The sequence below is a fragment of the Ictalurus punctatus genome, chromosome 8 (assembly GCF_001660625.3).
Source record: "Ictalurus punctatus breed USDA103 chromosome 8, Coco_2.0, whole genome shotgun sequence".
NCBI classification, from domain to species: Eukaryota; Metazoa; Chordata; class Actinopteri; order Siluriformes; family Ictaluridae; genus Ictalurus; species Ictalurus punctatus.
In genome coordinates, this window is record NC_030423.2 from 17,667,871 (window position 1) to 17,956,228 (window position 288,358).

Sequence of the window (288,358 nt, forward strand, 5' to 3'; positions counted from 1 at the left end):
GCCCAGGTTGGAGTGGAAGAACTCGAGTGACCTGCACAGAGCCCTGACCTCAACCCCACTGAACACCTTTGGGATGATTTGGAACACTGACTGCACACCAGACCTCCTCACCCAACATCAGTGCCTCACTAATGTTCTTGTAGCTGAATGGGCACCAATCCCCAAGCAAAGTGGGACTCAATCTGGAAGAAGATGTTCAAAAAGCACATATGGTGTAATGGTCAGGTGTCTGCAAACCTCTAGAAATATATAGTGATTTTACCAGAATAAGGGCAAAAGAATGTGTCTTTCACAACCAATACAGCAATACTATTAAATTTATATTGGCTCTAATTAAGGTCTATATTCACTGTAATAACCCGACAGTGTCTTATCAGACTCCAAGACTCTATCTTTGTAAATAAGATATCCTGAACCTATAATAATCTGCCCATTTCTCTTTGACTACAGGAAGCAATCCCAAAATGCTTTAAGTGTTAATTGGGCACAGTATCTTTGTGACAACTCATTACATCCTGATTTTCTCAGTTTAACTTGGGTTTGGGCTGCTATTATGTTCACCAACAGTTTGTCTCAAACTAATTAAGCCACTTGACCTTAACATGGGCATCTACTTTGCCATAAATAATAGAGTGGAATTTTTGCTGGAGTTTATATTTTTTTTTAAATCAAGAGACCAAGCCAGCAGAGTGATGCATGACTTGCTTTCTAATGTGCTGGTGTTTTTAAGGAAAATCTGTAGATAATCAATTTAATTATAATTTATTGTGATTATACAGGAGTTGTCAGGCATGTTAACAACAAATGCAAGTATTTCTATTTTGAAAGTTTATAGTTTCCAGTGGTTCACCCTGGGATCTGTTTGATTTGTGTAGTATTTTGTGTGTTCGCCTCACACCTCCATGGTTGGGGGTTCGATTCCTGCCGCTGCCTGTGTGTGTGAAGTTTGCATGTTTTTCCGATGCTACGGGGGTTTCGTCCGGGTACTCTGGTTTCCTCCCCTAGTCCAAAGACATGCATGTCTAAAGTGTCCGTAGTGTGTGAATGGGTGTGTGAATGTGTTCGTGATTGTGCCCTGCGATGGATTGGCACCTCATTCAGTGTGGAATAGGCTCCAGGTTCCCCAATGGATGGATGGATGGAATATCCCTTATTAGTATGTGTAGCTATTATTGTGGCGTTTAAGCTTTAACCTAGTCTGTTATTCAAATATGATGCAGTTTTCCTCTACAATTATCACACTACATCAGCTGCTTTAATCCACTGAAAAGATTAGTGAGGTTATTTTGTGTCAGTATGTGAATACTGTATGTATGTCTGACTTAATGTTCCATATGTAAATTTGTCAAATTGATGGTAGGAGTGTTTACCAAGAATGGCTTTATGAAAGACGCGCTTAGTTTAATAGAACAACATCTGGTGCACTTAGTGCTCTGTTAAAGAGGATTAATCATTTTTTGTAGATAAATTAAACTGAAGCCATTATCTATAGAAATGCCACAAAATTTACCCTGTCCCAACAAAATAATGTAATATAGTGTCACTAGGGGGCACAGTGGCTTAGTGGTTAGCACCTCCAAAGTTGGGGATTTGAATCCTGCCTCCGCCCTGTGTGTGAAGAGTGTGCATGTTCTCCAGGTTTCCCCTGGATACTCTGGTTTCCTCCCCCAGTCCAAAGACATGCATTGTAGGCTGATTTGAATTTCCAAATTGTCTGTAGTGTGTGAATGTGTGTGCGATTGTGCCCAATGATGGGTTGGCACCTCATCCCGGGTGTCACCTGCCTTGTGTCCCAAGTTCCCTGGGATAGGTTCCAGCCTATCCAGCGCAACCCTGTGTAGGATAAGTAGTATGGGAAATGGATGGATAGATGGATGGTGTCACTACAAATAATTGAGTGTGCTACTAGTAAATGACAGCCCTCAAGCCATGAGAACTCAAAATTATTAGAAGATTTGCTTGGTATTCTTACTCTGGCTGATATTTAATAATTAAAGATTAGCAATAAGTTCTGCATTGTAATAGTTTAGTTAGAATTTAACATCATAATATAATTTAATTTTATCATAACATAACAAAATTTAATTTAATTTTTATGATTTACTGACTCAAAATGCATGCCTATACAGATGATTAAGAGCAGTGTGCAGTACCAAGTGCTTCTACTGGATACTACTGCAATGGTATAGCATTTGTGTTTCATAAATTAAGCTTTTTCTGTGCAGGTATGTGGGGTTATTTATTTATTTATTTTTATTCTCACATCCACTCTTCACCTGACTGTGTTTATCTACATATCTGTCTCCGTGGTTATACTGGTAATCCACTTATGTTTGTTCATGTGTTTTATGCATTTTTGTCTTTACTAATAATGTGAATATGAGTATTTGCGCATGCATTTAATTCAATTTGACACCACATGCTTTTAACAGGGTGCAAAACACATACACATGGGCGTCACTGTGGCTTGACATCACTCGTTGTCACCATGGTGAGCAGCTATGGGAGGGTGATCTCTGAATCTGAGAAGTCACTTGTCCTTGTTCTTCCTTTCGGAAGAGGTGCTAGGGGAGTACAAGTGTGAGAATAAATGGAGAGGAAAAAGGTTAGGGGACAGATGGTGTAAAACTTTTAGTAAAATTCAGCACTGTTTAGGGTCAGTTCCCTATTGTAGATCTCTTCATCTATCATTTACAGAAAATGTATCTCATTCCAGATTTTTTTGTTTGTTTTTTTTGTTATTTGTTCCAACATTGGAGGGGGATTGAGTACAGAACAGTTTTGTCGCTTATACATGAGCTCATAGCTCTGAAGGTGTAGGTGAGCAAAGCCTTTAGCCCTGTAGCTCACAGAGCCAGGATCAGAGTCATCAGATGAGCTGCAGCCACACTGCTGCTGAGCAGATCGGCAGCACTATTTATAGTTAATCCTGTTTAAGCGAGGTCATGCTCTCTACCATCCCCAAGACAGAGCAGTGGAGTTAAGCATGTTGCGTGCCAGTGTGTGACAGAGGACAGCACGGAGCACCACATCAGCTTCACCTTCCACTCCTGACCATAAGCTCATGCACACATATAAAGTGTGTCAAAGACACTCTACTGTGGCTCTTATGAGCACATAATACACAAACAAAAAAAAGTAAATACTTGTTTACATTGTGCATTATAAATAATAATAAAAAACATATAAATATGAAAATGCCAGCTTTTATATATATATATATATATATATATATATATATATATATATATATATATATATATATATATATATATATATAAGGAAGATTTGTTAAGAAATGCCTTTGCATATTTCAAACTTAGGGTTAGGTCTAGTCATATGGGTTACTATTAGAAAATAATAGAGATTCACATATATTTAAAATAAATACATAAGAAAACCACACAATTAGCTCCTGGTCTGGATGCATGGAAAACCCTACAGGCTCAATTGTATTGTATGATGTGCACATAAGAAGATTTTGGGATTACCCTGCTATGTTAAACCAGAAATGAACTTTGATATCAGCAGTCCTAAACAAACAGTCCTGTGATTATGATTCACCACATTTCCTTTTATAGACCACAAGCTCAAAATTGAAAGGGATTTGTAATGGTGCATGCCATCCCTCGGTTTCCTCTGTGCAGTTCAGTATAATAAGCAATGTCTTCCAAGAATGACATGAGAATGATAGTGAGATTAATACTAATTTGTGGTAGGTTAATATTGTGGCTTCTGGTGGTGGATCAGACATGGGCAAAAATCTTTTGTTTTCTTATTTTATAGTTAATATCATTACCATCCTTCTCAGTTGGTAGTTAACATAGGCTACATTGACAGTTGTTAGAGTCAAATTTATCTATTTGTTGTTGTTTAGCTACAAAAATCATCATATGAACAGTCATTTGCTCTGTTCAATTTCTCTAATCAGCACACATTTCCATCCATCTTCTATACCGCTTAAGGGAAACCTGGAGCCTATCCCAAGGAGCATCGGGCACAAGGCGGGGTACACCCTGGACAGGGTGCCATTCCATCGCAGGGCACACTATCACATACACATTCACACACCCATTCATACACTACGGACACTTTGTACATGCCAATCAGCCTACCATGCATGACTTTGGTCCGGGGGAGGAAACCAGAGTACCCGGAGGAAAAACCTACAGCATGGGGAGAACATGCAAACTCCTCAGCACACATTTTTAGAAGGATAATCAAATTACAAATATTTTAATTCAGTCATTTTATGGTGAGTTATTATTATTATTATTATTATTATTATTATTATTATTATTATTATTATTATTATTATTATTTAATTTGTTTTTTTTTGCAAATCTAGAACTTAAAAAAAACGGTCATGTTAGTGGATTTCACATGCCCTGCATCTCTTATTTATGCTCCCACTGCACACGCACGCACTTGCCATCGTTAATGATCAGGAGGATCCCTAAGCAAGGAAAAAGCATGGGCTTTTGGTGTTAGAATTCCACAATTAGCCTATTGTTTTTTGTATTTTAAAAAGAATGATCATTATTATAAATGTTAAAGTTTATATGTCAATGAGACAGCGCAGTTTTAGTTAATTAGCCTGCAATTTTTTATATATATATTTTTTAATTTAATTATTATTATTATTATTATTTTTACAAATTAACTGTGGTATCTATCATGCATCGTGTTCTCGTTTGATGCAATTAGCTGTAGCTGTGGGAGACACCTGTACCTGGAACGAGCATGTCAGCCAACCAGAATCCAGGTACAATTCCTAATGACGTAAGCACTGGCGGAGCAGAGAGCGGTGGGCGGGGCTTTTCCAGATAGAGTTGTAGAACCCCTAGGTCGGCAAATGTTGAGGTCTGGCAGACCGCGTTCACTGCTAAAAGTAAGTACAAATGTCGTTGTTTGGGGATTAGTTGTTTTTTTTTTCGTTTTTTTCGTTTTTTAAATAGACATGCATTGTTTCGTCCTTTTTGTGTACCACATAAAGGCAGTAGTACTGTTTGTCATGACTGTGCGATTGTAAAAACGTTGTGCGCATCCTGCTTGTCCTTTGCATATAAGAGATAATTATATCTGTCTTATAAATGCAACTTGATTTGCACAATTAAATAATTTTTGGATCGTGTAGTTTAGCCTACCACTTTAAGTTCAGGGCTTTGTTAGATACGGGGGGGAAGAAGAAAACGTCCCTTGTGTGCAGTGAGGTGCTGGATGCAGCTGTTGTTAACATGTCAGAGAGGCGATTTACAGCAGCTTTAAGCAGGTATCCTGATTTGATGGCGCACCTGTTCTCAGCTTAAAAGTAGCTAGTCTATATTCAGGCAGATATTTATATCATTATCATCGTCATTATTTCGTGAAGTTTAGGAATTATTTAACAGGCTGCACATTATAAACTGGAGTCCAAAACACAAGGATATTTCTTGTCGTACGGAGTACAGTTTTTTTTGGCATTACCACATAAAAGCTGTAGATGGAAACACCTTATTGTCTACGTAATGTTTCTTTCATTTATCTTTCAACAAAATCAGAATCAAAAAGAGATCTACTTAGTCTGAATTTTCCCATAACGCACGTATACAGACAAAGTGTTTTTGTGTCTTTTTTTTCCCTCTTTTTTTTTTTTAAAACAAACACAATCAGTCTTTGCCAGTTGATTACTGATATTGTTACCAGTATTTATATTTGTATTGGAACATTGATTTGTGCAAACAAGGCTCTGCATACTTAATAAAACAACAACCAAAAAAACCCTGGTCTTTATTTATATTTTAATTTATTTATTTCACTGTGAAGATGAAATCTCAAGAGATTTTTTACTTTTCAAAGTTTGTTGCAAAATAAATTCTTTTGTTTCTAAGTTCTTTAAGAAAATTTCATGCACTGTTCAAAAATATTTTAGATCATAAACCCCAAAATAATCACCATTTCTCTGCAGTAGCCGTCTAATTAGGATGAACATATTAAAATGTCACCCATTTTTTTCTGCCGTGTACCATTATTTGTATTACTATATTGAAAGAAAAGGTATGTTATAGATGCGATTTATTTGAAAAACAATTCCGTTTATGTCTGTAACACCATTTTGTTAATCTGATATTCATGTTTCATAAAAATTCACTTAGTGATTTCAGTATGCCAAATGAATTCATTTTTACATTAAATTAAAGGAAATGATTTAATGTAGTTCTATAGTATATACACTATGGCCAAAAGTTTGTGGACACCTGAGCATCACACCCATATGTGCTTGCTGAACATCCCGTTCCCGATTTAGTCCCCCTTTGCTGTTATAATAACCTCCACTCTTCTGGGAAGGCTATAGGATTCTGGAGTGTGGCTGTGGGTATTTGCTCATTCAGTCACGAGCGTTACTGAGGTTGGGCAATGATGTCCGGCAAGGAGTCTTGGTGTGCAGTCGGTGTTCCAGTTCATCTCAAAGGTATTGGGGTTTAGGTCAGGGCTCTGTGCAGGCCATTCAAGTTCTTCCACTCCAGCCTTAGCAAACTGTCTCCATCTAGCTTGTTTTGTGCACAGGGGCACTGTCATGCTGGAACAGGTTTGGGTCTCTAGGTTCCAGTAAAAGGAAATTGTAAAGCTACAGCATACAAAGACATTCTGTGCTTCCAACTCTGTGGCAGCAGTTTGGGGAAGAACCAAATATGGGTGTGATGGTCAGGTGTCTACAAATATTTTGGCATATGAAATGCTATGTGCAACACCACAGGTATACTATTTGATTTACTTGACTCTAATTGTGGTGAAGAGGTATACATCAGCAAAAATACCAGTGCTTAATTAATAGACACTGTCTGGACTCATGAGCACTGTAAGAGTTGATTTCACACTGGGGATTTTACTGTGTAAATGTTATGTCTGTTCAAATCTGGTCCAATTACACTGTCCTTGCAAGTGTGTTGTACATTGTCAACACAAGTGGGTCATTTTAAACAAGTGTGTAGCTGATACCAAGTATCACTTGTGTGTTGGGAGGTGGCATCTCTTGCTTTGATATAGTAACTGCTGAACCACAACTACAGCACAAAGTTTAAGAGTTTGTCTTATTTGGAAATAATTCAGCAAACATATATAAACTTACTTGGCTCAGTGTGACCAAAAATACCCTGCTCATTTTGTGATTACATCATATCTTTTTCATCTACCTGTAGTTTGACAATATCACACAAGTGTCTTTTGTGTGGATGTCTTGATTTTTTTTTTTTTTAATGCAAAATTGGCATCAGTGTTGATTATTTGAACATAAGCTACTTCTTTCAGATGACTGAGCTACCGGTTATGTTTGTATATGAGAAATACAAAGTGAGATGCATCTTGACCTTCTAAGCTTCAGATGTATTGTTATTTTTATCTTCAGACAGCATGGCTCCATGAATGCCCTTTCCGGTTTGCTCTGTCTTGTTTTCTGAGTCAGCCAAGAGAAACGGTATTCCATATGGGTCATGTGATTTGTATTTGTATCACTTGGATTCTTTGTGCCTGTTCATTAAAATGGTTTCAGTCCACATTGTGAAACATTTCTCAGAGTCTGATTGCAACAGCTACATTAGAGGTCAGAGCTTACTCCCTAAGCATTTTGTATGTTGAGTAAGTCATGATTTTACTAACTACCATCACTGATCTTGGCATTAGATCAGACTTGTGCCCTCTTGCCCTTGAACTGCCCTCAAATTCATTTTGTCCATTCTGCCCCAAGAGACGCTCTCATGTTGATATTCCACTGTTGTGACACATAGGAGACTTGTTAACCCATAGCTGTCACTTTGTTGCAAATTTTTGCCACTTCTGACATTTGATTATTTGCTCAGAGCAAGTGAACATTTAGTGTTCACAGAAATGACATCATGACATCTATCATATGGCTGTTATTTAAGAAAAAAAAGCTTGAACCTATTAAAAATCTATAAACCTTTATACATTGAAGTAAATATTGATTTTTATTCGCATGAAGAAATGTTTCTGGCTTTTAAAAATGATTATAATGTCTCATCTTTATCTATTTATATGTATATAATTATCTTTATTTATATAGATTTTATATATATAATGTATGTATGTGTATATATAAATCTCACATACAATTTTTTAAAAAAATTTTTATAATTCCCTCTTAATTTAATTAATTAAGGCATGGCCTTTGTTCCATTTTGTTTGATATTTCTCTCAATTACATTTTCTCTGTAATCAGTAATTCCTAAAATATTACAAAATGTCTGTTCACACTTCTCAGTAATGGAGTATGGAGTGGAAACTCGTCCTTTAAGCAGTTGCCTGGCTACTCCAGTGAAACTCATCCATGAGCAATTGAACACTGACTATGACCAAGTGTCTGCATGCTTGAATAAGAGTATAAATGAATATATTCCATGTTATACTCTGCAACTCACCTGCTGTGTTGACTGTAGTTCTGCAACTCACCTGCTGTGTTGACTGTAGTTCTGCAACTCACTACAGCCACAGATTGCCTAATTAGATTAACCAAGAGGCTTTCCTGTGGTAATCATTTAGCGAGCCTCTTCCTTTGATGAACACTGTGCTGCCCAAGACGGCATGCTGAAGGTCAAATGATTTTCATTAAAGGAATGGAATATTTCTTGGATGTATGTATGGTGTTTTACTGTTCTCATGTGAGGTGCTAATCAGTCAGCTTTTAGAAACAAAGGCTTGTCTTCGGAGGTGTTGGGAGCTGCTCACAGCTTAGCTGTAATCTTTTCTCATCGTTGCTTCAGGAATGGATTTGAAACTACTATGTGAGTACAGTGTGGACAGTATACCGTTTGTCTTTTAAGAGGCACAATCATGTTTGATTGACTAATACATGTCCAAATTTGTAGGTTAATTTGGTAGGTGAGTGTGTATTATGTAGTTTTTTATTATGTTAAGAATCAACTATGTGAATTCTGTGATGAAATATAGGTGAATATATTCTGCAGCAGTATTGCCATTCTTAACCCCAGCACTAAACTAAAAACTAAACTAGGTGTGTATCATAATCTTCTCACCAGATTATATTTGTTCACTTATTACTTCACTGCATCAAATCGATGCCCGTGATTTTTAAGTTGACTTTAGATATATTTTTTTTGTGTATTAGGTCTTTCACATTTTTTTTCTTGTACTTACTTTAAAGTAGAACTTTGCCTGTGAATCTGTTTTGCATGAGTCCTGTTTTATGTTACAGAACTAAATTTATCCCTTCAATCTTAAACGGTCTCGGCAGATCTTGCCTCTGAAGCACTGCCGGAAAAGCCGACTGTCACTTCACACATTTGTTCATGTCTCCCATAAAGATGGGTGACATAATGTTGGTATGATTCTCTCACTGATTAACTGTAGAGTCATCTGCTTTGGCATTTATGACAGAAGAACTGTGACCTGTCACTGGGTCTGAACGGTGCTCAAGGAAGTTTACCAGCTGTCAGATTTCATTATTTGAGTTTTAGTGGCAGTGTTGTAGAATATAAAATGAATCTGAGTTAAGAACTTGCAAATCTTGTTTAGACCTTGGCCAGATCTATGAAATAGTCCTGGTTTTCTCATGCACCAATAATGATTATAATTCTTTTCCTCTCTTTCAGATGTAGCGCAGAGTGGATCTAAACAACCTGTATCTTCAATGGTCCTTATTAATCCAATATGAAAAAGCATACACAGTTGCAACAAATGGACACTGCTATTTACATGCTTCCAGTTTTGGGAACTTGTTTTCAGCTCCCCTGAGTCATTAGTGGTTTATGGGTAATTCTGGGTTTTACCTCTGAATACATTGCTTGGTGTGCATCAGAGGAGACATGGCCCGAAATTCTCGCCGTGGTTCCAAGTACAAGGCAGACGCCAACCACGATGCTGATTTTGGCTGCACACTTCAAGAGCTTCGGTTGCTCATGGAACTCCGAGGTACTGAGGGAGTACAAAGAATCCAGGAGTGTTATGGAGATATCCAAGGACTCTGCTCCAGGTTAAAATCATCACCCATAGATGGTAACTATGAACTATTTTTTGTATTCAGCTATTCAGGTATGTTGAAGCATTGGTTTGTGGTGTTGTCACCGCTTTTCAATGCATCAGAAAGAAAAAAATTTCTTCATTATTGTCATTGCAGTAGGAGGTTTAGGTCACATGTACCATGCTGATCTCTGGTGGATCTGATACTTAAGCAGTTGATGGAGACCCTCTGTTGCTCTGCACTATTTCTATAAGGACTGTTTCTGGATGGTGCAGAAGAACTTTGCAGCGGCCTTACCACCTTTTAATAGAGATATTATGGAGAACTCGCTTGTGGTTTTCTGCATATCACTGATTAAATTAGGAAGCAGTTAAATGCAATAACTGTTTTCTAACTCAATAATGGTCACTGAGTTATTTTAAATTACTATATGTACTTGCTTTCACATACTTTGTGGAATTTGATTTAACTGCTGCCTATAATGTAGCAGCTTGTAGCAACTCCTAAAATACTCCCTAAGATCTACTGATCTCTTCCGTGTACTATCCAAGGCTGTTATTTCAGGCCCAATTAAGTCACCAGTTTTTATCCTTGCTTAGTGATGTGTGGTGGTTAGCAATCACTGTCATACATGTTCAGGCGAATGGAAGAACTGCTTGAATCGAAAAATGTAACTTGTGTATTGGTGGCATTGCTGCATGAAAAAAATACTTATAAATAAAATATAATAGTCTTGGTGGCTTGTAGAAATGATGAGCAAGACAAATGCAGAATATTCAGTTGTGTACTCTCGCCTTTAAAAAAAAAAAAAAAAAAAAAAAAAAAAGAGTACTATAGTACTTTGTTAATTCAGCTCCATGCTACACTCTCATGTTGATATTGTTGCTGCTGTTACATGTGACGTTTTAACCCAGATCTGTCACTATGTTGGAAATGTTGCTGCTGACATTTTGATGATTTGCTCAGGACCAGTGAACATTTAGAGAAATGTACACACAAAGGACACCATGGATGACGCAGTCTTTCTTTAAACCCTGTACTTTAAAGCTTAAATTGGTCAGTCACATTATCACCCTTTCATTTTGCATATATCAAATTTATGGGCCGAGTTTCTGAATGTTTAGATAGGGATCTAACCAAATATAACTCCAAACCTTTCCATTTATTAAAATGAAGGAATTATAAGTATGCCACTTTGATATCAGCATTATTTTCAGATTTGTGGAAATTTAAATTGAGTCCATGTTTCATATTATTCTTATTTTGCACATGATGATTGCCCTTTATTCTGGGCGAGCATTGTGACAGCAGACCTGCCTGACATTGGTGTTTGTCCTGTGAGCCATCACATTGTCCTGCTTTGTGTCGTAGCATGCTAGTGACAGGTGGGAGCAGATCGATTTTCTGCATGTAATCCCAGTCAGTGTAAACCACATGGAAAAATCCTCAGTGCTCCGTTTCTAACTAATCTCCCAAACCACTACACACTTCTCCTGTTTTGCTTTTTCCCTAGTCTGAACATTATTTGAAAGTACAGGGGTGTTGAAATTGTAAATTAGTTAAACAATGTGAGAGGACTTGGAGGAAAAAATAGCAATGCACATGGTGTTCTGGCTTTTTATGGGTGGCTGTAGTTGTCCTATTAAAGTTTAAAAATATTTTAAAGTTTAATCTGCTGCTCATTTTAAATGTCTGTTAAAATGAATGCTATATATTATGGCATGGCATAATATATATCTCATATATATTATAACCCATCAGCTTTCTGTTTTAAAATGATTAAGTTTGGCTCTGGCTCTGTAACAAACTTACTTATTTTTTTCAGAGCTTGCTTTGCCCATCTTAATCATGGTAGGAAATAATCTGTACTTAATGAAATAGTGAATATATTAATATATTAAGATTAATATAGAGAGCAGTTGGGCCTATTTTTGGTTATACATCACTCATATTATCAATTTGGAACCTGACCTGATATTACTTTAGCAAGTATAGTGCTGTGAAAAGTATTTGCTGATTTCTTATGTTTTTGTGTATATCTCGTCCTTAAAAGTGTAAGATCTTCGAATGAAATGCAACATAAAGGCAACCGGAGTTAACACAGTATACAGTTTGTTTTATTGAAGCAAAAAAATTATCCAACACCCATCACTTGTGGAAAAACTAATTGCCCCTTTAAACTTAAAATCTGATTGTGCCTCCTTTAGCAGCAATAACTAATCAAATGCTTCCGATAACTGGAGATCGGTCTTTTAATTACTTCTAGGACTAGTACTTACTGGTAAGCTTTGGATCATTGTCTTGCTGCATAATAGAGTTGTGCTTGAGTTTCAATTTACGAACTGAAGACCGGACATTCTCCTTTAGGATTTTCTGTTGGAGAGCAGAATTCATGTTTCCCTCAATTATTGCAAGTTGCCCAGGCCCTGAAGCAGCAAAGCATCCCCACACCATCACACTTCCACCACCATGCTTGACCTTAAGTATGATGTCCTTCTTGTGGAATTCTGTGTTTGGTTTATGCCAGATGTAACAGGACCCCTGTCTTCCAAACAGTTCCACAGAACATTCGCCCAAAAGGTTTGAGGATCATCAAGGTGTGTAGGCAGAAATCGGATGAGCCTTAATGTTCTTCTGGGTTAGCAGTGGTTTTCAACTCGCCACTCTTCCATGGATGCCATTTCTGCCCAGTGTCTTTCTGATAGTGGATTCATAAACAGTGACCTGTATTGATGTAGGTTCTTTGATGTTGTCTTTGGTTCTTTTGTGACTTGCTGGATGAGTAGTTGCTGTGCTCTTGGAGGAATTTTGGAAGGTCGGCCACTTCTGGGAAGATTCATTACTGTGCTGAGTTTTTCCATTTGGAGATGATGGCTCGTACTGTGGTGCTTTTGGAGTGCTAGAGCCTTTGAAATAGTTTTGTAACCCTTCCTAGACTGATGTATTTCAATCACCTTCTTCATAATTTCTGGAATTTCTTTCCACTTTGGCATAGTGTGTTACTGGGTAAGACCTTTTAACCAACTTCATGCTGTTTGAAAAAATTCTATTTAAGTGTTGATTGAAAAGTGTTTGCAGTAATCAGGCCTGGTTGCATCTAGTGCAGCTGAAGCCCATTATGAATTCAGTTTCATAGATTTGGGAATTAGTAACTACAGGACAATTTGGCCCAGTTGATATTGGATAACTTTTTTTTGCTTCAATAAATAACATTATTTAAAAACTGTATTTTGTGTTTACTGAAATTGTCTTGTTTTTTCTTGGGTTTTGTTTTAATTTGTGAAACAATTTAGTATGAGATGTACACAAAAACAGAAGAAGTCAGGATGGGCCAAATACTTTTTCACAGCACTGTAGATATCGACATAGCTTCATCAAGTATTTGTTTAAAAAGAGAAAGCACTTCTTAGGAAAAAAAGAAAAGAAATGATGATCTTGATCTTGCATACTTGCACATAATCTGATTGATTTCCGCACCTTGTATGCTTTGCTGTTCAGCCAAAATCTTTTTGGGCTGGACCTGTATTTAAGCTAATTCCTTTACCAGGTATGCATGTGATGATCACTCATATTGGTGCAGTCAATCGATAACATTCAGTGCCTGCTCTTTTCTGTGAACTCTCTGTTTACCTTAGGTCTGCACTACTGATCACTACTGCACTACTGATCAACTTGTAGTTTTTGCAGTGTATTAAACTAAAGTGTTTCTTGTTGTATTATATTAAATTCTATTAAAAAATAAATTATTATGGTTGATTTAAATGACATTTCTTTCTGCACATTTTAGGGCTGAGCATAAATGCTGATGACCTTGCAAGAAGAAAAGAACTATTTGGAAAAAATTTCATACCTCCAAAAAAGCCAAAAACATTCCTTCAGTTAGTGTGGGAAGCACTGCAGGATGTGACACTAATTATTTTGGAAGTTGCAGCCGTGATCTCCTTAGGCCTTTCTTTCTATAGACCTCCAGATGCTGAAAGAGAAAGTGAGTGCATTAGACATTTTAAGCACATCAGAACTATTCTATTACCAGCACATAATAGAAAAACACAAGTTTGTAAAGGTTTGACATTTAAAGGTTTCACATTAGCTTTTGGCATGGCAGTGTTATTCTCTTATGCTGCTGTAAAGATATTACCTCACATTATTGTGCTAGTCTGGTCTTTCAGCCAACACAGTTTTACAAATACATTTTCTTAAGAGTATAATGATGTTTTAAAACAGTCCATATCTGAATCAATTTTATTGTTTGTTATAGCCTAATCTATTTACATTTTAGACACACTCATGAAAACCTCCTGAATTTTTCTGTGCTGTGGCATAGAAATGCATTTCTGCGGCTTTGCCTGGACTGACTGTGTTTTCTATTGTAGACTGTGGAAGAGCTGCAGGAGGAGTGGAGGATGACAGTGAAGCAGATACAGGATGGATAGAGGGTGCTGCCATCCTTTTGTCCGTCATATGCGTGGTGCTCGTCACTGCCTTTAATGACTGGAGCAAAGAAAAGCAGTTTCGTGGCTTGCAGAACCGCATTGAACAGGAGCAAAAGTTCACAGTTGTACGAGGAGGCCAAGTCATTCAGGTTCCTGTGTTCGAGATTGTTGTTGGAGACATCACTCAAGTAAAATATGGTACCGTGCCTCTCCTGTATCTCCAGAATTGCACCTCAGTGACTTTTTTTATTATTTAATGAAGTGGCTCTGAAAGCAAGTGAAAAAACATTTTTCACTATTTCTTCATCAAAGCAAGGGTAGTTTGTCTTGCCTCTCTTGCCCCTCCTGTTTTGGCTGATTGAGAGCTTTTATTTTGGTTTGTTAAATAAAGCTTCTGTATGTTTTGTCTGAGGTCTGACCATCTGGCTTTTGCTGTGTGCCTTCAGGTGACCTCCTTCCTGCTGACGGCGTACTAATCCAAGGAAATGATCTAAAAATTGACGAGAGCTCCCTCACAGGAGAGTCTGACCATGTCAGAAAGACACTGGACAAAGATCCCATGCTACTCTCAGGTTTTGAATCCTTATAATTTACTATTTTCTTCAGACAGATAAATGTTTTAGTACTGTGCAAGAGTTCAGTTAACTGAATGTGTTTCATTGATGAGAAACATCAGTTACAAAATTTTGTGAGAAGAAAGAAGGGCATTGCATAAAACCCTGTAGTTTGTTAATATTACATGCATGTATAAATGACTAACTCACATCAGATATAGATGAATATCAGAATATATGTAGATGCCATATGGGTCATTATCGGATAACTTGGGAGAAAATGTTCCAAACCATTAAAGAAAGATAGCGTGTATTTAATGTTTTGTAATTGCTGTCTTATTGCTTCAGGCACTCATGTTATGGAGGGGTCAGGAAAGATGTTGGTCACTGCAGTGGGCTTGAATTCTCAGACTGGTATCATCTTCAGCCTCCTCGGTGCAGGAGAGGATGAAGGAGAGGATGAAAAAGAAGAAAAGGAGCGGAAGAAAAAGAAGAAGGAGGAAAAGAAGAAAGAAAAAGAAAGGCAAAAGATGGAGAGAAAAGACAAGAAGGACAAAAGAAGTAGGACAAAATCTTGCACCTTCACATTCTTCAGTACATTCATTAAGTAGGCTGCTAAGATATTGGACTTGAAAAATTCCAAGCATGCTCATCTACTTATCAAGTCTCTGAAAGTGTGCAAATAAGTAAAATTACTTACTTTGTATTTACTGCATGGTCTAGTGTGAATAGGCATTGTTCTGTGTACTCGGTTAAACAGTTCCATTTAGTTCATCTACTGTGTTTACCCTGCGTGTGACTCCATTTACTTGCATGTACACTTCCAGAGGACAGTTTGCCTCTGGTGTGTTAAAACATGGAACGGTAACTAATACATAACCATCGATAAATACACTATATGGCCAAAAGTTTGTGGACACCTGACCATCACACCCATATGTACTTGCTGAACATCCCATTCCAGTTTTAGTCGCCCTTTGCTGTTTTAATAACCTCCACTCTTCTTGGAATGGCTTTCCACTAGAGTTTGGAGTGTGGCTGTGGGGATTGGTGCCCATTCAGCCACAACAGCATTAGTGAGGTTAGGCACTGATGTTGGCGCAATGTCAGCATTCCAATTCATCTCAAAGGTGTTCAGTGGGGTTGAGGTCAGGGTTCTGTGCCTGCCACTCAAGTTCTTCCACTTCAACTTTGGCAAACCATGCCTTCATGGACCTTGTTTTTAGTTCCAGTGAAGGGAAATTGTAATGCTACAGCATACAAAGATCCAGCCATCCATTTTCTGTACCGCTTATACTTTGCAGAGTTGCAGAGACCCTGAAGCCTATCCCAGGGGACTTGGGGCATAAGGCAAATGTTACCCCACAGCTTCTGTCCACTTGCTGTCATTGAGTGTTTCTGGGGTTCTATGGAATAAGGGTTTAGATGTGTGGCCTAATTTCAACAGCAATAATGTATGACTATGATGCCACACAATGCAGAAAACCAATACAAATTATTTAACAAGATCTTGTCTTGCATTTAATGTCTCATATGAATGTGCCTTTTTTCCAGCAGACAGACAGCAAGATGTATCGGACAAATACAATGGTAAGTTCATTTACATCTTTACATCTTGCATGCACACATGTGCACACACACACACACAGTATATTACAAAATATGTATTGATCCTGTTTTCATTTTGTATTGTAATTGATTGTATGCAGTGATTTTATTTTTTTATATATATATATATATATATATATATATATATATATATATATATATATACACACACACACACACACACACACACACACACACACACACACACACGCGCGCGCACAGTATCTCACAAAAGTGAGTACACCCCTCACATTTTTGTAAATATTTGATTATATCTTTTCATGTGACAACACTGAAGAAATGACACTTTGCTACAATGTAAATTAGTGAGTGTACAGCTTGTGTAACAGTGTAAATTTTCTGTCCCCTCAAAATAACTCAACACACAGCCATTAATATCTAAACCGCTGGCAACAAAAGTGAGTACACCCCTAAGTGAAAATGTCCAAGTTGGGCCCAATTAGCCATTTTCCCTCCCTGGTGACATGTGACTTGTTAGTGTTACAAGGTCTCAGGTGTGAATGAGGAGCAGGTGTGTTAAATTTGGTGTCATCGCTCTCACACTCCCTCATACTGGTCACTGGAAGTTCAACATGGCACCTCATGGCAAAGAACTCTCTGAGGACCAAGACCCTGACACTGAGCTGCAGCACGGTGGCCAGCAGTTTAACAGGACAGGTTTCACTCAGAACAGGCCTCACCATGGTTGACCAAAGAAGTTGAGTGCACATGCTCAGCGTCATATCCAGAGGTTCTCTTTGGGAAATAGACATATGAGTGCTGCCAGCATTGCTGCAGAGGTTGAAGGGGTGGGAGGTCAGCCTGTCAGTGCTCAGACCATACGGCGCACACTGCATCAAATTGGTCTGCATGGCTGTCGTCCCAGAAGGAAGCCTCTTCTAAAGATGATGGACAAGAAAGCCCGCAAACAGTTTGCTGAAGACAAGCAGACTAAGGACATGGATTACTGGAACCATGTCCTGTGGTCTGATGAGACCACGATAAAATTATTTGGTTCAGATGGTGTGAAGAGTGTGTGGTGGCAACCAGATGAGGAGTACAAAGACAAGTGTGTATTGCCTACAGTCAAGCATGGTGGTGGGAGTGTCATGGTCTGGGGCTGCATGAGTGCTGCTGGCACTGTGGAGCTACAGTTCATTGAGGGAACCATGAATGCCAACATGTACTGTAACGACCCCAAACACACCTCCAAGACGACCACTGCCTTGCTAAAGGAGCTGATGGTGAAGGTGATTGACTGGCCAAGCATGTCTCCAGATCTAAACCCCATTGAGCACCTATGGGGCATTTTCAAACGGAAGGTGGAGGAGCACAAGGTCTCTAACATCCACCAGCTCCGTGATGTCGTCATGGAGGAGTGGAAGAGGACTCCAGTGGCAACCTGTGAAGCTCTGGTGAACTCCATGCCCAAGAGGGTTAAGGCAGTGCTGGAAAATAATGGGGCCACACAAAATATTGACACTTTGGGCCCAATTTGGACATTTTCACTTAGGGGTGTACTCACTTTTGTTGCCAGCAGTTTAGACATTGATGGCTGTGTGTTGAGTTATTTTGAGGGGACAGCAAATTTACACTGTTATACAAGCTGTACACTCACTACTTTACATTGTAGCAAAGTGTCATTTCTTCAGTGTTGTCACATGAAAAGATATAATCAAATATTTACAAAAATGTGAGGGGTGTACTCACTTTTGTGCGATACTGTGTGTGTGTGTGTGTGTGTGTGTGTGTGTGTGTGTGTGTGTGTGTGTGTGTGTGTGTGTGCGCATATATGTATATGAGCTTGATTAAGAAATAAACCTGTTGAAGGTTAAATAAATTACATGTGAATTGACTTCAGATATATGCAGTATGTAGCACTAGGTGGGATCAAGGAAAAGATGGCATCCCCTCAGGCAACTTTAACTGCCATAAATAATATAGTTTTTGTGAAGTACATGTACTATTCTCATACTGCTGCTGCTATTGGCTGTGCAGATAAAGATGGAGTAGGTGCTGAAGGCCAGATTCTCAGCAGTGAGGATGGGACAGTGGTTGAGGACAAAAAGAAATCCAGTCTGCCAAAGAAAGAAAAATCTGTACTTCAAGGGAAGCTCACCAAATTAGCTGTGCAAATTGGAAAAGCAGGTTAGAAATGATAAGTGGTGTGTTAATATTTGGATGATACTTTTTACTTCAATGTATCTGCTTATGTTGTAAGATCATTGTATTTTATATGAAGTATTATTTTGTTCACATTTAGCTTTTGAATAGTTGCATGTAAATACTATAACTCTGAAAACTTACACTTGTGTTTTACTCACCAGGCCTTTTCATGTCAGCCATCACAGTCATTATCTTGGTGGTGCTCTTTTTGGTGGACACTTTCTATATCCAAGGACTTCCATGGATTAAAGACTGCACCCCTATCTATATCCAGTTCTTTGTCAAGTTCTTCATTATTGGAGTCACTGTGTTGGTCGTTGCTGTGCCTGAGGGACTTCCTCTTGCTGTCACCATCTCATTAGCGTACTCTGTCAAAGTACGAGTTCAAGAGCATGAGCTTAAACCTTGTCCATACAATGTATAGAGCACATACACTCTAGATATTGCCAAAGGTTTGTGGACACCTGACCATAACACTCATATGTACTTTTTGAACATCTCATTCCAGATGTCCAGATTCCCTTTGCTGTTATAATAACCTCTACTCCAATGGGAAGGTTTTCCACTAGAATTTGGAGCATGGATGAGGTCAGGCACTGATGTCAGGCAAGAAGGCCTGGGGCATAGTTGGCATTCCAGTTCACCCCAAAGGTGTTCAGTGAGGTTGAGGGAAGGGAAATTGTAATGCTATATACATAGACCTTCTGTACAATTGTGTGATTCTAACTTTGTGGTAACACTTTGGGGAAGGCCTACATGTAGGTGTGATGGTGAGGTGTCCACAAACCTTTCGCCATATAGTGTAGTTCTATAAATGGCATTATTCATTTACTTGTAAAAGACCACAAATGAATTATTTTTTAATGCTAACTTGAAATGATTATACAGCTAAGAATGATTTAATGTGGTTGTCTCTTCATTTGGTTATGGTGCTCTGCAACTGTTCTCTTGATTTGGTCTCAGAAAATGATGAATGATAACAACTTGGTCAGACACTTGGACGCATGTGAGACGATGGGAAATGCCACTGCCATCTGCTCAGATAAGACGGGCACGTTAACCATGAACAGAATGACTGTGGTGCAGGTGTATGTGGGAGACAGACACTACAGGAGGGTACCTGAACCTGACCTCGTTCACAGCAAGATCTTGGATCTACTGATCATTGGCATTAGTGTTAACTGTGCATATACTTCTAAGATCATGGTGAGAAATCGAGGCTAGTACAGTATGCAGTTTGTGATTTATTTTCCAGCTTATTTGTTATCTTTAAAAGTTAATGTTGAACCTAAAAAGTTGATCAATGTGATGATTGTTGTTTTGTTTCATTTCCATTGTACTAAATACTATTGAATGAAATCTACTCTCAATACTATAGATTTTAACTACAGTGTTTGCTGGCTTACTGTATAAATTTTTGCTTCTGTTTGTGTGTACATTTGTAGCCACCTGAGAAGGAAGGTGGACTACCTCGTCAGGTGGGGAACAAAACGGAATGTGCCTTGCTGGGGTTTACGCTTGACTTGGGCCGAGACTACCAAATCATCCGCAAAGAATATCCAGAAGAGAAGCTTTTCAAAGTATACACCTTCAACTCTGCGAGAAAATCCATGAGCACAGTGCTGAAAAATTATGATGGAAGTTACCGGATGTTCAGCAAAGGAGCCTCTGAAATTCTCCTGAAGAAGTAGGTTTGCAATTGAGATATTTTGGACTCAAAACAAGAAATGTGGTTCCAGCACTGTGGGTGAATTTGAGTGAAGATTGAAACATTTGGTTTTGCAGCCTATACAACTTCTTGGCGTGATAACATCTGCAGTAGTCTAGGCCTTCTAGCTTATTACTCTCTTTTCTTACAATGACTGTATATACTGTAAAAACAAAAACCTACACTGTTTTGACCTGGTATATGGTACAAAAACCAATATATGAGCACCTCAATTAGCATTTGCTGTGTTTGCAGGTGCTGTAAAATCTTAACAGCTAGCGGTGATTCCATGGTCTTCAAGCCTAGAGATCGAGACGACGTGCTGAATAACGTGATCGAGCCCATGGCTTTAGACGGTTTGAGGACAATCTGCCTGGCCTACAGGGATTTTCCTGCCTCAGAGGGGGAACCAGACTGGGACAATGAGGCCGACATCCTCACAGGCCTCACTTGCATCTGTGTCGTGGGCATTGAAGATCCTGTACGGCCAGAGGTGAGCGCTCATATTACAGGTTTTGTGGCTAACTTCCACAGTTACATATTCCAACAATTTTAAATGGATCTGATTGATTGAAAATGATCTTATTTCAGACACTGAAAATAACCAGCCAACTTACCCACAGGAGTCCTCATTACTATTTATAAGTATGTATAAGTTTTTAGTTTCTAACTTGTGGGTGCTTTTACTGATTTAGGTCCCTGATGCCATTAAAAAATGCCAGCGGGCAGGAATCACAGTACGTATGGTCACCGGCGACAACATTAACACTGCCCGCACTATTGCCAGTAAGTGTGGCATCCTCAGTCCTGGAGATGATTTCCTTTGCCTTGAGGGCAAAGAATTCAACAGGCGAATACGCAATGAACTAGGAGAGGCAAGTTACCAACACTGTACATACATCTATTTAAAAAAAAGTCCTTCAAAACATCTTTATTAAAGTACACCTCATTCTATTATATTTTATGAATTTTACAATTTGTATAAAAGAACAAATCTAGGGTTAGTTTAATTAACTTAATTTGGATATTTATCCCATAAACTCTGATAAATGTTAAACAAGCAGTGTAGGTGAAAAAATACCATATCTACAAAATAAATAAATAAATAAAAGTATGGCTTTCATGGTGTTTTGTGTCAAACTGCTGTGGTGATATAATAATACATGTCCTCCTTTCAGATTAAACAAGAGCGTATTGACAAGATTTGGCCTAAACTGCGTGTGTTGGCAAGATCCTCTCCCACAGATAAGCATACATTAGTAAAAGGTAAGATTTTGGAACTAGCAAGGTTTGATACTGCAAGTTGTATCCCATTTATAGATGTAAATACTCAATCTAGCAATGTAACACGTGTAATTTACCATCTCAGGTATAATCGATAGCACAGCTTTAGAGCAAAGGCAAGTAGTAGCTGTAACAGGAGATGGAACAAATGATGGCCCTGCCTTGAAGAAAGCTGATGTTGGCTTTGCCATGGTATGTGTTTCAAAATGCTAAACAGGATTAGAAAAATAAAGAAGGGAAAAAATAAAAAATATATATAATCTAATACATTGAATAGAAATAAATTTAAAAAAAACATCTATCCAATCTGTGATGGATGTTGAGACACCATCTGAACACTCTGTTATTTGTCATGTTTCTTTAGGGCATTGCTGGAACAGATGTAGCCAAAGAGGCCTCCGACATTATCTTGACAGATGACAACTTCACCAGCATAGTGAAAGCTGTGATGTGGGGACGAAATGTCTATGACAGCATCTCAAAGTTCCTGCAATTTCAACTGACAGTCAATGTAGTGGCTGTAGTCGTGGCATTCACTGGCGCCTGTATCCTACAGGTCAGTGTTTTTCTCAAAATATTCTTCCTATCCTGGAGGTATTTTTGTGTAGATGGCAGAGTTTACAGCGTTTCCTCCCTATCACAGGACTCTCCACTAAAAGCAGTCCAGATGTTGTGGGTAAACCTGATCATGGACACATTTGCATCACTGGCTCTGGCCACCGAGCCACCCACTGAGGCTTTACTGCTGAGGAAACCCTACGGTCGCAACAAGCCCCTAATCTCCAGAACCATGATGAAGAACATTTTGGGTCATGCTGTATACCAACTCACTATCATCTTTACTCTGTTGTTTGCTGGTGAGAAGTGCATTTTGGGTTAGTTTGTTAGTAGCCATTTTACCGGTGTGAAAAGTGTATATTAGTAAACAAGAGTGTACTAAAACTCCCTGTGCAAAAACTGCAACATGAAGTAAAATGGAGGGCAAAAAACAACTGGAATCTTTATCCCCTAACAGGTGAGAAGATCTTTGATATTGACAACGGCAGGAATGCTCCTTTACATGCCCCTCCTTCAGAACACTACACAATCGTCTTCAATACCTTTGTCATGATGCAACTCTTCAATGAGTTCAACGCTCGCAAGATCCATGGCGAGAGGAATGTGTTTGATGGCATCTTCAACAACCTGATCTTCTGCTCCATTGTTTTTGGCACATTTGTTATCCAGGTAAAGTAAGATAGAAGTATTGGAGTATTATAATTTAGTTAGACTGGCCACAGCTAGGATATGGAATAGGGTTGCTTTTCCTTCTAATTTCTTTCTAAATAAATTGGATTAGAACCATAAGTCATTCTGTCATTAATAACAAGTGCTCTCTTTTGCAGATTGTGATTGTGCAATTTGGTGGAAAGCCCTTCAGTTGTGTAGGACTTAGTATTGAACAGTGGCTTTGGTGTGTCTTTCTTGGCTTTGGGTGCCTCATCTGGGGTCAGGTGAGCCTAGAGACACCTTGTCTTTGTCTCTTTGCTTCTTTTGGGGGTTTTATGGTCCTTATTCTTTGCAATATCAATCCACAGTTGATAACCACGATTCCCACAAGTCGGTTGAAGTTCCTGAAGACTGCTGGCCATGGTACCCAGAAGGAGGAGATCCCAGAAGAGGAACTGGAGGAGATGGAGGCACTGGATGAGATCGACCATGCTGAGATGGAATTGAGAAGAGGACAGGTCCTCTGGTGCAGGGGCCTCAACAGAATCCAGACACAAGTAAGTGAAAGCTGAACCACTATAAAAGATAATGGAGAGACATAGTTTTTCATTCCCAATCTAGATGAAATATTTCAGTTTTAGGTGGTCCATAGATAATTCACATTTTTGCATTATTTTATACTTGTATTGTGTTTTTGTGTTAGTTTTTTTCTTTCTTTTTTCTTTTAAGATTCGTGTGGTAAATGCCTTCCGGGAAGCCTTGTCCCCTTATGAAGGCTTGGAAACTCCAGAATCTAGAAGCTCCATCCACAACTTCATGACCCACCCAGAGTTCCGCATTGAAGACTCTGATCTGGCCATTCCCCTAATTGATGAAACAGAGTCTGAGGAAGATGGACCAAGAAAATGCAGTTTTGTACCATCAGCCATTCCTTCTCGCATATCTTCACCTAACCAGAACAATAATTCTGCCAACAGCAGAACATTTCATCACTACAAGGACTTAAAGACCATTCCTCAAACCCCTGGTAGTCCCATGCACAGTCTGGAGACATCACTGTGATTTTACTCATGCTAAAAACCCTGCTAAGATCACATCTATACCAACCATGCTATGACCATGTCAACAAAGAGCACAACCAGGAGGTCTGGTGAATTTGATTTCTTCAAGTACGACATTCCTGGATCAAAATCCCTTTGTTGTTACTAAAAAATTATTTATCTAATCACTGCCTAATGTAATAAGGGTGTGCCTTTTACTCCTCACTTGAGCATTTGTCCCAAATATATTGCAACTCTGCATTTCAGTTCTTAACAGTTTACATGAATCCGTAATGAAGCCTGACGCTGCACCACTTTTATCATATTTTGGTAGATATGTAGTCTTCTACACTAAGTACTGGAGAACTTAGCTGAACTAACCTTAACAAACTACTGAATGCTTATTCAGGTTTCAGCGAATATTGTCAGGTTTTTTTTTGTTTGTTTTTAAACAAATAAACAATATTGATTTACATTTATTCAGTGTAGCGCTAGACAGTAACTTTCTTCTGGAAACCGACAAAAATGTGTCTGGATGGCATTTTCAAGAGGAAAAAAGAATCAGAGGGTGGGTGTGAGTTTAATGTGATTGAGTAAAATAAATTTTCTAAAAACAACAAGGTGATGTTGGTTAACAACACATTTGAAGAAATCATGTTCACAGAGGAGGCAACTGGGTGTTCTTGTAGTGAAATGGGGATTTTCTGTCTGTGGATATATTTGGTCTGAAAATGTAGTTAATCTTTTGATTCGTTTGTAAATATTGTCATCCCAGGGGATCTATAAACAATAAAAGATTCCTGGTTAATGCATTTTCCTCCAGACAATTTTTTAGTGATTGACATTGGATTCAGAGTTCGACCCAAATTGCTTATTCCCCCATGCTTTTTTTTTAATTAAACACTTTGACATATTATGAATTTGTTGTTTATATTATAGTTGAAATGGTCTGTTTACATGCTTTTGGAGAATCTTACCTTGCATGAACTCGGGATACATATGAGGTTTAAACATGGTTGCTGCTGTATCTGTATGTGAGCTTTTTAAGGAGTATACCAATTGATAGAACTATGTTAAGCCTTCAGACTTTTGTTCAAGTTTAGTTGAGTCTGGAATAAATTGGAGGAAAGAGTTGTCACTCAATATGCAATTTAAGCACAAAAACTTTAAAATTAATAAAAACTTTGTACACTATAGACTAATACTTAACTGTTCTGTTCAAGTGATTGAAAGTGTTTGTACATTGAACACTACCACCTGCCTTTTTGATCATTGCATTGATCTTTGTCTCAGGCTTAAGTTCAGCAGTCCCTGGTTATTTTATCGTAAACAATAAACATATTCGGCACAATGATGCCAAATCAGAGTAGCTGCACTACATAAGAACTTGAAATATATTAAGTGTTTTAAATTTAGATACTTTAAGCTAAATTTGATGTAGTTTTGTAATTTCTTTCCATTGATACTCTCAGATAGTGCCCTGCGATGGGTTAGCACCCTGTCCAGGGTGTCCCATGGGTTGTGCCCTGAGTTCCCTGGGATAGGCTCCAGGCTCTCCTGTGACCTTGTGTAGGATAAGCACTATGGAAAATGGATGGATACTCACAGATATTGTTTACTTCTAAAAGATGAGCACACTGTTTTTTTTTGTTTGTTTATTTTTTTTTAAAACCAAATTATCCCACAGACCCTTTGGCAATATAACAAATTGACAATCGGTATATTTCTTTAGCAAAAGTACAGAAGTTTTTCACGTCATGACTTGAAAATGTTGGCTTCTGCTGAGAATTTTAAAAGGCAATAGGCTATGTTCTGTTGTGTTGCACATAATGTTAGAAAAGGCTCTTTGATTCTGTTTGTTTCACTGTAGTTTCATTCCTATTTTGGGAATTAATGTTGATCTGTCTGTTTATGGATTTTTTTTTCTATCGTAATATGTCAATTACTTACGGTCTTATCGTGATCAGTGTAAACTGTGATTGTGGTTCAATTTACATTTTGTAAGTGTGAGTAATGTGTGTGTTTGGCAATAAAATGTGTATTTAGTTAAAAAAAATTCACACAATATTGCAACACCAATGTTAGTTAAATGTTTGGCATTGTTGATTGTTTATTAGCAATAGTAGTTCAAGCATTAGCTACAAGGAGTGTCAGTCTCGTTTTCAGGAAGACAATTTGATACACACCTTGATATAAGTATGATGTTTTAAAATATATATTTAGTGCAGTAAACTATTTAATTCATACTTTAGAGCTGTTTTTATACAATGTGGTGTAATTTAATATTATGTAGTTTATATTTAATTGAAAATGGGTAAGCTTTAAGGGGTGACCAGGCCTTATTAAGTGTGATTGACATTTCAGAGGAGCATGGAAGGGGACAGAGAGACAGAAACGACCCTAGGCACTCATTCGTTAACCTCTATGTTTCCAACCATAGTCCTGAAGTACACCTGTTTAGTGGGTTTTTTTTTCATGCTCATATTTCACCTGATTGGCTAATTATCAGGCCTCTGAGTTGATCAGAGCAGGGAAACCGTTCAAATGTATAGGACAGGGGGTATTCTAGGATCAGGGATATGAGCCTGTGTGCTAATTTGCAGCAGTAATTTAAAAACATCATCATCATAATGTTGTTGGACATGAATTAAACATCTAGGTGGCGCTGTTGTGGAGATGAACTGGATTCTGTAGCAGCAGGTGATGCCAATATTCAATGAAAGGCTACATATTTTACTAACTTTCGCATACCAGGACTAATAAGTAGAGTAATTAAAGCTAATTACTTTATACGTGCAAATAGTAAGAGTGGCAAACTGTAAAACAGATTTTTTATAATTTGTATGGTTTTTCTTACTGAAAATTTTACTGTCGGAAGAGTTTGGATTGAGACTGTCCTTTTAGATACTCGCGATAGTATGTTAGGGTTTTGGGTTTTTTTTTTTTTCTTGGGGGGAGACATAAGTTTCCTTTGATGCATTCTGGTGGTAAATGCTGCAAGTCCAGAATAAATGAAATGAAGGTAGGTAGTGCTGTATATGGTCAAGTAAGTCTCTATAAAGTGATGTTTGAAAATGGCGGATGAGTGATGCATGTGTAAAGACGAATTTATTTTCCTTTTAAGTAAATTTGGGGCCGAGGAGACCGTTGTTCTTGTTTTAGAAAAGTGGAGAGAATTTTATTGCTAAAAATGTTCACCCTTTGTACCACCAGCAAACATGAAGATTTTCTTGGTAATTACAATAAGTATTTTTGGTGAACTTTGCATTCAGTACGTGTTTGGTAATTCTGACCTCTTGCTCTGTGATTAGATTACATTTATTAATATTACTGCCCACAATTTAGATTCTTTTCGCCAAGAAGTCCTCGTGAAAAAGTTGTACACAGTTATAGGTAATATGCTTGTAGCCTTTTTTCCCCCCTGATTTATTTTCTCCTGCAATACTACATTTGGCCACTGAGAGGCAATGCTACATAAGTCAGGTCAACTTTAACATCTTTTTAAATTCCACACGTTTGGTTTGTCTTGTGTTGGTCGTTACAATGGAAGGATATTTATCCAGTTTAAATGTTTGTTTTTAAAAACTACTTTCTAAACCAGTGTGAGTTTGTAGTGCGGAAGATTTTGTTTTCTCGTCTCTGATTGGGCAGTTTTTTGCATTCATTATCTTTTCCCTTTTTGTTTTGGTGTTAACTGTCACTTAAATCGCCTTGTTGTTCGCTAATATTAGAGTAAACCATATATTTGTCACGTTTTATACTGGTTTATTATACAATATTAAGAGTAATCAGCTTTTGCCGCCCTCGGGTTTACCGTCCTGTAGAATGACCCCGTTTGTTGTGTGCTGTAGTCGGTATCGCTTCTCGGCCTTTTGGCTAAGATCAAGTGTAGTATCTGTTCTTATCAGTTTAATATCTGATACGTCCCCTACCCGGGGACCATATATTAAATTGATTTTTGGAATAGGGAGATGGAATAGGGGCTTGCTCCGTCCACTCCACGCATCGACCCGGTATTGCAGTACTTCCGGGAACGGTGCACCCCCTCTATACTGTCAAAGAAGATAATGTTTGTCTGTCTGTCTGTCTGTGGTGTTAGTTCATTACATGGAAGTGGGCGCTATACTTGTGCTTAATTTGTTTGTGGCGTTTCCTGTATTTAAGCTGTTTATGATCTGACTGAATTCACAGTTTACGCTGAATTCATAGTTCACTAACGAAAAGGATTGTTAATTGTTCATACAGGACCAGTGTGGAGTTCGTACAAGTCTGTACTTTTATATACATCTTCATTTCTCTGCCATGAAAACCAAACTCGATACTCCAACGTTTGTCTGCAGTTTTAAGCCTAACTGTACATGACTACCGCACAGTAAAATCATTTATTTAAAAATCCTAGGAAAACAGCTGTCTTTATTGGAAGCCTGACTTTTATAGCGTGTCCAAATCATGTTTAAAGGTTAAATTATTGTATTTTTAAGTGAGTTAAAACACGCATTGTAGTTCTACAACGAAAAGATCAATTTCTTGCGCTTCATGTGGCTTAATTTAACTTATCCAACGGCTCAAATTCGTCGTAATATTAATATAAACTACTAACTTATCAATTTTTTATTCATAATCTATTACCCACCCCAATCATAATTTGTGGCAGACGGAACTATCAATCCGGAACTATATATCCGGACTCCCATAGCCGGTCGGACAGAAACTTCTACCTTCATGCGAGTTTTGTTCAGCTCTTTGTTCATAGACTGTGGTTATATAGTCACTTGAATAAAGCTGATTTTCTACCTCAGTTCCTTATTTATTTGGTAATTAAGTGAATGGAAGTGAGATTTCTTGTAGAGACGTCATTTTATTTTGGCTGTAAATCGCTGGCTGACCTGCACACCGAGGGGGCGGGGCTAACTGTAGCGAGGCTTTCAAACAACCTTAATAAAATTGTTGATTTTTTTTTTTTACTGACTCTCATGACTTACCGTGTAGCAATACGCTGCTTCTCCTGGACTGACTGTTGTGATTTTAGTGTACATGCTACAATTACAAAAGCCGTTTCTTGAACATAGCGGATCTTATTTACATATTCAGAAGCAGTGCATCATGGGAAGTATTATATCGTTTTGTTGCTAAGAAAATAGACGACCACACGACGTTAGGTGTAATATAAACATGGTGTGTGTTTCAGTACTTTTAGACTGTCGTGTTTTACACTTGGATGTTTGTGTATAATGCTTAGCGCTACATTCTTCACCATGATGGTGAACCGTGTGTGTTGTGGTGCAGTCGGTAGCCGCTGGAGCTGTAATTCATACTTACCTGGCAGGGGAGATACCATGATCATGAAGGTGGTTCACCCAGGGCGAGGCTCAGCCATTGCACTCCGGTTGTGCTGACCCCTGCGAATTCCCCAAATGTGGGAATCTCGACTGCATAATTTGTGGTAGTGGGGGACTGCGTTCGCGCTCTCCCCTGATCTTTACTGTACTAAAGTCAGAACTTTTATTCGTATTTTATTCATTAACGTGGGAGTTTTTTTAATACGCTGTTTCTGGGTATCTTGTCACAAACATATTGGGCGCAGTAATTCCAGATCACAGTAGCTGCACTACATAAGAACCTGGATTATATTAAGAGTAGTACTGTCAATCAATTCAACATTTCAATCGAGTTAATCACAGTCATGGGCTGTAATTAATCGCAAATTTAAAATACTAGGATTTACTTGTAAACGTGCAGTGTTGAAATTAATGAATGCACGAGAAACTGTTTTAAGGAAACAGATTCTTCAGTTGTATTATCGCAGCCATTAACATGTTTAATAAGTGTTCAATAACAATCTTAAATTGTTGAGGCACCCATTTGAACTTCAGACATATTTAGCAGAAACCAACAACTGTTGCAAAGTAATGTCTGCTCCAAAGTCACAAATCGCTTATCTGTAAGTTTTTTGGCATAGTAACATCAACTCAAATCAATTCAACAATAAGCAGGCCTATTTTAGAAATGGAATGCCATAATGTCTGTGAAGAGACAGTGTGAACAATCTCTACATTCTTGGTTAAAGATAATTACTTCAGTCAGTGTGCATCTGTACAACATGCCTCCTGTCAACCAATCATAGTCTACACTCTTCTTTCAACCAGTTGCTCATGCAACTTCAGGAATATTTTGAATAATTTGAATATTTGCTCATGCAGACTAGCTTGTTCACATTTTCAGATGATGGAGCTGACCTCTTCTTCTGCTGAATGTGGCCTGCCAAAGAGAACAGTCTCTCACATGGCAATGTTGAGGCAGGTGTAGCCAAGTAACTTTTTGCAATATGGGCCAGCTTACCTTATGTACCTGCTTGTGATAACCACCACTGTAGTGGACATATTTCTCTGCTGACACAGGGCTCTGCCTTGTACCTCTCTAGAGATTTATCTGTAGACAGTACCTCTTCATCAGACTCTGAATCTGATCCCATGAGTAGGAGGGCCATCTTCAGAGATTTATCTGTAGACAGTACCTCTTCATCAGACTCTGAATCTGATCCCATGAGTAGGAGGGCCATCTTCTTCTTTGGTGGCTCTGACTCCACTTTTTTTTCCAGAGGTCTGTGGTGCAGGTTCTCTATCCTTCAGCATCTCACTCAGCTTTTGCCATACCTCTCCCATCTCTGCCCTGGGCAAGCACCTAAGGTTTTTGAACTTAGGATCTAGAGCGGTTGCCACCTTTAACCACCATAGGTTTGAGTTCTCCTTTTGCCTGTTTAGGTCCTTTGTGAATGCAGCTTTGAAGCACGCTATGTTGGCAGGGTCAACATCAGAGACCTCCATTGTACGCAGGAGATGACATAGTGCTGCAGCACCACGGAGCAGGATACATACTTTTCACCACCTAGGAGCTCAGTAATGTACCTACAGTGCAAACAGAGCACCACACAATTGACTTATTGACTACAGGTTTCATTCAGATGGCATCTATTTAGGGTATAGGCCTTAAAACTATGTCTAGATGACTTATTTTTATCAGTAAAATTGGAGAAGACTAAGAAATTCCATTACCTGCAGTCAAGGGCGTAGATTTGCATATGGACGGTAGGAACATCTCCCTACCAATATTTTGGGAGGGCAGAATTGTGATCATGATCATTATTTGCGTGAACCCGTTCGCATTATCTTTGGAGTGAAGTCAGGTAAATTCCATAGCATACTCTCCCAGAAGCTCCAGGATTTAGGCATGCTAGCATTTGATTGGCTGAAAGGGAGGGGCTATCTGAAGGCTCACCTTACGTGCAAATATCGAGCTGCCAGTGTAGACTACAGACACGGAGGCAAGGGCTGATCGGCTGACAATGATGAGTAAGTTATCAAGGCTGTCAGTCCATACCTCAAGCATGGGCCAAAAATGTAGTCTTTCAGATGACTTTACTCCCTTTCCTCTATTGCCTGCACAGCACAGCATACATAAAGTACTTTTCCCATGCCAACACGTTTTGTACTTTACAGATATCATGCCACCAAAAAAACGACGTCAGGAGCTTTTTCCCCACCCAAAGCGTAAGTAATAAGTAGTAAACTAACTGTCCAGTAGCCACATTGATTTAAAATGAAAACCTGTTAGCGACCAAATTTCACCAGCCTTGCACTGCGGAAAGTAATGTCAACTGATGTTAGTTAACGTGTTAGCTAGCATTAACTAGCAAGCTAACCCTGGCTTCTGTCATCTGCAGGCTAGCAGTCAGGTTGCTAGCTGGAACATAAAATAGGTGCATATATGAAATTATGTTCAGTTGAATTTTAGTCTAGAAATCCCATGAAATTGTCATCATTTAATGAATTAGTTTGTATGCAGGAAATGCAGCAACAGGCTGAAGTAGAGCAGGATGAAACAGCTATGTCTTCAGGGTTTCAGGTGAGGTCCTAATTATGAATTATATTTTGGAATTGTAGGGAGGCATCAGCATTAAAGTCAGTCTTTAGGATGTTCAACAAATATACAGTATAACCTTTTTGAAAGTCAACATATTGGTCATGAGTTTGTTTTGAAAAAAATCTTGCATCAAAACAACCTATGATCGTATTCACTCAATATTAACATTTCCCTCAAAAATAAATGGGATGCAAAGTTTAACTATGTTTATGTATCTTCATCAATGCATAATTTTATTACACATAGGAAACTCAAAAATCAAGTAGGCCTAAAGATGCCATAGGGCAGGTTGAGGGAGAATCAGCTGGACCTTCAGGGCTTCAGGTGAGGTCTTAAAATGATACTCCGATTAAACATAGGCCTATATGAAGAGTTCATTTGCAAAGACCAATATCTCCATTCTTATGAATATTTAAAAATCATGTATTTTTATTGTGCATTCCAGGTAATGTCAATCAAACTGCAGTTGGGTTGTTTTAATTAAGTGAAATTAAATGTAATCAAAACAACCCAGTTGAAGCTTGATTTTGTATTACCTGGTATGCACAATTTAAAAAAATGATTTATGAAAATGAATTAAAATGGTGGATATCTGTTTTTGCAAATGAACTCTTCATATGCTATTCTGGATTAATTGTAAATGACCAATTTACATGTATTGTAAGTACCATAGTCTGCCTATTTTAATGTTAACTTAGTTGCAAGTTATTATAACACAGGATGCAAAAGAATAATTTGCAAATGTTGATGCAGACCAGGTTAAGTTTAGTTTTCTCTTTAGGAGACAGTCAGTGTGAGTGAGGATGATCCTGAAGCAAGTCAGTGTAGCAGTGTCATGGACATGGGGAGTAAGCCATTCCAGCCTGATCCAAAATTCATCGAAGTACAGCAACTTCCAGACAAGATTTTGCGGTTTCAGGTGAATGGAACAGTCAGTATTCATGGCTTCGCTTCAGTCCAACACTGAAAAAGGTTCTTTGTTTTGAGTGTGTCAAAGCATACACCATAAAAAAGACCACTTTGGAGAAAAGAATGACCCTGCCTTCTGCACAAAGGGTTTCAATAATTGGAAGAATGAAATGATGACCCTGTTCTTTCCTCATGGCTCACCTGTTGCCATGATTATGTCAGTCCACAGTGCCAAAATGAATACTTAACCTTGCTTGGTAACACCAATTGTCAGAGGCATTTCAGGAACAATCAGGTCCTTATCAGTGGTTCAGTTTTTCGTTATAATGGATGGCACTCAGGATATACTGGGAAAAGAGCAAATTTCCATGTGTTTTAGATATGTGGACCAAGACCTGGTGCCACAGGAAGTCTTTGTGGGATTGTATGAGGTGCCAAGGAGAACTGGTGAGCAGATAGCCAAACTAGCCATTGATGTGCTCCTGAGTTTGAATATTCCATTTTCAGGTTTATGAGGTCAGACATATGATGTCTGCTCGGGGGCACAGGCAGTGTTCAAAAGGGAACAGATAAAAGGGAATATCAGAGGGGCATACCAAAACCGTGAAACCTCTGTATCTGACTGGGTGGACAGTGCGTGGACAAGCTGTTGATACAGTTCTTAGTCAGTATGAGGCTGTGTTGTCCAGTTTGGAGGAAATGGCCTCAGTTGGTTCCGACTCTGGCACAAGGGCCAGTGGTCTCCTAGATCACTTCCAGAAGGCAAGACTGTTCTTGGACTTGGAGGTGTTGGGAGAGTTTGAGTGCCTAAACAAGTCATTGCAAAAGCAGTCCCAAACAATTGAGGGCATGCAGGCTGCTGTTGAGTATGTTAGCTCAACTCTTCAAAAAAAAAAAAAAAAGAGGAATGAGTAAAAGTTTGAAGTCGTCTTTCAGAAGGCAGTGTCCATGACATACTCCCTGGGTAGTGAGCCAGTTCAAATATCTCACCAAAGAAATCCCCCCCAAAAGATTCACTGGTAGGGCTAGTCAGCATAAGCAAACAACACCAGAGGAATACTATGAGAGAATTTTTCAAGGTGCTGGACAGTTTGGATGTTCAATTCAAAGAACGGTTTAACCAACCAGACTTGCAGATCTTGAAAAAAGTTTGAGAATGTTCTCCTTACTGGGCAAATTGATGATGTCATTGGACAGTATCCAGAGATGAACAGAGATCGTTTGAAGGTTCAGCTGCCAATGTTTCTCTCAAAGAATACCTACATGTCAAGTAGCGAAGCTGCAGATACCATAAGAGGAATGCCAAGAGAGGTAAGAGGCTTATTCGATAAGGTTGAGAAACTTGTTAGGTGGTTGTTAGTCGTCCCTGTGACCTCAGCTGAAGCAGAACGAAGCTTTAGTGCAGTCAAAAGACTGAAAACTTGGTTAAGATCTACCATGTCTCAGCAGTACCTTAATTATATAGCTGTATGTCATGTACATCAAGAGGCCTTTGACCAAGTAGATCTTAAAGATATTTGCCAACAGTTTATATCCGTCAATGACCAACGTCGGCATCTGTTTGGATTGTTTAAATAGACACCAAGGACCATCATGAAGAATGTTGATGTTGGATGCAAAACATTTTTTTCTCTCTTTTCTGTTAACAAGTAATTCCATAGTTACTTTCTTTTAGTCTTTGATCTGTTGCTTTGTATAATTTGTATTTAAATGTAAATACAGATCTTAATATAAATATAGATGTTATATTTTAATAAACCAGTTGGTTGTCAACATTAAACAGTCCCCCCCCCCCCCCCCCCGGGGTGGGTGTCCCTTCCAATATTGAAACCAAACCTACTCCCATGCCTGCAGGGCTCCAGCACCGTTTCCAACTTTGCCAGCTTGTCATATTCAGCTGAGGTTAACATATTGAAGTTGCGCTTCTGCTGTGCCAGCGTTACTCTCAGTGGATCTTTGTTGTGTTGAATCCACCTTATCATTTCAAGAGTTGAATTCCAGCGCGTTGATGCATCCTGGACGAGGGACTCCTCTATTAGTCCATGAGAGGCTTGCTGAGCTTTCAGCTCTACGGTGTTTGCGGGACGGTGTCTGAAGTGTCCTACTATTTTACGGCACTTGGCTTAAACGCTGTCAAATCCGCTGTCCCGTAAAGCCATGGTGATCACCCTTTGTATCATATGCGCTATACGGCACATGGTCGAATGGTAGACTCCTTGCAGCGGCAATCATATTGCGAGCGCTGTCTGTTCCTATAGTTGTGACCTTGCCCATTATCTCCCACTCATTTGCAACTTTGAGAAACTGGCTAGTGCATGCTTCTGCAAAATGCCTTTCTTCTGTATTTAACATGCCTAAAGTGAATGAGTGCAGCTGCCAGTTGTCATCGATTATGTGTGCTGTTACACTGAGGTAGTTATGGTTACTTACTGATGTCCAGTGGTCTCCAGTAAGTGCAATAAAAGTACCTTCTGCCAACTGCCTCACTTTTGTAACTTTTTTTCAGTGTGGTACAGTTCATGTATTCTTGTAACAATAGATCCATTTAGCGATTGCACTAGTTAGCTTTGCTGTTGTCGTTTTGTTGACAAACTTGCCCCGGCTGCACTTCACCAGAGTCGTTTGATGAGCACGGCTTGTTGACCCTGTCTCAGCACTAGCATCTTTGCTAACATCAGCAAAAATGTGTTTCACCCGAAGATGGTACTTCAAGCTTGTCGTGCTTTGGTGGAAGGACAGTTCGTCACTGCAATAAGTGCACACAACTTTGGTTTTATCAAAACTTTTATCTGGACGATTTTTATAACGAAACTTGCTGTTCAGGAGAGTGGACATCGTCTCCTCTGTCATCGTATTACTCACATTTTCAGTGCCCTAATCACACAAAGCCAGGCAACTATCCGTGCTGCAATAACGGGAAGAAGTTGGGGTCAAACTTGATTGTCAAATGATTAATTTGTGTTTTAAAAAAAAAAAAAGCGTTAATTTTTTGATTAATCGCATGCGTTAACGTTGACAGCCCTAATTAAGAGTTTTAAATTTAGATACTTCAAGCTAAATATGATGTAGTTTTGTAATTTCTTTCCATTGATACTCTCAGATAGTGCCCTACGATGGGTTAGCACCCAGTCGAGGGTGTCCCCTGGGTTGTGCCCTGAGTTCCCTGGGATAGGCTCCAGGCTCTCCTGTGACCTTGTGTAGGATAAGCACTATGGAAAATGGATGGATACTCACAGATATTGTTTACGTCTAAACGATGAGCACACTTTTTTTTTTTTTTTTTTTCTTCTTTAAACCAAATTATCCCACAGACCCTTTGGCAAATAACAAATTGACAATCGGTGTATTTCTTTAGCAAAAGTACAGAAGTTTTTCACGTCATGACTTGAAAATGTTGGCTTCTGTTGAGAATTTTAAAAGGCAATAGGCTATGTTCTGTTGTGTTGCACATAATGTTAGAAAAGGCTCTCTGATTCTGTTTGTTTCACTTTCGTTTCATTCCTATTTTGATCTGTCTGTTTATGGATATTTTTTTTGTCTATTGTAATATTTGTCAATTACTTACGGTCTTATCGTGATCAGTTTAAACTGTGATTGTGTTTCAATTGACATTTTGTGTGTGTGTGTGTGTGTGTGTGTGTGTAAATAAAATAAATAATAAAATAAATAAACAAAATGTGTATTTAGCTAAAAATTCAACAATTCACACAGTATTGCAACACCAATGTTAGTTAAATGTTTGGCATTGTTGATTGTTTATTAGTAATAGTAGCTCAAGCATTAGTAGCTACAAGGAGTGTCAGTCTCGTTTTCAGGAAGACAATTTGATACACACCTTGATATAAGTATGGTGTCTTAAAATATATATTTAGTGCAGTAAACTATTAAATTCATTATTTATAGCTGTTTTTATATAACGTGGTGTAATTTAATATTATGTAGTTTGGATTTAATTGAAAAAGGGGTGACCAGGCCTTATTAAGTGTGATTGACATTTCAGAGGAGCATGGAAGGGGACAGAGAGACAGAAACGACCCTAGGCACTCATTCGTTAACCTCTATGTTTCCAACCATAGTCCTGAAGTACACCTGTTTAGTGGGTTTTTTTTTCATGCTCATATTTCACCTGATTGGCTAATTATCAGGCCTCTGAGTTGATCAGAGCAGGGAAACCGTTCAAATGTATAGGACAGGGGGTATTCTAGGATCAGGGATATGAGCCTGTGTGCTAATTTGCAGCAGTAATTTAAAAACATCATCATCATAATGTTGTTGGACATGAATTAAACATCTAGGTGGCGCTGTTGTGGAGATGAACTGGATTCTGTAGCAGCAGGTGATGCCAATATTCAATGAAAGGCTACATATTTTACTAACTTTCGCATACCAGGACTAATAAGTAGAGTAATTAAAGCTAATTACTTTATACGTGCAAATAGTAAGAGTGGCAAACTGTAAAACAGATTTTTTATAATTTGTATGGTTTTTCTTACTGAAAATTTTACTGTCGGAAGAGTTTGGATTGAGACTGTCCTTTTAGATACTCGCGATAGTATGTTAGGGTTTTGGGTTTTTTTTTTTTTTCTTGGGGGGAGACATAAGTTTCCTTTGATGCATTCTGGTGGTAAATGCTGCAAGTCCAGAATAAATGAAATGAAGGTAGGTAGTGCTGTATATGGTCAAGTAAGTCTCTATAAAGTGATGTTTGAAAATGGCGGATGAGTGATGCATGTGTAAAGACGAATTTATTTTCCTTTTAAGTAAATTTGGGGCCGAGGAGACCGTTGTTCTTGTTTTAGAAAAGTGGAGAGAATTTTATTGCTAAAAATGTTCACCCTTTGTACCACCAGCAAACATGAAGATTTTCTTGGTAATTACAATAAGTATTTTTGGTGAACTTTGCATTCAGTACGTGTTTGGTAATTCTGACCTCTTGCTCTGTGATTAGATTACATTTATTAATATTACTGCCCACAATTTAGATTCTTTTCGCCAAGAAGTCCTCGTGAAAAAGTTGTACACAGTTATAGGTAATATGCTTGTAGCCTTTTTTCCCCCCTGATTTATTTTCTCCTGCAATACTACATTTGGCCACTGAGAGGCAATGCTACATAAGTCAGGTCAACTTTAACATCTTTTTAAATTCCACACGTTTGGTTTGTCTTGTGTTGGTCGTTACAATGGAAGGATATTTATCCAGTTTAAATGTTTGTTTTTAAAAACTACTTTCTAAACCAGTGTGAGTTTGTAGTGCGGAAGATTTTGTTTTCTCGTCTCTGATTGGGCAGTTTTTTGCATTCATTATCTTTTCCCTTTTTGTTTTGGTGTTAACTGTCACTTAAATCGCCTTGTTGTTCGCTAATATTAGAGTAAACCATATATTTGTCACGTTTTATACTGGTTTATTATACAATATTAAGAGTAATCAGCTTTTGCCGCCCTCGGGTTTACCGTCCTGTAGAATGACCCCGTTTGTTGTGTGCTGTAGTCGGTATCGCTTCTCGGCCTTTTGGCTAAGATCAAGTGTAGTATCTGTTCTTATCAGTTTAATATCTGATACGTCCCCTACCCGGGGACCATATATTAAATTGATTTTTGGAATAGGGAGATGGAATAGGGGCTTGCTCCGTCCACTCCACGCATCGACCCGGTATTGCAGTACTTCCGGGAACGGTGCACCCCCTCTATACTGTCAAAGAAGATAATGTTTGTCTGTCTGTCTGTCTGTGGTGTTAGTTCATTACATGGAAGTGGGCGCTATACTTGTGCTTAATTTGTTTGTGGCGTTTCCTGTATTTAAGCTGTTTATGATCTGACTGAATTCACAGTTTACGCTGAATTCATAGTTCACTAACGAAAAGGATTGTTAATTGTTCATACAGGACCAGTGTGGAGTTCGTACAAGTCTGTACTTTTATATACATCTTCATTTCTCTGCCATGAAAACCAAACTCGATACTCCAACGTTTGTCTGCAGTTTTAAGCCTAACTGTACATGACTACCGCACAGTAAAATCATTTATTTAAAAATCCTAGGAAAACAGCTGTCTTTATTGGAAGCCTGACTTTTATAGCGTGTCCAAATCATGTTTAAAGGTTAAATTATTGTATTTTTAAGTGAGTTAAAACACGCATTGTAGTTCTACAACGAAAAGATCAATTTCTTGCGCTTCATGTGGCTTAATTTAACTTATCCAACGGCTCAAATTCGTCGTAATATTAATATAAACTACTAACTTATCAATTTTTTATTCATAATCTATTACCCACCCCAATCATAATTTGTGGCAGACGGAACTATCAATCCGGAACTATATATCCGGACTCCCATAGCCGGTCGGACAGAAACTTCTACCTTCATGCGAGTTTTGTTCAGCTCTTTGTTCATAGACTGTGGTTATATAGTCACTTGAATAAAGCTGATTTTCTACCTCAGTTCCTTATTTATTTGGTAATTAAGTGAATGGAAGTGAGATTTCTTGTAGAGACGTCATTTTATTTTGGCTGTAAATCGCTGGCTGACCTGCACACCGAGGGGGCGGGGCTAACTGTAGCGAGGCTTTCAAACAACCTTAATAAAATTGTTGATTTTTTTTTTTTACTGACTCTCATGACTTACCGTGTAGCAATACGCTGCTTCTCCTGGACTGACTGTTGTGATTTTAGTGTACATGCTACAATTACAAAAGCCGTTTCTTGAACATAGCGGATCTTATTTACATATTCAGAAGCAGTGCATCATGGGAAGTATTATATCGTTTTGTTGCTAAGAAAATAGACGACCACACGACGTTAGGTGTAATATAAACATGGTGTGTGTTTCAGTACTTTTAGACTGTCGTGTTTTACACTTGGATGTTTGTGTATAATGCTTAGCGCTACATTCTTCACCATGATGGTGAACCGTGTGTGTTGTGGTGCAGTCGGTAGCCGCTGGAGCTGTAATTCATACTTACCTGGCAGGGGAGATACCATGATCATGAAGGTGGTTCACCCAGGGCGAGGCTCAGCCATTGCACTCCGGTTGTGCTGACCCCTGCGAATTCCCCAAATGTGGGAATCTCGACTGCATAATTTGTGGTAGTGGGGGACTGCGTTCGCGCTCTCCCCTGATCTTTACTGTACTAAAGTCAGAACTTTTATTGATATTAGTGTAAATATGTTAATTAAGATACATAGGGTAGGATCACTCTATGAAAACTGCAGTTATTAAAATGTATACAAATCATTAGTAATAAAATGTAACATTGCAGTGAGTATGCTCAAATATCATGATTATTCTAAGTTATTACACCTGGAGATATACATAAGATCATTTGTGTCCTCCTGTTCCTAATTATTGTAACAATGTCTTTCTAAATTCTCCCAAAGTAATTAGCGTCAGAAACTGTGACATTCCTTACCTAATAAAATCACTTTTTTTTTTTTTTTTCATTGCTACCGTTTACTGCAGTAAAAGTCTTCCTGTTTTATTACAGAAGCTACTTAATAGTTACCTGTGGGAATGGTTGTTCAGGGTCACAGCCCGTTTTGGGTGCAAGGTCTTTTTAAAAAGTCATTTCCCAATGTTGTGTGCATGGGTTACCTTCAAACTGGTTTAATAAAAACACAGTTCCCATTAGTAACAACAATATTTCTTTGTCAGTCAGTCAAGCACAATTAATTTATGGTATTAAAAAAACAACAGGAAAATGATTTAGAATTTAAGATTAAGATAAAAATCAACATTTTAAGTTTGCCGTGTCCTGTTTTGGGTATGTTTCGCTTGAAACAGCTGCAGCCTTATTCCCAAGCTTCGAATTTCCCATCAGACCTGACATTCAGGTATGATGCGCATCAGAGTACTTGTGGATCTATTATGATAATCGTTCTACATGGTGGTGCGCAAGCATTTTGACAACTTCACACACATGGACTCTTGCACTTTTATACTGAGTACATTTTAATGCATTTTATTTGAACTAATTTATTTTATTTGTAAATTTTGTGTTATTGTGCAAACAATGTACTAAAAATATTACGAGTCTTAAAGACAAAGGAGGTGTGGATGTAAAAAAAAAAAAAAAAAAAAAAAATTAATAATAATAATAATGCCGCATTGACGATCTGTTATCAGTTTAACTGATAACTTCACCTGTATCAAGGCTTTCAAAGAATCTTCATAAAATTGTTAAATATTTTTATTGATTTCTGGATTGACTATTGTGCTTTTAGAGTACATGCTAGGATTAAAAATGTAGTTCTGCTGAACATTATGGATCTCATTACATATCAGGAACAAGTGTCCATAAACAGTCAAAATTATAGTGCACTTAATTTGGCAGCGTTTACTGAAATAGTCAGACAAACACCAGAACAAAGTACTGTCAAATCATATTCTTATCTAGAGGTATTTTGGTGTGGTCTTTAGAACATTTAAAGACCAGGAACCAAAGTCTGAAAATAATTAAACCAAAAGCCTCCTGTGACTACCTGATGCATAAAACTTTTTGTCAAATATTAGTAAGGTGTTTTTATTTTTTTTATTATTTTTTTTTATAAACATATCTATTATTAAAATAATGGGTACTTAAGGTGGTCTAGGGGCTGGAAAACAACCACTTATACAGCCATATTACCTTGTGTTGATTAAACTGATCAAATTATTCATCCTGCTTAATACTACTTTTGTTTTCTTCCCTCACCGACAGATCTGGGCTTACAGACAAATCTGCACCTGCAGGCATGATTGTAGTAAGTGATTATTGTGATTACATACAGTCAGATACAGAATTTTTTATAAATAAAGTGGTTTAAAATGTGCTACAAAATTAAATGCCGTAATCTACTTTCTGGATATGGATGTTAAATGTTTCATTAGATTTACCATACTCTTTTCAAGGACATGGGCCCAACTGATCCCCATGTTGAGACTGCTGAGGATGCACCCACTTCAAAGAAAAAGACCACCTTGGGGAGCTTCAAGACCACTGAGGGAACCACACTAAGACCCCCACCACAAAAAAAGCTATATCCTGAGTTACAGTCTTATCTACAATTGGACAACATTGACAGTGAAGAGGACCCGCTGGACTGGTGGAGGGAACACCAGAGACTCTATCCACGACTCTCAAAACTAGCAAAAAAGTACTTGTGCATTCCAGCCACAAGCACTGGGGGAAATGTAGTGACCTACCCTTGCTCGTCTCTCAAGCCAGAAAATGTGGACAGGCTCCATTCTTGCCAAAAACCTGTAAACACCACGTTATGGGGCAGTGGTGGCTCGATGGTTAAGGCTCTGGGTTACTGAACAGAAGGTCAGGGGTCCAAGCCCCAGCACTGCCAAGCTGCCACTGTTGGGGGCCCTTGAGCAAGGCCCTTAACCCTCTCTGCTCCAGGGGTGCAGTATCATGGCTGACACTGCACTCTGACCCTAACATTGTTTGAATTTCACTGTGCTGTAATTTATGTGACTAATAAAGACTAAAGATATTTCTTTTTCTGCATACACCTGAATTTTCATTTGGTTGCATATTGTTATAATTGATGCATATTTTTCATTTGGTTGATGGCATTTTTATTTTTACTTATCCTATATTTTGCTTCTACGAGATGATGCACTTTAAGGATCGGTCTAATTTCATGCAAAGATTTGTAAATTAGCAGGAATGTAGCACAACATGGAGCTGAAAGCAGCGGTCTGTTTATTTAAATGTGAAAGTGCAATTAAAATGTTGTCCCTAATATAATCGAGAACTCAATATTGATCAAAATAATCGGGATTACCATTTTAGCCATAATCGTGCAGCCCTAGTGTGAAACAAAGAAAACACGGGAGTATTCGACTCCACCGGCAAATAACTCGTAAGCGCTAACAGGTCGATTTCCCCGCTTCTACACACACGCACAAACACGAAGGAAAACCTGTTTCGTCGCCTTCTATAACAGACTCGTTAAAGACAAACGGATTTTTAGAAACAACGTAATGCGGCTCTGGACTAAGTCACCGGTCTAAACTTAACTTTTTTACCGTTGTAAAATACACGAAGTTAACTCTTCAGCTCAACTCTCGCCCCTGCTCCAATTCTCTCTCTCTCTCACCATGCCACTCCTCGCACAAAATGGCGGCACTCACGTCAACGCAATATCAAAATAAAAGTCTTTACTGAATAGACTTTGTAGGCTCCCCTACACATGCATTTCCAAGTTGGTTTGGCTTGAGTTGTGATCGGCACAGAGAATGTATTGGGCATTTTCACAAATGTTAAATATAAAGATAACTTTACCGCACTGTGACATAAAGGGTGGACTAAGACATTTGTCTCGTTTTTATTTTCCCAACATTTCTTCAGAAAATGAAAATGCTTTAGACTGTTACGTAACGAGACTCTAAACGGAAGCAATTGCAGATGAAAGTATTTACACACCAGAACTCAATAATCAGGAAGCGCGGTCTAAACTATAAGAGATATACTCGAGGTCTAAAACATGGAACAAACGCATGACACGACCGCTTAGCATCCAGGTGGCTAACACATACAAAACGGAATTAGCTCGCCGAACCTTGATAATACTACGCGAAATGCGCAGCTCTAAATAGCTCACGTAATCAAACTTGAACTCAAGAAGCTGGAAACAATCGAGACGCAACCTCGAATATCTACCAATAACTAAACAGGGAGGAGACAGAAGAGAACCCAACACAAACACACGTGTCCAGTGTAAACAAAGTCATCATAGTTATACGCAATGCCAGAGCGTGTGCTCGCTCTGGTTCGTGCACGCGCGTGCCCTCCGGCTCTCCGTGCACGTCGCCGCCGCAGTGCCATCTGCAGGCGAGATCGTGACATAGACGGAACGTACACAGACCATGTAACAGCACAGCAAATGTTCAGTTTAGATAGTGAGTTGTTACACATAGTAAAGTATTTGTATTTATTGAAGGAATGTATGTAGCCGGTAGATAGTGACCCGTGCTCATGTTTATTTATAACTTGTACATAATTTGTCATTTAAAAAGCTTTAATCTATAGACAATGTTACACAGGACCCTAATTATTTAGTCAACACTCAGCACTGTGTTTGGAATCTTAAAGTCTCACAAAAGGCTGCCATTTTATTTTGAAATTAGAATTTAGAATTGGAGTTGGAATTTAGCATTGGAATTGTAATCGTGTGTATATCATCGAGACACGAGGACAACTACTCCAGATTTAAAACACGTTAAAGAAGACGTTAAGCTCCAACGTGCAGATATGCAGTCTATAATGAAACTGTGTTGTGCAAAAGATGTGGTTCACGAGAACACATTAACAAAGGAAAAGACTTCTAGCTTGAAGACAGCGATGGTAAAGTTTTACATTTTGACTTTTACATACAACAGTGTTGAGCAAATGTTTCCAAACCTGACATAAGGTTGCCACGCCTGTTGTGCTGTATTGAAAAATATAATGCTGCAATTTGTCCCATATTTTTGTACACAGGTACAGGTCTTAATGTGAGATGGGTTACCTGTACCTAACAATGAATACAACTGATAGGAAAAAAATAGCCATAAAATAATCATGCTTTAGGCTAGTGGTCACGAACACTGTTCCTGGAGATCTACCTTCCTGAAGACTTTAGCTCCAAACATAACCCTGCCTACCTGACCATTTAAGGCATCATAACTGGTCACTTTACTGAAATAGTCAGACAAACACCACAAAACAAAGTACTGTCAAGAAATCATATTCTTATCCAGAGGTATTTTGGTGTGGTCTTTAGAAAATTTAAAGACTAGAAACCTACGTTTGAAAATAATTAAAGCAAAAACCTCCTGTGACTGCCTGGTACATAAAACATTTTACCAAATATTAGTAAAGTTTTTTACATATCTATTTTTAAAATAATGGGTACTCAAGGTGGTCCAGGGGCTGGAAAACAACCACTTATACAGCCACATTACCTTGTGTTGATTAAACTGATCAAATTATTCATCCTGCTTAATACTTTTTTTGTTTTCTTCCCTCACAGACAGATCAGGGCTCACAGACATATCAGGGCTTACAGACAGATCTGGACGTACAGACAGATCAGGGCTCAGAGATATATCAGGGCTTACAGACAGATCTGGACATACAGACAGATCAGGGCTTACAGACAGATCTGGACGTACAGACAGATCAGGGCTCACAGACATATCAGGGCTTACAGACAGATCCGGACGTACAGACAGATCCGGGCTTACAGACAGATCCGGGCTTACAGACAGATTTCGGCTTACAGACAGATCCGGGCTTACAGACAGATCCGGTCTTACAGACAGATCCGGGCTTACAGACAGATTTCGGCTTACAGACAGATCCGGGCTTACAGACAGATCCGGGCTTACAGACAGATCGGGGCTTACAGACAGATTTCGGTTTACAGACAGATCCGGGATTACAGACAGATTTCGGCTTACAGACAGATCCGGTCTTACAGACAGATTTCGGCTTACAGACAGATCTGGGCTTACAGACAGATTTCGGCGTACAGACAGATTTCAGCTTACAGAAAGATCTGGGCTTACAGACAGATCTGGGCTTACAGACAGATCTGGATTTACAGACAGATCGGGGCTTACAGACAGATCTGGGTTTACAGACAGATCTGGGCTTACAGACATATCTGGGCTTACAGACAGATCAGTGCTTACAGACAGATCAGTGCTTACAGACAGATCAGTGCTTACAGACAGATCAGTACTTACCAGAACCTTGGGTGAAAGCTACACGCCACCGCAAGCGCCGTCCAAAGGCATCCACTCTTCGGGGTGCTCCTCCTACAGCTTCCACAAAAGCTCCACCTGGTGTGTAAATACAAATTTTAACAGAAAAGCTGGTATTTAACACTATCAAAACTGTTACTCTGACCTGTCAATTAAAAACATTTTAACAGAAATTCCATCAGGCACCTATTAGATAAAGTCACAGGACATGTTAGACTCATTAGAACGGTTGATGAATTAATCTAATTTTGATATGAAAACAATGCAGATGATAAACACGAGTCACTTTAAGAGAGATGTTAGGTTGTTGTGAATAATAATGAATGATACAGACATCTGGTATAATTCTCTGATACTGCAATAAGGAATTTTACTGATCCTTTATTAGTGTGCTGATTAATTGGGAAGACGTTACCAGTCTTGGCTGTGTTTAGACTGTTTAAATAGTCTTAAAGTCTTAAATATATTTGAACAAAATCAAAATAAATTCTATTGTTTGCTTATTTTGCCATTCAGGGCACGTTTATCAAAGTTTATCATGCTGAACTAATGTTCAGGGCTAAACAACACAATGTGTGCAATTCCCTTCATAAAATCTCTAAGTAAAGAGAAATGGAATAGCAGTTGGAAGGGATATAAAAAATCTTGCCTGATGTGTATTTTTCTGTGGTTTTACAGAAAAAACAGAGGAGCTCCTAGAGCAGCCTGAAGTACAGAAGGATAACACTTCTGGAAATGCTCAGGTGGAGCACCTCCCCGAGCTCCAGGCTCCTGCTCCACCCACTGTCCCCAGAAGAGGTACCTCTCACACCACTGCTCATTTTAAACAGTTTATCATCCACTAAACATACTGAAACAAGTAGAATTAATATTAATGAAGAGTATGGTGTAGGCTACACCTGCTCAATAAAAAATGCTCTGGGATAATGAATGATACCAGATGATTCAGCTGTACATTAGTGAAACTGACTTGACTTGATCAGAAAGCGTTGTAAAAAGGGGAGATTTGTAGTGAGAAATATGACAATTTGTAAAAAATAAATAAATAAATATAAAATATATTTTTTGTAAAGATTCAGAAGCAGATTCAGAAGTAGAGCCAGGACCCAGTTGTATGCCTATGCAGGAGATTGATGCTCTCACTGTGGAAGACACAGGTAAGTTGTTGTACCACAGTGTGTGAATAAGCAAACATGATCACATTAGTTGAAATAGGCCTATAACAACTTTCTATGCCCATGTGTTAGTGACCCATTATGTTTGTTTTTTTTTTTTTATCAAAAGATAGTAGCCTAAATATACAAAGCCCATTATTGAAAGGGAATAGGATAAAAGTCATATGAAGTAAGCCTGCAATTTCGCCATTTGGATATTTTAGTAGTTTAAATTAAAACGTGCTCTCAAGGACATTGTGATGTTTTAAAGAATACTGTTGGAGATTTACCCTTTAACTAATGTTCTCATATTTGTGTTTAAGTTGGAAAGTATCCGTTTCCTTAACTTATGCAAAGGAAAAAGAGATGATGGTGTCATTAGAAAGTGCAATACATTTTATTTTATTTGATATTTTTTCATTTCAAGGTTTAGATATTTATTAACACAATTATTTATTTATTTATTTATTTATTTATTTATTTATTTTACAGAAAATAGATTCTGATACTGTTAAACGTTACATTGTGTTGTTGTTGTAAAGAATACTGTTGTTAAATAAATCTTCACTGTGAAGCAACACTTAGGCTACTGTATATGCACTGAATTGGAAATGATAATATTTTTGAAAAATACAATGAATTACAAGGCTGTAGAGAACAGTGCACTAGTGCAGACTCATATACTGAGGTTTTAATTACATTATTTTAATATAGTCAGTCGTGAACTAAAGTGGGCCGGTCTAAGGCATGAAACTCCAGGGCTGAAAATGAGTCCCACTCCGGCCCTGATTCACCCCCTTTTTCATGTTTTATAGTTGAATATTATGGAATATGTTTCATGTTCATTACATATAATCCCAATTCCCACTTGGTCCATTTTCATTCTAGGTTGTAACACTATAAAATGTGGAAACTTTCAAATGGGCCAAATACTTATGCAAGACACTGCCAGCTGGCAAGATATTAAATGTGTATGGCACTACAAGTGCTTAAACTTTGTTCTATTGGACAGTCTAATCACATTTGTTGTGTTTCTAATACACACTATGTGTTGATTTGGTTGTTTTCTTGAAGAACAAATGTTGCTGCCAGCCCCGGAGGAGAGTCTAGAGAGTATAACGGCTCATCAGCCCGACATCAACATACCATGGTAACTATTTAAAAAAAACACTAACTGAGTCATCTTTAAGTTGTCATTATTAATTTATCTGTAGTGAACCTTGGGTTATTGTTTGTGTACCTTATGCCCAGATGAACCTGATTTCTCTAACTCTTACTCTTTCTCTCATTGCTATAGCGGGTCTCGGCGGGTGACTAGGTCTGCGAAGAGATTTGGTTCGCCACAAGTTGTCCACTTACCTCCGGTGAAAACTGCACGCCGTTTGGCCTCGACCTTTGGGAGCATACCTAACCCTCATTTTAGAGACAATCATCGACGCTCTGAATACGAGGACAGCTACGGTCCTAAGGTAGTATAAAACTCTGTACTAATTATGAAAGGGCAGTTACTCCAGCCGTTGTGTTTAGTGCTGACTCTCTCTGTTCTTATCATAACTATCCTACCATTATTATTTTTCTTGCCAATGAAACTGTGCAGGATATTGGGTCCCATGAAGAGGGCCAAATGGATTAATTACCTTCTCTGTTATCTGAAATTGTAATATAAATACTTTTAGTCATTCTTTCATCACTCTGTACCTTAACTCTCTTTTCAATAGAGACGCACCAGAAATTTCAGCCTTGCTCTGTACCGACAGCAAAAGGGAACACTTTAAAAAGGTACTTAATCAGAACACATAACAGTAGTATAACAGCACATTACTATAGGTGCTAACTTCATTGAGGGTTTTCATAACAGTTTACAAATTCATGACATCATAACCTTTATAACATCGTATCCAACTCCAATTATAAACATAACATTGCTAGAAGCTTACACTTTAACACAACTTGCTGTGTTTTTTCTCGTAGCATTTGTCTATTGCTCTATCAGTACACAAATTACAAAGCACAGCACAAACAGTTAGCAACTCACCATATTTACACTTGAATTATTTTTTATACCTTATCCACAGATGTAGGATGTAAAATATTTATACATAGCACATCATAGAGAAACATCAGCTTGATTGCGTGAACTTCTGCTTGATTATTCTGTTCCCTCTCCACAGCAGGTCTCCGGGCGGCAAATGTAAAAAAAAAAAAAAAAAAAGAGTAATTAATGACGCTTGTTCAGGACCACAACGTCAGTATTCACCTTTTTACTTTTGCCGCCCAATTCTCCATGGATGTGTGAGTATGAGAATAACTGCACATTCTTTGGCCTCATCACATCAGGATAGCCAATCTATTTTCAGAGAAGTACACACATAAAACACCAGCACTTCTAATGGCTGACAAAATTGCATAAAGGAAAATTCCCGGATTACTTATAATACCCACAGACTTTCACGGGAAGATTTAAGAAATGGCAGAGGACGGTCTTCTTACCGATAGATGGCATCTTTGAGCTAACAAAGCCCGCCTTCAAGTTATTATTCTTTCTGAAATCCACTTTTTACGTCTCCTCAGGAAAAAGAAATTTTGCCAAACCCAGAACTAGCCAGACGAGGTAGATTTTATGGCAGTACCCCAGGAGCCAGCTTGAGGACACTGGCAGGAAACTCCTCGACAAAAACCCCCAGCAAAATAGTTCTTTAAAAAAAAATGAACAAATAAAATAAATGTGACAGTAGTGTTTTTATTCTCTTTTTTATTTTTAAATATAAGAAATATATTTATTAAGTATAATAAATGAGACTAATAGTAAGTAAACATTACAAGCAGTTGTTTTTGTTCTCTTTATCAACTAATACAATAAACATGACAAATGAACAGTGAGAAAATGAACTTTACTGTTTTATGATATAATAACAATAATGTCCGCGACACAGTGGTCTCTGACGCATTATCGGTGTCTGAATTCATTCTCCTCCTGAACTCATTTTCCTTCACTTCTGCCCGATATAGTGGACTCAAATGTTATTCAATATATAGGGGATAGTGAACGAGTGAGCGGTTCCAGACACAGCATTGGTTTTTATGTAACTTCAGTGGCTCTGGGCATGTGAATAAAAGTGGAGCGTCAAAACAAACAAAAAAACAAAAACCCTAACCCTTAGATGTTAAAAAAAAATTACGCCACCCTGTGAGTGAGTGATCACTCCCATTGACAGCCAGTGATTTAGACATAGGGTGTTGAAAAAACATCCTGGGTATATAGCTCTCTATTCAATATTACGATCACTGAAAAGCAAATGCAGCATGCTTTTCAGTAAGTCATCCTAGCTAGCATTAGCTCACTACCGTAACATTAGTAGCCTATAGTGTGCTGTAATGACATAACATTAGCTATCTGTTAACGATCCTAGTAACGTTAAGCTTTGAAAAAATACATTTCTCCGGTTATGACAACTTGTAAAACTTGTACAAAATAAAACTAGGATTGTGCTACACAGTTAAAAAAGTGCAGTTTATATATAATTGTTACCTTTGAACACGCAAATTTACAGACTTTCAGCTGTTTGCAATTAACAAATCAAACTAAAGCAATTGAAATACTTCTACACAACGAATGCTTCAAGTGGTTTCCCAAAATTCAACTGAAAATGCAACTGATAATGAATTCTCCAGTCTTAAAATTATTCAACCCCCTGAATAGAATCCCTTACAACAGCACAAATATGCAAAACAGGTGTCTCAAGCACACCTGATGCAGCTAATCAAGGGCTTCATTGGAAGCCTGGAACACATGAAATACCTAAACTGGCTAGGGGTTGAAAATGTATGAAATACCTGGATGGGGCAGAATAAGGAAGCTATCAACTGCTTCAACCATATTTGTGAGAAGGCAGGTTGTGAAAAACCCTCAAGTGACTGCAGAAGACCTACAGCAAGACTTGGTGGCAACAGGCACTGATGTTTCAGTGAGCACAGTAAGGCGCGTATTAAACACAGAAAGTTTCCATGCCAGAACTCCAAGACGTACACCACTACTGACCCAAAAGCACAAGAAAAGTCGGCTCTAAATCATATAAATAAGCCACAGACATTTTGGGATTCTGTTCTGTGGAGCGATGAAACAAAACTGGAACTTTTCAGTACGATGGATCAGCGGTATGTCTGGAGGAAGAAGAATGACGAAAGAACACTCTGTACACAGTCAAGCATCGTGGTGGCTCAGTGATGCTCTGGGGCTGCTTTGCCCCTGACTTGAACCCCATAGAAAATCTCTGGTGGGATTTGAAGAAGGCGGTTGCAGCACGCAAACCCAAGAATATTACTGAAATGGAGGCCATTGCTCATGAGGAATGGGCTAAGAGTCCTCAGGAACGCTGCCAGAAGCTATGCAGAAGCTACGCATGGTTTGTTTGTTGGACAAAATGGTGGATGGCAACGGGGCCCATAATCTCGCCGTTATGATTGGTCAGATCGCCTGTCAATCAAACTGCCGGCAAAGGGTGAATTAAGTTTGCACTAAATTTAAATTTATTGACACTTGCTTCTGAATATGTAATGATATCCACAACATTTGGCAGAACTGCTTTTTTAATCATCACATGTACTCTAAAATCAAAATAGTCCAATACCGTTTTTAATGAAGTTTCTGTCTAACTTGTCAAAAAACCACCGTAAACATTCAAATACATATTGCGCGAACGCAGAGAGGGAGAGCCCAAATGCAGTCCCCCACTACCACAAATTATGCAGTCGAGATTCCCACATTTAGGGATTTCGCAGAGAAAGCCTTTGTATAGACATGGTGATGAAGTTTCTTGGAAGGTACATACAGACAAGAGATGCAAATTTCTAAATTAGATACTAAATTTCTCAGCTGATACCGATAACCAATTATTCAGAGTGAGATTGGCCGATACCGATAGTTCTGCCTTTTATGCCTTCTTTTAAATTAATTATAATTAATTCCACAATTCTAAAAGAAATGCAAATAAAAACTTTATTCTCTCCATTTCAACAAGTTGTTTCACAGTGACTGGTCTCATAAACAGAAAACACATTACTCAAATTAACATTAACATTAACTAAATTCTGAAGATTAAAGTAAGATTTCTTACCTTATTAATTTCTTATTATTTCTTGTTATTAATTCATATTAACAGGATTAATTGACCAAATTCTAAAAAAACCTCCTGTTAGGCTTCACATTCACTCTCCACAAACAAAATCATTTCTACTTCATCACTGAATATCAAACTGATAATATACTATATAAGCTTATTTATATATTAACATTAACTGGATATGAAATATACTATTCTACAAATATATTTTTCTGTGCAATATATTCTTTTTTGTCAACTCATCTTCATTAAAATCTTTCAATGGTGTACTGGTACTTTAATTCAGCACGAGCAGCGCAGCAAAAAAAATGCCGAAACTCCCGCTTCACTGCTGCTCACTTCCGGTGTAAGATTTTAGCAGTGTAGAGTTTACAGAGATTACAAACTGCAGTTCTGTTGTCATTCCACACAAGAGACATCTTCTTTACACACAGCACGAAATTTATGTGTTTTCCCGACCTCTTTTGATTGACAGGATATAATCGGCCCTGATTATTGGATGTTTTTAAACTATTGGCCAATAGCGTGAAAAATTGCCTTTATCAGCCGATCACTGGCCGATTCATTGGTGCATCTCTAATACTTACCCTTTAAAAATAGTATTAATCTTCAATCGACACATATCAGGAACATTGTGTTCATATGTGTCATTCACGGCTTTAGTTAAAAAGGCTACAATGGGCAAATAACTGTACTGACCAATTAATATAAACATCCATCACCACCAATACAGAAATGTCAATGTCTTGGTTTAGCCTACAGATGGCACTGTGATTTTACTTTAACACTCATTTCTGTCTGTACAGGATGCTCTTGTCAGTTGGAAGAGAAGACACAGCTGTGATGTATTGGGAAGTAATGATAAAGCTCTGCCCTCCACCCTAAAAAAATTAAGGAGGTCCCTGTTTTTAGGGGTCAAATAGCCATTCAGAATCACTTTGTCACTTTTTGAAGGCACATGTTTGTTAATACTAATGGATAGTTTAGGTCTGGTTCTGTATAGTAGGCTTATTTATAAGGGGAAAAAGGTGTTGGGATAAAATGTCACATTTTTATTACATGCATGTTTATGCATATTAAACTGCATAAGTAAGGAATAAAGCAATTGGGGATGTGCTGTTACAGGAAAGTAATCAGTGGCTATATGGGGAATGGGCGTTATGAGGTCTGAAGTGAAGCAGGGTTATTGCTACCACCCCAAAGTATTTTCCTATAACAGCACATACATAGGTGTTTTATTCATTTTATACTACAGCAACTTGCAGACAGTAATTACTTTGTCATTGAATGACGTTGCGATTTTTATCCATTTTTAATTACATTCAGTGTCGTTGAATGTCTGCGAGATTTACATTATAGTAGAATTATAGCAACATTTTATAATATGCACTACCTGACATGTACGGGTAAACAGCCATCTGTCTCTTTTTTTGTTGAAAGTTTTAGTTTTCCAAATGGTTATGTATGACAGTTGGGGATTTTAAACTTTTGCAGCCTTATATGTGGTTAAAAGTAAGATCTAAAGTGCAAGTAAATAAAATAAAATTACAATATCGTTTGAATATTCTTGAGTCAATCAGTTTTAATGGAAAATACTGTTCTTTAAAAAAAAAGATTTTTTAGATGAAATAAGAAATTCCTTCACCTGTTTACATGAAACATTTTAATCACTGTTCATAGTACTCATATGAAAATGCAAAGACGGCCTGCAGTTCCTTCAATAGTGAACTTTAGGTAGTCCATTTGAAGTGTGTTTTATTACTACACTTTGGAACGAAAAGTCTCCAGCACACAGATGTTTATAAAAAATACTTCTGCCTCGTGTTAGGGTTCGACGAAAGGTCTGCTCTTTTATAATCATTGATCAATTGTACAGTTTTAATGTCGTTTTTCAACTTTGCACACAGATTCCCTGATAATAAGCTGCACTCTGACCTGCGTTCGTTTAATGCCTAGTACTAATAATTATATAATCATTATAATCTTTTTTCATGTATAAAAACTGATGCTAAATCATTTTTTCATCACAACACAGACATCACTGAATCAAACTAAAACAAGACTTTCATCACAAAAACACAACTTTCATCATGCCGCTTATGAGATACCAATAAAGCACTATATATAAATGCTCACAATAAATGATCCACAACATCCCATTTTCTCCAAAGCCCTGATGGAGGCACACAGGCACGCACACACACACACACACACACACACACACACACACACACACACACACACACACACACACACACGTTTCCTTGTGAGAACCTTCCGCTGATATTATTATTAATGCTATGCTGCACCCAAATCTAAACCCTAGACTTAACCTCTAACTAAATGAAAATATTTTTGGTCTGCAGTTTTTGTAAAGAAAAACCATTTTCCTCATGGGAACCAGCAAAAAAAAAAAGGTGATACATGGTAAAAACGGTCACATATTTTTATCCTTGTCATCACATTTGGTCCCCACCAAGATGTAAGAACATGCCCACACACACACACACACCCCATAGTGATTTGCTGAACTTGCTTATTATGCTTACAAATATCCAGGTGTATCTCCTGTGTTATTAAGGGCTTGAGGCAATCACTGTACAAAAGGTGGGTAGTAAAAGCAAACAAGCAACTTTTCTACACACAGCTTATCAAGTGAAAGCTCATGACTGCCTCCGTCTGCCCCAGGAGTTTGAGCGCTGAAATTGGGTTTTAATTGGTTCTTCCCGCAATACCGCTCACTTTCAGCACAGGCTGGATGGAGCTCGGTGCTAAGGACAAACAGGTTGAGTGTGTTTAACGTGCTACATGACCAAAGACAAACTATAATCATTCAGCAGCCACCTGCCTAGACAGAGACACTCTGACACACTCTGAAATAGATCATTAAATTTGCATTTGATACCTCTAACATGACATTATGACTTATTTACTACAGTTCTGCCTACCAAAGCTATACATATCACAGTTTCAGGGTTTCTGGGTTGACCCTGAGCTTGTTTTTAGTCTGTATGGAGCTCCGCATGCTCTCCCTGCGTCTGTGTAGGGTTCCTCCCACCTCCCAAAAACATACCAGTAGCTGCACTGGCTACTCTAAATTGCCCCTAGGTGTAATGTGTGTGTGTTGTGATGGACTGGTGTCACCCATCTGTCCACAACTCTCGACACCCAGAGTTTCTTGGATAGGCTCTGGATTATGCAGTTACTGTAGATGAAGGAATGAAAGTGAATGAATGAATAAAAGCATTAATGAGCATTAATTAGGTTTCTGATACTGTGTGCTTGTGCCAAGGTAATGACATTAACGCAGATAAAAAAGAAGGAAATTAGGCTTAATGAAGTTTATGTAAATTTTACTCATTTGTTTTTTGGGCTAATCAATGCTAATGAATTTTTAGGTCAAATCATTTAGGTGTAAACAACAGCAATTTTGTTCCCCTCCCTTATTCTCAAGTTTGATGCCACAGCACAGATAGCACACAGTATTATTCAGTTGCTTACTATAGTTAGTCAAGTTTTAATGGCTAACAACAAGAAGTTTATGTTTATGTATGTCGATTAATCACATGATAAGTTATATGAAGGGACGTGAATGGAAGAGTGTGATTTAATAATTAATCAACAAGAAGGATGCTCTTTCACAATGCAGACCAGTTTGACTTACACATTATGATAATGATAATGAGTCTTTATTGGTCACATATACATTACAGCACGGTGAAATTCTTTTCTTCGCATGTTAGGAGGTTGGGGTTAGAGTGCAGGGTCAGCCATGATACAGTGCCCCTGGAGCAGAGAGGGTTAAGGGCCTTGCTCAAGGGCCCAACAGTGGCAGCTTGACAGTGCCAGGGCTTGAACCCCTGACCTTCTGATCAGTAACCCAGAGCCTGGTAGTGCTGGGGCTTGAACCTCTGACCTATACTCAAGGATGAGTCAGTGAGTTAGTCAGTGAATTGTTTTTTTTTATTCTAGAGAACTCTGTTTAGTTTATTCTTTGTCACACTTTTGCTCAGCTCTTTGTTTGCTGTTGCTGTTGCTGTTACAGTCTAATGACTGAAATACATGAAAAATATTCCGAGGAGAAGGAACAATAGAAATCAAGAGACAGGCTTCTCGTCGAATGTGCATCTGCCTGCTTGGTCTTGTTGAAATACTGTATGACCATCTTAATCATCCTGAAATCACCTTGGTTCAGACATGCTGTACCTCATATCTGAGCTGCTGAAGGTCTGTTCCTGTGGACAAACAGCTCCATGAGAGAGACACAGACACACACCCACATGCATGCACCTCTACCACTGGCTTTTAGGTCAATTCAATTTGGGATTCAATTTCTCCTGCACTGGAGGTAATGTGCTTGTCATGTTCAATAAGAGATTGTTTCCCCTGTGAAGAGCTGCTTCGGTATACTAATAAGCTGCTTTAATAGGGTCGTCCTCTGCGTAGAAGAAAAAAAAATCATGCTTTGTTATCACAAACAAGAACACACTGGGGGGGAAAAGCCTCAGCGTCTATCTTCATATGAAACAAATGATGGGGTTCATATCCTACAGGAATATAAGATCTTGGTTTTTTTGTTTTGTTCTCACATCAGTAGCAATTTATGTTTGCCATTCACTGAACTAATCACAGGCCAGCGTGCAGATCTGTATTGACCTGCGGCCAGTCACATTAAAACCTACTGAGTTTAGAGCTGCGGTGATTGAGTTCCTTAAAGAGCCACGCTTTAGTGCACGCTAAATTCACTGCTGTGCCTTTTAAGGATGGGTCTGTCATAGGCAGCACACGATCAATAGTGAAACTGACCGCTGCCTCTGTCATGCGTCTAAAGCTTTTATGCATATGACAACCTTTTTCCCCAAATACACACTGGCTTAAAAGTCATGAGGTACTCGAGCTCAGACTTTATGATTAATGTGGATTCGTCGATAAACAGACACTAGTAAATATCAAATGCTGTTTTTATTTTGAGAATAAGTCTTGACATTCACTTCAACTGACAAAAAAAATAGTACTCTTAGTGCCTGACCTAGTGAACCAGTATGAGGATGTATTTATTGATAGAGGCTTCAAAGCACTTCTATAAGTTGCTCTGGATGAGGGCGCCTGCCAAATGCCGTAAATGTAAATATAGAAAGCATAGATTCAGATCTCCTCCAGGAGCAGCTGAGCTCCGAATGTGTGTTTCCTAATTGATAAATTAGCTTGTCAATCACATGATTGAACCAGTCACTGACCAGTGATGCAAAAAAAAGAAATAAATCAAACAAAATAAGCCGGTTTAAAAGTGATCAGTCATCAGGAAAAATGACTGCATCTGTTAAATTTATTTGTTAAGAAAGACTTGGCTTAAAGGGTCATAAAATCCTGCTTTACACATCAATTCAAAGGCCTATGTTTTCCCACTCATCCCACATCTTAAAGAAACACACACCGTGCACACATCTGCAACTCAAACATTTTCAACCATCACAATCAGACAATGTGTCCTGCATATAAAAGTCAGTGTTATTGTGTAACTGGCCAAAAGGTCATTTGTTGTTGTTGTCATCGTTGCTATCGTCTTCTGTTGATCCTCCCCAGTTGAGCAGAGGTCTGCGGTCAGGCGGAACACACGGTCTGATCCTCTGCCAGCGGTTTGGAGGCCATATGATGTGAGATGCTCTGCCGTGGAGGAGTCCGAGTGAAACCTGCAGAAAGAGAATCCTGTTTACTGACCTTATAAAAAAAAAATTCACACGTCAATAAAAAAGAGCTAGAGTACTGAACAGTCTGTAAGAATAATTATGAGAGACAGATGATAAAGGCATGACCCCTCTTTTTTTATATCATTGTCCAAGTCTGTCTTTATTATATGATATTTACCAATCCCAGTGTGAAAGAGGGACTGTGAGAGTGCTGTCACAACATCACATCAGTTATCAGATTCAGTGAGCTTTCTTTATGAAACATTTTTACCAGGGATGCAGTAAAACCAATATTTTTTGACCAGGTATCAGTGTGTACAATGTTTTTTGATACTTGTTGATACCAATTCCAATAGTGATACTGAAATCAGTAACCTACTTTAGTTTTAAGCAATCAGGGGCATCATGGGAACATTTTATTTAGCTCTGTTTGTGTCGGTTCCTGCAGTATTTTGTAAAAATTTAATCCTCATGTGGAGTTTTACGTTTAATTTGTAAAGGTGTTTAAACAGCTTCTTTAATCTTTCATAGTGTGCAAGGGAGGCTGACCTGAGCGTTCACAGCAATATCAGTCATTAAAAATGAGCGCAAGGTACTGTGAAATCTGTGCACCTTGAGTCATAAGCAATGTGTAATCGTTAGTGAAAGGAAGCGTGTATGTCTCAGTGCTCGCAGAACTTAAATGCTCTCTCTCATGTGTGACAGTTTTTCTGCATTGTCATGTCGCTGCTCCACTGCATGTCTTCAAACTAACACTTAATAATGATAGGTCACTAATATTTGGGCCTGTCAGAATGATCTCCCAGGACAATTAATTGTTGTATTCAAAATTCTCTCAGATGATTCCCTATACCTATCTGTCTAGAAACAGGATATTCATTCTGAGTTTGTTGATTAATATATTTCTATAATTAGTCTTTAATCTATAAACTACATATTTAATAATTCCCTTTTTTAAATCCGTAAGTTAGCCAAAATTTGGCCACTCTCACTACAATGCCATGTAAATAACAAGATTTAGTACATTAGTATAGAATAGTGCATTATTTATTTCTATTTCTTTGGTTTTGCATTTTTTGGACAAAAAGCCAAACACAATTTTTATTTACTATAATGCACTCTGTGTGCATTATAACACTATGGCTATGCTTCTATTCTTGAAGAGGCATAAGATCAACAGAAAAATAAATTAAACTTTCATTATCATGACACGTCTACAACATGCTCTTATTTTTGCTGCCTAACCTATACTGGTACTGTTATCAGTTCTTTTATAAAGTTGCCAGATCTTTAAATTATGTCTAGCAAATCCAAGTGATTATTGTTTATTTATTGGCAAATGTCCATCTATTTTCTTTACCATTTATCCTGCACAGGGTCCCAGGGAGCCTGAAGCCTATCCCAGGGAAATCAGCATACAGGACGGGGGACACCCTGGACGGGGTGCCAACCCATCACAGGGCACAATTGTACATACACTCTACAATTCACACACTACGACAAATCAGTACAGATGCCTACTTTGGACGAGAGGAGGAAACTAGAGTGCCCAGAGGAAACCCCCGAAGCACAGGAAGAAAATGCAAGCTCTGGAGGAGGCGAGATTCAAACCCTCAACCCTGGAGGAGCGAGGCAAATGTTCTAACCAGTAAACCACCATTCCACCCCTACTGACAAATGTATAGTAATAATATTGGCCTTCAGGTCTCTGTATAAGGTTCTGTTAAGACACATGAGGTAGATGAAGCTGTGAGAGCAGCACAGCATTCAAACACTCCACATTTTGGAAGATTTATAAGTTTTCTGCTTATAAGGGAGGTGATATGAGCAGTTTAGCAAAACACATGATGACAAATGTTTTATTGCCAGCGTCCTCAACTAAATTCCAGCTCCACTTGCAATCTCGTTGTTCTGTTGCCATTCATTGTGTGCAAGCAAGAGAGAGTGAAAGAGATGTGACATTAGCTTGTGTAGCCTATCCATAAATCCTCAAGCATCAACAGTAGAGGAATTCATATCTGACCTTGATTTTACTCATTTAAAACAGGTTTCCGCTCAGATCTGGGTTCTTCAGAGCATCCTTATCACTCAGACAATGTCACCCGGGTCAGCTGTGCCTGGAGGAGAGAGAGCTATCTGCCTTAATTTAAACACAGCTAGCAGACGCTTGTGATTGGCTAAGCTCTTTCACCCAGACAGACAATTATACTTTCATGAACTCCAGCCAGAGATTCAAAAACAACTCCAACTCTAAAGTTTAATTAAAAAGTAATAATAAAAAAATAATAATAAAAAATGATTTATACTTATAGAACAATTAGGGAGAAATTAGGGACAACAGTTATAATGGTTACATAATGGTTAAAAATTATAAATCACAATTATTTTGCTTGTTAATAAAATAATAATTATTTGCTACAATTATTTATTGTATAATTTAGGCCAATTTGTGCCTATTTAGGTATAAAAAATTGCACTCTATTTTTTATTTTTATTTTAACTCAAAGAGAAAACAGGCTCTCACTACAGACATCTGCACCACCCGGGAGCCCAAGTTCTATATCTTATAAAGTGAAAGCACATGCTCTTTACCATTCTTTGGCTTTAAGGATCAACCAGAGCCAATTCAATATGAAGTAATCAATCTGTCCTCAGAAGGGGAGTGAGAGCCCAGTGTTCTGAGAAAGCCAGACAAAGCTTCAAGTGCTTACTGCTCTCAGAATAGTTCAGTTTGGAGGATTTTTTTGCAAATACCTGGAAGGCCTGGAAAGGATTAGCTGAACAGGGGGTTAAGGGACGCCAAGGTCTCTGGGTTAAACATTCTTTAGTGCCATGGTACGGTATCACAGCTAAATCCAAAGCATATACCTCCTGAACACTATGTGATGAAACACATTAAACCATTATTGAGCTTCTGAAAAAGTTAATAAGTGAGATGTCATTATCAGTGGCTTAGTGAGATTTCATTTAAACAGTGCAACTGCAAAACCAAAACCTGTAGCAACACAGAAGACATGCCATTAGTGTTTCAGTATCCACACATGTCGTCCAACTCGGCTCAGGAGATTTGTGCTTTCCCTCTTCTAACACAATTAATTCACTCCATTTAGGCCATGATATTAAGCTGATGAGTCAGATATGTAAGGAATAAAAGACTCCAGGAAGTGCTGTTATAGGAAAATAAACAACAACTGGTTGGTGTGATGCATCTAGATGTGAAATGGAGTTACTTTGACCACTCTAAAATTGCATTCTTTTCCTATAACAAACACATCCTGAAGTTTTTATTCCTCAAATACCTCAGCAATTTGACAACAATTACAATTTTTAATCTATTAAAAAGTCACATCCTCCTTTTTATCTGTTTATCATTACACTTAATCTAGTGCAATGTCTGCAAAGCAAGTAAGCGATCACTTATGTCTCTCCTTTGTCTTTCTCTTGAAGTTAAACTAAAGAAACCACAAAAACTTTCTCACGTCAGAAAACTTAAAACGATAGTTCACCCAAAAATGTTAATTCTAAATGAAATATCAAATACTCACCCTCATTTTGTTCAAAACCCTTAAGACTTTTGTTCATCTTCAGAACATAAATGAAGATATTTTGAATGAAACTTGGGAAATTTCTGTCCTTCCATTTACAGTCCAGTAACCAAAACTTTCAAGCTCCAAAAAGTTCATAAAGGCATGGTGAAAGTAAACCATGTGACTACAGTGGTTTAATCCCAATTTTATGAAGCGACACGAATGCTTTATGTGCTCATAAAAACCTAAAATTAAGTCTTTATTCACAAAATATCTTCACATAGATCTCTGACGCACACTCACAAGAAAACCGTAATGCATGTGTGTTGTGTTGCCGTGAGAGAAAATGGGACCCGGAAGCACTTCATTGTTTACAGCAGAGGAAGAGGGACGCTGTACACAAACTGACTCACATAGAACAATCTCTGTAATAAAGATGTCTGCAGATTTTGGAATAGAGCAGGGCATGCATTTTTTGTCGTCAACACAACACGCATACATCGTGGTTCTCTTGCAGGGATATAAACTTGATACCTTTTGGTGAAATTCGCCGTTTTGGATCCAAAATAGGTCATTATTATGATTCAACTAGACCTGATGAGTTTTTGAAAATGGGGAGAATGGGGGGGGGGGGGGGGGGGGGGTGTTGTCTGCGAGGACAGTCTTTGGACAGGGTCACGGTGAATCACATCCTGAGAATCACGCCTTCTGAGTTCCTGGGAAGAGCGAACATGACTGAAGAGAGCCATCGCTGGAGGTCTGCCCACATGCCTTAATGTAAGAATCTCTTAATGTAGCATTATGATATCCTTAATTGGCATAAGTAACGATATGTCAAACTTGGGACTGTTAATTAGACTTACATGGCTGACTTGTTTTGATTTGACTAACGTTGTTAGTGTTATTTCCACCAAATCGAACGTTAGCTAACATACTTTTTATTCCAAATAAAACTTGTATAACACTACTAATGCCACGATTCCAAGGTGGAGATGGATGTAAGTGCAGAATTTCTTTCATTTTCAGCACAACCAAACACAAAAGAAGAACTGTGAATCAGCAGCAAAACACTAAGGCTAAGAATAAACATAAACCAAAGATCAAAACACAGCAACGGGGACAATGGCAAAGAAAGACAAACGTAAGACAAAGAATGCAGTGCAAACTGTGGCTATATATACAAGTGCTTGTTAACAGGAACATGATTGAGGTGCAGGTGGTCATGTGACTGTGATGCAGTGGCTGCTGGGAACTGTAGTTCAGAGTTCCTTCTCTGATTACATGACAACTAACATTACCATTTTGCCAACGAATACAACTTTAGTTGAGCTCTTCTATACTATACTATACTATACTGTACTCTACTATACTATACTGTCAAAACCACAATGTAAGTTTGCTTTTATATACACAAGATGTTCTGTGAAATTTCCTAATGACACGGTTGAAACTAACACCCACCAAATGTGGGTAAAAATCAACTGCAGCGGGTAATGATGTCAAATCACTAGCCAATATGGTGGATTATGTTTCACAAATTATGTTCACTCAATTGCTGGTGAAGTTTATGTAATCTGCGCAGATTTCACGCACATACTCAATTCATGAATCGATATGAATATGAATACTGCTGAATGGCGCGGCACTCGCACAGTTCTGGCTTACTTCAACACAAGGGTCTCTAAGCAACAAATAAAGGCGTGCTGGTTTGTTTGCTTTGAATGGACTAGTGCAGACCCAAGAAACTTAATAATGTTGGGTAACTAACCCCAGTGTAAAAAGGAAAGAACCACTTAGCAACGAAGAAGCACATCCGCCCATTTTATCAGACCCTGGCCTATCCTGTCTATTTGTACTTTTTATGAGACCACAGGTTTGTTTTGTTCGAGGTGGTGTTTGTCTCGCATCTTTGTCACCTTTTTCACCCCTGATGAGTTTGTATTTGAATAAAGATTTAATTTGGGTTTTTTTTTGCACACACAAAGCATTCCTATCACTTTATAAAATTGGGATTACACCACTGGAGTCACATGGATTACTTGTGCGATGCCTTTATGAACTTATGCCTTTATTTTGGAGCTTGAAAGTTTTGGTTACTTGGACTGTAAACGGAGGGACAGGAATCTCCCAGGTTTCATTAAAAATGTCTTCATTTGTGTTCTGAAGCTGAACGAAAGTCTTATGGGTCTGGAACGACATGAGGGTGAGTAATTGATGACAGAATTTTCATTTTTGGTTGAACAATTGCTTTAAAGGAACAACCTTTCCTCTGACTGTTACAGTGAATCTTAAATCTGACTGTAAGTAGAAACTCCCCCCAAAACTCCCAAAGAAACATCATGTTTTTAAAGTATGTGTACAACATACAAATGAATGTGTAATGCACTTTTTTTTCTAAATTTGTGACGCAACTTGCAGAGCTTTTTAATGCTACTGCTTAACTGATGAAATTACAATTGCACAAAATTGCTTTGCACAGTCTTTCACAGTGATGTTTGTTGGTAAATGAGATCTTTTAACTGTACTCATGTTCAACACACATGAATCGAAAAGGGCTTTGGCTGAATACATGTTGTGATGAAGTCACATGACAAGTCTTGGCCCAAATCTGTGGACAATCTGTGGTAGATTTGAACACTTGCAAGCTCCTCCGAATATTGTGACGTTTGCTTGAGATTGTGTTAATGTCTGCAACTGCAAAATCATGAAATCCTGGAGGGACTGTATAGAATGATAACATATTAGAATGAGTGCATCAAAATAAACCCATAATTCACATTTTCAACACAACTGTCAAAGCTGCTGTTGCAGAAAATTAATCAACACCTTCTGACCAATCAAAATGGAGAATTCAGCATATAGCTGTGCTATAAAATGTGTTAAATAAGACAAAATCTATACAGTACTGTGACCTTTAAGAACCAGAGGAACTCTCGTGTCCTGTACTCCTTAATTACACACTTTTTACAAAAAGTAAAAAACACAAGGAAGTGCTTAAAAGCCGAGATTTAAATCCTTTATTGAAAGGTTAAAAATGAAGCCCCACATCCCAGAACCGCAGACCCCACCCCCAACCCCAAACCCCGTCTCACCCTGTAATGCATCAAGTCAAGGTGAAACTGCAGTCCACAGTAAAACAGCAAAAACAAACTGCTTGAAACATTCAGCAGGTATATTTCTCCAGTGATATACGACCTGACAGGATTTTGGCAAATATGTCTAACATACCACTGTACATTGTGGTCTGTGTGCAGGAGAGCAAGCGCAGCAAGCATTCTGAGGACTGGACGTGCACCGGTAATAAAAGAGACACCATGAGAAGTGCATTCATTTACTTTCAGACAAGAACCATCATTTAAAAATGAGCCAGAGGACAAAAATACAGTGACATCACTAAGAGCTTCAGGCTACAGAAAAGGACATTTGGAATTCAGACACAAACTCTTGTCTCTGTAAAAACAGCCTCTGACCAGAAACACTTTCCTTAACACAAGCAGCACAACATCTAAAATCTTTCTGGGAAAATAAATCTTTCAGCTGATATAGTAACTGTTTGAGCAGGGAGGAAAAAAGGAGAGGGCAAAGTGACAGAAAAACACTGTTCTATTCAATAATACATTTAAAGGCCGTGAGTATGTGTGTGAGTGTCAGTATAGCGCACAGCGTGGGCGAGGTGGCAGAGCAGTGCACGGCTGTAAACAATGTCCTCAGGAAGCAGCTCTCTGTGTTCTCTACGTTTTTCATACTCTTCTTTTGGAGCCATCTATAAAGGTGGGATAAGTCAATGAAGTGTTTGTGTTTGACCAATTCAGAGGTGCCAACATTGCTAATAAGAAATTCTTGCAGGCAGAGAGATAGGCTACACAGGCTAATGTCACATCTCTTTCTCGCTCTTGCTTGCACACAATGAATGAGTTTTACAAAAAAAAAAAGCCCTTGTGTATGTCGAGACAGATAAAAAAATTTCCAGATGTGCACCAAGCAACAGTAAGAAAACAGCAAGACAAAAGTTCTGTGTGACCGTTACAGAATAATAAGCAGTTCCTCCATTTCTTAATCTGCCAAAGTCTTGCGCAGTCCCATCCACTTCTTTTCAACTGGTTCACAAACAGGGTTGCCAAGTTAGATCTTTGTCACGAGATCTGGTGACTTTTTAGACATATTTTAAAGACTTTATTTCACAAATATACTGCCTTTATAAACAGATGTTAGTAACTGTCCTACACTCAATATGGCTCCCAGCTCACATGACAGCTGCTGGGCATTGATCACCATTGTTCCCAACATTAAACCACTGATCACCATTGTTCCCAACATCCAATCATTGATCACCATTGTTCCCAACATCCAATCACTGATCACCATTGTTCCCAACATCCAATTACTGATCACCATTGTTCACAATATTAAACCACTGATCACCATTGTTCCCAACATTAAACCACTGATTACCATTGTTCCCAACATCCAATCACTGATCACCATTGTTCCCAACATCCAATCACTGATCACCATTGTTCCCAACATTAAACCACTGATTACCATTGTTCCCAACATCCAATCACTTATCACCATTGTTCCTAACATCCAATCACTGATCAGCATTGTTCCCAACAACCATTCACTGATCACCATTGTTCCCAACACCCTATCACTGATCACCATTGTTCCCAACATTAAACCACTGATCACCATTGTTCCCAACAACTGATCACCATTGTTCCCAACATTAAACCACTGATCACCATTGTTCCCAACATCCAATCACTGATCACCATTGTTCCCAACAACCAATCACTGATCACCATTGTTCCCAACATTAAACCACTGATCACCATTGTTCCCAACATTAAACCACTGATCACCATTGTTCCCAACAACCAATCACTGATCACCATTGTTCACAACATTAAACCACTGATCACCATTGTTCCCAACATTAAACCACTGATCACCATTGTTCCCAACAACCAATCACTGATCAACATTGTTCTCATCGTGCAATCGCTGATCACCATTGTTCCCAAAGTCCCATCACTGACCACCATTGTTCCCAAAGTCCCATCACTGATCACCATTGTTCCCAAAGTCCCATAACTGATCACCATTGTTCCCAAAGTCCCATCACTGATCACCATTGTTCCCAAAGTCCCATAACTGATCACCATTGTTCCCAAAGTCCCCTCACTGATCACCACTGTGCTCTCCATTAAACCACTGATCATCATTGTTCCCAACATCCAATCACTGATCACCATTGTTCCCAACATCCAACCTCTGATCACCATTGTTCCAAAAGTCCCATCACTGTCCACTATTGTTCTCATCGAGCAATTAGTAATCTCCATTGTTCCCAAAATCCAATCACTGATCACCATTCTTCTCACTGAGTAATCACTGATCACCATTGTTCCCAACCATTGTTTTCCCACCCACAAAGCCCACCCTTTGTCATGTAACATGTTTTGGTATGCAAATGATCATAACAATGAACTGAACACGCAAATTAGTTTATGACATAATGTGAAGACTTCTAGCAACGTATTGACCATATATTAGATACTTTTACCTAAAAAGAGTTGGCAAAACTGAAACTGAAAGTAAGCACTACCAGAAGCAAATGCACGTGTTTGCCCTTCAGCGAAGAGGCTTTATAGCTGGGCAAATTTTATTTGTGTTTGGTGTGTTTACCATACTATCCCATACATGCTGGCACCTCTGTCAATTCTAACAATTTTATGTAGAATAATTCCTCACTATCACTAACAAGTAAAAAGCTACACCACATCACCAGATTATGAATAAATCAATTATTTCTTTGATCAATATACTATATTATGTGAGAAATTTATGATAGATTCACCGGTCCAAAGGTGTTGCTGTCAAAGCTGTGGCCATGATGGTCGCCCTCGATCCACAGGTGTCCGTCTGGAACTCTCACGTAACGGTTTTTATAGCCCATAGTCCTGCAAACAGTAAAACAACCTGGAGTTAAATGACCCTGTAGCATTTAAGCAGTAACATACTCACCTAATCTTTAGAAACACAGCTCAGTGAAAACAAAATATGCCTATGTGATATCTAATCCTTGTTACAGGACTGATGTATGGTACAATATGAAATGCAATATACCATTTGCCATCAACTTTAATTTTGGATCAATAATCAACAGCAATAAACCAAGAACAATCTTTGTTTTTCTGGATGAATCTGAGATGTGCCGCGGTCTCATATCTGTAGTGGTGATTTGGGAGGACACTGGTCTAATTGGACAGGGGCCATGTGGCTGTCGATATAAGCAGGAGGAAGAGGAGGTTAGACTTTCAGCTTGGGCAACAGGAAATACACCATCTACAATTATAGCTGAATTGAATGCTACTCACTTACTGTGCTCATATTAGTGTTGTGCTGCAAAAATATTATATCTCATTACTTGCAGACATCATTTCAGAGCCTAATGTCTGCAACAAATGGTTCTAAGCAGAAAAGAAGGGAAAATGTAAACAATTGTTGCATACTGTAACTACATTATAACTAATCGAGGGGTGTCAAAGTGCGCAGGCCAAATCAGTATTTTGTGTCATAAACTAAGGCTATTCATTTTTAAAATATTTTATTATCTATTCTATTCATTAACTCCAATAACTCCAATCTCTAGATATAGATTAGGAGAATTCTATGAAAAAGAAGGGCTAACAGAAACTATTCAATTGTATGCTTAACTAGCTGAATCACTTTGATATGACTTTGCATGAAATAGACTACATTAATCAGGTTTTAGCTACAGAATAGATGACTAGTATTGAAAATCATGCAGATACAGGTCAAGCGATTCAGTTAATGGGGAAAATGTGATCTCAGTGACTCTGACTGTGGCATAGTTGTTGGTGCCTGATGGGCTAGTTTGAGTATTTCAGAAACTGCTGATCTCCTGGGATTTTCTCACATGATAATCTCTAGAGTTCACACAAAATTGTACCAAAAAACCCCATGATGTGAGAGGCGGTTCTGTGGGCAGAAATGCCTTGTTGATGAGAGGGGTCAGAGGACAATACCCTGACTGGTTCAAGCTACAGTAGGCTGACAATATGTCCTCTTTTTCCCGGACATGTCCTCTTTTTCAGACCTTAAAAAAGCTTCCGTCCGGCTTTAGTTTAATTATGATGTGCTTAATACCGCATCATGTGTGTGCATATTTGCATTGCTTTAAGCCCTCTCTGTAATTCCCGCCTGCTTGCACACCAATTGGTCGATTATAAAAGGCTTGCAGCAACTATTGTCCAAATTCCTGCCTCTCAACCCACCTCTCACCGAACGCATGAAGGTGAAGCGCTGTTGTGTACGGCGTCAAAGAGTTACTTAAGAATAGCAGCAAATGACAACTCTCCTGAGTCGAAACAATGTCCATAGCCATAAGGTATGAATTTAGTTTCATGTTATCACATTGCTTCATATTACATGCTCATTCAAATGTGTAAATGATGGCAGAAGGTACACTCGTGGCATCTGATATTTTATTTTACTCCATGGACATACAAAAGAATGTAGGAATAAGTTTAAATATTGGGCAGAGTGAAACCAATTTTATTTATACATATTTATGTGATGCTAATAGTGCAGCTTTTTCAGTGTATTAAAGTCTGCATTTATAGTAACACCGTTTCACTGAAACTGGGCAGATGAAGATTGGAAACAGACTATACAATATATCAAGGCTTAGAAAGACATTTAAGAAGACCTTACAGTGCATTATCTCTGCAAAGAACATTTGTCTTTAGTCTCCTTCTCTTTTTTCGCAAGTTCATGTGGGCTGAATGAAATTAGGCAGAGAACTATATTTTGCCTGTAGGCCTTGAGATTGACACCTGTGGCCTAATCATTTTGTTGTGAACTACAAAAACAACTGATATAAAGAGAGAACATTTTCTTGCTGTGTGTTTAAATACAGCCAGAAGGATTTTGCCTACTAGTCAATACTCTAAGAAGGCAAGAGTAGGTAATTAGAGCGCAACATCTCAAATTCAGGTTGTGTAGAAATCCTGGAATATAGTGTTATTGGTGTCTGACTGTTTATAACACAAAGTTATACATTCCAAGATGCTTCGTACATCAAGCTTTATATTAGAGGGAAAACTAAATCAGAGCTGGTTAATGCCAGCAGATGAAATGTAGTATTTAGTAAAAAAACAAAACAAAAAAAAACACACACACTCAAAGTGCTCTTATACATAGTACATGTATCAGAGAAGTAAAACATTTCAATTTAGCCTAAGGGTCTCAAAAAAACAAGTCATTTTTGTCAGCCCCTTATAAAATATATTGAGGGCTTGAGGGTTTTTTTTTTCTTTACTGTATAATACATTTTGGACATCCTAAACGATTCTTCTGGATTTTGAAGTTGGACTGATAGCTTTTGTACCTCAAAATACCCTGAAAGAGTGAGGACAAAAACACAAGAACATCAAATAAAATAAAATCACCGATCCAATAGGATTGTTGGCGTAAATATGAATGGAAAAGCATAGCATTATGGCAGATGGAGAGATGCCTGTAAGAGCCTGAATCAAGGTCTTTTCAAAAAGTAATGAAGAGCATTCAGATTTGTGTCTAACATTCAAATGCAACCGGAGAGCAGACTTTAAAAGAATGTTTTAAAAAAAAGAGGTTTTCTGTTTTGTGGCTGGCTGACTGCATGTGGGACTATACTGCATTAGCACTCATTGTGCATAGCTTAAATGATTTCTCACAGACTGCACAATAAGCTTTCTGGGCATTTTTATCAACCACATCTGAAAATCTTCCAACTATTTATGTGAAAACTTTGCATTCCCCCCTATCTTGTAGAAACCCATACTCTCCTAGGTGCAGTATTACTTTGAGCTAAAGCTTGTAATTTAGCCATCTTACAGCTGTACATTTGCTTTCAGCTAACTTTCATCTCACTTGGAACTCCAACGAGCGCAAGAAGCCCAAAGAAACATTATACAACGGTTCTGATCCAGTGATTTGATTGGAGGCGAGGCAGTGATATCATGCATATAAGAGCACTGAAAGATTGTTCTGTATATTAGAGTGCTTTCAGGTGTGCTGATACGATCACTGATTACACAACATTTCACAAATATGGATGTGGTTATGAAAATTAGCATTAGATTGAAATTATGAATAGCGGTCAGATAAGAACGAGGGAGAGAGAAGAAAGGGGACCGACTTCATCTGTGTAAATCACGAATACTGATATAAGCAAGTCTGCAGCTGGGAAACAGTTGATGTGTTGCTTGGCAACACTTTTGTTAACTAATGGAATCATAACCGACCTATTTGTGTTGGTAGAGCTGAAAGGTAATCACAGCCAGGTGGATATCTAGAATCACGCCACTTCTGTCATGTTGCTCGTGGATATTTATAAGGCTCCACAAAACAATGCCATTACACAGACAGGCTGTGTCCAAATTTAAACAAATACTTTGGTTAGATCTAGTCAAATTAAAATGACTTTTTACTGCTAAAGTCTCAATTCTGGTTGGTTAGAAGGTGTTGATTAATTTGCTATAAAAGCAGATCTGACAGTAGTGCCGGCTGCAAGACAATCTCAAGTTTATATTAAGGCACTCATTATTGTTCCTATAGTAACAACTTACATAGGAGAATGCTCCATGTAAATGTATGAAAAGTATGTGTAATTGTTGACTTTTTTTTGCATATATTTTATTTTTTTACATTAATTATGTCTAAATTTTGCAATTTTTTTTCTTTAATGCAAACAACACATGCTTAGTCTATTATCTAAGCTTGTGGGTTATGTTCATACATAGTGAATTAAAAGGTGAAATTAATCGATCTTGGGTATCATTGAACTGATTCTCATTGAACTCATTCTCACAGATATTTTTTATTTATACCAATATACTCTATGCAATAAATTCATGCTGTATTCAACTCGAAATTCCTACTCAGAAAGTCAGGAAGGTCTCCTCAACATGTCAGCAGCATCAACAGTAAATAAAATAAAACTTTACTATTTTAAACAGGTTTATATTTAATATTTAATTTAGATCAACCAACATACACAAATCTATAACAATGACCATAGAGTTCCCTGTTTTGCAAAAGTTAATATATCATAAACTCATGATCGCTAATGTTAGTCAGCTAGGTTGTTGCTAACAAAACACCCTTTCGTAGATGCGTCTATATCTATGGAAGTATTTCGCGGACAATTTTCAAAAGCAACTGAAAGCTGTATTTGCAATTGTGTTTCCTAATTGTGGATGCATAAATTGAGACATTCAAATGAACATGCAAATCGTGTATTACTGTTCATTTACGCGAACGTACAGTATCTGCCAAATTTCAAATGGAAACGCAAAGTCCATTTGCAATTGCATTTCCCATGTCTTAAGAGTTGATCCTGTCGTATCAAAATAGCAATAGCAATTACCCCGTTTGCTATTTCACTTCTTCAGGGTCGCGTATGGAGCCTGACAAAATTCAAATGGAATGTCAAATCCCTTTGCATTTGCATTTCTGATGCCTTCCACAGAAACCTGCCAATCAGTGTTGGGGGTGGGAGTATACTATGGGGCGTGTTTGGATTTGGAAGTGATGTCACTCACAATCGACCGCATGTTAGAGCGCCTTGAGGTCATACATGGCCATAGATAAAGCATCGACGATTTAAAGTTTTTTTGTTGGGATGTAATGTGTTTTTTTGTTGGGATGTTAACTGTAACAAAAAGACTTCCATACATGTTTTTTTCCCCACTTTGCAGCTCCAAAGTGCCAAGCGTGGAAATTATGGAATTAGAAGGTCAGACTTCATGTTTCTGAGTCAAACGCAGCACAAAACAATTTAAGAAACTTGCTATAACAAGCTATATAAGTATAATAAGTATAACGTATTGTTTTAATATGGCTCCATTAAAATGTAGCCTGTTGTATGCTATTATAATGTAATAATAATTATAATCATGTACTTTAAGCACAGGGTTTGGAAGGGTTAAATTAAGTTTTGGAATTACACTAGTTTTATTGGCCACTGGGCTGATTTTGTCAGGCAGATCTGGCAACTCTATAACTAAAGAACAAAATCTGCTTGACCAGTTAAACAATTAATGGGGGGTTGTTTGAATGAAAAACTGCACCATTTAAGAGAAATATACAGAGTCAACATTGTATGCAACATTAGTGCTAAGAGCTAGGGGTGCAAAGCCTCTAAAAGCTAAAACACAAACAGTTAATCCATACAATTGTTATAAATACAGAATGTTGCCTAACACTGATTTTGATTTTGATTTGGATGACAATTTGGATTGATGCTTTGAAAAAATGACTGAAATGAATTGAGGCAGCAATCAAAAAGCGATGATCAAATACTGTTAATTATAACTAGATCAATTATTATTGATATCAGCATACAAAGAACCTGAGGTTTACAACCCTACAGCTTAATGCTACTAATACATTTGTATTGTGATAAGGTTTCAATAACTAGCATCCTCTGAATATGTTACTGGCGCTTTTTTTCACTTAGATTCAAATTCAGCCCTTAAAGCACGAGTGGTTTTTGTACGGATATTATACTTTATAGCTGTTGCAATGAATACTAGTACCTAAAGATATCAGATTTTTACAGAATACTCCACAAAATTATTAAGTCATGTGTACCTTCACTGTTAGCTTGCATTGCAGACACCATGACCCCTGGCTCCTATCACAAACATTCTAAATAATAATAATAATAATAATAACAATAATAATAAAATCAATTTTCAAACTTCTCTAAAATGAACTCTTTAAAACACCCTCATAACGCGGTTTACTTCTCAACAAGGAAATTATACAGAAATGTTTAAGGAATATCAGTGAAACCGCGTTCACCAGGGCACTACACCACGCTCAGCTCACTCTTATTGACTTTTCAGAGCTCTGTGTGTAATTGCAAGCACCTAAAATAAAGTGTTATGCAACCTTCTGTGGACATCATAGTGGAAAAGGCGCACAGATGGAACCTTTAGTAAATGGCACTGCTGTCAATTGCAGGGGTCTGAGGAGTCATTAAATCGCTCCTCTCAGCCATTTCAGGGAGGAAAAAAAATAGCATCCATTTCTCCCCCACGTATCTCTGAACCATCAGAAAGGTAATCAGTTTCACAGACCCATCAGCGCTGCCTTTTCAGCTGCCGATTCAAAGATCACCTTGGGATGTGACACTGACGAGCCTGGGCGATTTAATGAGCGCTGCGAGCTTCGGTGTGCATTCACAGCCTGAGCAATTCAGACCAGGTTATTATGTGTGATTATAGATTTTATGTGTTGTTTTTTCTTCCCTAAGTGGCTACAAAGACATAATGCAGTGGCTTTAATAGTCATTCATCAATCCATGGTGAGGCTTTAACTGAATAAATTACATTAGATTACTATACAGCCGACTGTACAGACGTCCCTAACAGTCTTGATGTAAGGACATTACATTTCTGAATAACAATGATATCGCAAAAATAAAGAGTAAACTGACTTGATGAAGTCTCCTTCGAGAGCAATGACTCGCTTGATGATCTTCTGTTTTGGGTTCTTGGGAGACCTGGAATAAAAAAGAGAAATAACACTTGCTTAAATGTACGTTTTAAACTATGCTAAATTATAAATAGGAAATCAAATGAAGGGTGGTAAAAATCTGAAGTCGGAGAAAATGCATTTGGGGCCATTTGAGGAAAATGTTTGGGATCACCGGGTTTATACAGTGATTTTCAAGGTCACTTTACAATAAAGAGACTAGGAGAAAGACCTGCCCCCACTAAAGTCAATCAAAGTCTAAAAACAAGTATAGATACTTATAGATTTCAGAGACCATTCAATTCAGTGAACGTTCATAAAGTTAGCTGAAGCTATCTGTTTTGAAGCACAAACTACAAATGCCACAAGCTGAAACCACTAGAAAGATAAAAAGCTTGAATGCTAGTGTAAGAGGCGGATTTTGTGATTTGCCAGGCAAGCACCTATGCCTCTTTGACCTGATTGGTTGACTGTTGGTGGTCCACGTCATTTGTTTTTTCATCTTTTTACAGAGTTCGAGACTCCACATGGACCAGAGTTTCTCCTTTGAGCACATTTTAATGGCGTGTTCTGATTGAAAAAATTAATAAATCCCTAATGATATCTTTAAATCTCAACTTTTATGATCTTCCATTCTTAAAAAGCAAGCTGGAAAAGACTTCCTTGGGATGCACACATCCCTGATTCTGCTGGGTTGAAACCGTTCTCCATTTCTCGATTACAGATTCTCTTTTGACTTCTTCTCTGTTACAATGATCTTCTGGCACCATGTCAGAATCTATACAGGACTCAGAATCAAAGCAAGCTCCAGCACGCGCCTCTCCATCACCTCCTGTGTCTCCTCCTCCTTCTCCTTGGTGGAAAGGGTGATTTGTGCTCTTCATTAGTTTTAAAGGTCTCGATGTTGGAAGTGCTTATCGCAATCGTTACAAATGGTGAACGCTGGGATTTATCCAGCAGAATTCTTGCTTGGAAGATTGAATCGAAAAATACCACTACTCATCCTTTTACACTTCTTTTCCATCTTTTTTTGTTTATACTCAGCTGCATGGAGTACAGCATGTAGCTTACAAAGAATAGTTTGCAATGGTTTCTTCCATCCAATACTAACCCACTGTCCTGTGTATTTATTGTCCTGTGTTTTTAGCACTCATCTCTCACTGTTTTGTGTTTGCACTTTATGTAGTCCTATGTCCCGTGCGATACTACTGTGTTACACTATGCTCCTGAAGAAACGACATTTTGTTTCAATGTGTACAAGTTATACAGAGGAATGAGAATAAAAATGACAGCAAAGACGACCCAGAAACAGAGTCATAAATAAAGTCAGGACAGAGAAAAAGCCACTAGTCAGCATTCAGTCCAGGAGCTGCCTCAGGCAATATGGCATCTTAGACACACACACACACACACACACACACACACACACACACACACACACACACACACACACACATTCCATAGTTAACTGGGTCACTAGCTCATTGCATTTTCAGCAAGCAAGTGAGGAAAACAAGGAAGACAGGGATAGCAGAAATAACAAAAATAGGAAGCTCAAAAGAGAGTGTGTGTGTATGTGTGTGAGAGAGAGAAAGAGAGAGAAAGGGTGACGAGACACTCTGCGTGCTTTCTTCGTCTGTGCGAGCTCTGCTGTGATTGACAGCCCTGTTCATCCAACCAGCTCGTAGCCACTGCTTGAATGATGGGTGGTGATTTGTCTGTCCTTGGGGAGGCTGGGTTGTGCATGCGTGTATCAGGAGCACAGCACAGGCAGTGGTGTTTGAGGAGCGAATACACACTCTGTGTGCTCCCAGTGTGAGAGAGAAAGAGAGAGAGAGAGAGAGAGAGAGAGAGAGAATCAGCTCACTCGTATCTCCCTCCCTCAACCAGACCTCTACCTTTATTCTTCTCGCTGTTGATCACACGCCGAGTTTCCTTCCTGACTGGAATAATACCTTACTCAGACCAGGAGGATCTTCTTCCCATACGGTAAGCTCTTCTCTTCTCTTTTCTCCTCTCTTCTCCTTTCCTCTCTTCTCATCAGATGACTCACTGCTTCATGTCATCAGCGTGTTAGAGCAGCATGTCAATGCAGAGGCGCCTCGCTAATGGTTCTGACGGCATCATTTTCTGGATTCAAATGAACACCCTCTTTTCTGTTTTTTTTTTTTTTGGTTGTTGTTGTTGCTGTTAGTCTCGGTGGCGAGCTTGTTCTCTCGACCTGCGTAGGTGCTTTTAGAGGTTTATACAGTGACTAGCACACACACACACACACACACACACACACACACACACACACACACACACACACACACACTAAAATGCTCACACTCCACAGGTATCAAGCAGAAACACGAATGTGTGAACAATGCAATGCTTATCTGAGGAAGGAGATTTCATCTTCAGGTCTTCAAATCAGTAAGAATGGTATCGCAAGTTTGCCTACATCAAATGAAGTTTGGATTTAGATTTTATAGATTTAGATCAAAAAAGGCCAATAGATGTGAAGTTAATATACATGAAATCAAATGAAAGGAAATTATTTTACATATAATATGTAAAATCCATGAATACAGCAAATAATTTTAAGCTATTATTCTTACACAATCTTACTTAAAGTATTATTCAAGTGAGGGATTGTTTTTTGTCTATCATCACATCTGTAATGTATAATAATTTCCTCAACATCTTTTCCTGTTCTGATAAAAGATCAGAAAGTTGTTGGGGGTAGTTATGGACTTCTCCAAACGCTTGCCTTTAGACCTCCATTATACGTGAGTGCCATGTAAACAGGGTTATGGGTCATTTCTCAGTACAAGGAAACGTGTAAAATGACTTGTTGCTATGTTACAGATGTGATTAGGTTTAAAAACAGACGGAATATTCCTTTAAGGTAGCTTTAAGAAAATTTGTATCTTGGTCATTAATGGTATACACGTTATATAAACTATATAGCATAATATTTATGTATATGTAGAGGCTAGCATAATGAGATCTGGTCTTTATGGTTCTTTGAGCTTAACTATTAAATGTTTTGCTGCACTTGGAGTAAATCTTCCTTGGGCGCGCACACACACACACACACACACACACACACACACACACACACACACACACACGGGCGCGCGCGTTAGCAGCACAGTCTGTTCTCTGCGCACACTCTCATGCTGCCTATGGCAACCATGCTCGGTATGCACCACTCTGACAAATCCCAACACCTCACACTTCCTAACCATCCTGATCCCATCTCCCATCCTTTGCTTGGATGGCGGAACCAATTGGACACATTTGCATAAACCCAAACCTCTGATATGTTTAGCTGTATTCTGGGTTTTGATCACATATCTATTAAAATCTATTTTAAAGGTGCATCACGTAGCATTTGAGCCCTTCATTAACAACCTTCAGTAAAAGATTCCATTAAAGCTGCATTTGTATATTATGGAATTATATTCCAAAGACATGCCACGCTAATGAGAACATAAGAAATGCTTGGATTGTGTAATCAATCCTAGAAACAATAACAACAAAATTCTAAATCACGTGTTTATTCATTCATATAGTATAGTATAGTATAGTACAATATAGGAAAATACTCACCATATGGTGGTGTGATGATTATTTTCCAATAACAACACATCTTGCAGTCTGTTATTTCCTTTGTAACACAACAATTTGCTAAAATTAAATGTATGTATTTATTTATTTATTTATTAAAGAACAGCACATCATACTTTTTATCCATTTATAGTTACATTTAATGTTGTGAAATGTCTGTGAAACAAGTTAGTTCTTGTATCACTTACATTATAACAGTTTTAAAAAGCCGCTTCCTCGTCAGTCTCTCTCTCTCCCCCCTCTATTTGACAAAGCAAATACACAGTTTTCATGCTACTAAGAAACAATAACCATATGTAAAAACATTACAAGTCTGTCATGATGACTTTCCCACGGTGAAAATAGTTTAATTTAAAGCACTGACACTGGAGACTCTTTCTAAAACGGCCAAATAAATGTCTAATTGGCCAAAAACCACCCAAAACATCACCATATTTAAAAACAATTACACATTTTTGTGGAGCATCTGGCATACAATTACCTGTGTATGTTGTTACTATAGAAATGATAATGTATTAGAACATGCACATTAATATAAACCTGCAGATTTGTTTTGTAGCCGGAACTACTGACAGAACTGCACCTTCTGACCAATCAGAATCGAGAATTCAACATCGCTGTCGAATAAGTGATATTGTTTAACACAATTAACATTCTCCTGGACATTTCAAAAAACCATGTTGTCGATTTGTATTTCTATGACTGGAGATAAAGTATACCACATGGAAGCCTCATCTCTTTTAAGGTTCCCTATTGCCAGAAGTGTCCTTATCAGAGTAGCCAAGCCAATAGTTATATAACATATTAAGAAACGTGGCAGGAACAATTGTACAGTTACAATATGCAGTGTTTTTTTTTTTAAATAATAAGATATTGCTATAATATCATAAACCATGATAAAAGTGACAGCTGATGAAATGTAATATCCGCACATTTCCATCGCCGAGTGTGTACTACTTTCTCCCCATAGAACATGCTTTTCATATTCACATACGAAGAATAGGTTTAGCACCGGGTGATAAAAGGAGCAGAGAAAGACAGAAACACAATAGAAAGAACTGCAGACTTAAACAGAGGTGAATAATTGCTGGCTGAAATAGTTGAAACATCCATGGGGATTCTGTCAGCGGTGTGAAGTGTAATTAATTGCATCTGTGCCGAATATTTGCTAGCTGAGCCGAGCAGGTGAGAGCGGAGGGACTTTATATTTATACCTGCCTTTTATACCTGCCTTCCTGTTCTCTCTATCAGCACTGGGTTCCTGCTACTTCTAGGTTACTGCTAAATCTAAGTTGTATACATGCAAACTCATCACATAACTCCATAAATGGTGCTCTTCGTATATAATAATGAAATAAGATGAGAATACAGAATGATACAGGCGAAGGGGAAATTGTGCTTTGTCTGTGAGACTGTAATAAACACTACAAGAATATACGACACAGTTATCATGACTATTTCACTCCATAATAAAATCAGGATTATTTATCTCAATTATGCAGGCAGTGTAGGAGTAAAATAGTTTTATTTATTTATTTATATATCATATTAACTGTATCAAATATACCCCATTGATTCACATTATAATTGAAAAAGGTACACTAAATAAACAATGTAAACAATTAGATCCATTAGCTGCCTTGGTCGATTATAGTTCGTTAACTGAAAAAAGCAATGAATTGCGCAGCCCTATACTGCAGATATTTAATTACTGTAACATTACTGAAATGTAAGAAAGGCTAATAGCAAAGGTTACTCATGCTAGAAAAGTAAATTACTGGTGAAAAATAGTCTTCATTTATGGTCAACTAAAATCTTACACATGCTACACTGGTAGTTCCTCCTAAATTAGATTATTACCAAGAAATTAAATAAATCAACTTTGCAAGCAGGAGAGATATAAAGAAGTGTACGGTGAATGTAGTTGAGTTTATGTCCATATCCACCATGATTACCAAAGACTGATTTTACTCAAACTGCATTTTGCAAGTTTGTTTGTCTTTCCACATAGAAACCTCTGAAATGTTCATTTAAAAGGCAAAATGAGTTTGCCAATCATTTCCTTCACCAATGAAACTTGTATTTCTGTGCATTCACCACCGTTATCCATCATTAGAAGTTACAGCGCCCTCCACTAATATTGGCACCCTTGGTAAATATGAGCAAAGGACGTTGTGAAAAATTCTTTATCGTTTAACCTTTTAATCTTTTGTTCAAAAAAATTCACAAAAATAGTCTGCTTGCATGGATATCAAACAACTGCAAACACAACACAGGATTATAAAAAATATCTTTATTAAATATAGGTGTGCAACAATGATTTGCACCCCTATGAATTCATATGAAAAAACGTATTTGAAGTATATTCCCACTGATATGTATAAAAAAAAAAAAAATTTGTACACCTTGGTGACTAGGACCAGGAAATTGTTCAACCATGACTTCCTGTTTCACAGGGGTATAAATATGAGTTCACACATAGGCCAAATTCCCTTAGTCATTCATAACAATAGGTAAGACCAAGGAATATAGCTGTGATGTGTGGCAAAAGGTTGTTAAGCCTCATAAAATGGGAAGTAGCTAAAAGAAAATAGCACAAGCATTGAAAATGCCCATTTCCAGCATCAGGGCAACAATTAAGTAGTTCCAGTCAACCGGAAATGTTATGAATCAACCTGGAATTGGATGTGTGTCTATATTGTCTCAACACACTGTGTAGAGGATGGTTCAAGTGGCCAAGAAATCTCCAAGGATCACAGCTGGAGGGCAGAAAGTCTCAAAAACTACAATCTGAAATCACCTATATCACCACAAGTTGTTTGAAAGGGTTTCAAGAAAAAAGCCTCTACTCTCATCCAAAAACAAATTCAAGTGTCTTCAGTTTGCCAGACACTACTGAAACTTCAAATGGGATCGGGTTCTATGGTCAGATGAAACCAAAACAGAGCTTTTTGGCAATAAACACCAGAGGTGGTTTTGGTGCACACAGAGAGGTAGCCATATGGAAAAGTCCCTCATGCCCACGGTTAAATATGGTGGTGGCTCTTTAATGTTTTGGGGCTGTTTTTCTGCCAGACGAACTGGACATTTTGTTAGGATACATGGCATCATGGACTCTATCAAATATCAACAGACATTAAATGAAAACCTGACTGCATCTGCCAGAAAGCTTAAAATGGGCCGTGGTCGGATCTTCCAGCAGGACAATGATTCAACACATACAGATACACATACACACAATGATCCAACCTCATCAGGCATTATAGTAGAAGACTCAGAGCTGTTATCTTAGCAAAGGGAGCTAGCACAAAGTACTGACTAAAAGGCTTCCAATAATTGTTGCACACCTATATTTAAAAAAGGATATTGTTTCTTGATAAACCCGTGTTTTGTTTGCAGTTGTTTAATATCCATAAGAGCAGAATATTTTTGTGAATTTTCTAAACAAATGATTGAAAAGCTCAACAATAAAGACAATTTTTGTCATGTTTGTACTTCTTTGCTCATATTTACCAAGGGTGCCAATATTACTGGAGGGGAATGAACTCATTTAAACCTCCATAATTTACTCATGTCAATAAAAACAGAAAGGAGCAATAATGTGAGTTGTAATATGAACAAAAGTTATCTCCAACTACAAAGTTTCACACTCCTCCCACATGGCAAGGAATCTGATGGGGAAATTGTAGCCAGAGTGGGCCACTTGCTTTCTCTGGAATTAGCATGTGGTATTTCAGAAGAATGATAAACTGCTTTATACCACATAGTGGTATAATCTGGTAAATCTGAGTGGTCAGAAGTGGTTGATTCATTTTCTATAACAACAGCACCATCAATAGTGTTGGCTGTAATTCAAATCGCAGGTTATATTAATGCGTTTGTTACAATATGTTAGCGTTTCCATGGAAACAATTCATTCACAGAGATCTGAGTTTAATAATAGAAACATTTATTTAACATTGGAGTCTCCAGTGTCAGTGTTTTATAACTTTTAATAAGTTTTTCAGCACATGATGGAGTATATCTTGTGCTTTGTGGTTTCAGTTTTTTGATTTATCAACCTCAAGAGGGACAAAAAGAGGCTGCTAATAAGTGATTACAGGAACGAACTTGTCTCATAGATGCTCCAAGACATTAAACGTATAAACGGATAAAAAGCACAGCATTTATAACCAAACGAATTGGAATCGCTGTCAAATTGCTATAGTATAAGAAGAATAAAACACTTTGTGTGTTGTGTTTTATCCCCTACATTATGGATAATAAGTAAGAGACACACTAGCTCCTATGCAAGAAAAAGTGATCATTATGCTACATGTAAAAATGACTTGACTACAGCAAAAACACTGATAAAATAGCTCTGCATGAGACTGTCACAAATTAGCACTTGAATTCCTGGGGTATACATAATACTGTATACATTTATATAGCGCTTTGTAGACAGTCAAAGTGCTTTACATATTATGTGGGGGGGAAGGGGGGGGGGGTCTCCTCAACCACCACTAGTGTGTAGCGCCTGGATGAGGTGGAGCTATTAGTGGAGAGGAGAGAGTGATGTAGCCAATTCAGGCATGGGGATTATTAGGGGGCCATGATAGAGAAGGGCTAATGGGGGAATTTCATCAGGACATTTCTCTTAAAAGAGTAGGGGTATAACCCCAGTGTCCTGGGATTTTTAATGGCCACAGAGAGTCAGGACCTTGGTTTAACGTCTAATCCGGAAGACAGTGCTGTTTTTAGAGTATAATGTCCCTGTCACTACACTGGGCATTATGCCCCACACAGACCACAGGGTGAGCACCCCCTACTGGCCTCACTAATACCCCTTCCAGCAGCTTCCTTAGTTTTACCCAGGTCTCCTATCCAGATAATGGCCAGACTCAACCCTGCTTAGCTTCAGTGAGAAACCAGACAAGAACTGCAGGGAGATATGGCTCTGAGTAATTGAGTTATAAATCATAAGTGCAACATATTTATGATTTTATTCTTCTTAGTAAACAGAAATCATGGCACCTTGATAATAATGCAGCCAAAATTGAGGAAAAAAAAAAAAAACCCCAAAATGAAAAAAGCACATCTCTGAATTTTATCCAGACACTAGTCTTAATAACAAAATGCAAAGCAATAACTCAAAAACTTCAATATAACGCATTTACCACCATTTTAGAGAAAAATTCCCCCCACTCAGATCTCCATCTCAGCTAATGTGCAACAATGCACAGCAGTTAGGGAAAGCTCTTAGAAGTGAACATTCACCGGCAGAAAACAAAGAGGAACTAATTTAATTAGTGTGTGTGAGTGGAGCAAAGGCTTAACAGCAGAGAAGGGTGGAAAAAAAATGCACTCACGCTGTGTGACTGTGCATATCTCAATGCTTTGTTCACTTTAAAGCGCAGTAATCCGTACGTCTGCCTTCACAACAAAGAGATCAGACTCACAATGAGACTTTCTATTGCATAGGGTATATGTGACTTTATAGAAAGACACCAAAACATTGCAAATGCAATGATGTGTGAGAAGCAGTCAGTTTTGTCTGATCATACAGTAGATGTGGCCATGAGCTCTATTGACTGGGGGTTAATTGAGTAGATCTTACTGAAAATGTACAGTGTATTGGGGAAAGAAATGCTAAATGGTTTGCAGCAGCCTTTGACATTCAAAGAAATTCAATTAAGCACATAATTAGCTGTTAAAAGCGCCTTTTACATGTTTAGCTGTTAAAAGAGCCTTTCACATTTTTCCGTGAGGAAAGACAAAAACTGCCTATGCACATAGAGCAAGTCTTTGATGATCATGGATGTGGTCATAAGCTCAGGTATAGTCATCTATAATCATGATGTTTGGTGTTGTCTGAAAAGGTGTTTATGTACAATTTAAAAGCTTTCATTTCTTGGTAATAATTTTGCCTACGTACTATTTGACTATTTGACTGTAGACATGCCTTAGAGCTGGGCAATATCATGATATAATAACGATATTAGGAAAAACTGTGTCACAATACAATTTCCTGAGATATCGCAGGTAACATTATAACTTTTTCTAACACATATTAAAAATGAAAATCATTACAAACTGATATTGGATGTTTTTTTCTTCCTCTCATTTTTCATTTGTCTCATTATCAATTTTTGTAGCCGTTAAAAAAAGATCATCAAACTCAGTTTTTTATTTTTGCTCGCAGTCCTATATATTGTGATATGCATAGTATGTTGTGGTAATGTCTTCGTATATATTTTATTCAGTTATATGATATCTTTTGAATACCACAGCACTTCTTAATGATTGATTCTGATTGGTAAGAAGGTATTGATTCATCTTCTATAGCCTCCTGATGGCTGTGAAGGTAGTTCCAGTTGCTAGGTTTATATTAAAGTGTTTGTTACAACATATCACCATTTCTATAGTAACAACTTCCTTGTTACTGGAAGATATGGTGGATATGCCACACAACTTTTGATATGGTGGAGGCTTCTGCAAGGGGACATACATTTTTTTCTGGAAGGAGTCTCCAGTGTCACTGCTTCGTAACACTTGGAAGTAAAGCTGTACAACGTTTTCCGACATGGGGGAATCTTCAGGACAGAGAACTTTGTAGTTTCTTGGTAACATGGCAATCTGCATTTTTTTTTCTTATTAACTTTAAGAGAGGAAAATTAAGGTAGGCCGGTGAGGGGAAACATGAGAACAGGAATTAACTTCCATAGACTGAACACAACCACAACATTTAACTGAACTATTAAACGAATAGAAAGTATGGTGTGCTGTTCTTTATTTAATAAACGCAATAGTGAATTGCTGTGGTATAAAAGGAATAAACCACTTTGGGACATGATGATATATGAAAATAACTTTGAGGTGGTTGTTGATTATTTTCCTATAACAACACATCCAGTCATGTTTTATTCCTTACATATTGCCCACAACCTATTCAACACTGACACTACGGAACTGCATCACTAATGAATTTTTCTAGCATAGGTAACCATTTCATATTAGATTATACATCATTTCTTAAATTTCAGTAATATAGAGTATGGAATATTACATAAATCACTACCATTCAGTTATTTGACTAATTGTACCTTTGATTACATAATCACAACTTAAAAGGCAAGGATGAGGAACATAAGCTGTTCAGTACTGAGAGTTTGAGAAGCAAACCAGGTCTCTGCTTTAAACAGATGGCTTCAGCGGGGAAAAAAAGGAACGAATGCTTGTTCCCACCTGCCCATGTTGACTCGTTGCCATAGACAGACTAAGGCATGCATACTGTCATACAGGGAGGGGGGTCCTTGGCAAAGCTGCTTCTGTAGCGATACTGACAGCTTCATCTAACATTGCCCTGGAGTACCATGGCTTCTGCTCTCAAGGTTACAAATTAATCAAAACATCAATACATGGCATCAACACAGGTTAAGCCAGAGTGTACTCTCAACTGGAGCAACTATCAATCGGCTCCTTATACATAATGCAACTGAAGCAAGCACCAGGGACCTCCTTAATAAATAGCTTTTGCTGTGAAACAACCTATGGGCCTTCTTTTGGAGATGTACACACAGCATGTTTGTACTTCTAGAAAGCATTGCACAATGATTTGATACTATAGATATGTACTCAAACAAGACAACATAATAATGGCAGTTGTCACAGAGTACACACGATGGTTATTACTGAGACCAGCGATGTGAAATAATTGCTTGGCTCATTCGCTTGCCTTTGATGACTATATGTAGGCGATATAAGCAATTCTGCCACTCACTGGTCCATAACTGCTTACAATTATTAAATGAACTATGATGCTGTTTGACTCATTAGACATATAGGGCAATATACTCATGACACAAGCATTTAACGCTCAGGCAGAGTAAAAGATACAAGTCTGGATACAAGTTATCCAATACGGCATCTGTTAAGAAGTACCTCAGTGTCTGCAATAGTACGGTACTGATTGGAAAGCTGTGAGTTTGAATCCCTTGAGCCTTGGTCATAAACTTTATTTGCTCAGTTACAGTGTATTGTAAGCCTCTTTGGAGAAAATTATCTGCCAAATTAATAAATATAAATTGTAAAATACACTGGGCATGATGGGCGTGTTTATTTCTACACACATACCTTCATGTGTTGGGCTTCAAAGAGATAATCCTAATATATAACCCAACAATCCAGTTTATTTTAATATACAGCCAAAAAAGGTCTGTGTTCATGTTCGGTGTGAAATGATATATGAGAGCACTAAGCAAAGCAGTCATAATTCACTTTTTTTTCCCAGTACAACTGAAAAAAAAAACAATAAAAATCTCCTGCTTAACGTCAATATTTTTCAATATTCTTAAATGCCAATACCACTCTGTCTCAGCTATAATGTGACATTGTATTCATTATATTTCTCCCATCTCCTGTTTTCTGCAGATGGAAATTGATGTGTGTGACTGATTGAGGATAATAATGAAGGCAGAGTGATACATCTCCTACAGCAACCTGAGCTCCCGATTTTCTCCATTTTCACTCCTCGAAGGATACAGTGACCTTCACATATGCTGCCAGCTTGACAAGCTTGCACCAGGTAAACTGAAAGGTTGTTCCTCATTGCCAAGGAAAACACAAAGAAACTGGTGCATCGGAGAGACTTGGCGTCAGCAGAAAAACAGCCAGTTGTTGTGGGAACAAATGACAGTGTACTTGTGAAGTTAACAGCACTAACCCTACAATCAATACGGACTAATTTGCTGAGGGGAAAGGGGCCAGGATGAAAGAACTGCTCTTTGTAGTTTGTCTCTTAGCGGGACTTGCGTTGACTGGCTCTGTTCATGTGTCTGAGTGGACCGGGGCATGTCACAATCTGTGCAGATGTGGAATCCGACCCTGGTTTTCACCTTTGTCCCTTTATATGGAGGTTTTAACTGTGGACTGTGATGATCTGGGAATTGTATCTCTTCCAGAAAAACTTCCCTCAGATACACAAGTGCTATTGGCACAGAGCAACAACATTGTCAATATTGAGAAACCTTTGAATTATATAGTTAACTTAACGGAAGTGAATCTATCCCAGAACAATATAACTTCTCTTACTGACATCTATCTAGGTGACCTTCTTCAGCTTTTGTCCTTGCACTTGGAAGAGAACCGAATAACCAGCCTTTACGACAACTGCCTTGCGCACCTACCGAACCTTCAGGAGCTTTATATCAACCACAACCTACTCTCTGTAATCAGTCCTGAGGCTTTTCAAGGACTCAACAAACTTTTGCGTCTCCATCTCAACTCAAACCGACTGAGGGTGATCAGATCAGAGTGGTTTCATGCACTCAACCAACTGGAGATATTGATGCTAGGAGAAAATCCCATTTCCCAAATACAAGATATGAATTTCCAGCCCCTGAGTAATCTCTGCAGTCTTGTACTGGCAAGGATGAACCTCACTGATCTACCTGATAATGCTCTGGTTGGTCTCCATAAATTGGAGAGTATCTCGTTCTATGAAAATAAGTTTGCAAAGGTTCCCCAGGTTGCACTCCGAAAAGTCCAAAGTCTCAAGTTTCTGGATCTCAATAAGAATCCTATTGAGAGAATTAATCGAGGAGACTTTGTGGATATGATCCATATGAAAGAACTGGGTATCAACAGCATGCCAGATCTGGTTTCAATTGACAGCTTTGCTGTTTCCAACTTGCCTGAGCTTACAAAGATTGAGGCCACCAACAACCCCAGACTGTCCTATATCCATCCCAATGCATTTTATAACCTGCCCAGGCTTGAGACACTGATGCTAAATGATAATGCCCTCAGTGCACTTCACCGTGTTACAGTAGAGTCCTTGCCCAACCTGCAGGAAGTAAGCTTGCACTCCAATCCGATTTACTGTGACTGCGTTGTCCGCTGGATCAATATGAACAAGACTAAGATTCGCTTCATGGAGGCTGACGCTCTCTTGTGCACGGGACCTCCAGAATTCGAAGGCCGTCATGTCCGACACGTACACTTCCGTGAAATGATGGACACATGCCTCCCAGTTATCTCTCCGGAAAGCCTTCCAGAACGTATCATTGTGGATGCTGGTCGCTCTGCCTCATTCCACTGTAGGTCATTTGCAGAACCGAATCCGGAGATCTACTGGGTCACCCCTTCAGGAGAAAAGATCCTACCTAGAATGGCTTCAAACAAGTATTTGGTGCATCCTGAGGGAACACTGGACATATTTAACATTTCTGAGAGTGAGGCAGGCCAATACACCTGTGTAGCCCACAATCTCATAGGGGCAGATATGAAGTCTGTTGTAATGGTAGTGAATGGGTACTATCCAGAACAAGTAAATGGATATTTGCATGTACAAATCGATGTGATACAGCCACATTTTGTAAAAATTTCATGGGTACCACCTAAGAGCAGCTTTGTGTCAAATATCAAATGGTCCACCACGTCTTTGCGCTTCACAGCTCATGTACCATCTGATGTAAAAATGTTCAATCTAACGCACTTGCAGCCACTGACGCAGTATGAGATATGTGTAGAAATTACAGACCTGCAAAAGGGGCATTTAAGAAATTGTATTAATGTCAGTACACCTGAGCAAGCTGCTCCAGTGAGCAAATCTGACAAGAGCAAAGTGGTGATGATCAATGCCATTGGCCTGCTTTTAATAGCATCTGCTGTGATATGTTCACTCATTTACAAGTCTCTGAAAAGTGATCATCTTTACAGACGGTTAAGTAATCAACAAACAGGGACACCACTGGGTCCTAGTCCCTGCACCTCTTCTAACTTCACACTGCACGTGAGGTCTGAAGTGGATGCCAATGTTCTGGACTTAAACAACACCATTTAAGAAACTCTTTTAGAAAAAAAAAAAAAACAAACAAGGTGGGATACAATGGACACAAGGCTGTGTGACTCACAATCCCACTTTCTGAGTTTCTGCTGGAACACTGCGGGAGGAAATCAGAGGCAGATCAGGAGTCATCGTCCCTCCCAGAGCGTTTTGTGACATTGTTTCAACTCAACACCTCCTTTAGTGTAAATGTCACATGTGGGAATCAATATCCTCCAGATTGAGCTGCCTGGACAGCACTGTTTCTTCAGGCAGGATCAAGGCACAGAACATGAAAGGTTGTGTCCAGATGCCTGACTGTTCATGTATAATGCAACTCCACAGTGGCTTTTGTTTCTATTGTGGGCTTGTAGCAATACTCTTTGCTCTGTCTCAGTGGGAAAGTAAACAAAGTAAACTTTACGATCCACTATGTTCATAGAGTAGATCACAACACGATGTACAACACTTTGTGGGAAAAAAAAAAATACATTTATACAAAATTAACTGTGAACTAGACTTTTTTTTTCTATTTTTTGAACAAGACACATTTAACCATTTAACCAGTTAAAAACACATAATCAGCCCCCCCCCTTTTTAAACAATATTCTCTGTGAGTTGATGCCAGTTTTGCTGCCTTTTTAAACATATAGTGCAAATTAGATGCTTGCTTAAAAACTCAGTATATGGAGTATGTGATCTTAACATCACACAGCACAAACACACATCAAATGTCTTTGAAGAAATTGGCTTTAGCTCCCATCATTGTGTTTGTGGGGTTACTGATGGCTTCACGTGCATGGATGACGACTGGAGATGTATGAGAGTGGAGGAGGTAGAAAGGAAATAGGGGCTATCACAAAACTTATTGACGTCAAATTGCATTATATTCTTTTTCATTAAAAATCCAATATGAATTCCCAATCGCCAAACACCCACAGGTGATGAATCACCGTCACAATGCGAATGATGTGGGGGATTTATCAGGCAGGCATGGCTATATATCACCGGAGGGGTTTCAGCACCACGGACAGGGCTTTTAGAGCTCGGCTATTTGTCACAGACGCAAAAGCTAAAGCATAAATCATCAGAGCGGGAAGTAGAGGATAGGTCAGCAGGAACACGATGCAGCTGGACTCAACTTCCTACTGTGATCCTGCTGAGGCTGACCACCCTTATGGACATAGCTCAGCAAGTAGGACGCTCATTTGTCAGGACTCACACTGAGCATGAGCAGGACAAGTAACGCGGCAAAATAGCTGTGCGGCACAAAAAAATTCACACTTCAGGTTCTTCTCTGGGTGAGTGTTGTTAGTTTATGTTGCCTCCCATCTGTAAATACAGTAGCCAATACCAGTAATTTAAAAAGTCTTTGACTAGATGACTAGTAGTCTTAATTAAACTCATAGGTAAAGCAAAAACTATTTCAGGCCATTACTATTTTAGATTATTAATTGTATTTGTGCAGCAAAGGTCACATCAAACCACACTTTAATTAACAGACATACACAGGCTTCAAATAAAAATTCCAGCTTCAATGCTTTTTTAGGCTACAAAAGTAAATAAATCAAATAAATGAATAAATGTGCATATGAATAAATCTGTTTATCATACTATGACCTGCCAGCTCAGTTGAAATTGTTGTTTCTGAAACTCAGAGTGCACAACATGGGAGCTCCTTACAGTTTAAAGATGGATGGAGGATGTGATGTCTACAGCTGCGTCTGCAAGGATTTCTGCCATGTTCAACTCTGGCCTCTGTAGTGTCTGAAAACGAATCTGGGTCTGCCTCCTTGAGTTGGCATGCACTTCTGATGGACTATAAACTGGCTGACTGGGATTGGATAGTAATGTGCAACCCGTGGCTCTGAAAGTACGCTTTCACGCAGCATTGGTGACGATAGGATTCACCTTGGTCCAGTGTAATTTTATTTAGCTTTAACGGACAACAAAAATAACTGCAGTAGGAATTCCTTTGGGATCAGGCAGGAGCGGGATTAAAAAAATAGTCTGGAGCACACTTCTCCACTTCATGCAAAGTGATATCGAAGTGTTAACATGGCAGTACAGCAAAAGGGAAAAAAACAGACTTTTAGTTGATGGTAGACTTGGCTTCATCTAGCCTGAAATATTTCTAGACTAACAAAGTACATTTAGTACTATTTTTTCCTACTGTTTTTTCCACTGCCCTGACTAGTTAACATCACCCCATGTACATTTATTCATTTGGCAGACACTTTTATCCAAAGTGACTTACACATGAGGAAATACAATCAAAGTGATATATCAAGCAAAGAACAATACAAGTAGTGCTACCATACAAGTTTTGTAATTGAGTTCTAGAGAAGCAAAGTGCGCAGAGTAGAGGTGTACGTGCGGAATGTATTTTTTTGGTAATATATAAGGGAGTGGGGGTGGGAGGGGCAAGTTAGGGGTTAGTTAAGTGTTCACAGAAGAGGTGATCCTTTAGCTGTTTTTTGAAGATAGTGACAGACTTTGCTGTATGGATTGGGTTGGAAGTTCATTCACCATTGAGGGACAGTCAGTTCGAAGGTCCTGGAAAGAGAACTCATGCCTCGCTGAGTAGGCACTACCAGGCATCGGTTGTTAACTGATCGCAGGTTGCGTGAGGGAACATAAACCTGAAGGAGAGTGTTGAGGTAGGGGGGGTGCTGTTCCAGACAAGATCGTGAGCATCAAGGCCTTGAATTTGATACGGGCGGCTACAGGAAGCCAGTGGAGAGAGATGAAGAGGGGTGTGACATGGGTACTTTTGGGATGGTTGAAAAAAAGACATGCTGCTGCAATTCTGAATCATCTGAAGGGGTTTAATGGAGCTGGCTGGGAGGCCTGGGAGTAGCGTGTTGCAGTAGTCCAGATTTGAATTAACAGGAGCCTGGACTAGTAGCTGTGTGGACTGATCAGTGAGATAGGGTCTGATTCTCTTGATGTTGTACAGAATGTAGTACTACATGTAGTAGTGTTGCACTGACTAGTAGATGACTAGGGTGTGTAAGAACTTGGATATCACTCCATAAAGACAGTGTTGAACAAGATTATAGTATAGCATTTAAAGTATAAACGGCATTGAGGTCTATTATTTAGTTTAGTAGTGTATATATAAAGCTTAAACTACAGTAACACCTAAATCTATTGTTTTAAAAAGTGATAACAGCACAATCCATTCTTGGAAATGAACCACACACCCCAATAGACAGAATTAAAGCTCTGGTCTTCAATCCAGTACACACTCAATATTGGTCCACCTTGAGTCTATTAGTCTACTTAATTTTTATAACCATATGTTATAGTCATTAATATGACACACTGTGTATATGAAGATACACTACCGCTTAAATCATGATATTTAACTAGCAGCTGATAATATGTAAATGGACACAACCTTTAATGATACAAGAACCATTCACTTTGATTTATTTGCTTCTTACATGGGAGTGTTAAAGTAATTTATAGTTACATTTCTTACATTACTGTGTAAAAGTTTTAGGCACATGCAAAGAAATGCTGTAGAGCAAAGATGCCTTCAAAATAATGAAATTAAATGTTTATACATTAAAAAAAAAAATACCATAAAGAGGGGTAAACAGTAATAAATGAAATAAAGTCAATATTTGGTGTGACAAATAAAAAAAAATCGTAGTCTTCGGTACAATTAGTGCAGTTTTATAAGGAAATGAGCTGTAAGTGTTATTGAGCATCTTGCAGAACCAGCCACAGTTCCTCTGGAGACTTTGACTGTAGTACTTGCTTCTTATTTTTGCAGCAAAATCCAGCAGCCTTCATTAAGTTTATATTTTTGTCTGAAAAGTGGTCTCTTAAGTAATATGCTGCTATCTTTACTGACATACAAACATTTTTCTGTAGCATTTAATTTTGTGCTAGAAAACTAATGTTTGGGAGTCTTAAATGTTTTCTGTACTGACTTGATAATGTAGAAGTCATAAAATCAAAAATCTAGAACAACGTTTATATTAAATAAAATAGGGTGCCTAAAACTTTTGCACAGTACTGTACATCCTCAGTGTGTATCTGGATCACAAATTCAGCATTACTGCTGTAAAAACTTGGCTCAATAAATATATAGACTTCTTGATTTTTTTTTATTTTTTTTTTAAATGTACTATATAGTTAGCTATAGTGATAGAAAGGTGACACCTTTAAAAATGTCTTACAGGAAAATCTAAAATAACCCACATGCAACCTAAGTGCAAGATTTCACATGAAGTCTGTATATATACCCAGTCATGGGTTTTTTGGCAAAAAAAAATCTAAAAATAAAAATGCTGAAATGGTTCAGTAATCCCATAGCAGAACCTTGTCATGCAATTATCTCTTTCAATTTTCTCTGTTCACACTGGTCAAATAAATGTGAAGGATTACACATCACATAGGATAAATCAGAGAGAAATCGCAGGGCACACCATTTTCCCTCCCGTGCCTCGGCTGCTTTAAATGTCTCCAGTTACAACACGACATGGAGGTGACAGCACTAATGCGGAGTGATCTCATGAACCGAGATGCTCTGGCTGCACCAGTATCTTGGGAGGAGTCAGTGCTAAACAAGACAAGGACAAAATCTCCTGTTAATAACGACATCCATTTTCATTTCATGAATCTTGTGTAGCACCGTTGTTTCCTTGCCAACAGCCCGTAGAGACAGCAGGAAATATACTTATACCTTAATGTCCTGAATGCTGCATTCATTAGCATGTATGTAACATGCAATAGATGCATTGGGGGGGGGTAAGCGCAAACACAAAGCTTGATATTACATGCCCTTCAAGAGATGCATCGACCCGCAGTTAATCTTTTGAAAGAAAGGATGAGAAATTCCTGCACTGCCCTTTTCACAGCAGCCTCAGAAACCTAGTGCTTAACGCTCCACTGGGATTGCACATTTTGTAATGAATAATTTACCTTTTCCTAATGACCCTGCGAGACGGTTCGTTTAAGCGCTGCCTTTCGCTCTGAGCGAGGTGATTAGAGTCAGGAGGCAAGGTGAGAAAGCTAGATTAGAGGAAATTAGTGCGGTTCAGACAACGGTTACTGGAAGCTGCCTGCCTGTTCAGGTATTACCATGAAATGATGCCTCTGGAGAACAGCTTTAGATTGTTCCACAGTAAAAGAAGTTAAGGTTAATTTACCATGACCAGTTATTTGTACTGGAATTTGGGTTTTATGTGCCTGGCACGAAACACGGGCCTTAATGCCAATTTGTCTATTTGTGTAAACTGACAACCTAAACGCTATTAATATCTATTTGAAATATCTGACCTTATGCGGTAGCTACTTAATCAGGCAGTCAACGACTCAGCCAGCATTAGGGTTTGATTAATGACGACCATATAAATATATGAGCAATAAAGTAGACAAAAAATGCTTACTCTCTTTGTAGAACCAGTGGGGGGTACACGGATAAACACTGCACTAAATCAGTTTATAAAACCCTATAAATACAGAAAATGTCCACTTGAAGAAAAAATGATATTATTCCAATGTTTAAGTTGTGTATCTCAAAAAATACAAGTGCTCTGAAATGGCTCGAGTAATAAAAAAGAAAACAAAATTTTGCTCAAAACAAAACAATCACAACCTATAGCTTTATGACTTCAGTTCAAGGTACAGAAAAGTCACATATAAAAAAAAAGTCACATGACTTATGATGTGAAACTTACAAATGTGTTTTCTTTAGACACGTCACATGCTATGTTGCGCACATTTTTCACATGTAGTGCATTTGTTTTTATTATTCACGTGATTCTTATTTAAATGAGTTCATTGCATTTCATTTCACGTTCTTTTTTTTCACCTGTACGGCTTTATTCCCCCCCCACGTGATTTTCCCACGTGAATAATTCTTTTCCACGTGACCGCATATTGTTCATATGATGTCAAATGTTTACTTACTGTGAGTTGATGTCTGTGCAATTTCAGGGCATAACACTGAAATGCACGTTCACATGTGGTCACATTTGGTTCACATAATCATACAGTACGTGAAAAAAAAACGTACGGTCGTGTGAAATGTATGTGATTTTTCTGTAAGATAAATTAAACTCACTATAAATGTTTCTCAACATTTATGACTGTCCTAAGATGCATTGTTTATACTTTTTTCATATTAACAAAATGTGTTATACTGTGTCTCAGGCACAATGACCAACTAAGGAATCGCGGCAAATGCAAGTGCTTTGTGATGTGGTGTTTTTGTCCTCTGTTCCTTTTTCATATTGAGACACTTCTGAGGGTTTCACCTTCACTCAAACAATTAAATTTTATCACTACTTTAATTTTTTTTTGTTTTATTTAAAAAAAAAGAAAAGAAGAAAAGAAAAGAAAAGCAAGAACAAAAATGTTTTACATAATGTTTACTTATGACTCAATGATGAACAAAAAATCACAAACTGTCAAATCATCTTGCTAACTATCTAGCCCAGAGAACATATCAATAGGCTTCCATTATGTGGTTGTTGCTATCGTTACATCTTTCTCTTTTCTTTTCTCTTTCAGTTAAAATTTTTTCCTGGTTTGTACTCTATAAACAATTCCATTCTGCCTAAATCTGTCACATTATTTCCTTTAACTCACATTTAGTGGCATGATAGTGAAGGCAATAACTGAGCACAAATATAGGCCTTGCCTAAACAGTTATTTATGTTTGCTGTCATGGTTATACTCTGTTTAATGGACCAATCTATATTAGTGGTGTACCAGTATAAAAGGTCAAAATTAACAGTGATACTCAAACTCTTCCACGTTTCAACGAAAATATTCATTGATTAATTTTTTTTATTTACATTTAACTCATTTATACAACTGAGCAATTGAGTGTTAAGGGCCTTGCTAAAGAGCCCTGCAGTGGCAGCTTGGCAGTTCTGGGATTATGTGCTAGGATTTGAACTTATCTCCCTTCCATCAGAAGTCGAATATCTTAACCAGTTTAAAAAAAAAAAAAACAACACACACAAACACACTCTTGTTTTCTTCTTCTTCAAAAAACACATCACTCCAATTAATTTCCTAGTAATAACTGCCTTCACTTTTCCTTGTCTAACATGTCTGGTTCCTCTCCAGCACTGCACCAGGAACATCGAGATTGTTTAAGAGTTCAATTAAATTCATTCTGTTTTTTTGGGGTACACTCTAATAATTATTAGAATTATTAGAATTATTAACTATTAAAGCTTTCTTAGGTTGCTTTTAACATCACTATGCTTCTTCACCTAATTATGCATATGCTCCACATGTTCAGCTATGCTTGATGATGATTCAAAAACTAAAAATCAATTCATAGTTAAAATGTCCGAATCAAGCAAACCCACCTCACCTATGAGTGCAGAAACATGAAACACACCCAGAGTCTGTGTGACAGGCAGGAAGGCAGGAGGTCAGCTGTAGCTGGGGGGAGCAGGCCGGCTGAGTGCTGAAGTGCTACTCCAGAGTTTGACGTCTGGCAGAGTTTGTGTACAGATGGCCCAGAGTGTATAGCAGCCCACAGGCCCACGCTGCTCTTCATCTCACTGACACCGGATACATCTTCCTCTCAGTGAAGCAGCCACAAGCACACTCACAGCAGCGTGCCATAACCATCCATTCCTCGCACAAACACTGACCTTCTGCACCAGCGTCTGTCAGCAGCGAGCCTCTTACACCACAATCAATCATCACCTTTCTTAAACTATATCTGTCTATCCATCTATACATCCAACTATCTGTCCATCTGTTTACTGATGTAACCATCGATAAATACTTTTTTCTATCTATCTATCTATCTATCTATTGACTTTCGAACCATTCATCTATTTAGATATTTATTAATCCATTCACATTTATTGATCTGCCTATCCATCCATTCATCCATCCATCTACCCCTTCATTCGTTCACCTATTTATTAATCCATATACATTTACCCATCTACATATATTCATCCATTCTTTGCATGCATGAATGTTTCCGGCAATTTATCCATTGAACTACATGTTTACCCATTCATTTATTCATCCATCATCCACCTATTTATCTTATCGACTCATTCTACATCTATCTACATCGTGGCCTCTGGCTTGCTCATTAGGGATTAACTCATACATTTAAAATCTACATCCTGAATGTACATATTTCTGTAAAGCTGCTTTGGGAGAATGTACATTGTTAAAAGTGCTATACAAATAAAACTGTACTGAATTGAATTTATCTGTCCATCTGTTCATTATTCATTCATTCATTGGTAGCTCAGTGGTTAGGACAGTAGGCTACTGATCAGAAGGTCATGAGGTCAAACCCTAGCACCACCGAGCTGCCACTGTTGATTCCTTGAGCAAGGCCCTTAACCCTTAACTGCTCAGATGTATAAATGAGATAAATGTACATTGCTCTGGATAAGGGTGTCTGCTAAAAGCCATAAAATGTAAATGTGCATCCATATGCACATATTTTTCGATCCATCCATAATATATACACACATATGTATTTCCATTTATCCATCTAGTATGTCTATTTAATCTGTCTGTTTATCTAACTATCCATCCATCAGTTCAACCATCCATGAATATGTATATTTAACGCATGCAAGTACATTTCCATCCATCTTCAGCTATGAAGTGAATCAGAGAATAAGGTTCATTTCTATAGCGGGTCCTAGGGTTATCATGGTTATCTAGGTTGTCATGGACTAAGCGCTGAGCATATTCCAAGAAGAGCTCCTCATCAACCCCACCCAAATATAACATTAGTTACAGTCTTACAGCATTATTCGAACAAATGAATTATTGATTAAATAGCAAACAATATTTTCACTGAATTACAGAATGGCTCAAGATGCCCATTTTGTGTACTGCAAGAACCAACAATTGATTTGAAATCCATAAGTTCTGGATATGCAGTAAGGTTGCTAAGGGGAGCAGGACATGCTACTAGGTGTTAGCATGGAGACCTTGAGAGCACACTGGCAGGTAAATTAGCATTTATAGATCCACAAAATGGGTGTGCTGCTGGCATGCAGTAACATTACAAACTGACATTTGTCCATTAGCGTTTGCTACTAACACAAGGGCATCTCTAATTTAGATATGATGGCTAACATTAGTATAGGTAGATCACATGAAACTGTATAAACCTTTCAGATTAAATAAAAGCATCTTGGATATGATGTGATACGATACGAAAGTCTTACATATGCATGCACATGCACAGAAGCCTGGCAAAGTACTGCTTAGTTTCCACTGTGATACACAGACTTGTCTTGAAGAATATCACATGTTTATCACTTATTTTAGTATTATTATATATTTGTATTTTATATTTTCACAATTTTATATTTTCTACTACATTACGTTTTAGTGTTTATTTTACTTTTAAAATTTAATTAACTTGAACTATGAACTACCCCATGTACAAAAAGAGCCCTATAAATAAATTACATAATAATAATAATAATAATAATAATAATAATAATAATAATAATAATGTTTTGTAATATCTAGTTCTCTATATGGATCTTAATGTGCTTTGGTTTATGTTTATGCTGCTCTGGAGAAATGCATCTGTGCAAAGAAAAAAGAAAGAGACAAAAATCTGATGTTCACAAGTGCACACATTAGTCAAAGTGTGAAAGTTCATAGCGTTGTGGTTAAGCTTCTGTGCTTGTGGCCAGAAGGAATAACCAGACTGCCAGGAATTCCACTGAACAAAGACCCCTAACCCTCAACTGTTCAGTTTTAGAGAAAGGCATCTGCATCACAGAGTAAACCAGAAAGCACATGATCTTAAGAGAATACTCTTTTCAAACCTCACAAATCATATTTTATTCAGTGTTCAAATATAAGTGTATTTTCTTATCCAAGTGCCTAGTTTCAGAATTCCATGATGGGTTTTCGGTTAAGAAATTGTTGTTGTCTCTTCTAAGCGCAAAGACGGATTAGTAATATAATTTAGTTAGGTTATTTTGTGTTTGAGCTCATATTCACTAATTAGTTTAACACACTGCTGTAGACAGCTAAAATAACAACAACTTTGTAAATGTCCAAATATTTATGGACCTGGCTGTATCTGCCCTAAAACTATGAATCATTATGATTCAATATTTATGAATCATAATTAACATATTTGCTTGACAGCTTAGTATCATAACTATAGTATGTGCATTGAGACAACAGTCTGTGACTGAAAATTGTCTACCAGCTGATAGTTTGCCCATTTCTTAACCAAAAAATGGTACCACCAGATCAGTGGATTCGGGATCAGCCTATCCCGGAGAACTTGGGGCACAAGGCGGGGGACACCCTGGACTGGGTGCCAAACCGTTGGAGTGCCCAATCACATACACATTCATACACTTTTTTGGGAATGCCAATTAGCCTACAACTCATGTCTTTGGACTGGAGGAAGAAACTGGAGTACCTGGAGGAACCCCCCAAAGCATGGAGACCACATGCAAATTACATGTTGACCAAGCCTTAGTTACAACAATCTGAGTTTTTAGGATCACCGTTTGCAATGCTGTCTTTTGTCTTTCTCCCACATATAAATAAACACATCTCTCGATATTTCTTTGAGCTGGATTACACCAATGAAAAACTGGCACCATATTTAGAGTCTGAATTCATTCCCTGTTTATCACATAATGCACTATTTGGGTGTCAGCCATTTTGTAGTGCAGATCGAATGCTCAGTGGACAATCGTATTCCTCAGGTAGTTCATTATATTATTACCCACAGTGCATTGTAAATCCAGTGTAAACACTACTTCAGCATAAATGCACCACATTGCATAGCTATTTCTTTTAGCTGGAATTTTAATTGGCCACTCTTTAAACTCAACCAGCAGATGTTTAGCTTTTTAATACAGAAAACCTCCCTTAACACAACCGTTAGCTGACAGTAATGTTAATCTTTAGTAGTGGAGTTATTGACAGTTTCACAGACATTGATAAGAGTCTTATGATGACGCCGCCAGCCCTTTTGATGATGTTCCCTATGTTTATGCTACTGCAGGTCACGATGTCTTTCCAGGAAGTGTTGTTGAAAATCCATTACGGTCTGCAGTACAGCCGATAGAGTAAATAGTGATTGAGTGAGTGAATGTACAATTCAGCCAGAGCTTTTTACTTTCCTGCTGACAGAGACTCTTCGTGTATACTTCCTGCAATTATGTCACACATCCAATGCTCACATCAGATGCATATATCGGTACAAGGAGATCCAAGAACAGTATCTCCTTGTACCGATTTTTGAAGTAGTGGTATTGACAGAGGGGATAGGCCAAAAACAGCTCAGATAATGTCAGTGTACTAGAGTTTTTTTCCAACCAAATTCTTCAGACGCTTCTGTTTGGAAGTGCGAAGTAGCAAAATCCAATTCTTATAACGTGTGTTGGGTTTAAGCCTTTCTACAAAAACACCAGCCACCAAAATCAACCAATACTGAACAACACCTCTATAGGAGTAGATAACAATTTGGCATGTTGTAATATCATGAAAGCATGATGCAATACCATTTCAACATTTATATCTGCACATGCTGTACTTCGGCTGAATAGAAAATGCGATGAACCTGAAAAATTCACCACTAACCACAACATTCGATCAAACACGGAGAAGAATCAAATGACTAAATTTCATCTCTGCGTTAGTGCTTCTTTTATGTTTCGTTCATTGTGTTACTATTATATGCTGTAGACATGTATAAAAGATCAATGTTGCATCATTTGTAATAAAAACAAAAAAAGGGACAAAACTACTTCAGAATAAAAGAAATGATATAACCAGAGTTGCAAACATTGCTAAAAGAAACGTCTTTTCCCACATAACAGCACCAACCTATCATTATGGTATCATCTACAAAAATGATGCCATCCTTCCTTTACTTCCTTATCCTTAAGTAATGGTGTTTCCCAGCAACAACTTCTGCGTTATGTTGTTGGGGGAAAAACACAAGCACGCTCCATGTTGCACCAACAAGACTGTGGATGCTGTAGTAACCTATTAAAATAATCAGGAGAGATTCTTGTTTAATAAATTGGCCCCAGGCTAACAGCTGCCTCAAGCCAAGTAAGGAAAGCTGAGTTCATATATCACAGCAAACTAATGAAGTGCTTTGGCTTCGCATTGATCGGCTTTAGTTACCGAGTAAAGCTGTGTGTATTTTCAGATTTACAGTTTTTTTTTTTTTTTTTTTTTTTCAGTTTTAAACAGTTTGTAAATACATTCTCTTCAAACAGGTCAAAATGTAGAGTGTAGATTGATGTAAATGTAGATTTACTATTACAGACATGTAGTAACTAGTGGTGGCTGATGTGACAAAAATATCATATGATGATATACAGTATCTGAGGACATTTCTGTGATACATAATATCCATCCATCCATCTTCAACCGCTGTCTCCTTTTCAGGGTCACGGGGAACCTGTCCCAAGGAGCATCGGGCACAAGGCGGGGTACACCCTGGACAGGGTGCCAGTCCATCGCAGGGCAGTGATACATAATATGTATCACATTATTATACAATAACAAAACAACCAACAAAACAGTAATGTTGCATTTCCTTTAAGCTGTGAAAAATTGAGTTCAATTACATTTTTGTGTAGTGTTTACAACAAGTGCTGAAAAGCAAGGAACATTTGAAGTTATTTTTCATACATTTTACAATTACAAAGATTTGGTGTAATAATTTGGTGTAATAAATTACCGAACCAGCTGTTTCCAACAAGAATTTGTAATTCAAACACAAATACAGGTATAAAGTGTTAAATAAAATAGTATACTTTAAAGTGTAAAATAAAATACTAAGTGCATAAAGTGCCAAAACGAGATTTTTCCTTTTTCCAGTGACATTAGATGGGTTTTCCCTGAACACTATACATTTATTAAGCCCTTTAATTTGTAATTTCAGTAATCTCTTTCTAGACAAATTAAGACTTCTTATGAAAATGCAAACACCCTGCATAAGCTCATCAGAAGCTGCCAGCTGAAGCGTGACTCAGGTCCACATCCTAATCACATAAAGCCGAGGAGAAACAGCACCTATCAAAAAAAATGTATATTTTTTCATTCTCTTTGCAGTCAATATAATGAACTACTGAACAAGGTCATGTTCCTAATGTTCTACTACTGCTTGTAAATGTTTAAACCAATAAACAAACAAATTTCTTTCTTTTAGTGATGGACAATCAAGTTTTCCGAATCAGAATGTAATTTAAGGGCTTATGTGCACTAATTATACAGTACTCTAAATGTAAAAACACCATTCATGAGGAAAATTCTCTATTTATGTTAATATTGCAGCAAGAAAAAGACAAAAACTACATCATCATCCACTTTTCCCTGAATTTATATTTACTCATACAAATGTGTCTCTGTATATATAACTCAACAGAAGAAGGCTCAATATCAACCTTAGTTTAACACACACACACACACACACACACACACACACACACACACACACAAACATGTCTGGTGTGAATAATCCTGTTATATTCAGTGTACGCACGGTGTTGTTGAATGCTTTCCAAACACTCAATACCATATTTTAAAAAAACAAATACAAAAACAAAAAAATAAATAAACAGAAGGAGACCAGATAAAGAATACTTAAAATCCTTAAATCTGGACTAATGTAGATTTTACCTTGCACAATACAAAAAAAAAAATCACAATATTAATTATTATTATTGATTATTGATTATATCATCATATTACAAAGTCCTAGTAAAATAATGTAATAATAATTCCTTAGATTTTATATAACACATTCGTAGGCACTCAAAGCACTTTACATAGTATGGGGGTGGGGGGGATGGGGGGTGATGCGATGGCAGCCATAGTGCTTCAGAATGCCCACCACACACCAGCTATTGGTGGAGAGGAGAGTGATGTACCAATTCAGGGATGGAGATTATAAGGGGGCTATGATAGAGAAGGGCCAATGAGGGGAATTTCGCCTGGGGTTACCGAGGTTATACCCTGACTCTTTACGAGAAGGGATTTTTAATGGCCACAGAGAGTCGGTTTAATGTCTCATCCAAAGGACAGTGCTGTTTTTACAGTATATTTTCCCCGTCACTATACTGGGGTAATAGGACCCACAAAGACCCACCCCCTGGTGGCCCCTCTTACACCACTTCCAGCAGCAACCTTAATTTTCCCAGGAAGTCTCCCATCCAGGTACTGGACATGCTCAATGCTGCTTAACTTCAATGGGAAACCAGGTGAGAACTGCAGGGTGATATGGCTCTGGCCATAGGTAGTAGTACAATCCCCAACCCTCAGAGGTGTGAGGCAAACATGCAAACCACTAAGCTACAGTGCCCCTGCTTTGTCATCCTCACTGGTGCAAATCAAAACATAGATATACTAAATACTGACATACTGAATATGAATAATTATGATTTTTTTTTAGTCCTGACTAATTGGTGTCACTTCTGATTAAGTTTCATGAAGTGTGCTTAATAACAGCTGAAATACACACACTTTAATTTTAGTTCTTTAAATACAGTCTTATATCTGCTTATTGTTTCAGCATCTAAACATCAGAACAATTCATCTCAATCCAAAACTGAAACAGACCTGCACATGAACAACACCAATGTGCCAATATCTCAGAGGGAAAAACACAGGCTGCAGGCTAGGCAAACGCTGATGAATAGGAATTTTCTTCCAGAAAGCTCTGTGAGTTAAACGTAGTGCACAAATAAATGCAGATAGTGCAGATGAATAACTGGCCTGCTGATGGTTAGATATATTCCTGTGGGTGTTTGCACTGCGAGAGCTCGTCTGTCAGTTGACAAATAACTCGCTTTATGCCTTCTTAAGTGCTCAATTAATATGGAATGTGTCTCCAATGTTAAAGGCTAGATTTGTGAAGCAGCAGTAAAGCTAATTTGGATTGACGCTTTGCAGCTCCCGGCCTGGTGAGCACCTAACCACCGAGTGACACCATGAGAAGCTTCACCTGTCACATGAGCTGATCAGAAAACAAATGTACTGCGCAAGATTAACACAGCGGTGGGGGCATAAAAAAATGCATAAGGAACCTGCAAATAAATGCAGAGAAATGCACAGGAGGAGACTGCTAGGATGCTGACTAGTGCAAAAGCATGGTGTGACATATACACTACCTGGAGATCTGTAGCAGCTCAGCATAAATTGCGCTTTTGGGCTCATTTAAATCCACAACAGGGTGTCTGCAGGTATCCTGAAGTTGTAATGTAGTACACTTTGTCAAACCACTTAAAATGTAAAATTGCAGTAGTGATATAACAAATACACAAACACTTGCAAGAAACATTATCTATTAATATTTCTTCTATAACAAGAAAAGCGATAGAACAATATAATCTACAGAAGTCACACCATGAAAGTGTGTCACTGGTAGACACAGGTATTAACCAGAGAGTGTATTTTGCTGTAAACACAGAAATCTATGTGTATCTGTGTATGCTAGCTCAACAGCAGGTATCAGATATTAGCCTTAGTTAAACACACACGTCTGCCTTAGGGATGTAACACAATGTCATTATCTGTATCAGTATCTCTTTAGTTCTCCAAATATCTATATCTGCATTCGTATTTAAACCAAAAGTGGGTGTGGCCTAAAACCTGTATGGTTTTATTTGTCATTAAATATAAACCCTATTACTATGTTTCCAGAAACACTGGAAAAAAACAGATGTAGAAATGCCAGATCTGTCAGTGGGTGTCATGTAACGAGGTTGGAGACGGATGCAAATGCAGTTAAAGTTTTTCTTTAAGAGACAGGCAAACAAATCCAAAACGTAGGGCAATCTCACAGTCACAAAACAGCCTAGGGATCAGGCAATCGGCAAAGGACATAAACTAGACTTATACAAGAATCGAGAAACGCGAGGACAAAACAGGATCAAAACCTCAGAAACGCGGAAGAAGGATCAAAGGCTTGGTACGGGTCTGGCGATAAACACACAGAAACACACAATACTTCGCCCCAAACAAGGACACACGAGAGGTTTAAATACTAAATGTAATCAAGGGTAAAACATGAACATCTGAGACACATTAGGAGACAACCAATAACATGACAGGGGCAAAGACAGGACAGAAGCCAAAACAAAACACATGCGTAACAGTAAACAACATCAATGACAACCTGGAAGTGCGTGCTGTCGCGCTAAATGCTCCGGGAATCAGCCGCGAGGGGAAATCCATGACAGTATGGTGTGTGAAATTCTGTCTCTGACTGTTCCTCAACCTCAGCTACATCTCTCCAGGTCATAAAGTACTGATGTGAATGTTTTTTTAATTTTTACATCACAGTTATTTTTATCATTTGTATCTGCCTGCAATATTTTCTAACAAATTTAGTTGGTTCTATTTCCCACAACATAAAACAAGCTAATAACCTAATTGAAAGCACCATAAGCCTGAACAGGAAGTTACTAAGGATGAAGGAAGGAAAATTTCAAATGCATCATGCAGTACCGCATGTTCAGGTTAATGAACATAGTCTTTCTTTGTGCCGTGAGCCTCATATCTAACTGCTTGTTCATGCCTGGATTAAAGTAAAAACCTTGCACAACTTTTTGCGTCCTGCAAAATTCCAGTCTCGATGCACACCTCTAGTCTCATCCAGATGCCAAGTGAACATTTCCTGGAAAAAAAAACAACAACAACAACAACAACAACAACAACAACAGTGTGCATCCTATTCAGACCTATATTTGTTTAGAACACATTATCTGTTCATTCTGAGTAATGTGTTCATATTGGGTGACATCCCTTCCATGCCTCATGACTAACCATGTATAATCCACTGTGTATGATGTGTTGACTGTACATGAATAAAAATTCTAATGACAATATATTTATAATACTCACATACTAATATTAAATGAGCATGTTAATTTGTATGAGAAACAATGTAATACACGTGTGGCGGCCTGGGAAAACCCTTCACATTGTAAAAATTTGACAGTGTCAACAATATATATATATACATATATATATATATATATATATATATATATATATATATATATATATATATATATATATATTGCCCTGTATATTGTGTATATTGTATATATTTGTTTTATACAGTCCTAAAAATACTCTGAAAATGTCTTTTGCACATATCTCAAACAGAAGTATAGTTCTAATATTTTAAAATATGATTACAATCTTATGTCTATTTCATTACAACATTTGATCAAAGTATAACATTCACAGTGTGAGGAAATCAATCTTAAGCCTTATTCGAATTGGATTAGTTTATCAGGGGGACGTCAGTAATACATTTTTTACACGTCTCCTCGGTTATAAAACTCTTGCATCTGGATAGCAATACAATGACCACAGGAGGAGTGAGTTTCTAGCGGATTGTATTTTTTTTGTACGAACCCGGATGTTTGCGCCCGTGGTCATATGATCACGCTTTGTACACAATGTGGCATGCAAGCAGTCAAAGAGGTACTGGAGTTGAGAAGACACAGTGACGCTTATTTCAGTTTTGGCCGAACCAGGAACAATTTGAAAATACCATAAAACAATAAGAACAAAGTATACAAGAAGCATCCTTTTTTATGACAAGCATCAGCAGTCAAACATATTTTTTTTTTCCCCAAACACGAGGCACATTCTGCATAGAAAATCAAAGATAATTCTGTTCAGCCTATAATTTTCTCAGCGAAGGTCTGAGAAAAATACTGACATGGCCAATCTGGGCGGTAATAAAGTCACAGAGGAGCAACTAGGAAATAGGAAATTACCCCAGGACCCCATGTACAATTAATCCCGTCCAGATAGGGTTTAGCTAGCAAGGTTTTCATGTGAATAGCCTCATTCGAAATATATTTACTGAAAAAAATGTTGACGCGTTTAATAATTATTTCCCCCACTGTATATCTTGAGTTAGCAACCTGACAGCGAATCAGCATGTAGTTGCTTCTGACTTTTCTACTTGTGTTTATTTTCCCTGCACTTTCAGCTGTAGATGACAGTATCATCAGGATCATTCATTCAGACTAATAAAGGATATTTCACCTGCACTTCTCTCTCTCTCTTCCTTCACTTTCTCATGAGCATCGCTCTCTCTTTCTACACTCCCTCAGAGTCTTCCGTCTGATACTTATCTTCCCCCCACCACGATCAGTCATCTTCGCTCTACTCCTTCATCCATCTACTCATGCTTCCTCCATCTTGGCAGACGGGTCACTCCCTGCACTGCGGAGCGTGGCACAGAGCCCAACCTTGCTCGGCCGTGAAGCCATGCTCCCGCGAGCACATGCACACCACACACACACACACACACAGATACACACACACACACACACACACACACACACACACACACACACACACACACACACACACACACACACACACAAAGATACACATACACACACACACCCCTGACAATCCTGGGCACTTCTTATACATCTAAGAGCTTGGAGATGATGGGCATAAAAAAGAAAACACAAGACAGAGATAAAGAAAAAGGACAAAAAGACACAGACATAATATGAGAGAGAGACAGAGAGAGATAAAGAAAGAGAGTTAGACAGAGAGAGAAACAGAGACAAAAAAGAGATTTAAACAGACAGAGGGCCAGTGAAAGAGAGAGAGACAGAGAAAGAAAGATCGAGAGAGCGAAAGACAGTGAACAAGGTGAGAGGCAGAAAAACAGAGTGAGATGGAAAGACAGACAGAGGAAGAGTGTATGACAGAGAAAGAGAGACAGAGACAGATAGAGAGATATATAGAGAGACAGAAAGAGAGAAATAAAGATAGACACACACAGAGACAGTCACAAAGAGAGCCAAAGAGAGAGACCCCCCCCCCCCCCACACACACACACACACAGAAACAAAGTGTGAGACAGATAGACAGAGAGAGAGATATAGAATGAACAAGATAGAAATACATAAAGAGAAAGTGAGAGAGAGACAGAGAAAGAGTGTAAGACAGACAGAGAGATAGATACACTCAGACAGACAGATATAGAGAGTGCCAGAGAGAGAGAGAAATATTGAACATTAGAGATAGAGAGCTGTATTTTCATACTGTACCTCTAATGCATTAGAACCAAGCAACAAACTAAAATCTGCCGATTTCTGCTTAATTAGGAACAAACTGAGCCTCATTTTCCCACCATTTTGGATCCACGTGTCTGCTGAATTCAGTTAAATAATTCACAATTACCTACTGAATCAATTTATAATTATCTGACAATTTAGCTACACATAACAAATAATGCAATTATTAAAGAACTTGCAAAGGAGAAATTGATAAAGCATATAAAAAGAATGAGGAATGCACACTCAATCAAACATGTCCTTGAATCGGCCTCTGCTGAGATAACCATCAGCTCACAAAAAAGTTTTGGCACTGCACCCATCATCAACACCTCTCACTGGTCCTTTCAAAGCCCAGAGTTACAGAGTGATCTCACCTTTCATAAGTAATTTCCAAACAGTAATAGAGCTCATGTTCAATATAGTATCTATTTTGTTCCACTGACATTAACCGTACTGCATGTACCTATTAAGTGAACTTCTCAGTATTTTAGTGTTAGTGATATAGCTAAAAGAAATTCTCATACCAGTCGGAGTAGATCCCTAAGGAGGAATTTATTACAACACCAAGGTAAGGAGTCACGCAGCATGATTATTCACAGACCACAATCATCCCAGCTTGTCGGAATATCATCTCAGATCAGATGAAAACGTTTATTGTAACACAGTCCGAGCAACCAGTAGGCAAAAAAAAAACAAAAAAAAAAAACAACGTAATTTGTAAAGATCTCGTGGCAAACTGAAAGCACATCTTTTCAATACTCGACAAGGCTGACAGTTATTTCTGTCTACTCAATAATGTTTTGTGCTGAATTCCTTTCAGCTGTCTGTCTTCCGTGCTTCGCACTCCCCATTCGGCCTCTCCTCTAGCAAATTGGGCCAGAGTCAGTAGACACAAAAGGATAGACAATCTGGGATCAATTGCCTTCCCTGATTTGAGCGAGCTCGGCCCTGAAAACACATCTCATCCCTGCCATTTGTGAATGCGAGTGGCCAACAATGGAGCAGTGAGCTATTAAGTGGCGAATGGATAAACAAACGAGTGATGCCAGCAGAGTCAAAGCTTTATATTAGAGACCAGAGAAAAGTGCATTAAGAGACAAGGGAGGAACTCTCAAATGAACCATAAGGGCATCATGTCAGCTTCCCTTTTGCCATTCTATCTACAACCATATTAAACAAACTGCAAACACACCTAACACTCCAATACAGCTTTTATGGCACCATTGTTGACTTGTCCTCATTATTTGCCCTTGGGGGAATCTCTGTTCACATCGTATATAAAGCTGCACAGTTTAGTTTGACTGCTCATAAAGTATCAGTATCAGGGCTGAAACACTGGATTGGTTTATGTCAGGATTGGGTGCATTTCTGTGGAAATTACTTTTGAACTGCAGAACCTCCACTCTTCTCTCAATCCCTGAGAGAATACTGGCTCCCCTATCTTACAAGCAAAGTCTTTCTCTTGGTTCACAAATAATGGTATAACGCACTAGAGAAGCATTAGTGTGTCATCTGGTCATGGCACAAAGTTGTTACAAAATTGGCAAAGATGAGTCTCAGGATTCTCATTGTTCATCTGATTTCTCACCAACACGAGTATAACTTTGAGAAAGATTACACCAGTCCAGTCTAAACCTTGGGCCTTGTGCAGAGAGAAGAACTACAGAAGGAAGGGAGGAATATAATAGAGAAGTAAGCTGAGCCAGCGACTGCTGTTTTTAAATTCTGTGATGTACGAAGTCAGAACACAATAATGCACATGTTCACATGACATCGATTATGGTACTAAGAAGATGTCAGTATGTGGTATTAGGTGATTTGACAAAGCTTGACATAGCTAATTTTTTCCTACTAACTAATACACCAAAGCTACTAACATAACATTTCATTTTTAAGACTTTCTTGAATAACAACATTTGTAAATCCTGACTCCACCCTGGTTGGCAATCCTAAAGCTCACATTCTACTACAGAACTATAATACTGGCTCTCCAAATTATTTCACAGCCTTTGAGCATCACTCAGCTTTCTCTGCTATTTGTTGAGACCCAGTTCGTATTTGAATTTATGGAAAACTTTACGACTGGGTGTGAGGCCTGCTGTTGCTGCTGTTGGTGATTCATTGTGCGTAGCGTGATGATAAAAAAGATTATGGGCCAGCAGGACTGCACCTACACCAAATATTTGACTCAGATGATGTGCGAAAGGATTGAAGAGGAGGAGAGGAAGAGGCAGAGAAAGAAGATGGTAAAAGACCTTGCCAAATGCACAGCTGCTTTCCTCTGCTTTTTTCATGGCCTTTTAGAAAGGAATGAAGAGAAAGCACACTTCCTCCACGCTACTCTGAAAAGGCCTTTCTTCCTGCCCACATATCCGGATTGCGGCATTTTCTTTATGCTGAAAAAATATTATGTCAGTACAGCAGAAGCCAATAGGAAAAAAAAAAAATCTGTGGATGAGTAACCAAATGAGTCACTCAGATTCTGGTCTAGATTCCAGTGGTGGAGATGCAAGGTCTGTAAAGATGCCTGGATCGGATGCTGAGGAACGGAAATCCAAAAAAAAAGGACTGGTGCAGTATAAATTAAAAAGTTTGACTGCTGGTGCTTAAACTACAGCATATATGTCTGTCAAACCTTCTCTGTAATTAGCTGCGCTGTAGTGCAAAAGTGTTTGCCTAAGCAAAGCAATATCCTTCCAGCTCCTTCTGAAAAATTGGATGTCAGAGAATCTTTGTTTAGTCATTTAATTTTGTACACCCATTGTCTAGTCGTCATTTTAATTTGTCTAGTAGTGATTCACTCCACTTGAGCAACACCCCTGATTTGTAAAGGGAGGACTAATGCCAGTTGAGCGGAAAATACTGTTGCCTGTTATTAATGGAATGATGACAAACTCAGCTTGGGGTCTTTCACGTTACATAACAGCGGTAATTTACGGAAACATCACTCATTTCTCATCTCCAACAACAATGATATAATGATGCGTCTAGCATATAGAACCAAAACAAAGGAGAATGGAAACTTATTTTTGGATAGTGGTAAAAAAAAAAAAACAACAAAAAAACTTGGCTCATCATAGCAGAACCCCACGCAAACAGATATTGTTAATTGTGCTCAAGTCCTTCTGTTGTTTTTCAGCCCATACAAGCTGTCCTTTTTTTTATTTCTTTCTTCTTCTTTTTTTTTAAGCAACCACACATTAAACATTTGCACGTCGCCTACATCTCTGGATCTCTGAGGTGTACTGGCTGTTATCATGAAATCCAAACAAATGGGTGGCATATTGACAAAAATGTGTGGCATAAATACTAGGTCTGCGGTACTGAGAAAACTCTTCAGTGCATTCACGTAGAAGACATGGACATTGAACAGTGTTTAAAAGCAATGAAAGGAAAGCTTTTACAGAACGATCACAATATCTCTAATATGTCTCTAATATCTCTGTAGTTACACATAAACTATAGAGGCAAAACAATTATAATGTAAATGTTTATGGTTTACAGATGTATAATACATCGGTTTTCTGTTATTTAAATATAATCTTAAATATACTAAAAAAAAATACTAAGTGAAAGAAAAGGTTCTTTTGGCATGTGGCAAAAAGGAAACTATGATCTTGTTTCCTAAAGATCCTTCTCAAAGTGGCTCTCAAAGAGGGTTCTGGGTAATTAACAAATCTTAATCTTCATAAAGTTCTCATTTATGATTCCATACATTTTAAATTATGTTGAAATACTAGTTACCTCTCTTGAGTAACCAGCAATTAAAAAAAAAAAGTGTTGCTATTTGACAGATGTTCCATTAATTAGTTTACTTTTCTATACGCTGTTCAATCATTATGCAATTGTTGCACTTATTATTGTATCATGTGGTTAAAATTGATGTGAACTGTAACAAGTGCTAACAAAAGATCACATAGGTAATTGCACTGCCCCATACTCCACATACTGAACAGTTTCACTGGGGAAGGACCAGCGGACAGACTGTTAAGGACAAGGTTGCCAGATTGGGATAGGTTAAAAATAGTCAGCGGCCACCGAGATCATGTTTTACAGCAAGCCATCAGAATTAAATGTAACAGATTTTACAAAAACCAAACTGTAAATATATGCTGTGGATGATGTTCATAAATCAGAGATATGTGTGGAATACTTGTTAGCCCACACAAAGGCCAAGAAAAAGAAGAACCATAGCTAGTTCCAGGTCGTTTGTGTGGTTTTTGAGATAGTAGTTGGGCTGGAAATTTTATTGAAATCCATCAACCCTGGTTAATGATATTACCTCGAACACAGTTGAACAGAATGTATACGGGATGATTGTATGTTTTCAACTTTCAACTGCCTATTACAGGGTTACACTAAAAATTCAAAAGAGAGTAGCCTTTAGCATAATTCAAATGTTATAGCCTCTCGACTTAATTTTGATTGTGGCTATGTTGTTATTAATGTCATCCTGCCCCACCAAAATCTACAGGCAACTACAAAGTTATGGTATTTATTATTGAGTCTTTATAGTTATTAGTCTGTTTAACTGGTTCCATGAATTAAATGAGTTTTGAATCCAAATCTCAAATATCTCAAAAAAAGATTAGCCTATAATGCCGACTTGTACCTAATGGGTTCTGTCTGTGAAAAGCTCAGGAATGAAAATGCTCTGAAAAGCCAGAATATTACTGCACACAATTAAATTATTCCAATAATAAATAGCTCCAGAAATAAATCTGTACTGAAGGATTTTATTTTACAGTTAAAGAAGTTCCTGCAAAACGTTTGAGAACCCCTGCTATAGACAAATGCCACAGAAGAACCATGTTGTGGAGCCTTTGTGTTTTTGACACAACTAATTAATAACTTTCTACTATAAAGATCCGTTCATTTAATTGTAGCCTTTATGGTGGATCTTTAGTTCTATGTAGAAAAAAATGGTTATAATGGCAATAATGAAAGTAATATAAAAGCAATGTGCCAGTAGAAGTAAGGGAAATATTAAAAGCTAGTTAATTGCTAAATTAAAAATGCTGCCATCTATTCATTTTCTGCAACGCTTATCCTACACAGAACAGCAGGGGAGTCTGGAGCCTTTCCCAGGGGACTTGGGGTACGAGGCAGGGGACAACCTATCGCAGGGTACAATCACACACACACTATTTGGAAAATGCTAATCGCATGTCCTTGGACTAGGGGAGGAAACCGGAGTACCTGGATTCATGGGTAGAACGTGGTGGAGGCGGGAATCGAACCCTCAACCCTGGAAGTGCGAGGCAAACATGCTAACCCCTAGTTCATACACGGAATGTCAATGTTCTGAAGACACAGTGGTTTATTATACGGTTTATAATTCCTTTACCATTTTTGCATTGTAAGATGTTGGAATTTGACAGTATTGTCATTTTGTTCTGGTTGTAGATGACACTATTTGTGTATAACTTATATTTGCAAACAATCACATATTTTATTATGTCATATATCACATACTATTTAAACTCTTCAACAGAACCAATAAGCCAGTTTACACCTGATAGTTGTCTTTACACAGCCTTAGAAACCTGCAATTTTTAGTCATACAGCCATAAGCGTTTGTGTCCAATTCAATAAGTTCTCTCAATCTCTGGAGATGGAGCGTATGGATTCCTGATATTCACTGAGAGAGCATTTTTTATGTGCTCCACAGGAATGGAGCAGGCAGACAGCAATCGTTAGTTTTGCTTTTATCTCCAAGGACATTTAAAGGCCCAAAAGGTGGGCCATCAAGACATCAGATAAGCATTATCTCCATCAATCAATAGTCTCTGGCCAGCATGCTTTTCATAACCTTTATTTAATCCTGCCAGGGTTGCTGAACACGCTGCTCCAGAGGGGCTCTTTTCGGGTGCAGGAAACCTGAAATGCAGGGTTAAGTGTCCAACAGCAAGGGATTTAGACTGTGAACCTGTAACGTGGTGTGGCGGGTTTACCCCACTGAGCAGCTCAACTAGCACAATGGAGTAAACTCAAGACCTCAGAATAAATAGGAGTGGAACAATAGGGAAAAACTCACAGCATCATAAAGGCACAACCCAATATCACTTTATATACATATATGTCAAAAATATATATGTAAAAGTTACATAAAATAAATCAAGTTCTAGATATAAATGCTACAAAAAATGTTCACGTGCAAATTGCGCCTGCTGTCATAAAAGACTTCATGAGAATCAATTTCATGCAACAAGTAGCAATCTTGGCAAAGATGAAGGTTCTCAGCAATATTAAACAACAATCAAAGACCTTAAACATCCCTGTCAGTACAACTGGTTCGGTAATATGGGCAGTAAATTGAGAAGCTGTGGCTCAGGTGGTAGAGCAGGTTGTTCACTAATCGTAGGGTTGGGGGTTCAATTCCCGGCCCACATGACTCCACATGCCGAAATGTCCTTGGGCAAGAAACTGAACCCCAAGCTGCGGGAGATGGCAAGCTAGCATTGGTGTGTGAGTGAATGGGTGAATGGGTGAATGAGAACCAGTGTAAAGCTATGCTTAAAAAAGCACTACATATAAGTGCATAATAAGGAGGTATGACCACAACTATGATATGTGGTCATATAATATTACCACAACTCATTGTCCCTGGACAGGTGTGCCATGCAAGATTTCGCAACTTGCTCTCAGACTAATGATAAGGAAGGTAAGATAGAAGTCAGCAGTCACTCAAAATGAGTTGCAGGACAACCTGAAAGCAGCAGGAACAACAGGTACACTGAAAACAATAAGCAGTGAACTGCACCACATTCATCTCTATTCCTACACCTTACACTAAACTCCTCTGCTGAAAAAGATGCACAGAGATGAACGCCTAAAAGCATTTTGAGAAATCAGAACTCTTTCAGAAGAGCACGTATAATCCCAAGAACAGCACAGACACTGTGACCTACTGAAGTGGGAGCATCATGACATGGAGCTGCTTGTCTGCAAATTGAAGAAAACAAAAATGGAGAAGTGTACCAGGACATATAAGAGGAGAATTGAATCTCATCGACCAAGATAACAACCAGCCAAAATAACTCAGGCTTTGCATGACCTAGCCAATGTCCTGACTTGATTCCCACTGAAGACTCATGGAGGATTGTGAAATTGCAAGTCCATCAATAGGACCGTCGTAACCTTGGGGAATTGAACACGATTTGCCAAGAGAAATGGGACAAAATTAAACCACAGTGCTGCAAAAAGCTAATTACTTCTTACCGTAGACTCCGTGAAGTATCTTGAAGATGTAATTTTGTAAAACAAAGTACTAATGTTGGTCATTTGTGGTGTCTGAATACTTTTGTTCCTGGATAGTTCAATTTCATTTTTTAAATCATATCTTTGTTCACGTTTATGAATATATTCCTTTTTGCTTATATTTAGGAGTACACAGTCAAAAGGCACTGTGTGTACTTTTGAAGTGGATATATGCACAGGAAGTACATTAAATAACTGTAACAAAAGTGTCTTAACACTTATTTCTCCTCACTGTATTAAAGACCATGACCTTAAATAACATACAACATTACACTCCTAAGCCTTCTCCTGAAGGCTTACTCCTACTTCTAAGCCTTCTCCTGAAGGCTTACGTTCCCTCACGCAATCTGCGATCAATCAACGACCGACACTTAGTAGTACCTACTCAGTGTGGCTTAAGGTCCCTTTCAAGAACCTTCAAACTAACTGTTCCTCAGTGGTGGAATGAACTTCCAACCTCAATCCAGACCACAGAATCTCTCACCATCTTCAGGAAACAGCTAAAGACCCACCGCTTCCGTGAACACCTAACCGACCCCTAAAAAAAAATAAAAAAAATAAAATAATAATAATTACTCTGGCACTTACACCTCTACTCTGCGCACTTTGCTTCTTCTGGAACTCAATTAGCGGATCTTGTATGGTAGCACTACTTGTATTGTTCTCTGCTTGATATATCGCTTTGCTTGTATTTTCTCATTTGTAAGTCGCTTTGGATAGAAGCGTCTGCTAAATGAATAAATGTAAATGTACACAGGTAGAGCAAGTATTAACATTTTTTAGCTTGAAATTTTTTAGATTTCTTGTTGATTGTCTTGATAATCTTTAATGAAAAAAAACCCAATAACAGTTCTGAGCAATTTTCACCCGGAATGTTTTTTTTTTATGTAATTTTATTTTTTTATAATGGCAATTCTGAAATGCTTTACAGTCAGGGTGTCTTTCAACATTAGAAACATCATTTAAATGTTTACAAAAATATTTACTAAAAAATTGTGTTGTTTTTTTTTTTTTCCATTTCTTGACTTTTCACCCAAAGAACCCATTTTTAATAAAATTCTCATTAGATTCTAGTTACCATTATTTACAGCATAATAACTTTAATAATGGTGGGTTGTGTTTTGCACAGCTGTAATAAAATTAGAAAACTGCATAGGGTTAAGCTTCATAGACCCCACTTTGAGAACCATGGTTTTATAAAGAGGTTTACTCTAGGGATGGTCTATGTCAGAGCAAATACAGAGATTATTTAATTTGTATCTCACAGAACAAATACGTTAAAAAAATAATAAAATAAAATAGATTTTCATGAAATTGCATCATGAATTATCTCATCTCTCATTTAAAAGGAGAAAGAACATTTCTATTTTGTACTGTTTTTCAAAATCAACTTTACATATTAAATGTGTAGCTTGATTGTGCCCTGCGATGGACTGGCACCCTGACCAGGGTGTACCCTGCCTTGTGCCCGATGCTCCCTGGGATAGGCTTCAGGTTCCCCTGCGACTCTGAAGAAGGAGTAAGCGGTAGAAGATGGATGGATGGATGGATGTGTAGCTCGTAATGTTTAAAATGATTCTACATGTGTAACAATCATAGTATATAAAATATACATTTGAAGAACTGTTTCCAAGATTGAATCTCGCTCATTTATTCATTCAAGGCTTTGGTTTACATTTTTTCCTGTAAATTAGCTCTGCCTGAGAATATATATATATATATATATATATATATATATATATATATATATATATATATATATATATATATATATATATATATATATATAAAGGTAATTCACAGGACAAACAATTTCGTCATGGGGTGGGTTAGGCACCAGAGGGCTTAAAAAATTACAAACTGCTTCTTTAAATGGTTTTTTGTTCGAGCACATTTTAGCACTTCTTAACAAAAGGAGCCATTTCTACTACATAAATTCTTGAAGTGCTAAATACAAACAATTCAAGAATCTTGTGCAGACCCAGTCATTTACACTGTATATAATATAATAATAGTTCTCTTTTATCAAACAATACAAACAAATTAACAAATTTAATTTGGTAACCACCTCTGGGGTTGGGGGTTCGATTCCCACCTCCACCCTGTGTGCATGGAGCTTGCATGTTGGATTGGTTTCCTCTCCCAATCCAAAGACATGCGCTGTAGGCTGATCGCCATTTCCAAATTATCTGTAGTGTGTGAATGTGTGTGTGATTGTGCCCTGCAGTGGGTTGGCGCCACGTCTTGTGCCGTGTGTAGGATAAGCAGTATGGAAGATGGATGGATGGATGTTGTCAGGAGCATTTACACAATAAATGTGTTATTCATGAAAATCCAGTTAGTTCATGAGAATAATCTCATCCTACAAGAACTTCTGAGCTTGTGTAAATTTACTACAAGGTGTCACATATCGGGAAGCTCTGGACTCCACTTCCCATAAGCCACTGCACTGCACTAGTTGTCACATGACCACCTGCACCTGATTCTCGTTTTGGTTAATGAGCACTCATGTGTATATATAGTCCGTGTCTGCACTGTTTGCTTTTCTTTTGTTGTCTTAGACCGCTGCATTCTATGTTTCGTGATCTTGTTAGTTTATGTTTAGTGTTGCCACAGTAGTATGCCAAGTAGTCCTAGATTCATGTTGTTTATGACTCAGTGTTTTGTTTCATGCCACAGTGTTATTTCAAGTTGTCTTAGAGTCTTTGTTTCTTAGTACGTTGCTTCAATAAAAGTCATTATCTGCACCTGCTTCTGGCTCGACCACGACTTGTGACACAAGGAGAATCATTAATGTGAACCATATAACAAATCCTGCAATCATATGGCGATGAGTTCAGGAATTTTTATGTACAGATTATGTTGACAAGTTAAATTGCTCATTTATTTAATTTGCACACATGGATTTCGTGAATTTTTCGTGTTTCTTATTAACGACTTCAAAATTTGGAGCAATCCGAAAGAAATCCATAACTTAAAAGAAATAAAACTGGCTAGTCAATTAGAACAAAAGAAATGGCACCCTATAACAGGAGGAAGAATTGGTGTTTATGGTAGCTGACACACTGCAGCGTCTGAGCTACATTACTGGAAGCTTTAGCAGACATCACGCTTTGGAGGAGCTCTTTTACTGTTTAATCATAATTTTGTCATTTCAACTCTGTGAGCTTGTGGTAATCAATAAATTCTGTGAATGTGCTTTGCAATTTATGGGTGATTGGCATTTATCAACATATATGTGTGAGTATAAAGAACATCAGCTAGCTAAATTTTTGAAAATCTAGAAAGAATATTTTTTTTTTGGTCTATGAAAACATAATACATGACTAATTATTTACAAAAAGATTGATATATGAGGCCTATAACTTTTTAAAGATTTTCATACCATGATATACTGCTTTACTGATAAAACTTCTCATCCTGCCAGATGTCTTTCGACAGTCTGTGACAAACTATTTGTGATTTAGAATTGTTAATTAGATTGGATAAAGTCAACCATTTCTTTCTTACTTTCTTTCTTTCTCTCTCTCTCTGTCTCTCTCTCTCTCTCACACACACACACACACACACACACACACACGCACACACACACACACACAGAAATCCAGGTGATTTGCTCCAAGAAAACTGGACTACACCAAGACAGTTTCATTAAGTTTAGTTCTGGCAGATCAGAGACACATAGGCACTAAACACACATTCATCATAAAAGCTGTTCATTATGAATTCAGGCATCTGGAGAAGGACAGCAGACACACATCAACTGCTCAGCTCTTAATTAGACACACAAAAAAGTCTGCTATGCCTTTTGGGTCTACATTGATGTCCTGCATTTCTCCAGATGAGAATATGATAAGAGGCTATTTTTAACTACCTGAAGCAGAAAACTAATTAGGGTCCATATAAAAGTTATGTGAATCGACAAAACATACCATAAAACAGCAAAAAAACACAAAATTCAAAACTTTAATACCTATAGCAAGCCATTTTCCAAGGTTTTTTATTTTTATTTTTTAGAATTTTCAAAAAAATTGTCAAGAGCTCTTTAGGAGTTGTGACATTATACTCAGCAAAAGCAACAACAAAAAAATAAAGCGTCAGACTTTTTAAAGTGTAAGTTTCTTAAATATATGTCATCCAAACACTCACAGCTCCTTTCCCCTGGCCATGATTATTAGTATTATTTGTTTTTATATCTGAATGCTTAATCAGATAAAATCCACAAAGAGGATCCTGAGGGTAGGACTGATCCTCAGATGAACGACTAAATTGTGTGTGAACCTATCACAAATGGAGCCTATCACAAGCAAAAGACAGTGAGAGTGCAAGAAGAAAGACAACAGTAGTCTTGGTTATGGCTACTCCTTTTAGATATGAAATAGTTCTGTGAAGATGTAGGGGAAGCTAATTAACATTGACAAAAACATGAATGCCATTTTTGATACAGAATCCGAAACTCATTACAAACAAACAAACAAAAAAGCTTCCTGCTAATACACAATATTAAACCACAAGCTCTTATGAACTGGTTTCAATGGATAAGCAACTCTAATTGCTGCCTGCATCTCCCTAAACAATCTCTCCAGCCTCCATTTTCATTCTTGTCTTCAAAAACGGCAAATTGGACTGTCAAGACCTTTGAAGGTGTCCAGTGGTATCTGGCACAAAGACATTAGCAGCAGATGCTTTAAGTCCTGTAAGTTATGAGGTGAGGCCTCCATGGATCAGACTTGTTTGTCCAGCACATCCCACAGATGCTCAATCAGATTGAGATCTTGGGAATTTGGAGGCCAAGTCAACACCTTTAACTCTTTGTCACGTTCCTCAAACCATTCCTAAACAATTTTTGCAGTGTAGCAGGGAGCATTATCCTGCTGAAAGATGCCAGTTCCATTTTCATTGCCATGAACTTGGGTCTGAAACAATGTTTAGGTAGGTGGTATGTGTCAGAGTAACGTCCACATGAATGCCAGGACCCAATGTTTCCTGGCAGAACATTGCCCAAAGCATCTCACTGGCTCTGCCAACTTGCCTTCTTTCTATAGTACATCCTGCTGCCATCTCTTCCCCAGGTAATCCCACACACGCACTTGGCTATCCACATAATGTAAAAGAAAATTCATAGACCAGGCCCCTTTCTTCCATTGCTCCATGGTCCAGTTCTGATGTTCACGTGCCCAATGTAAGCGCTTTCGGTGGTGGACAGGGGTCAGTATGGGCACTCTGCAGCTACACAGCCCCATACACAGCAATCGGCAATGTACTGTGTGGTCTGACACCTTTCTATCGTCGCCATCATTAACTTTTTCATCAATTTGTTTTACAGTAACTCTTCTGTGGGATCGGACCGGATGGGCCAGCCTTCGCTCCCCACATGCATCACTGAGCCTTGGGCGGCCATGACTCTATTGCTGGTTCACCGGCTGTCCTTGGTAGGTACTAACCACTGCATACTGGAAAAACCCCAGAAGACCTGCCGTTATACACACACACACACACACACACACACACACACACACACACACATATACATATATATATATATATATATATATATATATATATATATATATATATATATATATATATATATATATATATATATATACACACTATATATATATATATAGTATCTCACAAAAGTGAGTACACCTCTCACATTTTTGTAAATATTTGATTATATCTTTTCATGTAACAACACTGAAGAAATGACACTTTGCTACAATGTACAGTGAGGGAAAAAAGTATTTGATCCCCTGCTGATTTTGTACGTTTGCCCACTGACAAAGAAATGATCAGTCTATAACTTTAATGGTAGTTGTATTTGAACAGTGAGAGACAGAATAACAACAAAAAAATCCAGAAAAACGCATGTCAAAAATGTTATAAATTGATTTGCATTTTAATGAGGGAAATAAGTATTTGACCCCTCTGCAAAACATGACTTAGTACTTGGTTTAAAAAGCCTTGTTGGCAATCACAGAGGTCAGACGTTTCTTGTAGTTGGCCACGAGGTTTGCACACATCTCAGGAGGGATTTTGTCCCACTCCTCTTTGCAGATCTTCTCCAAATCATTAAGGTTTCGAGGCTGACGTTTGGCAACTCGAACCTTCAGCTCCCTCCACAGATTTTCTATGGGATTTAGGTCTGGTGACTGGCTAGGTCACTCCAGGACCTTAATGTGCTTCTTCTTGAGCCACTCCTTTGTTGCCTTGGCCGTGTCTTTTGGGTCATTGTCATGCTGGAATATCCATCCACGAACCATTTTCAATGCCCTGGCTGAGGGAAGGAGGTTCTCACCCAAGATTTGATGGTACATGGCCCCGTCCATCGTCCCTTTGATGCAGTGAAGTTTTCCTGTCCCCTTAGCAGAAAAAAAAACCCCAAAGCATAATGTTTCCACCTCCATGTTTGACGGTGAGGATGGTGTTCCAGGGGTCATAGGCAGCATTCCTCCTCCTCCAAACACGGCGAGTTGAGTTGATGCCAAAGAGCTCCATTTTGGTCTCATCTGACCACAACACTTTCACCCAGTTGTCCTCTGAATCATTCAGATGTTCAGTGGCAAACTTCAGACGGGCATGTATATGTGCTTTCTTGAGCAGCGGACCTTGCGCGCGCTGCAGGATTTCAGTCCTTCACGGCATAGTGTGTTACCAATTGTTTTCTTGGTGACTATGGTCCCAGCTGCCTTGAGATCATTGACAAGATCCTCCCGTGTAGTTCTGGGCTGATTCCTCACTGTTCTCATGATCAATGCAACTCCACGAGGTGAGATCTTGCATGGAGCCCCAGGCCGAGGGAGATTGACAGTTCTTTTGTGTTTCTTCCATTTGCGAATAATCGCATCAACTGTTGTCACCTTCTCACCAAGCTGCCTGGCAATGGTCTTGTAGCCCATTCCAGACTTGTGTAGGTCTACAGTCTTGTCCCTGACATCCTTTGAGAGCTCTTTGGTCTTGGCCATGGTGGAGAGTTTGGAATCTGATTGATTGATTGCTTCTGTGGACAGGTGTCTTTTATACAGGTAACAAACTGATATCAGGAGCACTCCCTTTAACAGTGTGCTCCTAATCTCAGCTCGTTACCTGTATAAAAGACACCTGGGAGCCAGAAATCTTTCTGATTGAGAGGGGGTCAAATACTTTTTTCCCTCATTAAAATGCAAATTAATTTATAAAAATTTTGACATGCGTTTTTCTGGATTTTTTTGTTGTTATTCTGTCTCTCACTGTTCAAATACAACTACCATTAAAATTATAGACTGATCATTTCTTTGTCAGTGGGCAAACGTACAAAATCAGATACTTTTTTCCCTCACTGTAAAGTAGTGAGTGTACAGCTTGTGTAACAGTGTAAATTTGCTGTCCCCTCAAAATAACTCAACACACAGCCATTAATGTCTAAACCGCTGGCAACAAAAATGAGTACACCCCTAAGTGAAAATGTCCAAATTGGGCCCAAACTGTCAATATTTTGTGTGGCCACCATTGTTTTCCAGCACTGCCTTAACCCTCTTGGGCATGGAGTTCACCAGAGCTTCACAGGTTGCCACTGGAGTCCTCTTCCTCCCCTCCATGATGACATCACAGAGCTGGTGGATGTTAGAGACCTTGTGCTCCTCCATCATCTGTTTGAAAATACCCCATAGGTGCTCAATAGAGTTTAGGTCTGGAGGCATGCTTGGCTAGTCCATCACCTTCACCCTCAGCTTCTTTAGCAAGGCAGTGGTTGTCTTAGAGGTGTGTTTGGGGTCGTTATCATACTGGAATATTGCCCCGCGGCCATGCTCTGCTTCAGTATGTCACAGTACATGTTGGCATTCATGGTTCCCTCAATGAACTGTAGCTCCCCAGTGCCGGCAGCACTCATGCAGCCCCAGACCATGACACTCCCACCACCATGCTTGACTGTAAGCAAGACACACTTGTCTTTGTACTCCTCACCTAGTTGCCACCACACACGCTTGACACCATCTGAACCAAATAAGTTTATCTTGGTCTCATCAGACCACAGGACATGGTTCCAGTAATCCATGTCCTTAGTCTGCTTGTCTTCAGCAAACTGTTTGCAGGCTTTCTTGTGCATCATCTTTAGAAGAGCCTTCCTTCTGGGATGACAGCCATGCAGACCAATTTGATGAAGTGTGCGGCATATGGACTGAGCACTGACAGGCTAACCCCCCACCCCTTCAACCTCTGCAGCAATGCTGACAGCTCTCATATGTCTATTTCCCAAAGACAACCTCTGGATATGACGCTGAGCACATGCACTCAACTTCTTTGGTCGACCATGGCGAGGCCTGTTGTCAGTGGAACCTGTCCTGTTAAACCGCTGTATGGTCTTGGCCACCGTGCTGCAGCTGAGTTTCAGGGTCTTGGCAATCTTCTTATAGCCTACGACATCTTTATGTAGAGCAACAATTCTTTTTTTCCGATCCTCAGAGAGTTCTTTTCCATGAGGTGCCATGTTGAACTTCCAGTGACCAGTATGAGGGAATGTGAGCGCGATGACACCAAATTTAACACACCTGCTCCCCATTCACACTTGAGACCTTGTAACACTAACAAGTCACATGACACCGGGGAGGGAAAATGGCTAATTGGGCCCAATTTGGACATTTTCACTTAGGGGTGTACCCACTTTTGTTGCCAGCGGTTTAGACATGAATGGCTGTGTGTTGAGTTATTTTGAGGGGACAGCAAATTTACACTGTTACACAAGCTGTACACTCACTACTTTACATTGTAGCAAAGTGTAATTTCTTCAGTGTTGTCACATGAAAAGATATAATCAAATATGTATAAAAATGTGAGGGGTGTACTCACTTTATGAGATACTGTATATATCTAAGATTTCTCCAGGTTAAAGTCTTCAGGTTAAGATCATGTAATAAGTGATAAAATCCTGCAGTGTAAACAGTAGAGTGAACCTCAGATTTGTAAAATTATGTAGTGTCCGCTAAACAACTGTAAACTGCAGATATCATGCTGCTTTTGTTTATTTACAAGATGAACCGGTGGCATTAATATGTTAATTACATTTCTTTCTTCTGCTAGCATCAAACTTCCACCGAGGCTGGTTTTTAGAAAACGCCAAAGACACTGAAAGGGAATATTGTTCCCAGAAAAGTAAAACAATGTCCTATGTAAAGAACAAAACACAATGGAGCATCCTGTTATAGAAAATTATTAATGATGGGGTGGTGTGATGTGCCCAGATGCAAAGCAGAGTTATTGTAAGTAGCCCAAAGTTGAATATTTTCCTACAACATCAGGTGTTTAATTCCCCTTTGTATGTGTTCTGTATGTGTAACATACAGAAACGATAGCATATTAAAACAAGCACATTAATATAAACCTGGCAGCCAGAACTACTGTCTGATCTGTGTTGTTATAGAGGACTAGTCAACACCTTCTGACCAATCATTCAACAGCACTGTGGTATGAAGGATTATAGCACAGTGAGGATCAACTTAAACCCATCCTGTAGCACCATGGATGATGCAGAACAGATTTATACTTACTGAAGCTGTAGCATTTGTCAGTTAACAATCACTGGCACAAGAAGGACAATAATAATTAATAATTAATGATAATCCTGCAACGGTACATTGAGTAACTGTAGCATTTGTCAGTCACAAATTATTGGCTTCTTGTTGGACACATGGCAGCCATTTGGCTTGGCACCACACTGGAGGAGGAAGTGGTCTGTTTTCCACTCAGCCACTTAAAAGGAAGGAGTGATTCCAGAGCTTTACTTCTCCCCAGCTCCTCAGACTTGCAAAGTGAATCTCTTCAATATACACAATTGAGACCATTTACATCTTAAATCGCTAAGTATTTTTAACTACAGGTTGTGTAGCCTGATGGCAGCCCATTTCAAGTGGTTCACTGCCAATGCAAACTGGAATAACTCAACACATAAACCATGTTTTACTCATTTGAGCATTTGTGCAATACACTTGCAATACCTATACACACTTATCATGGTAAACATAATACCACTGAAATAGTGTTTATGAGAAATTATTCAGTAATATTTCCATATATATTGTTTCTTTATTGCCATTGCTTATGTGTTCAAACAATATTAAACACTCTGCATGCATTCAAATTTGACAGGCTAAAATCGAATGAAAAATGGGTTAATACAGACTCCAGATGCTGACAGCTGTAAACAAAACAATTAAATTGAACAGTGTGAACGGGAGGCTGGAGGTACAATGGATTAAGAAAGTGTTAAATGTTTGTATAAACAGCTCCACCATTGTAGGCAAGATACACTACTGTACATTCTGATGGAATACACAAAACTGGATATAAAATAGAGAATACAACAAAATAAGACCATTTTTTGGTATGTCTGACAAAAAAATATGCATCAAAATAACGGTTGGACCAAGAAAGTCATACTGCTTTGCTGTTCTATGGTGATGAGCGGACAGCTTCGATTCAAATATTCATATATAGCCCTTTCAACAATGGACATTGTCATAAAGCAGCTTTACAGTGAAGTGCCAGAAGTGACAGCTGCAAAGAAAATCTGCGTGAGACATAAGGAAGAAACCTCGAGACTCAGAATGGAACCCATCCTCTTCTGGGTGACAGCGGATAGTGCTATTATGAGTCATTACTCTTCCATAACTGTAGGCTATAAAGTCATACAGTACTGAGTGTGTTGAAAGGCTCTTTAGTTTGAGCATCAGGGTCTTTTTCGGTATTCAAAGTTTTCCACTAAAGAACGGATGAGACTTTAGCATAATTTTTAAGAAGGGCAATCTTTAGGGTACCCAGTCATAGTATAGTATAGGAAGTGAGATTTATCACAATATGGTTGGAAAATGTTTTGGACAACAATTACTACTACTATACTACTACAACTATTACTACAACAACCACTACTACTACAACAATTACTACAACTATTACTACTACTACAACAATTACTACAACTATTACTACTACAACAACTACTACTACTAGAACAACAACAACAACAACAACAACATCAACAACAACTACTACTACTACTACTACTACTACTACTACAACTATTACTACTACAACAACTACTACTACTAGAACAATTACTACAACTATTACTACTACAACTACTACTACTAGAACAACAACAACATCAACAACTACTACTACTACTACTTCTACTACTACAACAACCACTACTACTACAACTATTACTGCTACTACAACTACTACTACTATTGCTACAACTATTACTACTACTACAACAATTACTACAACTATTACTACTACAACAACAACAACAACATCAACAACTACTACTACTACTACTACTACTTCTACTACTACAACAACAACAACAACAACCACTACTACTACAACTATTACTGCTACTACAACTACTACTACTATTGCTACAACTATTACTACTACTACTACTACTACAACAATTACTACAACTATTACTACTACAACAACAACTACTACTACTACAACATCAACAACAACTACTACTACTACTACTTCTACTACAACAACAACCACTACTACAACTATTACTGCTACTACTACTTGTACTAATACTGCTACAACAACTACAACAAGAACAACAACAACTACTACTACTACTACAACTACATGTACTAGAAAAAAAAAATGAAAGTAAAGAAAATGAAACATGAGGGTATCCTGCAACAAGACAGCAATCCTAAACATAAGGTTAAATCAACAAAGGAAAACACTGAGACCGTTAGCAAATTGAATCTTAAATTAATTTAAATTAAATTAAATGTTTTGGCTGTAAATACACTCAAAATAATCTATGGAAAGGCATTTGAAGCCTAATGCATAAATATGCCACAATTCAATACTTAATAGTACTGTTCCTTTAAAGATCACAAAAAAAGTTGTTTTTTGTCCACAGTGGAGACTGACTGGAGGAAACCGAATCTTTGGAGGAGATGGCATCTCTGGCATTTTACTCGAGATAAGTCTGGCAACCTCTCAGACTACACATATATGATTTGTATCATTTGACTGGGGAGCACCAAAACTTAAGCACTTGTGTAACCAAATTCTGAATATGAGGAACTTTCCCCAATAAATGTTGACATAACTTCCGGACTTCAGTTTCTATATATGGCCCTCAATGTCTAAATGTTTTTAGGGAGGAACCCTCCTCGCGTTCATTTGACACACACTACTCTTCTAAAGTAAGTGCAGCATGGAGGTGCTTTGTGCTGCATGCTGTGTAGAGAGTAATGGTGTCTCAGAGCAACTTGTATGCTCTGATGTTGCTCAGTAGTTTCGTCCTGGCTGCGTGAAGCAGAGGCAGCAACAGCAGTGTCTGCCCTGATTTCTCACAGGGTTTAATTACAGCTTTAGGTCTGATAGACTCCAGCTAATCCTTCCAGGCTTAAAGTAAATACCTCATCTGAGGTGTAAAGCAGGTCCTCATAAACTCAACACACACACACAGATCTTATAAAAATGACACTGATAAACAGAGACGAACATGAACACAAGCTTCTTTTTTAGCATGCTATAAGAAACTGAATTACAGTGCAGTCTGTAAATAATTGAACAGTAAATAGGTTTTTGGCCCTGGACTCCATCTGAAATGAAATATGGAGCATGTACATTTTACACACTCACACACAGCCCTTTCTTCTTCGGTAATGAAATAAGCTGGATAGCACGTCATTCTATTTCATGACTCAGATACCAAAGCTGTGACATTTCCTTTAGCGTTTCTTAGATGTCGGAACATCACTGAGGATCTCACTGTCTTTTGCCCTCTCTCACTAAATCTCTCTCTCTCGCTCTCTCTCTCTCTCTCTCTCTCTCTCTCTCTCCTCAGTGTGTATGGACGCAGCAGTACTTTAAATGCATTTAAAAGTGCAACTGCGATTTTAAGCCGATTCCATGGTGAGCTGTCCTTCAGGCATTTCATTTATTCTACAGTCCAAATTCAAGCGAACGGACCTGAGAAACCTCAGCAGACACCACCACACACACATATATACACAAATTTACACACACACACAAACATACACACGTGTGATTCAGACATGCCAATGTAATTATCCGATCACTGACATAACATAAGGATGGTGTAAAACAACAAGATCACCATTACTCTAAAGGTGTCTCACTCCAGGATGTCTCACTCTGGATAAAAATCACATCGACAGTGACAGGAGTGTGCCAGCATGTAATTGCATGTGAACTGCACAGGATGATGGAGGTGTGACAGGCAGGCTGTCTCTGCTCTGAATGGAATCACTGCCACGTAAGTCATCTGTTCAACACTCTGGGATTTGCTGTAGATAAAGCAACAGTTTGGCTGAAAAACAATTTTCCATTTACAAAATGTTTAGTGAATGTTAGTTGAAAGTAATGCACACACTAATGCAACTAAGTAATGGAGGGCTATCTCACTCCAAAATCTTCTGGGTAAATATACTGTGTATATATTATATTGCACTATATGTACAAAATTATGTGGACACCTGACAATCACAACCAGACGTTCCTGCTGAACATCGCTATCTCTTTCCAAAACCATGGGCATTAATATGGAGTTGGTCCCCTCTTTGCTGCTAAAACAGCCTCCACTCTTTTAGGAAGTCTTTCCACTTGAGTTTGGAACATGGCTGTGTTGATTTGCCCATTTATCAACAAGAGCATTAGTGAGGTTGGGCACTTTGCAGGCCACTCAATTTCTTCCATATCAATCTTGGCCTATCATGCCTTTATTGAGCTCGCATTGTACACAGGGGCACTGTCATGCTAGAACAGGTTTGGGCCCCTTAGTTCCAGTGAAGGGAAATCTTAATGCTGCAGCATACAAAGACATTGTAGAAAATTGTCTGCTTACAACTTTGTGGCAATAGTTTTGGGGAAGAACCACATATGGGTGTGATGGTCAGATGTCCATGAACTTTGGTATCTGGCAAACCCTGTGGTATCTTAGAACAAAAAATGGTAGCAGCATATCATTTAAATCCTGTAAGTTGTGAGGTTGAGCCACTGTTGTTCCAGGACATCCGACAGTATCTTGATCAGATTGAGATCTGGGGAATTTGGAGGCCAGGGTATCACCCTGAACTCTTCCACATGTTCCTCAAACCTTTCCCAAATAATGTATGCACTGTGGCATGGTGCACTATCCTGCTAAACGAGGTCACTGCCATTGGGGACTACCAGAGCCATGAAGAGGTGTTCCTGCTTAGCAATGATGTTTAGGTAGGTGGAATGTCAAACTGACATCCACATGAACAGCCAGACCCAAAGTTTCCCAGCAGAAAACTTACCTCTCCCCCAACTTACACTCCCTCCACCATCTTGTCTTTTCCCCACAGTGCACCCTGGTGCAATCACTTCCCCAGGTTAACATGAGCACTCTGACTGTCTGGTGTCTACGTACCCCCATACACAGCAGGGTGTAATGCACTGTGTTTTGTGACACATTCCTCTTCTAACCATCGTTAAAATTTTATGTGACTTGTGCCACAGTGGCCCTTCTGTCAGTTAAGACCAGATGGGATAACTTTCGTAGGCCTCACGCATCAATGAACCTTGGGCACCCAACAGGCTGTTGCTGGTTCGTGGTTTGCTCCTCCTTAGACCACTGTCAGTGGGTACTCACCACTGCTGAACGGGACTATATACCAGACCTTGACATGTGCAGTTGATATGAAATAATTAGAGTTATTCGCTATTTCATCTATGAGTAATCAAAATGTTTTGGCTCATCACGTCCATCCATCCATTTTCTGCAACACTTATCCTACACAGGGTTGTAGGGAGCCTGGAGCCTATCCCAGGTGACTTGGGGCACAAGGCAGGGGACAACCCAGATGGGGTGCCAACAATCACACAAACACTTATACATCCATTCACACACTACAGACAAGCTGGAAATGCCAATCAGCCTACAGTGCATGTCTTTGGACTGGGAGAGGAAACTGGAGTATGTGGAGGAAACCTCCGAAGCACAGGAAGAATATGAAATGTCCATGCACCCAGGGCTGGAGGAATGGATCAAACCACTAACCCTGGAGGTGCTTTGATTTTTGCACTTTTATTGAGGTAAATATGTACAATACACGCTATTTTATGAGACTGTTACTTAAAAATAAGATTACAGAGATTGGAGATATTGTCTGAAGCAAGTACAGTATATGAAGATGTGGGCAAACATGGAGAATATTAGCCTTGTAGATTTTGGCTGATTCATTACACTTGTTGTCAGTTCAAACATTATGTAAATTAAAATTTTAACACAATAACTTTCAGGGGAAACAGATTGCTATAAGATGCACTGTGTTAATTAAGGAAGAAAAACCACGAGGTGTGCTGCTATAGGAAAATAATTAATGCAGGGGTTGTGTGATGCGACCAGACGCAAACTACAGTTAGCATTAACAACCCAAAGAATATTTAGTGCACCATAGTGTCTAAATCCTCTTATAGCACAGTGATTTGCCAGTGGTTACTTTTTGATTAATTAAAGAATGACAAATCATGCTTTTTATCCTTTAACAGTTATGTTTAATATTGTGGAACAACTGCAAAAAGAAAAAAGTGAGCTCCTGTTCTCACTTGTGTTACAACAGCTATAACCAGTGAGACAAAACTGTAACTTGGCATGTTTCTGAAAATCCACAAAGCACAGACTCATAGGGGTGTATGATAAGACAAAAAAATGTCATGGAATATCACGAATCTCAAAGACATTTCTAAGATACATGATATGTATCACGATATATATCGATTTTATACATTTTACATCTACAAAACATTTCTTCTCATTTTTGCTATTTAAAAAAATAACCTTTTAATTCATTAAGAATAATATGCATATAATAATAATAATAATAATAATAATAATAATAGTAATAGTAATAATAATAATAATAATAATATTATATAAAACACTAAAATGAATTTTTTATTTATTTTATTTTATTTTATTTTATTTTTACAATTTTAGAGATTAAGTATAAAATTTTAACAACAAATCTGCTGCTTCTAGTAGGTTTGTAATTCATCCATTCATCCATTTTCTGTACCGCTTATCCTACACAGGATTGCAGGAAGCCTGGAGCCTATACCAGGCAACTCAGGGCACAAGGCGGGGGACACCCTGGACAGGGTGCCAACCCACCACAGGGCACAATAACACACACTCTCACATACTACGGCTGCCTACGGAATTTAGAGATGCCAATCAGCCTACAGTGCTTATTTGTGGATTGGGGAGGAAACCAGAGAACCTGGAAGAAACCCTAGAAGCACATGGAGAACAAGCAAACTCTACGCACACAGGGCAGAGGTGAGAATCAAACCCCTAACCCTGGAGGTTTGTAATTATTTTAAAAAAATTCATAGAAAGATATCACAATGTCCACCAAATATCAGAAAATGTATTGTGACATAATTCATCACGATATTGATATTACATTGAGATATAATACAGATCAGAAAACTTAAAGTTAAAGGACTGATACTGGAGTTACAAAGGACTGACACTGGAGACTCCTTCCAAAAAAAGATGCTAAACAAACATTTCATTACAGAAAACTTCGCCATACAAATGAATGAACATGTTCTGACCAATCAGAACTGAGTATTCAACAATGCTTTGGTATAATGAAAAAATATAATAAATATACATTTTTTAATATGTCCCAAATCCATCCATCCATCCATGGATGGGTTAGGGTTGGATGTGATGGATGGATGGATGGATATCCCAAATATTATTGCCAAAAATGCTGGTCTGAAATTAGACATGCAACATGTCGCATGGTATATTCAAATCTTGTACATAATGAAGTTGTAATATTCAAGGCCAATTCACTCTACTGGGGAAAAAAATGTGAGGTTTCCTTTCTGGCATTTAAAAGCAAAATAGCTGAAACAGGGTTTTATAATGGTGTGAGGAGCGTACACATGTGGGAGGACGAGCCTCGAACACAAGTCTCCTTGGCAACTGCACACCTGTGGAGAGCCTATAGAAAAGGCAGGGCCTGAATCAGAGCCCAGAAGTGTGTGTGTGTGTGTGGGTGTGCGTGTGTGTGTATGTAAGCTTTATGCGGTGTGAAGAGCTGAGGGGAAGGCCGTCTTTTGAGGCTTTTTAAATGTCGCAGGAGAGCTATTCTGTGCTAAAATCAACAACCTGTGTGTTGGTCATGATAAGGCTGTTCTTAGATATGTGAGTATTCACCATATTCAATAAAAATATGTATAAATTTATACAAATAAAATGCTAAAATAATAAATATTCAATAAAAATGATTTACACTACTTAAAAAACCCCCAACAAACTAATTATATCATTTATCCGAATGTTCCTTAGGAAGCAATTTATAAGAGCTATGATGTATGAAGCAAGCTGATTTCCATTACAGTGAAGATTTAACAAGCATTCAGAAAGGTAAATAAAAGCTTAATTAAAGTGCATATATCATATGTTATTACTGCAAAATGCAGTGTCCCTTCCCAAGAGCGTACTCTCTCTGCGTGCAGACTCTAAGCTGCTTGAACATTACCTGTTCCTGCTGACATGCGAGCAGTTTGCGAGATAAAGTGAATTAATTTAATATTTGATGAAAGCCAGGATACCACACGCAGCTTGCGAACAGCACCGGCTCTAAGTGCATGGATACTGCTGAGGCTTTTGTGCAGCCTCGTGAAATCATGCTCTTTCTGACAAACTGCAGCTTTCCGAACGCCTTCTCTACCATCTGACATTTCAGCAAATGTGACGAAATTACAATGTATGAGATGCAATGTGTATGCAGCACCGGGGTACACCACATACACTCATTTATTGCAGGCCAATAGTTTCTCAAAAAAAATCAATGACTACAGGAAGAGCAACACAAAAATGTACTGATGAATATAAGCCGGTTGATCTATTAATTATACACAAAACAATATCTAGTCTGTCATTTATATAGCTCATTATATTTTAGCAAAAAAGCAAAAATAATCTACAGTTGAAGTTTTAAAGTAAGTTTTTTTTCCTTCCGGTTAGAAATTTCAATTTATTTTAATATACATAAGCTTGGGTGCATCTCTTCTTAACAATGTGATCAACAAAACAGAGGCCACACCTCTTTCACTGAGACTGACAGGCACAGAGTCCACACCTCTTTCACCGAGACTGACAGACCTCGTTCACCGAGACTGACAGGCACAGAGGCCACACCTTTTTCAATGAGACTGACAGGCACAGATGCCACACCTCTTTCACTGAGACTGACAGGCACAGAGGCCACACCTCCTTTGCTGAATCTGAAAGGCACAGAGGCCACACCTTCTTTATTGAATCTGAAAGGCACAGAGACCTAAACTAAAAGCACAACAACTACGTCTTCTTCCTTGAAACTGGCAGGCACAGAGGCCACGCCTCCTTCACTGGCACTGAGAGGCACAGAAAGCAGAAGACACGCCTCCTTTACTAAAAGTCAAAAGCAGAAAGGCCACACCTCCTTTCCTGAGACTGACAGGCACAGAGGCTACAGCTATAGCAACAGCATCTCTTCTACACTCAAAGCATTATTATCTGCAAAATAAACATGCTAATTAATTTGTGACACAAAATTATTAGAGCAATTAGGATTATTTCTTCTACATATTTGTCCAGAAATATTTATTGTTTGCCAAATCAGTTGATCTCTTCTAGAAATAATCTTCACAATAACACGCATCAGATATTAATTAGATAACACCAGTGCAGCTGCTTGCAGTGTGACTTATGGGGTTAAAGTGTAGTAATTAAAAACAAAATCTCCATGCTGAAGATGCTATTTCTGGGATAAAGCTAGAAGCCAACAACTATGATGGCATGACAGCTAAAAGGCTAAAGGGAAATCTGGGCTAATTAACAAGCACTACTGCCTCAAACCAAGACAAATTACTGTGATGGATAATATCTCCCAAAGAGAGACGTACACAGTGCCGGTGCTTCTGAACTCTGCAAGAAGAACAAGTTAAAAAATCAGCAATGGACATGAAAGAGTCCATTTTAGCTCAGCAGAAGTGTTCAGACTCACTGCACAAATATGGTTTGGGTGTAATGTGAGTTCAGGTGCTTTGATTAAAGGTCGGCTCAGTGATTTTTAAATAAAATTTTTTTTTGTAATATTCGTTCTTTTTACAATCTTCCATTTTCACTAAAATATCTACTTGGGGGGGGGGGGGGGGGTTACGACGACGTTGTAAACAGTGAAAACAATTAATGCAATAATAAACAAATATTCAACCAATCATGCTGCACCACCATGCCATGATAGATATTTTTTCTTAGCTTCAAAATTATTGGCACCCTATTAATTCCAAACTTCCTTAGCATGGCACACTTTATTGGCATTTCTACCTGCTTATTTATTCTTTTATATACTTACTGTATATCTACAAGGCAACAACAGTTTCTAGAGATTAAAAGAAATTTCTCAATTATATTTTGTCCCCATCAACAGTGACGATTGTCACACATCGTAGCAGAGATACGAAGCAGAGAGATAAGGCGGATGCAAGTGCAGGATAACAGTTGTTTACAGGCAGGCAGACAAATCCAAAACGTGATCCAAAACGTAATTCATAAACAGGCAAGAGGTCAGGCGATTGGCAAACAGGTATACACCGGGCTAGGCAGGAATCTAGGTCGATAACCAAAACAAGAAACAAACTATGACGATGAACTGGAAGCGGATATCCAGCGCGAACTGACTATGACTATGACACGAACTACACTAACGCTAAACATTCACTTCTTATTACTTACTACTTAATCTTCCGCGTTGTGTGCTGGGAAGCGCGCGGTATATATGCGGACATATATAGGAGAGGAGCGTGGGTCTCCCCGAAGCAGAAGGGGGGAACGCTATTTGCCATGGAGCAGGGGGGCTGAGCGACGACCTCAGTTGAACAGGCGGGCTGAGCGACGACCTCAGCTGAACAGGGAGACTGAGGCTCTGAGGTCACTAGGTGAACCTTGGGCATGGGCGGAGTTTGGCTGGCCGTGTCGGCGGACTGGGGCGTGAGCGGAGTTTGGCTGTGCGTGTCGGCAGACTGTGGCGTGAGCAGAGCTTGGCGGTGCGTGTCGACAGACTGGGGCGTGAGCGGAGCTTGGCGGTGCGTGTCGGCAGACTGGGGCGTGAGCGGAGCTTGGCGGTGCGTGTCGGCAGACTGGGGTGTGAGCGGAGCTTGGCGGTGCGTGTCGGCGGACTGGGGCGTGAACGGAGCTTGGCGGTGCGTGTCGGCGGACTGGGGCGTGAGCGGAGCTTGGCGGTGCGTGTCGGCGGACTGGGGCGTGAGCGGAGCTTGGCGGTGCGTGTCGGCGGACTGGGGCGTGAGCGGAGCTTGGCTGGGCGTGTCAGCGGACTGGGGCGTGAGCAGAACTTGGCTGTACGTGTCAGTGGGTTGAACTGGGGCAACTGGGTCAGTAGACTTGGGCGTGAGCAGCATTTGGTCCTTAGGCTGAGATATAAGCAGAGCTTGGGCCTCAGAGCCTGGAGGCTTGGCTTGGGCGTCAGAGCCTGGAGGCTTGGCTTGGGCGTCAGAGCCTGGAGGCTTGGCTTGGGCGTCAGAGCCTGGAGGCTTGGCTTGGGCGTCAGAGCCTGGAGGCTTGGCTTGGGCGTCAGAGCCTGGAGGCTTGGCTTGGACCTCAGGAACGTGAGACTTGACCTGGACCTCAGGGACGTGAGACTTGACCTGGACCTTCCTGACTGGAGGCTGGACCTGGAGCTCAGGGACTGGAGGCTGGACCTGGAGCTCAGGGACTGGAGGCTGGACCTGGAGCTCAGGGACTGGAGGCTGGACCTGGAGCTCAGGGACTGGAGGCTGGACCTGGAGCTCGGAGGCTGGACCTGGAGCTCAGGGGCTGGCGGCTGGACCTGGAGGTCAGGGGCTGGCGGCTGGACCTGGAGCTCAGGGGCTGGCGGCTGGACCTGGAGCTCAGGGGCTGGCGGCTGGACCTGGAGCTCAGGGGCTGGCGGCTGGACCTGGAGCTCAGGAACGTGAGACTTGACTTGGAGCTCAGGGACGTGAGACTTGACTTGGAGCTCAGGGACGTGAGACTTGACTTGGATCTTTTGTTGGAGCTCGGCGGGTGAGCCCACCTCGTGGGGCTCAGGTTCGAGCTCTGAGGTCACCCTGTCGGTCCCGGGCTGGGTCTCTGCACGGGCTCTCCGGTGGAGTTTCATATGCTCCCGCCAGCTGCTCTTGAAGCATTCCTGAGAGCAGAAGAAAGCTTCCTGGAGGCCCAGCTTCCTGCAAGTGGGACATTGAAGCTGAGTCACTCTCCCGCAGCCCTCGGTCATACATCTCGGGGATTTCGCCCCCGTGTTGGCCGGAAACTGAAGTGGATCGCTGGTTGCTGCCCTGTCCATCTCCTCATAATAAAGGTTGAATGGTGGGTCCACCTGGGGCTGTCCATTGACTCTCCACCCCAGTAAATCAAGACCACGAAGTTGTCCAGGCTGTGAAAACTCCTCCATAAACAGCTCTGTAAACTGAGTGACATCATGGAGGGCTGGCGACCCATCACTCACCAGCTGCTCCGCCCAGTCACGGGCCGGGCCGCAAAACCTGGACACCAGGAACCCGATCCACTCTCTCTTAGTAGGCTTGGGAACCGCCAAGCTGCAGAAATACTCCTGGCAGCTGAAGAGAAACTCCAGCGGGTAGCTCCCCAATCCCGCTGTCTCTGGCGGCAATTCAATGGCGTACCTTTGGGGAAATTGCACGGATGAAAAATGCGGCCAGTAATCCAAGCGTTCCCCGATGCGGTATTGTCCTACGATTTTCCTAGTTGCTGTGGCGTGCCTTCTCTCTAGTCCTCCTGCTGCATCCATGTTAAGGCGGAAGATTCTGTCACACATCGTAGCAGAGATACGAAGCAGAGAGATAAGGCGGATGCAAGTGCAGGATAACAGTTGTTTACAGGCAGGCAGACAAATCCAAAACGTGATCCAAAACGTAATTCATAAACAGGCAAGAGGTCAGGCGATTGGCAAACAGGTATACACGGGGCTAGGCAGGAATCTAGGTCGATAACCAAAACAAGAAACAAACTATGACGATGAACTGGAAGTGGATATCCAGCGCGAACTGACTATGACTATGACTATGACTATGACTAACGCTAAACATTCACTTCTTATTACTTACTACTTAATCTTCCGCGTTGTGTGCTGGGAAGCACGCGGTATATATGCGGACATGATTACCCTCGCAACTGCTAACAGCTGAGGGTAATCTGGACACACGTGACTTCCCAGCCAATGACGGAACAGGGAGGAGACATGACAAACATAAACAAAACACACGTGTCCCAATGTCACTACGGTCGACAGCGGAAAAGCAGGTGCTCGCGCATTTGCGCTTAAAGCACACTGCTTCAAGGGGGAATCGTGACAACGATGAATTTGCAGTTACTTTAAATATTCTTCAGGTTGTCGATTTCAGCGAATTTGTTGTTGACGGAAAATACTGTTATTTGTAGAGAATTTTTTTTTTTTTTAATTTGAATAACTGTATAAATCATTGTATGTAATGCAGTTCCCTTAACTAATATTGGCACCCTTGGTAAATATGAGCAAAGAAGGCTGTGAAAATTTGTTTTTATTATTTAACCTTTTGATCTTTTGTTAAAAGGGTGCCAATAATTGTTGCACATCTATATTTAAATCTGTGAAATGGATTGATAGTATTAAAGTAATAAAATTACATACTTTCTCATTTTAGGTCTCATGTCAATCACCAGTTTCTGTGTTTAGGAAAATTCTGTGGAAAAAATTCTTCTGCACAGGAACCCCTGAAACCACTGTATTTGACTTATATATATATATATATATATATATATATATATATATATATATATATATATATATATATATATATATATATAAAACGCCATCTTCCAGATTTTTCTCCATCACTCATTCCTTGGGTTCAAATTTCACCAGCTACTGGAAGTTAAGGAAATGCTTGATGCGAGTGCAGGATTATTTGAATTCACTGCTGAGTGTCAGTATGACCGAAGCATCAAATCCAGCAACACACGTACAAAACTTGTCGCTCCATTCTTCTATTTACAGCAGGTGACACATCAGCACATCAATCATCTTGTTTTTCTTCACTTGTTCTATTTTTGTGATGTTTTCTTCCAAGCGAGTGCTTTTTTCCAGAGAAATGGAAAAACACTTTGCATAATTATGTCTTTGCTTCAAACCTATGAAAGCTAATCTTCAGAACAAAGCACATGGGATGCTACTTGACGACTGCATGTTGTCTACTAAAATATCTAGGTGCACAATATTCGGTGGTAAAAAAAATAAATAAATAAAAAATTAAAGATATAGCAATATATAAGCTGTCATTCCAATTCTATGGAGATTTCCAAAGTGTGAAAACTTATAAAAGTACACAGGTAGACTGAAAGCAAAGAGGAAAAAAAGACGAGACAGTGAATGACATAAGGTTCAAATGCTGAGCATGAGAGTGTGATTGCTTTCAGAGCAGAATCTGTATACAACACTTTTTTTCTGCTTTTGGACAAAACCCTCTCACAGGAGTTTGACTAATGGAGCTAATAGTAAAAACAAAATCCTGGTGTTAGCTGTTAAAAGCAATGAGTAAAGGAAACAAATATAATGCCATGCCCCTTAGCCAGCTCCTTTCCCAGGGAGTAGCCATGCGACATGGTAAAGCTGTATAAAAATATAAGAAAAAGAAAAGAAAGACTGTAGACAGAAGTATTCATCTACTCATTTGTCTCATACTATATTGTATACTATACTCTGCTCTGTAATCTGTGCTATTCGCTATGTGCTATACTCTGGTCCATACATTGCTCTATACACTATACACTGAACTATACACTATACTCTGCTCTATACACTGCTCTATACACTATACTCTGCTCTATACACTATATGCTGCTCTATACACTATACTCAGCTCTATACACTATATGCTGCTCTATACATTATACTCAGCTCTATACACTATACACTGCACTATACGCAGCTCTATACACTATACACTGCACTATACTCTGCTCTATACACTATACTCAGCTCTATACACTATACACTGCTCTATACACTATGCACTGCCCTATACACTATACTCTGCTCTATACACTATACTCTGCTCTATACACTATATGCTGCTCTATACACTATACTCAGCTCTATACACTATACACTGCACTATACGCAGCTCTATACACTATACACTGCACTATACTCTGCTCTATACACTATACTCAGCTCTATACACTATACACTGCTCTATACACTATGCACTGCCCTATACACTATACTCAGCTCTATACACTATACACTATACACTGCACTATACTCTGCTCTATACACTATACTCAGCTCTATACACTATACTCAGCTCTATACACTATACACTACACTATACACTATGCACTGCTCTATACACTATACTCAGCTCTATACACTATAATCTGCTCTATACACTGCTCTATACACTACACACTGCACTATACTCAGCTCTATACACATTACGCTGCTCTATACACTATACACTGCACTATACACTATACTCTGCTCTATACACTATACTCTGCTCTATACACTATATGCTGCTCTATACCCTACACTCTGCTCTATACACTATACACCACTCTATACTCAGCTCTATACACTATACACTGCTTAATACACTATACTCAGCTCTATACACTATACTCAGCTCTATACACTATACACTGCTCTATACACTATATACTGCACTATACACTATACTCTGCTCTATACACTATATGCTGCTCTATACCCTACACACTGCTCTATACACTATACTCTGCTCTATACACTGCTCTATACACTATGCACTGCTCTATACACTATACTCAGCTCTATACACTATACACTGCTCTATACACTATACACTGCACTATACACTGCACTATACATTATACTCAGCTCTATACACTATACTCAGCTCTATACACTATATACTGCACTATACTCTGCTCTATACACTATACTCAGCTATATACACTATACTCAGCTCTATACACTATACACTGCTCTATACACTATTCTCAGCTCTATACACTATACACTGCACTATACACAGCTCTATACACTATACACTGCACTATACACTATACTCTGCTCTATACACTATATGCTGCTCTATACCCTACACTCTGCTCTATACACTATACACTGCTCTATACTCAGCTCTATACACTATACACTGCTCTATACACTGCTCAATACACTATACTCAGCTCTATACACTATACACTGCTGTATACACTATACTCTGCTCTATACACTATGCACTGCTCTATACACTATACTCAGCTCTATACACTATACACTGCACTACACACTATACTCTGCTCTATACACTATACTCTGCTCTATACAGTATACTCTGCTCTATACACTATACTCTGTTCTATACCCTACACTCTGCTCTATACACTATACTCGGCTCTATCCACTCCATACACTGCTCTATACACTATACTCTGCTCTATCCACTACACTCTGCTATAACCTCTGCTATATACTATATACTCTGCTCTATATCCCAGATATTCAGCTCCAGTGGCAGAGATTCTCATTAATATACATTAATATACATTTATGGTGCTCAGTATACAGTATACAGCTTCCTGTAATGGAAAACACCATACAGAAATACATCAATGTGTTTTTTTTTTCTTTTCCCCCTCTTACATTTCTTTCCCTTCTTCCATTTCCTTCATTTTCTTTTCCTTATTTCCTCCCCTTGTGCTTTTTTCTGTTTCTTTTCCTTCTCTCCTCCCCTTGTCCCTTCTTCTGTGCCCTTTCCTACTTTGCTTCCCTTTCACCGGTTTCTTTCCTTCCATTTTTGTTTTCTTATGTTTTCCTCCTTCTTTCTTCCTCTTTTTCTGTTTCTTTCCTTCAACTTTCACTTTCTTTTGTTTTTTTCTTTCCTTTATTTTTGATTCTTTTCCTATTTTTATTCGCATTTCCTTTTCTTGTTTGTCTAATTTTTCTTCCTTCCTTTGTTTTTCATATCCCCTTTCCCTTCCTTCCTACGTTTCCTTTCCTTTCTCTTCCATACATATTTTCTTTCCTTTCTATCTTTCCCCTTTTCTTTCCTTCTCTTTCCTCCTTCCTTTTATCTGTTTTTATCACTTTTTTTTTAAATAAATGCTTTTTATCTATTTATTTTATTTATTTATTGTCATCATTTCTTTCATTCCTTTGTTTTACCCCCTCCTCTATTTTTCCTTCCTTTATTTTCAATTCTTTTTTCCTTCCTTTCTTTTTGTGCAGCTTGCGTTACTCTTTAAACCTAAGAAGCAGACCCGTATCACTTCACCTCATCACCTCCAACACTGTTCTACTAAGTAAGTTTGTATAGGATTTGTTTTAACTTATGTTTAGCTATATTTTAATATTCATGTTTTATTCTGTTTAAATACTTAAATTGTTCATTTAAGGTTCATTAAAATTTATTCATTAAATATTCAGAAAAATACATCAACTAGCCATAATATTAAAACCAGTGACAGGTGAAGTGAATAACATTGATTAACTCATTACAATAGCACCTGTCAAGGGGTAGGATATATTAGACAGCAAGTGAACAGTTAGTTCTCGCAGTTGATGTGTTGGAAGCCAAAAAAATGGGTAAGTGTAAGGTTCTGAACGACTTTGACAAGCGTCAAATTGTGATACATCCATTGTGAGCATCTTCAAAACAGCAGGTCTTGTGGGGTGTTCCCGGTAGGCAGTGGTTAATGGTCTGGTCCAATTCCACAGAACAGATACTATAACACAATTTGCTGAAAAAGTTAATCCTGGTTATGATAGAAAAGTGTCAGAACACACAGTGCATTGCAGTTTGCTATGTATGTGGCTGCATAGCCACAGACTGGTCAGAGTGCTCTGAGGAATCTGATAAAGAGTTCAAGGTGTTGATTTGGCCTTCAAATTCCATAGATCTCAATCTGATTGAGCATCTGTACAAACAAGTCTGATCCATGGAGCAACGTACCGGACTTAAAGCATCTGCTGCTAACGTCTTGGTGTCAGAGGTCTTGTGGAATCCATGCCTCGATGGGTCAGAGCTGTTTTGGCAGCACAATAGGGACCTGCACAATATTAGGCAGGTGGGCTTAATGTTATGGCTGATTGGTGTAAGTTAGAGCTTTAGAAATTCATCATTTATTTTAAATGTGTTCAAATGCAGGGAAATTTGCTGTTAACACATTGCTGCTGTTAATCATGGTGCCTTTCAAACTATCCACACAGAAAGTGATCCCACACACAATTAGCTTACACAAACTTTATATAATCTTGCACAAAGGTAATGCATGTTATTAATATCCTGGTGGCTCAATACAAACATTTGCACAAAATGTTTACTGAATAAAGCATATCGTTTAGGCTCTGTGCTTCTCTGATGCAGTGCGAATTTAAAAAGCGCTCAACTGTTTGTTAATCACAGGGCTTGATGTGCTGCAGTTTAGCAACATGGTATGTTTTTAAGCAAATACACCAGTTAGTTTTGGAGTTTTTCTCTAGAGCAGTAGAACAGTTTTACTGTTCCTTTTTTCCAGAGAAAAAGTTTCCATTGAGAGAAAATATTCGTGTTGTGAGAAAACATTTGTTTGGAAAAAACTTTTATGCCTCTAGGGAACAGCAAAAATGCATTGTGAGAAAATGTTTCCCTACAATTTGTGTTGTCAGTTTTGGGTTGTGAGGTCATTTTCTTTTCTTCTGTCATTTTGTAGTGTTTTGAATATCTTTTCAATTACAGAAACCCTCCATTATGGTCTTGGTATTATCATGCAGACCTTATGAAGCTCAGACTCAAAGCTTTTGGAAACGGGAGCTAGGTGAAAGATGCTGCAGCTACTCTCATGACTAACAGCATCACATGGCAGTGGATTAAGAAGCACATTTACTTTGACTGAACACATTAATAGCATTTGAGTGGTACACTAGTTTCCCAGCATGGCACACACTGCTGCAAGGCATGTTGAGTCCATTCCATATAGAAACAGAAGATAAGTGTTGTGTGTGTGCGCATGTGTGTGTGGTTTTTAGAGCGAAGAAATGCAGCGGGTGTGGAGATGCTCAGTGTCATGGACATCCAAATTCAGCTGCAATGTTCCTTCCACATCACCTGTGTCTCTGTTTCTGATTTAATTGAGAGGAACAGGTCAAACACTGAACCACAATGGAGGCAAAAAGTGAAAAATAAAAAATGAAGGACAACACATTAGCCACACTTGTTTGTTTTGTTAAACAAGATAGCACCAATCATGACTGGTTACGATTCCACCAGTGCATTGATAATGCCTTCCTGTCAGAATTAGTTCACTCTTCCACCAACTGTATGTTTGAGATACTGTCTGTATGCGACTATATTGGTGTTCCACCTGCTGTTCCAACTAAGTTTTCTAACAGATTATGGTCTGCCAATTTGCAGGCCAGTCAAAGTGTCTACATATTTCATCATGCTTGTCAAACAACTAACACACGGATGTGTGGCCCTGTGCACCCTATTGCTGTCATCCTGGAACATCAGTGTTGATGTGCTGTCATCCTGGAACATCAGTGTTGACATCAGTGTCATCCTGGAGTGTATTGTGTTTTGCTTGGAGACAACACAGACACTCCAGAACAAAAGGCAACCTCAGTTTCTGACCAAAACATGCCAAGTTGTGAACATTTGTCCAGGTGTGCAAACTATTGAAATGACACAATAAGGCACTTCTTTTGCAGGATGTAACTCATTTTTTTTTATCTGGGGACCTCTTATACATCTTATAGAACATTCTAGCAGCCATCCCATGCTGAGTAAGTGACGATTATTGTATCTAGACCTCATTATTAGTAAAACTTCTAATCTTAGTGTGACATTACAGCTATGGGTAGATAATATAATGATGCACTATACGGCCAACGGCATGTGGACACCTGACCATGTCCCCATATGCGGGCCTCCCTAAACTTTTGCCAGAATCCTGGTTTTACCTTCACTGGAGAGGCCCAAACATGTTCCAGCATGAAGGCATGGTTTGCCAAGTTTGGTTTTGAAGAACTCAAGAGTTCTGCACAAAGCCCTGACCTCAACCTGACTGAACACCTTTAGGATGAACTAGAACGCTGACTTCCTTTGGAAAGCCTCCTCTCCTGACATCAGTGCCTGACCTCAGTAATGCTCTTGTAGCTGAATGAACACAACTCCCTACAGCCACGTGACAAAATCTAGTGGAAAGCCTTCCCAGAAGAGTGGATGCTGCAAAAGAAATGGGGGGTGTCATGGTCAGGACAGTCCTGACCAGGTGTCATGGTCAGGACTCCACATACTTTTAGCCATATATTATACATGGACACTGCAACAAATTATTCAAAGATAATCTTTCCAGAGAGTTTTGTTTGCATTGTAAGTACTTCCATTACACTGACATATTCCAATATTATGCACAGAAACAAGTAGCTAACAGTTAGTTGTTAATGTAAAATTTTTACTTTTGTTGCTTGTTTTTAATAAAGAAATTCCTATGCCTTAAACAATTTAATTAAATTACTCATTTGTACTATCCAGAATTTTAATAATGTGTCTCTCTTGTTCTGTTAGCAGTTTCTCTTCCAAACCTCAGCCAAAACTAAATATCAAGTACCAGTGAAAATGTCAAGTACCAGAATATCACAATATTAATTACAACCTTAACAAGAAGTTCAGTTCCTTTTAGTCCTGATTATTAGTTCCAGTGCAAGCTGTTTGCACAAATTCATTTGGTAAAGTCCACACCACAGTTTGACTGGTTGTGACACTTGGTTCAACTGGTTTCTCACTGCAATGAGTTTAAAGTGCAGGAAATTATTTGCACGTCTGGGTTTTCTTTGAAAAGTCATCGCGTTTTTTAAAAAGAGACCCCGCTTGTTGGTTTTCAGAGTTGTTTTAGGTCTGCAGCAAATGCAAGAAGCTCATTTTATTAGAGATTAAAATAAATATTTACATTTGTTACCTACCAGCTCTCATGTGCCAAAATTTACTTTTCAATCAACAAACCAGTTTCTCTGATGAGTACATGTGTATATACACACCGATCAGCCATAACATTCAAACCATATGCACAACTTTATTGTCATTGTCATTGTCAGAGTACAAGCCAGTGAAATGCAGTTGGCATCCAACCAATAGTTCAAATAGCGAATGAAGTGAATAAGGTTATGATGCAAAAAGATAACAGTGTACATGTAAAGGTAAGCAGAAAGATGCAAACAAGTATTGCAAATGGAAATTAGGTTAAATGAAGTAAACAGGAATTATTGTGCGATAAATTGTGATAACCAGTATACAGATAGATGCGATGCAATATGATACAGTAGATACATACAGTGGATTACAGTAAGTGTAGATGTCCAAATAGCAATAATGTGCAAATAACAGACTGATACAGTATAACCATTTACAGTGTGAAAGAGAATTGCAGTAAAGTGCAAATACTTGCAAATAATTGCAGATAATAGCAGTAATGTATAATACAGTATAGTATGGTGTCTAATGCTAATGTTTAATTATTAGGTGGACGCTCCCAGAAACTTGAAGCTACATACCCGCTCTACCTCAGTCCCATTAACGAAGATAGGGTGTGTTTGTTGCTCCTCAAGGACGTCCGGTAGTCCACAATCAGTTGTTTGGTTTTCTGGGTGTTGAGGTCAAAGTTGTTATTGGCACACCATGTTACCAGATGCTGAATTTCTTCCCTATAGGCTGTCTCGTCATCATCTCTGATCAGGCCAACCGACGTAGTGTCATCTGCAAACTTGATTATAGAGTTGGAGCTGTGCATAGGTATGCAGTCAGAACTGAAGAGGGAGTTGAGGAGAGGACTCAGCATGTAGCCTTGTAGTACACCGGTGTTTAGGATGATGGTGGTGCAGGAGTTGTTGCCAAGTCTAACATACTGTGGTGTGTTGGTCAAAAAGTCCAGTAGCAGATAGTGGTACCGATACCAAGACTGGAGACTTACTGTATATTATAACCAGTTATTATTTTTAGGCTCATTTCTATTGTTCATTAAGGTTATAGGATATTTAAGCCTTTTAAAGCATTGATCTACATGCACTCTAGACATCAATGCATTTTGTTCCACAGGGAGAGGTGGTCACAGAATTATACTGAGACTGCAGAACAGTTGTTGTGCCTAATTCTCTGGTCAAACCCTGTATTGGGGTACAACAGTTTCTGGGTGTATTCCCACCTCACAACAGTGTTCACTGGATAGGCTCTGGAGGCCCTGTGACTCTGACTAGGATAAAAGCAGAAACTGAAGATTCATTTACTTTTGGAACTACTTAACCCCTGCATGGTTGATGTTTTTGTTAGGTGGGAGGAACCTGGAGAAAAGGTGGCATGGGAAAGTCCTCGTGAGCTCACGATCGAACCGGGAACCCTGGAGCTGTGGATGTTTAACCCGCAGGGCTCACTTGGATGTGGTGCAAGACCCCTGATTTCTGGTGGATCATGGTTCAATGTGGTGAGCAAGCAAGTACAAATCTGGCAAAATAAACCCTATTAAAGAAAACATTTGAGTAGTCACAGCAAACAAGGTAGGTACATAACCACCTAAGAGAAGACTGTGAGATACATAGTGTGTTTCATCTCATTGACAGTCTGCAACACTCTCAAATGTACCAGGAAATAAATTAGAAATGAAACAGCCTTGCACTGAAAACTCATGCTGATCTGTACTGTACTGCTGAATGTGAACCCCCCATCACTGTAACATGCACTTCATAATCCATTTCTTATAATCCATTTAATCAGTCCTCTTAAGTGCAACCCATATAGTGGAAATGCAGAGAGAAAATTGCCCCCATCTCCCCAAAGCCCGGTGCTTCTACTGCAACGGGAAAAAAAAAAAAAGAACAATAAAGCGCGAGTGAAAAGCTGAAAAGAGCACATTAATAGCAGACACTTGGTTGATTGGATCATCATCACCTCAGCCAGTTGGTCGGTTGGGTGTCTTTCTTGTCCATAAATAATTCAGCAAGGCATAATAAAACAGTTCCGAAGGGCAAGAAGTCTGCAAAATGGGGAGGAAATGCTTTCTGCTTGATTTAGGCATTTACCGTCCCTGCATGACGTTAATGAATGAGATATGAAGCCATATTTGGACACTAGTGGAAAGCATTTTAGGCAACTGTGTGTGACAAATGAGTGAACAACAAATGAAAGGACATGAATATGACAGCGCTGTACTCAACCATGTACTTTACAACTGAGTCACTACCAAACTGAGGAACTAGATCAGTTCAGGAGGATTGCAGATTTAAATCAAGACTAGACAGAAAATAATTAATATTTTATTTTATGAAGCAACCCAGAGCAGATGAAATGCAGGTCACAAGATGAAGTGGTGAGTGAAATGGGGCACTAAAGGAGCCAAAAGAACATTCAGAGAAAGCGGTTGCAAGATTGAGAGCTGTGCCTTGACTCTGAACAACCTTCCCCTAAGGAAAGCAGTAACAGGGTGCCAAAGAGAGGGCCTGAATTTGTGTGTGTGTGTGTGTGTGTGTGTGTGTGTGTGTGTGTGTGTGTGTGTGCGCAGTGGTGTAAAGCTGGAACACCTCAGCTAATTAGCACCAAGGCCATACAAGACTTTTAAAAAAAAGCACAGCTACAATCCCCCTACACAAACCAACCGTTATTTCTAAACACTGTTTAGAACATTTCAAAAAGGGGTGCGAGATCTCCTTGACTCCCCCGCTGTATTCTGGTGTGCACCTCCGTTCCTGGAATTGCCTCAGAGCGAGAGAGCGATGGAGTGGGAGTAATGTACAGGGTAAAGGCAGCAGAGCAGTGCTGTTTGTTATCTGCCTGCCTCCATGCCTCGTCTCGGGCTGGGACCTGTGGGCCTTGCATAGCACTGTTTAATAAACGGGGATTTAACCAGGCAAAGATGGATCCCTATCCAATTTCTCAGCTGTCGGTTGCATTAGCCGCTGATCTAAGAACAGATCCTTGTACATGAAGCCTAGCCTTAAAGGAATGCAGCAGTCTGAAATGCTAATGTCACTAATAAGGAAGTGCCAGTAAGCAGTTTGCTGTGCATGCTTCTGAAAAATGAGGCAGCACCCACCTGGCCCAGGCTGGAATAGGATAATAATAAAACATTACCCAATGCTGTATATTAACCGTTCAGTTCCAGTGACGGCTGGTCGTTATATTAGATGGGAGGGTAAAATCGAATGTCTGTCAATAGTGTGACAATAAAATCTTTATATCAGGAGATCTCATCGATAGCATAATAAGAATAATGTTGGGCAAAGTATTACACACACACACACACACACACACACACAGACACACACAGACACAGGCATTTGTGACACAGTGATCTTTTCAGCGCAAGAGACAGTCATGATCGAAAAGACTGTTAAGTAAATAGCTGTTCATAATGTCAATCCAATGACTCTTCCTGTGAAAGTAGGTGGGTCTTGGCCTGAGACTTACTTGCTAGTAGGGTTTTATCGATACATCTTGACATGTGCATCATGATAGAGTGATAGCGGCGGATTGCAGTGACCAACACTAGAGGCTGTGGACAACTGGCATTTTAGCCACTTTAGAGCTCTTTTTTCATTCTTAAGCGTCCTTTTTCCTTTTTCAGCTCAGCCAGTTCTCAGGTCAGACACTTTTTGTCTATTGAATAATTTTTTTTGTGAGAATGTATACATTTATTTATTTGTTTATTTATTTTTAAGAAATAGTGAACCTGTAGTGTATTTTGTTACAATATTAAACCTCTGCCATTTTGTTTATGTTTCTGTCTTTTAGGTAATAATTATCTTCATTCACATTCTGTTCAAAATATTCTGAGAATTTAGTTGAATTGAATCGGATAGTGACCGGAGTGTATTGTTACACTCCTACTTGCAAGCCATGCTAGCATGATTGAGGGAAATAAAAAAAGCTGGTCGGAAGGAAGCAGGTCTTCAATCAAGCAGCGTCACTCTGATTCCACCAAAGCCTTTCCTCAGACTCCGTCTGGTGCTTGGACTGCCTGTACGGTTCATCACGATTTGAGGCTTAAAGACACACTTGGAAGAGCAGAGGGATGAGATATGTCTGATAGGATCAGAGGAAGTTATAAGGAGAGAGCTGTGTGTGTGTGTATGTGTGTGTGTGTGTATATATATATATATATATATATATATATATATATATATATATATATATATATATATGTGAGTGAGTGAGTGTGTCTGAGTGAGTGTGTGTGACTGTGTGTGTGAGAGAGAGAGAGAGAGACAGAGACAGAGAGAGAGAGAGAGAGAGAGAGAGAGAGAGAGAGAGAGAGAGAGATTTGAATTGGTGAACTGGTCTCAAATTTATAAAAGAAGAGTACAGTGTTTTGGGTCAAAATTGGATCATGATCATGACTTAAACAATATGGCCATCTCTGAATAGGTAAAGTATGATACCACTCATCAAGTTCACGTTCTTGTTTCATAAAATGTGCACTATTATATAGAAAGTTGATCAGATTTTTTCCACATTGTGTCTTTTCCTAGACCATCAGATAGCCAAGTTGGACCTCAGATAGCCAAGTTGGAACCTGAGGATTCGTCAGAAGCATTTAATCCATACATTTGCTTCACTGAACAAAGGATAAAAAAAATAGGAAAGCAAGTCACAAAGACAGCTATTTAACTGGTTTGTTTTCACTCTTGTAGCATTTAGGCTTCTCAGACTTTCAGAGCTTCGGGTTTTGTCAGACTCTCAGAGGTCACACAGATTAAGCTAGTTCACGAATTGATGCTGCCCACCTACATATGCTGCAGACATGTTCACAAGTCCCTGTATCCAAGTCCAAGTCAAGTCTCAAGTCTTTGTTCTATTTTTAGCAATAGTTCTTTCAGCTAGTTGAAATATTAAAACTGACTACTTCTATAGAATGTCTTGTTAATTTATTCAAAATTGTTTAATAAAGCACACAATGTTTTACTTAAATCATTAATGCAAAATTAAATCATCAATCATTAATTCAATCTATAATTCATAGAAAATTCAGGAAAGATATTACTTTTTTTGTCATTTAGTGCAAAATGCCAACATTTATATAACAGCACTTTTCCAATGGGTGATGAACATGCACCTTCAGATGCATCATGCATGTATATAATAATGCAGGTTTGGCATGTTTAGAGATGAATTGTTGTGATATTTGCTGCTGCAGCACATACTGATAGGGAATTAACAAATGAGGAATGAATAGAAAAATGTGGTGTTTGATGCTGTCATGTGGGGTAGTAAAGAGAGAACATAATCGGGAAACCAAAATTACTTTGGTGTCTGTCTTCAAGTCCAAGTCCAGTCTCAAGTTAGTTGTTCACGAGTCCAAGTCAAGTCGTAAGTCTTTTTTTTTTGAGACATAAGTGCGACTCGAGTCTAAGTCACAGACTCGAGTTTCCAACTCAGATATGCTGCAAATTACTTTAATAGATTTTGGGTTTCTTACTATTGTACACTCTGGGTCTATCTGACTGTTGAAGCTTTTGGGTTTCTCAGACTATCACGCCGTAGGGTTCTCGGACTGTCACAACATAGGGTTCTCGGACTGTCGCGCCTTAGGGTTCATGGACTGTCACGGTGTAGGGTTCTCGGAATGTCATGGCATAGGGTTCTCGGACTGTCACGGCATAGGGTTCTCGGATTGTCACGGCATAGGGTTCTCGGACTGTCACGCCTTACGGTTCACGGACTGTCACGGTGTAGGGTTCTCGGACTGTCACGACGTAGGGTTCTCGGACTGTCACGGCGTAGGGTTCTCGGACTGTCACGGCGTAGGGTTCTCGGACTGTCACGGCGTAGGGTTCTCGGACTGTCACGCCTTAGGGTTCTCGGACTGTCACGGCATAGGGTTCTCGGACTGTCACGGCATAGGGTTCTCGGACTGTCACGGCATAGGGTTCTCGGACTGTCACGGCATAGGGTTCTCGGACTGTCACGCCTTAGGGTTCTCGGACTGTCACGGCGTAGGGTTCTCGGACTGTCACGGCGGAGGGTTCTCGGACTGTCACGGCGGAGGGTTCTCGGACTGTCATGCCATAGGGTTCTTAGACTGTCACAGCCAGTGGGGTTCACGGACTGTCATGGTGTAGGGTTCTTGGACTGTCACGGCCGGTGGGGTTCTCGGACTGTCACGGTGTAGGGTTCTCGGACTGTCACGGCCGTAGCGTTCTCGGGTAAGCAATTAAGCTTTTAAAAAAATATTCATCTTTGAGTCCAACACTGTTGTCACAAGGACATCAGCAACCCCTGGAGCCACCAGCCAAACCAATCCCCCAACACCCTCCCTGCCCCACACTGTTTTTCCCTTCATCTTTCTCACTCCAGTCATGTACCAATGAATGGCCTGCAACGCCTCAAAGCAAAAACAAAATGCAGTGACAGAAGAGGCAGCAATATATTTCTCTGGAAGCCATATGCTAGCAATTAGCATAAGTAAAAGAAAAGAAGTAAAAAAAAAAAAAAAAAAAGAGCATAAGTGTAACAAACTCACAAGAAAAACCAAGCATGATATGTTTCATGGAGTTATTCATATAAGTGTTGGAGGTGCACATAGCATATAATCCTGATTCTAATTAATGTCATTCTCAGTGCTGATTTGCAGCGGATGTGATCAAACCAGCCAGATGAGTAATACCGGCCCAGCGATGCACACATAGAAGGAAGGGAAAGATCTGGCTCTAAGCAGGAAAGCACAGATCTGTGATGGAAACATTAGCTGGATGAAAACTTTTTCCTGAGGAGAGCGAGCATCTGCTGTCTTATCGGGGGGAGAGATGCCTGTGCGCATGAGCTTCATCATGCTGACTGGAACAGATGGTTGTCTTTTGTACGTTAGCACTTCCTGATGTTCTGGAGATGGTAAAGAGCACTGTCAAATGAGCTTTAGACGAGTACTTCAAATGAAGTAGCACAAAGAACACTATGTTTAGAGAATGTACCAAGTAAACACTATGACTGAGCCACATAACCGGAAACTCTGGGAATTGCTATTTATATTATATTAATAGTATCACTTTCAGACTTGCTTTTGATGGTGGCCTTGGAATTACAATCATATTAAATCAAAAGAAAGTGCAGAAGAAAGTCAGACAAAAAAAAAACCTACATGCAAGAGAGCAGGCTTTTGGGTTTATGATTATGTCTAGTCATTCACTAGAAGATACCTGCTACACACAAATCAACCAAACATTGCAACAAAGATCTGAGAAATATGAGTCCCTAACAGATGGTACATGCAATCAATTACCACACAAACACAACAAAAAGTGCCTTTGCTTCCAGCCCCGACTGTTTGAAAATCCAGGAATATGCAGGAAACAAAGAAGGTGCCGGTTTAAAGTATATTTAGACCTAAATTCATAAAATAATTTAGATGGCAGGTTTCATTTCAACATATGGGGTGTAAGACAGTATGATGGTGCAGTGAGTAGCATTGCTGCCTCACAGTTCCAGGTTTTCCAGTTTCCTCAGGGTTCTCTGGTTTCCTTCCACCTCCCAAGAACATGCTAGTACATGGATTTGCTATATTAAATTGTGCTAGGTTTGAATGATTGTATGTTTATTTAGGGTTTTCCCTACCACAGAAAGGCTTCGGTGCAGCGCCTAAGTGTTTTTGTGCAGCGCCTTAAGCCAAATAAAAGTTTTAAAAAAGGCATTTAGGCGACATACCAGAACGAATGTAAAAACAACGGTGAGAGTTCAATGCTCTGACAAAAAAACAAAAAACGAAAAGGTAACAGGAATGAGCGATCAGTGTTTGGACGTGCATTGTGTGATCGGTGTGTGACAGATGCTCATCGCCAAGCTAATCAATCAGCTGCTGGGATATTTCTCTGTGCTGTCACCTTGGGATTTAAGTTATAACCATTGACTCGGATAAGCAAGTTGCAAACCATCGATAAGGTAAACCTGAACAAAGAATAAAATAAGTATAAACTTTTGTTTGTTAGGGAGTAATTCTTGTGTATGCGATAGCAAAGATAGCACAGCAAAAGATATAACCAATGTTATAATACCACTAAAGAAATAGCTAACCTAGCTAACTTACATAGGCATTCATTTACTGAATTAAGTTAGTCAGTGAAGCTACTAAGCTGACGTTAGATAAATAAAGCTTGACTGAACTAACGGTAGTGTCTAACGTAGCTTGGTAGTTAAACAGAGTTAGGCTGTGTTCACAGGTAACATCTTTTTCATAAATTATTTCAAATGATTCCATATTTTTTTTAAAAAGAGCTAGGATTATTGTGTAAAACAGGTGCTGATTGCTTCAAAAAAGGTTGAAACATCATTTAAAGGTGATAAATATTTTAAGTCCACATATATTTTCATTAAATCTCAAACATGTTATTTGGTAAAATGAATAGACTTTGGACTGTAAGTACAATACGTGTTTCCAGCTTTCATTCACAAATATGGTAAGGATAATGGTCAAAAACAACATGAAAAAAATTTAAATGTCTTCAAACTGAAAATTTCCTTCGAATAATTTCAAACCTCTAACCACCACCATGTCCCCGGAACCCAGACTGCACCTAATCTAGGGAAAACCCTGGTATGGTCCCCTGTGCATCCCATCCATGGTGTAGTCCTGACTCTTTCCCAGTGTTCCCAGACTGGCTCCGGATCCACTGCCACCCTGGCTTTTACAAGCCAAACCAGAAGAGTTGCTTTAAAAAAAATTCCACTGACAAACATTCATTAGGAATGCTTACATATGCAACAGAAAAGAAAAGTATCTCATCCTACAGCATGGTCTTTACTTTCTGGAGCAGCAGGAGTGCGAATGCGGCTAAAAATTGATGCCATCACGACGTCCAAAACATACATACGTGATATCCAGCATCCAGCAGAGACGTCAGAGCTGCAATCTTGCGCAAGTCTATCTGGCACAGTTTTTCCCAACACCTCCTGCTGCTTAACCCAAATGAATTCTCAGTGGTGCAACAAATTAAGTTCCTATAAAATAAAGCGCTTTGATACGTGCTTAAACAGGAGTCAGCGTGCTGGAGCAAGAAAGTATAATCGTTTGCATTGCACCTTTCTTTCTCAATGAAGTGTACCCCGAATGCCATTAATCAAGATGCGTAACGAGCAGCTAGTGGAGTCAGAGACGCACCACGCTTGTTTTTAATAGAGTGATAACCTTCTAGTGCTGCTCTGATGCTTCATGATTACCGATACTGAGTCAATGTGGGCTTATGAGATTCCATTAAATAAACATAGAGATGAGGAACTGCAGTTGTTTCAGGGCTGTGGTTTATAACACGATGTGATTATCAGGCTGTGGTGCTGTTGGATGTGTAGTAGACCTTAAGCATCAATGTGATTCATTTTGAGATGCGTCTAGGGATGCATCAATACCATTACTGGCATCCGGTATCGATTTCTTCATTTTAGGCTTTGGATTGCATTTTTCTGGCCTGGAAATGAGGCATGTATAATTTTAAAGGAGGGTCAGGGGTCAAAGGGGCAGTGATGGCTTAGTGCTTAAGGCTCTGGGTTACTGATCGGAAGGTCGGGGGTTCAAACCCCAGCTGCCATTGTTGGGGCCTTGAGCAAGGCCCCTAAGCCCTCTCTGCTCCAGGGGCGCTGTATCATGTCTGACCCTGCGCTCTAACCCCAACTTACTAACATGCTGGTGTATGCGAGGAAAAGAATTTCACTGTGCTGTAATGTATATGTGACCAATAAAGACTCATTATCATTAAATGTTGCAAAGACTTGGCAGTATTTTCACTGAAAGTGAAATTAGCTATGGTTGCAGAAAAAAAAAATCACATATATAAGTATACTAAAAGCAGGAAAATAAACATTAAACACTGTATGTTCTTTTCCTCCACTTCATCGGTTATAATAATAATATCAGAATGCTTGCTAGGGCTTTATCTCTTACATACTTATAGGCACTTTTCTCCAAACGAACTACAAAGCGTAACGCATTTGATGCTTAACGGTTTTGTTCTTGTTGTGGCAGTGCTGGGATTCCAACGTTTCGGTCACTAGTACAAAACCTTAACCTCTGAACTACTCACTAAACCATGCGCAATTCGGTACAGACAAAAATAGCACTTTTTAGCACAGACTATGGCACATTCATAAACAGATAAGAAATGAAAGTAAATCATACACACCAAACTGACTTTCGGAACAAGCTTTTCAAGCAGTTTATTTGCAAATTTCTAGCTAGCTGGAAACATTCACCAACATTCAGCACTAGATGATCACAAACAATTTGTAGAACATGCTAATTAAAACATTAGCCACTATACACCTATAGAAGAGCACTTATTTTGATGTGTTTCAGGGCACTGAGTTCATGCTCCCCACCCTGAGCTGCATCATTTCCTCCATTTGAAGCTTTGTGTGGGTGCCTTGACAGATTGTGTCCCTCTCAATAGCTGTGCTTCATATTGATTTCTGAGAGAAACTGAAATTTCTAATTACACCAAAATGCATTAAAGGTCTTTAGCCAATAATGCTCAGTGGCTATAAAACGGGCTGGTATCAATAGTCTTGTGTTTTCCATCAGCAATGAGCACGCTGTATCGACACTTCTGGTACACTCTCATTCTCACAACAGTCCTCTTGACAGAGGATCAACAGTTGAGTTGTAAGTGTCTCGGTTTGCTAATCAGCTGAAATTGCAGAACTGACATGCACAAATCCACAGAGCCTCTCAACATCCCCTAGCCATCTTCGTTTTACGCTGTCAATCGAAGCCACACAGGCTAATTTGTCGGCTTTCTAACGGTTTTGCTCCGAGAAAGGCAAAGGCAGCACATTGCAAATTGCTCTGTGACAACTGGATCGGTCATGAGAACAAATAGTTGCGGTGTACAACGTACCAAACTGAAGTTGTATTCACATTCACGATAAGCTGCTATAAAACTTGAAAATAAAGGTTGCATGGATTTTTCTTTTGCTCTCTGTAGTCTTTCAAGTCACTGAGAATTCCTGCAACTTTTTAAAATGTCGACGCAAGCACTTAATCTCCCTGAGGCCTCCCTGTGAATCTGTGTTAATGACCGAAAGAGTAAACCGTGATTCATTTTGAATAATGTTTGTAATATTATCTGCTGAAACAGTAATTAATGTTTCAGGACCAGTAATTAATGTGTTTCACTGTGTGAACATCTTAGAACAGGTTGAACACGAAATAATATTTGTCACTGAAAAATGTTTCTGTTTCTACCTAGATATTTTCGTAAAAATTACATAGATAAAACATTGTGCTTGGAATAACATATAATTAACTGTGGAGCTGCGTCATGACTGAACACACTCTACCATTCTGTGTGGATTGTACAGCCTGAGCTGAAACCACATAAACACCTCATTCTCATGGTAGAAGGCAACAGACTGCTTTAAATAGAATAAATACAGGTTATAGGGGAGGAAACCAAACACACATTAACTCTCCGGTCATGTTAATGTAATTTGCTATGAATGTTCTCTAACAGCAGCAATAACATTAAAACTATCCCCCTTGTACCACCAAAACAGCTCTGACCTGTCATGGCATGGACTCCAGAAGACCTGTGAAGGTGTGCTGTGGTATCTGGCACCAAAATGTTTGCAGCAGATCCTTTAAGTCCTGTAAGTACTCCATGGATCAGACTTGTTTGTCCAGAACATCCCACAGATGCTTAATTGGATTGAAATCTGGGGAATTTGGAGGCCAAGTCAACACCTTGAAATTTTTGTCGTGTTCCTCAAACAATTTTTGCAGTGTGGCAGGGAGCATTATCCTGCTGAAAGAAGCCACTGCCATTAGGGAATTTTGTTGACATAAAGAGGTTTACTTGGTCTGCAGCAATGTTTAGGTAGGTGGTAAGTGTGAAAGTAACATCCACATGAATGCCAGGACCCAAGGTTTCCCAGCAGAACATTTCCCAGAGCATCACACTGCCTCTGCTGGCATGCTTTCTTCCCATAGTGCATCTGGTGCCATCACTTCCCCAGGTAAGCAAAGTACATGCACCTGGCTGTCCACACAATGTAAAAGAAAGCATGATTCGTCAGACCACGCCACCTTCTTCCACTGCTCCATGTTCTGATGCTTACGTGCTGATTGTAGGTGCGTTTGGCGGTGAACAGGGGTCGGCATCGGCACTCTGACGGGCAGCAAGCTATGATGCACTGTGTGGACTGACACATTTGTATCATAGCCAGCATTAATATTTTCAGCAATTTGTGCTACAGTAGCTCTTCTGTGGGATAGAACCAGATGGGCTTGCCTTCGTTCCCCACGTGCATCAGTGAGCCTTGGGTGCCCATGACCCTGTTGCTGGTTCACCGGTTGTCCTTCCTTGGACCACGTTTGCTTACATTAAATGGCTATATTTAATTATGTTTGGCTGTGTTATTTGGTAATACCAAGTTAAGACTAGAATTGATTCGAGTAACTAACATAAGTCAAAATTCTAGCTAATGATAAATATTACAGACTTAAAAGTTTTAGATTTAGTAAGTAATAAAAGTTACTTTTCACAACAATTTATACTCTTGTACATTCAAAAGTGGCAACTGTTTTACTTTCACTTGAGTACATTTTTGACTGGATCCTTGTTATTTTATCTATATTTAAGCATAATTTCTCAGTACTTTGCACAGCCCCTGTTCTCAACATAATACTAAAAGACTAGACTTCAAGACATATGTCCTCAATTTAAATGTGTTAAATATCACAATATAATTATATACAGCAGATATAAAAGGTCTACAGACCCATGTTAAATTTGCATGTTTGTTTTTTTTTAGAGAAAAAAGTGAAACCAAGTTAAATCATGTCAGATCTACTCTATTACCACCTTTAATGTGATATAGCAACCAACAAAATTCAAAGAAAACCTATTAGCAAGGCTGCATTAAAGAAACTGCAGGAATATATGGCAAGTATTGGTCGGTACCTGCATGTGACAGCAATTTTGTGTTCTTCACATGTCAAGGCTATGGAGAAGAGCAACTAGAGTTAAGTCATTTCTGAAGAAGGCAAAAAAAACCCCACCTAAATCATGACGGTAAAAAAAAGATATGTTTGGTATAAAAACAAGACCGTACCCAAATCACCCAAAGAACACCATACCCACAGTGAAGCATGGGGTGGCAGCATAATGCGTCGGGGCTGCTTCTTTTCAGCTGGGACTGGGGCTCTAGACAGGAGCCATCATTTATAGCTCCAAATATCAATGTATTTTGAGACAAAACCTGCAGGCCTCTGTTAGGCAGTTGAAGATTTCACCTTCCAGCGCAATAAGGACCCAAAGCACAAATCCAAGTCAACAAAGGAACAGCTTCAGAAGAAGAAGATCAACATTTTGGAATGGTCCAATCAGAGCCCAGATCTAAATCCTATCAAAGACCTGTGGAATCACTTGAAGAGGGCTGTGCACAGGAGCTCTTCTTGCAATTTGATAGATCTGGAGCATTTTTGTGAGGAAGAGTGGAATAAAATTGCCAAATCCATATGTGCTAAGTTGGCAGACTCTTAACAAAAGACTGAGTGATGTATTACAAGGAAAAGATGCTTTATTATGGTGCAACTATTATGGTTTTTTAAATATTACCTTTCATGCAGTGTTAAAGAGCTGTTTGTGAATGTAAAAACGTCTGCAAAGTTTCACGAAACAAAGCGCACGATAAACAGAGTTATTGACTCCCAAAAGAAGGAACCAATTCTGAACAGCTGAAACGAGTCGTTAGTAATTCCAGACTTACTTCCTGTACTAACCTACGTAGGTTTGTAACAAAAAGCCCCGCCTCTGGTCTTCATCATCTGCTCGCGAACAGACTGAGCTGAAACTCGTTATGGTAGTGGGCGTTTCCTTTTTGAAACACGCTGACAGTGATAGACCAATCACAGCAGACTGGGAACTCTGACCAATCAGAGCAGAGTATGCTCTCTGAAAGGAGGAGTTTAGAAGGAATCCTTTAGAACGGATCATTGAACGAGTCGTTTTGACACTGGGGAAAAAAAGGTAATGCTGCAGTTTAAATTATGAGCACATTAAAGTGCTTTTTGACCTTGGGTGCATGTAAATCTATTGTATGAGATCTTTAAAACAAAATTAGGCACATTTCAAACCCATAATAGGTGCACTTTAACAAAGGATTAGTTATGCAACTAGGTTATTTACCTTTTTTTCCTTTTTCTGTTTTTCCCCTAAAACATTTATGTGTATTTGTTTTCCACTTGAATTTTGTTGGTTGCTACGTCACATTAAAGTTGGAAAAAGGTCTTAAAATTAAGATCTTGGCTTAATTTTTTTTTACATCACAAAAACCTGCAGTTCTATTTTTTTTTATATCCACTGTAAGCGATTATCATCAGACACCTATGCAATACACAATAGACATTTCATACAAATCCCTACAGTGTAGCATTTAACAGAAACAATGCTATACAAGCTGACATGTGATTTAGCAGGAGTCCAGATCATACTGCAGGGACGTGCAGATTGGACACTGCCACTGACTTACATTTGAATGCAGAATTAAGACTCGCTGATTATTTGGCAGACAGAATTTTCTGGCTTCATGCTCCTACTAGTAACAGTTCCATTATGAAGAGGGAAAAAAGTGAGATAACGGAGCTTAGAAAAAGTGCATGCATGTGTTATCTTCATGCAGTTAAAAAAAGAAACCCGAGGCACTAATTAACCCCAATTTCCGCTAAAATGTAATTAAGTGCACCTCCATGTCCTTAAGAGATTATGCAGCATTTTCCAAACTGGCTGTTAGTCTGAGTAATATTCATGTTTCGGTTTGGAAATTGCTGCTCTGAATGACTGCTGCTGATCAGAGAAGCTCATCCTGCATTGAGAAATCTACTTTACTGAGATAGTATTAACAGTCTCCAGTGTGACCTGATAGACAAAGCAATAAAGTGAAATAAAGAGAGACATAGAGAGGGGGGGGGGGGGGGGGGATGAAGTGAATACGCTGCAGTAAAGAGGTGGACATTCTCGCTTCGCCTCAACAGGTTACCTTAGCAACAGCATGATGACTGAATGCAGGCTATGAGCCTGGAACACTGTTAGACAGATTTAGCACACACACCACTTATTAGAGGCACTACACATTTTCAAAGATTTCAATTTGCCTGATATGTTCATTTCAATTAACTTCCACTCTGCCACAAAGATCCACAAAATAATATATTATACTATATTCATTTACCTATAGGTTACCTTTTAATCTTTTATTCATTTACCTGTAATCATTAATCTATATGCCTTGAGATTATGGATGGAACTGTATGAAAGATTCTGTGATTGCACAAACCAATACGATGGTCCTTGATACAGCTACTAAAGCAGCAGTTATTATTAACCGGCGGATCATGGTCCAGATATAGCTGTAACAAAGTATTTCAATGGACTGAACAGAATACTGTAGAAGGACCAATAAATGTATGAAAAACATAAAACTTTTGATGTTTCGGCCTCTCGTGCACCTATTCTTTGTTGCTAGAAAACACACACACGCACACATGGAAAGGACACTGGTTATATATAATTACACCCAGAGGTGAAACTACTCACTGATTACCCTCACACCCATCTCCCAAACTCCCTCCAACATTAGAGCCTTCGCTAAAATCACACCCCACCTGCCACGCACACCCCTGTATGACAATACCACTTTGTTAAATTCATACTGACAAACAGGGCATGGTTAAGCCACATAACATTTCCAGTAATGACTTATGTTGTTAAGGAAAATATTTATCCATTTATGATATATTTACTTATATTTGGTATTCATGGATTAAAAATATGCTGATTTTAACAAAGAGTAACGTTTAATTGTCGACATGTTGAAGCTTTACATTTATGGAAGGAGTCTCCAGTTTCAGCACTTTTTCTTACTACCTTCAAGAAAAAGACAGTAGGGGGGCTTTTCTGGTGAGAGAACAACACACTTACTGTTATCACTTAAACTATAAATAGATAAAAATAAAGTATGAGGTCATTCATTAATACATTAAGAATTGTAATCAAATTGTAGAGGAATTGTAAAAGAATTGTAAGAGGAATAAAGCAAGGCAATTCAATCACAAGGAAACCTGACATAAGGAACAAAACATAACAGGGTATACTTATTTCAAATTTCTCAACCTCATACCACCATGTCATTGTTAGTATGCCCCTTGTGTTTTTTCCTTACTTCCTTGGAACAATATACTATCACATGACTAATACAAACATGATCTAAAGCAGGGGTCTCCAACCTTTTTTCATTTGAGAGGTTTTTTTTTCTCATATTAACAAACTGAAACACCTTAAGGAGTCAGAGAAGAAAACAGAATCAGAGAATACAGTTCTTTATGGAAAACAGCATTTATAATTATAGTTATAGTTGTCTGCACATAACTATACGCTTCTTTACGTATATATATTAATGAAAGTCAAGTCAGAACTAAATTAAACTGGAATATAAACAGCAGTAGCATTTCACATGTTGACCTACATTCTGAACTAAAATATATGCCACATGAATGAGAGTGCATGGTAAATGAGAAAAGTGCATGATGGGACACAAGTATGTCATGAAGTGCATTCACACTTTCTTACAGTTAATGGACACTGCACTGATTCCATAAGAGAGGTGTATGCTGGTGTGTATGCACTTAGGTTCACTCTTATGCAATCATTTAAATGTTCATCTGTCAGTCTTGTTCTGAATTTAGATTTGATCACATTTATATCAGAAAACGCTACTTCACAAAAGTATGTAGATCCAAACAAAGCTTGCTATGCTTTGAGGGCAGCTTGGTGAAGGTTCTTGTAGTTTTCTAGGTCTACCAGACTCCAGAAATGTTGTGAATGTTGCTGAGATTTCAACTGGATGATTATGATTTTGTAGATTAATAATCCTCCATCTCGACAGGATTGACACTGAACAGTTCAGCCATCTGCTTTTAAATGTGATCAATGTCTATCTCCATGAAATGGTTGGCAATGAATGCCACACATGGCTCAAGAGTTTCAAAATAACTGAACCTTTCCTCAAATTCCTGCCCAAGCCTGGACAGGAAATCACAATACTTGAATACATCCAAAACTTTGCTTGCATTTGAGCGGCTTTCTGACATCTTTTCCACTGAGGGGAAGTGCTGCAATCTTTTGTTTTTCAATTGAAGGTAAAATGAGAGTTTTGCTTTAAATGCCTTCACAGCACTGATCATATCACATATGGTTTGTCTTTACCTTGTAACTGAAGATTGAACTGATTCAGTTTCTCTGTCACATCGACCAAGAATGCAAGATCAAGCAGCCATCTAGCATCAGACGACAGGTTAGTGTCCTCCCAACTTGCTTCCATAAAAGCCTTAATTTCACTCAGCAAGGAAATAAAGTAGTGAAGTACCTTACACCTACTCAACCATCTGACTTCTGTGTGAAGGAGGAGATCGCCATACTCCGCAGAAATTTCATCAAGAAACAGTCTGAAACATCTGTGTGGTTTGGACTTTGCTCGAATTTAGTTGATTATCCAAAGAACCGGAGTTGATGTCATGACATGATCAAAGCCTATAACCTTAGTGCAGATCGCCTGCTGATGAATTATGCAATGACAGTTAAAAAATTTAGGAAAGTCTGGGTTGGCCTCGCAATGTACAATAAATCCAGAGTGGTGCCCTATCATGGCTGGAGCTTCGTCCGTTGTCATAGCTTTTCAAGGGGCACGTTTTTTTTTTTCCACCAGTAGTTCTTCAAAATGTTGTAGATGTCGACTCCTCTGGTCGTGGGTTTCAGAGGAAGCAATGTAAAAAACTTCTCTTTGGTGGAAAAATCATCAAAAACTATCCGGGCGAAAACAACTGGGCTGTATCACTCAAGTCCACAGATTCATCACATTGAAATGAAAACCATTTACACCTTTGCAAGCATTTACATGTCCTTTTCTAACTGTCCCATAGCATCTGAAGAAACCAACGAAACTCTCCTTGCCACTGTGTTGGCACTGAGCTGGACATCAGTGATAGCAGACATCATTTCTGTCTTGCTTTTGTGGTCTCTGAACAAAGTTTCGGCCACCGCAGTCATTGCTTCCTTCACCATGGCGCCATCGGTGAACGGCTTCTTGTGTTTTGTCAAGATGCGTGCCACTTTAAATGATGCCTCCTCTCTTATCGGTTTGGTGAATAATGATTGTTGTTTTTGTAATGTTGCTTTCGGCTGCTTCACATTTTCAGGTCGTAGCCCACTCCCCACAGGAAAGTTGTCATGAACCTGAGTGAAAAGGCACTCAACATTGCATTTTTTACCACCACCAATGCCATCGCAGCAAATTAGGCACACCCATCTTTCACTTACGTTTGTGAAGAAAAACTCATTCTCTCATTCCTCATGGAAATAGTATGTTTTCTTCCTTTTGTTTGGTTGAACTCTGTCTTCACTCATCCTGAAGCAAACACAATTTTCTAGCTAATACTATAATATAATATGGGTGTGGTGACGTGCTTGAGTGAAACTTTGACGTGATGGCCGATGTGGCAAATAAATACAAAATTTTCATTGGAGGGGGTGGGATAGTAAGTATTATAGCCCACTCTGATTGGATGAAATGGGAAAAAGGTTTGCAGAATGTCTTGGCGATCTAACTACAATCAGGCCACAAGCTATAGGTAGCTCGTGAGCGACGTGCTGGAGACCCCTGACCTACAGTTTTATACAGTTTGTCATCACTAGTAATCTATAGTTTCTTGAAGTTACTGGAACACAACAAGCATGATAGTTAATGCCGCTGCAGGATCTGGGGGAAATAAAACCCTCGCAGCTCATTTTTCTCAGCTCCATTTAGAAATAGGCTAAAGCTACCTGGGGGGCAGCCTCGTCATTGCCTCAGGCTCTAGCGTAATCCCGGTGTTTACTGTTGGGTCTGTATGCCGCAGTCAGCAGCAGCCTTCTGATCCCTGTCTCACACTGCGTTAGTCTAAAGACGCATGTAAATGTGATGTGCCTTCTGTGGAAGGCCGAGTGAGCTGCGTCTCAAGCACTAGGTCTCATGAGGCAAACCGTGAATAATAGCTGAAGAAAAGAAAAAAACAGGGGTGTGCACGCTTATGGAAATGTACTGATCCAAGTCCTACAATACCGTCATGATATCTTTTGTGCTGGTTTGAATCGTGTTGATCCACAAGCATGAGTGATACATTGTGTATAGATTAAAGCGAATTTTCGACCAGTAGAACTGATGTAGTCGCCTGGGAGAGCATCCAGTTGCCTTGACTTACTGCCATAACAAACGCTTTCAAATTCACACACCAAGGTCTAGTTGTCAAGGCGAGCATTTAATTGATTGTGTAACTCATGTCTATAAACACGACCTGCGGGCTGCCAATTAATATAATAATTGTACTTATATTCATGATAATTCATGTAGTTCATATGCTGGACATTCACCATACAAAATTAATGAATATCTGTGAGGATGTTTCTTTGATTGACAGAGTTATTAATATAGTGAACACCTCGTTGCTTCCAATTGCGAGCTATCCTAATCTACGTCTACTGATGTTGTTACTCAGCTAGGAATTTCTGTCTTAAAATAAAAAGGGCTTATAAAGAAAGCTGCCTATTACAGCCATAATGGACTGATAAATACTAATTTATGTTGGAAAAATTCGAATAGTGTTAAGTCTGGGTGTCTTTAATAGTATATTTAGTAGTATATGATGCCTTCTTAAAAGAAAGGAATGAATGAACAAAAGAAGGGTCCTCTATAGATAGGAAGGAAAGCAAAAGAAACGAAGGAAAGGATGAACAAAGGGTGTAAGGAAGGAAATAAGGAAGGAAGATTGTAGACAAGGAAGGTGAGGACAGATAGAAAGGCAGGAAAGGACCAATGGAAGGAAGTACAGAAGCAAAAGAAAAGAAGGAAGAAAGAAAGGAAATAAGGAAGGAAGGGTGTAAGGAGGGATGAAGGAAGAAAAAGAATAGAAGGGAGGAAAGAATAAACAAAAGGTATAAGGAAGGAAGGAAGAAAGGAACTATCAAAGGAAGAAAGGAAGTACAAACAGAAGGAAGGAAGGAAAAACAAGAAAGGAAGGAAAAAGAAAAGAAGGGAGGCAGGAACATGGAAATAAGAATGTAAGAAGAGAAGGAAGGAAGGGTGTGAGGAAGTAAGGAAAGGATCAAAGGAAGAAAGGAGGTAAAGACAGAAGGAAGGAAGGAAGGAGGAAAAGAAGTAAAGAAGAATGGAAGAAAGGAAGGAATGAACAAAGAAAAAATGTATTGTTGATTAGCTCTGTGGGTTCTCTGTGAATCAGTTAATGAGCTAATAGCTAGTTATAAATAGCTAACGGCTGTGAGAATATTTTCCTTTAATAGTTTCTTTAGTATGATTACTCAAACATATCTTTTGGTCTTGGTTTAACACATCCGATTTCTGCTCACTGTTTATTATGAGTGAGATGGATAAACACATTCTCACACTCTACACAGCATAAAAAGTACTAATATGAAAGATTTTTATTGAGCCTTTAAATATAGTTTAAATATATGGGGATAATGTAAAAGTTGTTCCTTTGGACCAGTTTAGAGGGGTGTGTGTGTGTGTGTGTGTGTGTGTGTGTGTGTGTGTGTGTGTGTGTGTGTGTATGAGTGTGGTGTGTGTGTAAAAAACACTGACCGTGCTGTCAGGATGTTCAGCTCGTGCACAGAGCCTCTTCTATTGTGTGGGGATTTCAGCACTCCTGCAGACATTTCAGAGCTAATCGTAATTCATGGTGTCGTATATATGCGTTAGGTTACTGACAGGAAATGGGTTTAGTGAGTGTTGGTGATGGCCTTATTTTTTTCAGGTTTTTTCCCAGCTCGCCTGCATGTGCATGCATGTGGCCTCTTTTAGTTGGCAGCACTCCTTGCTAAAAATACGTTCCCGCACGTCGTCTCAAGAATTTCTCTCTGCTGTTTCTGGAAAGCGAGAAAAGCTATCACCGCATCCCATATGCTAAAAAAACAGAAAGCTTCCTTTGTAACTTAAAGCTTCCTTTGTAACTTCTTGTATGTTTAGGTATTTAATTTAATCCCAAACCATCTGACACATTATTGTAATATTAACCACACAAAGCATAATAGTGATAAAACAATGGCTCAAAAATATCCTCATAGATGTTAAGCAGAGTAATTATAATTGGATTATACCATGGTCTGTCTGAGGCCCTGTTCACACTAGTGCCTTTTCATTTTAAAATGAAAATAATCCTCGTCCACACTGGAGTTTCCGCTGTGTTTCACTGCAATGTGACACAACCAAAAACGCATGTCACATGACCATCCATGCACATACAAGTGTAAACAGGAAATTGGTTGCTAGTCACCAGATGGCACAACGAGCATGATGGCGAGGAAAAGCAAGGACGTCTTTATAACCATCGGGTTTATTACTTTCTAGTCATTCTATTTTCCTTGGCATGTTTTTTCTTTATAAATATGGATAATTGAGGCTAGCATGTACGCTAGTGTGTACTTAATCAAATTCAATACAAATTCAAATAATTCACTTTATTTGTAACATTAGTACACTGGCATATTGCAGTGAAAACATAGCCGATACGTCATGGTAAAAACAGATGCATAGGTCACATAAGCGGTCATACACTCGTTATGAAATAAAACAATAAGGGATATTGTTTCTTTTTAATGTAGGCTGTTTCTGCTGCTCTTAATGTGGGCTGCTCAAATGGCTTATGGGTCACAAAACCTTGTCACCACACATCTCACTCGTTTCCCCTTGATTTCATTGTCCACTGTGCGCTCTCTTTTGGTCTAACCCAAAACCGGCGGTCCATGTAGGGCTTATGCCGCTTGAAATGAGATTTGTTGCCGATTGCTCTAATCATAGCTTGCCTTTTGCGCATGTAGTGCGCACCTGCAGTGTTATAAAATATAGAATTTAACTGCACAATGGCTGCTAAGAATGACAACAAAGCCAGCAAAGCTTGCGGCTTGTTGTATACGATCAAGGTAGCGTAATTGTCATATGGTAGGGGCTTGACGAATCAAGGAAGGATACGCAATGAACGAGAAGAGCCAATCAGGGAGCGAATGTTGGCAGCCACGCTTTGGTTTTCAAAAGTCTTCGTTTTGGTCTGTTTACACTGAGACACAAGTTTTCAAACTAAAACGGGGTCTTCTGCGTTTCCAAAAGTCTCAGTTTTCAAGGGTCAAAAACGCCGGAGTAGTGTAGATGACAGGCGTAACCGTAGCAAAAGTTATGTGTTTTAAAACGAAAACACACTAATTTAAACAGGGCCTGAATACTCGATTCTGATTGGCTGGAAGGTGTGCGTTCAAACCACTGAACGCACAGGTAGTTCCAGTCAGTTTACTCACTGTTCTAAATTAATGCGCCACCTATTAACAGCTGTAACCATAGTAACATACAGTTACAGTTTCATACAGTTATAGTAGTTAAACTAACAGCTTCATTATTAGTAGAGACACGGCACAGACGCAGGTAATTCACACACACAATCTCTCTCTCACTCTCAGGCTCTCTCTAATAGCTATTAGTAACCTTATGGCACTACTTTATCTCTGTGGAATTCTAGACCTAACGACCCGTACATAAAATAACTAATGAAAATTAACCGTTACTTTTATCCTTTCAGTCAGCTTCTTCACTGGAAACATCAATGACCGTTTTAACTTACATATATACCACACAAAAATGCGATTTTTTTTAGACTAATAGAAGGACGACTGCAAGCTAATTTAATCAGTGCAACCATGAGACAAACAAAATGTACATTTATATAAAGCTTTACATACATGGAAATGAGGAGTGAAATCTTTTTGTTGACAAAAAAATGGATGATTAATGTTTTTGTTCTGTTAATTGGAACAAACTTTCAAAAGAGGTCAAAATAAATAAATAAATAAATAAATCAAACAAAAAGAAAAGTTTCTGCCACATCTAAACCATGCCAGTGTTCGTGTTATTTTTGATTAGCCTACTTTTAAGTTCGACTAAAAGTAAATCTTCTTCTTTTTCACTTAAAAATTGTTCAGTGAAACCAATGATGGCACCAGTGGCACAATGAAGCGGGATCAGAGAAACAGAGCGCTTTAAACGGACCATTCAACACTATTTGGCAGCCATTAAATCCTGCTGCATGCGTACAAAGAACGACTAATGGCACAATTACACAGGCTGAGGAGTCAACGCATCAAAGACACAGACGAGATAAAATGGAACAATTTGTCATTCCCAAAACAAGCGATCATGCTTCGGAATAAAACCGCAGCGTGAAATCTTGGCAAACGCACAGACAAAAAGCAGCTGTTGTGCAGTTTATATCTATTGCCACAATCTGATCCCTAAATTTCCAGTGGTTTCTATACATTTCTAGATGGATAATCTGTAATCTATCTATCATTTCGGGGTTTTTTTTCAGTCCTTTTGAAGGAAGATTTAATAAATGACAAAACTGACAAACCACCCACAACACACTGATCTCCACACACAATGTAGCACAACGCCACTATGTGCATCAGTACCTAATGTATTATTTGTATCTTAGTGCTTCAATTATCCGTATCTGTATCCATATATATACCTGAAGTGGGCGTGGCCTAAACTAGATATTTTATTTATTTAAAATGAACCCTACCGTTATGACGCCGTCTTTGTTTGGTCTTTGTTTGTCTTGTGAGCTTCACATCTGACCGCTATGGTCCTGCTCACACAACATTTTAGTTGCACACTTCTAGCTTTCTAAATAAATGAACAGTGCACCTCATATTCATCTTAACATCTAGATAATGCATTCATCTTTGGTTGGTATCTAATAGAAAATACCACAAACAGCAGGAAGACCACACGCCATGAATATGAGACACAAAACGGAGATTCCTCAAAGCACCTCAGAAGCTCAGAGCTTCATTACAGCCCAATATGGAGCCTTGGGTACTGGCAAGACCTCATATGGTCCCACAAAGCTTCTCAAAAAGGAATGGGAGCTGATGCTGACGGCTAATCATACGCAACTCTATCCAGCTCAAATAAGATTCTGGTCTGTACACATCAAACACAGCTGAAAAATAAGAAACAAAAAAAGGTTTGGATTGGCAGTGTGCTTTTATGAATATTCAGCTTTCCTCGACAAGACGGGGCGTTTTAAACAGTCAGAACAGTCTTGCAGGTGCTTCTCTGTGACATCTCGTTAAGCATGAAATGTTGAGAAAACGTGAGTGACTACAAGGAGAAGTGGGGGAAAACATCTTGGCGTTGCAACATCTGTGATGACAATTTATGATCAAGGACACAAAGTGTGTGCTTTGGAAAGAACTCACTGTGGTGTTGAATTTGTTTTTCTGTTTGCCACAAGCAAGAAAACATGAACAAATGCAGAAAGGATATGTTTCTCTAAAACACGCAGAGCCTATCTGTTTTAATGAACTAGTAAAAGATTACACTGTACATGGAATGATTTGCATTTAAAACGAGTGTCTATAATATTATTAGTCTATATTCTTAAGTATGAAGAAAAACATTCATATCAGACACCAAAATTCATTTTGAGTACATGGAAACCTCTGGTTGCAAACAAGACAGTGTTTTTTAATTATGCAGAGTACTGATTCAGCTTTGTAAAACACTCAGGTATGGCTTCTGCTTGTTTGTGCAGTGGTGTATAAACAGCAAACGGCTAACCTTTGGCTGTAACATACACACCGCTTCAAGTTTTCATGCCTAGAACTAATTGGGCATTTGGCTGCTCAGTTGTTTATTCACCAGCTGTTTGTTATTGCATCATTAATTCATTCATAAGGGAATTAATGAAAGATGTAGAAGGATTTAAATCTAGATATGGTACTTGCATTTAGAGTCTGTTACGCTCACCTCTTCTAATGAGGACCAAACAAGAGCCAAAGCAGTAAAGCAGGTCAGCATGAGGCTAAGGAATCAGAAGAAACTGATCAGAAGCAGTGCTCATAACTGGCTGGTCTACTGTTAAAAGTACACAGATACATTTGTATTGTTCTCATGATTACAAATAATGTGGATATATCTAGAGAACATGATGAAACAATTGTGTTTGTTGTTGTTTAAAAAAATTGTTTAGTCTCATTTTAGGAATAGTGCTGTATCAATTCAGACATGTTGTTTAGTCTCACCTCATACATGTTGCGTAAACAATGTAATTAGTCTCGTCTTGGACAAGTTATTTAAACAAGTTGTTTAGTCTAATTTTAGATAAGATGTTTAAATATGTTTTTAGTCTCATGTTAGAGAAGCTGTTTAAACAAGTTGTTACTGTAAGTCTTAGGTAGGTTTTTTAAACAATTTATTTATTCTCGTCTCAGGCAAGATGTTTATACAAGTTGTCTAGTTTTTTACTCTCGCTGTAATCAAATTTCCCCTGTTTTGGGGGTGCTCGTGATTAATGGCTCATATGAAAACTGACACTTGGGGAATACTTATGAAGAATTTGCAGTTCATCATAAGCATTTATTTAGGTTTAAATGTTATCATTTTATTGTGGCAGTCAAAAAAGCTTTAGTAGTGCTGTCCGTTTATCTCTGGACCAATGTTATTGTGGAGCGCTGTGAATTGTTTGCCCAGCATGGGGCTCACACCCCTCCCCTTTCCCATCACGGTACTCACCAGCAGCTAAAAACAGTGTCACAATACTCTACACACAGAAACCCAACAGTGTCCTGACTAATCTTATAACAGACTTCTGGCAATAAAATAATTTATTTGTTTATACTGATTGAAAATGTCCGATAAGTTGATTTCCATTCCTCCAGTGGAATGGGAGGGATAAACAAGTTCTTTGATTTTAGAGGAAGGGTGCACATTTGAAAACCTGGAGAAGCTACAAAAAGGTCTGATGTGTGGTTATGTTTGTATGGTGTAAGGAGAAATACATATGGATCCAGTGGCACTGAGCATGCTTTAACGGTGTCAGTGAGGCTACAGCCTTATTCACTGGGGAGACCTGCATGGGTGTTTTTTCTTTTTTTGGTTGCATTTGGCAGACATGTTCATGATGGGCTCAAACCGGCAGAACGCAGGTGAGGAAGGGTATGATTTGAAAATCAGAAGAAGCCACAAGGCCTGATGTGTAACATTCCATGGAGGGGAATGCTGGGAGAGAGAAAGCAGAGTGACTGTTGTGCCAACTGGTTCACAGAAGTCACAGCACGTAAAGGTACTGGTGTTTTATTTGCTATCTTGGCTTACATCCATGGTACCGTATGCTTGTTGTCAGCCGCTGGCCATGCTCTGGCATTGGACTGGGGTAGAAATTTTTTTAAAAGTTTGTTGTTCCCTATGTTCCCACTCACTCTTTCTCACAATTGTCTTCTTGTTAGACATCATGTCTGATCCTGCATTTTCTGATTCTGCACATTAACCCTGCCAGTCTGCCATGTTAGACACACGCCTCTATCTTTACTGGTCAGAAATGTGAACATGGTGGAATTCAGTGTTAAACGTGCAGATAATACCGTTGAATACTGTGCTACAAAAAAGAAGTAATGACACTGAAACAAATTAAACAAGAATAAATGAAGTCTTGTGAATGGGTAAAGTTAGACACATGATTAAAATTTCTCCTGGACAAATAATATCATCAAAATAATATTTTAACCTGGTCAATTGTTTGTACCAACAACAGCAGAATCACATCAGCCAGATTAAATAAGATGACGGCAAGATAGCTACCAATGTGGATAAACTATTGTAGATTCTGGGATTTGGGGTTTGGTATATATGTGCATGGATGGGATATGAAGATCAGGAGTAAACACAACATATATAAATCAAATCATTATAACCAATGCTCATGTAAGAGGCTACATTAGTGGATGAACATTTGTTACAAGATTGTGAAGAATAGGAAACCTTTTTTGCAAGAGTAAATGTGGCACATTTGGCCTCAAAGAGTTTACCACAAGATACTGTTATGGCTTAAGAACATAAAAGCCAGGATAAACCAGGCAGACATTGGACATCTTGTTCTTTGACTCACACTGCATCACCAAGGTCTACAATTTATATGCTTACGCTGAATGTGAAACATAATGCATACGGACAGTTCTGTCCATTGAACAATCGTTAAAATTCAGGAAAGCCTTGGTGAATCTGTCAGAGTGGGACCACCTACTAAAACTCAGTGAAGAGGGATACCACAGGGACACAACTTTAACCTTTTTTTTTTTCTTTTCCATATGCTGTGCTCTTATTTGCAGTATTCTTTTAATGCTGTTATTATTGTTGTCAAACAAGAGGGCCAATTCAGTTTGTAGGGGGGAAAAAACCCACTCACACTGCATGCCAGGCAATTACATTTCTGGCATGTCAGAAATTCATTAGATTTTCCATTTTGAGATGTCTGGACAGTTAATCAGGCATTGCTAACCAACCCTAAACCCATCCTCAAGCCAAACTCAACTTCCCACTCCCATCCCTGCCAACACCGCTGCTGAAATTTGCCTAATTCCGAGAGCTGATTGGTGACACCCGAATCACTTTTGGAAAACGAAAATTATACATTGTTTGCCTGGCATTACAGGATCCTCAAGGGTTTTGTTAGATGGTGGTTAACTTCCTAGAAATTCTTTAGCTTTACAGATTACACATGAGAATTAAAACCCATAATTCTTTAGCAAAGTGTTAATGCGCAAAACATCCAACACATCCCATTTCCCCATTTCATCTAGGAAACATGGTAACTCCCACATTAGGCTCGGCTATTTATGGATGTTGACTGAGGATGACAGCTTCAGGACGAATTTCTGAAGTGTTCAGAAGGATTTTAACCACTAAGATCCATTCAAACACCTCAAAATTCACTGGACAGCAATTCATCTTTCAGCTGAACAAACTGCCAAAACAACTATAAAGGTTTTCAGGGAGAGGAAGTGAAAGGTTCTTGACTGGCCGAATCAATCATCCCATCCTGAATCACATCAAGGTGTATTTCACTTGAAGATATTGAAGACGTGACCTGTTTTAGTGTCATCACAGGACAAAACGAGCAAGGATAAACCTATGTGTAAACTTTCATGGGCTTATGATTCTGTTATTGTAAAAGCAGTGCCAGAGTGAATTTGTATGGATGAGGTCTAACTATGTATAAATTCACCAGTTTTGCTCAAGCTGGATGTATGTACTTTTCATTGATAAGGCTAATTCATCATTTCACAAAATCAGATAATATGTATTTTGATACTGTCAATGGTTATGATGTGTGTGCTTTGCTTTCTAACATAATTATTTTTTATAATTTGTACCAAGATAATAGCAGAGATAAGTGAGCTAATACTTAGATAATAAAGTTGTGAGAAATAGGATCGGATATCTTCACAGTTAGAGGAAATGAGGAATTCACCATGAGGAGCTCTTCATACAGCCACAGCTTCTCTTTTTCCTTTACCTGGATGCAGCTAATAAAGTGTTTGAAAAAATCCTGATGTTCTTGAGGTGGCGAGAGCTCAGCAAGTATGGTTCTAAGTGTTTCCAAGATAATGATTGGGAGGTTGTGAGGTCAGACCCCAGGAATTCCAGTGAGCCACAATTACTCAACGATATGCTTGGACTGGACTCATTTCCTGGTTTCCTGGTCTTAAAAGCTGTTAAACAAATAAATAAATGTATATAATTCTGCAAGGATTGAGGGGTTAACTACGAGTCACCAATTTCACACATCTTTTGCATGAAACTAAAAAGACTGTGATTTTTTTGTGATTTTTTTCCCAATACTATTTAATTTAATGTTATTTAAGATTGCTATTTTGTTTAAGTATGAAATGACCAACTGAAATGAAGTTAGTTCCTATAGTTCCCCCAATATACATCCAAATACCCTCATATTAAATCTGGCATATTGCACTTTAACCTCATTTCATGGTTTCTTTTCAAATCCAGTGGGCTACAAAGACAAAACAACAACAACAACTGTCACTGTGCAAATATTTATAGACTACGTTATATCAGTTTTTATAAAACAAACCAAAAAATAAAATAATCTCAGATGTAGACAGATCCTACTACATCTAACACTACACAAGAACATGCGTGTCCAGGTCTGTTACCACTTACACCAAAGCTTTCCAAAAATAGCTCCATCTAATTCCCTGAAAGGGAAGACTGCCATCTTTGGGTCAAGAAACGATAAGGAGTCTCCTTCTGACAAGTACTTCACATGCAAATCCAAAATATGTGAATCAGTCTCATGGGCGTGATTATCTGATGGTTACTCATCCAGTCTGTCACATGTTTACATGATTATGCATCTAATTTTGTATCAGACTTGTAAAGCTTAAAAACTAGAGCTGTCTGTGTTTAATAAAATGCTCTAATAATTTCACTGTTTCATAGAATTGTACAATATTCATTCTTCCCTGCTCAATAGATGCGTATTTAATCACCTTGTAACTATCATCATCATTAACATTATTAAATGTTCAATGTTAAATTTGACACTTTGTTGTAGACCTATTTATTCTTTTTAGCCCAAATTTCATAATTTTTTTCCTTCTATCATTTTTTTTTTTTTTGGTAAAAACCGAAAGTCATTTTCAGCCAAACTTTTTCAGTGACATTCCTAATAAATACAACTCACTGATGTTAACTATAACTATATCATGTTATCCAAGTCAAACATACATTGGTAGATTTTATTTCACATTAAAGGGGTCATGATATGAGAAATCAAATTCTCCTTGGTCCTTTGACATATAAGAGGTCATTATACTATTAAAACATCCTGCAAGTTTCATAGCTTTACACCTCCAAGACATCGAAACCTACTTTTACATAATCACACTGTTGGCCCCACCCACTGGCAAAGATGTTAGCCAGTTATAGCAGTGGGTGGTTACATTGAAGGTAAAGGACACAAAAAGCGATCGTTTCAGCCAGAGGGTCAGAGACAGGGTGGAAAACATTTTAAATTACTACATAATTGGCTACATTTTGTAAATTTTTTGGTGCAAAAAAACATGTAAATAATTACATGTCAGGGAAGATGAAAAAAAAAACATGTCATGACCCCTTTAATGAACTCACAACAATCTCCATTTACCTTGACAGAAATTGCGGGCGCAACAGATTGGGGAAAGGGGCGGGGCTTCCAGGTGGTGTCAGTTAAAATCGGATTATTCCAGATTAATATGTTGACTGTCTTATCGCCCATATTTTTTATTGCTGCTCATCATAAACTGCTCTTTTGGCAGATTTTTTGAGTGATAAATCATACTCGCATACTCCGATGTTCAATTGCAGCGCTCCTACACAAAATGTGCAAAGATTGGCAGATCTGATAATATAAAATAATCAGAGTAAAAATCTGATTACTGGATTTTGTGGTCGTGTACTATTGTGTAATGATGATAAAATTGTTATATCACACAAGCCCACTGTTTCATAATGTGTGCATATTCAGAAGAAAAAAAAACACACATTACAATATTCATCTATCCATTTTCTGTACCAGTTATCCTACAGGGTCACAGGGAACCTGGAGCCTATCCTAGGGAGCATGGGGAACAACGCGGGGTATCCCCTGGACGGGGTGCCAATCCATTGCAGGGCACGATTACACACCCATTCACACACCCATTCATACACTACGGACACTTTGGACATGCCAATCAGCCTACCATGCATGTCTTTGGACTGGGGGAGGATACACCCACAGCACGGGGAGAACATGCAAGCACTGCGCACACAGGACAGAGGCAGGAATCGAACCCCACAATCTTGGAGGTGTGAGGCGAATGTGCTATGTCCTAAAACACATGCTGCATACTAAGTAGCATGTCCAAATAATAACGACACCATACTTATTAGCATGTCAGTAATATGTGATTTGAGACTCTGAGGACACAATTATCTGCTGTTATTGTACTGTTGTCTTCTCAGTAGTACAGAAGTGTTATAATCTCGGTACTGTGGTGCGAGTTTACTATCCTCATGGTGTGCAGCTCTAATGCTGACATTAGTGACATAGCTATTTCACTTAAGCTGTCTAGCTAAAAGAACAATATAAACAACAAAAATGTCACACCTGGTTGCTTCTGTTGTGTGTATTTTTATTACCTGAGCTGTGCTATATCTCCTACTGATCTGTGCATTTTGTTTTCCGATCTGTCTTGTGGTCTCGGAGCTGTCTTTCAGCTACAAATTTCAATCTGCTTTTTGTGAAGGCTCTGACTGTGAGTTACTGTTCCAGGATTGCCAGAGTGACTCAGCTGAGAAAGTGACAGAAAGTGAAAAGTACCAGAGTGACAACAGCTCAGAAACTCTATGTGAAAGAGTATGTTTTAAATTCCCTGACGCAGAAATAATGGTTTTGTTTGTTTGTTTGTTTGTTTTTTTATGCCTCACCCTTGAGAAAACATGAGTTGTCAGTTTCTGGTTTGAGCGATATGAATGAATTTCTTTTTATTATTCAAACTCAATTTTTTTCTGTGTATTATTTTATATTGTATTCTGTGTATTTTACATTTCCTTTTATTCTATATGTGCATACTTGTTTATTATTATTATTATTATTGTTATTATTATTATTACTATTATTATTATTATTATTGTGGCAGTACAACACTATGGTATTACAAAAGTGTACAATATAATATAGCAGGGCTGTACAATACTGAATAAAAATGTGATATGTGATAACTTGTTTAAGGGTGTAAAATCAATAAATCAATTGCTATATATTCAAAAACTGAAAATGATATAACCAACATACATGTTTCCTGTTCTTTTGAGGAAAAGAAAGCATCCCCTGCTATCTGTGTTGCCCAAGCTTTTGCGATATGTACATTTGTGATATTTCAATACTTTCGATATATTGTGCAGCCCTATATTATAGTAGAATATTCAACTGCATTAAAAAATATTCAATCTTGTAAGCGATTGCAAGACAAATTTCATTTTAAAAACTGTTATAGAAATTTAAAATATACAGTGCTGACAATGCAACTAATGCATGCATACATTGTTGCGTCCACAACAAACAAGATCCATCAGAAGATGCTTTTAGGCATGTACTGGCCTGTGAACAAGAGCAAAAAGACAGACAACAACAGGGCACAGTTGGGCATGTACTAGATCAAAGAGAACTTTTAAGCTAATACTTGTGGCCTCCCTCGGTAGTTCAGACGAGAGCATACTTGGCTAATTGGAGTGGAGCTAATAGGCTGCAGTGCCTGACTCACAGCAGAGTTATGTCGACAGGCTGTTGGATGTGAACAGGCAAATGAGGGAGAGCACAGAGCAGCCTGTCTCCCATCTCCGAGAAGGTGTGTGTAACCTGCACGCAGAGGTGACCACTTGGTGTGAAAGTGTCTCTGAAGGATCATCCTGCAGCTGGAATTCTCATTTCTCACCTCACAATTAAGGCAGAAAGGAGGAAATTGGGTAGGACATAAGACTCTAATTTGGACCATCTAATGGCATGGCTGGCATCTTTCTCTCTCTCTCGATCTCTCTCTCACTCTCTCTCTCTCTCACACACACACACACGCACACACAGACTCGCACACACAAGACTGAAAAAATGAAGCTGAGTGAAACCACTGACTCAGCACAGACAACTAGAACTACCAGTTTTATAAATGCATTTGTTCTCATCTATTATCTGACATTTTAAATCATAATCTAGAATCCAATGATTCATTTTGCCACCTAAATTCTATGCACAATCATTTAAAATTACAGATATTCTCATTTCACTCCTAAATCAGCTAATAAAAAAGCAGGGGTGTCTAACATATGTCCCACAGGCCTGGAACCAACCTGTTAAAACCCCACATGAATTCAGAAAAGTATTCTAAAATAAAATCTGTTCTATGGACTGTAATTGAACTGAAAGATTTGAAACAAGTAGAAATGGTGGCAGAGATGCCTCAACCAGCATCAAGTCTAGTCCTTCTTGTTACTAATATGTATGCCTCAAATACCCTTTTTTAAAATATACTTTATCCTGGAATAAAGCTATGGAAGAAAGAACGTATTGGACTGATGGCAAAAAAATAAATAAAATAATAATCACAGCCAGAAAATGCTGTCCGGAACATGAAGGTGTAACTAACATCTCTGCATGACAAACAGAAAGGAAGCCATTGAAGAAAAAAACATTTTAGACCTTGATCTTCTTCTAATCAGCCAAAATCTAATCAGCTGGTTACACTGAGAATCCCATATAAATCCTACAAACATTCAACCAGTCATTTTTAATATACAGTGCTAATGAGAATCTCAGATGGCTGCATGGCCGGATAACCTGAAACCACTTCTCAACCATGTAGCGGCGAAAGCATTCAAAAAAGAGCTATTCTTTGTTCTTCCGTAGGGAACGAGAGCAATAAACCGAGCATAAAGTCAGCAACTGACAAAATGTGCGTCTAATGATTTACAAGTCTTCATTAGAAAGCCAAAAGGTTGATGCTGTAACTGTGACTCTTTTCATAAGGGATTACACAGCAAGGGGGGTGAATACTTATGCCATTACAACTTTGACTTTTTTTTTGCAAACTATATTGATTCTTCTCACCTCAATATTCTGGGCTATTTTGTGTAGATTCATGAATTACGATCCTAGACAAAATGTGGAAAAGTTCAAAATGTGGAAATAGTTCAAGCTAAATGTTGAACGAGCACATTAGGGCTGGGTGATATGACAAAAATGTCCAATCACTGAGGACACTCTACGATACTCTACAGTGTAGAAATGTCCCCGTAGAAAAGTATTCGTAGAGTGTAGAGTCTTTACTCTACGAATACCTTTCTATGAGGACATTTATACAATAAATGATGCGTATCGAGATATATAATTCAGCTAACAAACTATCTGCAATACAGTAGTAAGACAAACAAAAATCTGTTAAACTGAGTTTGATGACACGATACTGTTCTTTAATGGCTTTACGTTGTTTTGTTTTTAATTATGTCAAATCAACGGCATCCGTACAGTACCATTAGTTTTTAAACATTAAAACCGTAAAAAAAATACATCACCATACCAACGATATCATCATAATCATTTATCATGATACTGATATTATATTGATATATCGCCCAGCCCTAGTGCTCATATTAAAAGAGTAGTTGATGTGTAGGTCTGATTTTATTTTTTTGCACCAGACCCCCTGACATTGAACTATGTCTCAGAAGCCCAAAAAAAAAAATCTGCGTTTGGAATGTCTGTCAGATTAAGTACATGAGCAAGTGCACATTTCCTCCAAGTCAGTTAAATCCCAGTTACTCACACGACTGATACGATATCCCCTCGCTGCACCTCATAGTTCCTCACGCTCCAGCGGTTCAAAAGTACGACGTCAGACGACAAGGCTCCCTGAGGGTTCAGCGAGGGCTGATGGGAAGATAAAAACCCGGTTTTAGCACACACACATGCCACTTCCTTTCAGTAGTGACATGAGCCAGGCCCCAGAAAACACACACACACATACACAGGGTTAGAGAACACCGTTAGCGCTCATCTGTTTGCACCTTTTCATAAATTCTGCATGACTTTTTTTTGTTTGTTTGTTTGTTTGTAATTATTTCCTAATTTCATAATTCCTCTGCTGCCTGTGAGATAATTAGAAAGAAAGCGTGATGAGCCTTCCCCTGCCTCCTCTCTACAAACCATATTTTCAAGCATCGGTTGGATTTTTAAGAAAAATTGGCAGAATCGAGCGGTTCTTTTCGGGATGGGGTGGAGCTCGGTGTTCAACCGGTGTTCAAAAAGAACTACAAAAGTTATTTGAAAGCTTTTGCTGGAACTTCAAATCTCTGATGTTTTACCTAAGTCCAAACCCACACATGGTGCATACTAATGAAACCCTTAAAGAAGAATAGCTTGCTTTCCTCTTTGTGACAGTTTATGAAACAACTTGGGTGTGACGACAGACTCTCGAGCATGAGAGCGCACTGATATGACACACAGGCATCCGGCGCATCATTAAGCCAGATCTCCGCAAGTCATTTCACGCTTGCCGGCGTAATTGACAGAATATCTCTTATCTACTTTTTTTCCCAAAATAAATAACCTGACGAGAGCTTGCGGCTGGGGAATTTATCTCTGCCACAGATGGTTGCTCTATCATTTTTATTCAGACATCCTCTCTTATTCTGCACCGGTGTCAGCTTTCAGCAACGTCCAAGGAGTTCACTTTTTTTTATTTTTTTTTAATTACTTACTGGCTGAACAGGCAGGGAAGAGCCATTCATAAATAAAACGTTAGAAATGGGTGTGTGATGCCACAGCTGAACAAGCAGAGGGGAATTAAACAGGTGGAGGGCAAAAACACCTGACATATTCCTCTTCTGTTCAACAAACAACCAAATTAAAGTCTACTTACTGAACATGTATTCCCTTTAATATATATGTACAGATTTCTGGAGCAGAAATCAGTACATATCAGTTATTGATATTTTGATGCTGTGTTAATATATATGTACTGCCCCAGCTTTAATATGTTAATTCAGTTTTTAAAAAAAACATCAACAACACACATTTCTAATACATGTTGCCGAACAATACTGTGGAGGATTGATCTTCCTACAGAGAAGGTAGCTCGATAGCTCACCTGCATAGACGCGCCTTCCACCCGCGCCACGTAAGCGAGCCGATCCAACACCGTCACTGTGACAGGTACAGCTACAAAGAATCCGCTCACGAATGCTTTCAAGTATTTCCGTCCAAGTCCTGCTGTCTGAGCCATGTCCTGCAAAGACAAAATAGCGTCCATTCACTATAAAAAGCATCTGCACAGTTTTAATAAATAATAAATAATACATTTTAACTATAGTAATAACAAAATGTTGACTGAAATGATTATACTCTCACCAGCTACTTTAAAAGGAATACCTTTTCACCTTTATCAGCCAGTCATGAGGCAACGGCGCAATGCATAAAATCATGCAGATACAGGACAAAAACTTCATTTAATGTTTACATCAAACATCAGAATGAGGGAAAATATGATCTTGGTTGGGGTCAGATGGCTTGGTTTGAGTATTTCAGGAACTGCTGACCTCACACTGGAATTTTCACAAACTAGAGTTTGCACAGAATAGTGCGAAAAACTGAAAACATAAAGTGAACAGAAGTTCGGTGGGTGGAAGCACCATACTGTTGAGAGTTCAGAGGAGAAATACAAACGCTGGACAGGTAAAGACTTTCCCCTAACTGCATGAATAAACAGCGCTACAGATGTTCCTATTAAAGTGGCTAGTGAGCGTAAACGATAACCATTAATTTACACCAATCAGCCCTAATATTAAAACCACCAGCCGAATATTTTGCTGCTAAAACAGCTCTCCACCTCTTAAGATGTGCTGTGGTATCTGTCCACTTTCTTCCACTGCTCCATGGTCCAGTTCTGATGCTCACATGCTTCAACTGCTTTTGGTGGTGCACAGGGGTCAGCAAGTGTACTCTGACTGGTCTGCGGCTACGCAGCCCCATACTCAGCAAGCTGTGATGCACTGTGTGTTCTGACATCTTTCTATCATAGCCAGCATGAACTTTTTCAGCAATTCGTGCTACAGTAGCTTTAATGTGGGCTTGGACAAGACAGGCTAGCCTTCACACCCCACGTGCATCAATGAGTCTTGGGCACCCACGACCCTGTCACCAGTTCACCGGTTCTCCTTCCTTGGACCACTTTTGGTAGGTAGTAACCATTGCATACTGATAACAAGACCTGCCATTCTGGAGATGCTCCGACCGAGTCGTCGAGCCATCACAATTTGGCCCTTGTCAAAGTCGCTCAGATCCTTACACTTGCCCATTTTTCCTGCTTCTAACACATCAACCTCGAGAACTGACTGTTCACTTGTTGCCTAATATATCCCACCCCTTGACAGGTGCCACTGTAACGAGATGGTCAACATTATTCACGTCGCCTATTTTAATGTTATGGCTGATTGGTGCATATACAATGTCAGTATTAATTTTATTATCTGACAAAAATAATAGTTATATTTGGTCATTTGGTTATTTTCCAAAAGCAAAGTTTCCAAAAAGCAAAAGTATTAACTGGAAAAGTGCATTTACTGAAGAACATGTAGAGTGATTGTGCAGCTTTAGAAAGTCCCTGTTGTTGCTAGGTGGTAGACATTTTCTGTAAGGTGATTTTTAATTAACATTTATGAACGGAGTCTCCAGTGTCCGTGCATTGTAACGTCGGTACGTTTTCCACAGGGGAGTCCTCAGGACAGAGGATTCTGCGATTTCTAATTTCTCTCTAATATAACAAGCTGCATTTTTTTTTTGCCTTACTTTGTCTTACTAAATTCAAGACAGAGAAAAAAAAAAGAGGCTGATGAGAGAAACATTCAGAGCTGCTACAAAGTAAGTGATAACAGAAACAATATTGTCTCACAGATGTTCCAAAATATTAAATGCAACTATAGATGGATAAGAACTATTACACATCATTGATTACGAATCGTAATTGTTGGCAAATCCCCATGGCATAAGCGCTATCACTGTTGTTCTGTTATAGAAAAACAATCAACTTTGTGTGATTTTTTCCCCTAGAACACCATATCCTGTAATGTTTTATTCCTAATTTAAACATTTAATTTTTGTAAATGTTAAGACAGGTCTATATATGAATATTAGTCATGTGATATATTGTGATATTCTTTTTTATTTGTATACTGTTTGTATATCTATAGTTGTGTACGTATTTGTAGATTGCTATCCCATTCATCTACACTGTATCCATGCAATTACATTTATATCTGACCAGTGATCATAATTTGTGGTTGAATTCATGATCCTCATTATCAGTATCATCAATTATATTAATAATAAAAACAGAATAACTGTAGTCTACTGAATGCTGTCTTCCTTTCTGCTCTGTATCTCCATTCCTGCATAAATTAGGTCTTTTGTACAAACAGTATGTAAATAAGGGACTGCTGGGCGGGCTAAGGTTTCCACACAGCTCAAGATTTTACATTAGTGAGGCACAAATCACTGCTCATTTCAATGTTATATGACAATTTCCTCAATAATGTTGCAGGCGAACAGCTTGTACGTTGTTTTTGAATGAATATGAGCTACTTGCGCTATATTGACTTACTTATTTTATTTCATGTGATAATTTTTTTTTTTTAAATCATGACCCATTCACAGAACATTTTGCTCATCTTTACACTTTAAGTGCTTAAATTCAACATTGTGACAATATCATAAACCGTCATAAAAGTTTAGTAATATGATATAAACGTGTCATATAGATATATGTATCACTAGTAAGTAAGAGAAAATTTAAAGCAGCCTTATGGTTTAATTGTCTGAATCCTCATTGTACTACTAATTATTTCTGAAAATGAACTGAACTGCAGCCTTTCTTGTATTCTTACAGCACACCGCTTTTGCCTAATTATGAATTCCTTTGCTTAAACAGAGGACATAGTAATTATGAAAACCCCAAATAGACCTTTAAGATTCATAAAAAAAAAAACTATTTTGCAAATTACAACTGTCCTTTGTTCTGGCAGCTCAAATAAACTTATTAAATGCTAAGTGAGGAACAACAAATGCCTATTTACTTCATTTTAATGACAGTACTGGTACAGTGGAGGCTTTTTGGAAAAGGTCATTTCATGTCAAATCACTGTGGCTCAACACCATGTCATGTGGATCATCTGAACATACAGAAGGTACTATTGGATATTAAAGATAATATCGTATATAGACTGTAGCAGTTGAGTAGCAGTGGAGCAGTTTGTTACTATGTAACTGAATGTCAGTTAAAGAAGATGGCATTGTAATTTTGTATCTTTATCATTTTGAGTGTCATATTTTCTGATAAGTGAACGGAAGCAAGACCAATTAGACAGGGTTTACAGAGAAATATGTGGAACTACTTGTGTCTTATTGGCTGACAGCTCTCAATTCTGCCAAACGCTAGCTCACACAGACAATTAGTGTGAGGGGAAAAATGGATATGCGCCAATTTTAATTTTTTTTTTACCAGTATGAGCTGGTAAAAAGAGCTATCAGTAAGAACTATCGTACTTTACATGACACTGTAGCAGCTAAACCCACAGAATGACAGCTTAGTTCTGCCTCCCCTTGGCTAGCAACACCAAACTAGCCTAGTCTCGTGTTAGATAGCCAAAATGTTTTATATTTTATTGGTCTGGTAATGCTGCAAACAGTGATAACACCCGAGGCAGGTTTTGTGATAAATCTTCTTTTTAACCAATTAGACCATGCATGCAAGAAAAAAAATGCATTTAAACAATCTATTTAGAAGTATGCCCTGCTGAAAAAATAACAATCGAAACCCTCATCGAATTTGCAATGGTTTTAATGGTTATAATGGGAATTGTATTGGTTTTAATGGAAACTGTAACGGTCTCTGTAGGTCTATACTTGTAATTTGTTGCCTTCTATCGATGGCATGTTGTGTCTAGTGGATACCATTAAGAACCAATCAAGGTAATGGTTTTAATTGTTAGCTGATGGATTGTAATGGTACTGTATTTGTTATGGAAACCATTAGAATTTCTTTGATGGTTTCTGTTGGGGGCTTTTTTCCAGCAAGGCATTTTAAAAAGTTTTTTGATAGAGAAGAATCTGAGCTCAGCCTCGGATGATAAAAAGTCCAGCTAACGCCCCTGGTATATAGTTACATTTAATTTTGTAGAACATCCATGAAACAAGCTAGATCTTGTTATCACTTATATAAACCGCTATAAACGGCTTTACCCTCACTAGACTCTTTTTTTCTGTCTTGAAAAAAACCCCACAAAAAAACCCCGCAGCTTCTCATGTAACAGAGAAACCAGAAAACGCATAGTCCTCTGTCCTGAAGACTTTGCTGTGGAGGAGAACATAGTGACACTGGAGACTCCTTCCATAAATGTTAAACAAACATCTCCTTACAGAAAAAGTCAGCATAACAATGATTATACAGTTTCTTCTGTTAATTAATTATCAAAATAAATTTAGGTTTCGATTAGATTTCGATTCGTATAATGATTATACAGCCTAATGACTGCATATATGACTGGACAAGAGACCCCCCATGTACTTCCACTGTGCAAGTTTGAGGACTTTTTTGATCAAAAAGGGTATCGCCATACTTCGAAAATCAAAGAAAGAGTCTGCCCAGTAGATGGTCGGACAGTGGGTCCGCATTTCCCCCGCACACACTGGTGACTTATTCATATGAGGAGCGTGTGGGCAAGATGGTGCATCAGCTAACTCAAAGTGGCAAGTACTAATTGATTATTATTAATTAATATGTCAAATGGTCAATTGTAGTTGTATAATTTTCACAAGTATATTGATTTTACTGTTGTCAGGAAAAGATTTTAGTGCTTTAAGTCATGACTTAAAGTCATTAAGCTGACACTGGCCAATGCATCATTTTAATCAAAGTATTGCAAGTTTAAGTCGCTAATGTAAGGTACCAACTGAAAATATACTGATAACAGCAGTAAACATGCTAAAATCAAAACCACCTTTTTTTTTCAAAGCGAAAAAAATAAATCACTGCTCACCATTATTTTCATCTAGCTCTGGGCAGTAAGTTACCCACCTGAATGGGGACGTGCTCTTTTATGCACTGCTCATTCTGTATGCGCAGTTTGTTTAAAAAGGAGCATTTGGCTAACTTACGAACTTCCTGTGTTTGCTAAGGTCATAGTCAATACCTTGTTATGATATTTAGCTAGTGTTAGCTGCCTTGGTTTATGCCATCACTTCATTCATCCATGTTGGTTTGCTAGTTATAATATCAGTACAACGAGCTCATGAAGACATCAGAATGAGCAATTTACCGCATGGGCATAACCACGCATTCTTTTTGGGGGTTTGTTCCTAAACTCTACCGTTTGTTAAGGAAAATCGGTGTGTGCCCCCCCTCCAATTGTACACTTGGTTGCGCCTATACTCAACGCAAGTTCGTTGATATATTTTAGCAGCTCTGTCTGTAAGAAATGGAGACAGCAGCCAAGCGTAGAAAAGTGCAGCAGAACATACTTTTTTCAGACAGTAAGTAACTAGATACCTAAATAGTAGGTAACCGTAGCTTAGTATAGAAGGCATCACACCTTGGCTTGGTTTGTTCTTAACGTCAATTAACTTTTGTAATTTGCACACCCACGAAGTAGGCTAGGCTAACGTCAGTTCCAGTTTTTGACCATTAGCGTTACTTTCACTTGCATATCCTCCCGCCAAGTTCGCTGTGAACCCTCACGTTGTGACAGACTGTTATAAATGCGAGTGGAAGTGAAGAAAGTTGCACAGCATTTTGTTCCTTTACACTACATTTGGCCTAAGGACAACTAAGTGATTTTACAAATATGAGGCTCAGCATAATGCTGAGATGTGCTAGCTTAGCAACGAGAGATATGAAACTAACGTCTGAGTTGTGGCCATATTGAAGTTATCCATGGCAGTTTGTCTTTAGAATTAACAAAAGAAAACTCCAGTACCCTTTACATAGCTAACGTTTCAGGTTACCACTATATATTGTTGTACACTGTGTACACTTATAACATAGCAAGCTAAACAGCATGATGACATTAACATAATAAATGATACCAGTTACACAAACAGAATATTCAGTTTGTCAAATTAAAATGATCATCTAAGTCAGTCATTGCTCTTCTGGGAAAATAATGGTACCTCGTCACAATGCAGGCAGCACAGCAGCAAGACATTGAGAGGGAGAGGCAGGCTGAATGGAGTGGACATGCAGATGATCAGGTGAGAAATTGTGTTATGGACAATAATGCAGTTAGTAGAGCACATAGGTACCTAGCTTAATAGGTACCTTAGTAAAGGCACTACAGGCATCTTGTGCCTTTATTAACCATCTTGTGTATGGATTACTGTAGTTTTATGGATCTTATTTGAATCTTAAGATCAGCATACTGCAGTCCATTTAACTGCGATCATTCATTCATTGGTGATAAGATGCAGTTATTTCAACACTACATATGTTTATTTCAGGAGACTCACAGGGATGTAGGGACAGAAGTCGTGATTGCATGTTTAAATGTTAGCGTGTGTGGTTTGCCTGCACACATCTTAGCTCGCCTCTACTTGGTGTGGTAAGTTTCATGGTAGGTTATGGAGCAGAGAATACATCTGCCCACAGGACGTCCACAGCACCATACAATTTCCACATGCTGTATGAGCTTCTATCACTCAGAAATCACGTGAATTCACACGATAACTGTAATCCTAAAACTATGTTCTAAATAAGCGAATTTTCAGTATCAAACTTTGGATGGGGGGTGGCTTGGACCCCCCAGTGACCATACCATGGTTACGCCCTTGACATACCGGGAAAAACTACAACGAACTTCTGGATGATTACAATAGTTTATTGCAGAACAAGACATGGCTGTAATCTCAGTGTGTAAATGCGAACATGGGAATTGGCAGGGTTAACAGTAGTACTACGGCCAGGTACTAGAGGCCCTCAAAGACATTTTGGCTTCGCGTTTAAATTCCTGTTAAGATTTTGTGCCACGCCTATACTGTATACAGTGATTGAAGCTATACAATGCCTGTGAATTAACTCTTACAATACAAACAATAACAACAAGTACATTAATATAAACCTGTAATCTGAATTAAAGTCAGCATTACTCTCAGAGCTGCTTTCATTTTACATTTACGGCATTTGGCAGAGCGATTTCCGTTTATCTCATTCATACAATTGAGCAGATGAGGGCTTGATCAAGGGCCCAGCAGTGGCAGCTTGGCAGAGTTGGGATTTGAACTCACAATGTTCCAATCAGTAGTCCAACATCTTAACCACTGAGCAACCACTTCCTGTCATGTTCCTTAGTAAATATTAAGACTGAATGGAGCCTCGAGAGCTGTAATGCCATTCAAACCTCTAATCTTGAAGAGGATCTGACACACCTTAAACCCTAGGACAACAAAGCAGCACAGTAAGCCCATTCAAGCACAAAAATTTGTAATGTCAGGTGCATGCTGGCAATTTAAACCCACTTTCCATTAAAATCCATTAATCAAGGTTATTTCGAGACAAATACTGAATGAAGGTAATAATCCAATTTTTTCCAACAAAGCTCACATGCAGGCTCGTGCTAAGCCGCCTGACGGGTCTGAGGATACCAGCTTCAGAGGGGCTGCAGGAGCTGAGGGGATAATAACAACTGCCAGGATGGAGTTCTCGGAAATCTGAGAGAGTCCTGCTGGGAAAATCTGAACCGAGTAGCTCAACAGAAGGGTCGCCACCATGGCTGTGCTTTGGCACTGGCAAACTTTGCCATGGAAAAGACAGACACTTTCTTCCCCAGTCCACAACATCCCCTCCCACCCCACCCCCACCCTTCCCACAGTTCACAGTTCTATGTTGATGACTGAAATTGTATTTCTCTTTATTTCTTTATTAAACAACTCACTGTGAAGTTTTCATCTCAGAAGCGGGAAAACCAGGCGAAGGGGAAAGAGCTAGCAATAAGCAGTGCTAAATTATCTGCGCTGATATATGGAGAACCCTACCAAGTGCCATCTGTCAAGCCGTTCTAACCGTAATCGCTTTCCAGAGCCTGGTGCGAAATATTTCTGCTTTCCTCACAGCAACACATGACAGTCATTTTTTGCATCTCCCAGGATGCTATTTTAGTTAATCTCTCTGTAATCAGACAACCCACATTCTCACCAGGAGCCCACACGCTGAGAGGTGGACTGGACCAAGTACTGCAGACCAGCATTGTATTCAAAGCTTATAAAAACATCCACTTAGTACTGATAATTAGTGTTAGATTTCAGAGTTATTTCAGGGTGTATACACTGAGTTGCGAGTTTATTAGACAATAGTCTTGTATCTACGCTCCATCTGTTGCTACAGTTGGTAACTGTGAACTATAAAGCAATCTATATGGAAAGTTTACAAGACAAAATGGCCAATGAGCATAAATACAACGTTGGTGAATTGACAAGGGTGGACCGATCAGTAGCTCAGACGTCCAAAAAGCTGAACATTTGTTTTTATTCGAAGTTGCCCAGCAGACAAGTAGGATAATCAACTGAAAGAATAAACAAAACTACTCCTGTCGCAAAATAAATTTTTTGCATTTGACATGTAGCTATGTTTACACTCATACAACAAACCTCAGAGCCATAACTATAACTCATGCTTTTGAATCGAATCCCACAACCTGATGCACTACATGATCTAACTGATGAAGAAGAATTAGCGTATACAAAATATAGTTGATCATTTTAGAATCAGGAATATGCAGGTATGTGGAAAAACATTTTTAAAGTCACGTTTTGTGGGTTTTTTTTTTTTTTTTTTTTTTTTTACGTACAATGCACAGCTTACAACTGAAGACTTGGTCAACAACTTGCTAACTTTTTGTCGTGGGCTCAACCATGATGTGCTACATTAGAAACATTGTTAAAGGATAACAATCAAGTCATAGTCTAAATTAATTCTTTCACCTAACTAACTAGCTTAGAGGTCAACTGACTGATCGGTTTTGCAGACAACGGACACAACTGGGAAAAAGTATCGGTGTGGATTTTTGCCGATAACCGATAGTTGATAGATAACCAGTTGGCTATCGGAAAAAATCCACACCCATAGTTTTTCCCGGGGTTGTGTCCGTTGCGGGAGCGGCTGAGAAGGGTCCGCTGTCATTATACAGTACGAGAGCAGCCTCTAGAGGCGAAATAAAAACTATCACTTACCATTTTTGTTGTATTATTTGAAGTGTTTTTTTTTTTATTCTAAATGGTGCACTTATATAGTGCTTTTATCCAAAGCGCTTTACACTGTGTCTCATTCACCCATTCGCACACAAAGTCACACACCAATGGTAGCAGAGCTGCCATGCAAGGCGCTAACTTGCCATCAGGAGCAACTTGGAGTTCAGTGTCTTTCCCAAGGACACTTCGGCATGTGGAATCATGTGGGCCGGGAATCGAACCGCCAACCCTACGATTAGTGGACATCCCACTCTACCACCTGAGCCACAGCCGCCCATATTTCTTTTGGATGTCTCTATTTTTATTTGTTATATAGAGTGTTACTTTTTGGTTCAGTTTAATAATTTATTTACTTAAATATTTATTAAAAGTTAATATTCATATATTTATTTAATTTTAAAAAGTACAGTGCATTTTCATGGTACAGTCAGTACTGTTTACTTTTGTAATAAAGTTCAGCAATATTTTACTTTGAGTGTTATGTTTTCATTCAGTATCGATTTTCAGTTGAGTTATCGGTAAGTACCGACCACCTTATTTATGGTATTGGTAAAATCCACTATCGGTCGACCTCTAAACTAGCTCACCTATTACATTATGTTAGCTAACATTTTTTAGCCTGGTCAGTGAGGTTTCTGGGCAACCAAACATTAGTGGTCTAGCTAATAAATTGATTATTAGTCCATCCCTGACTGTATATATGCACAGAAACACTTCTTCAATTCTACAGAATTCGATTTTTTTTTAAGCCACAAGGAACACACACCAGTAAGAGCCTGATAGATTGAAACCTAATACATCACTGTACACATCTGCAATTACAACTAATTAAATTAAATGGTGCACAGTGATATTACATACAGCAGAAACATGCTTGTTTATTCTCATCCTTCCAATTTTCTGCTCCTCAACCAGTGATTATAAGCAATTTCATGAATTCCAGCTTGAGACTGAAGCATCACAGTGACATACTTTGATCTGTAATAAATTCTGCTCATTCCACATGGATTCCTCTAAAAATCATCCTTCTCACCTTAGAGACATTCTAGCAGGGGGTGCAACAAGATGCTCTGTTTAAGCACTGAACTGAACTATGCATTTATTTTCCAGACTTTATGAACTCCATGGATTAATATGCAATTACTATGTTGGATACATACCTATTTAAGTTTGCACACTGTATGAGATGATGTTGATAAATTCTTGGCCGATCTCTAGAACAGATTGTGCGATAAGATTATATGATGCAGATCCTCTAACAACAGATCTGCGATTAAAGGAAATGGCTACATTCTGCTTTATGTCATCATTCGAGCTTATGCTGCACATGGAGTTGCATAACCATAAACATCCTTCTAAGTGAGCTTGAGGGTATTTTTCTGTCTGTGTTTTGTTTACGTTTCAACACCACTACTACTGTATTTGTAGCTGTCCCGTGACTTTGACGTAATGCTATGTTATCCTCCTACTGGTGGCTTTTGGAAGAGAGTTGTAGCAGCACTCACATTTTTAAAGAGATTTTCATCAAAATTCTTGTCGTTGGTTGACTTTGGTTGCAATATAATTGGCACTAAATTGGCTGATTATGAACACATCACATTACGTGCTAATATCATGCAACTATGACTCTTACTTTACACTCTCATTTTGTGCCAGGTAAGTAAAAAAAAAAAAAAAACTAAACTAAAACAAAGCAAAAAATCAGAAACATTTTATTCTATTTTCTTTTCACTATTTCTTTACACATTAAAAGAAACTGAAAACTATGCAGTTGTGTACACTTACAGCTACACTAACTACTAGTATAGTTTTGAGGGGTTGTTCATATGAATTCTGTTTGCAAGATTGTGAGAAATCATAAGTGAAACTTGCGGTACAGTTGTAACACCTGTAATAATTGTACAGATTCTTGATTCAGAATGTCCCAGTCTCTTATTAAGAGTAGCAAAACGTGGCAGCACAGAGACAGCAAAGATGCATGCACTAATTTCCGTGAATTGCATTTGATGCAGAGCTTATACAGATGTTACATTTATTTTATTTCTTAAAATCATAGAATTATGATTAAACCATGCTAACCATATGCCATACCATAGTAATCATGGTTACTATAAGAAAACAAAAAAACAAAAAACAAGTATCTATTGTAATGACTTAATATTTTCCAAACCAATGAATGTATGCTGGTTTAATTTTGGTGTTTTAATTAAACGTATACATACTGTAATGTTTTGTGGAAAGTCTGTCATTTGAATCAATGCTGAGTAATTTAACTCGAAGTATGCTACAGCGGCACCAGCTCTACCCTACAAACTGATTCTTTCAGATTAACACCTGCAACCTGTAGCTTTGTTTACTAATCCCAACTACTGCCAGTTAAATCAACAATATTTCCCAGTTGATGAATGAACAATCACTAATTGCATTAAATCATCTTTATATCTTAAAATATGTTGTAATTACTTAGTCAGGTTCTGACCCTGGTCCTGGAATATAAAATATCCTGTCCTGCACATTTTAGAGTTCTCCCTGCTCTGACACAGTTATTTTAATTCAATTACAAAGCTATTTAACAGGGAAAATATTCAAATGTACAGGACAGAGTGGTACCCAATAGGCCAGGGCTGGAACCTGTGGCATAACCACTCTTATTTCATTGCAACAAGCTGCAGGAGGATGGACCTGTGTCTAATAGGTGATGGCAGCATTATTATTATTCTTCTGCATGTAAAAACAGTGCCAAGGTGCACAGACACACCACGTGAGAAATCAAAGCCTGGATTCATTCCTGCATGCATGCATATATCGCTGTCATATGTGCACGATGTATGCGTGATCCTTTCCAAGCGCGCGGGCAAGCTTTCGTGTCTTTATGTGCTTCTTTAATGACACGTGCAGAAGTCCAGCGTCCCACGCTTTATATAACCTAGCTAGCTATGCTAACGTGTCTTGCTAATATTATGCTAAGTGTCATACTCTTTAACTACTGTACTTCATTCGTGGACACTTTCATAGAGCTATATTTAAAAACGGTTCAACGAAAGGGGGAAAAGATAAAGTGTGTACGGTAGGATAAATCAGCACGTGGCGGAAAGGGAAGCTCGTCCCTAACCGACTGCACGAGCTATTCACTCACCTACACTGTGATCCGCTTGCCGCTCCGGTGCCACGTCACGGCCACTCGATGTACTTGTCCGCGCGGTCCTAAAGCTCGCCAGTCTTAACCCCATATACAACGCCGTATATTAGCATTGAAGGCTAACCTCATCACATACAATATATACTGTACAGTAGGGACCAAAAATCATGTGTGAGGGAAACGAAATGATCATATTTATATGTCTTTATACTTAAATACACATTTTTAATATTACATTTACAGCATTTGGCTGACACCCTTATCCAGAGCAACTTACATAGATCTCATTTATACAACTGAGCAGTTGAGGGCCTTACTCAAGAGCCCAGCAGTGGTAGCTTGGTGCTGGGATTTGAACTCATGACCCTCTAGTCCAATGTCCAATGTCTTAACCACTGAGCTACCACTGCCCAACTAGTTCACTAGGTTCACTATATCAACTAGTTTCACCTCCAGCAACATTGTACTGTAGGGTAGTTTTATATCCTGGTATGTTCATCTCTCAGTTTTGGGAGGCTGCGTTGGCCCTCATTAGGCAATGTTCTGCCAATGCTGGCAAAGCAGCACCTTCTGTAGTAACCCTGCCAATTTGGACCAACACTCAAACAACAGTGGCATTTATAAGTGGGTGAAGTCAGTTGGTGGCCCAACATTGGGTCCAAATTTGGGCCAGTGTTGACACCTAATGGAATGGCTGATATTGGCCCAAAATTGGCAATGTGGATTTAAAAGTGGATGAAAGTCTGACACCTGGGATTAAATTTTGATACTTGGGAATCATCACGAGTGAATATTATGGAAGACCCATTTGTTGAGTTGTCTATCAGGAAAAATGCTGGCCCAGGACCAAACCCCATCCTAATTAGCCAGTATAGATATTTCTGTAGTAATGTTAACTAGTTTCAATGCTACAAAATGTTACAAAGAACCCATATATTGACACAGGAATCATTAGAAAAGTAGACCAGTTTAGCCAGATTTATATGCTAATGTTAGGTGGTTAATGTTAAATACTAGTGTCGTGAACTTGTACTAGGGTACTGATGTAACATGCAAAAACTGTTTATTTTAAAGTCATCAATGGTTTTATTTTATTCAGGCAATTTTAAGCCATCTTGGCAAAGCCCCAGTGCAGTTAATTCCAGTCAGGCCTGACTACTATCTACTCAAATGGGGTGAGACCCATGCTCCAGATATTTCAAACACAGATTTGAAATCACTGTGAAAGTAATTTGTGTTATTCAGTGTCAATAACACCAAAAATAAATTACATTTTGGTTACTGCATGTTTCTCTAGAACAAATGAGGCAAATTTTGAGGACATCAAACTTATTTATGATTATTTTTATGGCAACTGTGATCATATTTCATTAAATATATGTCCAAAAGGTTTTTATTTAAATGTTCATATCAGTATTGTGTGATATAATATGGAAAAACCAACCCTGGTTTTCAGACAATAAAGTTTTGGGTTTTTTTAAAACTAATAAAACTGATTCAGTATCAAGTAAAAGTATAATAATGAACAAAGTTTGGTGGCCATAGATTTGTGTTATGAATGGAATTAAATAAGACGTTGTACAATTATTCAGGCATAAACTGAGTAATATTAGTTGATGAATGAGGAAAACAGTTCTGGATACTGAACTAATCTGGACCCTCCTGTGCATGTTCACTTATTTTGTTATATTGCACAATATTAAAGTTCAGCTCACAGATTTCGTTCCAGTTAATGTCATGAAATTATTAAATAACACAATTAATTATTCACACTATTACCTAATATGTGTTATAAGTGTTTTTAATAGTGGAATGTTAATATGGTTTTATTCTTTTAACCATTTGTACATCAATCAACCTTTATTCATTAATGTCTAATAGTCAACATTTACAAATAAAAATTTTCATTGCAACATTCAAAGCCTATGAACTGGTTACATTTTCATATAAACACAGTTTGTACAAAATCTGTAACACGGGCTATATGGAATACTTTCATCCCATTATATGATATAAAGTACAACTTTACAGGTTCAAAAAATTGAACAAAAAAAGATAAAACCTAATCCATACAAAAGGTGAGACAAAGTGAGGGAAAAAGAGAGATAATACAAGAATACTAGTTCATTTTTCTAAAAGTGGTCACTAGGCAATCCATTAAAAATTACAAAATTGCCTAGAATGAGCAACTTTAGTAGCATAGGCATATGTGAACACAACTGCAACACTGTTTATCAAGTCATTCACACAAGCAACGTACTAATGACCACCATTTACAGAGTCATGCGTTTCCAAGCCTGAATCCACTTTAGCTGCTATTACTTGGGTTTGCTTAAGAAACCATTGACCGATATGACTTAAAACTGTGCTTCTTCACAAGATCAATAAAATTGCAGTGATGTTCAAACAACAAACAAACAAACAAACAAACAAATGCCCTAGCTGTGCAGCTTCAATCAATATTATTAGTATTTAGTAGTTAGTATTAGTGTCACTGATACAATTGCTCAGTTTTAAATTCATAATTTTTTGGCACATACTAATATTTTTTCTGTCTCAGTGTGGAAAAATGATTTTAAATATTCTTGTTAGTGCTGGAATTACTCAAATTACCCTGTATGAAATTAATCTAGATGTTTATTACTCTGTCTTCCATCAAGTATATTTAAAATATAAAATTCAGACAATGTAAAGGGCATTTTTTTTAGGAAAATCCTTTTTTTTACTTAATAGGTGCAAACATTATAGTAACAATATGCTGATAAACAGAGTCACAGTAGTAACAGCGACTATAAACAGATTAAACAAGCATTAAAATGTCAAAAGCTTGTGTTGGGGTCTCTTACAATATTAAATCACCATTATATTTAAACCCATGAAATGATTTAGGTTTACAGATCGGCAGTGAACAGCTATTCGAAGTTTTGTCACTCTTGTTGCTTTTTCACTAAAGATGCTTTGCATTTGTTGTAGCATTTGTGGTGGCACACAGAAGGTAATATATTTTTACAGGAAAGGTTACTTTTCAGGCATCAGTACACATATACAGATATTACATTTTCATATCATGGTAATTGCCTAAACTGTTATCCCAGTTTACAATATTACCACCGTTAAGCTTTTTAAAAATACATTCTCTCACACATCACCTTATACTCTGTTCAAATTAAGGAAAATTAGGAGACAGCAGTCCTCATGGGACAGAAACAGTGTCCACAATAATAATACTGATTGTTAAGTATTGCAATCTATTTTAAATTTAACTGATCATCAGCACATGCCTAGTTAATTCTTGAGATTCCCTTGAGAACACATCATAATGTCAGTAAAATCTGAAAAGGGGGGGGAAATGTTTTAAATGTGGTATAAATTTGTCCTGCTTAATCATTAGAATGAAAATCCATCTATGAATATGAAATAAAAAATGTAATGTAAAAAAATAAAAAATAAAATAACAATAAAAATTATATCCTTAATAATGTAAAATATTTTTACATTCTTTAAGAAAGTTTAAACGAGGACAAAAATCAAATAAAAAAAAAAATCAGTAGTGTTCCTTTAATTCCATGTTCGCTGTGCTTTTGGCAGTCAAAAACTGGTTTAATGTTTGTGCATGACCGACTAAAATACAACTCAACATCACTTTCCTCTTAGCTCCCCTACACTCCAAAAAATGACACTTTAAAATGCCATTTTGTTCACACAATATTTTGTTTACCAAATTCTGAGCAAACGTTCTGAAATCACTGAAAACCAGTCTGTGCTTTGAATGTCACACTCTTGAGGAAACTACACTGGTTATATTGCTTGATGCTGTACATGCCTCATGCTATCATACTCTAGGCCTCAGCACACTGCATAAAAAGCACATTGTCAAGCACAAGCATTCACGCGGCTATGTGAGCTCTAAGCTGCCCTAGCTACTCCCACCGACAGAAATGTTAATACTGTTTTGTTTCTTTGGCACAATACTTGGAGACCACACAATTTCATTACATTGCACAATAAACGGTCAGGCAGGTTCGGCAGCTACAAGGCTACGTCAGAAAGAAACACTAAGAAATATGTAGCACCTTTCAGCCATTCCAGAAAGGACAAAGCGGTTAAAACAAGATGCAGGACTAGCTGCACATCTTGGTCCGTGTATAAGGCCTAAAAACAATGCTGTCGAAGAAGCAGAATACTGTACAGATATGAGCTTTTGTACATCTATCAAAAATACCGGTATGTTTCAGACCTTTGCTCTAAAGTGGTATGTGGACCTGCCAGATCTAAAGACTGAACTGTAAACTATATGCCCTTTTAGAGTAGAATTCTAATCTCTTAACGGCTATACTTGTACATGAGTCTCACTAGCCATGAATGTATACTTATGGAAAATATGTAAGATATATAAAGCTGAGTCAATTCCAGTTCAGCTGTAATAATTGTTCCTGGAAATAACTCCATGCTGAGTATGAATTGAATCAAAAATCATAATAAAATCACAAAAAATAAACATAAAGCCCAGCTAATGCTGCACTTATGCAGGTTATCCATTAATAACGCAAAGAAGATTGGATTCATTGCTAAAGCAAGCAAGACGGTTACTGCAGTAAAAAACAAACAAACAAACAAGCGCTAATGTTTCTTTTAATTAATACAAAAAAATAAAACTGCATCTGTAATATAGTCCTTCACATGCTCCGCGCGTAATCAGTTGGGTCTGTCTAGTAGGTAAAGTCAAGCCGAATGGATTTATGGTATCGTAGGGAAGAGTATTAGTTTTCAGTGACAAAACATCTTCAAGACTACACGTCAAAGTCCAGTCACTGTGACTTAGAACTTACTACTAAACATTCACAATAACCTGGATGAGCTGCACTGACAGTTCCAGGTACTACTCCTGTGCTATGGATAAATCTGCAATTCTACAGCTGCGAGACTTTCCGTGGCGTGATCCTGTGCCGCGGCTCCGAGTTGATTCTCTGCATGCGGCTTAGTTGTGGTTTGGCGGGCAGGTTGGTGCTGTCTGTGGCAGGTGGCACCGACAGGCTGTGGGGCAGCGGGGTGGCACGGCGCGGGTTGTTCCTCTCATACACGCTGTAGGGCGGCGGTGTCTTGCTGCCGCGCCGGATGGCATTATCGGCAGGCAGGACGGCAGGCATGGACGGCTCAGGTGCTGCATCGATGCCACACGTCTCAGACACACTGCAGCGGCTGAGAGAGGAGATGCCACTGCTGTAGCTGCCCGAGCGAGCGGGTGAGTGGGACGCTAAGCTGCCCGTGGGCAAACCGTCAGTAGGAGATGGGGTGAGGGGAGGAGCTGAGGTCTGTAGGAGCAACAAGATGACCTTTACTCTCTGAGTAATATGCTAGGATTATCTGAGGTATGGTTATATGTATTATGATCATTCTATAACCCAGGATAATAAGGTTTTTGATATATTACCCATATGTTACAAGCTGGAACCTTCATTTTTCTTTAAATTGCTCCATCTTCTGCATATCACCAAGACAACTCAAATACTCATAATGAATACTCATAATAACCTGATGTATGCACTTTAATTAGCATGTCGTTGGTTGCAGGGATCCCTGCTTAGGTTCCTGCCCAGGATTTATTAACCTGTCCTTGCCTAGTATGCCCTGCCTAGTGTGCTTTCAATTTCCTGTCCATCTCAGACTAGTGAAAATACACCCCCCTCTTTCTTAATTATTTAGTACTTCATGATTTTATGGTGAATTTGCCATTGGCGATATTTGTTAAATACTGTGTTTTGTTCCATTACTATCAGAGGACCAGATCTCACAGAATGATGCCTACCTTTTGAGGAGACTTTGAGGTTGGCATAGGAGACAGAGACCTTATGTTCTTGCCTTGAGCTGCTGTTCAGACAAAATACACACAGAGCAGTATAACAAAATAACACCCACATCACGTCGGCTCATAGCATATACAACATTGCACAAAGTCTTTTTTTTTTGTATAATCACACACAACTGGCTGAAACTGTTGAGGAGGTTCAGAAGAGTATAAAATAAAAAGGCCTTGCGCTTCTAAAAAAAAGAAAGAAAGAAAGCAGTGCAGAGGTCACTGTCTCTCTCTCTGCTTTAACTCCACAGATAATTCACTGAAAGTTCACTCATCTTCTATTTCTTTTTTTTTCTTGGAGTCTTCTTGAACTCGCTTCTCTTCCTCTCAAAATTCTTGAAAATCAATCAATCAATAAATAAATACTTTAATCCTAATCTCTAGTCTTTGAAGTGTTGGTGTTCAACTTTCGTGGGCCAAACATGCATTCAAAAATAATGAGATAAAATATTTTTTACATCTAAGACCATACAATAAAGTAGTACAGAGTAATAAATGAAATCAAATCAATATGTGGCATCAACATTCTTTGTCTTTACCACTGAATCAATACTCTAAGATACACTGCTGTGTAGTTTTATAAAAATAAGAGCTTCTGTTGTTTCTGGAGGTAATTCCAGATAGCATTCATTATGTTTGTTTTTCTTTTAGCTTAAAAGTGCTCTATTACTTAATACGTTATATTCTTCTCAGTAAAATGGACTTTTCTGGAAAATCTGTGTTTGAAATCCATTCGATTTTAACGCATACATTACACACATTCATACCTAGGAGCAATTTATCAGTAGCCAATCCACCTACTGGCATGTTTTTGGGAATTGGGAGGAAACTGGAGAACCCTGAGGAAACCCACATGGACACCAGGAGAACATGGAGAGAAACTCAGTTACCAGAACTCATAATAGAACCTGGATGGAGCTATGAGGTTGCAACGCTACCTACTGTGCCACCATGCCATACTAAAATAAACATCTAAGCAAAATTTATTTTAAAAAATTTTATCATCATGCCTAAGGCTTTTGCACAATACTGTATATGTGATTTAATATGTTCTGAGCTAACACACGAGTCATACCAGTTTCTGCTGTTGGGAAACTGGCCTCACAACGTGGTAGACTTGCGTCTATCTGGAATGGCATCATCCTCTGCGAGCGGGATACAGAAACAAGTCATAACGCATTTCACACAGCTGCTTATCTCAGAGAGTTTTATCTACTCGGCTCACCTGTGTGGGATCCAGAGGGTTGGAGAAAACCCCACTGCATAGTCGGTCTCTGGGTGAGAGACATGCGTTCTCTTTCGAATGTTTGTGTTTGTCCAATGGCAGTGGAGACGCTGATGGAAGAGAATCTACAGGGAAAAGGCGAGTGCTGAGAGTGTTTAAACGACAGGAGTATAAAGACCAGGTGACAAAACAGCATCCTGTTTATTCATCATGCTGCCCCATGACAACATATGATAAACATCCAAACTTGCCAACCTCAAAGAGGAAGTCTGAGGTAGTCTGACTGAGAGGAGGGAGTAAAAATGCAGCAAAAACACACTAACTCTAGGAGCTCAAGGAGCATGCTAACTGATGATGGCATATAAAAGATTTAGCACAGTAAAGTTTCACTATAGCTTGCTATACTGAAGCTTGATGAATCATGGTGTGGGATCTTTCCATGAATCCATACACTCACCTCTATTGCTTGAGGGAACTGAGTTGTTCACGTTATGAGAGCCGGAGTGGTTCGAGCTGAGGCTTGAGGTAGACGGACTTGGCTGTGGAAAGAAAAACAGGTAATGAGCAGGTCGACATGCCAACTACAACAATTTCATGAATAGGTCTCTGGAAGCTAATTCTAGTTTTCATAACTATTTTATAAAATCTAGTCGATTCAGCAGAACATTATGGGTATGCTATTAGATTATGGACCAGTGTTTCAATTATATTGAACCTTCCAGAAGGTGTGGTTTGCTGAATAAAAGAAAACCCCAATGTGATGACTACAGTAACTAAGCAGCTCAATTATGTCACACTAGATATCCTCTTCCACTGAGAACTGGTCCTTAGTCCATCTGAATGTGGACACACAGTGTTTCAGGGAGCTTATAGGGTATGGAAATTCTTCAAAGCATTAAAGTCAAATTCACAAATTGGTGCATACTCTGGCTGGAACCAGGAGAGTACCAGGGGAACACACTGGGAATAACCTCCACTGATTTTATAAATCAATAGGAATTTATAAGATGTTAAAAGCGAATTGGTTGATCACGGCTATAGCCTGAAAGCCTTTCCAATAAACACCAACTCAGATCTAAATGGTCAAATATCATTTTCATTATAGTTGTAAAGAACACTTTTGAGGTGTATACATTATGATGCAATAGTATGTGTAAGCCACTGTTTCTTAATGATAATTGCTTCTTTCTTAATTATCACTGGTGAGAAAAAAAATCACACTTAGGAAATGCAAGTAGTAGGTCTTATGGTTTATGTCATATCCATCTATCCATTTTCTGTACCGCTTATCCTACACAGGATCACAGGGAGCCTGAAGCCTATCCCACGGGACTCAGGGCATGAGAACACCCCTGGACAGGGGGGCCACCCCATCACGTCGCACACTACGGACAATCTGAAAATGCCAATCAGCCTGCAAAATATGTCTTTGGACTGAGGGAGGAAACCAGCGTACCCAGAGGAAAACACCTGAAGCACAGGGAGAACATGCAAACTCGCTAAAATGTGCTTTTAGCGTCTCTAGTTACTTTCTGACTAATGAGGGTAAATTAATGTGCAAGATTTTTATCCCTGAATACTACAGAAATCCTGCAACACATACCTGCATGTTGAAAACTTCATCCGAGCTCTCCGACTGGCCTGTGATGTTGCTCACATCGTTGGAGGCCTGTGATGACAGTGAGGATGACGAGTAGCGATTGACAGCTGGGTAACTGAGGGGGCTGAAACAGGAGAAACACATGAGAGCCAACGCTAAAGGACAGGATTTTACATTCTCAGAAAAAGGGTATTAAAAGGGTATTAAACTGTACCATTCCTTGGTGCTGGAGTGGTACTCTTAAAGGTGCATATTTTGTATCTTTAGCATTTCTCTTTTTCCTAGAAACGTGCATGTCGTCTACCTTTAAAGCTTTACTCTAAAATCTCATTATGGTCCATTTATGTACATACACATTTCCAGGTAAAAAAAAAATATATTAAAGCAACAAAAGATGTACAGTACCATTCAGGCCACCACACCAGCAACAACGTAAAGGCACAGTTTTCAGAGAGGGTAGCATCTTTATGACCTTTCTGTTAAAAGTTGAGCCTCAAACTTTATGAGCTTGAATGAATTTTATAAAAGTACAGGATAAATCATGACTAACCTGCTATGCATGAATCATTACATTTACATAAAAAAAAGTTTTTTGAATGGATTTTTAATTACTTGAATTGGTTCAAGTAATAAAATAATAATAATTTTTTAAAAATTCGAAAAAAGTTTTTTAGGGGGGTTAGTTTGTAAATTGTTGCCATATAGCAACAGTGTGCAATGGTGAAAAGTATCATATAGTCAAAAATAATACAACATGTATGATATTACAATTCCAGTTAATGCATTAGTTTTTTTGCCTCCTAGTAAACATCCATCCATCCATTTTCTGTACTGTTTATCCTTACTGGGTCGCAGGGAACCTGGAGCCTATCCTGGGGGCATGGGGCACAAGACGGAGACACCCTGGACAGGGTGCCAGTCCATCGCAGGCGCAATCACATACACATTCACACAGCCATTCATACACTATGGACACTTTTGGAAATGCCAAGCAGCCTACAGTGCAAGTCTTTGGACTGGGGGAGGAAACCGGAGTACCCGGAGGAAACCTCCGCAGCACGGGGAGAACATGCAAACTCTGCACACACAGAGAAGCGGCAGGAATCAAACCCTCAACCCTGGGGGTGCCACTAAACCACTAAAAACAACTCAAAATACATACAAAAATTTGATACAAACATGTTTTGGGAGCAGTATCAGTAGTTCTTTCTCTTGAAAAATAAAATTTCGTTTTAGGACGCAACCAGCAAACAGAGGTGAAATGATCAGTAAAAAAAAAAAAACAACAACAATCCAAATCATGTGTCGCGCGTTCAAATATTTAAGTTGCTTTTAATTGCTGTTGGCTGAATAATATTTTAGTAGCAGTGAACAAATTTATATCATTATATATATCGTCAAACCCAAGTAGAAGAGCAAGCTTCGGTATAATTTTTACACGAGGGCTGGGATATGTCTATTATGAAATTGTATGAATGCAGGCTGTTTTGATAAGGCTGTTTGAGCACCCCGAATTATGAATTTCATAAAGTTAGCGTTTATCCTTGAGGGTAATAAATAATTGTATTAAAAATAATGTCCTTGTAAATATGAAACAATAATCTGATTTCAAGCCCTGCCCCATTCCCTTCATCTCTAAGTTACACCTCACACACACCATCAGGAACATCTCTAACCAGGCAAAAAAATAAAGTTGATTATCCACTTATCTCAAAAGTCGATCAAGACATGCCTGCTGTTAGAAATTAGTTTCCTATGTTTTGTACCTCGAGCTACAAGGCTAATGCAGTCAAGCTTGAGCTTCACTGTCAGACAGAACATGAACACACACCTGCGCCGTGCCACTATTCGTCCTCCGTCTGGACTGATGGCGTTAGGGACGGGAGTCCTGCAGGTTCGAGGACTGCCGTTGGCAAAATGCAGAGGACTGACGCGCACGTACGCAGGAAACTCCTGTGGCTGCAGAGAGGAAAAGGACACCATGTTGTTCATCTCACTAATTCTTGCATATATGTGAACGTTATATGTATGTGTCTAGCTTGACCTGTATGCCTAGACTGGATCGCATCACATGGAACTGGTCGATGAGTTTTTTGTGCAGCGGACGCATATCCTGTGGAACGAATTTCTCGTGTACGGCCAAGCCGTACTCCAGAATATGTGCCTGCGATAGGGAGCAGACGTGTGTTAGAATCTTTTTTTTTTATTTTTATCTAAGATAACATCAAACGCATGGCTAATCACTTTTATCCATCAAAGTGCATGGAATTGCTTTTATGTAGCTAACAATACCTGCTCAAACATGAGCTCTCGGAGACGGGTGATCTTATCTCCATCCTCCAGGTGATTGGAAATGTAATCTTTTGCAAAGAATGCCTGGGGAAAAAAAAGTTAAATGTTGCAAATAAACTTCAGTGTGTAGTTCATGACTCTGAGGTATGAACTGAAGTTATGACAAACTTTTCAGTAACATCTACACCACAGCCTTTATACACATTGAGCACTTGCTTTTATGGACGAAAAGATCAGGGATAGAAAATGCGGACTAAAGAAGTAAATATTGTTGTTTCCTTTGCATGTTAAATGTAATCTGATGCAACATAAAAATCAATTAAAAAATTTTTTATATACAAATATATATGAATGAGAAGCGGTCTGAACTGTTTGAGAAGCATCTCAAAAATTAGAATATCATGGAAAAGTTCTTTTTTCCCCCCCTGTGATTTAATTAAAAAAGTGGAACTTTCACATATTCTACATTCATTACCCATAAAATGAAATATTTCAAGCCTGTTTTTGTTTTAATCTTGATGATTACGGCTTACAGATCATGGAAATCAAAAATCCAGTCTTTCGACTAAGCAATGTCTAAGATTAAGACGTTGTCTCCTCTGATCTCTTGTGTGTGGAAGAAAATGATTTGTTCATTTTAAAGGGATCACACTATTAATTCATTAATACTGCTATATTTCTGTACTTAATATCAGATTTCAATGGCATTGCATAGGTATTTTAAGTGTATTTACAGCCCAAAAAATAAACATCCATTCAATATGGCATACTGTGGTTACATAATATTATCAGACAGTAGCACTGGACTTACTCGCTCAAGCCAATATCATACAACTAAAATGTGCTTAAGTCAACTGAATAGCACTTAAGACTGTAGGTACATCTGATATGCACAATTTCACTGTTAAATCCTGTTTATGGAACATTTAACTCATCTCTTAACACAACCGTGTATTTATTACTGAACATTATTATGTTCAGTAATAAACATGCACAATGATCCTAATGCTCGATCACACTTTATCACAAGGCCTGATTTCCAGAATGCCACTGATGCAAAGATAATGGCATACGCTCTCAGTGTATACAGCAGATCTGTATGTCTAAACCCTCTGTGGTGCATGCTGGGAGTCCTTCTTACAGCACTTCCCTTTTAAGTGCTTCAGGCAAGCACATGGCAGGCTAACACACTGTTGCCTGGCAACTGTCTAATACTCTATAGCGTGAGAGGGTAAAATATAGTCATTAGATATCCGCAGCAGGCTTTTTACAGGTTTCACCCACATGCAGAAAACGCAATCTTCACTTCCATCTATTTAGAAGTGTAAAGTCTACTTGTCAAATATGCTGAAGTGCAAATGAGTACATACAGTATAACCTCATCACCACACAGCATGTGATACTTATTCAAGAACACATCTTCGTTGGTTAGTACGTTACCGTAAGATAATGACAAATCAGTTTGAATAGCCTGTGTACACATATGTTTCCTTGTTTTTTAAAGCAGTGTAATGCCATGTAGTTTAATGACGTAAGAGCAACACATACTGTATACGCTTAACAAATCGTTAAATTCACAATGTAAACACATGACATTGATATGCACTCTGTGTAGGTCTTATCAACACTAAAGCTTTGATTTATTTGTATTTATTAGTAAATAATTATGCAGTCCTGTTTCCAAGACAGAGTTGTAATGTTTTTTAATGAACAGTGAAATAAAACCGTGACTGATGATGAATGAAAGAAAAAAAAAAAAGAAAGCGTACTTTACACTGACGTTCTTTTCTTCACTGCTTGTGTCCCTGCTTGTTAGGAAGTTGGAGTCAAAACAAAAGGTCAGCCATGATACGGTGTTGCTGGAGCAGAAAAGGTTAAGGGCCTTACTCAAGGGCCCAGCAATGGCTGCTTGGCGGTGCTGGGGCTTGAACTCATGACCTTCTGGTCAGAGCTCTAACCACTGAGCCATAACTGCAGATAGTGAAATTCTTTTCTTTGCATATCTAAGCTTGTTAGGAAGTTGGGGTCAGAGCGCAGGGTCAGCCATGACATGGTGCCCTTGGAGCAGAAAGGGTTAAGGGGCTTGTTCAAGGGAACATCAGTGGCGGTGCTGGGGATTGAACTCATGACCTTCTACTCAGTAGCCTAAAGGCATAACCATTGAGGCATAACCAGTGCATATCAGAAAGCAGTAGATACTATTCTGTAAAACCATAAAGGTGTTCTCTTCAACTAAATCCCATATTTTTATCCCAAATTTTAATTTCTGGGTCAAACAACCAGTCTATTAATCTACCGGGTGTCCAAAAAGTCTCCATACATAGTGGGAAATGAACGCTTTTTAGCAAAATGTCTTCCAAAATTTTTTCGTCTATATTATATATTGTTTTAAGAACACCTTTGACAAAAGAAGAACATATTGAAATCATTCTCATGGCTGGATCGGGAAGCTGCTCTGCCACAAGGTTGAATGGGCTTTAACGGGAAACATGGCAAGCACATCACACACGACACTGTTACCAAACCGGGAGCCAAATTCGGGAGAGACGACAGTCATGTGGAGGATGTTTTGCAAATAAAGTTCAGTTTTGCTACAAGGTTTTAACTTGCCCTATGTATGAAGACTTTTGAGACACCCCGTATTTATCTATCTGAAGCCCGTCTAGATCCAGAGTCTAAGGTTAAACCTTGACTTGCTTTAACCTAACCCTCACTCTACAGTCCAGAGTGCTGAAGGAATACAAGCAGACCTGTTCTCAATATGAAGACCTGATGTATTACGCTGCTGCTGAGCCAACAGAAAAAATCTTTTTATTCTCTATATGATTTTATATCAAATGTTACAATCAAAGAAAATCTGGTGGTCAACCAAACTACTGCCCATACCTCTACACACGCATTTTAAATCAAATGTTTTCTATCTGGATTTGTTCTTTATAAGTTCACTTCCTCTGATTAGTACCTTAATGCTTCCTGTGTTAATTGTGTTCTGAGTTGTTCAGTCTGTTGTTAATTAATAGTCTTGGCCAGGATTCCGGTGCAGAAAAGAAGTCTCAGCGGGACTCACCGGATAAATAAAGGATGAATAAATAAAGAAATGCAGGAAGCGGGGGGTTGAGATGGAGAGAGAAAGAGGTGGTGGTACCTCCTGATAACGAGTGAGTCCTCCATTTACTGCAGCGTCGATCACCCCGTTCAGACACATGGTCAGCGGGTTGATGTTCTGCATCTGCCGCGTCTGGCACTGCGCGATCAGCGTGCGCAGCTGCAGGGTTTTATTCTCAATCACCTCGCTGGCGTTCTCCAGAGGACTCATCTCCACCTGCAGAGCACACACAGTTCACACACCGGCCTTGGACATCCTGGATTTTTAATGGTTATCCATTCAGGAGAGTTCAAAGTGACTGTACTAATGATAGACTGAGCCTGGTATTGGACTTTCGCTTTGACGGTGATATTCAGGCGAATTTCTGAAGAAATAATACAGCCTTAAGCCTGCATTTTTCTTCCCAACTTAGTTTCTATTTACATATCTGTACCATTCCCTGTGCTGAGGAAATGGAAGCAATCATGTAGAAGACCCTATAGAAGCTATATACATTGTACTAGTGATGTAACTTCTGACAGGACAACGACTGTAAGCAAACTGCCAAAGCTTCATTGGAGCTACACTGGAGCGGTTCAAAACCAAAAATGTGAAAGTGTTAGAATCTCAATTATATTAAGAAATCATGGAAGTTCTTGAAAATCACTGTTCACCTATCACCAATTCAGACATGCAAAGCTGACAGCGACATATCTCAGCTGTAAATACAGCCAAAAAGAGGTTCTACCAGGTATTGACCCAGGGGAATAAATACTTGTGCAACCAAGAAATGTCTGCATGTTTTTTTTGTTTAATTAGTATGTTAGACATACATAAATTTTAGACATAGTGTGTAACTCAAATGGTAAAAATCTGAAATCCATTTCAGTTCCAGTACGCAACACTGAGAAATGCGAAGGGGGGGGGGGGGGGGGGGGGGGTACTTATGCACAGCACTGTAGTTTTTCTGTTTCTAGTCACATATTTTAAACATTTATTGATGGAATTGAACAAATGTTTTGATCTTTTCATTTAAAAATGAATTTTCAGTGAGCTTTCGGTTTATTTCTCAGTACAGGAAAACATGTTGAAATGTGTTTGTATGCTACAGATGCAATAGCTAAAGATTAGGTTGAAGAAGCTGTTTTTATTTCATCTGTGGCCAACAAATATAACTTTATGATGTTATAAAAGTGTCTGTGTGTTTTATTTTCCCACAGATTTGCAGAGGAAAAGCAATAAGAAGAGGTCAGAAGATTTTGGGCTCTCACCAGCTCCCGTTTCTCCACCTCGAACCAGCGAGATATGCCTGGGAGACTCTGTGCCAGACTCAGTGTGGTCCTCTCCACCCATAGACTCTGCGCGCACACACACACACACACACACACACACACACATAATCTCAGTCATCCCTTATAGAGAAAACAGTGTGGAGAACCTTTAACTCCACTGCTATATTTATATTGGCCAGCATGCACTCTGTGTGCATGCGTGTGGGTGTGTGTGAGTATGTGTGTGAGTGTGATGCATTGGACAAAACCCCTCACACTGTTTAATTACCCTAAAGAAGCAGAGGAACATAGACACTGGTGCTGAAGTGACACGCAGGCAACAAAGAAGACCAAGTCTTTATTCTTACATCACTGTGTGTGTGTGTGTGTGTGTGTGTGTGCATGTTTGTTTGTGCACATGTATGAGAGAGTGTGTGCTTGTGTGTATGTTTAAGAGAATGTGTGTGCATTTCTGTTTGTATGTCTGAAGTTTGTGTGCGTGTGTGAGAGAATGTGAGCTTCTGTGTGTGTGTGTGTGTGTGTGTGTGCATGTGTGGGCATGTTTACTTGTGTGTGTTGTGCGTATTTGAGAGTGAGTGTGCGCTTGTGTGTGTATATGTGTGGGTGTGTGTGTAATAGAATGTGTGAGAAAGTGTGTGCTTGTGTGTGTGTGGGGGGGTGTGTGGGTGGGTGTATGAATGTTTGTGTGCATGTGTGAGAGGGAGTGTGTGCTTGTGTGTGTATATGTGTGAGTGTGTAAGAGAATGTGTGTGTGTGGGCGCGCGTGTGTGAGAGAGAGAGAGAGAGAGAGAGAGAGAGAGTATGCTTGTGTGTGTGTGTGTGTGTGTGTGTCCTACCTTGAACTCATCCTCTTTATCTTTAGTACCCCTGTGAAAGGGTTTGTCGTGTGTGTGTGTGAGAGAGTATGTGCTTGTTTGTATGTGTATGTGTGTGTGTGTGTGTGTGTGTGTGTGTGTGAGAGAGAGAGAGAGAGGATGTGCTTATACGAGTGTATGTGTACATGTGTGTGTGTGTGTGTGTGTGTGTGTGTGTGTGTGTGTGTGTGTGTGTGCCCGACCTTGAACTCATTCTCTTTATCTTTAGTACCCTTGTGGAAGGGTCTGTCATAGCGGAACCTCCAGATATGGTTGACTTTGTAGAAGCTCTTGATGTTACTCGGCACTCCGTCTCTCTGCAGCACGTCCTGATTCTCCGGGACAGGAGTGACCGCGTAGATCTGCAGGTCTGACCCAGAGCCACTTAAGGAACATAACACACAAGCAAACACACACACACACACACACTCCATCGATAAAAGCATGCAGGCTGTGATCGGAACCACATTGTTTTCCACAACCTGTCAGCCAAGAACAGGAATCTGAAGGTACAGCGGACACAGAGTCAGTCAAACTGGACAGTTGAAGATTAGAAAAATGGCACGTGGTCTTTTCCAATCTTCAGCTGGTCAGTTTTGGTGAACGGAAGTAGAACCCGATGTGGTCTTAAGCTGTCGTAGCCCATCTGCCTCAAGGTTTGACATATCATGTGTTCTTTTTAGCTCACCACGGTTGTAAAGAGTGATTATTTGAGTTACCGTAACCTTCATGTCAGCTCAAATCAAATGTCTGGCATTCTGCTCTGTCCTCTCTCATCAACAAGTCGTTTCCGCCTGCACATTGCTGCTCACTGGATGTGTTTTGGAATACCTGGATTCAAAAACCAGAATGTCTGACACCACCAACTATACCAGAGCCAAAAGTGTTTGATGTGAACATTACCTGAAGCTCTTGCCCTCTATCTACATGATTTTATGCACTGTGCTGCTGTCACATGATTGGCTGGTTGGATAATTGCATGAATGAGCAAGGGCACACGTGTACCTATTAAAGTGGCCATATACTGTATATGTACATGTTAGCGAGTGTTTGAGTGTGAGTTTGTGGAGGATACACTGCGCCTCAGCCTGCAGTATGGTCTGGTCAGGCTGGTTGGCGTGCTGCATGGCGATGGCGTGAGGAAACTCACTCAGCATCCTCTGCTGAAACGCCTCCAAGCGCTCGTAATCGTTCCCCCGACACACAAACTCCTTATTCTGCACAACACCAACACACACACACACACACACACAAGTGAAAATGAGAGGCCTGAGTCACTAAGGCTCTCTCTACAGCGATGACTAGTACATCATCTCCATGAGCTCTAAGTGAGGATGTAAGGATAAGTGCTTGGTGAAGCCTGCCACCTAGTGGGCTAAACATGAAAATGCAAACGGCAAATTAAACAAAATGCAGGGATATACATGAACGCAACAGTGAACAGTCAAGCATTTCGGCCTATAAAACAGCTTTATTTACATCGTATACTAATATTTACCCGTAAGAAGAAGGGGAACTTCTTGCCGTAGAACCCAATTCTAAAGAACTCCGGTTCAAGCCTCTGTTGATTCATTATCTTATCATAGAGAGAAGCCTCCATCATCTGGAGAAAAAAAATAATCACACAAATAAAAACTCACATTTAAGGCTGCACAAATAAGTACCTCTAAAAATTACAAATTAGGATTTGCTGTGATTTTTGTCAAGCATCATAATATACATGTTATACAGAAATGAATAAATACACCATGCCTCATTAGAACACTGATCAATCCTGAAAATCAATCCTGATTTTCAGCACAGTCTCTTATTATTATTAAACAGCCCAGAGTCTCCAGAAATAGGTCATACATTCAGTCTTGCTATAATTTTTATTCATAATAATAATTTAGCAGAGAGAGTGATAATGAGGGAAGTGTGATTTCCATAAAAGAAAAATGAATGATCACATAATTTCACAAAATTACGTAAACAATCAAAATCACACAATTACGTACACTTAAAAATGCTACTCTAGGAAAGCTGAAAAATCAATCACTCACCCTCATTTTGCTCAGGTTCCTGTAGTCGTAGTAAGCCTCGTACTGATTGGCCAGCTCTCGGCAAAGGATGATACAGTTCTCCCAGCACTGCAAGTCGTAACAGCTCATCAGTCAACATTCAAGTTTCGTAATAAAGGCAAAACTACATCATTATAAGATGACAGTATCCATCCATCCATTTTACATATCACTTATCCTACACAGGGTCGCAGGGAACCTGTAGCCTCGGGGCACAAGGCAGGGGACACCATGGACAGGGTACCAACCCATCATAGGGCACAATCGCACACACACTCACACACTATGGACAATTTGGAAATGCAAATCAGCCTACAGGGCATGTCTCTGGACTGGGGGAGGAAACCGGAGTACCTGGAGGAAATCCCCGAAGCATGGGGAGAACATGCAAACTCCGTGCACACAGGGTGTCAATACCTCCAACCCCGGAAGTGTATGGTAAACATGCTAATCAATACACCCCCCATGCCCCTCTAAAACGACTGAATAAACTTATAATGAATTTATACATTCATTCAGTAAGTCGACCCCGTCAGAGTCATTGTGAATCCGGTGTCTATCCCAGGAACACTGGGCATGAGGTGGATGATGGACCACCTGGATGTTGGGCCAGCTCTTGCCAGACACCACACACACACACGCACACACACACACACACACACACACACACACACACACACACACACACACACACTCACACACACACTCAAACACACACTCACACACACACCCTCATTCATACATAACTGCATGGTTAAAACTGAACCCCAAGTTGTCATCTTACAACACAGGAGCACTATTCTTAAAAAACACTTTGGTGGTAAAGGAGCATCTGGAATATTGAGGTTGGACAACAAAAGACGTCTAGACGTTAGTCGGGAGGAAAAAAATAGAAGTGAGTCTGAAGTTTAAAAAAAAGTGCATGGAGGAAAAAGAGAAAAAAGTGTGATTTCAGTGTACTTTCTGGCAGATTAAGAAAATGTGAATGCAATTATTAATGTCATAAATACTTACACAGTTAATTGTTGTGTGTGTGTGTGTGTTTGTGTGTGAGTGAGAGAGAGAGAGAGAGAGAGAGAGAGAGAGAGAGAGAGAGAGAGAGAGAGATTTGCCAGCACTTTTGTTGCTATCATGTGGAAATATTTACATGACAGTAGTTAATGAAAATATGTAATAATTCATATTTTCTTTCAATTATTTCACAGTAAACATATCCTAAACATATATTATATACATACATATGAATTTTTCATTTAAGATCAATTGAATTAATTTGAATGCAGCACATTCTTCTAGTTCAAGTGCAGCTTTTTGGCTCAGAAGTGGCGCAAGAGAAAAGTGTTCATCCTATTATCAGTGTTTGATTCCTGACTGGGAGTCCAAACTGGCAGTGCTCTGTGGGCCAGAACAATGGCTTTCACAGCAACACTAGCCTATCATGGGTCTGTGAGATCATGTATGAGGAAGAGGGCAGATAGCACTTTCCTAACAGTGTGTTATGCTACCCTGTGACAAAGCATGAGCAGCAGTTTGAAAAGGGATCATAGCTGGTTTTGTGTGTCTCAGAGGAAGCATGGTAACCTTTACTGTCACTAATTGGTAGCTGTTGTATGTTAGTGGAGAGCTGACTGGTGGGCGGGTCTTGGCACATGACCAAATTGGGGAGAAAATGGGGGGAGTCAATCTTAACAGATCTAGAGTCTAAAATGTTCTTTTCGAAATTTTAAGATTACCAAACACCTGGGGGGGGGGGGGGGGGGGGGGGGGGGCATAAAGAGTGGACTGACCTTCCCCCTATCGAAGTTATGGATGATGGTGAGATGTAAACACTCTTTCCTCTGCCACTCGCTCTGCATGGGGTAGGTGAGGAACTCCCTCAGAGGCCTCTCTGTCCACTCCAACAGCTCATCATACAGCAGCAGAGTGTAGGCTGCCTCTGATACACACACACACACAAACACACACGCACGCACAAACACACATGAATGTACATCACTTAAAAACTTTTACTATTAAAATTCTGGCAAAGCAACTTTGGTACAGAGAAAATACAGCTGTATGAATAAAACCAGGAGGCACAATAACATCAATAGTAAATATGTGGGAAAAAACAGCTTTGTAGTGTCAAATACTATCCAGAAATAGATGCTATTCTACAATATACTGTAATATAACAGAATATAAACACATAGAACACAATACAAATATACAGTATATATATGTACTGTTCAGTATGTACTGAATAATTTTATACCACAGCGTGGTTGAATTCTCGAGTCTGACTGGTCAGAAGGTATTGTAGTATAACCGCACGTCTCGGACAGTAGTTCCAGCTGTAGCATGAATGACAGTTTTATAATAATGTGTTTGCTCTAATATGTTATTGTTTCTATAGTAACAGCTCATTGAAAGGGACTTATGTGTGGTCCATAATAAGAAAATTGTATAAATTGTTAATGTGGTGATGTTTTCTGTTAGGAGACATTTATTTAACATTTATGGAAGGAATTAAAGATTGTAATTGCTGGCAAATCGCTGTGGTATTGACACTATATGTATTATATATAGTGGGTCGACTGATTGATCGGTTTTGCTGATTAATCAGCACATAACCGATTGCTGGAACTATGGGCTATCAGCAAAAATCCACAGCGAAAGTTTTACACAGTTGTGTCCGTTACGGGAGCTGCTGAGAATGGTCCGCTGTCATTATACAGTACGAGAGCGTCCTCTAGAGGCAAAATAAAAACAATCACTGAAATATTTTGTTGTGTTATTTGAAGTGTTTTGTAAATTCATTTTGGATGTCTCTATTTTTATTTGTTATTTGGAGTGTTACTTTTTGGTTCAGTTTGGATGTATATCTTATATTTACTTTAGTATTTGTTAATAGCTAATATATATTCATATTTATATCTTTATTTCATTTAAAAAAAAGTACAGTACATTTTCATGGTACAGTAAGTACTGTTTACTTTTGTAAAAAGTTCAGCAATATTTTACTTTGAGTGTCGTATTTTCATATAGTATCAATTTTAAAAACTATCGGTTGATTAATCTGTTATCGGCAGGTACCACCCAACTTAGTTATTGGTTTTGGTAAAATCAGCTATCATTCTACCTCTAATAACATAACATAACACAACAACAGAACATAAGATAAGATAAAATAAGATAACATAACAACATAACATAACATGACATAACATAGCACAATAATTATATTCTAATTGTTATTATATAATATAACATAGACATTGTATAAGTATAATACATGAGTTTTCATAGTGAGGGTTTGCTCCCACCTGTTTTCATGTGAAATTAAAATAAAAAAAAATTAAACTAACATTAATGACTTCATCACTAGAAATTAAGAATCCAACCCCACAAACGTCACACAGATCTGTGTGCTTACTTTACCCATCATTTAAATATTTTACAAACAACAACAGCAACAGTATCAAAGAGAGCATGTGATCCAGTTCCCAAATAATGTTCAATGATCACTATTTTGTTTTAAGATGCTAGGAGTACAGTAATAACGGTTGTGTGGTTATTTTTTCTGAGGTATTACTCAGGCAGTGACTTTAGTGAGGTACCTGTGTAGTTCTGGACTTTAAGGTGGAGCTCATAGAGCTTGTGAATGTAGCGGATGTACATCTCCTCTTTATTCAGCTCCGTCTTGTAGAAGTTCTAATAGAGCAGAAGAAACCAGTGCTTAATAAATGATGAAATAATATTAATCAAAACATAGCATTCAATCATTACATAGCATTTTGGGTAGCATCGCCAGAATATATACATAAATAAACGAATAATAACAAATAAATTAATTATATATATTATATATATATTAGGAGAAAAATAGTTTCAGCATTTAAGTTGGTGTGTTGATAAAAATGTGATAGGCATAATGCATAATAATTTTTTAAAAATAAATAGTAACATAGTGTGTTTGTATGTGTGTGTTTAAGTCTCTCCATGAGTGTGTTATGAAACTGAATCAACCAAAAAAGTGTCAATCAGGTCACTGAGGCAGACAGAGCAGACAGACTAATAAGCAGGAAAGCAGGAAAGTCTAATTTACCAGCAGGTTGACTGTACAGCCGATCTTTTTCCCATCAACCTCTCCGATCTTCATACAGTCCCTGAAACACACAGAGGGAAAAACAGCTCCATAAACCTAGTTTTCTGACAGTCTGTGACAAATTAGACTCTTACAGAACATTTTTTAGGTTTATGAGCATGTGTGTGATAAAATGTGTGTTGTGTGTGTGTACATGTGTGTGTGTGTGTGAGCAATGTGTTATTGCCTGTAATCGAGTAATCTCTCCATAAGCCGTGTAACCGTGGCTATATGAGACACACCACTCTCTCTCCATGTTTCTCTCTCGATCTTTTTCAGCAGGCTACGCCACAAAACACAAAACAAGGCAGCGTGACACGATTTAAAGCATCTCACAGTAACAGGTTATGCTTTACATTCTATGCTAATATATTATTATTTATTTAAGCAAGTTCTATTTAAAATGTTATACAGCAGTACGTACAGTATGTTAAGCATCTTACCTCGGATACGGACCAAACAGTGGGATTCTGCTCCAAAAAGCGTGAACAGGAAAAGGATTTTAGTGCATTGATTTTCACGAGTATATGTGAGGACACTGCAGTAATCAGATTCTTACATGTTGTTAAAGAGCTCCTTGTAGGTCTCATCTCCTTTACCCTCTGACATCAGACTCTCCAGCTTGTCTATCAGCTTTGCCTCCACCTGATTGCATGAGGGGAAAAACAAAAAGAAAAACGTGTTTTTATATAAATTCTTAATACATGATATGAATATATTGCACTCAGTTCAGGTTACTCTTCTATATTTGGATGGCTGGGATGGGATTCAAACATTTTTACACAACAAATCTCTCACACATGAATAAATTATTGCAAAAAGAGCAACTTGCATTACACATGGTTATATGTTGTTTTTATATGCATTCATGCTTTAAAAATAGAAAATGACTGGCTCATTTGTGATTATATTCATTTATTTGGCACCATCTGATGTTAGAATTTCAGGAGCTGAAAGCAATACAAACCTCTCATTCATTTATGTCTAACTAATTAAATTAAAATTTATGATATTGTAGAAGGTGTGTGAACACGTATAAAAGTGTCTTTATACGCGCACTTATCGTTATTATAGCCCTCAATTCAGGGGCACTGTGGCTTAGTGGTTAGCACGTTTGCTCGCACCGTCAGGGTTGGGGGTTCGATTCCTGACTCTGCCATGTGTGCACGGAAATGGTGAGCATCTTCCAGTGTTTCGGGGGTTTCCTGGGTACTCCGGTTTCCTCCCCTGTTGTAGGCTGATTGGAATTTCTAAATTGTCTATAGTGTGTGATTGTGCCAGTCAAGGGTGTCCCCTGCCTTGAGCCCTGAGTTCCCTGGAATAGACTCCAGGCTCCTCATAACCGTGTGTAGGATAAGCAGTACGGAAATGGATGGATGGATTTCTCAATACGGAAAGTGTTTTTGAGAATAGTTTTTGAACATTTTCCCAATTCAAGAGGAGGCATCTCCTTGCCCAGGTGTCAACTGGACAGGACTACAGTGAAGCGACCACCGCAGAGTTCGCGGTGTTTAATTTTCTCAAGGAAGAAAAAAGCTAACACGGCCAATCCAGATGTAAATAAAATCCCAGTGGAGCACCTGCAAATGGTGAAATGACACTCCATGCATGCAAGTATAAAATTTGCTACACAATTGAATCTGCCTTGTGGTTTTGCGCCAAATAGAACTAAACCTTCCATGCTAATACAAGTCAAATATTACGAGTCAATAACAAGCATTAGTAATTCAATAAATAAAATAAATAGCATTTACTGCACTGATTTATTACTTGTTTTAAATTTTATAACCAAATTTGATCTATACCAATCCCAAAAGGAAAACATCTGCTTTCCCAGATAAATCCACTGCATGTTTTCATGCATTCTGCTCAAGATTGCTGGGAGGACACAAAGTGCTCAATTATAGATGAGCTATTAATTATTGATATCTGTAATCAGCTGGCATTGCTTTGATTGACAGGTCAGAGAGGAACTGGATAATCCTACTGTATTGGAGCATTGCAGTACTCAACTCAACAGGACAAATGTTTAGACTGTGGTTATTAGGAAATAATTTTTTCTTAAATATATGTTAGCATATAAAAGAAATATGTGACTGTAAAACAACTATAAATGAAAAACTGAAGCAAATGGTGTGCAAACAGAAAAGTCATATTCTAATGACAATTTCAGACTAGCTTTCAGAAGCATGATTTGGGTCAGTTTTAAATAACAGATCCTTAAATAATAACCATAAACTGAGCAAATGTTTGCATTCATTTTTGATACACAGTCAGCACTGTTGGCATTTTGATTAGTCTGAAGTGATATCGGGGTGAACTGTTCTCATATAATGATTTATTTGACTTTGTAAGATGATTTCTTCATCGTCAAGGCTGTTTTATGAGTCGATCAGTGAGATCATGAGCAAGGTCACACAGTAAGGTCATCACCTGTTTGAAGTTGCCACTGCGGCGTTCCTCGCTGTCCATCATGTCATGGAAGACAGGGATGAGGACGTTTCTCAGGTCAGGCTGTGGTACCAGGGTCACCTCCAGGAATGGACCAATCAGAGAAGGGATCAGATTCACTTTATAATCTCCTTGAGAGCCAACAGGGAACAAAGTCTTGGTTTTATTCTGTGTGTACTGAAGAGATGAGGAAGTTTCAGCATAGAGGATAAACACAGAGACAATTTTACATGTGTAACTCTATTGGACAAAGATAGGCCATGTGGAATTTCTAGCGCTAACTGATGCCAACTAAAATCACCTTCCCCCATTGACCTTTCTCTATCACGGCCCCCTAATAATCCCCATCCCTGATTTGGGTACATCAATCTCTCCTCTTCACTAATAGCTGGTGTGTGGTTGGTGTTCTGGTGCACTATGGCTGCTGTTGCATCATCCAGGTGGATGCAACACACTAGTGGTGGTTGGGTAGATCCCCCCCATACTATGTGAAGCACTTTGAGTTTCTAGAATGGCGCTATATAAATGTAACTATAACTAACTAACTAACCTTCCTGTTGCCTTGTGTCTTCTGTGTACGCTCTATAGTAAATACAACATAACTGTATATTCTGCAGACTGCATTTAGGAAAATACCTTGCAATATCATAAGGTAGCAGTAGTCCATATTTGTAATGATAAAACATGGAAAAACTAGTAGAATACCCAAAATGACAGGAAAAGTCTACCAAATCATATATTACTACAACAGATAGTACAGCACAATAGTACACCATGATAGATACTGGTAAATGGTGTACAATTTTGAACTCCTAGCTCTTTGGTGTATTCGAGTTTTTAGACATGGCATGGCAAATTGAGGCAAAAGCATGCTAACTGATGGCAGCACCTATTTACGTATAGTATGGTTGCATTTGGGGGTTTCTCTGTGTAAGGCGTGGTAAGTAGTAAAATCAAGCAAATGCCGCAATATTCGAATGAGCTTGCAATTTTTCAAAAGCATCATTGCGAAACAGAATTGCATTTTGCTTTTTAAAAAAAACTCTTGCATCGCTAATTTTGAAAAGATCCACAGCAAAATTAATTTTTTGGCCGCAACCATCACAAAAACCTCTGTACGGTCTGAATAAAATCTCTTACATTGTCAGTATTTATCAGGTTTGCTATAAGCTGATAGACAGCGTGTCTAAAAGGAAAGCCTCAATTAGACAATTGTTTAGTTTAGTTGTGGTCAGCAATGCCATTCTTCTGTGCATTTGATAGCTGCTGTGTATGATAAAGTTACACACATGTTAGGAGTGACTACAGCGGTAATGCTGTAACCTGCAGTGCAGTGGAGAAAGGGCGGTTGCCTAGTGTCGTGTGATTTAAGGTGAGTTCAGAGTGTGTGTGTGCGTGCATGCGGGGGGGAAGGCTAGAGGGTTGGGGGGATTGCTACATTTTTGGGGAGTCACGGCCAAACACAAAAGGAATGAGAACTACTGGAGTAAGGAACGTTATCAGGTAAGAAAAAATAAAAATAGGTTGATGTTTGTAAATGGAAATGCATTTTAATCAGCATTTTATAAAAGTGGTGTAACAGTCCAATCATACACCCATGACTAACCATGACTCTGTGACACAGTAACAACCCTAGTGGCAAGCTTTATTTCAACAGTGGCAGATGTGGTCACACCCCTGAACTAGCCTAGATACAAGTTTCATAGCACTGCAGATCTTTTTAAATGCTCTACTCAGCCATTTCCTTGCAGAAATATAAATAGTTATAGCAAATGTGTAGAAGTTAGTAAGAAAATTATGATACGGCATATGTGTACCCTCAAGTGTTCATTCATTTTGTCTGTTTCTCTTCAGCTATACTGTACTGATTCGCTCGGCTGATCAGCAAATCAGAGAGCTCTCTTAGGGCAATGGATGCTGACAGGGACCATTAACTAATTAACTAACTAGGGACCATTTGGCACTGAAAGTATGGGACATGCCACAAAAACTACAGCCGACAGCTGGCTTAGTGTGTCATTGACTCGGCGTGTCATTGACTCGGCGTCAGCTGATTTGTTAAGGGCTCTTGATCTATCTTTCTTTTTCTGTCAGTGGGTAATTTGGCTTTTTTTCTTTTTTCCTCACCCAGATTCTGCCACATGCTGAAGATCTCACATCCGATCATCACTCGCATGTCTCCGTACCTTTAAAACAACGAGAACTGTTAGGATCTGTTAGGACCTGCTGTTCCTGTTTGGAAATGATCACATTATTGAATGTAAATGTTTCATGTGCTTTATTTTTGATGAAGTGTCAAAAAGCAATCTGCTCACTTTTCCAGAACTTTCTTCCTCTTGGACGGAGGGAACGTCTCGAGCTGGAGACACGGCTGGATGACGAATATTATAGAGAGGTAAAAATAGGACTCCCATACCTGACGGAAAAAGGACAGGCTTATTTACAAAGCTGCCGATCACTGACTACACTGCAGACAGACATGCTCCTAGTGTAACTGATGGTCATGTGACCTCTCTTCATCTGAATGAACGGAGTGATTCAGATGCCATTGGAAATAGAAGGAAGAAAAAAAGGAAGAAACGTGACAGATGCGCAAGACCTGCAAATCAACTGCAAAGACACACAAGCACAGATGCACCACACACAAATGCACTTATCTCATACCTTGAAGTCAAATTTCTCATTAAGGAAGTTGCTTCTGAGAGTGTCGGAAAGATACAGGACCGAGGTGATGATCACACTGGAAAACAAATTGAAAAACGAAAACAGAAAACAAGTGTGTAAGGTTCTGTGGTCTGCAAACGGACAAACTGCTCTGAAATTTGATTATAGCTGGACGCTCTACATAATCATTTAAAAATATGATGTTATATAGCACAGAAAATCAAATACTTGTTGATATGGTGAGGTTTTCTGTCAGGAGATGTTTAGTTAGCATGTATGGAAGGTAAAACTGTAGCTTCAAGTTTTTCAACACAGGAAAGTCTTCCAGACAGATGGCTTTGTGTTTTCTTAGGAAAAAGCTGCCTCTTTTTCTGTATTATTAACTGTTATTAACTTATCGTATTATATGTAAGGGATAATCCAAGGCCAGTTGTGCATTGCATGATTTTAATGCACTACGTGGAGGGAAAGAACCACACCACATTACAATCACGTAATGCACACCTAGCCGTGGATTATCCCACTTATACCATGGCCAACTGCCAGCACTGAAGTTAAAGCTGTCATTGATGTTTGCAGCGCAAAATTTGACTGAAAGGATAAAAATAGTGGTTAATTTTCGCTAGTTATTTCATATACCTAGAATAGACCTAGTTAGACCTAGAATTCTGCCCGCTCTAAATCATACACAGAGATGTGATAAGTGATACATGTGATAATGTGACACACAGGAGTATGATAAGATTACATTTACATGAATGAACTGTAATAAATAGTTAAGAGAGAGAGAGAGAGGAGAGAGAGAGATTGTGCATGTGTGAATTACCTGAGCCTGTGACGCATCTCTACTAATAATGAAAGGTAACTGTATGTTTCTATGGTTACAACTGTTAATAGGCAGCGCATTAATTTAGAACAGTGACTAAACTTACTGGAAATATCTGTGCGTTCAACGGTTTGAACACACACCTTCCAGCCAATCAGAATCGAGTATTCAGACAGACCATGTTATACATGTATTTATGCATATATAATATAATGGATTTTCCACTAAATTAAATGTAACTATTAACGGATAAAAAGTATGACGCGAATTTAATGAATAAAAATGCAACAGTTGCCAAATTGTTTTGTTATAAAAGGAATAAAACACTTTGGAACATGCTGCTATTGGAAAATAAACAACTTTAGGGTGGTAACAGCCTATAATTGATTATTTTCCTATAACAGCACACCCCCAAGCTTTTTATTCCTTAATTATCACTTTAACCACTGACTGTCTGGGGTGTTTTTTTGATTACAGACAAAAACCTGTAACATTTGCTTTGGCCTCGTGATCACTGAAATGGGGGACATTGCTTTGTTTGTGTGGGATGTGATATTTGCCTATGATTTTTCAGGACTGTAGTAGTATTAGTGCAGAATTTAGTATTTGCATGGTCCATCTAAAGTGCATAATGATGTACATGTATTTTTAAAATGGTAAATGGTGCACTTATATAGCACTTTTATCCAAAGCGCTTTACACTGTGTCTCATTCATACACACCAATGGTAGCAGAGCTGCGATGCAAGATGCTACCTTGCCATTGGGGGAAACTTGGGGTTCAGTGTCTTGCCCAAGGACACTTCAGCATGTGGAGTCAGCATGGGCCGGGAATCGAACCGCAAACCTTGCGATTAGTGGACGACCTGCTCTACCACCTAAGCCACAGCCGCCCCAAATTTTTAACCAGTAAAAATAATTTATGTTGAATCATAAATTGTTTAAGATAATCATTTTAATTGCTAGGAAAACCCTAAAACTTCCTTTATAACAAATGCAATATATATCATTCTATAAATATGCAATTTGAAACACACCCTCATCTAAAATCCCATCTATTGCCCCAATACCCTGATTACTCTATGGAGTATTAACCTGTTTGAAATAGACAAGGAAATACATTGATGAAATCTGAGCCTGTATGTGTGACTGATCCGTTCGCCAACATCAGGGAATTAAAATAGTATTAAAGTGGAGTATTGAAATTCCATGTCCAGATATTTGGGCAGCTCGCATTTGGTCACAGGTAGATTTCAGCACTGGAGTGCTGAATTGCATCATCATAATCTGGGCAATTTATTTATTAGTAACTAAACCTGTCAAAATACACCATAACAACCATGATGTGTTTATAGCGTTGCCTAACATTAACAGAATTAGTACTTTCTTAGAGGTTCTGTGCCTGATATATTCCATGCTGTCATCAAATCATTTGGATATCTGACACATTTTATCACTACTGACAGTAGTGATCAAAAAACTATGTTTTACACAAAACAAAAACTCATATTCACCCAAGATATTTAGTATTATCTACTGCATATAATCTATATAATCAGAATCAGCTATCCAAGACAAGTTTCATGAGCTTACTTGTTGGTGACCAATCTCATGACTGTCCAGTCTTTAGGAAACATGTCTGGCCTAATCAATATTCTAAAGACAGTGAACAGCTGCAGAAGAAAATTCTGGAAAAAAAGAAAGAAAAGACTTAGTTTTCCATAAGAGTGATATATGACAAAAGACAAATAAGACTCTGTCCTGAGAGTACCGTGTGTAAAGTTTACTCCGAGTGACAAGAAACTGATTGGACATTAAAGTTTCCCTTACTGATCATTTTTAAGCAGCTCACTGCTGCAATCATCAAATTTAAAAAAATGATTTGATATATTATTGTTTATAATCATTTCATTGATTCGGTCGACTCACCGCCAGCTCGTCTTTTGTAGGGAATCGGCTCAGGAGCTTCTGGTAGTCCTTATCACTTAACTGCCTGAGGAGAGTCAGCAAACAGGCCACAAACTCACCCTACACACACACACACACACACACACACACACACACACACACACACAGACTCTAAACATACTGTAAAAATACTGACAGTTCCTTATTAATCTAGATATAAAACATGCATTTAGTAAGAAATAGGAACAGTGAGTTACTGAAAATATTTTCCACACTGCATTATTAGGGAAGACAATTTAATCCGCTCATAGTATGACAATCTACGCCTCACATGTCCAGACACAGCGGAATCCTAATTGAGACGATGCTTAACTTCAGATTATACAACCAATAATCCGTCATGTCTTGATATGTCTTTAAACTGAACCATGTGTTTCAGTGACTCTTTGGAGTGCCTTTGTGATCAAAAGTCCTCACTTGGATAGAAACATCTGACAGTACTGACCTTTTGGCTGGTTCTCATGAGTAAAACTGCTGTTTTTCATTTCTTTCTTTCTTTATATATATATATATATATATATATATATATATATATATATATATATATATATATATATATATATATATTTTTTTTTTTTTTTACAAAAAATGCAAGAACTGAATGGTTTCCTTTTAGTTGCTGAGGCTAGGCTGAGGCTACAATCAGTTAGCTACATTCATAATTATATCAATGGAAGGTCCTCACAACGATAGCAAGACACTATTATGTTGTGCGTGTGAGACTCACGGTCACATCCTGATATTGCAGACGCATCGAGGTGGCGGCTGGCTGGGGACGGTTAGTTACCTCCAGTATCGTCTTCAATAACACTCCAGACAGACTGTCCATTATTACATTAACCTCTTCAGGTGCCACACACTCCTACATTCAGACACACACACACACACACACACACACACACACACACACACACACACACACACATAAGATCATGTATATGCATGTGTATGTATGCAATTCACACTTTGAAGTAAGTGTTAATTCTAAGTAAGCTTAATAAAAATGTGAGTGAATGAATCACAAACATGAAATAATATAACTTTATAAAATAATAATAATTGCACAAGATTAATAATAAAAGTTAAATATAATGTATTAATCAATAATATCATTAATTTAAACAACATTCTTACTATTGTTACTCTTGTTTAAGATATTGTTATTTATTTTCATATTAACAGAATACCTTTATGAATAATGATTATCATTTCTATCATTATAAATATTATACATATTTATAATCGCAATATTTACTATACTGTATTATTATTACTATTACAGTAAGACAGGTGTTTAGTGATATTCAACATCGATTGATTTTGGTGTTTGCCCTTTTTGCTATGACGTTCATGGGTGAAGCTCAGTGCCTACCCTCCTAACACAGGTGGTGAGAACATCTAAAGCATTCTGGGTAGGAGGACATGTGGTGTGTGAAGCTGGAGTACGTACTGTGTTTGGGTCTCTGTGGACAAGAGACAGCATGCTGGTGAGGATGTTCGCACATAGAACCAACTCCTTCTGCTCCTTCAGGTAAGTGAGGAGGAGATGGAGGACCACGGGTAGGAGCACACAACGTGACTCTGCAAAGACACACACACACACACACACACACACACACACACACACACACACACTATTTAAACACAGCTGCTGAACAGGACATTAAATATGCATAATTTCAAGAACATCAGGAACATAAGCCCAAGCACCTTGTCAGTGTGTGTGTCTGTGTGTGTACCTGGGTTGGTGTAAAGTGGGCTCTCCACAGTCTTGGCCATGCACTGCAGCTTGACGGCCTGCAGAGGGCAGTCTGTGTGTGTTAGAGTGGGCAGACTGCTCAGTGTGTCGCGCGCTAGATTCGCCACCTCACGGACACCGAACACCTTCAGCAGTTCACAGCACACGGTGGGAAACGACCTCAGGAACACAGCCTACACACATACACACACACAGGTCATGCCCATAGGTTAAGTGCACTGTTTATCAGACACCAATAATATGTGTTACTATGGCAATACCTCTCACAGGATGAGAGTGTATATTCGGCATCTAGATGTAATAAAGCACTCAATAAAGGTCATAATAATTACACACAAAACAGAGCTTCTTTGCTCTTCCAAAACCCAGCATGTTTATTATTTTCAATTTATTTAAAAAAAAAAAAGAAAAAAAAAAGAAGGTATTTCACTAAATCTGAAATTAGAATAATTACTGAGCATTTAACATTCTGGCACTGACATCCTCTCATTTTTATTTGATAAGCCTGTACTGTACTATATTAATATATTATCTATTATAATTATCTATATTAATTATAAAATATAGAATTATAATAGAACTTTTAAATAAAAACAATTATAGGAAGAATAATAAAGTAGGAGAATAAAGGAGAGTTTAAAATCAGATATGGATGAGCAGTCTCTGACACTAAATGACCTGTGTACTATAGTGGACTAATTAAACTTGTAGATGGAATAAGATAAGTGATTACAGTAACTGTTCTTGGCAGGTACAAGTCTAAAGACTGTCCTGTGTGCATCCCAGGACTCTTAATCACAATCTGCTGAAGAGATTGTATTGGATGTGGATTGAAACTGGCAGCGTGTCTAGATGACACTATAATATGCGAGGACTAATACGAAATACTAAATTATTTATACGAAAAGAAATACAGATTTATACTAAAATAATACATGGCGTATTATATACAAGAGGATTATTTTCCTATAGCTCTACGGTCTGGAGTGTGTTATTCTACTTATACCACAGCAATCTGCTAGTGATTACAAGATTTCATTTATTAATGAATGACATGTTCCTTTTCTCACTTATGTTATAAATTCTCTCTCTCATACACACACACACACACACACACACACACACACACACACACACACACACACACACACACACACTAAAAACACAGCCTTTTCCTTTCACAGAGAAACTGGAGAAAGTGTAACTCTTCTCTCCTGAAAACGTTCAAACTGCAGACACTTCTGTAAATGTTAAATAACAAAAAACATCCCCAGATCAACCATTTTTGAAACTAGTTGATTACATTATGTGGAGCGTCTGCTTTACTAGTGTCTGTGAACGAGCTGTTACTATAGAAACAATAACATATTAGAACTAACGCATTAATATAAACCTATGATTTAGATTACTGCTGGAACTACCATCTGAGCTGTGCTGTTACACAAAAATAGCGCACATCTTCAGACCAATCAGACTGGAGCATTCACCCGCACAGTGGTATTGTACAATAGACAACACTACTGTCATACAGGGAAGAAGTCCTGTGGATGGGATTTGTATATATTGTACTGAAGCTGCTGTACGGTTTTGTAATGCCAATGTGAGTCTCAAAAAGAATGAAATGGAGGAAAGTTATAGTAATGTCTCAAACAGGAGAGGATTTATTGATCAGAATGTCAGGGTTCATGGCAATGGCTGGAAATCTAGCAAATAAGGGGATCCACTCATTCTAAGACATGTCCATGTTTGGTCTGAAAGAGTTTCTGTTAATCAGCCACAGACAATTAATCATCTAAGCAAAGGTATGTTTTTACACCAACACTGTAACCAAGGCATACATTTCCATGTTGATTTGTCCTAACAGGCACTGATATTAGACATTAATGACAAAAGAATACATTAAAACATTCCTATTTTTGGCACATTCCTGTATATATGCCTTACACACTGTTTAGTTTTAGCTTCAGTTCTACAGTACACGTTCCTTCTGTTTTGCATTATCATTAGTCTTCTTTTTTACCCTTTTCTTATTCATTTCTATTTTTAATGCACAGTATAAAGAGGAGTAGGCCAGGTTTTCATTTCACTGCAAGTATACATACTAACAAATAAAAATCTGAATAAGAACCCTGAATAAAATGCAAAATATGTATAAAAAATGGTCTAGGGTACAGAGAAGGGTTGATGTGGTGTCAGTATGGATCTAAAGTAAAAAAAATAAAAAAATAAAAATAAAAATAATAATAATAATAATAATAAAAAATGGCCCCTCAACTTGGAATTCCTACTTGGGATGTTCTCTTCAACCCCGAGTTCAGTAAGTGACCTCAAATAAGCATGGCTGCTCACAGCATGAACAGTAAACAAACTAGCACTTTTTACCATTAAATGAGCTGTACTGTGTATACAAGTATTTGCTTCCGATCAATCAACATATTTGTTCGTTAAATCTATAAAACTGACTATACAGTGTCATTTCTTCACACAGGTAAAGAGTGCGACACACAAAGGAAGCATGCTGAACCGGACAACAGCCCACATTGCCCAGCAGGGTACTTCAAACAACAGATGTAAACACATGCATGCTTTCTCATACACACACACACACACACGCATATACCGCCTAAAGCCTATGTGTAAACACAGTGTGTGAGGTGACAGGGTTGGCACTGATCCCGTGGTCTCCATGTGCTGCTGAGCCGTTCAGCGTTCCCAATGATGCTTCACTCATTCAAGCGTGTTAATGGAAATCTGCTCTCCTGCTGCGCTGCTACAACAGCCACGAATGTGTGTGTGTGTTTCTGTATGATGATATGGCCACATTCTGCTGTTATTAACATACACAGCCTGTGTGAAATGAATTGTTTTCTATGGCACGCAGAGCTGCCATACATAAACAACACACACACACACACAAAATTATACTGATATCCACAGTGATAGTACACAGTTTAGGATCTGTGAGTGTAAAACTTTAAACAAGCCTTTTGTATACAAAGCATATGCGCATGTACTGCATTATAGCTCACATGAATGTGTGTGTGTTTGAATGTGTGTGTGTGTGTGTGTGTGTGTGTGTGTGTGTGTGAGTGGCCTGATGCCCCTGTTCTCTGCGTCCATGTAGTGTGTGCGTGTGTGTTACCTGTGTGTGTGTGACGGGGCTGATTCCTTTACTCTCATGAGAAAGGAACAGATGGATGGATTTGAAGAGTTCATGGATGGAGCAGCGGAACTCGTCTTCACCCTGTGCCACAGTCGCTGCCGCATAGAGCCTGCGAGACTGCACGATGTATTTAAACAGGTACTCTGCAGCCTACACACACACACACACACACACATACATACACACACAAGTTAGTATCTGACATTAAACATGTCTTGGTTGGTTGACTATACTTTTTAGCTGGTGAATTTTTGTAATTTGGCCTATAAATAAGACTCGCTGTAAGTGGTGGATCAGTGCTTAACGCATTACTGATTAGAAGGCTGTTAGTTCAAATCCTAGCACTGCCAAGTTGTCACTATTTGGTCCTTGAGCAAGATCCAAAACCCACGAGTGCATTTCAATTGTAAATCGCTGTAATGTCAAATGTTAATACAAATGTTTCACTGAATCACAAAAGTGCAACCTGGAGCTTTTGTTTTTAAAATGTCTGAACTAATGTAGAAAGGAACAGGTTGAGGGTACAGCAAAAGCAGTTTTACTGAACCGCACACATTCACGGGGGCTAGTCAAAGTGGCCAGGCGCCGGACGAAACAGGACATACACCCAGCAGAAGGCAAGAACTGACTGCATGTGCGTGTATACATGTGAAAAGTATATGATGTGTGTGGGTATGAACGTAACTGTGTGAAACGGAGACAGAGCGTGAAAGAATATTATATTAATTAATAAGGCAAGTGAGTGGGCGGAGTTTACACTGAATGGTGTCAAAATGAAGATTCATGTCTTAAGTTTCTTCATCTCAAAACTTTTCAGTGGTGAACTCATTTCATATGACTGATTCTGATTATACAGTCAAAATCTTTTAAATACATATTTTTATGTTCTGCTACAGATTCCTCACTACTGACAATTAAATAAGGAATGACAAAATGAAACACACATAAAATGTCATGGACATTTCTCAGAACATATTTCTTGCTTAGATTCTCTAATTGTAGAGTATTCTTAAATGCAATATATTTCTTGAAATTTAACCAAAACATGCGAATACAGAGGGTTTAAACACTTTTGACTAGCAATGTAGATTAGATTTTGGGGAAAAAATCTGGGAGTAATAGTTTGTGATCTTTCACTGAACGATCACATCTAAACTTGAAAGATTTCAGCTACATAACATGTGACGTAATTTTAATGATGAACAAAATCATGATTGTGAGCAGTGTTATTGAGTTCAGTTTGTGATCGCTGACTGAAGGATGACATAGAAACCTGAAACTTTTATTCACAGAACCTGAAAGCATAAAATAGCTAGTAAATCTGATCATGTTAATGATGAACAAAATTGTGGCTATTGTGGTAACTTATTATACTGTGTGGAGAATCACTGGGACTACCATAATGTTGCAAATTGAGACACTGAAATCCCACTGTGATAATGTAGCAGTTAACTAGCCGGCTAGCTGTTTGAATCAGCAGGATAACATGGGGGGTTTTACAAAATTGCTTATTCCAAGATCCTGGCTTTTAAAAAAAATTTTTTTAATGAAATTCATAGCCCACTATGGCCCAGTAACATTCATTTCACAGGCATGAATGAAATTAAATAAATGGTTATTATACATTTTTATACAGATTATTTTACATTTTTTAAATGACACGTGCAGAAGGACAGGATACACATATCTGAGAAGCTGTAATATGTTTTACTTTTACCTTCAGGACCTGCTGTATCTGCTCGTGGTGCTCAGCATCGATGATCCGGTCCACATGCCACTTCAAAACTCGGATCAGGTCTCTACAACAATAACGACATCATACGAACATTGGAAAATGACAAGTAGCAAAGCACATATAACACACAATGTATTTCTAAACATAATTTTATTTTAAAACGTATACAATTTTGAACCCATTTACATTTGGCCCTGTTTTTTCAGGAGTCTTGTATCTGCATTGTATCCTGATAAGATAATAACCACATGCATTTAACCTAATACTTAAACATGTTTCTGGTTGGACAGATAGGAATCTGATTGAAATCTGAAATGCTGTATTAAGCATAATATGCAATAAGATAATGACGTTGATAACCAACTTGTCCTATGTGAAATATGGCTGCTGCATCAAAAATGGAAATTTTGCATTTGCATTTCATTCCCATAAAATCAGAGAAAGGCGCCAACTTTCACAACACTATCTTTGATCTTTAAAAGAAGACACTACTTAGATCAATGGTTCTCAAGGTGGGGTCCAGGGAGCCTCTATGGGTCTACAAAGCAATCTTCATAATTTGTTACACTAGTGGAAAATCATTATTAAAATGATTATGCCTATAAAAGTGTCATCTAGAATCTAATAAAAAAATTATAGAGAATTTAGAAGAGAGAAATCCAGAAATTTGGGGAAATAAACCTTTTTTGTCCTGAAGGGAATTCTCTTATATCATGTACTCTCTTATATTATGAACTGCTATTAAGACACCTCGGATACGGGGAATACTGGGTTATAGATTCTGCTTGTGTGTCTCTGTGCTGTCAAATACCTATGAAGAATGTATTCACTTTATTACGTCTTCTGATAAGCTGATCAACTGCCATCCTTTATTACAGCTGACACATGTATTTTCTATACCATGAAAAGACTTATTTTTTGTAGTATGACTGTGTGTGCTTTGTCTGAATCTGTCTAGCACTTGCACAAGTAGAAACCCTCCCACGCACTTGCTTATCTATGTGTATAAATACTCCTGTTCTACATGAATTAACTGGACGTCTCTGTGAACAGCATGTGTGTCAGTATGTGTTCATTTAGACTCTCCAGGCCTGAAACGCTCTGTGGGCAACCACACATAGCACAGAACTAAGAGTTAAGAGAAAGAAAAAGGCTGTAAGGTTGACGGAAGACTGAAGGACATAATCTGAGATTCCTTATCTCTAACATTGTCCCATTTCATGATAGATATTTAATGAATGCCTAATTTGTAATAGTTTGACTGTTAAATTAATTTTTAGTGAGTGTTTGAGAATACCTGATTTAGCCTGTTTACTATAGCAGTGACTCAGACTTGAAAGTGAAGAGAAAGCTAGCGTTGTTCAATTTCTTAGGAAAAAGAGCAAAAGTCTGCTAGAGAAAATGGCAAGTGCTTTAAAAGTTCTTAAGATAGTTACAGTGTTTTATAAATACCAAAATGTCCTTTCTAAGGTGTTGTTGGCAGTGTCTGACCCCCTCTAGTCTCCAAAACAAATCCGACATAACAGCAGTCAACATGCCACAGAGAACACGGTGACATTTCAGTTGAAGCTAGTATACAAACAGTTTTTGAACATTGAAGTCTGTTGCACAATAATATGATTACTATTAGTGCCACAGACAAAACAAAAAGGGACAAAACAGCAACAACACACATGCAAAAATATTAACAAATTGTTCAAAGACCATCAAAGTGTTGCATTACATATATTTGACCCCTTTCCACTTTTATCCTAACGAGATGTTTATCCTAATGTCTTTTTAAATGCTAGTAATCTTGGAAGATAAAGCCGTTTATACAACCCCAATTCCAGAAATGTTGGTGTAAAATGTAAATAAAAACACAACGCAATGATTTGCAAATCTCATAAACCCATTTGTTATTCACAATAAAACAAAGAAAACACATCAAATGTTTAAACTGAGGAAATGTACCATTTTAAGGAAAAATATGGTCATTTTAAATTGACCAAAAGGATGGAAAAGTAAGTATGGAAAAAAAGTGTTGTGATTCCATAATTTTTGCCAGGGGCTGTAAGAGGTCCAAACCTGTTCCAGCATTACAGTGTTCCTGTGCACAAAATGAGCTCCATGTAGACAAGCTTTGCCAAGTTTGGATTGGAAGAACTTGAGTGGCCTGCACAGATAACTGACCTCAACCACATTGAACACCTTTGGGATGAACTGTAATGCAGACTGCACCCCAACATCACGGCCTGACCTCACTAATCATCTTGCTAATCTCACTGACCTCACTAATCATCAGCTGAATGAGCAAATGCCCACGGCCATGCTCCAAAATCGAGTAGAATGCGTTCCTAGAAGATTGGAGGTTAGTATAACAGCAAAGGGGGACTACATCTGTTATAGGATGATTGGTCAGGTGTCCACATACTTTAGGCAATATAGTGTATATGTTCTTGCAATAAGGTCTGTCTTCAGAGTTGGCTGCTTATGTTCAAAAGTTACATCAATATTTCCACAAGAAAAGTTAGACCTAGGAAGGTGTTTAACCCTGTCTATACAACTATAAGGGTTGAACTCACTGTAACTGGTTGCAAGCATTTGAAATAGCACTTAAATACAGAATTCTGCATTATATTGATGACATATATGAATATTACATACTGACAGCAGAAAAGTGTGAAGCTTAAGCGAAATCCAATATGTTAGAGCAAAGTCTGACATCATTCATGAATAATATCCAAATGAAACAGAATTTGTGCAGCATTAACAAGAAAAGGTTCTGGGTTTTAAAGTGAAAAATGACACCCAATGCCCCTGTTGATGAAATTTTTAGTGGCAGCAGCAGTGACGCGTATTTTCTTTCTGCCTTATGGATCCCAGGCTGAAGCTCCGAAATAGTCTGTGAGCAAAACCGTTCTGCAGCATGCCGTCATTCACCCATAAAAGCTCCCCCAGCCAAACTCTTTGAACTGTTTGACGATACAAATGCGTCTCCGAGGAATTATCCGCTTGAGCCTTTGTCAAAAAAAGTGAGTGCAATTTTCAGCCCGAGCGCCTGAGAGAAGGTGAGTGCTAAAAATATAATGGTGTAATCTGACAGAAAAGAAATATTCCACTGCTGTGTTGTCTTTGGGAATCTGTGAGTATATAATAAGATAAGAAATCTGGGTCTGTGTGAGTAGGACGGCTCATTCTGAGACCCAGTAAAGTAGTTTTCATCTTACAGGGAATGCTAGTATTTTCTAAAAAAAAAAAGGAGGGATTTGCTTCATTTGAAGTCTGGGGTAGCACCACTTTTTATCCTCTATGATTAAATACAAATTCAAACTAGCCTGTAATTAAACACAAAGCACCAGATCACTTACAGAGAGAAAGTGTGTCACTGCATTTTTTTTTTTCAGTTTTCTGCTGTTTCAGCAATTCAGACATAATAATGAACTTTTCCATGATGGATAACCAAAGTGGGGTTACAAGGGTTCAGGTTTATTCAGGATTAGTCAGTTAAATTGAAAAGTTGTAGCCATATATACACACAGAACATTTTCTGTATTCTTGTAAGATGAACTAGAAATAGTATGATATTTTGATATTTTGTACTGGGCAAAAACACAGAAGTAAATGAAACAGTAATAATAATAATAATAATAATAATAATAATAATAATAATAATAATTCTTAACTTTTTTGTGTGCTAATGTAGTAAACTGGACGCATAACTTATGAGAAACAGCTTAGAAAACGTCGGTTGTTTTTGGTCCCAAAATGTGGTCTTGCCAATTTCCTAACTTATCACGACACCTACCATCCGAGGAGGGTGAAGGCTAACACGGGCTTCTTCCAAGACACGTGTAATCAACCTCTGCATCTTTTCAAACTGCTGCTCATGCTACCTCACACAGCAGTAAAAGACACTCAGAGGTAACCGATATCTACCCTCTTACGGATACATGAGCTCACAGCAGATAACCACGATTACCTGGTGTCACTGTGACTTTTGAGTGTATTTCCATTGTCTAAAACATACATTTCAGCATGCCATACCATGGAAACTTTCTTTTATGGTTTCTCTGTTGTTCCTGATCTGTATCCAGTTATATTGTACATCATCAAGTCCCATGACTCACGAGACCCATGAGTCTCACTGACTACTGTTTACATGCACATCAAATTCCGTTTAAGGTCTATATTCGGGTTGCAGCCACATTCTGAATATGATGTTTATATGTGTACAGGCATCGGAATATTCCTGTATACATGGCTGCTGTAAGTATGCCTGAGTTGCCATTTCTACAGCTAAGCTTCTGTTAGCAAGATTTATTTTTGCACTCTGATCAACAGTTTCCTACATGACCCACAATGCTGCTTGATTGCCTGATATAGTGGTGCAGTGATGAATTTAGCTAACAAAAATTACTTGTGGACTGAGCATGAGCATATAGCTGAATAAGGTGTTTTCTGAATAAGGTGTTTACATGCAACAAATTTCCAATTAAAACAGGTATTTTCTGCGGGTGGGAATCGGAATTTGGGGAATCAGAATTTTGTCTTAATCTGAATCGAGCAGTCGGATTGCGGTGTTTACATGACTCAATACTAATTTGAATATTGGCAAATTCTGATTAATATTGGAATATTGATGTGCATGTAAAGGTAGTCAATGTGAAGAGGTGTGTGTGTATGGTCAGTGGTTATACACTGAACTACTAACTGCAAGAACTCATTATTTTACCTCATTAGAGGATTAAAGAAACGTAGCCCTGTGTTTATCTCAGCTACAATCTGAATAATAACGTTTCAAAAGACTGAGAAACGAGAGAGAGAGAGAGAGAGAGAGAGAGAGAGAGAGTGAAATTCGGAAGGTAGAAGAGACAGGAATTTTGGGGAGAATAGAGTAAGAAGAGGAAAGGAAGGAGAGCAAAAACGTAAGGCAAGGAAGGAGATAAGGAGAAAAAGAGAAGTAAGACAGACAGGAATAAGTTAAAGCGAGGGAAAAGGAGGAGTTAAGAGAAGGAAAGGAGAGTGAAAAGATAGCAAGAGGGACAGCAAAAGAGAACAATGAGAGAGAAAAGAGAGGTGCTAGCAAAGAGAGAAAAAGAGAAAAAAGTGTAAGAGCAATTGGGAAGGAGAGAGCGAGAAAGATTAAGGAGGGAAAAAAGAAAAGGGGAAAAAGGGACAGAGAGAGGGGAAGAGGGGAATTGAGCACTGAAAAGAGTAAGAAGAGCAATTGAGCTAGCTAGAGAAAGAAGGAAGAGAAGAGTGAAAACGGAGAAGAATGATAGAGAAAGAAGCAGGAAACAGACATGCAAGCAAGAGAGAAAGAAACAAAAAGAAGAAGAGAAAATGGGAGGAGAGTAAATGAGACAAAGAAGGAGCGCATCTAATATTCATGGAGAGAGAAATATTAAAGCGGATAACAAGAGAGAAAAGGAAGAAATGTAATTGGGGAAGTGTGCAATAGAAAAGGAGGGAGAATGAGAGGGAAAGACTTGGAGCGATGAAGAAGTGGGAGAAAGAGAAAAGGAGACAGAGAAATGAATGGTTAAAACAAGGAAGAAAAGGGGGAGGGAGGAGGGGAGGAACAGAGAAAGAAAAGAGTTAGCATTGAGAAGACAGAGAGAGAAGAGAGCAAGGGATAAAGGGATAAGGAGAACAAATGAAGAGAAACAGAGAAGAGAATTTCATGAGAGATGAAAGAGAGTGTGAGAAAATTATCTGTTGAAAGACACCCCCCCACACACACACCTCCATCAGTGTTCACACACACGTGAGAACATGATGCTTTACTCTGTTACCAAGTCTCATCCTACACACCACCAACACACACCCCCACACTAACACATACCGCAAGCTCCCCTGCCGACACACACATGGAGGAGGCATAAAGCCTGAGCTGGAAAGGTGAAGGTGCGGAAACAGGGACAGAAGAAGAATGAAAATGATGAAATGAATAATCAGAAGAATATTATTACGGAGTGGAATGAATAAGTTATAGAGAATGGAAAGAATGGAGGAAGAAGGAGTAAATAATGAGAGAAGTATAAAGCAGTATTAAACCAGTGTTTTTCAACCAAATTTCTATTGATCACATCTGCAATGTATGTGTGATTACCACAAACAAGAATTCTGACATGTTTTCCTGCCTTGAGAAAAGATCTGAAAACCTGACTAGTCAAGATTCAGCTATAATGGAAGTCTCGAGGCAGGTTTTGTTGCATTAATGTATGTTTATGCAAAAAATATTTTTGTAGAGCACATTCATGATTTCTTCAAAGTTATATGTGAAGCTCTAAATATGTACGATTGCACACACACGCGCACACACACACACACACACACACACACACACACACACACACTCACACACTCACACACACACATAATCGTGTGAAACCTATATTGCAATACTGATCAATGATAATGCCTATAATGCCATTAATATTTTAAGGAAGTGTGTAAATAGCATTTGGGACAATTTTTGGAAAGGTGGAGGCAACCGGAAAGAAAAGATTTAGCACACAATTCAATCTGATTAGTTATTATTTTTAGATAAGGCATACATATAAACCTATAACAGAAAATATATTTTTCAAAATCCTCATATAAACCCCAGATATCCTCAACCAATTTAAATTAAACACAAGTCATCGAAGCTCACATGCTTTTTGGGCATGAGTCTGTGTGCTCACCTGTATGACAAAGCGCCTGCAAAATGATTCTCAATGTAGTTGTCCATGACGGGTTTGAAGTGCTGGAATTTACTGTCCTGCAGCAAATTGATGACATGCACCTGTAGAGCAAATCAACACGGATCAGGTTTACACCAAATTTTCACTCTATTTAAAGAAGTACCCCTGCAACTGATGCACAGTCAGAGACACACAACTCTCTTAGTAATGTATAACCACATGGTCCTTCATTAAAAAAGGATATGCTTCTCTAAAAGGACAAATGACTCAACCAATGCCCTTAGACATGCATTATAGGAGAGATTTACATATATTTTAAATACATTTCCACTCATTTCTCAATATATGTGAATGTTTTTATACATGATAATTATATATGTATGCAGTATAGTATATAGTGTACTCCTTTAATTGCTCATTTGGAGCAATGCACCCACAACTTAAAATGAATGAAGATGTGAGAGCAATACTTTTTTCCAAAACAGTAGAATCAAAATGTACACATTTGGCAACCTGAGTAATAAATAAACACTTTTTACTAGTAATGCAATGAAATGTTAAAAGCGTATCCCACTACATGTCTGAAATTTATTCAGACACGCCGTAGGTTGTGAATTTCAGTTTTGCATACAGTGCTTTACTTATATTAATATTTTACAAGCCAAATATACTATTTTATATTTTGATGCAAAGGGTAAATGCGTAGACTGTTACATGTGTATGTGGGATATATGTATAATTAAATCTAGTGAAATAACCGCTGACATTTCTATTGAAACAGCTGTATCTATAGAATTAATTAACTAACTAAGGGAAATACATATATACTGTACATATATAAAAATACTTTTATTGTATAAATTTAAGCATGTTCTAGAAAACATGCTTTCAATTCTGAGAAACCTCAACTTCAGATGATCCTTTAGGAATGGTGCCAAGATTAGTGGAGGGCACTGTATCTGCGGTCATGAATTTTGGAGTTTACTACAGGGTTTGAGGATTTCGAGAATAGGAATTGGACCAGTTTTCTGAAAATTTGTCTGGTTACTTTCCACACAGATCTGGCAACCCTGGTGCAGTGTGCCTTAATTTATCCGTCCGAGATCTATAGGAGATCTATACACAGTTATAACACGATCTAAGAATTTATTTTTCTCCAAACATGACCACCAGCATTAACCGGTCAAAGATGACAAGAATTAATCTGAGTTTTACTCTTGTGGGATCGTGTTAATATTTAATTATGCTGTGTTGCGTTAATTAAACTATTAGCCTACATTTAGTTTCAGCCTCTAAGAGGCTCTGCCTGCAGTTCTAAAAACAGTGTACAGTGTATCATGAAACCAAGGAGTGAGCTCAAATAGCTTTCAAAGCTCAAACGGTTATAACACAACCCCCTGCCACGGTCCCATGCAATTAAATATATTTGGCTGGCGTTTGTATTCGGCAACACAGCATGTGAGAAGGATGAAAAAAGATTGGTCATTAAAATCCAAATCGTAAAACATTCTGCTGAGATATGAGATGGGGTAGCTGTAAACGTTCATCTTACCAGGCAGTCAAACACTTTCAGTCCGTATCTCTGCGGGCTCTCGTCTAACACGGCAAACAATGTGTCCAAGGTGTCCTGCAAAAACTGAAACAGAGACAGAAACAGACGGAAGACGTTTATAAACATCGCAACAACGAAAATTAATGGAGAAAGTTAAGAACGTTGTTTTTTTTTTACATTTACATCTGACAGACAACTTAAAAGCAAAACGGCCTGCATTCCATTTGAATTCTCTGCGATTCTGAACATGTGTATTGTTTTTGGTCAACATGTGTTTGGCTAAACAGTTTATATTTCCTTTGGAGCAAAAAGAGAGCAAGAAAGAAAGAAAGAAATAACAAGATGCACAACATGTGGCGTTTCTATGAATTAGTTATTATTAATTAATTATATTAATGCCAAATTCTCAAGGGCCCTGTATAGAACTTTAACATCTGATCTTACCGATGTTCTACTAATTCCAGATGTCCTCTCTACTAATTCATTCATTCATTTTAGTTACCGCTTATCCTACACAGGGTGGCGGACCTGGACCTGGAGCCTATCCCAGGGAGCTCGGGGCACGAGACGGAGGACACGCTGGAAAGGGGCAAGCCTATCGCAGGGCACAACTACATTCACACACTACAATTTGGAAATGCCAATGATGTGTTTTTGGACTGGGGGAGGAAACTGGAGTACACAGAGGAAGCCTCAGAAGCAAGATGCACAAAAGATTAATGAATGGCAATACTTAAACTGCTAATGTGATAAATCCAAGCAGACAAATCTCACTTTAGCACTGAGTCAGTTTTCCCAGTGGAGCAAACCATAAGTGTTGCTGGAGTCGTAACAACAAACATATTCAACATAAATAATTGATAAGAGATGTAAAACTGTGATTGACCGCATGGTCGCTTTTGAGGGAATCTGCAGAGGGATCAAATAACCATTTTACCTTAACTATCTCTGTGCCATCCATGTCCTTCAGTTTGGACAAGCCGTCCATGATCCGATCCGGATGGGTTCTCCACTTCAGCAAATCCAACATGTCACCTGCAGATTGAGATAAAAACAACAGCTGATATATAAATCGTGCAATAAATGTGATGCAAACATAGCTGCAGTCATAGATCATATGTCACACAGAGTGATGCATGAGACTTAAAGCTGGCAAATCATTAAACCCTGCATAGATGTAGCCCTCCAGGACTGAAATCTGCCACACCATATCTATGGATAACTCAGTAAACCATGACACATGATCATAAATTCCTTGAATTGTAATATCATTCGTTATGCCACAGAGCTTCGTCAGAAGGTGTTGATTAATTTTCTATACAAGCAGCTCTGACTGTCGTGTCGGCTACAAGCAATTCACAGGTTTATAGTAATGCACTCGTCCTAGTATGTTATTGTTTCTATAGTACCAACAACAAATTTGCTGGGACTTCTACAGTGGATGTGTAATGTGAGATGTTTATTTGGCATTTATGGGTGGAGTCTCCAGTGTCAGTACTTCGTAACAGTCAGAGGTAAACTTGTTCTTTTAATTTGTTCAGACATGGGAAAGTGTTCAGGATGGACTAGGTGCATTTTTTTTGTCTTATTAACTTCAAGAGAAGCTGATGAGGGAACAACGGTTTATAGTTGTACTAAGGTTACATTAAATGTAACTATAAACAGATAAAATATATGGTATGTCATTCTTTACTAAATAGTAATTGATAGCATTGGTAAATTGTTGTAGTATAAAAGGAGTAAAACACTTCAGGACGTGCTATAATAGGAAAATAATCGTGTCAAGCCACATCACACCACCCTGTCATTGATTATTTTCCCATAACAGCACATCTCATTGTCTTTTATACTTTGCATAACACACACTACTTTGTACAGTTTTTTGTCAAACCCTGGATGTTTTTGTTTCAGTATGCAGTGTTTATGGGCTGATTGGAGCCCAGCTGCTGGATTTATTGGATTGAGCTCCAAGGTCAACAGATGCAGGTGTGCGATCAGCATGCAGCCACCCCCCATCACACACACACTCTTTCATGTGTACCACTCATACAGAGAGCATGTCCATAAATAACACAAAGGTCAGAAATGAAAGGTCACAGAACGTTTGTGATTATGGAGTCCAATTATTGCTCAAGATTGGAGTGATGGGCTTTTAAGAGGCAAGTGGTGTTAAGCTTATTAGTGATGACTTAATGTTCCATAAACCTTATGAACAGCAAATTCAAGCACTTTGCACCTTTCTCAGACAAGTCAATACTATGCCATTTATGCAAACAGATCATGAACAATTCCAGAACCAGGAGGTTTGTGATCAGTACCGTTCTGCGTGAGTTTGGTGGAGCAGAGCGTCGAGAGCATCCAGAAGGACTCTTTGCTGCTCTTCATGGTCTGGTTGGTGCCAGGCTGTAGACTGGCTTTAGAGAATGGCAGTTTCAGGTAGCGAGACAAGTCCTGCAGGTTTGCAGTCTCTTCACACTAACAGGAAAAAGAGTGAGCATTAAAGGGATACATAATTGCTATCCACCGCATCTGTACATGTATGTACAATCACCATAAAGAATTTCTAATCATTTACTCACTTATAACAGAAGTCTAAGGGCAATTGTTGAACTAATGTAATAGAAAGTCAAACTAGTGTAATAGAAAAATGATCCACCACAATCAGATTGACCATAAACTAATCACTTCCTGATTACTACATCAAACTAACATTAATTCCATAAACTGTCTATCCATCCATCCATTTTCTGTACCCCTTATCCTACACAGGGTCATGGGGAGCCTGGAGCCTATCCCAGGGGACTCAGGGCACAAGGCGGGGGACACCCTGGGTGAGGTGCAGGGCACAATTGCACGTTCACACGCACATTCACACACAGCAGAAAATCTGGAAATGCCAATCGGCCTACAATGCATGGGGAGAACATGCAAACTGTGCACACACAGGGCAGAGGCAGAAATCGAACCCCCAACCCTGGAGGTGCTAATCCACCATGCCCCCCTTGACAAAGAAACATTATACCTAAATCTTTATTTGCATCCCAACAACTGACGTACACCTCCATTATAAACGATACACAAGTAAACAGGATTGTCATTCATTTCCCTGTACAAGGAAACATGTTAAAATACTTGTCTGTAGTAATCACACAACTGATGCAGTACATAAAGATTAGTTTGAAAAACCCTGGAGTATTCCTTTAATACAAATAGGCATATCCATATCCACACTATACCTTGTGGACGATGAGTTCATGAGTGCCATCAGGCAGTGTTCTCCCGTCCTCTTGCATGAGCGGCACAAATGAGAAACCAAACAGCTTTTTCTCTCCCTTCTCCTTCGCTAAAAGATCAGAAACCAAGTATTTTAGCATCACAGTTTTAGCTTAACTCTAAGAACGGTATTTACATGAAAGTTACTAACAAAGCAGCGCATATCAAAGTAACACAGAGACTGAATACTAACCAAACAAACATAATGAAGAATATGTCTATACACTAAATAAGTCTTTATATACACTAAATTAGGAATCGTTACTGAGTCTGTCATTAATGCATACCATTCAGTAGTATTACTACTGCTTTAAACCCTAGAATTCCTGGTTATAAACAACAACAGGCAGCAATGTAGTACTGCAATGACTCAATAAATCCTTCAAACTAGAAATTGTGTACACTGATGTATTATTTGAGAATTTTATGATTCTTCTATTGTTTTTTTAAAGTAAATTTTTTTTGTTCTGTTTTTAATTACTCTCATTTTTGTATGTCTCCTTTTTAAACACTGATTGTATCGTTTTTTTTTTTTTGTCAAAGTCATGGAGTGTGAGCTCTTACTGGAGCAGTGTCTGAACTCGAAGCGCAGGTGAGCAAGTCTGAACAGCTCAGGAGGAACACACAGCTTGATCTGCTCTGACCAGCGAGGACTGTTACTGTGGTACAGGACAAATGAGTGGAACTCATCCATCCCGGGCTCACCTGAACCTGAAAACACCAGACCCTACAAAAGAGAGCAAAACATATACTGTATTAACCTTCCCAAAAGGGTTTATAGACTAATAGTACATTAAGCCCCTGAGCCAGTCAAGTAGCATAGGATGTGTTTTGAATAGAGACTACAAAGGGTTTCTGTAAGTCACGCTGGATCAGGGTGTGTGCTTAAATGCTGTAAATGTAAATGTGACTAAATGTAGAAAGGGTAAGACAGGGTGAAACTAAGCAATCAATATTTTAGACAATTTCTTGAATGTGTTCTCATATAGATGGATTCCTGCTCATATTCCTGTAGTATGTTTTACCTTCAGTACCTGGCCATCAGCTCCCAGCAGATACACGGTGACTTCCACGTTCCTCGCCACGCTCTTCCCCCCTTTCTCAAACTCCCCTCTCTCCAGGGTCACATAGAGGTCGTTCCTGATTTCTCCTGCAGTCAAAACCCACAACATTTACATTTACAGCATTTGGCAGACGCAACAGAAAACACATTCAAGGTTTTGTTTTTTAAAATGAGTGTCCAGATGAGATTATGTTTTCCTCCTTCATTTATAAATACAGCTTATATATATATATATATATATATATATATATATATATATATATATATATATATATATATATATATATATATATATACACACCTGTGACTGATGAACAAATTAGTTTTTACTTTGATTAGGGACTCACTCAAGATGAAATAGCTCTATGTCTGTCAATGATCGACGACTTCCACATTAGTGTCAGACACTTGAGAAGGGGACACCCCTCTCTCTTAATGCAGAGATAAAGTCCATCTCTACAGCGGCGATTATTACATTAATGATGGCGATGGCGAAGATGCCAACGTGCATTCAACACCAGCCCCATTCACAAGGTGCGAGATTTTCTCATGAAAAAATTATGTTGTAAGAAAACAGCTTTTTTTATGTCGAGATCAAGAGAAAATTAAGTTGAGATCATGAGAAAACAGTTTTTTGTTATGTCGTGATCACGAGAAAATGAAGTCATGAACATGAGAAAACAAGAAAGAAAAAAATAATAATGCATGGCCTCTTAGGGCTTCCATTTGAACATTCTCATATGAGCCGAATGTTGCTTGTTTATAGTGATTCTAAATTGGCTTATAAGCATTTTGAATATGTGAGTTAACTAATGTACAAATGTGCATTTACATTTGCAATATAGAAACAATAAATCAGCACAGTAAAACACACATGTAAAGCAAATTACACTACAAACTACATAATTGTAAAATATTATTACATCTAGAATATTGTAATTATATTGTATATATTATTTAAAATATTGTACTTCAAGCTTAGGTACGTCAAGTAAGCTTAATATACTTTTCCTGATATGTAATACAATACAAGCCACTCATTTTCAACATTAAATTAACTTAATAAATACAACAAGGCTGTATTAGACAGTGTTTCATATCGTTTGAACAACACAATTTCACAACTTTCCTCTTAGATTATAAAATCAAAAACGTGAGTTCAGCTGTATTTCATGAAGTATAATGACTACTGGCACCTCTCACTCCAAATAAAGTGACTCTATCTAACACTAAATCTGGGCATGACCTCTCATCACTGCGTCAACACAAGCTGAGGCAAGTCCCACGTGAGCCATGGGAGAGTGTGAAAACCAATAAAGACATGTAAATTGTGGACAAATGTGTGGATAGATAGAAAAAATGGCATGTTAAGAGACACATCAAATGAGACATGAAAAAATAGAATTATACAAATGCTATAATGGCAACATACAGTAGACAACAGCGTCCCTTATTGCTGCTATACACGAGACATGAGAAGCCTCATGAGCAGTCTGCATTTGCACAAAAATTTGCAAAAGCAAATTTCAAAATTACATTGAAATTTAAATTAAATCTTAGTTAAGACATCTTAACTTCTTGAAACCAAATTTGGCCGATCAACTACTTTAAAGGGTAAAAAGTAAATGTAATTATTGGAAGATTAGCATTGGTCTGCCACAAATTCTCTGCTGTTTTGCCATTACAGCATAGTGTCACTGTTCCCTATCTACCATCTAGTACCTTCAAATTGTTCATAAATACGCTTCTTAGTTAAAAATAAAACAGAATGTAAGCAGACACAAATGGAAATATTAAAATACTGGATCTGCATATGACCTTGGATTGAGTTACAGCAAAATTTTCAATGACGTGAAGTTAAATTAAAATCAAGAAGAAAAAAATGCTGTTCACATGATGCATCCAAAAAGCTTTTATCTCACCTGGCATGATGATCTCAGAGAAGCCAAGCCTCCTTGTGATGGAAACGTTGCGTGTGAAGAGACGCATGTATTCCTTCTGAATCTGCTCCAGGTCTCCGTGCAGCAACTGCAGTGAAACAGCGAGTCCTGCAGGAACAAGAACAAGCACAGGCAAAATATAATCACTTAAAACGCAATACCTCTAATCCGATATGCTCGAAAGCAGAGTGCAGAGCTCAGGCAGTTTAAAACAGCAAATGGAAATCATTTTCAGGAAGGACCATAAATGAAATCCAAAACAATCTGCACCATTTTAGCTAATCTTTATAGTACCTAATAATTTTGAGAAATATGTAGTATTACCCATTAATAATAATTAGCAGCAGAGTTACCTTTTGTCTGTAGGGATGATCATTTAGACTCTGAAGCCTCAAGGAATCACCAAAATATAGTTTTTAATCAAACTGTAAGTCTTAATGTAGAACAGTTTCATCCAGATGAAAATTTCATCAGAAATTCTTTCAGCCATTTTACTAATTGATGTGACTTTTATCTGCTAAACATTTTTCCTACATGCTTGAATTATACAGGAACCATTTAGCTGCTCTCTTTGTCTCTTTCATCATTCTCCAATAAAGATACAGCCACCCATCTAACTATAGCTAAATTACATGAAACAGAAACCTTATCTATGTCTATCTACAGTAATCTAACTAATCTTTGCATCTGAGCACAAAGCCTAATTGTGGCCACTTTTATTTCATAACATTGCAAAGGCACTTCCCACACATGGTCACTCAGCAACACAAATCCATTCATATGTATTATATTATTTAGATTAGCAGTACAGTGAGACATTCTTACATAAGATACTACACTTCCTCCCCCATAAAACACAACCACAGACAATGTGGCTTACAGCGTACCTCTGAACACACACTGTGTTGCTTTCTAAGATACCCCACTTGTATCTTACACACTAAATCACTAATTATATTATTCACAGGTAAATATGTTACCAAACCTATTCCTCCCACAGAAAAATAATGTCTTTGATGCAAATTTAAGCTTTGCTACAATAGCTAGTGATGCAAAAGAGATGCAATTAAGAATGGTGAAATAAATTATAAAAACATTTTATTAAAAAGAAAATTGATGCTATAATGATTTCTGGGTGTCATCATTCTTTTCTGGGTTCTTATTAGTTAAAACGTGATCCAGACCAACTATAAGAAAAGTAGCTAAGGCAAGCATATTGGCTAACTAGCTGTTAGTTTCACTTTTGTTTTATATATATGTATATAAAATATCAGGTTTTACACTTTACTTGTTTACAAGGGTACAAGAGTGGAGGTAATTGGAAATAAATGAACAACATTCAGCAATCATTTTGAGGCTAGGGACCCTGATTGTAAAATAAACTCCACTGACCCCTTCAACACAGTTTTGTACTGAATGTCTAAATATTAAGCTCCTAATTTGCACAGTAAAATTTGGCTATGTACTGGAGCCAAACAACTTTTTATTCTGGAAAATTCAGTCCAACTTGACATTGTTTATACTTTACATCAGTGGTCACCAACCCTGTTCCTGGAGATCTACAGTATCTTTCTGCAGGTTTCACCTCCAACCAAAATCTATTACACCTGTCTCAGTTGATCAAGAACTTCTTGAGGCAGTGATTAGATGGTCAGGTGAGCACGATTATGGTTGTAGCTAAAGTCTTCATGAAGGTAGATCTCCAGTAATAGGGTTGGTGACCACTGGTCTACATGGTTTTCAGTTAGTGAGGTTTGGATTAAACCTGCTCAATTCATGTAACCAGGCAAACAGGTGGATTGTAAAGAAATAAAAATAAAAAATCATGGCGCCCCTGACTAGACCCCACTTTGAGAACCATTGTTAACAGAGGAGAGAGGAGGCCAACACATTCACAAAGTCTCAAAAGGACAAATAACATTTGCCTTGGATATCATACAAAATGGGTTGTTAGGTTAAGGCTGATAAACTTTTACTGTTGTCAAAATGATCAGTACTAATATTAACAAATTGACAGCAGATGTCCCTCTCTTGATAAGCTACCCAAAAGGAGAGATAAAGCAGAAAAGCCTAAGCAACCGATGTGCTTACTGTCACTGGTCGATAGGCCCTTCTAGCATGTATTGATAGCTAACATACACAAGACCGATAATTGGTGTTTAATGGATGACGGTTAGAAAAGCTCCATTTAGCATAATTGAATTTTTGGGCGAATGAATTGCTCGTTAATCAGTTGATGGGGAGTCACTGAGCTCCAGTCTGGCAGAATAAGCTGAAAGGATTACAGCTCTCTTCCCACGCAGCCTTGTTCAATACGCCTATTTTTCTCATTTATTTCCACACTGCTGAAAAGTCGGTCCCGGTTTACAGTAAAATGATGTTGTACAGTCATTAATGTAAAATACATAATGTACAGTAAAGCTCCTAAACAGTGAGAAAACACAGAACAAAGAGTTGCTTGGGATTTCTACTCATTACAGAGGATATTTGTTCAAGTGAAGCAGCTCTATTCCTCAGCTGATTAAATGTAAACATTCCCATTAGGCTTAATTCTGATAGTTTTATCATAAACTGGCATTTTGTTAACACAAATGACAATAAATAAATAAATAAATCATGTGTAGTATTCAGGAATATAAATAAGATGTAGACAGGACTGACCTGTGCCGGAGCTGACCTGGCTGTATCGGGAACTGACCTTCCGAATAATGTTGTCATGTATTTGATACCACTCGCTTTCAGTGTTGCATCTGCAAAAACGTAATATCATCACTCACATGCACACAGAAACACAAACTTAGGTGACATACAGTACTTCTGACTGACCAAATAAATACAAGCGCCGAGTTGCTAATAACTACAGGAATGTACTAACAGTTGGAAAAAGTAGTCATTCATTTAAGGAATAATAGGTTCAATTTCCCAACGAGAAAGTGGTTCAATCAAAAAATTCAAATGCAGCCCAAATATAGTTGGTTAGGCATTAAGATTTTTTTGTTGTTTGTTTGTTTTGGGTTTGTTTGTTTTTTAGTTGGTGCTGTGGGGGTTTTTTGGTACTAGTGTTACAAGACTTATACATGATGGAATTCTATTTCAAATCTTCAAAAAATGTGCAAAACTTCACAGTGTAACTGAATGCTATAATGTTGAAGATGGCAATCTTGGACAATCAAAATAACTTTTTTTTAAAAAAGTGCAATTTGGTATTATAACATTACATATCAACAAAGTCCCAAAGTGTACAGGTGGAATTGTAAAAGAAAGCTGGAAGTGATGAAGATGACAATATAATTACACTCTGAACTAAAATTGTATATACTATCTTACAAAATTGTTTATTTAAAAATGAGATCACATAGGTTGGCAATGTGAAGATTTGATCATGGATGTACATTAAGTACATTACCTATTAGCTACATCAGCTACATCATTTTCCAGGGAAAAACTAAAGAGGCAAACCTCTGACACTAAGCATGTATTGGCTGAACCATTACACTGACGAAAGTTTATGTCGTGTCACCCTGGCTTTAGTGGATAATCTCACCTTGATACTGTTACTGCTGCTGTAATCATAAAGACTACTGTGTGCTCATCCCAGGACATTTATTCACAATCTGCTCACACTAAACATCCTTTCAACACCCTTGGTGTTGTTTGTCTTTACCCTCCTATACCTAATTACACCGATGAGCCATAACATTAAAACTGCCTGCCTAATATTATGTAGTTCCCCCTTGTGCAGCCAAAACAGCTCTGACCTGTTGAGGCATAGACTCAACAAGACCTCTGAAGGGGTGCTGTGGTATCTAGAACCAAAAAACACCAGCAGCAGATCCTGTAAGTTGTGAGGTGGGGCCTCAATGGATCATACCTGTTTGTCCAGCACATCCCACAGAAGCTCAATCAGAATGAGATCTGGGCGATTTGAAGACCAACACCTTGAACTCTTTATCATGTTCCTCAAACCATTCCTGAACAATTTTTGCAGTGTGGCAGGGAGCATTATCCTACTGAAAGAGCCCACTGCCATTACAGAATAGCATTGCCATGAAGGGGCGTACTTGGTCTGCAACGATGTTTAGGTAGGTGGTACGTGTCAGAGTAACATCTGCCAGGACCCAAGGTTTTCCTAGCAGAACATTTTCCAGAGCATCACACTGCTTCTGCCAGCTTGCGTTCTTCCCATAGTGCATCCTGGTGCCATGTCTTCCCCAGTTAAGTGACGCACACACACCATTGTCCACATGATTTAAAAGAAAACATGATTCATCAGACCAGGCCACCTTCTTCTGTTGCTTCATGGTCGAGTTCTGATGCTCACCTGCCCATTAGAGATGCTTTCGGCAGTGGACAGGAGTCAGCATCGGAATTGGTCTGTGGTTACACAGCCCCTTCCAGCACATCGACTTCAAGAACCGACTGTTCACTTGCTGCCTAATATATCCCACCCCTTGAGAGGTGCCACTGTAACCAGATAATCAGTGTTATTCACTTCACCCATCAGTGGTTTTAATGTTATGGCTGATTGGTTTATAATCCCACTATCCAGTTTTAGAGGATTTTTCGAGTCTGATTACTTCAAGATTTCTCCTTCATGTCGTCTCAGCAAGTTTTTAGCTTGGTCACTAGGGATCAAAATCGATATCCAGGTTTCTATAAAGTTGCTTTGTGACAATGTTTCTTGCTAAAATCACCAAACAAACAAAATTGAATTAAATTACATTAAAAACCTCATATGTTCAAAAAGTCCTTATATTTCTATGTTGTATATTCCAAAGAGAGAAGCTGGACTCACGAGTAAACTTTGAGCAGGTGCTCGTCCTTGCAGTCGGCTGTCAGCAGATCACACACGTTGATCACAGCGCAACCAAACGGCCGTCTATACTGCGTGTTACTCACAGACTTCTTCTCGCCAGCAACCATTCGCCCTGCGGGTCACACGAGCAGCCAGGTTCACAAAAATGCAACCAAAAAAAAAAAAAAAATTAATAATATAGAACAGCAGAACCTGGTTACAAGCATCACAAATACTGGGATGTAGTCAAAGTTCTGTCCTAAATCTCTACATCAGACTGACATGGTACATCACACTGCATGTCAGCTGTTTGCTTGATTTATGACAGAACAGAATCTGTGAAGATTTACCAGAACAGTAACATATACACACAAGCACTTACCAGTCCACAGTGAAATGACACACGCATGCAAATGGAAACTGGCAACGCCACGTAGACACCAATACCACTGAGTGATATGAGGTTACAAATCGATGCATGTCATGCATGTCATCACACGATAGCTACTCAATACACACTGATGGAGCGTTTACAGAAAAGACAGTATACCAGTCACACTTAACTTGAAGTGGCTTATCAGTTTGCCTACATGGAATCACGTAATAAAACCTGCCATTATAGACCTTGACAGTCATTGGAATGCATGTCCAAATGAATCATACTGATTTTTATACGAAGTGTTCGTTTGGACTGTCACAGCATATTATGTGAGGTTTCATGTCACTCAAAAGGCATTGTGATAGGTCACTTTAAGGAAAAGATTACTCGTCGGGGACAGCAGCTCTTACCTATTCTAAAAATATGAGCTACAACATATACATCTTTGCGGAGATCGCTACTTCCCAAATCCTTAAAGAAAGACAAATGTTTTATTCAACACTGTTCAAAACATGTCACAAAGTTGATTTTTTTCTCCACTGCACATTGAAAAACAAGAACCAGAAAACCAGGAATTAAGAAAACCTTGGCTTTTGTTTTACATTATTTTCTACCAAGACTATTTGAAGTGTAACGGTAATGACAGGTGATTATTATGATGCAGAAACACGCCAGCGTTAAAGTCGTTATAGTTTTTCACCACATCGCTGCTGAATTCTCGAATCTGATTGGTCAGAAACTGTCGATGAATTTTCTGTGGTACAGCATGGTTGAATGCTCGAATCTGATTGGTCAGAAGATGCACATTATTGCTATTCTATTGTTTCTAAAGTAACAGCTCATTCAAAGGGGTTTGTACGATGGATGCTCCACATAATCTAAGGATAATAATAAACAGATTTAAAAACGTGTTGTTCAACAAAGTAAAATGCATAATCGTTGATGTGGTGACGTTTTTATTTACATTTATTTAACAGTTAAGGTTGAAAACGCTTTGTAACAGTCTCTGTGCTTTGCGAAGTTTATCAGCACAAGACTTCAGGACAGAAGGACAGGAGTTTACATGTTCCAATTTCTTGGTAAAATAACAAGCTGCGTTTTTTGAGAGATAGAGATAGATAGGGGAGAGAGAGAGAGAGAGAGAGAGAGAGAGGCAGAGAGAGGCTGGTGAGGGAATAACTGTTGACTATAACGTAAGTGAGAACAGGAACTAACTTGTCTCTCAAATGTTCCACAACATTAGATCTAACTATTAACTGTTAAAATGTGCGACATTTCATCCATTAATAAATGAAACATCGTAATCGTATGCAAATGACTGTGGTATAAATGTGGAATAAATGTGCTGTTGCACAAAAATAACCCACGTGCACATCACATCCCGACTGGGCATTATTTTCTTATAACCACATGGTCTGTCGTGTGTTATCCCTTACATAACAGAAGCTTTAAACAGTAGTTATGGCTGCAAGGCTAATATTAATTCACACATTCTAATACGTTATCGTTTCTATAGTAACTAAAGAAGGTGACGGAACAACTGTTTATATGTTATAATGTAAGTAATAACAGCTATAATTTTATATTGTGGAACTTCCTGGAAACAAGTTAGTTCCTGTTAAAATGCAAGTAATAACAGGCACGAATTTGCTTCCAGAATGTTCCATAGCATTAAATGCAACTACAAACAAATAAAAAGTGTTGTTATTTAATTAATAAAATATTGTAATGCTTGGCAAATTGCTTTGTTATAAGAGAAACAAAAAAATCCATGCTATACTGGAAAATAATCACCACTTCACAGTTGTGAAGTTTTATATTTTCCTATAACACCATGCTTCAATAATTTATTAATTTATTGTGGGTCCATCTTAGAATTACTGACATAAGAGCTGTAAATAGTTTACTTTTTTCCCCCAAATCAAATTCCATCAATCACAGTGACAATATCTGACAAAATAAATCTGTTCTGTGGTGAAATGAAAATTATTCCAATTTGAACCTAAGGTTGTTGTCATCAATGCACTAAAAACCTGAAACTGAAGTTTGCAACGCCTACTGTATTATCAGAAAACAAAAGGTATTTCTGCTCATTCATGCGTTCATTCATTTCTGCTCCTTCGTGTTTTGCGTTATAGAAAAGTGCCAAATTATTATAATTTTTTTTGTTTGTGCCGTTTGAGAAATAATTCAGCGCAATGTTTCAGTGTCAAATTTTCAGTATATGGTGTTGCAGATTTTGTGTGATGGGGTATGCGTAAGCAATCTGCGCCAAACTGTAGTGCTAGCCCCGCCCCCAAAATACCATTAGCGTGTCCGGGGCAGGTGCCAAAATCCATACAACTGGAGCCTATGGTACTGGATTGGTGGTTAATGTTAAAAACAGTTTCAGTTCCAGGTGTTTTTGTGCAGTGGTAAAAAGCCCCCAAAATTCTTGTCCTCCTTTTTTTTCCCCTGTAAATCCTCCTGCATTTAGTGAAACAGTGAAAATGAACTCAAATCCCACAGATATGGTTTGACCTTGGCAACCATATCTATGCTCAAAGCTGCATCTCTTACATTCAACAAAATCTATTAAATCATGGCTTTGGATTGCACAAAGCAGCAGTATCTTGAAGCACTTTTTGACTACAGGAGAAAACATGTTTTCAGTGTCAAGCAGTCAGAGCACAGGAGATGGGGTACTAAAGGGAAAAAAACCCATCAGAGCACTTACGACAAAGAGCGTGCACTGCCTTTCTGTTTTCTCCGGTGACTTAGGAACCCCCTGCTTATTGAGGCGCACCAAAAACCTTTCGCTGCAGTACAGAGAGAGAAACAGACAGACGCACAAAGACAGACAATGACAGAGACAGAGTCAGAATTTCAAAAAGTCACCTTGAGCTAGAGTTGAGCTTGACTCACTGAAGAGTGCCTCAGTGTGAGAACGGAGAATGTGTCAGTCTCTGCATGTATAAACAGCTTCTCCTGGAATCCTTGATGTGCGTTAATTCCAAGGAGAGGCCTGATGGTCCAAAATCCACCACAACAAAACGCACACACACACACACCTCTCCCACCTCCATGTGTGTCTGTGCAGATCTTCATAGCCCCTTGGGCATTTACTCACATGGAATAATTCACTAGACTACATGAAGAGGACTGCACGGCTGTGTATCACTCACATCCAGGCATCAACCCAGGGTGTGAATGTGTGTGTGTGTGTGTGTGTGTGTGTGATATAGTGACAGATAGAGACCGACTGCAATTGAGAATCAATCAATAAAAGAGAGAGATGGACACTTGAACTGAACACTTGAAGAACACAGTTGCATGTCAGGTGACTGAATTCCTCTCCTGAAAACATCCCCATAGCTGAACATGGCATGATAACCATGGCTAAAATGATGAGATTATTTTACAATCTCATTATTATTTTGTATAATACATTGTTTTATTTTGTTTACAATTATTCAGCCAATTTAGAACCAAAAACAAACATAAATGACCAGATAATATTTTTGTATATTATATGCGTTTATACAACAGTGCTGTTGAATTCTTGATTCTGATTGGTCAGAAGGTGTTCATTCATTTTTTAGAACAACAGTCAATAGTGTCAGTAGTGCAGGCTGGAACTCAACTCACAGGTTTAAATGCTATTAACACGCTCGTTCCAATACCTTATCGTTTCTGTAGTAACAACTCACACATGGACTTAAACTCCACGAGCTGATCGTTGATATAATGACATTTTATGTGAGGTGATGTTTATTGTACATTTTTTGGAAGGAGTCTCCAGTGTTAGCACTTTGTAGCAGTCAGAGGTAAAGCTGTAACTTTAAGTTTTCTCATAAGGGAGGGCTGGCTTTGTGATTTCTCGATAATTTCACAAGCTGAATTATTTTTTTTTTTTTGTCTTTTTGTTTTTGTAGTCATTGATATAGTAAAATACAGTAAAATCCCTAGTGTTGAATTAACACCCAGAGTGTTTTATTTGTGTCCAATGGACTTATTTAAACACTGTAGGGTGTACAGTCAACACTCTGGGTGTTAAATTTACACTGGGGATTTTACTCTATACAGAAAACTTCACCGTATCAATGACGACAAAAACAAAAAGACTCATGATTCCGTCCTCAAGTATTTTTTAATTAGCATAGAACTGCTCCATAGTGACAGCAATTAAATGCTACACAATTAGGCTCTAAATAAATAAATAAACAAAAACATGTCTCCACAAGAGCAAATACACTAACTTTACTCAAGTTTACCAACATACTGTAGCAGTCAATTATTTTTAATTCATTGAGAAAAGCCATCTCTAGAAATCACAAACCCAATAAAGTTTTTCCAATCCATCATTCATGGCACTCAGACAAAATCTGGGTCAACGTGTTGACTCCATTCATTATTCATTATTGACTCCATTCATTATACGTTCTGTCCAGACATGTGGATTTTGCCTGAGGTGTGGCTGAGATGGAACGTATAAAGATGACCTTTAACCAGCGGTTGATGGAACGAACCTTAATAAAACATTCATGCAAAGTGGTGCTACAAAAGCAAAACTAAATGTGCTTTAAAAACCTCCGAAAATGTGCTTTAATGTGGTGGATCTACCGTAAGTCCGTTTTCGGGACGACCTTGGGACCAAAATAATTCACGTGACCTACAAGAGTTCAAGTTTCCCTGCAGTACTGAGTTCTGGTCAGTTCCTGTATGCACGGCCCCTACCTGATCGGTCGCATCTCCCTGCTGTCGTAGATGAAGAAGAAGACCTCGAGCTCTTCGGCCAGGCTGCAGTTCAGCAAGCTGTTGGTCTGCAGGAACAGGTGATGCATGTTGGCCTGAGGCGGAAGCTCTCGCTTACGGTGCCGCCTCTCCATCTGACCAAAACACATGACTATAAGCTTCTAAACATATCACGGAAACTATAGATTAAACGCTAGATTAAAGAAACACACATACAGACACAGTAATACATATATTTAAGTAGAATGATGCACACATTCATGTTACACATTACTCATACACAAAATAGCAACAGTTGTGTTTGACCAAAAAACAAATATTTGTTATTTGTGCTCAATAGCTCAAAAATGGTTGTATAATAATATGGTATTATGATGCTGGCAGAGGCGACCCAGATCTGTTCCAGCAGTGGCTATACTTGAGAAGACAAAAAAAGAGAAAAAGAATGAATAATCTCCTTGCAAACTTTCACAGTCTGAAGCTGAGATTTCCTGATTCTCAGATTTTCTTTGTGCTCAGACTGATGCATGAGGAAAGCACAATGTGAGCATGTGAGTTCTGCATTTTTCTTCTTCATTATGTTATTGTCAACGATCAGGGTCGGGAGGGTAACTTTTAAAATGTATTCCATTACAGTTACAATTTACTTTGTAAAAAATGCAACCAGTAACGTAATCAAAGTATCACAATATGAAAGTAATGTAATCCGATTATTTTTGGATTAGTTCAAGGCCACGTGTGAAAATGAAGTCAAGAGAAAAGAAATATGAGTGAAAATACTTTTATTTAGAGCTTATTTTAAGTTTAAAACATGTACGATGTTCGGATTTATTTTAATAAAAATAAAATAAATAAATGAAACATCACTGTCCCTGAATGCGGGTAACGTTACATCACAAAAGTTAGGGTGACCATATTACGCTCAGTTGTTTTATTTTATTTTATCTTTTTAATTAATTAATTAATTTAGGGGGGGGGGGGGTCTTAACAGCGTTCAGAACAGTGTTACTATGAATGCAGACTTTAATACACTGAAAAAGACATACATACATACATACGTACATATATATATAAATAATAAAATTGGTTTCAGTCTGCCCACGTTTTACATTATTTCCTACATTCTTTTGAATGGCCATGTTATATGAAGCAATGCAATAACATGAAATAAAAAATGACCATATATGTCTATGGGCATTGTTTCAACTCTATTGTCAAGCAGCCATTTGATGCTGTACACAACAACGCTTCACCTTCATGCGTTACTTTGTTTTTTGACGTAACTGTAACAGATTACAGTTATCAGTTTTTTGTATCCTGATTACGTAGCGCTGTTACATGTATTCAGTTGCTCCCCAAGCCTGTCGATGATTACATATGTGTAGCTGGGGATGATTTATGGTTTGAACCCCAAATTCAAAATGATTATTCATTGGTGTGTGACATAACGTACATACAGTGCACTGAGCTCTTCAAAGTCATATATACTGTATACGTGCGCTATACAAAATTCTATATAACAAAGTTAGCATTATGTTCCCATACTTAACCACCCTAAACAAATCAACGCATTCCTTACTTTGTTTAATCACATTTTATTGGCTACAAGCTGCTATGGTGACAAACAGGATGAACCAATCGGGATCAAGCATTTTCCTGGTCTCTGTTTTAAACCTACTAAGCAGTTGGCTACACTCTGAGCTCGGGGATAGTGAGGTGACAGCTGATGAAGTACTACAGGAGGAGAAAAAGATGCATAGATCTGTTTTTATAAGATAAAATGTATTTTTCCTCTTTGTACAAGCATCTTATTTCAGTCATGTTCACCGGAACTGTCATAAAGGCCTTTTATGGCAACGTCATTATTATGGCAAGACCTTGGCAATGCTAAATAGAGAACGCTCGTAAAATGATCAAGGGTTTAGCATGACACATCATTATATCCAACAGAATGGCAATAATTTTACATCAAACCTGTTCAATTAGAGACGCAAATTAAAACAGCCTGAGGTGTTTAACACTGACTGCATGGTGAGCGATAGGGTCAGACACCTAACATCTATTAGAAGAGAAAAAGGGACTCTGAAGTTTTAATGGCTTTTGGATCTTTTTTTTCTTTCCTAATGCTTCTCATTTTTATAATCTAAAGTGTGAAATTAAGCAGCTTAAGCCACACTGTGAGTGTGTATAGTGTGCTCCCTGTACTGTACATGAACACAATGGGAGTACTGAAATAATGCAAGTTTGCAAACAGCCACTTAATGTACTTAATTACTATCATTTTCCTTTGCAAGCATGACTCGCTGTGTCTGTGTGTGCGTGTGTGTGTGTTAAACAAAGCGCATAGAAGAACAGGACTGGGGGCTGTGGCGTCAGACCGGGTTGCAGTTGCCGTGGTAACGCAATATAGACCTCGGGCAGCAGTGGAAGGGTGACTCATGAGTATTGTGTATGTATGTGTGTGTGGGTGTGTGCAAAACTAACCAGGCGATAGAGCTCGGTGACGCTGATCTCATCTGGGTCTACCATACTGAAGTCCCGCCTGGGGACCAGATCCAATCCCAGCTGCCTATAAAACCCACACACACACACGCACACTTAGAACTAGTTTACAGCATCAATTTACATTAACCAAATCTTCAGAATGGGAACACAGGAAAGCTGTCTAAAATAATACAAAACAACAACTTACATCCGCATCATGCCCTACATACAGTACAAATGCCTTGTGCAGGGTTGCATCAGTACATCGCAGTTCACCACATCATCATCAACACTAAAGTACTATCAGTATGCTTTTTTCCTGAGGCGCTTATCTCATGACACTCACTCGTTGCCCCAGTCGAGCCTCGCTACAATGTGCTGTTTGATGTCAGTCATGCGCTCATGGGTCAGGTGACCGAGCAGGACCTGCTGTCTCAGCTCCAGGATCTCTGTCATTACATGCCAAAGTCTGTGGAAGAGCTCAGCCTCGTTCTTCTGCAGGTGACAAAAACAGAGAAAGTCGGCAAGTATCAAGAGTTGTTTTCCAGACAAGTGTTAAAGGAATAGTTCTGCATCTCAATTCCACAGTTTCCCACACTTGATCATCCTGGATGTTTGGTTTCCAAAGCCCAAGCTTAATGTCACTAATAAATGGGGGGAAAAATGCAGCAAACAAATGGAAAACTTTTTAATAAATATTACTGCATCAAAGCACATGCAGTTCTTTAACAGCATCAAGCAGATACCCATTTCCAATATCTTTTTGGACATAGTGTGTATTTGGTATCTCTCCATCCTCCTGGCTTCACCTCCAAAAGTCTGAACGGTACCAGAAAGATATTTCTGGCATGTGTTTATGGAGTAGTTTTGGTTGACGTCAACTTTTATTATTGTTAGCTACATTAGACTCATCATTTCAGTACAAAGAAAAAAGAAAAATTTTAGACAGCAATCGTAAATCGTATACAAATGGATTTTTCACCAAACTATTCCTAAAACCAGAATTGTAGTAATAAGAACAATCATCATCCGTGGTGTATATCAGATATCAGCCAAGCAAACTCAACTCACTTAATTCAAACTTAACTGCTCAGTGCATTCACTAATAGTGTCCACAATGCCTAGTATGGTCCAATGTGCTACTCAGACACCAGTGTAGATTCAGGTTTTTCATTTCAATTCATAATATATATATTTTCCATGAATATGACTATTCTGCTTTTTCTACATTACCACATAGAGCTGTTTCCACATGGTTCCCCAGTCTCTCAAAGTCACCGTCATCTCCGTGATGACCGACTCCTCTGTCGGGATGACTGTCTCAAACTGCCTGTAGGTACAGTAACACATGAAAATATATCACACATTTTCACGAGTTGTTAAAAGAAATACCTAAACCACAACTTATATATATATATATATATATATATATATATATATATATATATATATATATATATATATATATATATATATATAAAATTAAATACACTATTCAAATGTACTGTTAGAAAGTGAGACTCAAATCTTGATCCTAATCAGCAGACCTAATTCAGTAGGATTTTAAGCCTTCCTATAAACACACCTGCTGTATTCAGCACTCTGAGAAACAGAAGATGCTCTTACCCCTTGTTCTTAATGTGGGCATGTTTCAGATGAATGTAACTGCTTGGGAATATTCCCTGAAAAGAAAAAAAACAACAACATAACACTTTCATTACTTTCCTTATCGTTCATTTGCATGGGGACAATTTCAGCATTATGGATGTGACATTTGAACTCATATTGACTTGCAAACATTCTCACTGCCTGTACCAGATTAGCATCAGTGACCTTTCAGTGAGAACACAGAGTACACTCAAAAGTAAGATATCCAGCAGTGACATCACACACAGAGGGTTTTTTTGGGTGACACGTTTTCAGCACTATCCATGAATCTTACGACCACTGCAGAAAACATGGTACATGCTATTTATACAGTTGAGGTCACAAGTTTACATAAGCCTTGCAGAATCTGCAAAATGTTAATTTAAAAAAAAGAGGGATCACAAAAATTGCATTTTGTTTTTTTTATTTATTTAGTACTGCCCTGAATAAGCTATTTCACATAACAGATGTTTACATCTAGTCTACAAAACAAAATAACAACTGAATTTGCAGAAATGAAGCATTGAAAAGTTTACATCCTGTACGCTTGATTATTAACACTGTGTGTTGTTACCTGGATGATCAGCGTCTGTGTTTATGTGTTGTGATAATTGTTCAGAGTAACTTGTTTGTCCTGAGCAGTTAAACTACCTACTGTTCTTCAGAAAAATCCTCCACGTCCTGCACATTCTTTGCTTTTCCAGCATATTCTGCATATTTGACTACTTTCCAACAGTGAGTATATGATTTTGAGATCCATCTTTTCACTCTGAGGACGACTGAGGGACTCGTACACAACTATTACAAAAGGTGAAACATTCACTGATGCTCAAGAAAGTAAAATGATACGTTAAGAGCCGGGGGGGGTGCAAACGTTTGAACAGGATGATCGGTGTAAATTGTTATTACTTTGTGTTCTGGGAAACCTATCTTATGTAGTCTTATATAATAACTATCTTATATAAACTGATAAACAGTGCAACATGCTCTAATAACTAAAAATGAGAAAACTGCTGTGGTATACGAGGAATAAAACACTTCAGAGCCTTGTGTGATGTATCGGGCTCCATCATGCCACCACGTCGCTCACAGTAAAGGTAATGGAGTTGTCAGTTGCAAACGAATTCTTCCTGTTACAGTTTGCATGCATAAGCAATACAGAGAGAATACTCAAAGTCAATCAATCAGTGACCTGCCGTGTTTCTCAGAACAGATGCGGCTTACCTTGACATTTGGATTCCTTACAACGAATCCTCTGTACCATCCTAAAAGGACAAATGGTGACATTTCAGAAAATCACATCTCCGTTTCGACAAAAGGCAGCCTTCATTATGGGAAGTTAAAAAGGCTAAAGATTTTTACTGCACAAGAGCGACACAAGAGTAGCAAAGCTAAGAGAGTATGCTCTGTTCTTGTGCAGTAAGAAAAAAACATTTATACAAAGATCGCACTGGCCATCGACAAGAAGGCTGGTGACATCTACTCCAATCTGTTGTACTTTAAATAGCGATTATAGCCAAAAAAAACCCAACACTGTTCAAATGGGCAATTATGGATTAATATAATTACAATGACAATTATACCTCATTATAATTAGAACTATATGCGTTTATATTTTATAGACCAATGAGGAGCTATTGTAATGAGATGAAAGAAGATTTAGGGGCCGTTTACATGACAACGGAAAAAAACTTTTTATGCGGTTTGGCTGTTTGTTTACACGACGATGGCATTATGGGGCCTGAAATCGCAAACTTTTGAAAACAGGTTTCAAAGTGCAAGTTTTTGAAAATTACGCACAGGTGTATTAAGTGTTCAGTCTATAGGCATGCGCGCGAGTACTTCAGAACAACGCACGAGACCTTCAAAACTGCAGGACTGTGTTTGTGCTTCTCCAGCAAAGTGTAGATTTACTGCATCACTACTACGACCAGCGGAGACACATTTGTTACATACACCAAATTATTAACCTGCGCGTACACCAACGAAGAGTATTCAAAATCTTATAATTATCTTTTGGGTTATATCTGTATCCTTGTATTGCTAATAAATATAGAAAGCAGACTGACTGCCACTGTATCGCTATTTGCACTATTTTGATTTTTTTTCAGCATTTAAAAATGAACGAGCTTTGTTAACAGAATTCTGACCTGGAGCACAAGAAAAGCTAAAAGATAGGGTTGAAGACAGAAAAATCCATTTCTATAATGAAAAAAACTTTACGCATATTTCATGTACATTAAATTATAATACATAAGGGACGTCTCAGCATTTACTGTATTAACCAAGGAAAATAAGCTGAATCTATGTTTGACAAGCATGAGTTTTCGCAATTCCTTATGACAATGAATAATTTTCCAAGTCTAACTATCGAGATTCTAAGTAACTGGAGACAGAACTATTTTGTACACCACGTAGATCATAAACCAGTGAAATTGCTTGAGAAATGTAAACGTTATTGTGCTTTTTATCCAGAAAAAACACAGCTCCCCTGTTTACTTGTATTTGTTTATAGGGTAGTCTTGCCCGGATCAATATGGCGTACACGTTGACGTGAATGCTTATGTGCGCAGGCACATAGTGACATCGCCAACTACTGGCCTGGCATGCATAATACAGCGTTTTTAGCCGTTTTCGCAGATCCGTGTGAATGGGGATCGTTTTGACAATGTTGTCGTCTATACACAAAACTTTTCAAAAACGCAAAGGAAAAACATTTCCGTTTTTACTACATTGTTGACGTGTAAACTTACCCTTAAACATACTATACTCATCTACTATAGAGTCCTATAGAGCTTTGTTAGTGACCTCAGAGCTTTGTTAGAAGACGTCACTTCAGTAAGCACTGCCTGGGTTTTCAAAGAATATTTTCTAATTACCTTCACATTTCTCCAAAATCTGCACCGTGTCTCCAATCTCCAGGGGCAGCCCATGCTGAACCGTTCCACGAAAGTTTGCCAGCACTGAAATGACAACAGGGAGCTTATTAATAATCACACATCCTTCAGAGATTCTCCAGAAATGAAACAGGGTGCTACCACACTCGACTAAACCCTTTCCTCACAACGAGAATTATATTTCACCATTACAGTTCCCGTACTATTGAAATGATACGGAAAGCAGCACCGGTGTTCGGGTTTCTCTTTCAATGTTTTGTTTCAATTTGAGGCCTTAGTTTTGGAGATTGAATGCTGACAAATGTTTTTGAATATGAAATGACTGTATATACAGCACATGCCACATTAAAGAAAATGCTTTTATTTCTGTGATGAATTTCATAAATTAATATTTTGCCATGGATTTTGTTTCCTTTGAATTTGATCGGGATAAGAATTTGGTCGAAATTACAGATTACACTTCAGAGATTTAAAAAATAAATAAATAAATAAATAAATAAATAAAAAATCCAGACACTAAATACAAATCTCAGCTCTAGATCACAAATTAGAATCCTGACCATGCCACAGCCAACTGTGACCTTCATTGTCCATCACAGCAACACTAGCCAATCATGGGCTTCTGTGAGCTCATGTATGTGGAAGAGGGCAGACAGCGCTTTCCTCCGGGTGTGTTACACTGACCTGTGATGCCACAAGAGCAGCAGTTCAAAAAGATGTGTTTGGCTTCATGTGTTTTGCTAATCATAGTCATCTGTCACAAACCATGTGATAGTGAAATGAAGAGACATGCATCTAAAGTTTTTTTTTTTTTAATTTCCTTTTAAAATAGCTAAATTCCTATTAAGCAGCTAACTTTTGCTGCATTAAACTAAAGGTCATAACTCGTAATTTCCGACCTCTGACTAGGAAAAAGCAAACGCCCCCTTAACTCTTGAACTCTGGACAGTTTCCTCAACTTGGAGTTCAGCACGTGATGTTAAATCAACATGGCTGCACAGAGCATCAACTATAAACAAAGTAGCATTATTATTTTAAATGGGTTATGCTGTATATACAAGTATTTGCTTTAGATTCATTTATACAGACATATTCGCTTGTTAAATCTATAACACTGACTATACAGTTTAGTGTTTTAAGAAGGCAAATATACGTCATTCATCACAGTTGTCTTGATAGCTTGTTGATAACAAAAGGCAAACTTTGTAGCTCGAGCACACAGAGGTTGAAAATGACATGTCATTTCGAGATCAACTTCCAAGGTAAGTTGAATGCAGCATTTGAATTTTAGGTGCTAATGATTGCCAGCATGCTAATGTTAGCATAACTTAACTAGCTACAATGCTATCTAAACAGTTATGCAGGACATACAACATCACTGTAGTAAACTAAATATTACAACAGAACATAAACAGTTTTTTTTGGACCACTCTGAAAGTGTCTACTTTTACCTGGGACTCCTGGATGCTTCACCTTTAGCCGAATGTGCATAAAAATATTTTAGAGATTTATATTTAGATATATTTTGGATTTTTCTTTTTTTTTTTTTAAATCTCAAACTCCATACTTAGTCACTGTCCCACACTCACATTTACGTAACCCACACTCAAGCTTCTCAAAGTATGGGACAGTGGAGGCAGCAGTGCTTAAACGTACAGAAAAATCCTTCTTACATACATAATTATCATCCTAAACATTATAACATAATCCATAAATATGTAACATCCCAGGAAATGGTGTAGCAATTCATAAGGCTCGTGTCACCACCTGCCAGCAAGCAGAAGGTCTATTATATAGTAATGTCAGCTTTTTATGAAGAAAAAACCCCACAAATCTGCTACACAGCGCCCGCAGCCTGTCAGCGTTTTTCTCCAACACATATTGAAGCAAAGGAACAAATCTGCAGCATTAAATCTACAGAAACCACACACAATACAGGAGGCGTATTAGATCTGCCTGTAACGCACAGACAGGCCTGTTTACTCGCCAAAGACAGTGTGTCATGCCTTCAGTTATATCTCTGTAAATATCTATCGAATTTTAGATGGTTGCTATTAATACTTGTTCAAAAAGCATTTTTTTCCACTTCATTAGAACTCTTCTTCACCAAAGAAACTATGTAATTATGTAGCCATCATCAGTTCAGTCTATTATACAGAAAGCCAAACACTTCATCTAGTGTCAGTTTAACAAATACAAATTAATTTTCAGTTTTCCACTTAAATGTAGTTTGATCTGCCAAGACATGTTTGGTGCTCAAAATAAGCTTCTTTAAGTTTTTTTTACTTTTAAGAGACTAAGGCTTCGTTCGATTTACCTCAGAAGTGGTAAGTATTGCTTTTGTGCTCCATGCTACAAAGTGGGGGGTAGGTATGGATCACCATTCCTATGTTCCCAGGGTCCTCTGTTCCCCAGTTCACACAATGAATAAGTTTTTCCAAGGGTTTTATGTAGTCAGGATCCATTTTCTAGGGCCCTATTAACTTTATTACCTTTTAACTTTAAACACCAAAGACACATCTAAATGAATAACAACATACATTAGTTTCAAATCCATCCTTCATCCACACTTGAAACTTGTGAATGTTATAAACTTAAATTTTCTAGGTTGCACATGCTGAATCCTCATTTGTGCTGCTCTAAAAATAGCTGTTAATCTACTGTACATTCATACACCCATACAGTTCCATGCATGAACAATACTGAAATCTATAGTCTAAACTGAAGAAAAACCATACTGTAGCCTATAAAACATAGTAAACGGTCATAAAAGGAACAAAATGTTAAGTATGAACATGTCCCAGCTCTCAATTATGCTGAAGCCTAACTCCAACTTTAAATCACCATGTGTTGATTATGTGCCATATAGATATGGGGAACGTAGGACCCTGGGAACACAGATGCGCTTCTGCAATAAGCTAGCCATCTAACTGTGATGAGTGATATATTTGATGAGTGATGATGAGCATATATTTTTCTCCTCAAAACAGCAACCTGTGAAATCTAATAGACATAACAAACAAATACACCTGCATGTTGATTGATTTCAAGCAAATACTAGTATATACAGTTTAACTCATTTAAAGATAAGAGGTGCTACTTCATTTACTATTGATCCTGTGAACAGCAGCCATGTTGATTTGAGTTGAGAGTAATGAGTAGGAATTCAGAGTTTCTTTGTTTTTTCCTAGTCAGAGGTCAGACATTCCAAGTTAAGAATTTTATTCGAATGCAGTATTATACAGTCCGTACAGGATTTCACCGAGTTTTTCTGCGATTGTTGCAGCCCAAAATGCTTGATTTTGTGGTGGCTTTTTCTCAAAATTGTTAGTAGGTTTTTTTTTTTTTTGTGGAAAACTATTTGAATTGGCTAAATTACAGTACAATTGCACAAAATTTCAGTCCTTCACAGTGATGTCTGTTGGTAAATGAGACCTCTTAGCTGTACTCATGTTCAACGTGCATGAATCGAAGAGGCCTTTGTCTGAATGTGCATTGCGATGATGTCACATGACACGTCTTGGCTGAAATCTGTGGAAAATGTTGAAAAATTGCAAGCTCCAGCTTAAATTTGGCGAGTTTTTTGATTTTGCTTTCATTTCAATTCTGTCAACCAAAATCTCATTAACTTGTTCCTAAATAAGTGAAATTATATTGTAATATGCAAAACTTCCAGCTTCAGATATCAGTCTTGCATGTAGTTCTAACCTCACTGAGGTTAGATCATAACAGTGTAATTTTTAGCTTGCATTTAATATCACAAAACCATCATTGCACCACGCTGAAGATTAAAGTGATTCTCATGGTCCAAGATGGCTGCTTCTACACAAGGTTTAAACGTTTTCATCATGTTTAAACATTACAGCAAGCCACACTGTGTACTAAACCAGCAAGGCCCACTTTTAGGTGGAACAGGCTTCCATTATTTATTAGCTTCAGTACTTGTAGCTTCAGTACAAAAGAAGGAGCAAGTATCAACCCCCAAACATGTCTTGGCTGAAGGATTTGGGGTAATTGTGTAAATTTAATTTTAGTTCTCGGACCTATTCCTGTAAACAGGGTCTGTTGAGTGGTGACGAACACACTGGGGTGTGTATTAGTGCGAAACGCTTTTTCACGGTCCTGCTGATCATACTGCAGACACACACCACTGCCTGGCATAGACGTCTGATGGCCCACAGCTCATCTCAGACATGCCAGCAGGTGCTAAGCTTCAAAACACTCGCTTCAATGCCCCTGAGACCACATTACACTACTGTAAGTCCAGACACAGCAGACACACTGTCTGACTTGGAAAGCTAATATTTCGTAATGCTGACAGTATCTCACATACAAAAGTCTCCTGGAAAGGTTATGGGAACATTAATTAGGTAAGCAAAGTGGAAAAAGCTTCACAGTCCTGGGTTCTACATGCTGCTATTATTAAGCAAACAGAATAACACAATTAATTAATTCCTGAAGGTTTTCTGGGCTTAATTTCTAAAACAGTGCAATAAAACTTTTAGCACAAAAGCTTAGGACCAGTAAAACTTGTGCATTAGACTGTTGTGAAACTGTGTGTGTGTGTTTGTGTGTGTGTGTATGATGAGTGTGTGTAATATTTACCATTTGGCATGGCAAAAAGCCCAGAGTGTGAAAAGCCTGAGCAGCAGTTGCATCATCTCCCTGTTGCTAAGGCTTTCTCATTTCCCTGCACTCTGCTGTATGATGAAGGAACTCATACGCAGTCATACACAGCATTCACAAATAATTAACGGTGACTATAATAAAAATAAAGAAACAATTGCTCAGTTGAAAACAAGTGTCTTCTATGAATCCAGTCCAATTATGTACTGTATGCCCAATTTACAGTATAAAACATGAAATGGTAGAGCACAAATGCATATTTAACCACCTTAAAGTCCCAGATTGTTGTTCAGTTATTTATCATAAAGCATTTTATTAAGTATCTACTGTACACCATCAGCCATAGCATTAAATCCACTGACATGTGAAGTAAATAATAACGATTATCTTGTTACAGTGGCACCTGTCAAGGGGTGGGATATATTAGGCAGCAAATGAACAGTCAGTTCTTGAAGTTGATGTGTTGAAAGCAGGAAAAATGGGCAAGTGTAAGGATCTGAGTGACTTTGACAAGTGCCAAATTGTGATGGCTACACAACTGTGTCAGAGCATCTCCAAAAACAGCAGGTCTTGTGGGATGTTCCCAATATGCAGTGGTTAGTACCAAAAGTGGTCCAAGGAAGGACTGGCGAACTGCCGACTGATGTGCATGGGGAGCGATGGCTAGCCTGTCTGGTCCGATCCCACAGAAGAGCTACTGAAGCACAAATTGCTGAAAAAGTTAATGCTGGCTATGACAGAAATGGCTGGCTATTTCTATCATAGCTATTATCATAGCTATTTCTAATACAACGCTGGCTATGATATGTCAGAACACACAGTGCAGACCAGTCAGAGTGCCCATGCTGATGAGAAGTATCCACCAGAAGTATCCACCACCAGAAGTATCCACCACCAGAAGTATCTACAATGGCCACGTGAGAACTGGACCATGGAGCAATGGAAGAAGGTGGCCTGGTCTGATGACTCACATTTACTTTTACATCATGTGGATGACTGAGTGTGTGTGTGTGCATTGCTTACCTGGGGAAGAGATGGCACCAGGATGCACTATTGGAAATATTCTGGGTGATGTTCTGGGAATCCTTGTGTCCTGGCATTCATTTGGATTTCACTTTGACACGTACCACCTACCTAAACATTGTTGCAGACCAAGTATACTCCTTCTGACAACGGTATTCCATAATGGCGGTAGGATAATGCTCACTGCATTGTTCAGGAAAAATTGTTCAGGAAAGGTTTGAGGAATATGACAGAGTTCAAGGTGTTGACTTGGACTCAAATTCCTCAGCTCTCATTCCAATTGAGCATCCGTGGGATGTCCTGGACAAGCATGTCTGATCCATGGAGGCCCCACCTTGCAACTTACAGGACTTAAAGGATTTGCAGATACCACAGCACACCTTCAGAGGTTTTGTGGAGTCCATGCCTTGATGGATCAGAGCTGTTTTGCCAGCACAAGGGGAACATACACAATATTAGGCAGGTGGTTTAATGTTATTGCTGATCGGTGTAGTTTCACTGTCAAAGATTCCTTAAGATGTCATTTATTGTCAATATTACCATTTGAAGGGTTCAATTTGTTAAAAACTGGCCTTTTGTTTATATTTTTCTGGCCCTGAAATCAATGCCCCATTTCCTCAAAAGGCAACTTATGTTTTAGTTTTACTAGAAGCTGCGGCATTGGTTGATAGAAAGGGGAAGGCTTGTCAATCTTTTAAATGCAACTGCTCTGCAACCTTTTAAATGTAATAAGAGTTACTTTGCAGGCAGCAAAGGGCTTTAAAAATAACAAAACCTCTCCTTTAAATTAGTCAAAATATTATTTTCTTTAAATTAATGAACCCTGAAAAAAAGTCAGTCACAGACTGTATATGGTGTATGGTATATACAGCAGTTGTGACAGAGAGCGTGCGGTCAAGCATTGAAGAAGGAGGTAGGGGTTAGAGAGAACAAGCAGATAATGAGTGATTGTCTACACCTGTGCATTGTTTATAGCAGATGTCACAAATTCCAAATTTACAGTGCAACCAGAGCTAACTTGTTTTGAGGTTAAGTTATGTGCTTATGACCGGAAATGTACATTTGTTTTGATTCCAGCCATGTCTCTACCCCTGCCCTGTCACTGCTATGTCCAGTTGTTCTGTGTTTTTTGTTTTTTGTCTATTTATACTCTTTTGTGTCTTTGTCTCATTGCAAATACTGCCTTTTGTCTGTAAGTCCAAGGCTTATTCTTTGTTTCTATTTTTCCTGGTTTTTGGCCATGCTCATGTTCTTGTTTTCAAATGGATTATCCTTGTGTGAAGTTGTCTGTTTGTGTTCTGACTTTGATTATGATAACTGGATTTGTCCAAAAAAAAAACAACAAGCTAAAAATGCAGAGATGAACTAATTTGAACCGATTCAAGCAGCAAAACTGTTTTTTATTACATGAGTTGTGCTGAAAAGCACCTTTTAGCCTTTGAGTTTAAAAATAAAAAGAACAGACAGCTCTGTAATTCAAAGGCCTGACTCCTGTGCCCTAAATTCCTACCCAGCCAAAAAATGGAGTCAAAACAGTCTATGGCATCAGCACAACTGTCATGTTTATGTTTCGTTACTGTTGTGAAATTAAAATTTAAGCAATTAAATGAAGTTAATGCTGTGGAAGTATTGCTCCATCTCACAGCTCCAGGGTGCCAGGTTTGATCCTGTTTGACCATGTTACTGTGTGTGGAGTTCTGCATGTTCTCCCCGTGTCCATATGAGTTTCCTCAGGGCTCTGGTTTTACTTCATCTCCCAAAAAACATACCAGTAGGTGGATTTCTTTAGGCTAAAGTGACCGTAGGTGTAAATGAGTGTGTGAATGTGTGTTAATGGTGGATACTCGTCTCATGCCCAGTGTTCCCAGGATAGACTCCAGATCCACCAGCACCCTGATCGGGATAAAGTGCTCACTGAAGATGAATGAACGAATGACTGAATGAATGAACGAATGAATTAATGAAATGTCAGCAGTCTTACAAAATGATTCCCAAAATGTTGAAAAATATGGGTTGAAAAGAAAGCAAAGAGGCCTAGAAAAGCTCTAAGGAATAAAGATATTGGATTAGAAACAGGCAAGCTGTAACAGGGTGGAATCATTCATTTATTCATTCACACCATCATCCTCCATATATGCATTATTCAAGGAAGACAGGATACAAGAAATACACCCTGAATGGGATGCCTCGCTATTACAGGGCATCTCACACACACTCAATCACACCATGGAGGGGGTTCGAATCCCTCCTCCACCTTGTGTGTGTGGAGTTTGCATGTTCTCCCCGTTCTTTGGCGGGTTTCCTCTGGGTACTCTGGTTTCCTCCCAAAGTCCAAAGACATGAGTTGTAGAAAATTATGAAATTGTCCGTAGTGTGTGAATGGGTGTGTTGGTGTGCGTGCAATTGTGCCCTGTGATGGGTTGGCACCCTGTCTAGGGTGTCCCCCACCTTGTGCCCCGAGTTCCCTGGGATAGTCACAGTTCCCTGCGTTCCCCTGTGACCCTGTGTAAGATAAGCAGGCTGGATGGATGGAAGGATGGATGGATGGATGGATGGATGGACAGTTTTTAGGTGTTTCTAGTGATATTTAAGTGTGATAGGTATAATAATTTTCCCATTGAAAATAATGTGAAATAGGAAATAGAAAATTCAGTATAAATACAGTCTTCCAGAGAGGACAAGATTCCAGAGTGTTCCGATCTCACTGAGCTCTCTACTGCTACATTTAGTGTTTTAACATGTCCATTCGCAGGCTTGAGAACGCAGATACTTCAGTCTGTAGGAAAACAGTAACATCCATCCTTTTGATGCATGTCATTAAAGAACCTCCATCAGCAGGCTGATCTTAAGTGTGTTCATTAAAGCCTGTTTGTTATTTAATATTTGACAAACGCTGGATTCCAAAGCATGGCGTGTGGGTTGCTAACCTATGCATTACGTAAACCACATCTCCTCCACTACTCCCACATGCAAAGACACATGTGCAGAGTATACACCATTCCTGCGATCCTTGTTCATCAAATGTGCGCATACTGCAAGCTTAGCATTGTCAAATGCAAATGTTTGACTTCTCACTTTCGTTTCTCCTTCCAATGCGCCAGCTCGGAAAGAGCAAACCAAGTGGTGATTTAGTGATGATTTATTTAACATTTAATGCAAAACTTGCATTACGACACAAACCATGACCCATGACAGAGAGAGCATCAGTGAAGCTTTTTGTGGCAAATAGGTCAGCATTTTCACTGACCTATTCACTGCAAGCTTGAGAAGAGAGGATGAGCTGGTGAGAGGTCTATGCACTCCACATACATATCATGCTAAACTGGGTCACTCCGTAAAACCCCAAAAACACAATCTTGATGAATACTGAGAGTGAGAAGACAAACGAGCAGCACAGCAGGATAAATGAGCTCATTTGTAAGACTCAGTCCATGTGTGTGTTTGTCTCTGAAGCAAAATATCATCGCTCTAAATTACGCCCAATATTTGAAAACCACAAGCCTGTTGTGAAGGTGATAAATCAGAAAAATAATAAATGCATGTCACAGCCTTGTGTAATAAGAAATAATCTTTTCTGCTACAGTTGCTAAAATCTGTTGATGTAAGTTCTTTCATAGATTAAGAATGTTCTCTGTCTGAAAGGTTGAAAGAGACTTAAACAAGTCAAGTATTTCAGAAAAATCATTTTGATCACCTTTGTATTAGTTAGCTGGAATAATGGAGAAATAATGGAATAAATCTGAAAGTAGTAATTATAAATAATTATAATTGTTGATTGGAATATGTTACAAGTAGTTGGCTGCAAAAATGCACATACCCCAAAATGAAGAAAAGCAACTTGATAGTAGAGGTCGACCGATTTTGCTGATTAATCAGAACTGATAACAGATTGTTGGAACTATCAGTTTTCTGCAAAATTCCACGCTGATAGCTTTTCACGGTTGTGTCCATTGCGGGAGCAGCTGAGAAGGGTCTGCTGTCATTATACAGTATGAGAGCATCCTCTAGAGGCGAAATAAAAACTGATCAATTTTGTTGTGTTATTTGAAGTGTTTTTTTTTTGTTTTTTTTAAATCATTTTGGATGTCTGTATTTTTATTGGTTATTTGGAGTGTTACTTTTTGGTTCAATTTGGATGTACAGCTTTTATTTACTGTAATATTTATAACTTTTATTTCATTTGAAAATGTACAGTACATTTTCATGGTACAGTCAGTACTGTTTATATTTATAATAAAGTTCAGCAATATTTTACTTTGAGTGTTATCTTTTCATTCAGTATCAATGTTAAATCAGGTGATTAATCGTTTATCAGCAGCTACTGCCCAACTTAGTTATTGGTAAAATCCACCATCAGTTGACCTCTACTTGATAAAATGGGTGACTATTTTACACATGAGCAAAACAGCACATCTTGTCCGTTTTGCATGTTTGCCTCAATGAATATGCAGTATGGGCTATTTCTACCTAAAGCTGCGAAATAGAGGGTGGCATGTTTGCAAATTTCTTCACTTTGCACCCACACTGTGATGTACTGCAGCCAAACAGAACAAAAATTGTATGCACAAAATCACTACAACCTAATGGCAGGTATTAAAATGGCATACGCTATTATCTGCCTGTTAATGATTTACGTAACAATAATAATCAGAAAGTTGCCTTAATAATGAGAATGTTTACTGAAATTATGCTTTAGTATATAAAAATGATTAGTTTCTTATAACAATGACTAATTATAGAATTATTAACTGTAGTAAAGCTGATTTTATATTCAAGCTTCACCAGACCTTCACAACCCCAATAATAACAACAGTATTCACACACTGCCTTCTTCAAAGGTAAAACCTGACTTTTTCAGTGCGCTTTGGTTCACAAACTATTTTTCTATTGGTTTTGCCTTTGTATTGTTAAGTTATTACTGTCTTATTAAAGGATACACACACACATTTCACATTTCTCTTATTTGGAAAAATACAAAATAGTAGGAGTGGCGGCTCAGTGGTTAATGTTTTGGGTTACTAATCGGAAGGTTGTGAGCTCAAATCACAGAAAAGCCAAGCTGCCACTGTTGGGTCCTTGAGCAAAATCCATAACATTCAACTGCATCCTTCAATCCTGTCAGCCAAATCAGCAAATGTAAAACAGCAGTACATTATGCTTTTTTTTATATCCAAGAATAATAGGGACTGTATAGAATTACAGTATTAAAGCACACTTAAAGCAATAGTTAAAGGCATAGTTTCCCATTTTTGCAGAAATTCACTGAAGACTGATTTAAAACAGAAAATATTGAAACAAATACAGCCTTTTCTTCATGTTTTTCCAAAGCCACAGCTGTAAAACTTAGACATGCTGCCTTGGTTTGAACGCCTGAATGGTAGACAAGGAGCTTTCTGAATTGACAAGCAACATGAGTGACAGGAGACAAGAGAAGAACAGATGTCCTGATTGGTTGGATGTTGGTGGTCCACTATATTTTGTTTTGTTGCCAATTAACAAATTTATTCTATCACCAGATACTTTACTGACAGCTGCTGAAGGTGAGAAAAATGTGTATTGTGACTCAAAAATAACTGATACCACCTTTAATCAAATCTGGTCAAATCTATCATATTTCGGTTAAATGTGTGACTTCTGAAAATGTATTAAGTGGATTTAATAGAACAGTTAAATCTAGAAAGCATTGATGCAACTGCCTAAAACCCATCACACTGAGGAAAAAGTTTTTGTCACCAGTGGCTTGGATTAGCTGCAGCTCTGCAGTGTGCCTCTGAAAGACACGCACATAGACACACACACATAGACACACACAAACAGGAGCAATACTGCACACCTGTCACTGCTGACATGTAGCATTTCACAGCAGGGAATTATTGTATAAAAAAATGTAATAAGACTCCAGACTGTGCTGATATAAATTATGCTTCAGGGATTGGATGGATGTACGTGTGTCAGTAATGTCGAGCTCTGTTCTTTCACACTGACGAGTGTGTGAGCTCGTGTAGTTACTCTCCATGGAGAACTGCATAAAGAGCGTGTCACCAGGCAACATGGCAACAGGAATGAAAAAAGATGGAGAGACTGTGTGTAACTGCGCCCGGGCACATTGTATCTGTGCGTGTGTGTGTATCTTTGTGTGTACGTGAGAGACATCCAGACAGAGGGAAAGACAGGAGGAGAGAGGAGGAGAGAATGTACTGAACTCTGTCTTACGGGATCTGCTGCCATTCTCTCGAACGCGTTGTGCCAGATGCCTGAGAAAACAACGTCTCCTGCCAGCCTAAAGAGTCTGTCTCTGTGTTTTGAAAACAGCTAAGTGTGTTATTCGCTAAATCTATCAACATGATGCACGTTCTGAGAGGAGAAACACCCTCTCCATGCTCAGCGAACAGAAATTGGAGCAGTGAGCAGCAGATGAGTCGACTGCATTAATTAATTAGGCTTGCTAATGCTTTTGCTAAGTGTTTCCAATTACTCCTTGGCAAAACATTTGCTGGATTAAGTTGTTATCGACTGAGTGTCAGTAGGATCAAATCAATCAATAATAGTGAAAGAACACATCCACTTGTATCTGTCCTTCTGAGATGATATAATGTGCATTATGATAAGTGATTATCTGATGTACAGAAGAGACATTTAAAGTAGCAAATCAACAATTTAATAGAAAAATGATTTAGTGCATATTTTGTTAACAATGCAATACAGTGCAATGCAGACAGTTAGATTTTAATATAGATTTTAAGCAAAGGCTTTGACAAGTGGAAGCCAACACCAACTTTACCGAGACTGACAGATAAAAAGGCCTCCTTAAAAAATATAAAAACAAAATAAACACTGAGGAATTAACAAATTCAGAGGCTGCAACCTCTCCACTGGAGGCCATGTCAACTTCCTAGGACTGATAGGTACAGGGACCATTCCTACTTTACTACTGACAGGCACAGAGGCCACACCTCCTGCACTGGGACTGACAAAGAGGCTACACCTCCTTCATTGGGACTGACACAGAGGCCACACCCCCTTTATTGGTACTGACAGGCAAAGCGACCACACCTCCTTCACTGATACTGGCACTAAGGCCACACCTCCTTCAGTGAGACTGACAGAGGCCACACCTCCTTCAATGAGACAGACACAGAGGCCACACGTCCTTTACTAGGACTAATAGGGACAGAGGCCACACTTCCTTCACTGGGACTAACAGGCACAATGGCCACACTTTCACTGGTGCACTGTTGCAAATCTATGATATGTAGTATACAGTATGTGTTACAATTAAAGCAAATCTGTATTAAAGTGTTATAAACCCATTAGCAGCTTAATATCAACCATTTCCACTCAAAAGTCACTGTATTACCAATTTATAAGGAGAGGATTTTTTTATCAAATTGAATTGATGGTTAAAATGATTCTCTTCACCTGACAGCTTCAACATTACTCATGGTGATCATCAGACTAAAAGACCTGACAGCAGCCAACAAGCCAGAAACCGAGCTGTTTAGCCAGCAAACAGGAGCTCTTTTCAAACACCTTCCACATCGAAGTGATTACTCTACATGATGCTTTGACAGCTGGGAAAAGTTGGAAACGTTTAGACAAGGTCAAGCCTCAGTCTGTCTGAGGTTATGGAATGAGAAATATAAAGGCTGAAAAGCTGGAATATGTATAAAAATTTAATTAATAAATAAAGTGAAAAAAATGTACTACAGAATTTGGAAGTACTTTTATTTTAGTATATCTTTGCTGGTGCCTTTTCATGATTCTGCAGAATTAAAGTCCAACCAACCGCACGCAGCAGTCTCTTCTGGACAAAAAAAACAATGAACTCCAATTGAAACCTATTGGGAAAAATTTTGCTGGAGATGCTGTATAGTGATGAAATTTGAGCTCTCCAGAGACATACCAATATCCCATACCAATATCTGCCAGGCAACACAGCCCACAACGTGAATCAAATACCAGGCTGTCACAGCCCATTTTCCTTTTTAGAGGTGTGAGCAGTACTACAGGAATAGATCCAGGAGGATATGCAGGTGGAGGACGCGGAGTTCGACTGCTGAGCCAGACACAAAGAGCGTGCAGTTTTCTGAACAGGAAGTGGCTTTGGGTCATACATTTTGCATGGATGGTCAATATTTAAATATACACACATATATATATATATATATATAATTACACAAAGCCAATGTTTACCTCATTCTGCTTGCAGAAGTTAAGGTTATGTGCTAGAGACCAGGCTATGAGTCACTTAGGAGTGTCATTGTTGACTCAGTGTTTCTACTGTTTTAGGAAGTGACAGCAAAATGACTATCCTGCATCACTGCACAGTTAATGAGAGTGCATAGTTTTTTTTTCCTCTTCACATTTGTTATAGGAGTTATGTGCCATGGCGAATGCACTGATAGTGTAATTCTATTTTTCGACCATTCATCTCTTCATTCACCATTCAGTAACTGCTTTACACTGGTCAGGATCATGGTGTAAAACTAGGCATTAGGCAGGAACGCACCATGAATAGGATGCCAGTCGATCACAGGACACCGTGCACACGTTTTCACAACTAGGGTCAATTTAGAATAAAATAAAATGCCCAATCCACCTACTAGAATGACACTAGGAGCTGAGTAGAAACCAGAGAACCCAGACGAAACCCACACAGACATGGGAGGGACATGTGTAAATACATAGAGACAGTAACCTGAGCTCAGGATCAAATCCTGAAGCTGTAAGCCAGAAACACTACCTGCTGCATCATATGCTGCGCTATCGCACGAAAACTGTTACGTCATGTCATTTACAGGGTTAGACATGACTGTTATGTCATGTATGGTGATATAAATCACTGTTATGTCCTCTTGTGTACGGGCTAGATCTTTTAACCGGTATGTTGTTTCACATACGGGGACTGTAAGAAATTACACACTGCCTCTAAACAGATTCCACTCCAAGGTAGTTGTTTTAAAAAGCTCATCCCTGAAAAAGGCTGAATTATCAAAGGGACAATTCACCTCAGTTTCAGCAGTATGTGTATAATACCACCTAAAGTGACATTCAATCAGTTATCGCATGGGAGCAGCAGTGGGACATCAAGAACCATCACTGAACAAAGGGGTATGTGACCGTAATTATCATTCAGAAAGACGTGTGTCTAGACAATCCTATCACCTCACCATTTGGGGGTCACACCTGAAACAACATCAGTTCTGTGAGAATGGAAAGTCATCACATCAAATGCTATCCTTAATTTACATTTAGAGTGAAACTTTATTTACATCACGTGCAGAAAACCTGGTTTGAAATACAGTTTGTGCTGATATTGTTCCGGGCTCACTTTGACTCTGATGAACCTGAAGTGCTTCAAGTACTTTGTCACGGTCATGCTGGAATAAAGTTATTCTTCATTGATATCTTCAACATACTCATCATTTTTTCTTACAGGATGGACATAACCATTCGTCGTGTCATGTACAGGGATACATACCCATTATGTCATGTCATGTATGAAGCTAGAACTAACTATTATGTCAAGGTATATATTTGGATAGACATAACTGTTATGTCATGTCCAGAGTTAGACACGACTGTTATATCATGTCCGGCGCTAGACATAACTGTTATGTCATGTCATGTACGGTGATAGACATAACTGGTATTTCATGTCATGTACAGCACTAGACATAACTGTTATGTTATGTACGGCGTTAGACATAACTGTTATGTCATGTATGGCACTAGACATAACTGTTATGTCATGTACAGCGCTAGTCATAACAATTATCATATCATGTATGGGGCTAGACATAACTGTTATGTCATGTGTGGGGTAGACATAACTTTCAGGTCATGAATAGACATGAACTCTAACCTGGTTTCAGACCATTTTTTGCATGATATGCAAGGGGAAGTGATTATCAATACAGATCTGTGTGCAACAACCTGAAAACACTGTCTGGCAATAACTGCTTCAAACTGCTGAATAACCTAAAACTCACAAAAAAATTGATCAAGCAACATCCAGCTCTAAAAAGCTCCCTGTAGTCTGTGTTTATATGTATTATATGTTTATGGCTTATGTGTATATTTGCTCATTTGGCTGCTACATTTATTCAATGTGACTGACAGTTGAGACAGGATAAAACTGAGCAGTTGAGAGTTAAGAGTCTTGCTCAAGGGCCCAACCATGGAAGCTTGGTGGGTCTGGGATAGAAATCTTCCAATCAGTATCTCAAAGCCTTACACAGTGATCCACCACTTCTACCAATTTTGTTTCCTCATCTGACTGATTAAAAAAATCATAAACAAGGGTGCAAATACACTGAGATGTGGACTGATGAGACTGTAACTGACAACATTCTGAGAGTTCTGGTACAGATGGTTCGTAGGTGTTGTGTCTTTTTTCTTTTCTTTGCATAGGAACAAAATGAAATGGTGAGTACTTGCTAAGCAAAAAGGTTGCTGCACTCGTCAGCTGGGGATCGTCCATGAAGGTAAGAGAAGTGACAGCTTTCACAGCCCATGGATTCGCAAGACTCTGGCCCAAGTAATATTGGACCATTGCTATGAAGAGCAGCTGGCATTTTCAAATATTGTGAATATATTCAAATATGCAAATATTATCATTTTCAAATCACAGGAGGATCTGGGGTAAGAAGCTAAATATTAAATCACCAATGCTTGGAACCGGTATGATAAGACAGTGACTGCAAAGATGTCAGAACTGAACCATGGAAGAAGGTGGCCTGGTTGATAAATCACGTTTTCTTTAATATCATGTGGGTGGCCCGGTGCATGTGCGTTGCTTACTTGGGGAAGAGATGGCACCAGGATGCACAATGGGAAGAATGCAAGCCGGCGGAGACAGTATGATGCTCTGGGAATCCTTGGGTCCTGGCATTCATGTGGACGTTACTTTGACACATATCACCTACCTAAACATTGTTGCTGACCAAGTAAACCTCTTCATGGCAACGGTGTTGCCTAATGGCAGTGGCCTCTTTCAGCAGTATAATGTGCCCTTCCACACTACAAAAATTGTTCAGGAAGGGTTTGAGGAACGTGACAAAAAGTTCAAGGTGTCGACTTGTCCTCCAAATTCCCCAAATCTCAATCTGATCGAGAATCTGTGGGATGTGCTGGACAAACAAGTCTGATCCATGGAGGGCCCCACCTCACAACTTACAGGACTTAAAGGATCTGCTACTAACGTCTTGGTGCCAGATACCATAACACACCTTCAGAGGTCTTGTAGAGTCCATGCCTTGACGGGTCTGAGCTGTTTTGGTGGCACAAGGGGAGACCTCTGCCCTGTGGTTCGTTCTCTGAATGTGTTCACCTGTTCTGTATTAGTCCATGATTGGTTTGTCTACTTATACCCTGTGTGGGAGGGTAAAAAATTGGCAGAGAAGAGAAGAAGGTTATGTTCACTGGCCTAAAGGAAAGAGAGCCAGGAAGACAGAACAGACACAGACGTGAAACAGAGGAAGTTCACACATCTGCTACAAGCCAAAGGCTGAGACTCTGAAAACGTTCCTTAGAGAAATAAGAGGTAAGAAAACACCTATAAATCAATTGCTATTTCCTTGTTCATTTCTTGTTAGTTTTTCAATGAATGTAATTAAACTTTAGCCTATGCATCAGTTTCATCAAACTCTGACAGGGACAATTCTGGCCTGTTTGTACTGAGTTATTTTTGTAACTAAGAACTCTTCAGTGTTAACCGCTGTTTTGTAACTGGAAGAGTATCACTGAGGCAAACCAGGCATAGAGAGAGAGAGAAAGAAAATAACAGACTAACGGACTAACTGATATCCTGCAGAACACACTTTCACGCCTTTTCCTCATGATACGAGCAGTTGGCAAAGTAGGATCTTGTTTTGTGCCAATGCACAGACCTTAACCACGCATAATGCTCTAATGCTGAAATGTTTTGGACTGCAAGTTTTCAGCAATACAGTACTGAAAAGCCTTCGGCTGTGGCTCAACCTTTTCATTTCATTTAAAATCAATACTAGATTTTTTAACTATACTTGTCACTGCATAGTTCTTTAACTTCACTCAGGATTCAGTGTTATGGCACTTCTGTAGTGTCTGTCACAATCACGGTCTTGCGTCTCAGTTTAATACAGAGAAAGTGACGGGTGATGATTTTGGCGTATCCACAAAAATAACAGTTTGAATGTAGAATTTCACAATATATAATCAAAGCAAATATCGGCACAAAATAAACGTCATCAGAATTTGAATTATATCCAATTTTATGTTCAACCGTATTTTAAAATAATTAACCTATACTCATAGAGTGAAAATTAAAACATAAATAACTGTGTCACTTTCTAAAGGAAATCCATACATCCATCTGCTTATCCTACACAGGGTCACAGGGGGAGCCAGGAGCCTATCCCAGGGAACTTGGGACACAAGGCAGGGGACACCCTGGACGGGGTTCCCACCAATCACAGGGTGCAATCGCACACACATTCACACACTACGGACAATTTAGAGATGTCGATTAGCCTGCAATGCATGTCTTTGGACTGGGGAGGAAACCGGAGAACTGGAAACCCCTGAAGCACGGGGAGAACATGAAAACTCTACGCACACGAGATTCAAACCCCCAACCCTGAAGTAGTGAAGCAACAGTGCTAACCATTAAGCAACCATGCCCCCCTCTAAAGGAAATTATGAGGTCATTAACAATCAGCATAATCTTATCATAGACATTAATGCTGTAAATTAATTTATATTTATTTACCCAGAGTAATCTTTTTTTTTGTCACGAACACTTGGGTTGATTTTACATTCTACACTGTCTACAGGGAAATATGCCGCCTTCAGCTATTCACTCAATAAAGCCTTATTACAAATCAGTTCTGATTCACTATGTGGTCACTACATACGGATAACGATGAATGGTAGTTTAAATGTACAAAGTGCACTAAATGCTTAACAGAATGACATTTGAGATAAAGCAAGAACACTTACTGGGCCTTAACTACTTATATATAATATACATGTAATATAATTTGCAGGACACAGACTTATTGGTATTTTATAGATAATTAGAACGCGAACTGAAAATAAAGTGTAATATAATATGCTCTTTTTCTAAACTCTTTCCCTACATCAACTGACACCATGGGTAATGTAGTCATTTTTTTAGACAAGGGATCTTAAACATTCAAATGTGGATTTTAATTGAAAAATAAAAAGATGTAAATAATACAAAAATTCGATTAGTATTCACACAGCGACATTAGCCCCACCAGCCCTGATGTATACTAACACTTCCCAATTCTGAGCTCTAACAGTGCCTGTGTGTGTTTGTGCCACTCGCTTTTAACATCCCTTGCTCCCTCCTCCTGTCCGCCTGCCCATGGCCCAGGGCAAAGCCCAAGCAGAGTCAGCATGTGACAAAGAGTGGCTCATCTATATGCTACACACACTCCTGTCATAAATACACTCTCACAAGCTAAAGAGTCTGAGACCAGGATGTTACAATAGGCCTCACTTCATTTGTAAACGTAGACTACATGCTCCTCAGGGACACCGCTAGTGAAGTGTGCCATGAGTGAACGGTTCAAGTACAACTAGTTCCCTTGAGAGATGATGTCAGAAAAAGTGTGATCGTAGAGGCTAGACACATGGAGTGTTGAATCATACATTACACAACAACACAACATTAGGGTGTTTTAACCTATGTAGAATATAGTCTGTTTGATTCAAACCCTGGTGGGTTTGCCTCTCTGGTGGTCTTTGGTTCTCTTTTGTTCCGCCTGTAGAAATATCCTGGACACATGGCGTTTCTGCAGCACTACAACTCTGTCCTTTGGCTTAGTTCACTTTCTTGCTCCTCACTACAAACAAACTTCACTTTTTCCATTGGAATTGGACCAACACCACTTCATACTCACGCCCATACACTCTGAAAGGTTGTTTTGGTCCACACCCGAGTGTGCTTTGTGTTCCCACACCAGGATTTGATTCAGGACTAAACACTGATTCTGTAGAAGTACCCTGAACAAAATGGTTTCAGTCAGTTCCAACTGAACTCATGATTCGTATGCAGTAAGAAAGTTATTGGACTCACTTTGTGAAGTGAACCCAACATGCCATTTTTCTGTAGAAAGCTGTTAAACTGAGCTGGGAGGTGAAAACTGAACCAAAGGACAGAGCTGGATTACTGCAGAAATGCCATTGACAAAAAGAGATGATCAACAGTGCATCTGATACTTGGTAAAGAAGTCCGTACAGGATTTTGCAGGAGTTTTTTTGTGATTGATGCAGCCAAAAATGCTTGATTTGTCGCAGATTTTTATTTATTTATTTAAATTTGCGATGCAACTTGTAGAGTTTTTTTTTTTAGCTTTTTTGAGGAAAACTATTTGAATTGGCGAAATTGCAATTGTTTTGCACCGTCTTTCACAGTGATGTTTGTTGTTAAATGAGATGTGTGTTATGATGAAATCACTGGATGCGCCTTGGCAGAAATCTTTAGAAAATCTTTCTTGAGTTTGCATTAATTTCTGCGATCGCAAGTGTTTCCGGTCATAGATTGAAGGAGTTTTCGGACCTACACGCCCATTGGTCAGCACTTTTTTGTTTTTTTTGCTTTGTTGAATATTGCACAGTGTGAAACTAAACCAAACCAAATAGCAAACGAACCACACTTATTTTGGACTAATAGATGTGGAAGCACCTTTAAATTCAGTAGGTGTATATGACGAGAGTACTGAGCTGTCTGCTGATCATTAGATAACTCCGCTGCACTTCTTTTACAACATATGGCTCTACCAGCTGCAAACAAAAACTTTTTTTGGACTGGAAGAGAAAATGTCCCTTGATGGAGAAATGTCCTGATCGCTCTATAGAGGCTTGTGTTATGGGAGGATTACAGTATAACACAGATGGCACATCAATCCTTATAAAGGAGAAAGCCAAGAATACAGTATGCAAGCTTCTGTATGTGTGTGTGTGTGTGTGTGTGTGTGTGTGTGTGTGTGTGTATACCTATGCGTATGCGCACACATCCCTGCTGGATTCCATCCATATTTCATGAATGATAAAGGTTTCAGTAGCTGTGTGCATTAATACAAAAGCACTTCTCCATGTTTTGCTTGAACGAGCTCCGAGTCCTACTCCAGCTTGTCACTAAAACGGTTTCTTTTTTATTTTTATATTTTATTCCGTGCTTTATGCAGAGACAGAGAGGACAGTATTAATTGCTGTTGTGTCTCTCTTGTCCTGCTTCATTCTCTTCTCCTTTTCTTTTGCTGAGAGTTTGGTGCATGTGTTCATGTGTGAAAGCTGATTTTTTGATGTCCTGTGATCTCTTTTCCACATGAAACAGTAGTCTGGGGTTGTCTTTAAGTGGACTCGGGTGTGATTGTGTCACAGAGATATCCCTCCCTGCCAAGGGAAGTCTCTGTCTCCTAAATACTCAGTTCTTCTATGATACTTCCTGTTTGCAGCATATATAAAGACGTGGAGGGTATCCCAAAAGAACTCTTCATATACAGATTACTCTGTCAAGATAAAACTAGACTAGACTAGCCATTCAATTAGGACAAAAGAAATAGCACCCTATACAAGGAGTTATACAGATGTTTTATAGGAGCTGACGCGCTGCAGTGGCTGAACTGCATTAGTGGAAGATTTAGTGCACGTTGCACTTTCACCGTTTAGTTGTCATTTTCCATCTCTCAGCAAGCTTTGCCTTGTATGGAGTTTTGTGTGCGTCATTAAATGTAAATCAGCTATGCTGTGACCACACATGGAAATTTACGAATGATTGGCAGTTATCAACATACACAGCTGTTCATGAATAGAATCAACTTTCCTGAGACTTTTGTAAATCTGGTGGAAATGTTTTATTTGGTTAGGGCTACGAAAAAAATTACATACAACTTTACACACAAAAGACTGACAAATGATGACAAATGATTAAAAATAGTCTTCTATTTCAAAAGACATTTTATTAGATATTACTAAGTAAAATATGCAATTCATTGTAGAGAAATGGATATAAAAACAGTTCTTTTGGAGTGAAATCTGTATTTTGGGCTTGTGTGTCTGGCCGTCTCTTTTGCTCATTGTTGTCTTTCTCACACGACAGTTTTATGCCCCCCTCGCTATCGCTGTACTTTCTGAAATTAGATATTGTTTACTGTGTCTAGTAGACTTGTACAGTATATTATTGTTTATTAATTATTATCGTAATACGGCCTCTGCAAGAAAGCTGTGGGGCGTTGAATGAACCACAGTAAACATTAATGCTTTTGGTCCTGATAATAAAAGATCATTTTAGGCTTGACCAGTTTGTTTTTAACACACATTAATGGAATGCCACAAAATGTAAATGCAATACGGAAGGTCTCTCTGGGCTGACATGGCTGGAAATGGGTCAGTAGGAGCATGTCACTGTAAAAGTGATGTTCAGGCAAGCTTCTGCCTAAGCGGATGCTGTGTCCTCTGTCTTTTCCTGTTATAAACAGTGAGACGACTCTGTCCACGCAACACTAGCCTCAGGGAGATTCTGCCCAGATTTTGACAGATATGGCCTACTACAGCCATCTGACAAGATTTATCACTCAGCCTGTCGGCTTTATCACAACAAAAGCAAAATGGACACCTACACAAAACTGGTTATGTGCCTTCATAGCTGTGTTCTGGAGACTGCTGATTTTGTGCCAGACAGTTTAATATCCCCGGACACAAGATATACAGAGAATATCTAGACAGAACAGACCCATAATATCATAACTATATTGAAGGTGCGATTGTATTCTGTCCCTTACAGTAAACAGGCAGTCCATACAGGATTTCGCGATGCAATTTGCAGAATTTAATATGCTTTTTTTGGTGGGAAAACTGCTTGAATTGGTGAAATTGCTATGAATTCATTTAATTAATTTAATTGTTTTGCACAGTCGACCGCAGTGATGTTTGTTGGTAAATGAGATCTTTTAGCTGTACTCATGTTCGACGCACATGACTCGAAGGGAGTCTGTGATGATGTCACATGATGCGTCTTGGCCCAAATCTGCAGACAAATTTTGAAAAATTGCAAGCTCCTGCGAATATTGCGGCGTTTCCTTAATTTTGTGTTAATTTCTGCGATCACACAAGTGCAAAATCCTGGACGGACTGATTTATTCAGCTAGTCAACATACAGTGTGTTAATTTCTTAGAGTAACCAAAAAGACCTCAAAAAGACATCGGGGGTCAAACTCATTTGATGTAACAGGCCACATTACACTTTGTCCGATGTCAAGTGGATTAGACCAAAAAATCTGTTTAGTGACCAATAACACATTAACAACTCTCTTTAGTGTGTTACCAGTATTTATCTTTTTTTTTTTTTTTAACTGAAAGTTGTGACAGCATTAGTATTCACCCCCATTGCTGTTAAAACTCTGAATTGGTTCTTCTGGAAAGAGACATGATTACAAATCTGATTACAAATAACTCTTGCTAATGAAGAATCATATACATCATTAGCAGATTTTGCCAGTAGTTGAGTTTAAATGCAATGAGTTTTTCTTGTGATGTTTTTTTCTGCCTAGTAGCTCTTTTTTTTTTCTTCTTCAAATCTTTCAGTTCAATCACAGTCCACATGACTATTTACATTTCAAATACGGATTCTGAATTCATTTAGTGTGCCAGATTTGAATCTGGAATATTATTCCCATATGTTTGAAACCCCTGATTTAAATAAATAAATATATCAAACTCAAATGTCAAAATGTCAATTTTTCGTGTCAACAAATCCAATGCAAACTGATATTAAAAACTACTATTTAAAAAAATTATCACTGTTTTCTGTGATGACAAAAACAAACAAAAAAGATGCAAATCCTGTTTCAATGAAATTCCTTACATGTGATTACTAATGCATTTAACACTCCAATCAATTGCATTTAGAAATATTCTCACATATTTAAATCCTGATCTCTTCATCAATGTCAAATAAATAAATAGACATGCTGTTATTTCACGTGCATGCTGCCAGACATCTGATTTCTTCTGATCTGATCTGCGCCCATCGTATTTTCCCACCTGCACTAATGCACCAGTGATCTTATTTCAATTATAAACGCGGCAAACAATGAAAATGTAATCTTACCCACGCCATATTTTTCGTGTTCGGTCGGTATCCACATTGTTCTTTTGTCTCGTCTAGCACAAAAAACGCATATTAGCTATACAACGGGAATTAAAAGCGATACGCTCCATATTGCTGGCACGCTGCATGTCACTGTATTGTTCCGAGGGCAGACGCTCAGATCAGCATCCTTCCAACAGCACAGTCTGGCGACAGCAATGCATCATGGGACACTGAGTCCCTGAAGGGGCAAAAGGCACATGAAAGACTACAAGTCCCATAAACCTGACGGGTTAAGACGCGCTTAGAGGCGTCACGTGACTGTGTTGCTTCAAGATGGCGGATGGGAAGGCGAGTACTGAGCTAACAGGTAGAGAGCATGCTGTTGTATGTTTATTAATGACACTCGTGAAAAAATACATGTTCTGTCGCTTTTTTAAACGATTGTTTTGTAGAATTAGTTGTATTTATTGTAACTGAATTGTCGCAGCTTAGTTTTCTTTACTACTGTACTAAACTATATTTAAATAGGACCATAATACATTTCTTCTCACAGACTTTGTTGATATTTATATATTATATGCGTTTCATATTACATATACGTATGCTCTTAATCATATATACAGTCACTAGTATCGATATTAATTTCGACTTCTTATTCTATCTTATTATTTACTAGTATGCAAGAGATTGTGACATTAACAGCACAGCTAAACCCCTGTCTTTCACAGCTAAAAACATAAATTTTGGGATTCTTTTTTAAATTATTATTATCAACAAACGTCTTAAAAATGTTTAAGGCAGATTTGTTTGAACGTTTCTGTAACTTGTTGCAGCGGCACCACCGATCTTCATTAGACAGAACACACTGAATGGTATGAAGAAGCAATGCTGGGGTTGATTTCTTTCTAGCTCAGGTTGTAGATTCATGAAGCCTACTGGTGACAGTCGAGCCAAGATTCGATATCTATTTGGGCTCCATTTTTCCCCGCAACCCATTTCACTAGCTATCTTTCCATCCAATTTGCGAAAAATTGGAATATCGTATAAAACCTTTGTGAATAAAGTTTCCATCCCATGTGTTCAAGAGAACAAAAATGTCACTTCCTGGGAAACTGGTGCAAAATATCAGTACACAAATGGAAGTTGTTGCAACCGGGGAAGCCACTGTGGCTCTTTTTTCCAATATAATAAATGACTTGCGCTTCAGAGCGTGCAGACGAAATGCTATCACAAACCTCATGTTCTCTTGTGATTGGCGGCGGGTGCCTGATATTTTGGAACAGAATTGTGTCAGACAGTTCTGGGAGGTAATTATACCAAATCATTTCGATGACAGACTTCGGCTCAGGCGTTTCAGCATGACAAAAACAACATTTGAGATGCTGTGAAACGAGATTGGTCTGTTGGTTCATCCAGTTATGCTAACTGGAAAATTTATGCCTAACATGAAAACCCCCACTCAGACGTTGTCTGACTGAAAAACAGATGCAGAATCTAATGACAACTGCTTCAGCCAGATGAGTTTGACTACAGACCTGCAATTGATGAAAGTTTAGCTCTATCATATTGCAGCTTAAATAACTGTTTTAAGCTTAAATTGCTGTTTAGCAGCAAACTAATAAATACTGCAAGGTTCTGAAGACGTAATTAGCCTACAAATCTTTTTTCATGAATGCACGTTAAACTTTAACTTTGCCCTTTCGAATACGTTTGAATGTTTTTTTTTGATAGCTTTGTATTTCATTTTGCCTTCTGTGTACATTACTAAAAAATGGTCATATAAAATTCTTTGTTTGCACCTTCTTTTCACTGTAACATGCCATCTTAAATTTGAAGGACTGTAATAGTGAGTAACCTGTGCTGACGTGCACTACTCGCCCTGTCTTCTCTTCAGGTGGGCAGGATTGTATTCTGGAGCCGCTGTGCTTTCCTGAGCAGCTGACTGCTTGCATTAATGTCTCCTCAACGGACCAAGGCTGCCTGGTGTGCTGTGTCCTGTGCTCACACACAGCTCCTCTCTCGGATAAAGACCAGCTCCTGAAACACCTGCTGCTGGAGCACAAGCTGGTCATCGCTGACATCAAACTCATCGCTGATTTCCCAATGTACGATGAGTTAAACAATTCTGTGAATCGGCCTTTGGTCCGGTTTTCCAAATGAATCATAATGTTAAAGTGGAAAGTGTCACAGGGTATGGGTATGAATATTTCAGGGAATTTTATGAACGATGACCAGGAGATGGAACTCTAAAGTCATTCTTTCTCAGCCGTGTATTTTATAACTTTGTGACTGAATAATGAAGAGTGATCACGTGACCGGCTTTACAGTGGAACTCAAATGTTGTACACAGTCTCATTATTTCACATTTTAGGGTATGAAAAAAAAAATAGGAAATGACATGCTTTTATAACCCAAACCAAAACTTACATATATTTACAGTGTTTTCATAAATATTCACCCCCTTGAACTTTACCACATTTTGTAGTGTTACTAAGCCACATGTGAAGCTATTGTAAAATCATTGATATATTCACATCTGTAATTGTAACACAACGATTGAATTCTATATTAATGTGCCAGGTTTATACCAATAAATTATTATTATTATTATTATTATTTTTAAATGCATAAGAAGAGGGAAAAAATAATCCTCTGTAGTACTGTGGCTCTTCAGGTCTGGAGTCTTAACAGTTAGATTATGAAAAACATTCCTTTAATGATGTGTGTGTGCACAAACTTTTGACAGAGGAAGTGTACTTAATGTTTAATGGTATTATTATGGCTGAGGCTGCACATTAACTTGAATAAGCTTCAAATTAGAGCATATTCTTAATAACTATTTTGAATTATTCAATAACTGCTGGTAGGAAATGTATGTAGATATGAGAGTAAGGAATAAAGTAAATCTGGACCCACCAGTGGCTCCGGGGAATTAAAGAATCTAAATATTTGATTCAGAGCCGTAATGAAAAATGTTGCTGCGCTGTTGCAGGTACATGCTTTACTGGAAGAAAAGGTTTACAGAGCAGCCCATCACAGACTTTTGCAGCGTCATCAAGACCAACTCTGAAGGACCTGCCGGTAAGCCAGAGGGCTTCTTTCTCTTAAAGCTTCCAGACAGCTTGGTGTTACGAATGTGGTGTTTAAATGTTGATTTAAAAATTTTTTACTCTTTTTTCCTCTCTCCATTAGTCTCATTTGTTTTGAATGTTTTTGACAAGGGGATTTTGCGTGTGTGCAACCTCATATTTATACCTCAGGGATACAGGACATGGTTAAAGATAACCGAGTTCCTGAGGAATGAGAGCAAATGATCAATGTTTTCCAAGAATGACAAATTGAGTGTTTATTGGAAATATTACTAATAGATGTCAACAATTTTGCCACCTTTCTTTTTTTCTTTTTTTATGTTGAGAAAACACTATTATTTAAAAAAAAGTATGGTTTTTTTGTGTTAGAAGAAGACAAATATTTTATAGTGTGGAAAATAGTTTATTTATTACACACTCATTTTTGCTAATTTATTATGAAAGGTGCCAATAATTCTGGAAGTCAAATTAAATAAGCTGCATCATATTAGCACCTTAAACTCTTTAATAAGAAGCAGACCTGTGCTTCAAAATCTAAAGCACATGCATGTTGTCAGTTTCTAACCAGCACATTTCTAACCAGTTCTGGAACTGTTTGTGTCTCAGAGCTGCAGGAGTACTACTTCCTCCTGTGTGACGTTCTGCCAGAGGACCGCATCCTTCGAGAGGAGCTCCAGCAGAAACGATTGGTGTGTGTTTATTAATCTTTCACCTCCTGGCCCAAAGAAATTACACAAACCACTGCTCAGAAATTATACTGCTTTATAGTTTAATATAAGACTGCTGACAAATAGGTGGGGAAGTGGGGGGCGATGGCAATGGTTCTGTTTTATTATGGGGGCATTTATTTATGGTTTGGGCTAATGGTTT

The 288,358-nt window shown here is 38.6% G+C and overlaps 6 protein-coding genes and 5 non-coding genes across 16 annotated transcripts in view; 9 read left to right on the forward strand and 2 right to left on the reverse strand.

The window, feature by feature from the left end:
* Positions 1 to 4,765: 4,765 nt before the first annotated feature.
* LOC108268426 (plasma membrane calcium-transporting ATPase 1) lies at positions 4,766 to 26,045 on the forward strand. 2 transcript variants are annotated; one of them, XM_017473391.3, is made up of 21 exons: positions 4,766 to 4,891; positions 9,606 to 10,008; positions 13,761 to 13,958; positions 14,347 to 14,604; positions 14,853 to 14,978; positions 15,309 to 15,521; positions 16,518 to 16,550; positions 18,567 to 18,716; positions 18,896 to 19,110; positions 19,698 to 19,940; positions 20,180 to 20,421; positions 20,698 to 20,935; positions 21,138 to 21,317; positions 21,621 to 21,708; positions 21,812 to 21,918; positions 22,091 to 22,282; positions 22,370 to 22,583; positions 22,742 to 22,953; positions 23,112 to 23,219; positions 23,304 to 23,492; positions 23,665 to 26,045. In XM_017473391.3, the coding sequence occupies exons 2-21, from the start codon at positions 9,819 to 9,821 to the stop codon at positions 23,995 to 23,997; spliced, it is 3,729 nt and encodes a 1,242-aa protein (XP_017328880.1). In that variant the 5' UTR covers positions 4,766 to 4,891; positions 9,606 to 9,818; the 3' UTR covers positions 23,998 to 26,045. The 2 variants fall into 2 exon arrangements, with proteins under 2 accessions (XP_017328880.1, XP_017328879.1); XM_017473390.3 differs by having other exon boundaries at positions 4,767 to 4,891; positions 16,515 to 16,550; positions 23,665 to 26,044.
* Positions 26,046 to 27,831: 1,786 nt separating this feature from the next.
* LOC128633509 (U2 spliceosomal RNA) lies at positions 27,832 to 28,022 on the forward strand. Its single transcript, XR_008396932.1, has one exon. It is a non-coding gene; the product is annotated as a U2 spliceosomal RNA (small nuclear RNA).
* A 1,264-nt stretch (positions 28,023 to 29,286) lies between these two features.
* On the forward strand, positions 29,287 to 29,450 carry LOC124628453 (U1 spliceosomal RNA). The gene has a single exon (XR_006982990.1). It is a non-coding gene; the product is annotated as a U1 spliceosomal RNA (small nuclear RNA).
* A 7,696-nt stretch (positions 29,451 to 37,146) lies between these two features.
* On the forward strand, positions 37,147 to 42,291 carry LOC108268449 (uncharacterized). Its single transcript, XR_008396920.1, has 3 exons — positions 37,147 to 37,463; positions 41,495 to 41,537; positions 41,686 to 42,291. It is a non-coding gene; the product is annotated as an uncharacterized LOC108268449 (transcript).
* On the forward strand, positions 38,298 to 38,488 carry LOC128633510 (U2 spliceosomal RNA). Its single transcript, XR_008396933.1, has one exon. It is a non-coding gene; the product is annotated as a U2 spliceosomal RNA (small nuclear RNA).
* LOC124628454 (U1 spliceosomal RNA) lies at positions 39,753 to 39,916 on the forward strand. The gene has a single exon (XR_006982991.1). It is a non-coding gene; the product is annotated as a U1 spliceosomal RNA (small nuclear RNA).
* Positions 42,292 to 43,948: 1,657 nt separating the features above from the next.
* On the forward strand, positions 43,949 to 49,553 carry LOC108268490 (uncharacterized). Of its 3 annotated transcripts, XR_008396919.1 has the most exons (9): positions 43,949 to 44,131; positions 44,799 to 45,615; positions 46,213 to 46,332; positions 46,608 to 46,691; positions 47,763 to 47,838; positions 47,986 to 48,157; positions 48,407 to 48,467; positions 48,860 to 48,980; positions 49,260 to 49,553. XR_008396919.1 is itself a non-coding variant. In XM_053682365.1 (8 exons), the coding sequence occupies exons 1-7, from the start codon at positions 44,039 to 44,041 to the stop codon at positions 48,461 to 48,463; spliced, it is 1,419 nt and encodes a 472-aa protein (XP_053538340.1). In that variant the 5' UTR covers positions 43,949 to 44,038; the 3' UTR covers positions 48,464 to 48,467; positions 49,260 to 49,553. The 3 variants fall into 3 exon arrangements, 2 of the variants coding, with proteins under 2 accessions (XP_053538340.1, XP_053538339.1); XM_053682365.1 differs by lacking the exon at positions 48,860 to 48,980; XM_053682364.1 differs by lacking the exon at positions 49,260 to 49,553 and having other exon boundaries at positions 48,860 to 48,981.
* Positions 49,554 to 57,088: 7,535 nt separating this feature from the next.
* On the reverse strand, positions 57,089 to 192,329 carry immp2l (inner mitochondrial membrane peptidase subunit 2). Of its 3 annotated transcripts, XM_017473810.3 has the most exons (6): positions 192,257 to 192,329; positions 179,981 to 180,118; positions 178,658 to 178,761; positions 73,540 to 73,605; positions 66,886 to 66,988; positions 57,089 to 57,498 (listed from the first exon to the last, which is right to left on the reverse strand). In XM_017473810.3, exons 2-6 carry the CDS (start codon positions 180,113 to 180,115, stop codon positions 57,340 to 57,342), a joined length of 567 nt encoding a protein of 188 aa, XP_017329299.1. In that variant the 5' UTR covers positions 180,116 to 180,118; positions 192,257 to 192,329; the 3' UTR covers positions 57,089 to 57,339. The 3 variants fall into 3 exon arrangements, with proteins under 3 accessions (XP_017329299.1, XP_053538113.1, XP_053538112.1); XM_053682138.1 differs by lacking the exons at positions 57,089 to 57,498; positions 66,886 to 66,988; positions 73,540 to 73,605 and adding an exon at positions 77,393 to 77,436; XM_053682137.1 differs by lacking the exons at positions 57,089 to 57,498; positions 66,886 to 66,988; positions 73,540 to 73,605 and adding an exon at positions 100,420 to 101,040.
* Positions 75,221 to 88,506, forward strand: lrrn3a (leucine rich repeat neuronal 3a). Its single transcript, XM_017473801.3, has 2 exons — positions 75,221 to 75,566; positions 85,605 to 88,506. The coding sequence occupies exon 2, from the start codon at positions 85,942 to 85,944 to the stop codon at positions 88,015 to 88,017; it is 2,076 nt and encodes a 691-aa protein (XP_017329290.2). The 5' UTR covers positions 75,221 to 75,566; positions 85,605 to 85,941; the 3' UTR covers positions 88,018 to 88,506.
* Positions 192,330 to 194,049: 1,720 nt separating the features above from the next.
* Positions 194,050 to 284,600, reverse strand: dock4 (dedicator of cytokinesis 4). Its single transcript, XM_017473794.3, has 52 exons — positions 284,418 to 284,600; positions 260,630 to 260,713; positions 258,975 to 259,015; positions 257,730 to 257,785; positions 257,337 to 257,433; positions 256,450 to 256,598; positions 256,104 to 256,188; positions 253,602 to 253,753; positions 251,602 to 251,683; positions 249,296 to 249,356; positions 248,507 to 248,639; positions 246,373 to 246,461; positions 243,694 to 243,819; positions 241,734 to 241,858; positions 241,273 to 241,435; positions 240,672 to 240,778; positions 239,754 to 239,910; positions 238,373 to 238,470; positions 237,436 to 237,519; positions 235,884 to 235,984; positions 229,195 to 229,276; positions 227,457 to 227,627; positions 224,295 to 224,487; positions 224,006 to 224,136; positions 223,283 to 223,417; positions 222,517 to 222,615; positions 222,181 to 222,275; positions 219,763 to 219,838; positions 219,414 to 219,514; positions 219,226 to 219,284; positions 217,081 to 217,229; positions 215,207 to 215,292; positions 215,091 to 215,117; positions 214,835 to 214,930; positions 214,609 to 214,669; positions 214,121 to 214,214; positions 212,309 to 212,457; positions 210,504 to 210,590; positions 209,960 to 210,064; positions 209,537 to 209,678; positions 208,665 to 208,831; positions 207,587 to 207,673; positions 206,376 to 206,552; positions 203,231 to 203,314; positions 202,983 to 203,102; positions 202,770 to 202,897; positions 200,942 to 201,062; positions 199,796 to 199,877; positions 199,339 to 199,463; positions 199,189 to 199,258; positions 198,066 to 198,127; positions 194,050 to 197,571 (listed from the first exon to the last, which is right to left on the reverse strand). Exons 1-52 carry the CDS (start codon positions 284,452 to 284,454, stop codon positions 197,170 to 197,172), a joined length of 5,790 nt encoding a protein of 1,929 aa, XP_017329283.1. The 5' UTR covers positions 284,455 to 284,600; the 3' UTR covers positions 194,050 to 197,169.
* An 88-nt stretch (positions 284,601 to 284,688) lies between these two features.
* znf277 (zinc finger protein 277) overlaps positions 284,689 to 288,358 on the forward strand; it is a 10,755-nt gene continuing 7,085 nt past the window's right edge. The window contains exons 1-4 of the mRNA XM_017473805.3: positions 284,689 to 284,766; positions 286,294 to 286,504; positions 287,392 to 287,480; positions 288,095 to 288,177. Coding sequence (XP_017329294.1) covers positions 284,733 to 284,766; positions 286,294 to 286,504; positions 287,392 to 287,480; positions 288,095 to 288,177 — 417 coding nt within the window. The 5' untranslated portion in view covers positions 284,689 to 284,732. The remainder of the gene's footprint in view (positions 284,767 to 286,293; positions 286,505 to 287,391; positions 287,481 to 288,094; positions 288,178 to 288,358) is intronic.

Excerpts from the sequence above, each read along its gene's own strand:
- LOC108268426 (XM_017473390.3), top strand. The coding sequence starts at position 9,819 with ATGGCCCGAAATTCTCGCCGTGGTTCCAAGTACAAGGCAGACGCCAAC. Across the intron at positions 13,959-14,346 it reads TCCAGATGCTGAAAGAGAAA|ACTGTGGAAGAGCTGCAGGA; the intron begins GTGAGTGCATTA and ends TTTCTATTGTAG. Across the intron at positions 21,919-22,090 it reads CTGATGTTGGCTTTGCCATG|GGCATTGCTGGAACAGATGT; the intron begins GTATGTGTTTCA and ends ATGTTTCTTTAG.
- LOC108268490 (XM_053682365.1), top strand. The coding sequence starts at position 44,039 with ATGCAGTCTATAATGAAACTGTGTTGTGCAAAAGATGTGGTTCACGAG. Across the intron at positions 46,333-46,607 it reads ACCCACTGTCCCCAGAAGAG|ATTCAGAAGCAGATTCAGAA; the intron begins GTACCTCTCACA and ends TTTTTTGTAAAG. Across the intron at positions 48,158-48,406 it reads AGGACAGCTACGGTCCTAAG|AGACGCACCAGAAATTTCAG; the intron begins GTAGTATAAAAC and ends TCTTTTCAATAG.
- lrrn3a (XM_017473801.3), top strand. The coding sequence starts at position 85,942 with ATGAAAGAACTGCTCTTTGTAGTTTGTCTCTTAGCGGGACTTGCGTTG.
- immp2l (XM_017473810.3), bottom strand. The coding sequence starts at position 180,115 with ATGGCTCAGACAGCAGGACTTGGACGGAAATACTTGAAAGCATTCGTG. Across the intron at positions 66,989-73,539 it reads CTCGAAGGAGACTTCATCAA|GACTATGGGCTATAAAAACC; the intron begins GTCAGTTTACTC and ends TACTGTTTGCAG. Across the intron at positions 57,499-66,885 it reads ACAGCAACACCTTTGGACCG|GTTTCACTCGGACTCCTCCA; the intron begins GTGAATCTATCA and ends CTCTTTCTGCAG.
- dock4 (XM_017473794.3), bottom strand. The coding sequence starts at position 284,454 with ATGTGGATACCGACCGAACACGAAAAATATGGCGTGG. Across the intron at positions 251,684-253,601 it reads AGGGAGATGCGACCGATCAG|CGAAAGGTTTTTGGTGCGCC; the intron begins GTAGGGGCCGTG and ends TCTGTACTGCAG. Across the intron at positions 229,277-235,883 it reads GCAGGCGCTTTGTCATACAG|AGACCTGATCCGAGTTTTGA; the intron begins GTGAGCACACAG and ends TTATTGTTGTAG.